General features: G+C 40.1%; 9 protein-coding genes and 1 long non-coding RNA gene across 25 annotated transcripts; 7 read left to right on the top strand and 3 right to left on the bottom strand.

Moving 5' to 3' along the window:
• The first annotated feature begins 18,509 nt into the window (after positions 1–18,509).
• Positions 18,510–51,393, top strand: LOC127655684 (protein kinase C gamma type-like). 4 transcript variants are annotated; one of them, XM_052143614.1, is made up of 17 exons: positions 18,510–19,247; positions 20,475–20,741; positions 27,324–27,355; positions 28,217–28,299; positions 29,890–30,001; positions 34,321–34,449; positions 35,644–35,800; positions 36,019–36,220; positions 38,327–38,509; positions 40,536–40,709; positions 45,319–45,410; positions 45,587–45,649; positions 45,734–45,872; positions 46,718–46,798; positions 46,913–47,020; positions 47,140–47,280; positions 50,322–51,393. In XM_052143614.1, exons 2-17 carry the CDS (start codon positions 20,512–20,514, stop codon positions 50,481–50,483), a joined length of 2,088 nt encoding a protein of 695 aa, XP_051999574.1. In that variant the 5' UTR covers positions 18,510–19,247; positions 20,475–20,511; the 3' UTR covers positions 50,484–51,393. The 4 variants fall into 4 exon arrangements, with proteins under 4 accessions (XP_051999574.1, XP_051999573.1, XP_051999572.1 ...); XM_052143613.1 differs by having other exon boundaries at positions 18,510–19,307; XM_052143612.1 differs by having other exon boundaries at positions 18,510–19,307; positions 20,384–20,741.
• An 18,183-nt stretch (positions 51,394–69,576) lies between these two features.
• On the top strand, positions 69,577–70,296 carry LOC127655702 (uncharacterized). The gene is made up of 3 exons (XR_007972070.1): positions 69,577–69,936; positions 70,067–70,143; positions 70,243–70,296. It is a non-coding gene; the product is annotated as an uncharacterized LOC127655702 (long non-coding RNA).
• Positions 70,297–72,704: 2,408 nt separating this feature from the next.
• Positions 72,705–104,638, top strand: LOC127655693 (voltage-dependent calcium channel gamma-7 subunit-like). Of its 2 annotated transcripts, none has more exons than XM_052143631.1 (6): positions 72,705–72,824; positions 86,880–87,075; positions 87,626–87,712; positions 87,800–87,940; positions 102,185–102,330; positions 103,626–104,638. In XM_052143631.1, the coding sequence occupies exons 2-6, from the start codon at positions 86,880–86,882 to the stop codon at positions 104,094–104,096; spliced, it is 1,041 nt and encodes a 346-aa protein (XP_051999591.1). In that variant the 5' UTR covers positions 72,705–72,824; the 3' UTR covers positions 104,097–104,638. The 2 variants fall into 2 exon arrangements, with proteins under 2 accessions (XP_051999591.1, XP_051999592.1); XM_052143632.1 differs by lacking the exon at positions 72,705–72,824 and adding an exon at positions 73,422–73,529.
• A 2,502-nt stretch (positions 104,639–107,140) lies between these two features.
• On the top strand, positions 107,141–154,549 carry LOC127655690 (voltage-dependent calcium channel gamma-4 subunit-like). Of its 2 annotated transcripts, XM_052143627.1 has the most exons (6): positions 107,141–107,377; positions 138,915–139,168; positions 139,923–140,147; positions 146,981–147,064; positions 148,119–148,259; positions 150,861–154,547. In XM_052143627.1, exons 3-6 carry the CDS (start codon positions 139,925–139,927, stop codon positions 151,685–151,687), a joined length of 1,275 nt encoding a protein of 424 aa, XP_051999587.1. In that variant the 5' UTR covers positions 107,141–107,377; positions 138,915–139,168; positions 139,923–139,924; the 3' UTR covers positions 151,688–154,547. The 2 variants fall into 2 exon arrangements, with proteins under 2 accessions (XP_051999587.1, XP_051999588.1); XM_052143628.1 differs by lacking the exons at positions 107,141–107,377; positions 138,915–139,168 and having other exon boundaries at positions 150,861–154,549.
• A 3,655-nt stretch (positions 154,550–158,204) lies between these two features.
• Positions 158,205–174,777, bottom strand: LOC127655695 (voltage-dependent calcium channel gamma-6 subunit-like). Of its 3 annotated transcripts, XM_052143636.1 has the most exons (6): positions 174,240–174,772; positions 168,307–169,060; positions 165,237–165,311; positions 162,405–162,542; positions 159,791–160,032; positions 158,205–159,475 (listed from the first exon to the last, which is right to left on the bottom strand). In XM_052143636.1, exons 2-5 carry the CDS (start codon positions 168,662–168,664, stop codon positions 159,809–159,811), a joined length of 795 nt encoding a protein of 264 aa, XP_051999596.1. In that variant the 5' UTR covers positions 168,665–169,060; positions 174,240–174,772; the 3' UTR covers positions 158,205–159,475; positions 159,791–159,808. The 3 variants fall into 3 exon arrangements, with proteins under 3 accessions (XP_051999596.1, XP_051999595.1, XP_051999597.1); XM_052143635.1 differs by having other exon boundaries at positions 158,205–160,032; XM_052143637.1 differs by lacking the exon at positions 165,237–165,311 and having other exon boundaries at positions 158,205–160,032; positions 174,240–174,777.
• Positions 174,778–175,337: 560 nt separating this feature from the next.
• Positions 175,338–189,654, bottom strand: LOC127655689 (splicing factor U2AF 65 kDa subunit). Of its 5 annotated transcripts, none has more exons than XR_007972067.1 (12): positions 182,655–183,681; positions 181,020–181,176; positions 180,753–180,859; positions 180,529–180,680; positions 180,163–180,279; positions 179,915–180,053; positions 179,694–179,773; positions 178,402–178,524; positions 177,583–177,690; positions 177,178–177,429; positions 176,462–177,090; positions 175,338–176,370 (listed from the first exon to the last, which is right to left on the bottom strand). XR_007972067.1 is itself a non-coding variant. In XM_052143624.1 (12 exons), the coding sequence occupies exons 1-11, from the start codon at positions 182,701–182,703 to the stop codon at positions 176,956–176,958; spliced, it is 1,419 nt and encodes a 472-aa protein (XP_051999584.1). In that variant the 5' UTR covers positions 182,704–183,681; the 3' UTR covers positions 175,338–176,592; positions 176,911–176,955. The 5 variants fall into 5 exon arrangements, 4 of the variants coding, with proteins under 4 accessions (XP_051999584.1, XP_051999586.1, XP_051999583.1 ...); XM_052143624.1 differs by having other exon boundaries at positions 175,338–176,592; positions 176,911–177,090; XM_052143626.1 differs by lacking the exon at positions 182,655–183,681 and adding an exon at positions 189,545–189,654 and having other exon boundaries at positions 175,338–177,090.
• On the top strand, positions 183,859–190,130 carry LOC127655696 (isochorismatase domain-containing protein 2-like). The gene is made up of 7 exons (XM_052143638.1): positions 183,859–184,123; positions 185,698–185,798; positions 186,692–186,816; positions 188,277–188,489; positions 188,589–188,659; positions 189,061–189,178; positions 189,568–190,130. Exons 2-7 carry the CDS (start codon positions 185,762–185,764, stop codon positions 189,631–189,633), a joined length of 630 nt encoding a protein of 209 aa, XP_051999598.1. The 5' UTR covers positions 183,859–184,123; positions 185,698–185,761; the 3' UTR covers positions 189,634–190,130.
• Positions 190,131–190,680: 550 nt separating this feature from the next.
• Positions 190,681–197,583, top strand: LOC127655688 (forkhead box protein J2-like). Of its 2 annotated transcripts, XM_052143620.1 has the most exons (10): positions 190,682–190,945; positions 191,286–191,605; positions 192,553–192,627; positions 193,244–193,321; positions 193,419–193,514; positions 194,548–194,713; positions 194,864–195,139; positions 195,245–195,343; positions 195,945–196,307; positions 196,995–197,583. In XM_052143620.1, the coding sequence occupies exons 1-10, from the start codon at positions 190,936–190,938 to the stop codon at positions 197,102–197,104; spliced, it is 1,593 nt and encodes a 530-aa protein (XP_051999580.1). In that variant the 5' UTR covers positions 190,682–190,935; the 3' UTR covers positions 197,105–197,583. The 2 variants fall into 2 exon arrangements, with proteins under 2 accessions (XP_051999581.1, XP_051999580.1); XM_052143621.1 differs by lacking the exon at positions 192,553–192,627 and having other exon boundaries at positions 190,681–190,945.
• A 139-nt stretch (positions 197,584–197,722) lies between these two features.
• On the bottom strand, positions 197,723–215,111 carry LOC127655685 (epsin-1-like). 3 transcript variants are annotated; one of them, XM_052143615.1, is made up of 13 exons: positions 214,719–215,111; positions 213,469–213,625; positions 210,117–210,217; positions 209,565–209,723; positions 209,334–209,462; positions 205,688–205,808; positions 205,316–205,458; positions 204,814–204,885; positions 203,491–203,574; positions 202,314–202,566; positions 201,991–202,155; positions 199,829–200,080; positions 197,723–199,560 (listed from the first exon to the last, which is right to left on the bottom strand). In XM_052143615.1, exons 3-13 carry the CDS (start codon positions 210,183–210,185, stop codon positions 199,082–199,084), a joined length of 1,926 nt encoding a protein of 641 aa, XP_051999575.1. In that variant the 5' UTR covers positions 210,186–210,217; positions 213,469–213,625; positions 214,719–215,111; the 3' UTR covers positions 197,723–199,081. The 3 variants fall into 3 exon arrangements, with proteins under 3 accessions (XP_051999575.1, XP_051999576.1, XP_051999577.1); XM_052143616.1 differs by having other exon boundaries at positions 199,829–200,077; XM_052143617.1 differs by lacking the exon at positions 204,814–204,885.
• Positions 215,112–233,606: 18,495 nt separating this feature from the next.
• LOC127655691 (serine/threonine-protein kinase SBK2-like) lies at positions 233,607–243,090 on the top strand. 2 transcript variants are annotated; one of them, XM_052143630.1, is made up of 4 exons: positions 233,607–233,732; positions 240,255–240,399; positions 240,570–240,772; positions 241,475–243,090. In XM_052143630.1, the coding sequence occupies exons 2-4, from the start codon at positions 240,303–240,305 to the stop codon at positions 242,243–242,245; spliced, it is 1,071 nt and encodes a 356-aa protein (XP_051999590.1). In that variant the 5' UTR covers positions 233,607–233,732; positions 240,255–240,302; the 3' UTR covers positions 242,246–243,090. The 2 variants fall into 2 exon arrangements, with proteins under 2 accessions (XP_051999590.1, XP_051999589.1); XM_052143629.1 differs by lacking the exon at positions 233,607–233,732 and adding an exon at positions 233,932–234,187.
• Positions 243,091–274,536: the final 31,446 nt, after the last annotated feature.

Genomic DNA, 274,536 nt, shown 5'->3' with positions numbered 1-274,536 from the left:
GGTGTCACTTTGACAACAAATAGAAATGATGTTATGTTCTAAAGAGACACAATTTAAAAGAACTATAAGAACACAAACAGAACAAAAATGTAGCAATTTTCCTGTATCCTTATTTTCCTTCAGGTTTTGTTTATTTTATGCTATTTATTGCTCTCTCTGTGGTTATATTTTAAGAAGAGGGTAAACCAGCTGTGTCTGATGTTAAATAGTGGGATTATAGATGTGATGGCAATTTTTACACAATTATTTCTTTTTTGATAACAGAGTTTTTCCAATTACCACAACTAGATCCGCAGCACTGCGATGGTCCTTTCTTTGCAAACAAGCAATACTTGTCTTTCATCAAATGATGATGGGTTGCAATATTTATGATTGGCACTAGATGGCTACATAATATTAAAAAAAAACTGTATGTTAATGATTTCAAATGGTGGATCATGCATGGATTGTGCTTGCTTATTTGTTCCTTAATCTTGATACATTAGATCAAAAACGGTCAACTGTCTCCATTTTTGCAATGGATTAGGGCAGTTTTACTGAGTATTTAAAAGAGCTGAGGCTGTCCTTGTCACATATATCGCATAATCAAGTCAAGACTACTTCCAATGCAGAGTTGCATGTAATAAAGCACAAGTTGCTGGCTCTCGTCAGTGCAAACGTTATCATATGTTAATAAAGACTCGAGGACAAACACAATGCTAAGTGTTTTTTAGCTTAGAGTCTCAGACAGACAGCCTAAGACAATATGCATCATTTAGTTTTGACAAGATAAATGATGTCAGTCATCATGTAAAGAAATTCAGTTTTCAATAACCTATTTGACATCAGGCACCGCTTATTTGCCCATGTAGCAGTTGCATGTAGGTTTGAAATGATTTTGCAAAAAGAAGACATGCGGTAGATTTTGTAGCATTCTGGATTTAGTTACTAATCACAGGAAGTGACAATTACACTTTAATTCTGGGGGGCACAGAGAGCTCTGGGGGGCACATGTTGTCACTGATTAACAGATTTGATTGCCCTTTTTTGATACATCACTTCACATGGGAATAAGTGATGTTTGCCTCCCTTTCACATCTTGTTCCTTTAACAAGACCATCTGGGGAAGGTTTGTTATCATTTGCAATGAAATTTAGGGCTTTTTCACATTTTGATGACCCACATGTTATCGCATAAGTCAAGAAATAACAAGCTCAGGTACTGAATCACGTGTTGTGTAAACTGAATCACACACAGCCGCTTAATCCCCTCGCTCAGCATTTCTTGCAATGCCCGGAATACAGGTGCGTCAGCAGAAAGTCCACCACAACCGGCATTTGAAGCATGGTGGGGGCAGGGAGATGGATGTAGAATGATTGAATTAATATTGTGTGCTGTAAGTACACTTGATCTGTCATTGACCCTTAATGAGTCAGAAGGCGCTAACACAGTATTCCGTGACTGCATGTACAGAACAGACTTATAATTTCCATATAGCTTTTTTTTTAGAACAAAAAGTAATATTATCTCTATATATGTTTTTTGAGAATGTATCATGTTATACTGTGAATTGACTTAGATATTATATTGCCCATTGTATTTAGTTTTCATTGATCATATCATTTATGATATACAAAATATATATGTACAAGTATGTATATATATATATATATATATATATATATATATATATATATATATATATATAAGTTAAGTTTGATATACTTGGAGGAAGTGGTAGAAATAGTTTTAAATGTTTTAGCTTTGTAGCAATTTTAGACTCTGGAGACATTTTTGAATTTTGATTCCTCCTATATGACTGTGAAAACATTAGTGCCTGTGAAAAAAACAACAAGAAACAAGTCTAATATTATTTGTTTTATTCATCTATCCCATCTGTCTCATCTATACTTATTCAAAGCAAACTTTTTTACCACTACTCTAATACTACCTAAATACATTTCAGATTATTTGTTTTTTATGTCCTTTGCCCATGCTGTGTTGTGTAGTCATCATCACATCTGTTCTTCTGACATTCTGTCATTCCATCCATCCATCCATCCATCCATCAATTAATGCTGATCTCCTTTTATTCTGTAGTTATTATTTTGAGTGTCTTTATTCCACAATACCATTGATTAGGCATCTTAAACAATGTACCTCTGGCATTTCCTTTTTTAGATATTTTTAGCATCTCTGTTTATTCCTCTGTATGTCCTCTCAGTTAGCAAAAAACAAAACATGTATAAAAAAAAAAAAAAAACAGAGACCAGTAGCTACTGTGTTCCTGCTCCTATTAATTGATTATTAAAGATAATGATCAATTAAAGTTATGATGTAGTTGATAAACAACTGAAAAATGTGACTGAAGAGTTGTACCTGATGACCATGACACTGTAGTGAGAGTCTGGGCTGTACTGTACACAATTCATTGTTACTGTGGTTACCAGATGTATGGGTAATATGTGAAATTGTAACATGATGCCGTGCTGACTTACGTTGGTTTGGAGGTACATAGGCAGTAGATACTGTGTGTCATCCGCATCCTCAAACTAAAAGGTAATCTTATAACATGATATGCACATTGTCAAATAGACAGTACAGAGTTGGATATTGTTGGTATAATTGTCAGTTATGGTCAGTATTTGGCTGGGAAAAATAACATTGTGTCAAGGGCTGGTCAGCTGCTGCATCAGATCCTTTGTAGCAGTTTGTTTGTTTGTGTGTCTGTAGATAATTGCATAGTTTTATTTCCTACCCTGATACAACCATGGAAACCTAACAGTGTGCACATGTACAAGAACAGAATATGGCCATATTATGGAAGCATAATGTAAATGCATTAAACAAGACAACTGAGTATTAATCAGAATTTGGATTAATTTAAACACCATATTTGGAATATACACAGGTACACATATTTATATCTGCACAGACGGTTGTGAAAAGTAGAGCTGTGGAATAAACACATTTTTGGGGTGAGGAGGAGACAAACATTAAAGCAAACATCATGGCCTGCATTTGTATGAGTTTCGTGGCCTATTTTTTGTGATTCATCACACTTTGTGTGTTATTGTTAAGGACGTGAATACAAATTCACGAGAGTCATTTAAATTACTATCTAAATGCAGCTTAATATATGGCAAGAGCGAGCATCTCCAGTATTTCCAAAATAGAATAGTATGGCATTTTTTGCATGTTTTAGTTTATATGGAATATGCTGATTACATGAGAACAAAGGAATATTCCAGAAGTTATAGGCCTTAATTAGAAAAAGGTGCACATGTAAATGTGGTCACATACGTGTGTGCACTTCATTTTGCTGTTGGTATAGCTACATTCTCTACCACGTTTCACGTTTGGCCAATGCGTGATGCAATAAATTTAGGGGCTGTACATTACTCAGTGAGTTAGAAAGAGATAGAAGTGAGGGACACAAAGATAGTACATTTGTAGCTATGTATTATTTATGTGCTGATTGTGAATGAGAAAGCGTGTGTGCATATATGCCTGCATACCTATAAATTAATCTGTGTTCCAGTGGCAGTGCTGGCACGCCTTCTGTTGGGTGATTTTGACCCAACAACAAGTCTCCAGTTCTGTCTCATTTTCCTCAAACATAACCTCTTTATCTCTCTTCAGCTGTTTTTCCTTTCTGTCCTCTCACTCATTGGACTGTTACACTTCATAATTCACACTCAGGATAGTCACACACACAGCAGATGGGTATCTTTGCTCCTGGATACTGTAATTCCGGCATGTGTTCTAGAACTCTTTCTCTCCTCAAGAGTTTTGAGGCTGAGAGGATCTCCACCATGATGTGAGGCATTACCTGACAGACAGCTTGATGGATAAAAGTGTAGTTCTTCCCTCTTGATCACAGCTGCATGTGTGTGTGTGTGTGTGTGTGTGTTTTCATGCTTGTGTGTGCGTGTGTGTGTGTGTGCGCGTGTGTTTGTGTGAAAGCAGGTCAGTCCCTGTGATAGACCACTACATGCTTTATTAGCCTACCCTTATTCCACAAGCTGCAGCTGAACACGAACAATAATGTTTGAGATATATGTGTGGAAATTCACTTCAGTGTTGCTACTAGATAATATGTGCTTTGTCCCCAGTGAATGCTACTGTGTGTTATTTTGTGAAAACCATGATACTCTAGCATACAGGGTCCTTCATGTCACATCACTGTCATAACCATATAATCCCATCTTAAAGAAGGAAAAGAAAGAAAGAATTACTGTGTCATTGAATAACTTGTAATTATAATTTTTTTGGTTTGATTTGTAGTTGTTGGGATATACTGTATTTTTAGTTTGTTTCACTCTGTTCAAGATTTGTTTTAATTGATGTGACACTGTGTACTCTGCACTGTAACCAAGGGCATTGTGAGTATGTACTGTATGTGTGTGACAGGCATGTATAATTGAGGATGTTTATGGCCTTTGTACTGTACAGTCCAGACTGAATCCATCCGCCATTTGTTTGGTTATGACATCATGTCCTGGGAAGGGGTTTTATGGGGTCAGTGCTAACAATTGCTTCATAAAGAATACTCTCTTTAAAATACTCATCGCCTGCTTACTTTTGGTTATTTATCCCCATAACTGTATTTTTCATGTGAACAAGGGAAGGCTTGTTTATGAGTGAGTGTGCATGTCTGTGTGCATTCCCCACATTCCTGAAGGGAGGATGAAGTAAATTCTCTTGTATCTTGGGAAGAACTTTCCTCAATTTCTTGGTAGGCTGCTTTCTTTCTTCCTTTGAGCAATGCGATCTGAGCTTTGATCTTTAAAGACCTGACCTTATATAAGCCACAACCTCTGTACAAGCACACACATTCATGAGCCATTTTTCGTACCTCACTGACACTGCAATCTTCATCTCCTCTTCAGTTAAAATGACATACACAAACATCAACACACAGTCATGCACAATATCAGTATCAATACTTTACTGCAGTTCAGAAGTTCTTAATGCATTATACTGTATGTTAACTTGTGCATTAATGCTGTTCTATATTTAAGCCTCTCAAAGAAAAAATAGTCTTTTCTACAACTGAATATGTTGATAGATGGGTACATACAGGTGTACATGTTGGCATACAGAGAAAGACAGATGATTATAGTTGCAGCTATAAATCGGACACCTGTTCAACTAGCTACTGTGTATATATATCACAGTAGCACCCATAGAATATTGTTCTGGTATTATTTACATGTAAGAGTCTACCAGAAGGATGGCATTTGCACATTTTCTAAAATATATGTTTTAAGAAAAAGTTTATCGTAACATTAATCAATAAGGCATTCAAGGCCATGCTTTATTGTAAAACATTTAGACGTGACTAATAATCACAAGATAGCATTGGTCTCTCTTGTACCTCACTGATTAATTATATTTAGCAATTTGTTTACATTCTAATTTCACAATAATAGACAAAGTACAGTAGTCTATTTTACTATTATTATAGCCATAATCTCAGAAATGTGCATAATCCTTGCAATTTTCATTGACTTTTTTATTTTCAGAAACTTGAAGGAATGTTCCAGGTTCAATTCAATTAAGCTCAATTAACAGAATTTGTGGCATAATGTGTGAAAAAACAAATCGCTGTTACAGTAAGGTTCTTACGATGGAAGGGAATGGGGTCAGCCTATAACCTCTAAAAATGTATAGCCACAGGATGCAAATATTATACATGTTAACATAATTTGAGTGGAATAAAATCACTTACCTTATCTATGTAAAGTTATATCCAATAATTGTCATGACAACGAAACGCTGTAGTCCCAGTACGGTTTTAACTTTACACAGATATGTTTAATGTTCATTATTAATATTATGACACATATGCTCTTGGTTGAGCTTAATTTGATTTGAACCCAGAACATTCCTTTAGAGCGGGCACCTCTGGAATAATTCTCAATAAATTATTAGATAAATTATGAATATACATTAAAATTATAGGCATATTTGTGTTATTTCAACCAGGACATAATCAAGCATGTACAGTATATTATTTCCATGTTGTTGTTGTTGCTTTGTGTTTTTGTTTTTTTTTCAATGCTGATGAAGTGCAAGCATATTATAAACAAATAATGGCATGGAAACTTTAATGTTGGAATTCAACCTTTCTTCTTCTCGTACCCACTTTCCTGGAAGTCTGTGTCTGCCAGGGTGAAATGAGGTTGTCAGATATTTTGTGTTTTCTGCATATGCATTTTGAGATAGCTTGATTGCACTAAATCTAATGTTATCAGTGTGATATTGGAGAGCTTTCAGTCTCATCTTGGGAGTGTTTTCAGCAGCTGTAGATGATCCATCCCTGGGGTGTGCTGATGTCTGCGCATCGATCAACACTGAGCTGTTTTTATGTCACTCAAAAGCCACACGAGTATGAAGAGTTCTGCCGCAGCACAGCAGAAACCAAGTCCTCGCTTATCCCCTCACTAAAGCATCAATGCGTAGATTAGCACTGCATGTGTCTATAAGGGAGAGAGAGAGAGAAATGAATTATGTTTTATTAACAGGAAGGCAGGCTGATTTTTACATGCTCCTCGCTCAGTGACATAACATTGTTTTTTATTATATATAATATTATATACATAGTATTTTATACTACTATTACGTACTGTCTATTATATAGACAGAACATAACAATTTAATTCAAACTAAATTTTACTTAAATATGAATGAATATGAATTTATTAAATACAGCTCTTCTATGATAAACATATTTTCTGTTCTAATTCAAAGTCTAGCTGATGTAACTGTCTGGAGATTATATATATAAAAAAAAGGATTTCTTTAAAGTATTGAAAAAGAAACTTTGCATAAGCAGTCGGGCACAGGCATTTATTATTATTGCTTAAAAAGTGTATACAGTGTAATAAACAATGAAGCAGCTATGTTTTAATAGAATATTCTGAGTTCAATAAAAGTTAAGCTCAATCAACAGCATTTGTGGCATAATATTGATTACCACAATAAATAATTATGACTCTCCCCTCCTTTTCTTTTAAAAAAGCAAAAATCGAATTTGCAGTCAGGCACATACAATGGAAGTAAATGGGGATAATTTTGGAGGGAAGACAGAAATGTGAAGCTTATAAAATTATAAAAGCACTGAAATTAAATCTTCTGTTAAAACACATGTATTATTATTTGAGCTGTAAATTTGTTTAAATCATAATTTTCAAAGTCAGTTTAGGGTTTTAGGTTTTGTTGACAATACATCTTCATGGCAACGAAGTTGTATAATTGTTTATAACTTTACACAGAAAAGGTTAGTAAGCGATTTGATCACAAAAAAATCCTGTTAACATGCATGTTGTTTATGTCATGTCTTGTAATTTTGAAACAGTGAGTATTTTAATGTTTACGGATTGGTCCCATTCACTTCCAATGTAAGTGATTTACTGGAACCCAGATTTTTGCTTTTTTTAAAGAAAAGGAGGGGCAAATCAAAAGATTTGTGTTAATGCAACAAATGTCGATTAAGCTTAACTTGTATTGAACCCTGAATATTCCTTAAAGATATTATCATCTGAAAAACATTTGTTTGCCAATTCAAAGTGTGGCGTTAGCAACTGGTTGTAACGTGTTGTTACAAAAGAGATACTTTCAAGGTCTTTTTTATCTGTTTTTTTATTGATTTATTTTGATAAAAACCAAAATTATTGGACCTTTTTAAAAAAATAAATGGTTAGTTTGGTCAAATGAACTAACCCCAAGAAAATTGTGACATGATTAGAAAGTTCATGATATTTGTTGCAAATGTTACATTGACAAATGTTTGAAAAACTTTTATTAAAAATATTCTACAGAACGTTGTGTACACTCATGAGAATTCAAAGTATATATATATATATATATATATATATATATATATATATATATATATATTTATATTGTTTTATTATTATTTTAACTTTTTACTTAATAGTTTTCCCACTTTATATTTTTTTAAGTCATTCAATTTTTGGTTGAATTTCATTATAAAAATGTGTGCAAACAACATGAAGACAAATATTACACTTCGCTCATGTTTAAACTTCTATTTTTAAAAAACTTCTTCTTTTTATTATCTCAGACAGCCTTGTTTTTCACATTCACGCACTCACACATGCTGCACATGGTATAAGCAGCAATGTTCTCTCTTTCATCATCAGCCCAGCGCGCCGCAGGCTGCAGCAGCACATCAACTTGATCTCTCCATATTATAAAAAAAAAAAGAGCAGGGAAAAGACAGAGAAAGACAGATAGAGAGCACCTCAGCATCTTTTTGTCTTTTCATCCACAAAGCAAATCCTGTCAGATCTCAGTTTTTTTCCTCTTCGTCTCACATTATTTCCTTGCCCATTACTGCACTGGTGTCGAGCAACATATTACATGGAATTCACAGGGGCATACTCCAACTTCACATGGCATAACACTTGTCTCTCATCATTATTGACATTAGCATTAATATTAATTCGTCTTTTAGGACTACGCTTCATCCTTAATAGATAAAACCATTGCGAATGAATAAAGCGCATGGTGCAGATGCAATTAAAGTTGTTTGTTTTTGCCAGTTGTATTTGTAGCTTCAAAGGCCTTTAGATTCTCTGCAACTGTTTATATGTTGATATGTACACCTGAAATAAGCTCTCAGTTCTCAAATAGTTAAAATGTCTTTTTAAACCTAATATGAAAAGCTAATTACAGAGGCATATGTTTAATTTAGATTTGATCATTAAGAGATGGTACAGCTGAACACCTAAGCCTGTGCTTTGTGCTTTTCAGAAGCAATGTTACTCAAATGTAATTTGTGTCTTATTTCATTTGAAAGTTGGAAAAGCAAGACCAGACACAAGCGAATTTGGAAGTTTCCATTTTGCCCTAATAGATTCCAGTAATTGGCCAGATGCTGGTCTCAAAAACACAGTGAAAAAAAGAAGGCTGGGGGTTGTATAGATGGAGAATTTCTTTCTCTTCATTAGTGCAATGTCAGGACTAATAAGCTGATGGCATGTGGCCAGCATGAACTCTCTCCGCTTTTTACAGTCGAGAGATCAAAACAAGGTGCACTTTGATGATCAGATCCTCTGAATCTACCTATAAAATCTCTCTCTGTAAACAAATATATCATAAGTTGTTGTCTCAATACTCTCAAAGCCACAAATATGGCATCACTGAACATTGGTGTAAAACATTTATTTAAAAAAAACAGCATAATTTGTTATGCATTTTACAGTCTTTGCCCACATAGCTACTGGTTCAATACAGTTTTCCTTCAAGCAATGAATCCCTCTTATCTGGCGGAGAAATGTATTCAGATCAGTGTTTCTGTGATAGATGAGAATTTCTAAATGTTACGACACATCACAGGGTCTCATGGTTTAGTACCACTGAAACGAATAGATATACTCTTTTGACCTTCATTTATCTGGATTCTTGAGGGGTTTTGCAACTGGAACTTGTTATACCTGAGTAGCTAATTGAGTAATTAAGTTAATTAGAGAGATTAGTTGGCCAGACAGTGCACTCTGTTGGGATGGCCGAATTTCATCAGTGTCTGAATGAGAGTTCCTAAAGAATCCACTCAGCAGTTAAGATCAACAAGCTAGAAATAAACAAAACTATGGGTGTTTGTGTGCATTTGGGTCCTTTTTGGGTGTCAAACTGCCTGTTTGTGTTCAGTAGTAACTGAGTAAATTAAACAGAGTGGCTACCACTTAAGTATAATTTAGGTTTCATTTATTTGTAATAGTTCATACATTTAATAAATAAAATAAATGTATGAAAATGTATGTCCTCTTTAAATTTCATATGATTTCATATAAGGTGAATTTATTTTATTCATTAAAAAAGTGACCATGGATGAACTATGACAAATAAATTAAACTTAAAAAATGGAAAATAAGGTTTTGGAAACAAAATTACTCTTTTGAAATGAGAGTTTGAAACCTGTCAAGAAAATGTCCTGGTCTATTTTACACCTAAATCAAAAGAAAAAGAACCCCCTGTATTTTGCATATAAAAACATATGCCTATTTTGGGGCTATAATGTTTTTTTACATTGTGAAATAATTTTCTTGAAATTTAAACTGAAAAATAATGTAAAAGTGCACTATACAGTATTTGTATTGTATGCAAATATATTTGTATATAACATTTTTGTATTGATTTGGGATTAAATATGGCCAGGACATTGTCTTGACCGGTTTTGTGAGATTAGCACATTTTGGTAAATCATAACGAAGGTATTTTATAAATAGAAGTTTTTAACTCCTGGAAAAAACCCAAGCGTGACTGCTGTGTGCATTTTCCATTCCCTTTTTGATTTGTAACTAGTAGCCCCTAAGAAACATGATAAAACAATTTTTTTAGACCAAATATTGGTTTTCCTAAAAACTTATGTCCACATTATATCAGAAATTATCATAAATAATTCTGATCTTGAATTCAAAGTAAAGGCCAGCATCATCCAACCATATTGAAATATTTTTTTTTTTCTGGTCTCAGGACAGTTTGAAAAGCACTTTATTTTCGTCCTAAATCCATACAAAGCCTCTGAAAGCAACATTTTCCAGCTTTTGGACGAACCTATTGATTCTCAATGTGATAATGCACAGTGAATATATGATATTTCAGCAAAAAGAGCATTTAGTCCACATACGTGGTCATTGTGATTAACAACATGCTGTTTCGCGATAAATCGATGACATTTTAAAAATGGCATATCAGATGAAACTAGAGACTACTCATTTGACTCAAACAGATTTAAAAATAAAAACTTAATAAGGGTTCTTACCAGATGTAGTTTTGTTGCCATTTCTCCAAAGACAAACTAAGATCGGCATGTTGTTTTGTCACATGACTCGGTGCGTCGAAATTAGATCCCTTTAATGACAGCCTAGAGTCTCGTGAACTGAGATCAGTTGGTTTAAATAAAATTAAATCAGCATAGTCTATAGCGAAGCCAAAAACTTAATAGTCTAATTCAAAGGGTCAGAGAGAGGGTGGGAACTGGGCATGCAAAAACTAAATTATGACTGTTTTTTGTTCAAGAAACCTTGAATAATATTATAAGTGGAATTTAAAAGTTCCAAATGAAAAAAAAGTTTTATGAAATCCTGTAAAAAAATTAAAATTCTATCATCCTGCCATTCCTCAGACTCATTCAGTCAGCCTCATCATGCCCATATCTGCCATAAGTCACACAGGAGGTGTCAGTGACTCACTCATGATTTAATGAATGCAGTGCTCATTGTGAAATTGGCTGCCATGTTTCAAGTTAGTTTAACACTGCTTTTGTGCCTCTGTTATCAAGGCTCTCTGGATTTAAACTGCCTCAAACTTTATCAGTGAACTTAGAGGAAGAAATTAGCTGTGAAATGCAGGAACTAAAATGGCAGTCATACAGATAGAAAATAACTCAGTCAGCAGAACTCGACATACTGGCAAATAAAAACAGTGAATGTTTGTGTTTTTTTTTATTTATTTTTTTTATCATGAAATAGACTGATGAATTAAAGATGCTGGTTTTGATCTGGTTTTGGTGTTGATGCTGTGAGAGATTGAGGATAGAATTCCTAAGCAGGATATTCCCTGAAGAAGTCTGTATTTAGTGTGTGTGTGTGTGTGTGTGTGTGTGTGTGTGTGTGCGTGTGTGCGTGCGTGCGTGTGTGTTGGGGCATTTGTAATGTTGAAGTGCATTGGGAAAACATCTCTATGCAGAATCTTTGTATGTAACACAGTCATTATACAATATTATGGCCCTAAAGAGGTAATGGAGGTTTTTTATGGGTGTTCTAAACCTTCTACGAGGTGTTTTGAATTGTGGATGTCTAAAACGCGAAACTACCCTCCTTCTGTCACTATCAAACCTCCAGATACTCAGTGACTATTCCTTTTCTTCCATTTTATTACATTCTCTTTTTTAGTAACTAATCAGCAACAAAAAACATTTTTACGAGCTGGGCATTGTAAAGCAGGCAGAGATAGCACTGTGAAGTATTCACAGCATGACCGCTGCTCTAGTAATTTTGGCTATACTCCACCAAAAATCACTATTTATGTTTTTTAAATGCTATTCAAGTACTTTTTAAGTAAATACTAACGCTATTTACATTTTGTCTACTATCATACTTTCCCCTTTCTGTCACTCAAGCGTTGTGTCTAATGAAGTGACACAAGGTGGATTTCTTTGGGAGTCTCGCGTACCTCTCAACTTGAGAAAAGGCCAAGGAGAAATTGGCAGACAGAATTTGCATGTCCCGCCCCCGGACATACGAGTATAAAGGGAAGCGGGTCTGCGTCTCTCAGTCAGATTTTTTCTTCAGAGCTGAGCAGTTGTGCAACAGCAAGCTGAGTTCACCACTGTTCCACTCACCCCTACTGGCAAGAAGCACTGCTGTTGGATCTATGGTGCGTTTCCAGCTGGCGTTCTCTCTCTCTGCACGCTGTGCAGTACACGTCCCTGGGTGCTTCAACAGTGCTTTCACTGCCTAAAAGAGTGTTTTCCCCTCCTAAAAGTGTTTGTTTTTCTAAAAGAGTTTGAGTTTTCACTCATAAAAGAACAATACACAGAGAGGCGTTGAATGTCCTTTTCAGGACGCGTCTTTTTCAAGATGCCCTTCTGCCTCTCTGTAGTTCCTGGATGAGGTCGATATCTCTCCAATACCAACGGCCACAGATGCTGCCTCATGTGCCTGGGCAGCGATCACACTGAGGCGGCGTTTGTGGATGGTTCATGCACTCACTGCTAGAACATGACTATGGCAGCGTTGCGGTCGCGGCTCTGCTTCCTCAAGGTGAATGTCACTTCAGCCGCCCCCTGCTTGCTCCTTCTACCCACAGAAGAAGGCACATCCCTGGCAACCTTTTTGTGAATATGCTGTCGTGACAGGTTTCACCCAGCGGAGATTAGAGGCTCCACCCCCAGGTGGTCCAGCTGATTTGGGACCAATTCGGCATGGCACAGATAGATCTCTTTGCCTCCCAGGACAACTCCCACTGCCTGCTCTGGTACTCCCTGACAGAAGCCCCCCTCAGGACAGACATGTTGGCACACAGCTGGTGCCAGGGGCTGTGCAAGTACTTATTTCCCCCAATGAGCCTTCTTGTACTGGTGCTGTGCAAGATCAGGGAGGACGAGGAACAGGTCACTTTGTTGGTCCTTATTGGCCCACCCGGACCTGGTTCTCGGATCTTGTGCTCCTCGCGACAGTACCTCCCTGGAAAATCCCCCTGAGGAAGGACCTTCTTTCTCAGGGATGAGGCGCCCTCTGGCACCCGCGCCCAGACCTCTGGAACCTCCACGTCTGGCCCCTGGATGGGACGCGGAAGATCGGAGTGATCTACCACCTGCAGTCGTAGACACGATCAACCAAGCCAGAGCTCCCTCCACCAAGCAAATTTACGCCCTGAAGTGGCACTTGTTTGTGAATATGTGTTCTTCCCTAGCCAGAAACCCGCAGAGGCAGTGCTTTCATTCCTGCAGGAGAGGCTGGAGGGGAGGCTGTCCCCCTCCATCTTGAAGGTGCTCCCCTCCTGGGATCCCTTAGTGGTCCTCTCAGGCCTTCAGAGACCCCCCTTCGAGCCACTTGACTCAGTTGAGCTCAATGCCTTCTCCCTGAAGACGGCCCTCCTGATAGTGTTAGCCTCCATCAAGAGGGTTGGGGACCTGCAAGTGTTCTCTGTCAGCAACACCTGCCTGGAGTTCGGTCCGGCACATAATCACGTTATCCTGAGGCCTTGATCGGGCTACGGTCTGGAGGCAGACCCAGCCCTTTCGTTGCAGTGTCCGGTACGTGCTTTGCGTATCTATTTGGACCGCACGCAGAGCTTTAGATGTTCTGAGCAGCTCTTTGTTTGCTATGGTGGACAGCGGAAAGGAAACAACTTCTCCAAACAGAGGTTAGCTCACTGGGTCGTTGATGCCATCTCACTGGCTTACAAGACCCAGGCCATGTCCACCCCCTAGCAGGTTCGAGCACACTTGACGAGAAGTGTGGCGTCCTCGTGGGCACTGGCCAATGGCACCTCCCTAGCAGACATCTGCAGAGCAGCGGGCTGGGAAACACACAATACCTTTGCAAGATTTTACAATCTCAGGGTTGAGTTGGTCTCGTCCCGTGTTTTGTCAGGTCAGAGAACTCGGTAATGCGGAACAGCCGGTTGTTCCGCTTGCACACAGCGCCCTTCATCAAATCCAGTGCTCCTTTTCTCCCAGGTTAGTGCAGCCGATACAGTTGCTTCTAGCACGCAGCAGCCTGCTTGCACCTGTGTCGGCAGTTCACGTAACACAGACTAATGCGTTGCGTTTTTTGAATGGCACCCCTTGTGTCACTTAATTCGACAAAACGTTGAGTGAGTGACAGAAGGGGAATGTCACGGTTACTGTTGTAACCTCCGTTCCCTGAGGGAGGGAACGAGACGTTGTGTCCCTCCTGCCACGGCACTAGACCTACCACTGTAAACGGCCGTGCCTTATTCTCGGCTCCTCAGAGCAAAAACCTGAGTGACTAATGCATGCCCGCTTCCCTTTATACCCGTATCTCCGGGGGTGGGACATGCAAATTATGTCTGCCAATTTCTCATTGGCCTTTTCTCAAGTTCAGAGGTATGCGAGGCTCCCAAGGAAGACCCCTTGTGTCACTTCATTCGACACAACGTCTCATTCCCTCCCTCAGGGAACGGAGGTTACAACAGTTACCGTGACTTTACTCACTGATCACTTTATTAGGAACACCTGTACAGGTACTTATTTATGTGATTATCTAAACAGCCAATCATGTGGCAGCAGTGCAATGCATAAAATAATGCAGATATGGGTCAGGATTGGAAAGAAAATGTGATCTCAGTTATTTGACTGTGGCATGATTGATGGCAGGCTGGTTTGAGTATTTCTATTTTCATGCACAACATTTATTTAGGTTCTATGGAGAGCCCTCATAAGGATATACACACCAACATGTTTGTGTGTATGTGTGTGTGTGTGTGTGTGTGTGTGTGTGTGTGTGTGTGTGTGTGTGTGTGTGTGTGTGTGTGTGTGTGTGTGTGTGCAATAATATTGGAATTAAAATTCCAAATGTGAAAATGTGTGCTTTCTCTATGTTGGTTTCAAACTCAAAACTCTCTTAAATTAGAATATGTTTTTTGTGAATTTGACTCTTCAAAGTAAATTGTCATTTGCTTTTTACAGGGGTGTCATAAGAGGCTGGAAGGTTAGGATGATTCTAAGGGCCTTGGACAGACAGGGGGTCCAGCAGACTCCCTGAGTCTTCCTGCATTATTTTGTGATAAATGGCCACTTCGCACTGGTTAGCTAAAATGAAGACTGCTCTTACTTGATAACAAAAGTTGATCTAGTGTGTGGGATCCCCCTTAAGATGTTCAGTGGTTTATCACAAAAGCGCTTTTTAAGCACTGAATGCACTTCCCATTTGTACAGCATGGCAGCGCTAAACAGTGAGGCGCAGACCACAAAACCTAAATTAAACTGATCATTTACTACTTTGGAGCACTATGGAGAATGTCAAAATCTCATAAGGCCAGACAGACCTGATATAAACAGCTCTGATGAGGAAAAGATGAGAAGTGCCATTACTGTAGTAACACCAACAGAAGTAGCAGGTATGATTTGACAGAAATGTTGTAGGTTCATAAAACTATAATAATTATAATAATTTTATTTATATAGCATCTTTTAATGATTAAGCACATGGTGCTTCACAAAATATAAAATCAAAAACACACACAGTAAAACTCAACGTGTTCACATAGTAATAAACACAACACACGCAGTAAAGCACAACACATTCACTATTGCTCTTGTCGGGGGGAAATCTGGTTTGATTGCCTTTAAATATTCTAAGAGTTGACTTAAATTAACATTTAAAACATAAAAATTCAAAATGTCCATTAGAAACAAATTCCCAACTCACTAAAATGGCTTGATCAAACATTCTAATATGTATATGTTTATTTATTGTATAGTTATATCTATTAAATGCTTTAAGTTATTTTAATTAACTTTTCAATCTCTTACTAAATGTGCAATCATGCTTATGTTCACATTAATTAATAATGATAACTTTTAATTTAAAAAAGAAAAATGTTTTGAGTTGTGATTAGATAGGAGGCCCAGAGTGCAAAGTTGTGAACGGCACGCCTGGTTATAGCTCTTGTGAAAAAAATGCAAACATAATCAAACCACACTAGCATTCTTTTAGGCAAAGTTAAACTACTGTATTTTATGAAGGCAGATTTTTCCAAAAGATTTAAAGAACATAAGTGTTCTTATGACAAAGGTATTTTTTAAGCCCTCGTGGTGGCGTAGTGACTCGCCTCAATTCAGGTGGTGGAGGACAATCTCAGTTGCCTCCATGTCTGAGACCGTCAATCCACACATCTTATCATGTGGCTTGTTGAGCACGTTGCCGCGGAGACCTAGTGTGTGTGGAGGCTTCATGCTATCCTCCGCGGCATCCACGCACAACTCACCATGCGCCCCACCGAGAGCGGGAACCACACATTATAGTGAGCATGAGGAGGTTACTCCATGTGACTCTACCTTCCCTAGCAACTGGGCCAATTTGGATGCTTAGGAGACCTGACTGGATTCAACTCATGACTCCAGGAGTGGTAGTCAGCGTCAATACTCACTGAGCTATCCAGGCTCGATTGTTTTACTTTTAAAATTTTGCTGAAAAGCCTATAAAAGGGGGTTTAATTCAGGCATAGTCTTAAAGAAAGGTGTCGATTTTGTTTAACATGTGTTCAATGAACTGTTTCTTTTTTCCTGGGCAAAAATTTTGGACATTTTCAATGGTTCTTGGTATGGTATGTGGCAGAAATTAAACATATCTTGAGAAATATTCACTGAAGAAAAAGTGACAACTAGCATTCTATTCTTCAAATATAGTCACTTAGTTTTCTGATTTTACATGATTTACAGGATGAAATTCTGTTTCTTTCCGATTATGCAACATTGTTTAGATGTTTGTTCTAGAAAGGCCATGATTAAACGCTCCGCTATTAAAAAATGACAGGTGTGAAAAGGCTAAACATGATTCATGTCTGGGATTTGTCTCATGGCCATGTTTGTAACATGATACTGATGATGGCCTGCAGTACTGTGATGGCGTACACCCACAAATATGCAGTTTACATGTTTAGAGGAGAAAAAGATTTTGCCCTCCTTTCCATCACATTTTCATTGTGCCCTCACAGGTCATTTGCTCACTAGTTTTGGTTTTATTCTTCAGCCTTATAGAAGTCTTGTTATACTATAGAAGCCCATTGCTGCATTGCACCTTATGTTATTAAGCAAGTGAATTTCACCTGCCTATATGACTGTATACATGACTCTAGATAAATGCATAAGCCCTTGACTTAAAACTGAATACTAAGCCTTCTATGTTCTCTGTGATAATGCTATAATAGCTATGACCAGAGATGTGAAGCTGGCATTGATTTAACAACGCCGGCATTAGGCATGGAAGCTCTAAAACCATTGCTGCCACATGTGCCTTTATCTAAAATTAAGATATAAAACATGTTGACCTACACACCCTCACTCTCAATGACAATGACACACACACATACACCCTTCTAAAGCTCAAAACACATACCTGTCCAATGACACCGTTTTGCTCTCTAACAATCTTGCTAATTATAATTGTTAATTAATTTTCTCACAGTGTCCCCATCAGGAGACTAATAACCTACATTTTACACAATTAGACCTTCAACCTTTTACTCCCTTCCTTTTCCTCTCCTCCTCTCCTTCTTTTTATAGCACATCACCTCCTGGACTGTCTCTCTCTCTTTCTCTTGCTCACTGGATGTTAGTGGGTTAGTGTTATGTCCTCTCTTCCTTTAACCCTTTTCCCCACTGTGGCCGGACCGCTTGCTGTCATCTTTCTGGTCTTCCTCTATCTTTTAATGCCAATGTGTGATGGCCATCTTGTCTGACTTCTCTCTCTCATAAAATGTGACCTGGTTTCAGATGCAGCTGTGATCATTACAGATACCTGTGTGAGTAGGTAACCACCATTGCACACTGTATAATGTTCTATGTCAGTGTTTCTCAACTGGTTTTGCTAACAATGGGCATTAAGTGGTGACATATAGTAACAAAGTTGTTTATTATGCTACAGAAGCCCCGAACTGTCTCTGCAACCGATTGGTTTTCTTTTCTCCAGTTCCCCGCCCCCAAAAATAAAAAATTTAGGAAATTGGTCTGGAAGGCACTAAGACACTTTTACCAAAAAAAATATTTTGGAATTGTAAAGTGTTTAGATTTAATTTGGCTTCGGTGTTTGGTTTCTAAATGTCTCTTGACTTTTGATGGTTTAATTTTCCCTGCTGACAATAATTCACAATCATTGGCAGAAACAATTTTAATCCTCATTGCAAGTCATTGCAACCCCCATTTTTTTCATGGTTTTCAAGCAAACCTGTATGAAAACCAATGCTCTAGATGTTTCTCTTGTCAGGAATGCTGAACATCCTGTCCCTCATTCTCAGCAGTTCTTCTGAGCAGTCGTGCAGGCCTCAAACCTCTTATGTATTAACATAATGGCTGCCAAGTCGCCAATGTATTGAAATATTTTGGTTGAGTGAGAATGGCACAGTTACAGACTGAAGCTGATCATTGATCATTGATCAGATTTAATTTGACCAAACACTCATCTGAACTGGAGGAACTACTGGCTGACACAAGGACGAGTGAATTGGTGGCCAACATCTTCATTCCTTTTTCTCTCTCTGGCCTCTTTCCTCTCCCTCCCATCATCTGTCTCTCTTTCATTCTCTAGAGAGGGGTAACCCAGATTTCAAAAATGAATTGCTGCCTATTTCTCTTCATCTACTCCCTCATATCTTCTCTCTCTCCCTCTCTCTCTCTCTCTCTCTCTCTCTCTCTCTCTCTCTCTCTATCTCTTTCGCTGTCTCACTTCATCCCCTCTTTTTGTCGGTAAAAACAGAGTCAATCTTGGAAAGTGAAAATCGCCTCTTTTTCTCACCCCCTCTGTTTGCTCTCTATTGGATAAAGGAATATACGACTGTGCACTCCTCCTCCATCTTCTATTTTTCCTGAAAAGCTGCTGTATCATCTTTCCCTTCATTCTTCATTTCCTTTTTTGGCATTTGATAATTTTTTTCAGGATTTTTTTTTTGCATCTTTTGTAGCTCTCCTGCTTTTTTCTCTTAATTTTGAGTCAAGGATTGATTGCATAGCATAACAAGTCCTGAGAAGAAGTACAAGGAAGAGAGAGGTGAGGAAGAGAAGAAATCCACCATCATATCAGATCTTAGCCATACTGTCACATACACAGGTAGGCTACTTCTGGTTTCTGTTATTGTTTGTTTGTTTGTTTGTTTGTTTGTTTGTTTGTTTGTTTGTTTCTGTCTTTCTCTTTCTTGTAGTAACCCTTCATAAACTAATTTATATCACTCTTTGTTGCATGTCCTAAATTCTTTGATTTTCCTTTCAAACATCTCCTGCTCTGTTGATCCCCTCTTTTAATTCATGTAATTTTCCTTTTTTCAGTGTCATCTCCTGTTGTTTGATTTGATCCTGTGTGTGTCATCATTCATTTCAGCTTCTCTCAATGTATGCATTCTCTTTGATTAATTTGAGTCTGGTCTGTTCTAACCTCAAATCAGCCAAAGAACAGCAGTTAGCAACAGATATTCATAATATGATCTTTTTGATGTAGTTTGTAGATATACAGGCAGGCGGACGGACTGACGGATGGACAAAGATAGATAGATAGATAGATAGATAGATAGACAGACAGACAGACAGACAGACAGACAGACAGATAGATAGATAGATAGATAGATAGATAGATAGATAGATAGATAGATAGATAGATAGATAGATAGATAGATAGATAGATAGATAGATAGATTGATTGATTGATTGATTGATTGATTGATTGGAGAGATCTTGAGCTTGAAATGGGAAAATTGGTGAGCAGGTGGTGGGGATCTGGCTGACATGAAGAATGTAGGGTGTGTGTGTGTGTGTGTGTGTGTGTGTGTGTGTGTGTGTGTGTGTGTGTGTGTATGTGTATGTGTATGTGTGTGTGTGTTTGTTTGAAGTAGGGCAGAAAGTACTTGAATCGCTAAGCTGTTTTAAGTCCCTATGGAAGTTTCTCTTAGAGTGTGTATTAACCTCTATTTCACTCTCTGTTTCTCACCCTCCCTTCACTCCTCCTGGGAACCTCCTCCTTTCATTTCCTCAACATCACAAACTAAATTGCCATCACTTCTTATTGAATTCTTTCTGCTGCGTTCCATGTTCTAACCTTTTGGGCTTGTGTGTTTTACCAGACTCTCTTCTTCCTTTTATTCTCCCCCTTTATATATAATTTTTTTATTTTCTTTCATTCCTTACATCTTGTAGATCTACCCTGCCTCCTGTAAACCATCTATTACTCTCTCTCTCTCTCTCTCTCTCTCTCTCTCTCTCTCTCTCTCTCTCTGACCTCTCCCAGGACATTACTCTGTGTCTTGTGCTCTCCAACTGGTAGTATGTCTACCCCTGTCTCTCCGTCTCCATCTCTCTCTCCCCTGGCCCTGTCCTCCTCATCTCCCTCCTCCTCCGCACTCCCTTCTCCCCTCTCTCCTCCTCCTAGGCTCCCAGTCTTCCAGAGGAAAGGAGCACTTAAACACAAGAGGGTCATCGAAGTGAAGGACCACCAGTTCACTGCCCGGTTCTTCAAGCAGCCCACATTCTGCAGCCACTGCACTGATTTCATCTGGTACTTTAACATCTTTAACACTTCACTGGCCACATCAATAACTTTTCACTGAACTCTTAACATAATTTTGCTGTAACCACATACTTAAACCTTAACCTTAACACAGCACTGCATTTATATTATTAATTTAATCCTAAATACCTAATATCCATATCACGGCTCATATTGTAATACATAATACTCTCAATACTGCACGGAGCTCTTACATGCAGTTTACATATAATTAGCAAATACTGTACACCAATACATCATCACTGAATATTTATAAGCACCCCTTATATAAAAATTTACAAAAAATAATTAGAACTCTTTATTTATTTCATTTTTTGCTACTATTCATTTTATTTTGTACTAGGTACAAAAAGGCAATCTTACACCAACTTCCAGCAGTGCATACTTCACAATTTAGGACCATTGACATGCATGAATATTCCGTGTTCATCTTTTAAAATGTATAATTGTATATTTATTGTATTTCATTGCACTATAAATGGCATTTCATATATAAATTAACTGCAAGAATTTTCAGCTCACCAACATGTTGTTCTAAAAGCTAAAGCTAAAGCTGTATGACTTTATTCTGTATGGAAAAAGGAGATGTTAGGCTACAACCTCAGTCCCCATTCCCTTTCATTGTATTGGAAATAGCATCAACAACATTCTTAAAAATGTAAAACGTCATAACAGATTTGGAATAATATGAGGGTTAGTAAATGATGACAGAATTTTAATTGTTGGGTGAACTATCCCTTTAACATTTACAATGAGCATACATTTATGACACATACAAGAAAGGGCAGAAGAACACTGTTCCACACACGTGTTACATGATCGTGCTTGTTCTCACAGTTTCCTCCATGCCTCGTAAAACTCGTGCCCTGAGGGGCTTCTTAAATTATGCAGCCCTCTCTGTTTGAGCTGCCATTTAACCACATGCTCCAAAGAACCTGCATGGAACTGCGACCAGCCATATGGCCTATGGATCCCTCCTATACCTCATCTTCATTAGTACAGCTCAAATAGATACTGATAGATGCATTTGTTACTATTCTAATTTATTCTGGCTGTTTCTCTTCAGTTCTATTCCATTTAATTTTCCATTCATTGCATATTACAGTTTATGCAAAGTGTAGTTGTAAATCACCAAGGAGTAAAATCATTCAACTCAAGTAAGATGGCCAAAAACAACCCATGATCTACAAAACCAGAAAGATTCTCACTTTACATGGCCTTCTCGAACAGATAGCAAGCATCTTTACTACAGTTGCCAAGGAGGCCATGGTTTATAAGAGTGCCATTCTCTTTGCATTCCATTGTCCATTGTCAAAAGAGGCCACTGGATCCATAGTATGGTATGCCAGAGACCCTTATTGCAAGCAGCAAGAAAATGTAGCTGCTACTTAAGGACTAGATAATTTAAGAACTCGAGCTCTTAAACATGCGGCTCTGCGAGAATCAGTGAGAAGCAAGGAGCGAGAAGTGGAAACCATTTGAATTTGGCACAGAATTCTACATCACAACCCTTGAATTGTACTTTAGGCAGAAATAGATTGATAATAAATATTATCATATCACTACTTCAGCTCTATTAAATTTGTCATAGTCTACAGGGAAGTGAGAGAATATAATTAATTTTTGTTGCAACTTTTTATATTAATATTTTGTATTTATTGTTTTTACATGTGTTTACAGAAATTCCGTAGTTTCTTTTATAGAAATCATGTTACATCTAACCGTTGTAGTGAATGTGTTGTGAATGAATATGTGTTTACTATGGTCTTGTTACAAATGTCATTGTTAAAACTATAAAATATCATGAATGCATAAATTACAAATGTCAAAAGGGCAAATGCAAGATGCACTTAAAAAAAGAAAGAAAGATGAAATAGAAATGTGTAAATCCTAAAAAAAAATAGGCTAAAACATTTTTGTTTTAGTGTAAGAAAAATAACTGGTTTTATTGCTGTAATAGATAACCTTACTGTTGTTGTAATGAGTAAATTAACATTTGCATCCAACTCAAAATCAATGCTGTAATGTAGAATGAGCATTTTAGTGGGACAAAATATGTCATATTATTGGTCTTTTACTTTTTTGAAATATATGAACACTATCGCTTTAATTATTTGTTTCTGTCTTCGCATTTTCATTTTATAGGCCCCAATATAGCCCTCCATCTGTTTGAATTCAAGAAACGCAAGGTTTGGTCTCACATTCATGACTCGTCAACCTGCTGAATTTATTAACAAACTTTAAAATTATGCAATTCATCAAAGTTGCATCCAGGAAGTTGCAGTAAGCAAATAACACAAATATTGAGTTTTGTGTTTTATGTTCCCCTTCTGTCACTCACTCGACACTGTGTCGATGTAGTGACACTAGGGGTCGCTCTTCAGAGCCTCCAAACTTTGAGAAAAGGCCAATGAGATTTGGCAAGTGGAATTTGCATGCCACTACCCCGGACATATGGGTATAAAAGGAGCTGGAATGCGGCCACTCATTCAGATTTTTTCTTCGGAGCTGAGTGGTTGTGTGTCAGCGAGCTAAATCCCACTGCCGGTCCATTCACCTCTAAACGAAGAAGAATATGTTATTGATATACAGCACATTCTAGCGGCGTTCTCTCCTTCTGCATGATCGGTGCAGAGTATGCCCCTGGGTGCTTCGACAGCGTTAAGAGTGTATTTATTTCTGACAAAAGAGTATATTTTCTCTATTAGAGGAAAACACATTGGCATGAACGTCTTTTTTAAAGATGCCGTTCTGTCTTTGTGTAGTTCCTGGATGCAGTCATTATCTCTCTCTGCCTCCGACGGCCACGGATACTGCTTCATGAGTCTGGGCAGCAATCACGTTGAGGCAGCGTTCGTGCATGGTTCATGTTCTCATTGCGAGAACATGACCATGGCAACGTTGTGGTTGTGGCTTTCCTTCTTCCATGGGAAAGCCACTCCAGCATCCCCCTGTGCCACGCCTTCTACCTACAGGTACGAGGCCAGCTCAGCTGATGCTGAAGGTGATTTGGGGATTTCAGTGGGTGTGCAAGTAAACCCCCGTGGACCTCCCATTCCCCAGCATGCTCGTTTGCCCTCCACAAACTCACCGACCTCAACGACTGGCTGATTCTAGCACACACTCAAGAGTTGCTGTGCGCACACAGGGACCTGGTGCTCAGGCAACTCAGCCGTTTAGGGCTTCGGGTCAACTGGGAAAAGAGCAAGCTCTCCCCGGTTCAGAGCATCTCTTTTCTCGGGAAGTAGTTAGACTGAGTCTCCATGATAGCTCGCCTCACTAGTGAGAGCGTGCAGTCGGTGCTGAACTGCCTGAAATCATTCAGGTGGAGTATGGAGGTCCCACTGAAACAGTTTCAGAGACTCCTGGGGCATATGACATCATCGGCAACAGCCGTGCCACTTGGGTTGATGCATATGACACCACTCAAGCACTGGCTTCAGGCTTGAGTCACAAGATGGACACAACGCCGTGGCACACATCGCATGGCCATCACGCCGATCTGCCGCCACTTCTTCAGCCGTTACAGCAAACATCCAGACTCGTCGGGGTTACGACAGATGCCTCCAAGCTAGGCTAGGGCGCCCTGTGCAATGAACATGCATCCGCTGGTTCCTGGACAGGACCCTGACTGTGTTGGCATATCAACAGCCTCATGTTGTTGGCGGTACTACTCGCCCTGCAGAGGCTTTTGTTGTTGATTCAGGGCAATCGCTTGTTGGTCCGGCTGGACAACATGGCGATGGTGATGTATATAAAACCGCCAAGGCGGCTTACGTCTGAGTCGCATACCACAACTTGCCCGCCGTCTCCTCCTCCACTGAGGTAGCTGCGAGCCACTCACATCCTATGCAGCCTCATTGCCACAGTGGACATGCTGTCATGGCAGGCGACACTCAGTGGAGAGTGGAGACTCCACCCCCCCCCCCCAGGTGGTCCAGCTGATTTTAAGTCGATTCGTCAAAGCACAGGTGGACCTTTTGCTTCCCGGGAATCCTCCCACTGCCCGCTCTGGTATTTCCTGACAGGAACCCCCCTCGGGACAGACGCACTGGCACATAGCTGGCCCCTGGGGCTGTGCAAATACGTGTTCCCCCCTGTGAGCCTACTTGACCCTGTGCAAGGTTAGGGAGGATGAGGATTAAGTCACCCTCTTTGCCCCCATAATGGCCCATCCAGACCTGGTTCTCAGACCTCACGCTCCTCGTGACAGTGCCTCCCTGGCAAATTCCTCTGAGGAAGGACCTCCTCTCTCAGGGACAGGGCACCATCTGGCACCCACGCTCAGGCCTTTGGAATCTCCATGTCTGGCCCCTCGACGGCTCAGTGAAGATTTAAGTGGCCCACCACTGGCAGTGGTTGACAAGGTCACTGAGGCCAAAGCTCCCTCTACAAGGCAGCTATTTGCCCTGAAGTGGCATTTGTTCACAAATTGGTGTTCTTGCCGAGGGAGATGCACAGTTGGTCAGTGCTTTCCCTACTGCGGGAATCATCTTAGGCCACACCTTTTCCCCTCATGTGATCTCTCTTTGGTCCTCCTGGGCCTTCGGAGAGCCCCGTTTGAGCCGCTAGAGTCAGTCAAGCTGATTGCCCTCTCTTTAAAGACAGCCCTCCTGATTGTGCTCACCTCCATCAAGAGGGTTGGGGACCTGCCTCATTGGCCTTTTCTCAAAGATTGGAGGTGTTTGGGGCTCACAAGCGACTCCTAGTGTCACTACATTGACACAACTTCTCATTCCCTCCATCAGGTAATGGAGGTTACAACAGTAACCAAGACGTTTTTTATGTCACATGTTCATCAGAAAAAGGTTGAGAATCACTGCCTTAGGACAATAAAATCTTGATTTGATCTCTGCGATGATCAATAAAGGTGAAGTATGTAATTTCTGCACTACTAATGGGACCAAATGGATTTGCAATAATAAAGTATGTTTTCAAACAGCCTGTACCAGCACTCATCATGCCCTTTCACACTCTCTGATTCCCTATGAACAAATAGGCCATAATAAATAAAAGATGATGAACATTTAATGTTGTAATAAACAAGGCCACTATAGCGTAAACACACAGGACAGAAAGTGTGGCAGAGGAATCGGGTCGTCTGATAACATTGTCGTATTGAACGGCAGCTGGATTTGCGGGGGATCCATCACATGAGGTAGGATGGTTCTTCTGGTAACTAGTAAGCATATTGATACATATTCCGAGTATCATACAAATTTATCTGAAGCTCAACAGTAACTTGTTTGGCAATACCTTGAATGTAGCTTACAAGAAGCAACTCTCCATCAAACCCCAAAAAGTCCTCCACTTTGTAAATGCGATGCTGATGTACACTCTGGTTTTACTCCATTCTCTGTCACTGTGTTTTTTAGCAAGTCTTCTAATTTTGGCAAAGCTAAATTTCTTTTCCTCTGTACACATCTGCTATAGATGTTAATATTCCCCCCACTGAATAAGTATCCATGCCCCAAACTCAAGCTATAGGTTGCGCTAGAAAGGGATGGGTGCAGCTGTGTGGGCCGCTCAAAATGTAAACAACATTGTTTTGATAGTGCCTATAAGGCTCAGTGTTTATACTTTTGGGGGAGGTAAACCCATGAATGGTTTACTTATATTTGTCAATGAACAATAAATGGGAAAGGTAGAATGTATTTTGACATAAAAAAAAGTTACATACTTCACCTTGGATCTGGTGATCAAATCCAGAAATGGGTAGGATGAGAACAAGGAATACTGGGTTTCAAGAGCAGCTGGAAAAACATCGGTGTGAATGAAGTTCAGTTAGGGGTGGCTGACCTCTTAAGAAATTAACATCATGTCCCAGCGCACTAAGAGGATTAGTAGTAATCGTAATAATGATAAATACATAGGGTGATTTCAGATCTAATCTCATCTCAAAAAGTCATCTCAAACTCAAAAGTGGTCTAATTTACTTGCTTTTACCCTACATAAAACAACACAAATCGAACTCTATTGACAGTTTAATTAAACTAGAACAAAAGAGAAAGTAAAATAAATAAGTACAATTAGCAGTTTCTTCTAGTTAATTATTTCTCTCTCATTCCCTTTCTCTGCCTTCCGCTGTCTTTTTGTCCTTGTACTTTCTGTGCCCATATTTTGGAGCATATATTGATGTTGATTGCTCACACCTCTCAAAACCTTTCAACTGGTCTGAAGGACACACATAAAGAGCTGTAGATACTCTCAGATTCGGATTCTCAGCTTATTTCAGAGTGGATCATACCCAGTGTTAGGTGTCAAAGCATCTTGTATTAGCACTCGTGGGATTTATGCTAAGTTGTGTTTTGCATAGCAAAGAGATCAGGAGCAGAGCAACCTGTTGTTATGGTGTATTGGAGAGCCCTTAAATGGCCTGTCGAAATAAGATTTCTTGAAATTACCTGTATCTGTCACATCCTCAACAGCTTAGGTCTACTCTTTGCCCTCTGTAATGATGCATACAATGTACACTACACTACACCACTCCTTCTGATCTCCCCTCTACTTTTCTATGCAATTAAGCAATTTAATTAGATATCATAATGTGAGTTGTTGTCTGTTTTACAGGGGAATTGGAAAGCAAGGATTCCAATGTCAAGGTAATCATTTTGATGCAATGTCAGTGTCAGTTGTTGGTGATGATACACTATATGGCCCAAGTATGTACAGTAGACACCCAAACATCACACCCATGAACATTTAATATTAAACTATGGACATTTAAGGAAATTCAATTAACATTATTTGTGGCATAATGTTGATTACCACAAAAATTTGTCTTGACTCGTGCTTCCTTTTCTTTTAAAAAAGCAAAAATCTGGGTTATAGTGAGGCACTTACAAAAGAAGTTAATGGGGCCAATATTTGGAGGGTTTAAAGAGAGAAATGTGAAGCTTATTATTTTATAAAAAATTCTTCTGTTAAGACTCATGTATTATTTGAGCTTTACAGTTGTTTAATTAATAATTTTACAGATGTTTAGGGTTTGTTGACATTACATCATCATGACAATGAAGTAAAATAATGTTAATACGCATATTGTTTACAACTTGTGACTATACTTTTGAAACCGTGACTATTTTAATATTTATGGATTGGCCCCTTTCACTTCCATTGTATGTGCCTCACTAGAACCAAGATTTTATATATATATATATATTTTTTTTTTTAAGAAAATGTGAGGCATCTCAAAATACTTTTTGTGGTAATCAATATTATGCCACAAATGCTGATGGTTGAGCTTAACTTCTATTGAACCCAGAATATTCCTTTAATAAGGGATTGGTCCTCATGCTGCTATAACAGCTTACACTCCTCTGGTAAGGCTACATAGGGATTTCCTCTTATTCAGACACAAGAGCATCAGTCAGGTCAGGCACTGATGTTTGGTTATATGGCATTACAATTCATCCCAAAGGTGTTTAACAAAAATGGAAGCATATGGGATGTGTTTTTGTTAGTCTGCAGTTTTGTGGTGCACAAACGCTGTCATGAGTTCGTCACATTTACTTGTCCTGGAGCCACGACTGCACCTAAAGCAGAGGTATGTATGACTTTCTTTCTTTGTTGTTTTATTGAATGTACTATCTTAGTATCCATTTACTGTACATAATTTTTTTTTTGCTTTAAACATTTTTATTTTTTTTTTAGCTATCACTTTTATTTTATTTTATTTTATTTATTCAGCTGTTTTTCTGTTTACTTCATTATGCTTTCTCGATTTCATTATGTTTTCTTTTGATCTTCTCATATTTGATTTTATGATATGTTCACCATCTTTCAGCTCTCATTCTCTTGTATCTCCCATTACCCCATTGCTCTCCCCTTTTAAATAGACTAGCATTGCTGGTGTTTGGGATGCTGTTGTCCTTAGCAGGCTTGTACAGTATCTAGCCTATCCAACAAATCTTCCTTGGTCAACCAAAGGCCATACTGGTTGACCTGCAATTTTTATTGGTCAACCAGCTAGACCAGCACCAAACCAGCATACACCAGCCAGGACCAGCATGTAAATTCACAGAAAGTCTTTTCTTCAGTTTCACATTTTTGCAATGCAAACCATTTATTTTTGGCTGAGTAAGCCATATGAAAGTAGGTCTCACCGCCACTATCTTTTTCCTTTCCTGACAATCCTTTTATTGGTCTCTGTCGCATACTTTCTTTAAAATAGAAGACTATCAAAGGGGAAAAAGAAAATCAATTTTCTCTCTGTCTCTTACTCTTGCTATGATAAAACATGCAGGGGAAGTGATATGATGGTGTTACACTGCTACTGACACTCACATAGTAAAGAGTGACTGTGAGAATAAGTGTGAAAGTGAAATGCATGAAATGTGCTTTATTGAAACACACTGTCTTCATTTCACCCTGTCTTTCCTTAGGAGCTTATTTACCTTTTTTTTTTTTTTTTTGCTAGATTTATAAAAAAAATACATTCGTAAGCAGCTAAATAAAATGTAAAATGAAGTAAAGGAGGGAAGGTTGTGTGCAGCTGGAAGGGTAGACATTGATGGCTGTGTGAAAGGTGGATGAGGGAGACTGACAGAGTCAGGAAAGTGGAGAGGAAAATTGCCAGAGGATGAAGAAAAGAAGAAGTCGGCATGCAGAGAGTGAGAATGAGGGGGAGAGGGAGAAAACTGGGGTGGGTGGATAGAGTTTAGGCATATAGGAGGATTCAGTTTTCACAGCTGAGCTGAACTCATACATTCACCACCATTCATCCTTAAAAATATCCCTTTCTAATTGGCTCCCAGTGAAAAAGTCACTTCAAAACGGAGCTTTTCTTCTGGACCCTGCGAGAGAGCGAAAGAGAGAGCTAGAGGGAAAGTAGAGTATGTGTGTTTATTTGTGCATATGCTTTGTGCATAATGACAGATTATCCTATTTCTAGCGCAAAAGACAGCATAAGTGTGTTTCTCATCAGACGCATGATTTAAATGTCCTTCTCTCGCCCAACCTTGAAGAAATGGGATTTTGAATTGCGTACACTTCTGTTTTAAATATGAAATATCATCAAAGTGTTTTTGCTAACAGACTAACAATTTAAAAAATTGAATTTGAGTACATCATTTCTCTCTCTCTCTCTCTCTCTCTCTCTCTCTCTCTCTCTCTCTCTCTCTCTCTCTCTTTCCAGGACCTCAAGAGCAAACACAAGTTTAAAGTACACACATATTCCAGTCCCACCTTCTGTGATCACTGTGGGTCTCTGCTCTATGGCCTCATTCATCAAGGCATGAAATGTACCTGTGAGTCCATTTATATCAAGTTCCAATTGAAAGTTCATTCAAAGTTCACAGTTTTTATCCTGCCAATCACAATGCAAGGACATATAAGCAACTGCTTACCTCACTTCTAAGATCATTCTACCGGCATCCCTTCGTCATCCCAACTTCACTTCCCCTTCTGTCACTCACTCGACGTTGTGTCGAATGAAGTGACACAAGGGGGGTCTTCCTTGGGAGCCTCACATACCTCTGAACTTGAGAAAAGGCCAATGTGAAATTGGCACACAGAATTTGTATGTCCTGCCCCCAGACATACGGGTATAAAGGGAAGCGGGCGTGCGTCTGTCAGTCAGATTTTTCCTTCGGAGCCGAGCAGTTGTGTAACAGCAAGCTGAGTTCACCACTGTTCCACTCACCTTTACTGGTCAGAAGCACTGCTGGCATTCTCTCTCTCTGCATGTCCACGCCATTGGGCGCTTCGACAGCGCTTTCACTGCCTAAGAGAGTGTTTTCCCCTCCTAAAATAATTTGTTTTCTCTGAAAGAGTTTGAGTTTTCACTCATAAAAGAGCAATACACAGCAGGCGTTGAATGTCCTTTTCAGGACGAGTCTTTTTCAAGATGTCTTTCCGCCTCTGTGTAGTTCCTGGATGCGGTCGATTTCTTTCCACTTCTGACAGTTATAAAAGCTGCCTCGTGTACCTGGGCTGCGATCACACGCACGCAGCATTTTATGAATAGTTTATGTTCTCCGTGCAACGTTGTGGTCGCGGCTTTCTTTCCTCAGGAGAGAAAGCCACTTCAGCCGCCCCCAGCGTCACTCCTTCTTCCCATGGGACTGAGGACGACCCGGCTGGCGATGAAGGCGATTTGGGAATGACGACGTGCTTGGTTTCACCAGGTAAATCCCCACGACGCACAGGGTGGCCAGGACTATCCTACTATCCTACTATCCTACTTGGCTAAGCGATTCAGTTCGCCCGACTCCCACCTCGTTTCAGCGGTATTCGCTCCACCTCCGTATGAACGGTTCCTACAGCCCTTACTTCATCCTACCCAAAAAAGGTGCTGGGTTGCGACAAATCTTGGACTTGCGAGTTCTCAACCAGGCCTTACACAAACTCCCGTTCAAAATGCTCACACAGAAACAGATTCTGAAGGACACGTACTTCCATCTTGCCTCGACACCGACCCTTCCTACGGTTCACGTTCGACAGCCAGGCGTATCAGTACAAGGTCCTCCCCTTTGGCCTGTCCCTGTCCCCTCGCATCTTTACCAAGGTCGCAGAGGCAGCCCTTGCCCCGCTATGGGAACAGGGCCTCCGCATACTCAATTACCTCAACGACTGGCTCATCCTGGCTCACTCTTGAGAGTTACTATGCGCTCACAGGGACCAGGTGCTCAGGCACCTCAGCCGTCTAGGTCTTCAGGTCAACTGGGAAAAGAGCAAGTTCAGAGCATCACTTTTCACTGCATGGAGTTAGACTCAGTCTCAATGGCAGTGCGCCTCACCAACGAGTGCGTGCTCAGGTGCCTCGCACTCTTCGAGCCTGGCACAGCAGTTCCTCTAAAACAATTCCAGAGGCTCCTGGGGCATATGGCATCCTCAGCTGTGGTTGCTCTGCTCGGGTTGATGAGACCGTTTCAACACTGGCAACAGACTCGAGACCTGAGATGGACATGGCACCATGCACATACTGTGTGATAATTACCCCCTCCTGCCATCAGACTTTCAACACTTGGGGCGGCGTGTGTAACGGGTTTGCTGATGCTGTATCCTTGACAAGGCCCCGGCTGCGTTGGCACATCAAATGCCTAGAGTTGCTGGCTGTATTCCTTACCCTGTGGAGGTTTTCTCCCACTGATTCTGGGCTAGCACGTCTTGATCCGTGCGTACATAAATTGGCAAGGCACCTTGCGCTCTCGTCATATGTCACAACTCGCCCACCATCTCCTCCTTTGGAGTCAGCAGCCACTCATATCCCTGGCAACTGCAACACAAAGGTGGACGCACTGTCGTGACAGGTTTTGCCCAGCAGAGAGTGGAGGCTCCACCCCCAGGTGGTCCAGCTGATTTGGGACCAATTCGACATGGCACAGATAGATCTCTTTACCTCCCAGGACAATTCCCACTGCCCGCTCTGGTACTCCCTGATAGAAGCCCCTCTCGGGACAGATGCATTGGCACACAGCTGGCCCCAGGGGCTGCGCAAGTACTTATTTCCCACAGTGAGCCTTCTTGCACTGGTGCTGTGCAAGGTCAGGGAGGATTAGGAACAGGTCACCATGGTGGCTCCTTTTTGGCCCACCCGGACCTGCTTCACGGATCTTACGCTCCTCACAACAGCACTTCCCTGGAAAATCCCCCTGAGGAAGGACCTTCTTTCTCAGGGACGGGACACCCTCTGGCACCCGTGCCCAGACCTCTGGAACCTCCACGTCTGGCCCCTGGACCTGAGTGATCTACCACCTGCAGTCATAGACACGATCAACCAAGTCAGAGCTCCCTCCATCAGGCAACTACGAATTGGTGTTCTTCCCGTGCCAAAGACCTGCAGAGATGCACAGTACGGTCAGTGCTTTCATTCCTGCAAGAGAGGCTGGAGGGGAGGCTGTCCCCCTCCACCTTGGAGGTGTATGTAGCCTCTATTGTGGCCCACCATGACGCAGTAGATAGAAAGTCCTTGGGTAAGCATGACTTGATTATCAGGTTCCTTAGAGGCGCCTGTCTCAGCAGTTCACGTAACATGGAGTAGTTTGTGGCATTTTGAATGGGACCCCTTGTGTCACTTCATTCGACACAATGCTGAGTGAGTGACAGAAGGGGAACGTCATGGTTACTGTTGTAACCTGCGTTTCCTGAGGGAGGGAATGAGTCGTTGTGTCCCTCCTGCCACGGCACTAGACCTACCACTGTAAACAGCTGTGCCTTATTCTCCACTCCTCAGTGCAAAAACCTGACTGACAGATGCACGCCCGCTTTCCTTTATACCCATATGTCCGGGTGCAGGACATGCAAATTCTGTCTGCCAATTTCACATTGGCCTTTTCTCAAGTTCAGAGGTACACAAGGCTCCCAAGGAAGACCCCCCTTGTGACACTTCATTCAACACAACGTCTCATTCCCTCACTCTGGGAACGGAGGTTACAACAGTAACCATGATGATATATTTGTATAATAATGTGAATTCACTTTCAATATATTAAAGAAATAGTTCACCTTAAATGGAAATTCTGTCCTAATGTACTCTCATCATTCCAAACCCATATCAATATGATGGTGTCATGTGGACTATTTTTATGATACTTTTAGGTCCTTTTTTAAGCTTGAAAGATAAGCACTATCAACTGCCATTGTGCTGAGAAGACGGACTTTAATATTCATTTAAACAATAGAAAGCATTAAGCACTTAGGCATTAGAAAGAATGTCATAAAGGTTTGTAACGACATATGAGTTAAAAATGACATTTTTGGATGAACTATCCCTTGAGTTTTTGTTCTCATTGCATGGACCTAGAGAGCTGACATATTCTTCCAAAAATCTTCATTTGTGTTCAGCAGAAGAAAGAATGTCATATATATCTGGCATGGTATAGGAGAAAATGATGAGAGAATTTCCATTTTTGGGTGAACTATCCCTTTAAGTCTTAGTGAAATCTGCCAGATAGGAAGTTCTTTACCTTGAAGGGATAGTTCACCCAAAAATGGAAATTCTCTCATCATTTTCTCCTATACCATGCCAGATATATATGACATTCTTTCTTCTGCTGAACACAAATGAAGATTTTTGGAAGAATATGTCAGCTCTCTAGGTCCATGCAATGAGAACAAAAACTCATGAAGTGTATTTTGGTGTTAGAACCAGCTGAGTTTCTTAATTTGTATCACATCTTTATCCTGTTCAAAACTCCACAGTATTAATTCTTGAATATGTTTAGCTTAATCTACACATCACAATCATAGAGATGACTGATGTTAAATTAACACATAGTTTATCTAATTATAAGTAATGGTATCAGTGCGTAGTGTTGTTTTTCAGGCCCTTAATAGAAACTGTATCTAATAGTGAATGTGAGATTGAAATTAATTCCTTTAACTATGGTTTAATCTATGTAATAACAACCATATAATTTAATATAATTTGCATGACATGCTGCACTTCCAGGAAATAATAAAGCAAGCTGTGATGGCTGAAAGCACATGCTGTTTCAGCACAACGTGTCTTAAGGACCAATGTACTGCCATGGCTGTTGACAATAAGCAACAATAATTTGTAAGGCATCTCTTTCCCAATCACTCTTTCTCCTATTCTTTGTATCTGTTTGTGCATGTGATATAGGTTGTGACATGAACATACACAAGCGCTGTGAGAACAGTGTCCCCAGTCTGTGTGGACAAGACCACACTGAGAAAAGAGGACGGATTCGCCTGACCGTGCGTGGAGAGAAGGAGGACATTTATGTTACTGGTGAGTTCAGAGGTGTCACTAGACATAAATTAAATTTGGGGCTTAGGTTATAAGTTAAATATCATAATGCAAAGCAACCTAAAAGTGTAAATAATTCATACCAAAGTAAAAGAAATAAATAAACATGGCTATTAATGCTGCCATTAAAGTTTGCTTGAAAAGATAACAAAACAAATGTTAATCAATTAAAATTAGAATAAAAAGAAAGGATATCATTAAATTAAATGTTAAATAGAAAATGATCGATGATGTCTAATTGTGTAGTAATAGTAGAATATTATAGTATTATACTGTATAAAGTATTAGTTTTCTATAATGTATATTTTTTATATTACAGTAGAATTGTGGAAAAAGTATAACACTGGGCGTTGCTCAGTGTATTGTAGTATTGGTGTGTTTTGTATTGTAGATTGCCTATTAATGACCCATAAATAAAAGTCAGGGCTAAAATACCCCTGTGCCTCTTAAACATTCATGGCTAATGAGAAAAGAGGCAACAGGCTCCTTGAGCCCATGTGGAGTGCTGGGATATCCCCTGAGATAGTATGACAGGAAGTTTAAAAGCTGATGAACACTGTTAGACTTTAAAAACAATGTTTATTATGGGGCTCCTGTTTATACCATGAGGATGAATAACTTCTTTACTCACTGAAAGAGGAAAGAATGTGCTGTCCAAGGAAGCACACTGCAGAACTACTAAGAGCTGCATGGCACAGTTAAGCTTTTCTCCAGTAGAGGGAAATGTGTGCATACAGCATCATCAGTACAAGGTTAATTATACACTCACAAGCTACTGTTTTTACAATGTAACTAGCTGTTCTGTCAACTTAACTAAGTCTTTGGCTTTTAGACCAGAAGCCCCAATATAGAGAGACTAATCAGTAGAAAGAAGTCTACTAATGCTATACAAAGAATGTGAGTGTTTAAAATGCAGTTCTGTACTTCTAAAGGGAACCGGCAGCATGTTTTACTGATAGGTTTATTTCTTACAACTTAATATACATTCACTGTATTGGCATATCAACACAATCACAGATAAATACAAACCCTCTAATCAAGTTTTATTTTGGTCTCAACATGCAAATATAGCTACATAGAAGCACATACATATGCACACACACACACACACACACACACACACACACACACACACACACACACACACTCATTCACAGTCTGTAATCTGCATTTCAGTGCATGAAGCACATAACCTGATCCCCATGGACCCTAACGGCCTGTCGGACCCTTACGTGAAGCTCAAACTAATCCCTGATCCAAAGAGCCAGAGCAAACAGAAAACCAAAACCATTCGTTCTACACTCAACCCAATCTGGAACGAGAGTTTCACCTTGTGAGTTTTGTGTGTGTTTGTGTGTATGCGTGGGGGGGTGGGGTTGGGGGGTGTTAGGGGTTAGATTAGGGGATAGAAAATATATTTTAGTTCAGTAAAAAACAATAAAAGTCTGCATCAAAATAGATAAACCAATGTGTGTTTGTGTATATGCTGAAGCTAACTTATATAGACAGTATGTATATGCAAGTTCATCTATCTCTTCTGTCTATCTATAGTTCAGTTCGTGGGAGGCAGTGGGACAGGCGTTTATCTGTAGAGGTCTGGGACTGGGATCGTACCTCACGAAATGACTTCATGGGCGCTCTGTCATTTGGTGTTAGTGAGATATTCAGACGCTCTGTCAGTGGCTGGTTCAAGCTACTCAACCAGGATGAGGGAGAATATTATAACATCCCTGTGCCTGACCCAGACCTGCAGGTACACACTCTCGTATCATTTGTGAATTAGATTTTTTTCTATATACTCTTTCCATTATTTGGCTCTATATATGGACATACAGTGGGGTCCAAATGTCTGAGACCACACTGAACATTTAGAATTCAAAATCATATTTAAACAGTTTAACCCTCCTATAGTCTTCGGTCATTTTTGACCAGAATAATGATGATGATTTACGAAACACTTACGGAAATGTAAAGGGTGAGGCTATAAAACATCCAGAGTGCAAAACATACGCACCCTCTCACACACAGACTTACTGCACACACACACACAAATGACCTGGTGAGACTATAACAGACCTTTTTTTTTTTTTTTTTTAAACTGATAAAACCAATAAATCAGCCACAGTACTATGAGGGGTGAGACATTAACACAGCCACAATGCAGCACTCGCACACACAGTATTAATGGGTGAGACTAAAACAGCCAGGAGGAGAACACACTACATACACACACACACACACACACACACACACACACACACACAGAAATAAATGGGTGAGACTAACACAGAATGCAGAACACACACACACACACACACACACACACAGAGAGAGAGAGAGAGAGAGAGAGAGAGAGAGAGAGAGAGAACAAAGATCAAATAATAGTAAGTATACATTTTTCACTGTGGGTAAGTTTAGGCTTGGATGCAGGTGCCGCATCCTCTAGACAAAACACTTCATTTTTCTGTTATGGAAACAAATACATTTACCCACATCTGTGAGTTATAAATGTGGCCTCATTGAGCCTTGCTCACAGTTCATTCTGTAGCAGTACCATGGTGAAATGCTTTACTGTTCAGGAGACCCTGCAGCCATCTACTGGCTATTATTGTCACAACATGATTTTCAAGTCATGCTGTTTATATTTTGTTTACCAGATGGCAGCAATTTACCTCCAATAAATGTCACATTCTCATATTTTCTTCAAGTTTCAACTTACAGAAGTGTAGGTTTTTACTGATTAAAGTTTCATAAATTTGTATGTTTGCAAATGCGAATGGTAAAATGGAGAAATGTATATGTAAATAAGATCAAAACAGCATAAAATCAAAAAGTAGTGCATTTAATTGTTATTACTTTAGGGAACAATAAATGGTATCATTATCATAAAAAAAGTTACACCTTTGCTCTTTCCAGGCAAATTACCAGGAGAAATAATGGTAGGGCCATTAATGAACCCCATAGGTTTAAAAACTTTTTGAAAAATGGAACCTTAAGACGTAAAATGAATAAGAAATGTTTAAGATTTTTAGGTCACTAATTTATTAAGCAAATTTGTGACATTGACCAAGAGCAAAAGGTAAGATTACATTAAATCCATTGAAGCACAAAAGATGCTCTTTGCACAAATCTGTGAAGTCCACGCAAGCTCGAATGCATGCTGTCATTAAAGCAAAAACCAAATACTAAGATATTCTCAAATTCATGTTCAGAATATTATATATAATGAAAAATGCTGTATTAAATAAGAAAAAAAATAATAAAAGCATTTTGCCAAGTGGTCTCAGATGTTTGTAACACATTGTGACATACATCATAAACGATGATGTAGCATAGTAGTGTTTAAAGAACTGAGCAAGTATCTGAAAAGTTCAAAGGTTCAAAGCACATAGTGGCAATTCATGATCACCACTGTGACCTTGTGCAGACACTTATCCTCAGGTTGCTCCAGGGGGATTGTGTCTGTAATAGGAGGACTGTAAGTCAATTTGTATGAAAGAATCATCTACATGACAAGTCACACGCTTACAATATTTAGCCTGGAGAACGCTGTAGAGTGCCAGTCAGTGTGTGTGTGCATGTCTAATTGACCATTGTAATAGAATTTATACAATTTTAACATTTTCATTCTTTTTCGCTGTTTTTATAAGATATTTTACATTTAACTCATGTTAAATGTAAAATCCAACATGTCATGACAACTGGTCCCTACTCACTTTCTTAACACATCCACAGGAGGGCAGTATAGGTCTATTTATAAACTATACTCTCTCTCTCTCTCTCTCTCTCTCTCTCTCTCTCTCTCTCTCTCTCTCTCTCTTTTCAAGTTCTCATCCCATGTTTCTCTCCATGTTGTAAGGTGCCAGAAGCTGCTATTACACCCTCTATTCTTCCTGATCCTGCTACCGTGACAATGGCCCTTCCTACTGTGGCCCCGCCTGCTCTGAGCCCGACTCCCACTGTACTGCACATGAGCACAGGACAAGTCGGACTGCATGATTTTAACTTCCTCATGGTTCTAGGCAAAGGGAGTTTTGGAAAGGTACAATTCAAATATACTTTAAAAACAGCACATAGTATAATATGCTTTAAAAAAAAAAAAAGTGCACTTCAAGAATTTAGGTTTTTTGAAATCACACATAAAAAAAAATCAAAAACACATATGGGTGATTCTTCAGGGAAAATTATCTGTCCCCTAGGATGATTCTAAAGACAAGAAATGTTTTTATATATATATATATATATAAAGAATTTAAGCATTGAAAGGTAAAAAATTGCCTCAATTTCTCTACTTTTCACTTATCCCCACCAGGAAATATTTTAATTCCCCTCTATTGTAACTTCATAGAAAGTGTTATTTTTTAATTTCTACTGTTCACCTTTTCTCAAAAACATGGTATTTGGTATTTATGTGTAATTTTCTTATAACTAACAATCAATCATGTGTTGGGTAAATTACCTAAAAATAGTAATCCACTAAAATTGTCAGATTACTCATTACTTTATTAAAAAAGTAATAAATTACTAATTACTTTTACTTTAAGTTACTTTCTAAAACACCTTTCCTTCTCTTTAAAAGTGAAAAAAGGTCATTACCATCACACAACAACAAAAATCTTGCTCCATGTAACAAATGCTTAAACACAATGCTGAAACATTTTTAACAAATTTCATTTAGGGTTAGTCATTTTTGAAAATGTTAAATAGACAAGCCCCTAATGAAAGAATCACTCATATTGTATATACTGTATAAATTCATAAACATGTGTTTGCAAAGTTACAGAATTATTTAAAGTAATAAATAAATAAACTTCTTTTGAGCTCTGACTCAAGGTCCAGAGAGATGCATACCTCTTCACCTTTAAAATACCTTGGGCAATGCAGATACATGAGTTCAGGCAATCCTGTTATGTGATAAATGAAGTGCAGTTTGTGATATGTATAAGACAGATGCACATTCCCACCATAAGCCTAAACAAGCTGTTCGGGGGGTTATGTTGGAATATTTTGGTTAAACAAAGCATTATTCCTCTGTCTGTGCTGAAGAGAATGCTGTTGTCACCTGTCAGTGTAGAGCGTACAAGTGAAGGATTGAGCTGTTTGATCACTGAGGGAAAATGGCATGAGAGTGTATGTGTGCATTTTGCACTCTTTTGTCTGATTGGGTGCAGGAATGTTTGTTTGTCTTTGTTGTTATACTAATAGATCTAAAATAATTATAGTATGTATGCAGATTTGATGAATGTTTGCAACTGCAAATTTTGCGTGTGCATTTGAGTGTCTGACCACGTAAGAACTGACGTATTTGCGCATGTGCACACACTCGTGATATTTGGTTATATAAGAGGTCAGGGTTATGCTCAGTAGACAGCACATCCTCCAAGGTGCAGAACCGTGCTAAAGAAAGGATAGAAATGAGAGAAAGAGAATAAAGAGAGGAGAGAGACCTGGGACCCAGAGATAGATAGAAAAATGACAGAGTAGAAAAAAGGCTAAATGAAAGCTAGACACTAAGAGAGCAGGCACACTTAAGAAATAATCCAATGTAATTAAAAGGAGAGAAAAATTGCTCAGTTCATTGAGGCTGCAGTAGGAATGGATGGATTGGTCCTATCAATATATCAATACCATACACACTGATGTAATGTTGTATTGAGAGGATTAATCCACAGAAAAAAATATTGATCTTAAGTGTTTTTTAATTAGGCCTACAAATGGCCTACAATTTCCCAATGATCACCAGAACTCACAATAATTCCTTTTAACAGAGGTATTGTTACTGGTATTGATACTTTGTGTGGAATTGAAATTAAAATAAGTGGTATAGCATTCCTAGGCTGCTGTGAGCTCTATAAGTGTATGTATGTGTGTGCTCAGGTTGTTTGATTTGAGCTAATGTTCCCCTAGATGAAGACTATGCATGTTAAACTAGCTTCTGATGATGTTTTGCCCTCTTGTCTTATGTTTGCCCAATCACGTCGCTGCAGGAGGAAAGTGAGCAGTAGATGATGAAATCTTAATTATTAATGTTCAATGAGTGTTAACAAGTTTTCCTCGCCATCCCACAGGTCTTATTGGCAGAGGAGAGGGGGAGCGAGCGCCTGTTTGCGGTGAAGGTGTTGAAGAAAGATGTACTGTTTCAGGATGAGGACACAGAGAGTGCCATGGTGGAGAGAAGAGTGCTGGGTCTTACGGGACGACCTCACTTCCTGACCACTCTGTACCTCGCCTTTCAGACTGAGGTCAGCGTGTGTGAGTTTCTGTGTATATGGACTAGAGGTTGACTGATATATTAGTTTTACAGATTAATCAGTGCCGATAGGTGCATTTTGGAACTATCGGTCATGGTCAAAAATCTATTCCGATAGTTGCCGATAGTTTACTTTTTAACTTATTATTATTACTCTTTGGCCGGCACTGAAGGTTTCTACACTTAGAATGTTTAGTTCTACAGTATAACAGCAGCCTCTAGAGGTGAAAAAAAAAAACAATCACTGAAACCTTTTGTGGATTTGCTATTTCTAAATCTATCACTGATAATATTCATCTACATTTTTATTCTCACTTCTACGCATATTTTGTTTATATAATGATGTATTATAAATTGAAGCAAGGGCCTTAAAAAAAAAATGACTATTTAGAAAAATGCCACATCAGTACATACAATGTGTCTCCAATTTCATATCTTGTGAATAATAATAAACCTTATTCCTCATTTAAAACTCATCTGGTGAAATATATAGGCTGTAAAAGCTTATTTTGGTACCTAACCTACTTAACTATAGAGCAATGAAATTGACTAACATCTCTGTAATGTTTCATAGTATGTTACGTCTCCAGTGTGTTTCAAGATTGTTTATATTTCAAAGTCACACATTATGCACTAAATCTTTCTGCTTTTTATTGAGATTTTGGATGCACAATAATCTGCATTTTGATTTGATTAATTTTGGACTCTTGTAGCTTCTCTGTCTGTGCCTGTCTTAGTAAGAAAAGATGAATCTGTTATTGCCGTTTTCCACCACCTTAGTTATCATTATCAGCAAAATCCACTATCGATCAACTTCAAGTATGGATCAAGTCAATGAAGTGGAAGCGAGTAATGTCTGCACCTCTGGCATCAGCAAACAGACTTGCAAATAAAAAAAATGTTTTAAAATACTATTGTTCCACATCAAAATCACTCCATTGGTTGAACCAGTGTTGCCATGTTAGACTGGTCAGAATTCTCAAACAAATGCTGCAATGTTTTGATAGCACTATTAGGCACAGAGCCACATTATCACATTATCAGATTTTTGGCTGAAAATCTGTCTCTGCATATTAAGCAGAGGAGAAATTATTTTAACATTACATTTTTTTTACACTTTTCAGCTTTAAGTAGGAGTGGGAGTCAGGAGATGAGGTCATACCTACAGTGTATCTGCACATTTGTAAATTACGAAATATACTTTGGGCTGAAATGTTACTTGTCCCTCAGTGATGGAACAGATATAATCACCACCTTCAGGGCAATTTTAAATCAACTTTTTTGGCTTTACACAACTGTAACATCTGTACAGACATTTTATTGGTCTTCCATGTGCACTACTGGTCTCCCAGGGCAGCAGACTGGTTATTTTTAATGAGGATATTATGGATGGTGGAGTAATGATGTCAGTTATTCAGTAAAGCTATATAACCATTGCAACAATGAAAGAATCATGGTTGTTATAAAATGGTTGTGTACATTGGCCTAGATAGGGACTGAAATATTACATTCATTAATTAGCTGTGTGCCCTTAACAAGGTCGTTAGTAGTCTTGAGAGGGAGAGGAATAAGGGGATTATGTAATATGTCAGCTGGAAGTGTGGTGAACAAAATAACAGACACATGTAATAATGTGAGAGTGTGGTCACCTTTCTCCTTGAATAGCTTAAGTTCCTTCCATCTTAGAATTCTTTCATATGAGTCCTAAATAGGTGAGCTGGAATAAAACTGTTGATTCATGGTTTTCATCTGCCATTTTTCAAATGTAAAGCCTGCCAGTCTATGTAGCCAAATATGATTCGTTGGATCATTTTAAATCAATTACATTTTTCTTGCTATGACACAATAAGTGTTTGTAATTAATAAATCTACAATTCAAGCACTATTTATTTTTATTTTTTTTGGATAGTCTTTTTGGAACTCTCTATAAGTTGCCTAATTTTGCATTTAAAAATTATTTCTCACTGTGTTAATTGTGTGTCCAATTTATCCAATACATACTGCAAATTGGCAATCGGCCTGATGAAATCATTTGCAGCTGTGGTATTGAAGGAGAGAAAAAGAGGATAGAAGTTGTGTGTGGCCTTAATGGTTTGTTAACATTTGAATTCAAATCACATGACTTTTTCCCTGTAGAATGAATTTTGAACAAACTAATAATATGTATGTTTGGTTATGAGAAATGGAACCCTATTGTAAAGTGTTGCCAGTTTTTCAAATGCCCAACCTGACGGAATACAGTAGCAATCTGTTTGAGCATCCCAACCAGCCCAAAGTAGCAACATTTCTTCAACAAATGGAGTGAGTTTGGTGTGGGACAATCTGTATGACCGAACGATCTTAGGGAATCTTGTTTGATAACATTCATTATTTTATGCAATTCAGCTTGGGAACTGACACTAGTGGTGCATAAATTACACACTTCAACTTTAATTGTTGTATTTTGTAGTTCACATATGAATATGGAAAATTTGGGAGAGAATCTTAAGGACACAGAACAGGAAGCTACCATCCCTTTGTGCTTTTTTAATTGTTCTTTTCACAAACTTTCAGATAACACTTTACTATTCAGGTTGTAGTTTTAGTTAATTGGTTAATGCATAAGGTATCATGAACTAACAAAGTGCTATTATTTTTTACAGCATTTATTAATCTTGGTTAATGTTCATTTATAAATATTCTTTAATTCATTGTTTGTTAGTGTTAACCCTTAAATGCACAAGTGTTTCACCAAACATAATTACATACCATGCACGTACAGTGTATTCATCAAAAATGTATCTACAAAATGGCCAGATAGTGTAACATTTTCAAAGCATTTTAATGACAATTAGAAAGTAATAGAAAATAATATATTTTGCTATATTTTCTTTTTAATATTTTATGTTTTATGAGACCCAACCGGCTGTCAAGTACATATTGAGCTACAAGTAGCATGTATTTTTACCGGTACCTATTGAATCTAAATAGACGTGCAACTTAAATAATTGTAGTAGTACACCTAAATGGCAATAGCCATATCATACTATTAATGTGTACTTGCTATAGTTTAAACTTGAAATAAATATAGTGTTCATTTGTCTTGTAATAAACTAAGAAATATATATCCTATTAAAGTAAACTCATAAAGATATTAAATAATCATTAAAATATGATTTATGGAAGTGCAAATGCATACTGTGACTCTTATAATATCTTGAGTCACTAATGGCCCTAAACTTTTGGTAATAAAGCAGTTAGAGTATCATTATTATTATTATCATTAGTAGTAATTTTGCAATGTTTTTATTGTTAAGGGTTAATTCATAATGTATTTACAAGTTTAATGTTAAAACATATATATGTAGACATTAAAATTAACCAAAATTATTAAATGCTTTAAAAATATTTGTTAACTTAAGTTAACAAATACCACCTTATTGTAAAGTGTTACCAACTTCATATAATTTATATGATTAAATGAAAAAGTGACCTGTGAACCTGTTCAACCTCGGGACTCCTATCCTGAGGTCACCAAAACCGGCTGGATCCAGCTCCATTCCTCCTTCGTGTTGGACTCCACTGCTACGTGTCGCTGAATGATGATGACCAAATGCAGCCGGTGCCAGCCAAACATCACTTCAGTCTATTATGATGGACTTCAGCGGATGAACTGATGCCAACTCCAACCATAAGACATTGGATACTTCATATGCCATTGTCTGAACCTTGGATTTAGGATGGACCACACCGAACCTCACCGAAATTACCGGCCAGGTTGAACTGTGATGTACCTCATTGATTTCTGCCTGCATCACCTCGGTCTATTGATGGACTACCATCTTGAAATGGAATACATAGACTAACAATTGCCAACAAAAGCCCTCATCAGCCAATTAACAAGGACAATTGCATCTATGTGAACTTCTGCAGTTAATCCAGGATGGACTTCAAAGGCATCGGTCATTAATCTTACAGTTCAAACACAATCGATGTTTAAACACTGACCCTTAACACTTACTTAGTTTAATCATTTTAAAACATGACTTTAACTATACATAAGTAATATTGGCATTATATTCATGATGTTATCCAGAGGGGAACTGGCCCCCACAGTGAGTCTGGTTTCTCCCAAGGTTATTTTTCTCCATTAATCAACATCTAATGGAGTTTTGTGTTCCTTGCCACAGTCGCCTTCGGCTTGCTCACTGGGGATATTTATACAATTATTATTGAATTACTTATTTTTAAACACGATTAACAATCGTATTTTATCTAATTACACAATGATGATTAATCGACTTTATAGACATTACAGTTTTATTGCCTGTTAATGCTGATCTTCTGTGAAGCTGCTTTGAAACAATGTGTGTTGTGAAAGGCGCTATACAAATAAAATTGACTTGACTTGACTTGAACAGTCACACAGCCATATCTCACGTAAAATGATATATATATATGACAATTGCATAGGCTAATTGCTAATCAGCAGTGGGCTTTGTTGTATTATTTACTTGTATAGTATGTGATCAAGTGTATTGATTGATAATACATTTTTAATTCTAGATGGTAATATGAAATTGCATATGTGCTGATAACTGATAATTGGTTTTGTGTTGTAGGATCGTCTGTATTATGTCATGGAGTATGTGAATGGTGGTGATCTTATGTTTCACATCCAAATCGTGGGAAAGTTTAAAGAACCGCATGCAGCGTGAGCACTTCTTGTCTTACTGTATCTCAATCCTGCTTTCATTTTCTTTCATTTTAATTGTTTCCTTATTGATTCACTATCTGTCTTCTGTTTCTAAATTCTCTTGTAGAGTATCGTTTTCTCATTCTGCCCGCAGTGGAGGAAAGTGTGTTTAATAGTTCATTTTGTGTTGGCAGATTCTACGCTGCTGAGATAGCAGTGGGTCTTTTCTTCCTGCACAACAATGGCATCATATACAGGTACAAGACACAGATGAGTTTGTACTTGCACAAACACACCATATTCTACAGTCATTTAATATTCTCTCTCTCTGTTTCCTGAAGAGACCTAAAGCTGGACAATGTCCTACTGGACAGTGAAGGACATATCAAGATAGCAGATTTTGGGATGTGCAGGGAAGGCATGATGGAAGGGGAGACCACCCGCACCTTCTGTGGCACACCTGATTACATTGCACCTGAGGTTTCTCTCTCTCTCTCTCTCTCTCTCTCTCTCTCTCTCTCTCTCTCTCTCTCTCTCTCTCTCTCTTTCTCTTTACAGTATATCTCTCCCACAGCTTAATCCATTCCTCTCCTCCCATCTGATCCCTCTTCTTTTCTTTGTGACTTTGACTATGTGTTTACATTAAAGTCACATGTCAATGTGCACAGTCAGCACATGTCTGTGTGTATATGCATCTACGTGTCTTTGTGTGTGTGTATTTCATTTAGGTTCACTGCAGTGCTTACTACTTGGTGCTATGATGGACATCTGAATCGAGTGATGTATATGCTAAAGTGTTTATGTGATGTGTTTTGCATGTATGTGAATAAGTGATTAAGGTCAGTATAAGGGAACAAGTGTTTATGTGGGTCTAACGAAGCCCAGTAAGTGTCAGCACTGTATTAACCCAGCAGTTAAACTGGCGCGCATTGATCACATTATGTAAAAAAAAGAAAAGGCCATTGATCTTTGTGTCCCTGTCATTTTGAAAAGATGCTATATGTGTCCCTGCAGGCAAGGAAATTAATCTCTCTTACTCATGCTTTCCACTAAGACACACACACATACACAACTGACACAGAGACACAAGCATATTGATTGTGTAATTATTATATTATGACTTTCATGTGCTTCTTACCGCATTGAGAATCCTCTGTTTCTATTACACCATCCATCTAAATTCAAGCATTTAACATGGTTTATACCTCTGTAAGGGTAAATATTCCTAAGTATATAATTCTAAGAATATCGCATTATACAATTAATTAAATCAATAATAAATTATTTCATAGCAAACCCATATATAGGATTTGTACTGTTTTTAGATTGTGGCATATCAGGCATATGGTAAAGCAGTAGACTGGTGGTCATATGGAGTTCTCCTCTACGAGATGCTGGCTGGGCAGGTAATTTGACTTATTTTTTAATTTTCTCTTGCTGTAATCTTTTAATTCTGTCCCTCTCTCACTAGATCTTAATCCCCTGCAACTTCTCCCTCTGTTTCTCTTTCTTTTCATCAGCCTCCTTTTGATGGGATTGATGAGGAGGAGCTGTTTCAGTCCATAATGGAACAGAGCGTTTCATATCCAAAGAGTCTCTCTCGGGAGGCTGTGGCCATCTGTAAAGGGGTAATCTACTTCATGTTCTTTCATCTCCGCTGCCTACAGTACTTTTCTCACAGTACATGCTATCCCATCTTTAGTACTAACATTAGCTGCTAAAATAGTTTTCTTTCATTCTTTCCTAGCTCCTGACTAAGAACCCTGTTAAGCGCTTAGGTGGAGGAGAGGATGCTGAGAGAGAGATCCGGGAGCATCCTTTCTTCCGCTGGATAGACTGGGACAGGCTGGAGAGATTAGAGATACAGCCTCCCTTCAAACCCAGAAGTGTCAGTATCATCTATCACAACACCTATAAAACTCTGCGAAGAAAACAGTTAATCCACATACTAAATAAAGTATGTGGATTAACTGCGAAGAAAACAGTTAATCCACATACTAAATAAAGTATGTGGATTAACTGCAGAAAGGTTAATCATTCTTAAAATGCATAAAGGTTTGTTTGAAGTTTGAAGGAGTAGGGATACAAAATATTTTTAGCTCAGTCTAAAAACAATAGAAGACTATGGAAAGTTCCCAGCATGTTAGAAAACATCTGCATATGCATTAGGGATGTGCCTGAAGCCAAATACCATATTCAGAAAGGCACGAATAATGAAACAACTAATTCATCCGAATAATAAAAAAATATTCGGATGACTGATCATCCAACAAACACAAGCATAAAGCTATATTTTAAATAAATATATAGAAAATTACAAAGCAATGATGAGTCTGTGAAGCCAATATTACTACAGTGTAAACCTTATGAATGTTGAATCTAAGCTTGTAAAGAGTATTAACTATTTCATAAAGATATTCCACTTCTTGTAATGTCTGTTTGAAATGTCTGATCACATTAATGACAAATGTATAGCACGTAAGGGTTTATAAACCAACCTGAGCATGATGTTTAATTCCTGACTAAAGAAGTGATGATTTTATCGATTCTCTGGCCAACCTCCCGCTCCATTGTCCCCTCACTCGTGACCAAGACCCTGAGGTACTTGAACTCCTTCACTTGGGGCAATACCTCCTTCCCTACCTGGAGTACGCACTCCATCGGTTTCCTGCTGAGAACCATGGCCTCAGATTTAGAGGTGCTAATCCTCATCCCAGCCGCTTCACACTCGACTGCCAAGCGATCAATTACATGTATTTATTTCTTCTCAATTATTTTAATATTCGTATTTGTACTTGTATACTGCACAGACATAAATGTAAATATTGTTTAAGCAGATATTAATGTCCAAAATAGCAGGAGAAACCACAGTTAACAAAATATTCCACGGTTTATGTAGCCTACATATTCAGCTTCATCTGGTGAGAAAAAATAAATAAAATATCAATTACATAATTTAATAATAATAATGTTTAAATAAGCCTAGCTGAGACATACTTTATAAACAGAAGCTATAGCCTAAATGTAAGAGAATTACATTTTAAAATTAGTTTTGATGCACTTCTGGTTTAAGCCACACCCATATGCAATTCTATTCGAATCCAGATACAGTTACAGATCATTTTTTCATAGTAACAGATACAGATCATGGATTTGCTGCACACCCCTAATATTCATAAATATATGCATCTGTTTGTGTGTGTTTGTGTGTGCGTGCAGGTGGGTATACCTCCTGTGTAGGGATGTCCCGATACCGGTATCGGAATCCGATATCACGCTTATGTACTTGAAATTGTGCTCGATAAAAAATGCGCAGATATCAAAATCTGATACCATCTGCCGTGCTAATGATTCCGTAAACATTCAATGCACAAATTAAAATCACATTATGTCCTAGTGTGATTATTAAACCACAAAGGCTGCGATTATTAAGATAAACTTATAGTTTACATATGCTGCATGCTTCAAAGTGAATGTGTTGTGCAAATACCAGCTGCTCATACCATTTAGAGCTCCTTGTCTGCTAAATGGAAAAACACCTACATGAGCATCTCGCACTCTGTTTGTAGCAGATGACAGCAAGCAGAGCACTAATTCACTTTGTTTTGCGAGGCATATACAGACTACATACTGTATTTATTTAATAAAATAGCAGCCTTTTGCAGTTTAATAATCACACTGGGTCACGTAGTGACCTGCTTTTGCAAAGGTGAGAAGCTACCATTAAAAACATACAGAAATGGAAAGGGCTTTAAAGTAAAAACTTCTGCCAAAATAAATGCTCATTTTAAATGGAAAAAGTATGATTGAAATATATCACTGCTGTATAGTTATTTCATATTCACTGTAATACTACTACTACTAATAATAATAATAATAACAATAATGAATCAATAGTAATTGTATTATATTTAAGCAATATCACACACCTGTGATACTCTGTTATGCAGCAATTTATTTGACAAAAATAACTCCAATGTTATATTTTGGATTTTGCTGTGAGATTCTGTTTAAAAGCACTTAATTTGATATAAAGAAAATAATAATAAATACAATATTTTGTCGAAAATGAAATTGTTCTATTTTTATGTAATAAATTATTTTAAAAAAATCTGAAATGAACTATTGATATGAATTCAGAAAAAAATAAACAAAGATACAGATATCTGTATCTGTATCCGTGAGTACCGAAAAGGACGCATCATTACTCGTGCTCTCAGCTTTTTTTTTTTTTTTTATTGTATCAAGACCATGCAGATTAATTCATCTACTCTTTGGGTTAATGTAATCTGGCAAAACCTTACTTTGGAGATGTCCTCAATTGGAAAAAGGAATGCTAAATTAAAAAATATATATATTTTGTCTTTTTTTTTAAGTTAAAACATTTTTGGTGTAGGCTTAGGGTTAGTGCTCTCTTTCACTTACATAGTAACAGTGCTGAATGACTGGTGTTTTTAAATAAATAATTTGAGTCAATGTTGGAATTACTTACAACATAAAATATGTTCATTTGTCACCACCTACTGGAGTAACTGCCTGCTTATTTTGGTTACTTTAAGCCTGTAACTATATTACTAGAAATATATTAATGTGCTCTGCCTGCTCCTTCCATTTTTTTCCCAGGGTGCATTTTCACATTCATTTTTATTGGAGTTCTGTTGTCTTGTAAAGACAAGAGAACCAAAATAAGCCTGACCCTCATTGCCTGTGGCTCTTTGCCCATTTGACACATGCTAATCTAAGCAGTTATTATTCTGTGAGAATGTTTGTGTGTACAGCAAGTTGAGATACAGAGCTGCCACCTCACTGACACTGACAACTTATCCACTGCTTAGCTTTAAGAGGGAAATAATGTGCACAGAAAACAACATTTGCTTGATAACTACTAGAAAATAGGAATCAAACTGATTTTCTTTTTCATTTTCACAGGGAGGAAAAAAAGGAGAGAATTTCGATAAGTTTTTCACATCTGCCCCCTCTGCCCTCACGCCCTCTGACCCGGATGTACTGGCGGCAATCAGTCAAGAGGAATTTCAGGGATTCTCCTACATCAACCCGGAATTTCCCCCCTCTCCCCTCACAGCTGTCTGAAAAAACCCAAATCAATCAGCAACAACCATATTTTGACTCTAGAATCTCAACTACAGTGACCAAAAACACAACTGTGTAATTTGGCTTTAGCTGGCTTACATTAGAGGTTATTCTCAGTTAGACCAGCCTTCACAGTCTGAAACACTACTGCACTGATATGAATGTGTCCATTCTTAACAGTACAAACACTAGCATTACAAACTCTAAGGAACAAAGCATTATTATTTTTATTATTTATCAAGTCCACTTCAGAAGTAGGAGTCTTAACTAGTTAGGGATCTTATTGGGTATCCTATTGGATGCTAGTAATTGCCATTCCATAGGAACCAGCATAAACAAAATATACCCCATGTTTTGAAGTTCACTTTAAGCTGATTAAGTACTGAAAATCAACAAATGTTGTTCTGCTTGTATTTGCATGTGATTCTGTTTGTTGTAGTTTGGTTTAGATAACCAAATATGTGCTGACAGGAGAACAAACACTGGTAATCCTTTTAATATCTGGCAACTGGTATGCAATAGAAACTTGGCATATGATTTAGGAGTAACATGAGCACTAGATACAAAAAACATCATTATTACTGTAGAATATAATCATGTTAGTGACATGAAAGTTAGATTATAATTCTCTGTAGATGCATCAGAATTGAGTCCAAATATGACAATAATACTTTGTAACATCTTAGTATTTTAAAAATATGAGTGTTTGGGCTGAGTGTTCTCTGAACACTTATTAAAACAAATGACTGTATTAAATACGCAAATTTAGATATATATGATTTAATATATTTGTATGCATATCAATATTAAGTATGTGCTGTGTATTATAAAGTAAACATTTTAATGTTCATTCATAATGACATTAAAAACTGACAATAGAAATTGTCTATGACCCTGTTAATACTTGTCAACTAATTATTACATCAGGATAAAATAAAAATGTCACAATATGTTACAACCTCCAATATCAAAACAGGCAGCCTCAGTTGTTCCCCTTCTGTCGCTCTCTCCACGTTGTGTCAGAGAAGCGACACTAGGGGTCTCTCTTGAGCGCCGATATATACCTCTGTTCTATGAAAAAAGGCCAATGAGAAGTTGGCAGACGGTATTTGCATATCCCGCCCCCGGACATACGGGTATTTAAGCGGGGCGAATACGGGAGTTCATTCAGAAAATTTATTCGGAGCCGATGGTCGTGTCTGCAATTGCTGCGAGTTACACACCAGTTCCTGTCATTCCTCTGCTGCATGCTGTTGGACCATATGGCGCACAACAGCGGCTTTCTTCTGTTTGCACGGCTGTGCATTCCTGCCCCTGGGCGCTTCGACAGCGCAGATAAAAGAACTCTCACGAGTTTTTTTCATAAAAGAGTGATTTTATTTAAAAGAGTAATTTCCTCTAAAAGAGCAAAACACAGCGATGTTGAACGTCCTTTTAAGGACGCGTCTTTATAAAGATGCCTTTCCGCCCCTGTGTTGTTCCTGGATGCGGTAGAGTGCTCTCCGCTTCAGACGGCCACAGGCGTTGTCTCGTGTGTCTGGGTAGCGATCACACTGAGGCTGCGTTTGTGGATGGTTCATGGTCTCACTGCGAGAACATGACCATGACAACGTTATGGTCGCGGCTCGCTTACAACCGTAAGCAAGCCACTCCAGCCGCCCCTTGCTCCTTCTTCCCACGGGATTGAGGACGATGCGGTTGGCGATTTAGGGATGGCAGCAGGTGCAGCTCCGCCGGGTATGCCCCCTCGGACCACCCGCACCCCAGCACGCTCGTTGACTCCCGTCCGTGCTCGAGGCAACAGCGACTTGCCTTACAGCCAGTCTGCCTATCCTCTAGAGACAGAAGCGGATGAGCTCGCCGCTGCATCGGAGGGCGCGGTGTCTGACGCTGAGGACTCCCCTGGGCTGCCGCTTTCGGGCCTGCACGCCCAGGCTGAGGCCGACGCGCAGATGACCGACATGCTTTCCCAGGTAGCCACTAGCGTGTGCTTGGATTGGAACCCTCCATCCTCCCCACAGCCATCACGGCTGGACGATTGGTTCCTGGGGTCTGGGCACCACTCACAGCCTCGCCCCACCCCGGTCCCGTTTTTCCCGGAGGTGCATGATGAGCTGACGTCTTCGTGGAGAGCACCCCTCTCCACTCGTCACACCGCCACCTGCTCATCCGCCCTCGCCACCCTCGATGGCGGAGCGCGCCACAGGTACACGGCGATTCCCCAGGTGGATAGGGCAGTTGCGCTCCACTTATGCCCCGGAAACCCTACCACCTGGCGGGGCCACCCTGTACTCCCTTCCCGGCCCTGTAGAGCAACATCCTCGCTGACCGCGAAGGCCTACAGCGCCGCCGGACACGCTGCTTCCGCCCTGCATGCCATGGCTCTCCTGCAGGTCCACCAAGCCAAGGCACTCAGAAATATGCACGGGGGTGGCCATGATCCCGACATGCTGCAGGAACTGCGCTCAGTGACCGACCTCACCCTGAGAGCGATGAAGGTCACACTGCAGGCCCTCGAGCAGGCGATGGCCACGCTCGTGGTCCTGGAGCGTCAACTATGGCTGAACCTGGTCGAGATGCGTGAAGCCGACAAGATTCGCTTCCACAACACCCCTGACTCCCAGTTTGGCCTCTTCGGCGACACCGTCAAGGACTTCGCCCAGCAGTTCTCCATGGTGAAGAAGCAGACGGAGGCCATCTCACACATCATGCCCCGCCTCAAACCTGCTGCCACGGGCCATGCCCCGTCTGCTCGCCAAGGGCTGCGGTACCCAAATTCTCAATAAAAGAGCTATTTCCTTTGTCTCTGGGTCATCTGGCCCGCAAATGCCGTTCTCACTGCACTTTGCTTCCAGATCTCAACAGTCCCGGCTTCCTGAACGCGGTGTCCCCGCCCTCAGCCCCACGACTGTTCCCCGGCGCGGCACGCACAATGTGAAAATTACCACCGCCTGCCGCCAAACCTTCAAACCCTGGACAGACCTCTGCTTTCAACGGGCAGGAGTACCCTTGCAGCAGGTGTCCCGACACGTTCTGGTCACAACCGAGGCCTCCAAACTGGGTTGGGGCACCGTATGCAACGGGCACGCAGCCGCAGGCCGTTGGAACCGGGCCCCGCTGCGTTGGCACATCAACTGCCAAGAGCTGCTGGCTGTTTTCTTTGCCCTGAGGAAGTTTCTCCTGTTAATTCGAGACAAACATGTCCTAGTCAGGACAGACAGCACCACAGTGGCAGCCTACATAAATCGCCAAGGCGGGGAACACTCCCTCCACATGTCACAGCTCGCCCGTCGTCTCCTCCTTTGGAGCCAGCAGCAACTCAAGTCACAGCGCACCACTCACATTCCCGGCAACCTCAATGTGATTGCGGACGCACTGTCAAGACAAAGCTTGCCCAGCAGAGAGTGGAGGCTCCACCCCCAGTCGGTCCAGCTGATCTGGGACCGGTTCGGCAAGGCCCAGGTAGACCTTTTTGCCTCCCAAGAAACCTCCCACTGCCCGCTCTGGTATGCCCGGACAGAGGCTCCCCTCGGGGCAGACGCTTTGGCACACAGCTGGTCTGCGGGGCTGCGCAAGTACGCATTTCCCCCAGTGAGCCATCTTGCACAGGTGCTGTGCAAGGTTAGGGAGGACGAAGAGCAAGTCATTCTGGTGGCCCCCTACTGGCCCACCCGGACTTGGTTCTTGGACCTCACACTTCTCGCGACAGCCCCTCCCTGGCGAATTCCCCTGAGGAAGGACCTCCTTTCTCAGGGACGGGGCACGCTCTGGCACCCGCACCCAGACCTCTGGAACCTCCATGTCTGGCCCCTGGACGGGATGCAGAAGATCTAGCCGGTCTACCATGACCGTCATAGATACTATCAACCAAGCCAGAGCCCCCTCTACCAGGCACCTTTACGCCCTAAAGTGGCGCTTGTTCGCAAATTGGTGTTCTTCCCGGGCTGAAGACCCACAGTGGTGCGCCGTTAGGTCAATGCTCGTGTTTCTACAGGAGAGGCTGGAGAGGAGGCTGTCCCCCTCCACCCTCAAGGTTTATGTTGCCTCCATCGCGGCTCACCACGACACGATAGACGGCAAGTCTCTAGGTAAGCATGACTTAATTATCAGGTTCCTAAAAGGTGCCCGGAGGCTAACTCCCTCCCGGCCTAACCTGTTTCCCTCCTGGGATCTCTCGATCGTCCTCAATCGAGCCGCTAGAGTCAGCTGGACTCAGGGCCCTCTCTCTCAAGACTGCCCTGCTGATCGCGCTCGCCTCCATCAAGAGCGTCGGGGACGTGCAAGCGTTCTCTGTTAGCGACACTTGCCTGGAGTTCGGTCCAGCAGACACATACATGATCCTAAGACCGCGACCGGGCTACGTGCCCAAGGTTCCTACCACGCCCTTCAGAGACCAGGTAGTGAACCTGGAAGCGCTGCCCCGGGAGGAGGCAGACCCAGCCCTTTCGTTGCTGTGTCCAGTACGTGCTTTGCATATCTATTTGGACCGCACGCAGACTGTCTGCTTTGGGGGACAGCAGAAAGGGAACGCTGTCTTTAAACAGAGGCTCGCCCACTGGGTTGTCGACGCCATCTCACTGGCTTATCACACCCAGGCCGTGCCCCCCCCCCTTGCGGGTACGAGCTCACTGAACCAGGAGTGTTGCGTCCTCATGGGCACTGGCCAGGGGCACCTCCCTAGCAGACATCTGCAGAGCAGCAGGGTGGGCAACACCTAACACTTTTGCGAGATTCTACAATCTCCGAATTGAGTCAGTATCGTCCCGTGTTTTCTCAGGTCCGAGCCCGTAGAACTCGGTAACGCGCTGACGATCTGGCCGGGTGAATCGCTTGCGCCTAGCGCCCTTTCCCTCAGCCTGGGTAAAATAGTGCTCCTTGTTCCCAGGAGACCCCATCTTCGGATCCCTGGTTGATTCCTCCCTAGCCCTTTTGGGTCCGCAGTTCAGCGGAGGAACTCGTCGACCCAAGCCACTACGGGTACTCAATCTAACCTGTACTGGAACAGGTGCTCCACAGGTTAAGGCCTCCTGTTCGGACTCCCCCTGTGTGTAATTCCGCGGTACTGTCCCCTCACGAGCGGACTCCTGTGTCTCCCTTAGGCAGTTCCAGCTGCCTCAGTCTCCATGCTGTAAGCTTCCCCCCTCTATGAGGCTGGACCTACCACCGCGCCAACTTTCCCACATAGGTCCTAAGCGGCCATGTGATGTATTCGCCACTCTTTGCCTCCCCTGCAGGGTAGGTGTGATCTCCGCAGGGTCTTTTCCCCCTGAAAGAATAGGAAACTGGGTAAGACCCCCTTCCCTTAATGCATTTAAGGGCCCCGGCCATAGAGAGAAAAGAGGCCCAGCCAGGCTTGGCCCGTTCCCAGGTTGGCAAGCATCACCTTGTTCCCCTCTCCAGGGTAACCAGAAGGATTCTGATGGCTTTAATGGGGCATGTGCAGCCTGATACAGCTGATCGCCTTTACACGTAAGAAATACCTGCCCGCTCCTGTATCAGCAGTTCACGTACATGACTCAGCGCATGGCACGTTTAAAAGTGAACCCCTAGTGTCGCTTCTCTGATACAACGTGGAAAGAGCGACAGAAGGGGAACTTCTAGGTTACGTATGTAACCTCCGTTCCCCGATGGAGGGAACGAGACGTTGTGTCTTCCCCGCCACGTCGCTGGACCATTTCCGGCTCCTCAGAAAAATCCTGAATGAACTCCCATATTCGCCCCGCTTCAATACCCGTATGTCCGGTGGCGGGATATGCAAATACCGTCTGCCAACTTCTCATTGGCCTTTTTTCATAGAACAGAGGTATATATCGGCGCTCAAGAGAGACCCCTAGTGTCGCTTCTCTGACACAACGTCTCGTTCCCTCCATTGGGGAACGGAGGTTACATACGTAACCTAGACGTTATTAATTAAGTATTTTAATCATTTATAGTGCATAATACAGATTCAATTTAATATGAATTCATTGGTTTTGAATTCAAGTTTTTCAACTTTTTGTTTAGTTTTGACACTGGTATGAATGTGGTGATTTAGTCTCTGTTGGTTCTCTGTAATAAACAAGCAGTTGTCTTGTATAGTAAAAATCATGATGCCTGACCTGGAAACACCCGAGTCTGCATGCTGTGCCAAAACTGTCCATCTAATGCAACATGAAAGATGTACTGACAACAAAAATACTGCCAGCAGAAAAGTAGAAACAATTCATGCATTTTTTTCAGGAAAACAAAGAAAAGGGAAGAATAGAAGTTAAGACAGGTTGATGAAATGAATAAAGGGCAGAACAGAGAACAGAAGTAAAGGAAAAAGCTATGTCTGTGTCAAGTGTGTTACGCTCACAGCACAACTTTGAAAAACAAGAATAATACAATATGTGTTTTGATTATACTGTTATTTAACTTTAATAATATTTATTAAATACAATTATTTTCAGTTTTACATAGCTTTGGAATATCATGTCCATCATTGTTTGCATTTGCCACAATGAAAGATTTATCAATTACTGTTTGATGATGGTCAACATGTTTTAGCCTTTTACCACTGTGTAGCTTTTCTTGTGAGTATATAACTGGGGTTCTTTATAAATCAAACTCATATCAAGCTAACTGCTAGCCAAGCTAACATCCCAAGCTAACATCCCATGGCAGTTAAAACTGTTGATCACAGCTTGGGCCTGCAGTAGCATTTTTCAGAGGAGCTGGAGCTAATATATGCAGCAGAAGTTAAATCAAACAAAGATAATTAGAAGATGAAAGAGATGATCCTGAGAGAGAATCCAGAGATTATGCTGTCTGACAGAGTGGACCAGAACACAACAGAGCCCAGTGAAACCTGCTCTTCTTCACTGATCAGCCATCAGCCTGGCACAGCACTCTTTGTACTGCCATGAAATGCAGCAGAAAAGGTGGCATCAGTAAAGGTAGACAAATCAATCTGGAAGGTGAAAAAGAGTCAGGGCTGACTGTAAACTTGTATCACAATGGTAGTCATTGTCCAGGGGTCAGAACCCAGCCTTCATGAATTCCAGAAGAATTTCATGAACTTTAAAATGGAGGTTTGGATGTTAAAGAAAGATCCTGAAGTGATGAGCTCCACAATAGTCACAAATCGAGCCCTTTGCTTGAGCACCCCTGAAGCATACAGGCACCCTGTCTCTCCTCAATCTCCAAAGATCAAGGCCTTGAGAGACAACATCGCTGAGCTGGAGCGGATTACTTCCTGTTTAAAGAGGAAACTACCAACAACCTGCAGCTCCAAAACCAGACCAGCCACCTCAGCACATAACAACTTCATCAGCTCTGCTCTGCTGTCTGACATCGGGAGGAGAACAGCCAGGAGCTGTGAGGGGAGCTGAGGAGGGTGAGAGAGGAGCTGATCAAGAGAGATCAACACGGCAATATGCTGGAGAAACAGCTGGAGGAGATGAGACAACAGCTGCACACAATCACCGAACAACAGCAACAGTGTACCAGCATAGAAACACTCAACACCTTTCCTCCTGAACACATCAAAAAAACTTAACACCAGCAGTGTGTCAACACACAAACACACACCATCCCATCTAGAGCCCAAAGCCATTTGTTTTGAGAATAATGGCTGGCTGATGAAGTTATTGGCTGGCTAGCCGGCTCAGCCAAAACCTAAATGGCTGCTGCAGCCGCCAAACTTTTCATAGCTGCAAATGGCTGAAGCTGCCACTTCATGTCTACAGATGTCTATGTTATACTGATTTACTAGATCTCAATATTTCCAAGCAATGCATGGCTTACACTATATTTCTACAAAATGCAATACTGTGATGAGAGGGTGACGGCAGAGAATGCGGAGAAGTATGTTGATTAAGAACGCAAATTTTTGTTGAATTTATGAGAAATCTACAGACGCAAACAGACGAAGTGTAGTAAAATAAAGACCTAAATGTGTATTTCGGACTTTTTTTCACCACAAGTCTGAAAGAAGACATGTTATTGAAGACAAATATCCAAAAATCTCAAAATTGACCAGTAAAAAAAAACGATGTTTTTGCCTGCCGTGTCTCGCCTTAATATAAACACACACTGTTATCAGTATTATTTTGGACAAAGTTTTGCACATTTCACTTCAATGTACACTGAAGCATGCGTCGTGAATTAGCAATGTGGACACGGTGGTTTGTTACTGCAGTAATATCACGTTCAGTGCTATAAATCTCTCCGTTCCAGAATATTTGGTTCATAACATCAATCTTTGATTCAGGTGTTTGTGCAACCATGCCCTGAAGATTTAAGGCCTAAGTTAAAAAAAAAAAAGTAAGTAGGAATTAGGAAAGTATGTGAGAAGTGAGATCAAAATTACCTTGCTTGCTTCTTTCCGCCATTTCACCTCAGTGCGAGAAAAAAATGCATCGCTTCTTCTGTACGGAAAACGAGCAATTTTAATTGGTCGTCAATTCACTGTGAGTCTGTGTATCGTAGCAACGAGCACAAGACTGTGCTGTTATGAATCCAGTGGGAAAATAGATCTCGTGTATTGTTTATATATTTTGTGTGTGTATGTCTCTATGTGATAGAATTATTATTTGATGCATATAATTCTAGCCGGCTCAGCCAAAATTTATCAGATGGAGGCTCAATTTGGAAATTACGAAATTATTGGCTGGCGGCGGCTGAAATTCTAAATGGCGCAAATGGCGGCGCCTGGCGGCGGCTTCGGGGTCTAATCCCATCCCCTGAAACCCAGCAGTTTTCTCAGGTCTCTCAAGCTTCTCAGAACTCCAAGAGAAAAGACATCAGACCACAACAACATCCAACAGAGAACAGAATAGACACCACAACATCATCATCCTCTGTGACGCTAATGGCAACCACCTTGACCAGACCTGACTGTTCCCCAGGAGAACTTTGAGGAAACTCTGGTGTCAAGTCAAGTCAAGTCAAGTCACCAGTGCTAAAGTCATCATCTCTAGACCGCTGCCTTGCAGAAATGTTCCACAAAACATCATCAATAGCATTAATGCAGAGATAGCTGATGTGTGTGCACTCATGCTGAATGTACATATAGCAAATCATCATCTTATCACTCATGAGCACTTTTATGACCATCTCCACATTCATCGAGAGGCCATGAGAATATTTGCAAAGCGATCAAGGATGTAACACTGAAATGCTCTCAGAACACCCTGACTGTAAGGAGAGGGTGAGACAGCATGCCGGCAAACACACAGACAGCTACGTTGCTGTTGTGACAGGAAGAGGTAGTGCAGACACAAGCGACCTCAGTCAGATAAAAAACAAGCTCAAACTTTTAAGTGCAAAAGAGCTTTATTTAAGCATATTCATTTTTATTATTATTTATTTATTTTACTGTATCTTCTCTTTTTGTTATACAGTTGATATTCTAAGGTACTTCATTTAATTCAGTATATTTGATTAAATGATTGGGTCAGGAATCATACATTCTTATTTCTGATAAAAATCACAATGTTATCACTTAAAATCACAAGCTACAACATTCAGGAATGCTTTAGGAGAAAAAAGCAAGAACCCTTATTTTGTTAATATTCTATATACTTCAGATATCTTAATATTACTTGGAGTCGATTAGCGTCTAAAACCTAATCTCCTTTAAACTACATAGAATTATATATACCATCAGTGAAACATCGAAATGTTTAAAATGGATGAGATTCAGGAGGAATTACTGTTTGGTTTTAAGAAACATTTCCATTGCATTCAGCCTGTTAAAAAGGGAGAAACATATTTGGATGAAAATGAAAAAGGAACTCATTTGTACAGATGAGGCTTACCTGTAAGCCACCTACATGAGTCACCCTATTATAATCAGGAGATCTTCTGCACATTACAATCTGAGAGTATTCAGTTTCAGTCTCTTGGCTCAGTCCTGATAATGGGGCATCTGAATGCAAGAACTGGAAAAGAACTGGATTATATCAGTTCAATTGGAGATAAGTATATTATTAACAATACAAATATAAATCAAACTAAGCGTTCCACTAAACCACGTCTCAACTATGACAACACCATAAACAGAAATGGAAAACAAGTTCTGCAGCTCTGTAAAGCTTGGGTCTCTACATAGTGAATGGCAGAACATAGGGTGATTCTTTTGGTCGATTTATCTACTGCTCTTCTTTAGGTAGTAGCACAGTGGACTACGACATCACAGATCTAGATTAAAACAAGATCAATTTCTCAGACCACTGTCACATTTTCAATAGTCTGAAGAAGTCAGCCAGTCTTCTACCATCTTCAAATCAGAAGTCTAAACTATATCCCCTCCCAACAAGATTCTTCTGGAGAAAAGACAGTCCAGCCCAGTATGAAGCTGAACTCCACAGCAATCAAGTTGATAAAATTATAGATGCGTTTCTCCTGTCCACATTTGGAGAAGATGAGAAAAGCATCAATTTGGCAACAAAACAATTGACTAACACTTTTCACAGTTACCAGCAAATCATTGAATAAAATAAACTGAATAGGAGAAAAAAAGGAAATCACGAAAGCTGACTGGTTTGATAAAGAATGTCAAATGTCAAGAAAAGAACTACGATTGTTATCAAATAAAAACAACAGAGACCCCTCAAACCAACAAACACATATCATCTATCAATAAATGCTTAAAAAGGACAAGTCACTGCTAAAAAGCAAAAGAGCTGAACATATGACAAAAAAGGTCGAAAAAAATGCAATGAGATGTTGAAACATGGCAGCCCCAAACTGAATAAGACCATTCTCAAATTATTCAATTTGTTCTTAAAATAAGGACACTTTCTTGAGAATTGGAAAGAAAATCAAATCACTCCAATCTTTAAACAAGGTGACAAATGTAAAATTTCATGCTGAACAACTACAGGGGCATTTAATTAAGCAGTTACCTTGGCAAACTATTCTGTTGCATTATAATCGACAGATTAATCCAATATATCCAAGAAAATATCATTTACACAACTGTCAAATTGGATTCATGTCAAAACAGAGAACAACTGATCACATCTACATATGTATACACAAACATGTCAACCAAACAAAACAAGGACAAATATTTGTTTGCTTTATTGTAAAAAAAAAAAAAAAAAAAAAAAGCTTTTGATTCAGTTTGGCATGATGGATTGTTCCTAAAATTGATTCAGAGTGGATTAGGAAGAAAGGTTTATAATTTAATAACGGACATTGTGACGAGGAGGAGGGCATGGCCGGGACGTGAGGATGCACGCCTGGTGCTAAATTTTCCTAATTAGCTGGGGAGACGAGCTGGAGGTGCCAGTATGAGAGAGAGAGAGACACACGCAGCCGCTGTGTTTATGTTTCTTTAAATTAATTTCTGTCATTAAAGTTATCTTGACTGTTCTGCCAGTTCTGACCTCCTCCTTGCCCATCCTTTATACGTTACTTTGTAGCGCCGGACGTGCATCATCACGGCCCGGCCACACCCTCCTCTTCACAGTCATGTACAAAGACCACAAATGCTGCATTAAATAAACAACAGACAAACTGATTATTTTAGCCAAGATAAGGGAGTTCATCAAGGCTGCAGCCTAAAGCCCAATTTTATTAATATATAAAGTATATAAATGAATTGGCCACAAAACTCTTCTAGACCTGGACTCCATCTAGAGGACAGAGAAATCTAATGTCTTCTATAGGCAGACGACCTGCTGCTGCTCTCAACTGCTGTAGAGGGATTATGTGAAAGCCTCTCAATTCTAGAAAATTACTGCAGAAATTGGGCCTTTCCAATAAACATGTCTAAGACAAAAGTTATATTTTTTCTAAATAAAAATCATCTTCAAGACAAGAAAATGTGTTTTTACACTTGGAGGAACTATTCTTGTTAGCAGTTACAATTATTTAGGTCTGACTATCACTTCTGGACAATTTGACTTGGCAATAAAAGACCTAATACACAAGGCTTGTAGGGCATATTATAGTATAAGAAAATCACTATTTAAATGTAATCTCCCTATTAAACTGAGGCATTGTGTGACAGTGTCATCAAGCCCTTACTTATATATGCCAGTGAAATCTGGGGCCCCAAAAATAAACTGAATAATGAATTTTCCCCTTGAATTCTGTACAAACATCAAGGGAGTTCACAGAAGTGCTTCTGACCTGGGCTGCAGGGCAGAACTGGGCAGATTCCCTCTCTTGACTGACATGAATACGAGAGCCAGTAAATTCAGGTTTCCACCTATCAGACTCGTCCCCAGAATATCACCATCACTGTGCATTTATACACAGATCAGAACACCCAGAGTGACCCTTTACAGCACTTAATGGACAAACACCAGCTAAATTCATCAATTCAATTCATGCAGGCAAAACCTATGCAAAAATAAAACACAACCCAAGAAGAATGTCTCCATTATTGGCATAGCAAACTCAAAGAAACAAACTAATTGAACTACTTTCAGAAAATGAAGACAGAATATAAACTGGCACCATATATGACCAAAATTAAAGACTCTGTCACAGGAAGCTCCTTACAAAGTATTGTGTGAGTGAGCACAGTCTGTGACGGGTCAGCACAGACAGAGCTGGAGACCCAGAGAGAACAGACATATTTTAAAGTCATAGGACAGATACTGCCAGAATTCAGCAGAATGAGTTATATAGAGAAACTCTTATATGTTCTAGGAGAGAAAGCTGAAGGTATAGATTTAGCAGCAGATTATATGTTCTCTTGTCATGATCTGAGGGAGAGAGGGTGACCCTTCACTAAATACTGAAAGGGTCAGTTTAATTTACTGTTACTCATTGTTCTCTGTAGTTACTTCACTTTACATTTTCTGCACTTACCTGTATGCTGTTATTTTTTTTTTTTAGGTACAAATTTTACTTTGACTCAACTTAACTTAGTTGTGTTTATCTTTCCGCATTGACACAAGTTTCATTGTTATAAAAAATCACATATGGCAATGCAGGCTGGGAACTGGCAAATCAGCACCATTGTATAATATGAAAATGTTAGACATTTTTCTGCCTTACAACTTTGTTACGCAAGATTGGGAACACGTTTAGGGTGATATTGTATGTCTTAGTCTCAAAGATTTTTCAATTAATAATGCAGGGTATCTTGGCACCGAATGTAGTTGATTCAACATACGTTTTTGTGTAAGGTGACAAATACGTGTGTTCATTCAACTAAAGTATACAAATTGATACAATGACAATTTAACATGTAAAGTTTACTTGAAAGTTGTTAGTTGTGTCAATTCCTAAAAAATACTTAATATAATATAAACAAATCTTGTTTATTTTGTTGCCATTGGCAACAGACTAAAACAAGCTAAGATACATTTCTGGAAATCAAAAATTCCAGTAGAATGAGCAAAATCATGAAATTCATCGATAGATAGATAGATAGCAGGGCTGGACTGGCCATCGGGCATTTCGGGCATTTGCCCGGTGGGCCGACGTGCTTTGTGGGCCTGTAGCCTACATACTTACAATTTTTTTTTTTTTTGTCTGAACGGCCTATAAAACTCGCACATCGGGCATACCGATGGTGATTTTTCTTCTTTTGTGGGCCGGTGTTTTTTGTTTTTTTTGCAATGGTATAAACTATTAAAGGTGGTGGATTGGCCAATTGGTCATGATCGACTCTGGGCTGGACCAATTACAGCCGAGGAGGTCAGATGCACCCTCCCCCTTCAACGGATCAGCAATCACATATCATTGCTGCTGAACAAAAATGGAGAACAAAAAGCGTAAAGGAGGAGCCGAAAAATGAGGGCAAAGAAACTTGCCCTTCAGGCAGATGCTGCCAAATGTGCTAAAATATCACAGTTGTTTGGTGGTGGCTATAGTGGAGCTTCTACTTCAGTAAAATTAGCAAGTGATGGAGGCCAGCAGCAGGTTGAAGAGGGAAAGGGGAGGCAGGAGGAGGAGAGACCCGAGGCGCCGCCGGTCCAAGTGGCAGAACTGAACTTGAGGTAAGTTGACACACTTTTTTAATGACGATAACGCGACGATGACTAGCTAAAAATGGCTGGCTGGCTCTAAGGTGACTAAAACATGACGAGACGCTTTGAAGTTTTCAGTTGACGAGACGAGGGACGAGGCGGAACGAAAATGATTATAACTAAGCAAGGGCGGAGTGGCAATCGGGAGAGTCGGGGCCGTGACTCGAGGCCAGGTCTGATAATAGTTATACATAGCAAGTCTTAGCAACACCATCCGGCAGCCTGGTGTGCGCCCGCTGCCCTCTGGTCAAACTGTGCAGCCTCTCTCAACCCGTAAATAAATGCATCCATCGATGATCCGAAAGTTTTGTCTGACTTCTTAAATGGTCTAGTGGTAGATATTTTGGTAACACTTTATAATAACCGCACGCTATTAATCATTAAGTAAGCAAACAGTTAATTCGTCATTTATAAAAGCATTTATAGACATTAATAAGCAGTTTGTAAATACAGCTATAAATGCTTTTTTCTTGATTTATAAGCATATCTATAATGTGTTTAATAATTGTATTTTCATACTTTGTTAATGATTAATTAATCATTTCTAAATGAAGTATAGCATTATTTACAATCCAGTTATTTAAGAGTTGTCAGTGGTTCATAAGATCACTTAGAAAGTGTAAGTAAATGGAGTAAATTCAGGTAGTTATAAAGCATTTAGTAGTGGTCAGTTAACTATTTTTGTGAGCTCATCTAAAGTGAGGACTACTCATGCCTTGTAAAGCATTTATAAAGGAGATTTAAAGACTCAGTTATCTTCTAAACAGAAAAATGAAACAAACACAACACAGTGATACAGAACAGAGAAATTATTAACAGCATTTAAATCTCCTTTGTAAATGCTTTACAAGGCATAAATAGTCCTCACCAGGGTGGAAAATTAGCACCGCCACCAGCCAAAGGCGGGTATTTTTTCAAAGTGGCGCGTGACTTTGCCTTGTATACCAGCCACAGTGGCGGTAGATTGTTAAACATATTTTTATTGGTTACTACTTAAAACATTCCTTGTAACTGATTGGACAGCTTTTGTCAAAGAATGCTGTTGCTAAGTAACAATAATGCACTTTTGTCGAGTAACTAATTTGATTGGTTTTCAGCGCTGTAGCGCCACGGACATAGCGCACGGACACGCGCGCTGAACGGACCGTGACACATATAGCTGAGCTGAGGTAGGCCTACATACAGTACAGACGAAAGGAAAATTAAAAAATGTGGCGACATATACCCGGTGTTAAGAGGCCCGCCCGGAGTCAGCAGTAGCTGTACAAACTGTTGAGGGCTAAGTAAATAAAAAGAGAAGGTACTTTTCAAACAAGTGGCGCATTGATGACTGAAGGAAAACGAGGGAATGGTTAGCCTACCTTCCCGTCGAACAGTCCATGCACTGTACTTACTGTCGAACCTATGCGTCGTCCGAAAATGCAAACAATTTGTTCGTTAGAGGAACAACTAACCTTAAAATAGAGTCAATAAAAGAGCACGAGTCATCCAAGTCTCATATCAAGTGCACTGCCATACAGCTGGTGAAGACGGGACCCCAGGACCAAAGTGTGGCAATAAAGGCTATCTGCTCTATGCAATCCGCGCAGTTGGACCGAATGAGAATTCTATTCAGAAACGTCCATGCGATCGGCAAAAAGGGCAGACCTTTTCGGGACTACGTTTGGATGTGCAAGTAAGTAACGTTAAATTACTAACTTGAAGTTGTGTGTTTTGTGATGGCTAGATAGCTATCGTTTTTTTAGTTTAGCGATAGTTTTAGCAGCCGCGAGGATAGGAGCCGATAGCCTACCGTGGGTGCTCCGGAGCTCGATTGCGTGTCAGTTAAACTTTTCATCTCCAACCCTATCTGTATTTGCTTTATTATCGAGCTTTATTATAGAGTTAACCCTCGTCGGCAAACGCGCTGGCGCGTTTTGCTGGATTTTTTTCAAATAGCAGCAAAATACACTTAAATACTCCATCATTTATGGTCATACAGACTTAACTAATATTAAAAAATAAACTGTAAAATAACCATGCATAAAAAAAAAAGTGGCTAGTAAAAAATATAAGTGGCTGGTAAAATTGGGCATCCACCAGCCACTGTGGCTAGCGGGCAAAAAAGTTAATTTCCCACCCTGGTCCTCACTTTAGATGAGCTCACAAAAATAGTTAACTGACCACTACTGCACTGTTGTGTGCCGCCATGTTATTATTTAGTGTCTGCGTTTTTCCAAACAATTTTAAATATTTTTGGACCTTGATGTTATAACTATGGTATGGTATGGGGCCACCCTACTTGTAACCTTTAATAATTAAAGGTTAAAAATAAACATATTGCATTTGGTACATTATTGTTAAATTGATAATAATAATTATATTTCATTTATGTTTGATATTATTAAACAGTAATTAGGCAATTTTATCACTGATTATTGTAGTCTTTGGACACCTTGTTATTGAGGAACTCCCCAAAATCTCAACAAATTGTGCCAATCCTTACATGTTACACCAGGTTGATCCATCATCACAAGCAGGGCAGGAGAGAGAGATGGAGCAGGAGAGAGAGATGCAAGAGGAGGAGAGAGAGATGGAGTAGGAGAGAGAGAAATGCAAGAGCAGGAGAGAAAAATGCAAGAGCAGGAGAGAGAGATGGTGCAGGAGAGAGAGATGCAAGAGCAGGAGAGAGAAATGCAAGAGCAGGAGAGAGAAATGCAAGAGCAGGAGAGAGAAATGCAAGAGCAGGAGAGAGAGATGGAGCAAGAGAAAGAGATTGAGCAAGAGAGAGAGTTGGAAGACCAGGAGAGTGAGAGCCAGGGCATAGATTACTTTGCTCGCCCTGAACCCGCCATATTACAGGCATTCTTAGATTACCACCCACAGCAGAACACCAGCAATGCAGTTGTGATGAGGGTGTTCAGCCGTAAAGATGGCACCAGCAGGAAGTGGCTTACTTATTGCAAAGAACGCCATTTATTGTTCTGCTTTGTGTGTCTGGCATTTACAAGGCGGACTGACACCAGCGCATTTATAACAGGCATGAGTGACTGGCGACATGTACATCTGCGCACAGAGGAGCATGAAAAGAACACTACACACCAGACCTGTGCTGAAGCTTTTTTCTTAAGGTGCTCAAAAGGCAACATCAGCAGCTTGTTTGCTGGCAGTCAGTTGTCAGCTCACAGAGCACAAGTGAAAAAGCGACGGCAAGTTTTGGAGCGTATAGTGGACGTGGTCAAAGTACTAGGGAAGAGGGGACTCAGCTATAGGCATGTGGAGAATGAGGCTGCATAAACTTTGGGTGATAACACTATCGATCATGGTAACTTTCTGGAATTGATTGTGTTATTAGGCAAGTATGATATGTGCCTTAGAGAACATTTGAATGACTGCATTGAGAAAAGCAAGAAGTTGCATCAGTCCAGTGGATCAGGAGGTAGAGGGTCTCTCGTCACCCTACTCTCCAAAACAACTGTCAACTCAGTGATTGATGCAATTGGCCATTTCATTCAAGAGAGCATCACCAGTGATGTCCAGAGAGCTGGGATGTTCTCTGTTCAGCTGGACACAACCCAAGACATCACAGGTTATGATCAGTGTTCAGTAATTATCAGGTATGTTACTGAGGCTGTGCAGGAGAGGCTTGTCTCCATAGTGAGGTGCGAAGCATCCACGGGGCAGTACTTTGTAAACTTGCTTTCTGGAGTTTTAGAGCATCTGAATCTGGACAAGGCCATGTGCATTGGGAATGCAACAGGTGGTGCTTCAAATAATATGCAGGGCCAGTACAAAGGCTTTTCAGCACTTATGACTGCCCAGTCTCCAACTCATGTGCATGTGTGGTGCTATGCACACATACTTAATCTTGTGCTTGCTGACACAACACAAAGTGTCATTGAAAGTGGATCACTCTTTAATTTACTTAATGACATAGCTGTGTTCATCAAGGAGTCCTATCACAGGGTTAATCTGTGGGAGAAACAAACCCAAGAAGAGACAAGACACAGACGCCTCAGTCCAATAGGTGAGACACGGTGGTGGGCCAAGCATGTTGTCCTCCAAAAAATCTTTGGACATTTTGGAAAACCAGATGATGGCCTCTTCATTGATGTAGTGCTCACGCTGGAAGCCATTGAAAAGAGGGAAAAAGAAAAGCCAGCTGTTCATGCCAAAGCACAAGGCTTTAAAGAGTGTCTCTTGAAGCATAAAACTGTCTTAACAGCACAGATATTTCTTAGAGTGTTTGAGCAAACAACTCCTCTGTCGAAGTACCTCCAGTCAACGGGGATGGACATTCTCTCTGCCCATCATATGGTGACTGCCACACAAGATAGCCTCAAAAGTATCGCCAGGGACTTCCCAACTGTGAAGGCAGCTGCAGACACATTTGTGAAACAGACAAATCAGAAACTCGAGGAGAGGGAGGACAACACAGACATGGAAGTGGAGGCTGCACTACCTGCAAAGAGAGCCAAAAAGAGAAAACGCATGGCCGGAGAGATGACTGAAGATGAGTTGCAAATCAATGCTGAGAAAACATATGAGGTGAAAGTGCACAACACCATCCTGGACACAGTTATTGAAGCAATCCACAGACGATTTGTCACAAATGGCCCTCTTGTTGCGGATTTGGCATGGTTGGACCCCAGGAAGTTTAGCCAGGTCAGAACAGTTTCTCTTCCTAGTAATGCACTTCAAAACCTCAGCACATGTCTCCTGAAATTTGACAGCAGGGCTACAGTAAATAACCTTCAGTCAGAACTGAAAAGTTTTGCTGGACAGTGGGAAAGGCTTAAGACATCACATGTAGATGACTACAGGACCAGAACAGCAAAGGATAGATCTGAAGAATGGGACGAAGAAAGTGAAATTGTGACCAAAAGCTGTGATTCTTGCAAAAATTGCCCACTGTGCTGCTATCAAATTCTCAGGCGGTTCAACTTGCTGTCTGATGCCTACTGTCTCCTTGGGCTGGCATACAAGTACCTGCTGACCCTCTCTCTCACTCAGGTTGCCTGTGAAAGAACATTCTCTACACTCAAATTCATTAAAAGCAGACTCCGAAGCAGCCTGTCTGGAAACAGGCTTGAGATGTTTATGCTGATGGCCACTGAAAAGGACATTCTTATGTCGTTGGACTCCGACATGGTCATTGACAGGGTAGCTGAGAAGAGTGACCTGCTGAGAAAGCTGCTTTTGTAACCTGGTGGGGTGAAATAAAATTATCAAAACATTCCTAATTATGTTTCAGTTAAGATTAAATTCAACTTTATTGTTATTGCCTAAAAGTACAGTCAAATGAATAGGTTTTGTATCTATCTTCACTTCAAACAAGTCACGTGCTCAGAAAATGCTTAGAATGTGTCCATTTTAATAGGTTTTAATGCATAAGACAGTAGATAGAATAAATATTAGATAATATAAATATGAGAGTTTTCTTACAGCCTTAATCTGTCATTGTTTCGTTTCAGACTGTCAGTCAATTTTGGAAGCCTGAAGTGGGTTCATTTTAAGTAAGTACTATATAGAATATGATTCAACCATTTCTCTAGAGTAAACATACCAGTAGTGTCATCGTCTGAAAAAATCCATTAAGTGCAAGTCTTTCTCACCCTTCGCTGTCTGTCCTTTCACTTCTTAAAGGTTTCCATATTCCATATGTTAAGATATGTTCAGTGTTGCTGCTGTGGAAGTGTTGTGGGTGACTTTTTATTGATGCAGTGAGTAAATAGTCTTTGGTGATACAATTCAATCACAATCTGTCCTTAATAGATTTTATTATTTATCTAATCGTTGTTCCTCTCTGTCCTGTTTTTCAGGGTCTAATCATACTTTAAGAGGTTCTCTAGACCATGCAACTTTTTAAGTTCCTATGTAAGTACTACTGTATATGATTCAGCTATTTTTGTGGAATAAAGATACAAGTAGTGTGATCATATGAGCAAGTCCAACAAATGCCATTCTTTCTCACCCTTCTCTGTCCTTTTTACTTGTGTCCTGTTTTTCAGGGTCCCATCATAATTTCTTAAGAAGTACTGTATATGATGTCAGTATTTTCCAACATTTTCTAAATACTGTACCAGTACTGTGTAAAATGCCATCAAAAAGTCAATTAAGTGTTATTCTTTCTCACCTTTCTTTCTCTGTCTCCTTTCACTTTTTAAAGGCTGCCATGTTAAAAAAAATATTTTGTGCTGCCATGCTGTTTGTTGATGTGGTAAATAAATAGTTTATGAAAATACCACTAAATCTGTCATTTATTAATTTTAATATTCATTAATGATCATGTCTCACCTCTAGTCTTCTCTGTCTTAATTTCAGGTTTCCACCATGTGTTGTAGATAGACAGTTCAGGAGGAGGTTAACTTAACCAAGCAGTCTTTTGTTTTCCACTAATTACTGTTTAGAATACCAGAATAGGGAGGATGGTGTAGGTTTAAGTTTATTAGATTGATACATATATACCAACAAGACAGTGTACATCGCTGTTAGAACAGCGTTTGTTTTCATTCAAAGGCTTTATGGCTTTGCCAATAATACCTGGTGGGCCGGACTCTAGTCGATTAACCGATTTTTTGTCCCAGTCCAGCCCAGATAGATAGATAGATAGATAGATAGATAGATAGATAGATAGATAGATAGATAGATAGATAGATAGATAGATAGATAGATAGATAGATAGATAGATAGATAGATAGATAGATAAAAACAGAGAGAGAGAGAGAGAGATGTGACTGATCGAGAGAGAGAGAGCGAGAGAGAGAGAGAGAGAGAGAGAGAGAGAGAGAAAGAGAGAGAGAGGTGATAGATAGACCTTTACACTCATCTCTTAAACTCAAAACTCTCTCTCTCCACTCTGATCACTGCATCAGCTGTCCCAGTGGGCATGAGTGATATAACAGGATACCCTTAGATACCCTGCCTATTAAAAACTACCCTAACCTCCTTACTGTAACTGTCTTCATCTCCATCAATCCTTTTTTTAATGCCCCACTCTGACTTTCTTTTTAGTTGTGTGACCTCATCTTCTTGCTTGAACTGAAGCTGTACAGTGTTGAAAAGAGTATGAAAAGCGGCATGTTAAAGAAGTGTGGTGCTTTTCTGAAATACTGCTAGTTGTGTGTTTATTGTTTATAATGCAGATATCTCTTTTTCAGTCTCTCTTTCTTCCACATTTACTCCTTGAGGTCAGAGTGTACTTGGCTATTGATATCATGCCTAAAAATACTCCATCAGGAGGTTAGGTCTACTTTTAAGTACAGTGGGACAAACAGAGAGAGAAAAAAACCCAGAAGAGATGAGCCAAGGCATAGAATGAAATGATGACAAACATGACTGTTTAACCATCTGGCATTCATCTGATTTATAAGTTATTTGTATGTCTCATGTGAACATGATCACAGCTGTACTGATAAAATATTTGCACCTGCATTGCAACTTTCTCAGCTACATGTAAGTAATTGTCACAGCACAAAACATACCCTTTACACTTTCCAGCATCTGCCAGGATGAAGACCATATCTCAATATTATGTAAAGGGAAACAGACCAGCACCTTTTCTTTTGTTAAATACAACACATAGCAAGGCTTGGGTGCTGCTGCAAAGCCATCCTTTTGAATTATGAATAAATGTCAAGGAAAATTACACACATTGCTAATATAAGGAGAAAATTAGTCCTCTGTCTCATTTTCTGACTTTTACTGCAAATTATGCTGCCCTCTGTATGGCTGTCTTTTAATCTATCACAATTAACTATTGAGTAATTTGTCTTTTTCACCCAGACTAATTTAGTAAATTTCTCTCTCTTTACATAAGAGAGTGGGTTGAAATTTGACAAGTCTCCATCTTATTCAGGAACACCAAATGCGTCCAATTACAACCACGTGGTTTGCAATATCAGCTGCATTTTCCCTGCCTAAAAGCACTGACATTAAACATCTTCAGCTGATATTTTGTGAGTAACTTAATTTTAATCAAAACCTCCACACATGGAAACCACCATTCCATTGATACACAGCGCAAAATAACATTTTCCATTGCATATTTCTAAAGCAAACCTCTTTCTCTTTTTCACATCAAATACACACAAACACTGTTTCTGTCTTGCTCTCTCTCTCTCTCTCTCTCTCTCTCTCTCTCTCTCTCCCTCCCTCTCTCCCTCTCTCACACACGCTTCACTTTGATTTTACTGGAATAAAAACAGGAAAGGTAGGCATGAAGATATAAAAGAGGAGAGGATAACGGTCGGAAATGCACACGAGAGAGAGAGAGAGAGAGAGAGAGAGAGAGAGAGAGAGAGAGAGAGAGAGAGAGAGAGGGGAACTTTTGCCGGGCACCCTGGTGTGAGGCTTGTGCCTGCGCGCTCGCTGCACACTCGTCAGTTCCACGCGCACGGGCAGGGTGAGTACGCGCTTCATCTGTCTGTTTCATTGTTGTTTACTATTATCAACTGACGTGTGACTGACTCGATGCACATTTTATCACCAGACTTTTGTCAAGTGTTATGGACAGAAGTTGCGTGTCGACTGCGTTAACAGGCGTTTCCATAATCCCAGCAGATGCGCGAGCGCGTCGCGTGTTGTGTCATTCGTGAAAATATGTGGGAAACGATTTATCATAGAAAAGTGGGTTGTTTGTGGTCTGTTGTAGATTGTAAACCTCGAGAGTGGTTTAGGATACTGGATTGCAGTGATTTATACTAACATTTGCAGTTGTTGAGCAGTTTGTGTTAATAACCATAATAACCACCAAGAGTGTGAATTGTAGTTTGTAACTGGCTCAGTCAAGTGCCCCAGGAGGCGCGCACTGGCATGTAGGTGGGAACTCCATCAGTACTGGGCCAAGGTCTTTCCATACATTAGCCTACATCTTCTCTCTCTCTCAATCTCTCTCTCTCTCTCTCTCTCTCTCTCTCTCTCTCTCTCTCTCTCTCTCTCTCTCTCTCTGTCCTTGTTTCTCACTGTGCCCCTTTTGTTAACACATTCACTGTAATACATTCAGCTATCTTGCAAATATCTTAGAAGTATCCTTTTATTAACTAAGTGTGAGATACTTAATAGGATGCAGATCCAAAATTGATGATCAAGTACACTTTATCCACACTGAGTGAGTGAGTACAGTTTGTAAGTACAATACTTTTTTGCAACATCAACTCATGGATAAGTCTTGACGAATGGGCAAGCTTGTGTTTCTGTAGGTCAACTGGCACAGCATGGTGCTAGCAACACCAAGGTCATGGGTTTGATTCCCAGGGAAAGCATGGACTGATATTGTATTTTTGAAAGTACTGAAAGTCGCTTTGTACCACACTTCATGATCTTATTTACATTTACAGTCACACTGTTCATGTTAAAACAATGCTATTATCTCAAGCTTTGATGTAGCACAGAGGTTTCTTTCCAAAAAAACACAGGACAAAGCCACTTTTGAGTGCTGATAGCCTTGTGTGTACCCCACAAAAAAATGCATAAGTTATTTGCAGTGGCTGATTGTTGTGTGAGTTTGATGTTGATCTTTTGCAGGCTGGGCTTGTCATGAAGAAGTTGCTTCTCTTCTACATCAGTGCACAAAGCCTTGAGGGCGCAGAAGCGCTGCAGGGCAAAAGAGCCTTGCAAATAAAAAAAAAGCTTTCTTTATGTGGGCATCTCAGTGTAGATGGTCAAGATGGAGTTTTTGCCTCTGTTGTGTTTGCTTCAAAGCACTCAACACCAGCACAGTTCTCTCTCTATGCCAGTTTTATTACATTGCAAAATCTGTCTATCATACGCTGGGGTTCATTTTATGTTGACTGATGGTGTTCTGGGTTGCATCTCTCTTTGTTTTGGGACAAATAGCAAAAGGTAGAACTGTATGATATTTGCAGGCACTTGTATACGTGGCACAGTGTTGCACTGAGAATTATGTCTAGACACCTGATATACATTTTAGAAGCTGAGACGCTCTCTGATGTTTCTCAGGGTTTGTCTTTTTTCACTCTTGTACTCTTTCTTCTTATCCCTATTTCTCCCTCTCTCCCTGTTGCTTAGGGTGACGAACTGAATCACCAACTCTAAAAGACAGACGGGAAATGAAAGCATGAAAAAGCACACCCACACACACAGTATACAGCATCTTCAAACATTTCTATCATGAAAGTCATCATAGTAGCAGCCGCAGAGCGACAGGAAACATATTCTTTTAACAACGTGCCCATAACTGAATGACAGCATTCGTGTTATTATTCACTTGTCAAATTGTAACCCTTAAATAGGCAGAAAGCAAATGACCGGACAAAACCCCACTGTACGAGCTCAGCACAGATGCATGTTTTGCTTTAAAAAGACCTTTTTATGTTTTCACCAGTGCTGCATCCAAACATTCACAATCAAGATAAAGCACAGCCCTCATTAATTAAGAATTGATTGTAGCATTGCTCTGGGAGAATTAGAGGTGCATGAGGTCATCTTGCACATTTCACATAGAGAGCACATTTCATAATGTTCTGACATCTACAGACATGCCATTTTTAGTCATCTGCCCCATATTTGGCCTCTCGTCATTGCAGTCCCCCCACCCCCTCCCCCCATCTATCTATCTCTCTGTCCTCTCCTCTCCAAAGTGCTATTTTAACACTTTACATTAATGCTCCGTTTATAAAGGGGTTCATTAACGACTAATAAGTCATTTACAAATGCATTATAAATCATTTATATGCTGTAATAGCAACATGCATTAAAAGGGCAATTTTCATCTTATACTTGGCTTATAGTGAGTATTTTACTTACATGTTATAAATGTAATGTATTAATACACCTATTCCTAGTCCTATAGGTCCTATATTCCTATAATACCTAGTCCAGTATTAATCAACAACATAACATGCCCTAATTCTAGATTTTTGTTGCAAAATATTGCAAAATAGACTACATATTTATATCAGGGCAGTGGTGGCTCAGCGGTTAAGGCTAGCAGAAGGTCAGGGGTTCAAGCCCCAACACCACCAAGACACCACTGTTGGGCCCTTGAGCAAGGCCCTTAAAACCTATCTGCTCCAGGGGCGCCGTATCATGGCTGACCCTGCACTCTGACCCCAGCTTAGCTGGGATATGTGAAAAATAAATAATTTCACCATGTATATGCAGAAATGTATGTATAATGTGTGACAATTGATAAATTAAATAATAAAAAAAAAATTTAGTGAGATTAAAAGTAGGGATTATGTAATTTTTCTTGAGACTCTTCATGTTTATAACCTTGTGCGACCCCACATACACATGCGTTGCTGTTGTATTTTGGCTTCGCTATACGCAACACATAATTTAAATATGTTTTAAACCGACTGATCTCAGTTCAGGAGACTCTGTGCTGTTAGTAAAGGGTTACACTTTTAAATTATGGAGTCGTTGTGACCAAACAGCATGGTGCCAACAATGGCAGGGTTTGTCTGTGGAAGAAACAGCAACAAAACTACATCTGATAAGAAACCTAATTATGTTTTTACATTGAAATCTGTCAAAAGATTCGAGTTTCGGGTTTCTTCTGATATGCCATGTTTAAAATTTGAGTGGTTTATCGCAAAACGCCACACTGCTAAACACAATGTAAACGTTTGGTTACGTATGTAACCTCCGTTCCCCGAGGGAGGGAACGACACGTTGTGTCGGAGAAGCGACACTAGGGGTCTCTCTTGAGCGCCGATATCCACCTCTGATCTATGAAAAAAGGCCAATGAGAGTTGGCAGCCGGTATTTGCATGTCCCGCCCCCGGACATACGGGTATTTAAGCGGCGCAAATACGGGAGTTCATTCAGGATTTTTCTGAGGAGCCAACAATGGTCCGGCCACAACAGTGGCTCGGTTCAGCGACATGGCGGAGGAAAGACACAACATGTCGTTCCCTCCCTCGGGAACATGTCGTTCCCTCTCCACGTTGTGTCGGAGAAGCGACACTAGGGGACCCATTCCAATCTTGCCATGTGCTGAACCGTGTACGTGAACCGCCGATACAGAGGCGGGCAGGGATTTCATCCAGTGCCGCGCATCGTCTGTACCTGGCTGCACGTACCCTTCCCCAATGCCCCATAAGAACATCGGAATCCTTCTAGTTACCCTGGGAGGGGAACAAGGCCATGTTTGCCAACATGGGAACGGGCCAGCCTGGCTGGGCCTCTTTTCTCTCTATGTTTCTCGCATAGAGCAATCACGGCCGGGGCCCTTACACGCATATAGGGAAGGGGGTCTTACCCAGACCCTGCGGAGAACACACCTGCCCTTTTTCTTGGGGAGGAAAAGTGGTAGACACGTCACACGGCCGTCATAGGGCTCGTGTGGAAAGTATGGTGCTGTGGTAGATCCAGCCTCGAAAGGGGGAAGTTGCTACAGCACGGCGACCGGGGCAGCTGTAACCGCCTAAGGGAGACACGGGGGTCCGCTCATAAGGGGACAGAACCGTGGAATTACACACAGGGGGAGTCCGCGCAGGAGGCCTTACCTGTGGAGCACCTATACCAGTACAGGGTAGCCATCAGGGTACCTGCAGTGGCTTGGGTCGGCAAGTTCCTCCGCTGAACCGCGGACCCGGAGGGCTGGGGAGGAATCGACCAGGGGCCCGACTCGGAGTGGGGCGCCCTGGGAAGAAGGCGCACTACTTTACCTTGACGTCAGGAAAAGGGCGCTGGGCGCAAGCGATCCACCCGGCCGGTCGGTCTACGTGTTACCGAGTTCTACGGGCTCGGACCTGAGAAAACATGAGACGCAACCGACTCAACACGGAGGTTGTAAAACCTCGCGAAGGTGTTGGATGTTGCCCAACCCGCGGCTCTACAGATGTCTGCTAGGGAGGTGCTCTTGGCCAGTACCCACGAGTACGCAACACCCCTTGTTGAGTGAGCTCGGACCCGCAAGGGTAGGGGCACGGCCTGGGTGTGATAAGCCAGTGTGATGGCGTCGACAACCCAGTGGGCGAGCCTCTGTTTGGAGATGGCATTCCCTTTCTGCCGTCCCCCAAAGCAGACAAAGAGCTGCTCAGAGCGTCTGGTGCTCTGTGTGTGGTCCAGGTAAATGCGCAGGGCGTGCACTGGACATAGCAACGAAAGGGCTGGGTCTGCCTCCTCCCGGGGCAGCGCTTGCAGGTTCACTACCTGATCTCGGAAGGGTGTGGTAGGAACCTTGGGCACATAGCCCAGTCGCGGCCTTAGGATCACAGACGTATCTGCCGGACCGAACTCCAGGCAAGTGTCGCTGACAGAGAACGCTTGCAGGTCCCTGACCCTCTTGATAGAGGCGAGCACGATCAGCAGGGCCGTCTTGAGAGAGAGGGCCCTGAGTCCAATTGATTCAAGCGGCTCGAAGGGAGGTCTATGGAGTCCTGCCAAGACTACCAAGAGATCCCAGGAGGGAACCAGGCCTGGCCGGGAGGGATTCAACCTCCGAGTGCCTCTCAGGAACCTGAGGATCAGGTCGTGCTTACCCAAAGACTTGCCATCTACAGGATCATGGTGGGCGGCAATGGCGGCAACATACACCTTGAGGGTGGACGGGGACAGCCTCCTGTCCAGCCTCTCCCGTAGGAACAGGAGCACTGACTTGATCGCGCATCTCTGCGGGTCTTCAGGTCGGGAAGAACACCAATCTGCGAACAAGCGCCACTTTAGGGCGTAAAGGTGCCTGGTAGAGGGGGCTCTGGCTTGGTTGATTGTATTCACAACGGTCGCCGGTAAGCCGGCTAGCTCTTCCGCATCCCGTCCAGGGACCAGACGTGGAGGTTCCAGAGGTCTGGGCACGGGTGCCACAGCGTGCCGCGTCCCTGAGTGAGGAGGTCCTTTCTCAGGGGAATTTGCCAGGGAGGAGCTGTTGCGAGAATTCTGAGTTCCGAGAACCAAGTCCGAGTGGTTGACTTGCTCCTCGTCCTCCCTGACCTTGCACAGCACCGGTGCAAGAAGGCTCACTGGGGGAAATGCGTACTTGTGCAGCCCCGACTTGAGTCGCTGCTGGCTCCATAGGAGGAGACGGCGGGCGAGTTGTGACATGTGGCGGGAGCGTACGCCGCCTTGCCGATTTATGTACGCCACCACCGTGGTGCTGTCTGATCTCATGAGGACATGTTTGTCCCGAACTAACGGGAGGAACTTCCTGAGAGCAAGAAGGACGGTCAGCAACTCCAGGCTATTGATGTGCCAACACAGCAGGGCCCCTTTCCAATGGCCCGCTGCTGCGTGCCCGCTGTACACGGCACCCCACCCGGACCGGGAGGCATCGGTTGTGACCAGAACGCGTCGGGACACCTGCTGCAGGGGCACTCCTGCCCGTAAAAACCAGAGGTCTGTCCAGGGTCAGAGTGTTTTGAGGCAGGCGGGGGTGATCCTTACCCAATGCGTGCCGTGGTGCCATGCTTGTCTCGGGAGTCGAGTCTGGAGCCAGTGCTGGAGTGGTCTCATATGCATCAACCCCAGCGGCGCGACCGCCGCGGAGGACGCCATATGCCCCTGGAGCCTCTGGAAAAGTTTTAGAGGGACCACTGTGCCTGGCTTGAAGGAAGCGAGGCAGTCCAGCACCGACTGAGCACGCTCGCTTGTGAGACGTGCTGTCATTGAGACTGAGTCTAACTCTAACCCGAGAAAAGAGATGCTCTGAACCGGAGTGAGCTTGCTTTTTCCCAGTTGACCTGAAGCCCCAAACGGCTGAGGTGCCGGAGCACCTGGTCTCTGCGGATGCCGGCTACTCGTAGCGGGGCAAGGGCCACCTCTGCGACCTTCGTGAAGATGCGAGGGGACAGAGACAGGCCGAAGGGGAGGACTTTGTACTGAAACGCCTGGCCGTCGAACGCAAACCGTAAGAAGGGTCGGTGTCATGGCAGAATTGAGACGTGGAAGTACACGTCCTTCAGGTCTACCGCTGCGAACCAATCTAGATGCTGAACGCCAGCCAGAATATTTCTCTGCGTGAGCATTTTGAACGGCAGTTTTAACAAGGCCCAATTGAAAACTCGCAGGTCCAGGATTGGTCGTAAGCCGCCGCCTTTCTTGAGTACAATGAAGTAAGGGCTGTAGAAACCCTTCCTCATTTCGGTTGGAGGGACGGGCTCTACCGCGCCCTTGGCTAAGAGGGTCGCGATTTCCGTGCACAGGGAACTGGCATGCTCGCCGTGTACTGCGGAAAAGCGGACGCCCCTGAATGGCAAACTGAATTGCGTAACCGAGTCGAATGGTCCGGTGCAGCCAGCGTGATGCTTTGGGAAGCGAAAGCCACGCTTCCCAGCTCTGCACTAGGGGCACCAAAGGGACGAGTATTTTGGATGTACCCAGCGGGGCCTCGCAGCGGGGCGGAACAGGTAGTTCAGCGTCGGGCGGCTTCATTGCGGCCTGAGGCTGAGGTGCTGAGAATAGACTCAAAGCACTTACCTTGCTCCGCGCACCCGGCAGGGGGCGGGTTCGTGACTGAGGAGGAGGTCTGATGCTGGTGTCCTCTGGACTCGTCTGAACCGGCCGGCCGGGGGACAGTCGTGGGCAGGCGGGATCGCCGCGTCCGGTGTACCGGGACTGTCGTAATCTGAAAGCAGATTGCCGTGAGAACGGCATTTGCGGGCCAAGTGACCCAGAGGCAAAGGAAATAGCTCTTTTATTGAGAATGTGGGTACCACAGCCTCCGTCAGGGGGTGTGGAAAATGAAAAAACAAAGGATTCTCCTCCCGACCCTCCACCGGGGGACGGAGCGGTCTTACCACCTCCGGAGCTAACGTCTTTGGCTCTGGGTCGGCTGTCTCAGGAACACTTGGGAGCCTTCCGGGTCCTAGAGGGGGTTCGTGAGACAGGTGGCGCTCACCACCTGCGGGGTGCTCGACGCTGGGGCTGAGAGCTGGGCCCGGGTTGAGGCGGAGCAGGAGCTGGTTTCTTCGCAGGGGGACGCCCTCGGCGGGCAGACGGGGCGGGGCCCGTAGCGGCAGGTCTGCGGCGGGGCATGATGTGACTGATGGCCTCCATCGGCTTCTTCACCGCGGAGAACTGTTGGGCGAAGTTCTCGACGGTGTCGCCGAAAAGGCCAATCTGGGAGACAGGTGCGTCCAGGAAGCGGTTCTTTTCAGCCTCACGCATCTCGACCAGATTGAGCCAGAGATGGCGTTCCTGGACCACTAGGGTGGCCATCGCCTGTCCGAGTGCCTGCACTGTGGCCTTCGTCGCTCTCAGGGCGAGGTCGGTCGCTGAGCGCAGTTCCTGCAGCACATCAGGATCAGGTCCACCCCCATGCATGCTTCTGAGTGCTTTGGCCTGGTGGACTTGCAGGAGGGCCATCGCAACACACGAGACAGCGCCTGTGGCCGTCTGAAGCGGAGAGCACTCTACCGCATCCAGGAACAACACAGGGGCGGAAGGGCATCTTGAAAAAGACGCGTCCTGAAAAGGACGTTCACCGCCGCTGTGTTTTGCTCTTTTAGAGAAATTACTCTTTTAATAGGAATTTACTCTTTTAAATACACAATGTGTGTGTGTGTGTCTGCGCTGTCGAAGCGCTCAGGGGCAACAATGCACGCCGTGCAAAGTAGGACAAAGCCGCTGTTGTGCGCCGTCAAATCCAACAGCATGCAGATCGTCAGAGGAAACAGGAACGTTAGTGGTGTGTAACTGGCAGCAAACTGCAGACAGACCATCGGCTCCGAAGAAATTTTCTGAATGAACTCCCGTATTTGCGCCGCTTAAATACCCGTATGTCCGGGGGCGGGACATGCAAATACCGGCTGCCAACTCTCATTGGCCTTTTTTCATAGATCAGAGGTGGATATCGGCACTCAAGAGAGACCCCTAGTGTCGCTTCTCCGACACAACGTGGAGAGAGCGACAGAAGGGGAACTAAAGTTTTCTTTAATGCATTTTTCCTTAGTTAACAATATTTCATAATTAATTTAATATTTAATCCTATATTTACTGTGCATTATCACATTGAGAATCAATGGGTTCATTCAAATGTTGGTAAATGTTTCGGTACCAAAGCAAAACACTAAAACAGGTTACTGAACAACACTCTTTTATTAACAAAGTTAACAAATTAACAGCTTAGCTAAGAACAAAAATATACCATTGAGCAACACTTCAAGTTAAATATATTATTTTTGAATTATAACAAAACTGTACAATGTATGCTTAAAGTATTTTTGAACACATATATAAGATTTGCTTCAACTTTTACTTACTACAAAAAAAACCCGAAATAAACAGCATACAATAGAATGAAAAAAAAAAAAAACATTTCCAAACTAATGCGCAAAGTGCTCTCATATTAATAAAGCTGCATATTGCCAATTTTCTTCACGATAATAAAAGCACAGTGACATATATTATGATTAAATAAGTCACGAGCCATCGCATTCTAATCTAGCTGCATTAAGCGTCCGCGCTCGAGAGATGAGCATCCCCGAGGCAGAGTCTCTCCCGGCTGCAGTTTCAATCTCTCCCCCTTAGATCGGAACATTCGCGCAACTCATAGAAGAGGCACCGACCACACAGAGAAATGCCAGTTTCTGAGTTTATAGTTATTAACATGAGCTGCTTCTTTATTATTTGAACTTAAATAAAGCTATAACACTTTATTTAAAATAACTGCATTTAAGATGTAACGCATATTTCCTTTAAAGAGCTCCGGCTCCGCTTATTCCACAACGAGAGTGCTTCTGAATTTATTAGAATTTTTTTTTAATAATTCCCTAATACTTTGGGATCTACATAAGATGAAGCTGTGAACGTTTAGAGTGCATCTGGACTGTGATCTGTGTAATTCTTCTCCTCCGTCAGGCGCGAACTGCAGTGCTGCTCTCACGCTTCATCATTACAGTTTAATGTGATTTCATGTTACGTTAAATGAGATCAAACGGCTATTAGACAATGAAAAATATTCTCGTCAATTTTTATTTTCGACGTTGTCGATAATGTCGACTAAACGTTTCAGCCCTAATGCAAATGATAATATACTTTTAAACTCACCTGCTTTATTTGCTTGAATAAATCTGGTTGTCTGTCTTTCAGGTACTTTATTAAGTTTGATGTGTTTCCTCCTTTCATCAGAAAATTGTGAAAGCACCATTTACAAATAGGTTTTTGCTGATCTATGATGTTTCCATTTTCATCAGCCTCAAATCCAAAGAATTTCCAAACTTGGCTTTTTCCACTTTTCTTTTTGACAAGATTAAGTTGAGACTCCGCAGCAGCAGCTACTTTGCTTGTCGTCATCTTTTGCTTGTTGTGAGCGTTCGAAAGTTCCCGACTCTGATCAGGGTAACCTCCACCTGTGGAGCACTTACCTCAGTATAGGGCATGTTAGCACAGATACTGGGTCCAACTACGAATTCCTCCACTGAATTCATGAGTCAGAGGGCCAGAAGGAAGGACATCCAGGGTTCACGGATCGTGAACATGCATGGGAGAGAAGAAAGCACGCTTCACCTCGTGGAGGGGAAAGGCGCTATACGCAAGCGATGCACACGGCCAGCTGCCCCGCATTACAAAACTCACCTGTTCGCACCTGAAAGTACACGAGACGAAACCGGCTCAACCCGAAGATTGTAAAATCTCGAAGGTATTGGGTGTTTCCCAGCCAGCTGCGCTGCAGTTGTCTGCTAAAAGAATCCGCAGGGCGAGCTGTACTGCCAGCACATCAAGGCAGTTGACGTGCCAACATAGGTGTGGTCCTGTCCAGGAACCCATTGCACACGGCGCCTCAGCCTGACTTGGAGGCATTTGTTGTAACCACGACATGCTTGGACACTTGCTGTAGAGGGACTCCAGCCTGTAGGAAAGCAGGGTCTGTCCAAGGGCTGAAGAGGCGGTGGCAGGCAGGCGTGATAGCCATGCGATGTGTGCCATGGTGCCATGCGTACCTTGAGACTCGAGTCTGAAGCCGGTGCTGAAGCAGTCTCATATGCATCAACCTGAGCGTTGTGACAGCCGCTGAGGATGCCATATGCCCCAGGAACCTCTGAAAGTATTTAAGTGTAACCGCTGTTCTCTGCATGGATAAGTTAAGGCATTTCAGCACCGACTGCGTGCGCTCACTTGTGTGGCGCGCTAACATTGCGACTTGAGTCTAACTTCATACTGAGAAAAGAAATGCTCTGAACTGGGGAGCGCTTGCTCTTTTCCCAGTTGACCCGAAGCCTGTGTGCAATAATCAGCCAATCATTGAGGTAATTAAGTATGGGAATGCCCACTTACCTTAACAGGGCAAGGGCTGCCTATGCGACCTTCGTGAAGACGCAAGGGACAGGGACAGGCCGAAGGGGAGTACCTTGTTCTGATAAGGAAGGGTCTGTGTCAAGGTAAAATCGAGACCTTCAGGTCTACCGCCGCAAACCAATCTTGATGCCAGATGCACGTCAAAATGTGCTTCTGTGTCGGCATCTTGAACGGGAGTCTAAGCGAGGACCAGTTCAGAACTCACAGGTCCAGAATTGGCCACAACCCACAGCCCTTCTTCGGAATGATGAAGTAAGGGCTGTAAAATCCTTGCCTCATCTCGGCTGGAGGGACAGGATCTATCGCGCCCTTCTACAGAAGGGCCGCGATCTCTGCACTTAGGACGGTGGCGTTCTTGCCCTTCACTAACACAAAGTGAATGCAGCGTAACCGGGGTGGTCGACAAATTGAATCAAATAGCAGAGATGGATGGTTCTGGCCAACCAGCACGATGGGTTGGAAAGCGATAGCCACGTGCCCAAACTCCGGTCAAGGGGCACTAATGGAAGGATCACATCCAATGTACCTGGGGGTGGGTTTATGTGGTGCAGTAGGACACGTGAAGGTGGAGAGCTGCCTTCGTGAGGCCCTGGCTGCACACACTCGGTGTCATGTCGTTGAGGTGACGGCAAAAGTAGTCACCAGTGGTGTGACCCGAAAAGAGAGGAAACTGCTCTTTTTTTGAAAATGTGGGTAACGCAGACTGTGTGGGGTGTGGAGAACATAAAAGAAAAGGGGAACAAAAGATTCTCGTCCTGGTCCTCCACCGGAGGATGGAGCGGTCTGCTTGCCAGAGTTCCAGAAGTCGTCTCCTTCCTCAGGTCTCCCATCTCAGGGGCGCTTAGGAACCCTCTAGGTGGTCTTAGCAGTGGGTTGCGAGATGAGGGGGCGTCATTCCCCAGAGGGGGGCTGAGATGCCAAGGCTGAGAGCTTGGTTCAGGCTGGGGAGGAGCCGCTTGGAACAGATAGTGTGTGCACTCCTGAACCATGCCAGGGCAAGATGTCTCTTGCTTAACCACCGAGAACTGCTGGGTGAAGTCCTCGACGTTGTCGCCAAAAAGGCCAACCTGGGAGATGGGCACATTCAGGAAACGTTATCTCAACCAAGTTCAGTCACAGGTGGCGCTCCTGGACCAGGAGATTGGACATCATCTGCCCGAGTGCACGTGCCATGACCTTCATCGCACGGAGGGCGAGATCGGTCACCGAGCACAGTTCTTGTAGCACATCGGGATCAGAAATCCCCTCATGCAGCTCTTTTAGCACCTTGGCCTGATGGACCTGTAAGAGGGCCATAGTGTGCAGGGCAGAGGCAGCCTGACCGGTAGCGCTATAGGCTTTGGTCGCCAGAGACGACGTAGTCTTACAGGCTTGGGAAGGGAGTGCCGGGCAACTCTGCCAGGTGGTGGCGTTCAGAGGGCACAGGTGTGGCGTGATCGCCTTATCCACCTGGGGAATCGCAGCATAACCCTCGAGCTGAAGGATCGGGTTTGGGCAGTGAAAAGTGCCTTCCACGACCCCATCAGCTCGTCATGCACCTCCGGGATGAAGGGGATTGGAGGGGGCGTGTCCGCGAGCGGCGCGCTAACCCGAAGAACCAGTCGTCAAGCCGCAAGTGCACAGGGGCGGGTGGAGGGTTCCACTCTAGCCCGACGCTCACGGCGGCCCGGGCAAGCATGATGGTCAGCTCCGCATCGGCGTCAGACTGACCTGGCACACCCGAAGGCGCCAGCCCGGTTGAGTCCTCTGTGTCTGACATCACCAAGGCAGTCTCCGATGCAGCGATCGAAATCTCATCCAACCCGCGAAAATGTGGCATTTATCCAACAGCAAATACTTCTTTAGAGGTGAATTGGAACAGCAGTGGATTCAGCTCACTGATACACAACCGCCGTCTCAGAAGAAAAAATCTGAATGAACTGCAATCCAGCTCTCTTTTATACCCGTATGTCCAGGGGAGTGGCATGCAAATTCTACTCGCCAATTCTAATTGGCCTTTTCTCAAACATTTCAAAGAGTTTTTGGGCTCCTAAGAGTGACCCCTAGTGTCACTACATCGACACAATGTTGAGTGAGTGACAGAAGGGGAACAAAAAATATTACAGTATATTAAAAATGTTAGAATGAACACTTTACTCACTTTCCAGCAACAATAAGACCAACAGCTTTTAAATAATGTATTTAACCTTTGAATTGAGTCAAGAGGTCAGTGTGTGATGTTTCTATTTGTCACATGTCTTCTCATCATCTAGATCCAGAGTTCAGAGTTCACCAAACTGGGGCTTTCCTTCGTAGAGTAGTGCTAAATTTCTTTGCATTAGCTTGTATTTCTTTTCTCAGGAATTTGGAGGCATTTTAATGGGAGTGAATGGAGCAGGAAGAGAAGAGTGACGGCACCTTTAATGTAGTGTTATTGGATTTTTTTTGTAATTGCATTTATATAGTTGTGTTGGTGAAATTGTTTTAGCACAACAAAACACTAAACAGAGTGGTGTGGGTGTTCAGGGAGATTAAAGATCATTGTACCTCAGTTATTGGCAGAATGTTACAAATATTGCTGCATTTTGGCACATTTGACTTTTTCACCAAGAATAAATACACTTTTTGATTTGAGGTAGATTAATTTCTCTCTCTCTCTCTCTCTCTCTCTCTCTCTCTCTCTCTCTCTCTCTCTCTTTCTCTCTCTCTCTCTCTCTTTGCCTCCTTTTTAAAGCATAAATCAAAAAGCATCCCATTGCCTCTGAACACTGAATTGCATTGCAAAGGCATGCCAGAATGAATTAGTGGGGAAGAATGGTGTGTGTTTACTTATAATACTGTGTGTGTGCACGTCTGTTTGTGATGTGTCTCACAGTAAAGCCATGAGTCATGGCTCTGTATGTGTGCGTGATGTGTGTTTTGTGCCATTTGAATCCCTGCCAATAATGTTTCACTTTCTGCCTCAATGACTGCCACCCCTTAAGCCAGGTGAACTTTGACCTTTCGTGTGATTGGTTGATTAATGCCACAGAGAAACTCACGGGATATCACTTTTGGTGTCACTCCTGATCTTTTACACTCCTCTTTGCCATTTTACTTGTGAACTGAAGAAAAATAACAGTTGAGCACAAGTCTCTTTTTTATGGTGCAGTTTCCCTCTCCATTACACATATTCTGAATATCCCTAATGTTATTGCTGTATGGCTGCGGATCTCTGTTCTCTTCTGATATACTGACTGTTTTCTCTCTTTTGTTGTATGCATATGGTGTCTGTGTGTAGATGAGCTCTTGCAGCAGCAGGGTTCTGACTCTGCTCTCCACAGTGTTTGGGGCGTGCGGACTGCTGTTGGTGGGGGTTGCCGTGGCGACAGATTATTGGCTGCTGATGGAGGAGGGCATCGTACTGCAGCAGAACCAAACAATCGATGTCAAGATGGCATTGCACTCTGGCCTCTGGAGAGTATGTTTCATAGCAGGTGAGGACACATACAGCTGCGTACACACTCTGGAGAGTGTGTTTTATAATAAATACATATGTAACGTACAGATCATATATACATTGGTGTTGTGGTGTTTTGTGTTATCACACAGACAGAGAGGAGGATGTAGTATGCTGTATAGTAGTTATAGCAGCAAACCTACTGCCCTTTAAAGCCAAAACCAGTAACTATGGCAACACTGAAACAAAGAAAAACGAATTCAAAGTTTTTGATTTTCCAGCCAAAAGTGGATTATAAAATATTCTCACACTGTTTTCTTTTAATCTGAGCTCAGATGAGCAAAAACTGTCTGTCACAGGACAGATCACAGTCTAAGATACCTGATTTCTTGCCAACTAAATTTACTGTGGTTTGCCTTTGCACAGCAGTATATTTGAACACTTTTTTTTTCTTGAGCAGTATATATACTTAAACAAGAATTTGTGTTTAAAATGTGCCTCTCATAGTCACATTTTTATTTATATCCTTATTTTCTTTCATTTATTATTCATATTATTTTAATATATCTCCTCTCTCTCTTTCCTAGGTTCAGAGAAAGGTAGATGTGTCGCCTCTGAGTATTTTACGGAACCAGAGATTGAAATTACAACAGAAAACACAGCAAATATCCTCAGTGAGTGAAAGTCACTTTATCACAACAAAGTTACTTGTTACATCTGTACAACCAACTCTCACACACATGTATTCCCTGTTCTGGCAGAGATGGTGAGGACAGCTACGCCCTTCCCTATGGTGTCTCTTCTCTTTGTGTTCATGGCCTTCATCATCAGTAACGTGGGCCACATCCGTCCACAACACACCATTCTGGCTTTCATTTCTGGAATCTTCTTCATCCTCTCAGGTAGTGGGAAACTGAGTGCTGTTGACACTCTCTGCCAATTCTTAGCTGGATAATTCTGAATATGTGCCATGCAATGATTTGCATGTGTGTGTGTGTGTGTGTGTGTGTGTGTGTGTGTGTGTGTGTGTGTGTGTGTGTGTGTGTGTGTGTGTTTTGATCTGCCTACATTTTGGGGTCTCTTGAAATCACCAACAATGTGGGTAGCAGCCAACAGTCCCCACAAGGGAAGTGGCTTAATAAACATGCTAAATAATGATTTAATGGAAATGCAAAAAAGATTTCTGTGAGAGTCAGATGTTGGGGTAGGATTAGTGGATAGAGAATAGTCTTTATTATCCCTCCAAACTTCACTTTCTTTTTAGACATTTTATATCCAGGGGTTAAATTGGGGAGTTCTGGCACCTCCGATCAAAAAAAAAAAATTTTGTCATTACATTCTATTTCACAAGTCAGTATCAATTGCAACCAGTGCTCCAAGTGTGTGTGTGTGTGTGTGTGTGTGTATGTGTGAGCGTGTATTTATCACTTTGTGGGGACCAAATGTCCCCATAAGGATAGTAAAACCCGAAATGTTTGACCTTGTGGGGACATTTTGTCGGTCCCCATGAGGAAAACAGCTTATAAATCATACTAAATCATGTTTTTTGAAAATGTAAAAATGCAGAAAGTTTTCTGTGAGGGTTAGGTTTAGGGGTAGGGTTAGGTTTAGGGGATAGAATATAAAGTTTGTACAGTATAAAAACCATTATGTCTTTGGAAAGTCCCCATAAAACATGGAAACACAACATGTGTGTGTGTGTGTGTGTGTGTGTGTGTGTGGTTAACCCCTGGTTATATCACACTTTTGGATATAATACAGTTATAATGTAAATATGTTATTACAAAGAAGCCTTGAGGAACATTGCTTTTAATTGTCTCTTTCGAAATTTCTCTTAAAAACTTAATAGTTAATATCATAACTAATGCAGATCCTTTTTTGAGGAGGATTAGATGTGTAATGATTTTGTGTTCTTTAGTCACAAGAATGCAGCAGTACCATCTGTATTTAATTAGTCTTCTCAGATCTTAATCCTGAGTTTGAGCATGAAATGCTCCATCTGTTTATTGTTTATTACTTTTTGGAACTTTTTGGTTTGTGGTGAAACACTTTCTTTAATGGTAGTACTATATTTCACTTTTATAAAATGTATAATTTATTTGGTATAACTGACACATGACAGCTCTCACTGTATGGTTGCAAATGTTGTGTTGTGATTTTCTCATGTCATGTTTTAACGCTCTAGTACAGAGAAATAAGTCATCAGTTTATTTATACAAATATTCTAGACTCATCCCATATTATGTAAATGTGAAGCTTAAACTCATCAGTCAATAGTGACAGCTCTATCCCTCTCTTATTTCCCAGTAGAACACCTAAAATATTTGAGCATGCAATTCAGTCCTGTACCAGCAGAGGTCAGCAAGTTTATAAAACATAAAACATGCTCATTATAGAGAATTAAGCAATAGAGCTAAACTATGCTAGGCATTGACGCATTAACTGCTTGCGTCTCTTGTAGCTTACTTAAAAATTCTTAAACATCTGAAATTTACCTCAGACCCCAAACATTAATGACTGGTTAGTAATCTTACTGACAGATTTACCACAGAAGTTTATTTTGAAGGAATATACATAATCATACTATATTAATAGAGTACATAGTATGATTATGTATACAATAATATAACATTTGTTGAGAGCTGTTCAAACGCGAGGTGCTGTAAATCATCTGTTTTCTTGAATAGCATGGTTCCTGGAAACTCAGAAATGATATGAATGTAGCTTATTTTAATGAAATAGCATTTTCATAAACGACTGCAGGGAGAGGACTTACCCTAACTCTCTCTGAATGGAGAACTTATTTGTATGCAGATGCCCCTGTTGTTTACTGCATCACTGCCTCAACCTTGCACATGGCTAGAAAAGACCTTCAACTTTATCTAACACACCTCTCTCATCCTGCAGCGCAGACTTCCTGACAGGCTGCCCTTGAAAAACACCTTTTTACTTGTCCTTTTCTGTTTTCGTTCTCTATCGGCCTTCTGTTGAATATGTAATGGGCATCCAGACTACTCTAGGTTGATAAAAGTACTTCAGAGAAGCTATTAAATAATAAAGATAGTGCACTGATAGCACTGTTAGATGAGGTGGCTATGAAATGTAACTGATGTTTGCAGGAATGTTATGTTTTTGTTTGTGACCTCTTGTGCTTCTCACAGACTTGTCTTTATTCTCTATCCAAACCAATGAATGCTCATATACCTGGAGAGAACTAACTGTTTACATTTTCTATTCAGCTCAATGGCAGTTGCTTGACTGGCACATGAAGCTTAAGAAGTATGCAACATTGAGGCTGCCATCTTTGCTCATGAGCGCTCGGTTCTGGAAACATTTGTTGTGTGACTGATCAATCATCAATGGCAGCATATAGCAAAAAATATTCGCCCTTAAAAATTTTTTTAAAAATCTGTCACTGGAAAAACATCTACAATGACATGATAAAATAAATTAGTTGTGATGTACAGCATATGTTGCTTGGGAAAAATTATTTCATCAGACAACAGTTACTTTCGGCAGTCCATGGGGAAACATGCCTTTTACCATCATAATGGTGTAGTTCTGACATCTTTTTATTGTCATTATCAATTATTTAATATATCACCACAGTTTGTTATTTTACTCTGGTATTAATTAAAAATAAAAACTTGTCAACACTGCTGGTATTTAAAAAAACATTATTTGAATTTGATGTCATAAAATAATTTTAATTGTAAAATTGTATATATTAAAATAATATATGTGTAAAAGATTTTAAAACACTAAAAATGTCCAGAATGAGTAGAGAAGCATTACATTCTCACTTTTATAAGTGCACCACATTGATCATTTAAACTTTAACATATTGATTTATTGATGTGAACTGGGAAGCTAACTTTTTATTTAAGTTGTTATTGTTTGCAAATTTACTGTCACCAATTTGGAATGTTACTTGATTTTAATATAAAGTAAAAAAATACCAGCAAACAATACAGGTCTGGAAAGCAGATATGCTGAAGGACTTGTGAGATTGCCAATACAGCTGAACAAATGCAGTGGATTTACAGATCCTGACAGACTACAAAAGAGTCAGGTTGATGATCCTTAAGATGCAGCCATTTCATAATTATTTTGTATTCTTCTTCTGAAATGCGTAGAAGTTCAGTGGTCGAGGAAATAAACACAGTCTAAAAATATCAGCCGGTTTCCCTGAAAGGAATCGACTCCAGCTTTGGAATCGATTCCAACGTTTCGAGTCGATTCTCGATTTCCAACGCCTCGGAATAAATATTTTTTGGAATCGATTCCCAGCCCTAGTGCAGAGTAGATCTGTGTAGTGAACTTCATTGGTAAGTTTTAAAAGCAAATTGTATTCTAATGTGCTGCTGGTTGGATTAGTTAAAGTGCACCATTCATCATTTCAATTATTTGTATGCCATTGAATTGAGGTGTTGTGTTGTTGGTTCATTGGTTTGTATTAGATCACAATGACAGATAAATATTGGAAGTCTGTCTGTCTGTCGTTTTATTAGTTTTGTTTTGCTTATCAGTTTCGTAAATAAATGAGACAAAATGCCTACCCTTTGACGATTTGCCTATTTGTGGTTTAGAGTCATGATTACTTGAGCTTTTTGATGTGGATGTGTACGTCTTAGTCGTGTTTTGTGCTAAGATTACATCATTAGGAATGTTGGTGTGGCATCATGTTCAGAGGTTGCCCAAACAAAGTTCTGTATAAAAACAAATCGTCAGTCTCATTTTATAAAAAGTACTAGGGCATTGAAGGATGTAGCATATATTATAATGGCACATAAATGACAGTAGATAGGCTTTTATGATGATTTGACGCCCCTTGTCAATCAACCGCTGTGTTAAAATGAGTTTTTAAACTTTGCCTATAAAAGCACATACACACTTGTACAAGTTCACAGAACTTAAAAGTCCCTGATGTAACAAATTGTAACATGAGTAGCACATCTGTGACAGAATTTGGAATTATTTGTTTCAAAGATTGGTCAAATAATTGATTGTTAAGTGATTGTTTGTGCCCCACACTAAATAATGACCCTGAGACGCCACTGCATTTTACCCCCAATTCTCATTACTGCAACGGGTCTGGATTTTTTACTTTTACTATTCCCATTGTTTCTAATTTGTTTCTGTCGATTTTGGAGTAAAACTGGATCAGGACATTTTCTTGACAGGTTTCGTCAGAATCTGTCATGGTTACTGTTGTAACCTCTGTTCCCTGATGGAGGGAACGAGACATTGTAGTGACACAAGGGGTCTTACTTGAAAGCCTCGCGTACCTATGGATTTGAGAAAAGGCCAATTAGAAATTGGCAGACAGAATTTGCATGTCCCACCCCTGGACATACGGGTATAAAGGGAAGCCAACCTGTGTCTATCAGTCAGGTTTTTCACTGAGGAGCCGAGAGTAAGGTTTGGCCGTTTACAGTGGTAGGTCTAGTGTCGTGGCAAGGGGGACACAACGTCTTGTTCCCTCCATCAGGGAACAGAGGTTACAAAAGTAACCATGACGTTCCCCTTCTGTCACTCACTCGACATTGTGTCGAATGTAGTGACACAAGGGGTCCCATTTAAAAATGCCATGCACTAGACTGTGTTACGTGATCTGCTGACACAGGTGCAAGCAAGCTACTGCGTGCTAGAAGCAACTGTATCAGCAGCACATAACCCTCCCCAATGCCACAGAAAAGTGTGATATACAGTTCTTAGGTTCCCAGCACCCCTGAGGGGGGAACAAGCGACATGACTATCATGGGAGCAAGCCGCCGAGCCGCTATGGGGCTATCTTAACGCTACAAAACGTGTCAGGGAAGGCGTTCTTTTCCATTCCTATTCTTTCAGGGGGAAAAGACTCTACGGAGACCACATCCTGCCCAGGCTAGTGGGAGGTAACATGTGGCCAATACATCAAATGGGTTGTCAAGCCGCACGTGGAAGTGGCGCGGTGGTAGGTCCTACCTGGTAAGGAAGGAGCTCTACAAACACAGCGACTGGGGCAAAGAGACTACCCAAGGGAGACGCGGGTCCGCCAACAGGGGGGCTGTACCACGGAAAATACATCACAGGGAGTTGCCTGGAGAGGGAATTAGGCCTGTGGAGCCCTAACCCAGTACAGAGCACTTGAAGCTCGTAGTGAGTCTGGTCGCAAATTACTCCGCTGAATTCGCAGGCCAGAGGGCTAGGGAGGAGTCATCCAGGGAGCCTAGTTAGTGGGATCTCCTGGGATAAGTGTGCACCTGTTCGGTTTAAAAAAACCTGGAGGGGAAAGGCGCTGAGTGCTAGTGGTACACCCGGTCAGTTGTTCCACATTACCTAGTTCTACCGGCTCAGACCTGATAAAACAAGGGACGAGATCGACTCAACCCTGAGATTATAGAATCTCGCAAAGGTATTGGGTGTTGCCCAGCCCGCTGCTCTGCAGATGTCTGCTAGGGAGGTGCCATTGGCCAGTGCCCACAAGGATTAGTGTGCTCGGACCCGCAATGGGGCGTGTACGGCCTGGGTCTGGTAGGCCAGGGAAATGGCGTCGACGACCCAATGGGCTAATCTCTGTTTGGAGAAAGCATTCCCTTTCCGCCATCCGCCAAAGAGGACAAAGAGCTACTCAGAACATCTAAAACTCTGTGTGCAGTCCAAATAGATACGCAAAGCACGTACCGGACACAGCAACAAAGGCTGGGTCTGCCTCCTCCCGGGGCAGCACTTGCAGGTTCACGACCTGGTCCCTGAAGGGGGTTGTAGGAACCTTGGGCACGTAGCCCGGTCATGGTCTTAGGATGACATGAGTATCTGCTGGACCGAACTCCAGGCAAGTGTCGCTGACAGAGAACGCTTGCAGGTCCCCAACCCTCTAGATGGAAGCTAGCGCTATCAGGAGGGCCGTCTTTAATGAGAGGATCTTGAGCTCTACTGAGTCAAGTGGCTCGAAGGGTGTTCTCTGAAGGCCCGAGAGTACCACTGAAAGATCCCAGGAGGGGAACAGGCTTGGCTGGGGAGAATTCAGTCTCCAGGTGCCTCTAAGGTCTTGCTTACCCAAGGACTTACCATCCACTGAGTCGTAGTGGGCCAAAATAGCGCCTTCATACACCTGCAGTGCTTTCAACCTCTCTTGAGGGAATGAAAGCACTGCACATCTTTGCGGGTCTTCGGACCAGAAAGAACACCAATTTGTGAACAAGTGCCACTTTAGGTCATAGAGCTGCCTGGTAGAGGGAGCTCTGTCTTGTTTCATCATGTCTACAACCAGCGGTGGTAGGTCACACAGATCTTCCGCATCCCGTCCAAGGGCCAGACGTGGAGGTTCCAGAGGTCTGGGCGCAGATGCCAGAGGGTGCCCTGTCTCTGGAAAGGTCCTTCCTCAGGGGAATTTGCCAGGGAGGTGCTGTCGCAAGGAGCGTGAGATCCGAGAACCAAGTCCGAGTGGGCCAGTAAGGAGCAACAAAGGTGACCTTGCACAGCACCAGTGCAAGAAGGCTCAATGGGGAAAATGCGTACTTGCGCAGCCCCCGGGGCCAGCTGTGTGCCAGCATGCCTGTCCCCAGAGGGGCCTCTGTTAGGGAGTAACAGAGCGGGCAGTGGGAATTGGGAGGCAAAGAGGTCCCAAATCATCTGGACCACCTGGGGGTGGAGCCTCTACTCTCCGCTGAGTGAGACCTGTCACGACAGCGTGTCCGCTGCCGTGTTGAGGTTGCCCAGGATATGGGTGGCGTGCAGAGAACTGAATTGCTGCTGACTCCAAAGGAGGAGATGGTGGGCGAGTTGTGACATGACGAGAGCACATGCCACCTTGGCGATTTATGTACGATACCGTCGCGGTGCTATCTGAGTGGATCAAGACATGGTTGCGGATTAGAGACTGAGGAGGAGGTCCTGTGAAGACATCCTCGGAACTCATCCTCGGGCAGTCACAGGTCCGGAGAAGAAGTAACTGCGTCCGGGGAATTGGGACTGGGGTTTTTTGGTGCCAGGGTGCCGTGACAACGGCGCTCACCGGCTAGATGACCCAGGAAGTGAGGCTTTCGAGATCAGCGACGATGTCATCCTACAGGACTTGGAGGGGAGTACTGAACGATCCCACCAGGTGGTGGCGTTCTCAGGGCACAGGTGGATTGCAACCGCTCTATCCACCTGGGGGACCTCCATGTACACGTGGGCCACCCTACCGTCAAGGGTTGTGAGAGCAGACGAGCGAGAAGTTCGGTTCCAGGTAGTAAAGGGTGCCCTCCACGTCCTTGTCAGCTCATCATCCACAAACGCTGCCTCGGTATGATCGCTGCCCAGGCACACGTGGCAGCGTCTATGACCGTCAGATTTGGAGAGATATCGACCGCATCCAGGAACTACACAGAAGCGGAAGAGCATCTTTAAAAAGATGTGTCCTGAAAAGGACGTTCAACGCCTGCTGTGTATTGCTCTTTTTTGTGAGTGAAATTAAACTTTTAGGAAAATACTTCTCTTTTAGAGATATACACTCTTTTACAGAAGCGCTGTCGAAGCGCCCAGGGGCGTGGACTGTACAGCGTGCAGAGAGGGAGAAATGCACTGGAGAAGTTTCACAGTGCAAAGGTAAATGTGACTGCGCCTTCAAAGAGACTTTCCACATTCACATCTAAAGAAATGCACCGTAGATCCAAAAGCAATGCTCTGGTTAGAGGTGAGTGGAGCAGTAGTGAGACTCAGCTTGCTACTGCACAACCGCTTGGCTCCTAAAAAAGAATCTGACTGACAGATGCACGGCCTTTTCGCAAATCCAGAGGTATGCGAGGCTCTCAAGAAAGACCCCTTTTTCACTACATTCGACACAACATTGAGTGAGTGACAGAAGGGGAATCCCAGTTTACCCGTTTACACCTTCCTCTGCTCCACATTCCTCTGCTTTTCTTAGCTGTCCCTCAATTTATGTCCCTCTGTCCTCAATCCATCTCTCCAGCACACTCCTCATACCATTGCCTACAGTGAGGAGAGTGTGAGGGGGCAGACTCTAATTTACACTGCCTGGCCAAAACAAAAAAGACGCACATGCTAATATTTGTTGGACCACATTTTGATTTGATTATCATCTTGGCCTTGTTTCGACAATCTTATGCAGTGCCACAATATTTATTTCCTTCCAGAGTTGCACACATTTTTGGCCAAGATCTTGTATTGATGACGGGAGAGTTGAACCACTCCGTAAATCTTCTCCAGCACATCCCAAAGACTTTCAATGGGGTTAAGGTCAGGACTCTGTGGTGGCCAATTCATGTGTTCAAATGATTCCTCAAGCCCCCCTGAACCACTCTTTCACAATTTGAGCCGATGAATCTTGGCATTGTCATCCTGGAATATGCCCATGCCGTCAGGGAAGAAAAAAAATCCATTGATGGATAACCTGGCCATTCAGTACATTCAGGTAGTCAGCTGACTTAATTTTATTGCTGCATAATGTTGCTGACCCTAGACCTGACCAATTGAAGCAAACCCAGATCATAACACTGCCTCCAGAGTCTTGTAAAGTGGGCACTATGCATGACGGGTGCATCGCTTCATGTGGTTCCTTTCTTACCCTGACACACACCACACAGCTGTGAAGTCCCAGTCCTATAAATTCTTGTTGCATTGTGCGTGTGGAAAGGCTCTTACTTTCACAATTAAACATAGCCATGAGTTCTACTGTCAGTTGTTCACAATGTGACTTCACCAAGCATTTTAGTGATCTCCGATCACAATCATTCAAGATTTGTTTCCGAACACATTTCTTCCACGAAGCTGACAGCTCACCACTATCCATTGTCCATGGACATTTCTTAACCCAGTTGCAGTGATTTCAGCAATCTCCTTAGTTGTTTTCTTTGCTTGATGCAGGCCAATACTTTGCCCCTTCTGAAACACAGTAACATCTTTTCCACATCCAAGATGCGTCTTCAAGCATGGTTGTTAAGAAATGAGAAGCTACACACAGCATCAGTTAGGTTTAAAATAATTGTTGCCAGCTGAAACATATTAATCACTGTAATAATGTTCCAATCATAGGCTCTTAATTATTTAATCCAATAGGCCAGGCAATATATTTAGATCGAGCTGATGTCCTCTCATTAGTGGCCGGGCCCTGGAGTGTGTACAGTGAAACTGTTAAGATGGCTCGAAGGTGGCGGTAAATCCTCAGGGGCCAGGCAGGAAGTCTGTGCTAAGATGTCCTTATAAATAGAGTGAATAATGTGAGTACATTATGTATGTGCTGTGCTGTCACTTTTTATGCTGTTTGGCAATCCTCTCATTGTTAAGAGGCATTCTACTTTTTACTTTAGGAGATTCTTTCAGTATTTCTATTTTTTCTTTATATTATTTTTGTTACTCATAGGCCCTGTCAAACTGGAGGTATAATTGAAGCCTTGTGGACTTGCAATGGCTGTTGCTTGCACATTTCATTGTAGTCCAGAGGGTGTCCTATTTGTCATTTAACAATTCCAAAGGGTCTTCACGAGCAACCCCTTTGCGGCTGCTGTGCCGAGCTCACTCTGATGCACACTTCACCACATACTACTGCCTGTAACTTGTAAGTCCCACGTTTCAGTTAAAACAAAGAATCCCCTTTTTGATAGAGGCATTGCTTTCTTGTTCACTCTAGAACATACAGGCATATTAACTTGATCAGCCTGAAAAGTTTCTGATTTGTGATTTGAGCTAAAGAAGCTAAATTTATGATTATGGTCAAACATTATTGCTGATTTGAATTATATTAATGTAATGTAAGCTTAGCCAACAGTGAGATTTTGGGTTTCCCAGTTTAAGTAGATTGGAGCTGTAAAAAATTATGCACTTCCTGCCTCCTCCTCCACATGAAGCATGACCTTACCAACAAGCTTACGTCATCCCTCTCATGAGCGCATGTCACAGAGATGTACGGGAGTGAATATTTGTAATTAAAAAGTATATAAGTATTGTTTTGTTTCTAAAAATAATTTTTCGTTTGGGTTCAGAAAAACTTTATTTGTATTCTTTTAGCTAATAGAATCACTTTATGATCAAAGGGGCCATTCCTTGTAGTGGGCATCTGTTGAAGTGGGTGTTCCTTGTTGTCTTGCGGGATACAGACAGATACACTTGAAATTTTGAGGGCGAAGAAGGCGTTGGCAGATGTTGAGCACTTGTGAAACCAGCAAAAAGCTGATTGCCAAGCAAGTCAAGTCATTTTTATTTGTATAGCACCTTTCATAACACAAATCTTTTTGAAGCTGCTTTACAGAAGATCAGGCATTAACAGAAGATAAAACCGTAATATCTATAATCAAGCATCATATTTTTAATGCTGCACTTTATACCCTGTGAAAGTGAAGGTAAAAATAAGCTTGCCTCTAAAATTATATTCTTGTCCATTGTGAATATTCAGTGTAATTGTAAACGAAGCACCGCCCACACAGATGTCTCTGCCAAACAAAGCAAATTCCTGTTGTTCAACGTAGCAAATTCACCTGTTAAAGGTCACCAAATTTTGACTCCATGCGAAATTCGCGAGGGGACATATTTCACCTCTTGAAGTCCATCGCTCGAAATTCACAATTATGCGGATTCCCATAGAGATGACTGTATTTCGCCCAGGGAATTTCACAGTGCAAAGGTAAATGTGACTGCGCCTTTAAAGAGACTTTCCACATTCACATCTAAAGATAAATAGCCTATACATATGTCAAAAACAGATAGATAGAAAGCTAGACAGACAGACAGACAGACAGACAGATAGATAGATAGATAGATAGATAGATAGATAGATAGATAGATAGATAGATAGATAGATAGAGAGATAGAGAGATAGAAAGATAGCACCTTTTACTGCCTGTACCCGGTTCGCGGGCTCCTCTGCTCTCACTACTCTCGACGGTGGGGCGGCCAGGGGGTACTCGCGATTACTTGGGTGGATCAGGTCGTCCGAGGCTCCCATCCAGGGCCTGTAAGCTTACGTCGTCATTGGCAGCTAAGGCCTACAGTGCTGCTGGACAAGCCGCCACCGTCCTGCATGCCATGGCTCTCCTGCAGGTGCCCCAAGCCAAGGCACTTTAAGTACTGCAAGAGGGTAGTCCTGACCTGGGATTGACGCAGGAGCTGCGCTCAGCAACCAATCTCGCCCTCCGGGCAATGTTGGTCATGGCCCCAGTGGGCCGGCCTAAGCGTGGGGCCGCCCGCTGGAAACAGATGCCTCCCATCTCACGGCCGGCCGCCAAGAACTGAGAAAGGCTTCAAAGCACCCCTGAGACGGGCAGCCCAGGAAGTCAGGAATCTGCGTTTTGGGAGCTGGTAAGCAGACCAATCCTTCACCCAGTGGAGGGCCAAGTGGAGAATCCTTGTTTTCCTTTTATTTTGATTTCGCCGCACGCCCAGTGGGCTGCAGTAACCACATTCTCAAGAAAAGGGCAGGGTCCTCACCTCCTAGGCCATATATTCAGTGTCCATGGCCATCGTTATCATGACCACTGGGCAACGTTTCCTTTTGAAAGGTACGGCGCCCCGGAAGCAGGCCCCCACCCCTGCATGCTCAACTGTGGCACAAATCCACCCCGATGTGATGGTCTCCATGGGTCGCGAGGAATATTTTCCTCCTCCCCTGTCCCAGACCTCTCCAGGGGTGGGCACAAGGAGCCAGAAAGTGCTTTGATGTCCCTGGACTCGGCATGGCCACAAGTGGCACCTCAGGCTCCACCCCATCACGAGGCCCCACCCGCTGGTACAGCCAATGCGATGCGTACGTGTTCCGTTGTGGCTCGTGCTACCCAACCAGTTGCAGTGACTGATCAGGATCGTCCGACTCGGCTATGTGATTCGCTTCGCCAGGCATCCGCCCAGGTTCAACGGCATCCTCTTCACTTCAGTCAAAGGCCAGAACACCGCTGCCTTGCACGCAGAGTTTTTCTACCTTCTGCAGAAGGACACGATAGCCTGTTCCTCCAGCCGAGATGAAGAAGGAGTTTTACAGCCCCTACTTCATCAAACACGCTGTACCCAATTGCGGCCAATCCTGGACCTGCGAGTTCTGAACCTGGCTTTTCACAGACTCCCGGTTCAAGATGCTGACGCAAAAACTAATTTTAGCGAGCGTCCAGCATCAAGATTGGTAGACCTGAAGTATGTGTACTTCCATGTCTTTGTTTTACCTCAACACAGATTTACATTTACATTTATTCATTTGTCAGATGCTTTTATCCAAAGCGACTTACAACAGAGGAAAAACATAAGCCAGTCATCTTAAGGAGACAGTGATATGAAAAGTTTCACTATCATCAGAATAGTATACAAAACATTTAAGTGCAACAAGAATTGTAAATTGTATTTTATATTTTTTAGTGACTGGTTAAGTGCTTTTGGAAAAGATGTGTTTTTAGCTGTTTTTTGAAGATAGAGAGTGAGTCAGCTTCATGGATTGAGTTGGGGAGGTCATTCCACCAACATGGTATGATGAAACTGAAAGTCCAGTAAAGTGTTTTGGTGCCTCTTTGTTTTGGTTCGACAAGGCGACGTTCCTTAGCCGACCGCAGGCTTCTGGTTGGAACGTAGCTCTGCAGGTATGCTGGAGAAGACCCAGTGACTGTTTTGTATGCCAGCATCAGGGCTTTGAATTTAATACATGCATGAACCAGCAGCCAGTGGAGAGAGACAAAGAGTGGTGTAAATTTAGCTCGTCATCAATGGTTACCCCTAGATTTCTGACCGTTTTGGAAGGCGACACTGTAGTTGGACACAGCTGCACAGTGATGTTGTGTTCAACAGCAGGGTTGGCTGGAAAGATAAACATATATATACACTCACCTAAAGGATTATTAGGAACACCTGTTCAATTTCTCATTAATGCAATTATCTAATCAACCAATCACATGGCAGTTGCTTCAGTGCATTTAAGGGTGTGGTCCTGGTCAAGACAATCTCCTGAACTCCAAACTGAATGTCAGAATGGGAAAGAAAGGTGATTTAAGCAATTTTGAGCGTGGCATGGTTGTTGTTGCCAGACGAGCCGGTCTGAGTATTTCACAATCTGCTCAGTTACTGGGATTTTCACGCACAACCATTTCTAGGGTTTACAAAGAATGGTGTGAAAAGGGAAAAACATCCAGTATGCGGCAGTCCTGTGGGCGAAAAATGCCTTGTTGATGCTAGAGGTCAGAGGAGAATGGGCCGACTGATTCAAGCTGATAGAAGAGCAACTTTGCCTGAAATAACCACTCGTTACAACCGAGGTATGCAGCAAAGCATTTGTGAAGCCACAACACACACAACCTTGAGGCAGATGGGCTACAACAGCAGAAGACCCCAAAGGGTACCACTCATCTCCACTACAAATAGGAAAAAGAGGCTACAATTTGCAAGAGCTCACCAAAATTGGACAGTTGAAGACTGGAAAAATGTTGCCTGGTCTGATGAGTCTCGATTTCTGTTGAGACATTCAGATGGTAGAGTCAGAATTTGGCGTAAACAGAATGAAAACATGGATCCATCATGCCTTGTTACCACTGTGCAGGCTGGTGGTGTAATGGTGTGGGGGATGTTTTCTTGGCACACTTTAGGCCCCTTAGTGCCAATTGGGCATCGTTTAAATGCCACGGCCTACCTGAGTATTGTTTCTGACCATGTCCATCCCTTAATAGCCACCATGTACCCATCCTCTGATGGCTACTTCCAGCAGGATAATGCACCATGTCACAAAGCTCGAATCATTTCAAATTGGTTTCTTGAACATGACAATGAGTTCACTGTACTAAAATGGCCCCCACAGTCACCAGATCTCAACCCAATAGAGCATCTTTGGGATGTGGTGGAACGGGAGCTTCGTGCCCTGGATGTGCATCCCACAAATCTCCATCAACTGCAAGATGCTATCCTATCAATATGGGCCAACATTTCTAAAGAATGCTTTCAGCACCTTGTTGAATCAATGCCACGTAGAATTAAGGCAGTTCTGAAGGCGAAAGGGGGTCAAACACAGTATTAGTATGGTGTTCCTAATAATCCTTTAGGTGAGTGTATATCATGTCACTGGGGTGCTTGGTTGCTTCATAACTGCCTGTAATCTATATTGTTTATTTATGTTGTTACTGTATACTATTTAGGATATTACTAGAGTGTTCAGTTCTCTTCACAAATTTTGTATCATTTATTCAATGTCTCTCTCCTAGGGCTTAGTCTGGTAGTGGGGTTGGTGTTGTATATCTCCAGTATCAATGATGAAGTAATGAACAGGCCGCGGGAGCCAGAGCAGTTCTTCAGCTACCGATATGGCTGGTCCTTCGCGTTTGCTGCCAGCTCCTTCCTACTCAAAGAGGTCAGACACCAAAGTTTCAGAATTAAATTTCTGTCTTAAAATGTATTTCATGTAAATTTACACTCTATGGCCTTGAATGGCCAAGATATAGTCATAGGTTAAAATTCGAATGACTTGAACATATGACTATGGCCATGCATCTAGGCCGAGGGACTTGACAAATGATGGTACTGTAATTATGTCATTGATACTACTGAAGCAGATGCTTTTAACATGACCCTGCCCTGACAAACACTTTAGTCTATGGCAGGGAAGCTTTGAGAGCACTCTTTATGTATTTTGAATGAGGAAGGGGTCCATTTTAGTTACTCTGGGCATTAATACTGTATTTAGGGCAGTTAATCACATAGTTTTCATTGTTCACAACAGGAAAAGATGGTACCAAGGAGATCAACATCACCTTGTGTATTAGTATTTCTATTTATACACAAGATGCATCCTCACACACTTTTCAATTCTGCCTTTTAGCTTTTGTTACACAAATATAGATACTAATGAGTAGTGATAATGAAAGCCAGAGCTTGTGCAGTCCAGAGCAAATTTAGATGATGGAGCAGTCAGAGCTACAGACTGTCTGTCAGCCATTTTTTGTGTGCGCCCATGAAGTGAGGATTAAGCAAAATTGAAGTTCAAGATTTAACTCTTTTTTTTTTTTTCTGCTTGATTCAGCAGAATCTTTTAACTATCATGGTCGCTTAAGGAAACATTAATATGTCAGTGTGTGTAAGTTTGAGAGAAAATAAAATGCATTGCTGCAAAATCACCTAATTTATTCAAGTGTTTCTTAATTCATTAAAGAGTGTAATCACATAACCACACCAGTCTCTATCAGTCTCTGCATACACTGATATTATTTACAACCAGTCACAAATGCGTTATTGACTTCCCTGCTAAAAGAAACAGCATGGCTTGTTTCTTGTTGTGGTTTTAAATGCTGAATGCACAGCACTGAATGCTGGTATTACAACAACAATTTTTGACTAGCTTATGGTGCATTCTGGTCATGTCCGAATTACCATGACAAGATTCTGATTTGCAAAAACCATTCATGTTTTCGCAGAACTAGTAATTACAAGTTAGAAACTCAGAATTCTATGAAAGCTCCAGCTTGATCAATCTATCTATCTATCTATCTGTCTGTCTGTCTGTCTGTCTGTCTGTCTGTCTATCTATCTGTCCATCTGTCCATCCATATATCTGTCTGTCTGTCCATTCATCCTTCCGTTTGTCTGTCTGTCTATATATACAGTAAAATATTAATGTTTTTCCTAATTCATCATCTCTTACTCTCTCAGGGTGCTGGTGTGATGTCTGTGTATCTCTTTATGAAGCGTTATGCAGAAGAAGAGATGTACCGGCCTCATCCAGCTCTCTATCGTCCCCGCCTTTCTGAGGTCAGTGACTACAGCGGCCAGTACCTGCACCCAGAGACCTGGCCTCCCCCCCAGCGAGTACGGAGTGCCTCTGAAATCTCTAGTGACATTTCCATCCAGCTCACTCAGAACCCCCAGCCCCCACCAAAGTCCAGTGTCCAGCAGAGCACATCATCTCCGAGAATCCCCACTGCTTCTAGGCCCAACTCTGGAGCTGGTTACCAGCTGTCATTGCCAGGTTCTCCTGCTTCATTCCACCACAACCATCCTCTCCACCCTGGGGCACCTGGAACAGCTGCAGCATCCCAGAACCTGCCTCTGTCCACGTCACCCGCTGCAGTGCCACCCCCACATTATCACACACACATGCGCATGAGTGCCTCTCCATGCTAAAGACAGGGAGAAGAGAAAGTTCAAAGAGATCAAGTTCTGTTTTTTTAACTGAAGTAATGCATAAACAGCAACAAAGAGAGAGTTTGAAGTAATAGTATAGTTTTTTATGCAAAAAGGAAGAATAAAAATCATGTTTGGAACAAGAGGCCTCTCTTTAAGATTGAATGTTGTTGTGAAATTGTAGCATATTAAACAGCACATGTACTGTATCTAATGAAAGTTATTGCACAATACTAAACACTTTGACAATCTCGCACACCACAACTGATGATTGATTTCTGCTTACATGTAGAGCACAAAAGAGAACTGTAACTATTGCCTTCTAAATATAAGATATTCTTAAACTTAAGTTATTATTTCTAATCATGGAATCTGTGAATTGTTAGTTTTAGTATTAATATTATTATCAAATGCTAAAGAAGGAATTACTTATGGTATGGACATGGTATGGACAAATATGAAATTATGAGCATATTGTTTGCATTTTGAATAAGAGAGATTCATAAGCCTGATCATTTTTTAAATAGTTTAGAAATATTGCGTCTGGTATATATATATAATTTTTTTTTTTATTTTTTTTTTTTTTTTTTTTTTTGCCTGTAAATTTGGCCTATCTGTATGATGTTAAGAAATTTGTTGTAAAGTTGCAATGAAATTAAAATGATTTAAAAGTTCTAATTTTGTAATACAGCCTTTTCTGAATGCATGACAAATTGTAGGCCTACAAAGAAATTACGCACTTCAAAGCTTCCACAAGGTCTAATTCGAGTTGCAAGACAGCATATTTTAAACTGTCAGCGCTCACACAGCCCTCTAGTGGTTCAAAGACTATATTGAAACTGCGGCTGTATAAGATGCGCTGTCTGTGGTGCTGAAAGCATTAACTGATGCTTGACATCAACGTAGACTATGTAATACCAAAATCATGCTTCAGACTTGAATATTTTGGTGAGAGTCTGTCGGGTGCAAATGTTTCATGGCAAGGGGGTCATGGGAGTCACTTGTGACCCCCCTTACTGCAATATGCACTTATCTTACTGTAAAGGGTAGAGCAATGTGAATATTTGTGTGTGTGCGTGGGTTTGTGTGCATAGCTATGTATGTGTTTTCTGCACTGGGACTGTTAAGTGCATCTCTGTTCTGCTTTGCAGTTCATCGTTCCATTGCCCCAGGGCTGCGTGCAGTCCAATTGATCACTTTATGTTTGACATAGGGAATGGAATTCAAGCTTTGTGACATTCTGCTCAATGTATGTGTATTAGTACTGCTTCGAATTAATGCAACAACTAATACAGTGCGTCTATATGTGTGTTAGTGTGTGCTTATGAGGGGCTGCACGTGTCAGTAGAGAGCTGGATATAGCTCTCTTTTCACCAACATTACTGCATGAAAGAGCTGTCATCCAGCATTAGCCATTCCCAGCTCCGCGCGCGTGTGAGTGAGAGAGATGCAGAGAGAAAATGAACATGAATATATCGGTCGAGAAAAATCTTTGAATGTTGCAGTTCACTGTACTAATGTGCAGACGTGTAAGTCATTTGACTGTTTGTCTTAATGAGAAACGTGTCTTGGCATTTACGCAACGCGCTCACGTGATCCCAAAGCATCATCTCTCGCGCCGAAATTATGACAGGTCGAAAAAAATAGCCTCTCAAACCCCTCCCTCGGTCCAAAACTGGGACTGGTCTTTTTCACATGATTACCCAACAACACGCTTACTCAGTACTCGACCTCAGCTTATTTTACCCAAGTCCATGGAGTGCTGAAAACACACGCTAAGTCTTTATTGATCTTTAAAACGACGGAAAGCGGTAGAAAGAGACATTCACGCGCTCTAAGCCAAATTTGACGCATCTGTCGCCCCCCTTCTGTGTCTATCTCTCTTTTCCCCCTCTCTCTCTCCCTCTGCGGAACTCCAGTGCTCTTTCTCAGGCTGGATAACATTGCATTTCATTAGCAGTGCGGTACTAACGTCATCTCCAATATGCCAGTTTCTAACATATCCTGCGCTAACGGTAATATGACGATATTTGTTGTTAATCACACACACACACACACACACACACACACACACACACACACACACACACACACACACACACACACACACACATGTTGTGTTTCCATGTTTTATGGGGACTTTCCATAGACATAATGGTTTTTATACTGTACAAACTTTATATTCTATCCCCTAAACCTAACCCTACCCCTAAACCTAACCCTCACAGAAAACTTTCTGCATTTTTACATTTTCAAAAAACATAATTTAGTATGATTTATAAGCTGTTTTCCTCATGGGGACCGACAAAATGTCCCCACAAGGTCAAAAATTTCGGGTTTTACTATCCTTATGGGGACATTTGGTCCCCACAAAGTGATAAATACACGCTCACACACACACACACACACACACACACACACACACCACACACACACACAGATGTTGGTGCAGCTATCCTTATGAGGACTCTCCATGGACATAATGATTTCTATACTGTACAAACAATAGATTATTCCCCTCACCCTACCCCTAAACCTAAACCTCACAAAAAACTTTCAGCAGTTTTACATTTTCCAAAATACATTGTTTAGTGTGTTTTTAAGCGATTTGAATTATGGGGAAACGAGAAATATCCTCATAAACCACATTTATATCATAATACCCTTGTAATTGCCAGTTTGAAACATAAAGAAAATGTCCTCGTAAACCACATACACACGTGCGTGCTCCAGTGCGCAAATTGTGAATGACGTCCCATGAGCTCGTGTTTGTGTGTAACAGCTTTCTGGGAGAAAGATTATATTTAAACGCACAATGGCGCGAATATTTCCTCTCGCCTGTATTGATTTGGTATGCGACAAGTTGCTTACGTCTCTCTCTCTCTCTCTCTCTCTCTCTCTCTCTCTCTCTCTCTCTCTCTCTCTCTCTCTCTCTCTCTCTCTCTCTCTCTCTCACACACACACACAGGGGTAAGGAAAAGGACGGTTAGAGTCAGTGAATGTTTGAGGCGCGGGCGGGGGAGACGCAGTCGCGCGCACACGCATTGGCTACACGCGCTCGAGTGACGTGTGCGCTATCTGTCTTAAAATATATTCACATTTGTGACTTGTTTTCTAATATTTGACCTTTAAAAAAGCATAACTCCCCCGAGCCGCTCCACGTACCCGGTATTTATTTACTTAGTAACTCGTTTATAGTCAATTTCTCCTTATGCAATTACCTCTCCTCGTTTTCTTCTTTGGGAGTGCGACGGTCTTCAAATCGGAGACAAACTAAACTGGTAAGAGATCCTCTCAGATTTTCTACAGTCTGTTTGTGTGGTTGAGATTTTCGGGGTAGCCTATTAGAATGTTTTTCCTTCGCGTGTGTGTCCATGTGGAATGTAACGAGCGGAATCAATCGATGGCAAATTGCAAGCTCGGCTGTCGATTTTCTCCCCCCAAATTTCATCGCATGTATGAATTTGTTGAATCAAAACGAACGAAATCAGCGTTCAGTCTGCATCTGCGAATTCATTATGCATGTGCAGGCAGAACTCTCCTCCATAGCTGGAGCTCTGACACACGAGCAACACTGATACACTTCTATAACAAGTCTGTTGATGCTCTTTTTCTCTGTTGTTGGACACATTACGCATTTAGCTTTATAAAGCGAGAATGAACCGGGGTTTTTTTCTTCACAGAGACGCGCTCTCACCAGGCGTCCATTTTCGGTCTCGTGCAGGGCTCGCGCTCTCATACAGTTCGCCTCATTTAATGAATGCACTGCGGCTCGCATCAGCACCCAGCCTTCCCCTGTCAACTCCCACACTTCACCACGACCATTTATCTAATCGCACTGATCACGAGCAGGGGCCTTTTTCACAATACTGCTCGTGTATGTTTGATCCACGCATTTCAGTCACATCATGTGACTTTAAGAGAAACATGGTCTTTGCTGTCAAGAGGCCTCTGTTTCAGAATTAGGCAATTTCCAAGTGGGAAAAAAGCTCCTGTCAGACTGGTAAAGGCCCACATGACATCATGTCCCTGATTCCCTGGACACACCTGTCAACTGTGACAGAATGACACAATATATGAAATATTTATTTAAATACACTCACTGAGCACTTTATAAGGAACACTATGGTCCTAATAATGTGTCCGATGTGGTCTTCTGCTGTTGTAGCCCATCCGCCTCAAGTTTTGACGTGTTGTGCATTCTGAGATGCTGTTCTGCTCACTATAATTGTACAGAGTGGTTATCTGAGTTACCATAGCCTTTCTGTCAACTCAAACCAGTCTTGCCATTCTCCGTTGAACTCTCTCATCAACAAGGCATTTCTGTCCACAGAACTGCCGCTCACTGGGTGTTTTTTGTTTTTGGCGATATTCTGAGTAAAATCTAGAGACTGTTGTGCGTGAAAATCCCAGGAGATCAGCAGTTACAGAAATACTCAAACCAGCCCGTCTGGCACCAATAATCATGCCAGTCGAAATCACTGAGATCACATGTTTTCCCAATTCTGATTGTTGATGTGAACATTAACTGAAGCTCCTTACCCATATTTGATTCTATGCATTGCACTGCACCCACATGATTGGCTAATTAGATAATCACATGAATATGTAGGTGTACAGGTGTTCCTAATAAAGTGCTCAGTGAGTGTATGTGCCTTGTTGAGGCATTCTTGAACTTCATATAATGTATTTTAATGCAGAAAGTTCAAAATAATATAGCACAAGCTGGTGATGACAGAGCCTGGCTTTGATTCAAAACCCCTAATCAGCATACTTGTGTGCTTGCATTGAGCCTTTTAAGGTGTACCTCCATCATTTAGATGGCCTATGACCAGACAGAAATGTTTTAATGGACAAACGCAGCTGTTCAAGGCTCAGGTTGTGTCTCTGTGCTTGGAGGATTGTGTTTAACCGGATTGTGTCTCCTGGGATCATAATTATGTAATACTCTGAAGAGTCCTGTGTCAGCATTGGTGCACCAACACTATTCTCCCACAATCTATACATGAACTAAGAGCATTTCAGAATACAACAAAGGAAAAGAAAACACTTTAATTAGCTGACAGTCTTTTTGCAATTACTGAAGATTGGACCCCTGACTGAGATTATCTACTCTACTCTCCATGTCATTTAGAGGAGTGCATATGATTCTTCAGACAGAAATGACAGATTGAATCATTGCATGAATTTCTTTAATGGTGAATTGAGGTTTAGACATGTATTGTTTTTGCTGTGGGCCTCTCTTCGCTATGTTATCCCATGAGGTGCACATTTTGTTAGTCGTGACTAGGGCTGGGATAAACGATTATTTTTTAAACGATTAATCTAGCGATTTATTTTTTCGATGCATCGATTAATCTAACGATTAATGTTTTTCAGTCCGATTCGATTTCGATTCGATTAATCGACTTGTGACAGCACCGGTAATACCGGTTTCATCGGGGGTGGGGGTGTATAAAATGTAAAAAAAAAAACATTTGCCAGGAGTTTGATTGACTGGCGATCTGATCAATCAATCATAATACGCCATTTTTGTCTGACAAAGTAGTCAGGAGAGAGAAGATTAACGTCGGTGGATTTGAATTTGAATAATGGATTGTAGGCTACCGTACTGACGTCTTTCCGCGGTTAAAACAACAGTCCTTCTGATGTAGGCTACATTCATGTTTAGCATATTTGATGCTATAAATTAACCAAGGAAAAGATGATCGGTTCACGAGCAGCTTTAACTGAGGCAATCTGTCATGACACATTAAAGAGCCAAAAATAGTAGGCCTATTTATTGTTTAATTTTCTTTGAATGACCAAATTTGAAAGTTGAGACTTTATTAAATGTTACCTGCTTGGTCCTGTCTGTAAGCGCATTGTCAGTGTCCTCTATGTATTTTTCACGACATTCATAGCTATAAGCTATGAATTGATGACGTCGACGCGTTGTCCCAGCCCTAGTCGTGACACTTTCTCAGTAGACCAGTACAGCTTGTTAAAGGAATATTCTAAGTTCAATACAAGTTAAGCTCAATCCACAGCATTTGTGGTATAACGTTTATTACTACAAAACTTAACTTTTACACACCCCTACTGTTCTTTGAAAATAGCAAATAGTGAGTCACTTACAATGGAAGTGAATGGAGCCAATTTTTGGAGGGTTTAAAAGCAGAAACATGAAACTTTTATAACATTTTATAAAATCACTTATATTACAATAATTCTTATGATAAGACTTATGTGTTATATGAGCTGTAAAGTTGTTTGAATCATAATGTTTTACAGTCTTTTACATTGTTTTAAATTTGTAAGCCTCTTATAAATCATACTCACAGGACACAAGTAATCGAGTGGTCACAATTGTGACCAGTGGAAAATACAGAGACCCATTTTTTAATAGGTGACTGATTGACTCCCATTCTAAAATTGCAGATTTCAAAGTATTAATACAATCAATAAAACAAAGTAAAAGTAAAAATAAATCTGCAATTATTCTTGGTTTGTCCTTCCACTTCCCTGCTCAATTGCTTGATATACATTTGTTTGTTTTGTTTTTTTTTTCAAAATGTTCTGTTGGGTCCTGCAAAATGACTATATCACACTTACTCTGTATTTTCCCACTGGTTACAATTGTAACCAAGAATAAATCTCATACATTCACTAACTTTTTAAAAACATTTTAGAAAAGGCATTCAGTTTTTTTCATTGGGCAATCTAAGGAGTAAAATACATGTGTCCACTCAGCTGGGAAAAATGTTGGGATAAAACAGTTTAAAAAGCTTCACATAAATCTATAAGATGAACATATTTGCATGTTGCTTTCTTCTCAGAAATGTCAGATTTATTTTTAGTGTGGGTCAGTGTCAGAAATGAATTTTGACATTAAAATGAAATATTTGCCCCTGGATTTGTTTTCAGGCACATTTTTACCTTGAAGAGGGCATATTTTTCTAAGGAGTTAAAACAAACCTCATCTTATCTGTTTATGTCAAATACATAAATCAACTTATTTATACAAATTTATATTATACAATAATATTAAGAACTATAGCAGATATTACAAATAAAAAAACAGAACAATTAATTACAAGGGCATTTTTTGACCCCACGTTTTTGGGGGCATTTTTGTCATTTTGCCCTGAGCTCCCCATAATTTCTGACCCTGGTACAGTTGTAGAAAGATAGGTAGACATACTTTATGCAAACATACACACTGTAGGCATAAGAGGAACAGCTTGCACATACACACAAAATTAGTTTTCTCTTTTGGTTTGTCCTTAGAACTCTGATAATTATCTTTTTCTTATATTGGTTTAGACTGTTACTAAAACTTTCTCTGAATGAAATCCTCTACTTTAATTACAGAGAGACAGAGCTAGTTACATGAGACAGAGCTAGAGCAAGAGACTATGATTGTAAATTGCTTTCACGCATAGACATCATCAAGAAAGCAAAGCAATCAGATTCACTCAGTTTGTTCATACGTTTCTTTTCTGGATCTCAGAAGGAATTAAGAAACAAGGTAATGCAGCTTGTTAAGAGAATCTGTTAATTGCTTGTGGGAGGAGACACAACGGACATCCAGGTTGAACAAACTAAATGAATATCCTCACTCACTCACTTCCTACACTGCTGCAGTGGCATAACTGCAAATGTTGTATTGTAGCATATAATCTGTATATCTGAAGTTCATCTGAAAATAACTTTTAGAAATAAAGTAGCACTGATATATTACATTAATGTCTCAGAAGGAATATCCATGAGCAGAAATGACCATTGATTATACCAAATATACATCTCTTAAATAGTCTCAGAATTATGTGTGGTCATAGTAGATTCCATTAAATTCTATTAATTTCCATTATGTTGTTTAGACTGGGGCCAGTTTAAGATTAGTGTAACTACTTTTTTCACTTTTAGTGGTTTTGATAATTTATGGATAAAATCTAGCCTATTGGGTCAATTGTATTGAGACACTTAACCGCATGTTGCTCCAGGGAGACTATCAGTGTAATAAGTACTGTAAGTTACTTTATAAAATTTGTCAACTAAATGACTAATTAGTTGTTATAAAGATTACATTCAATACACAGCATTCTCAGTCTGTGAGGGAAAATATGGTCTGAAATGAATAGGTTAGAACACCTAATTTCAAGTCATGTTCGAATTGTTTCTTCTAAGAGGTCTGTGTTTGTAGTATAAATTGAACAACATTAGTCACCCTTACTAACCTTTATCTGGAATGTTACATGTCCATGCTCAAGTTAACACAAATACAATGTAAGAGTTATAGGATGCAAATGTATGTGGAAGGGCAACACACATCATTACATTTTTTGTAGAATTGTCATGCCCATTCAAGCATGTTCCCCCTCAGATTTTTTTAAATGTGTGTGTATGCACTAGGTATATATTTAAGCAATATGACATGAGCAAGAGTGCGATATGGGCCTGCATCAGCACTGCTGTGATTCGATTGCGAGTGTGATATTGCTTATATACAACTGTTCAATGAACAAGTAAATAAAAATTCAAAAGTTTTGAAAAACTGAGTACGGTCATAAAAAATGCATTTGTGCATGGGACTACTTTCTTACGTGATGGATCAGAATCTGCCATTGCTGGTTCAAACCAAATGATGCGTCCAAGCCTTCGTTAGTCATTCAAAAATGTCACTTCAGAATTAGTATCACGGTGCTGTTTCTACCAAGTTATTGGATAAACAAGGATGGATGGAGGTGTGTGTTTGTGTGTGTGAGAGAGAGAGAGAGAGAGAGAGAGAGAGAGAGAGATGAAGCATGTGCTATCACCTGTTGCCACTCCCAAGCAGAGATGCTGTCAGCTTTCTGAAGATCAGCTTTCTCAGTGGAAAAATAGCCGTATTTCGCAGTAGCCAGTGCGCAAGAGTTATTCACTATAGAAACCACAGTCTCTTCGGCAATTTTAAACAGGATGTCCTCTCTATTGAGGAAAGTCCGGTAAGAGTTAAGCGGCTCATAATTAATCAGTCTGTATATTTCCTAGCTTTAGTAGTGTAGTAGTAATATGAAAGATCACATAATGCATTTGTATGTAAACACTGACTGATACTGTCTTCACGTCACCTAACTGACTGAAAAATGATCTTTTGCCACCACCTGCTGGCTAACATATTTAATGTAAAACAATTACATGTAAAGAGGAGCTCTTAGAGTAGTACTGTATTACAGTAGCTCTTAACACATCTGCACTGCTCTTACACTTTAGTTTAGAATGGTACGAACACAAGCAGAGTGATACACAGTGAAGCGTCCGAGTGATGATGGTGTGAGTCATCAGTACTTATGGAACGTCTCTCGTCCAATCAGATTCGAGTATGTTCAAATTATGTAATGTACACTCACATGAGATAAAGATTCTATTCAAATCCGCTTTAGAGAAAAAGCTGCTTTAAAATACTGTACATATGGTTCTATGCACGTATTCATTATAGCGATGACAGGTTGAGATCATTTGACCAGCTTAATATTGCTCTTTATCTGAACAATAGTGTGCAAGTGCCTGCCCACTTTTTCAGCCATCTTGGTTTTGGAAGTGTTTTTCCCATTACTTTTTCCATTCGGAGAAGTTTGTGAGAATGGGCAGTCACTGCGCCGCTCGTTTGGTGTGCTCAGTTCACTGTGACTCTCTGATTGGTGGAGAGACATGGTTAGTGTAGTTCTTTACTAGGAATTCTGCTATTACAGTTTTTCTGAATTGATAAAACACTAAATCCCATTCTCTGAACCAAATTTTCAGTGGCCTTAACCCATTTGTCGAATCAGTCACTCTTTTGGCAAAACCTTAAACAAGTTCAGGTAGTTAGACACTGTTTGCAAATCTCATCCACTCTTGCAAAACTCTAAACACATTCTCACTCACTAAAACACATCTTGCACTGTGATGCACTTGTGTTGCAAAATGGTAAACACGGTCGGCAAAAGTTAAACACAACTACAACAGAGTTGTCATCGTTTACACACAATGACTCAAAATTGTTCACACTTATTTCTAATGATGTGATCAAACCAATTGTACAAAATACACAAAGCAAAAAGATGTGATGCTGAGAATGAATCTCTCATTGACTTTTGATGTTGCACAAAATCTTTGAGTGTACTGTAATATGGTTTCATTTAGAGTTTTCTTTGTTCTCTGGACTTTTGCAGTTGGACTACTGTATTTTTACAGTATGCAAGTGCTGAATATACAGACATTCAATAAAGTTTTACTTGCAGTACTTACAGTATACAATATATTCACTTAATTAAGTTATGATTACTAAAATGCGTTCACTGTATACAATAATAATAAAAAAAATCTATAACTACATGCCCTGGGCGCTGTGTTCTCAATTTTTTTTTTGTAATGTCTAATGAATGCTCTGTAGTGTTTATATATTGACTGGCTGTGTGTATGATCTGAAAGCATTGTTTGATTTTGAGTACAGATTAAATGGTTTTGAGGTGATTGCTTGATATTGCCAGTAGAGTCAGGGGTTTTGTGAATATAGTTTGAAGATTTGGTTTTGTACTTAAAGTTGTGAGAAAATGGGTGAAATTTTCAAGAAATCTTAGCAATTTCAAACTTAAAGGGGTCATGACATGAGAAACCAAATTTGCCTTGATCTTTTGGTATATAAGAGGTCTTTGTATCATTAAAACGTCCTGCAAGTTTAATATTTTAAGACGTCCTCCCCATTCTAAACGAATCATTTATTTAATCAAGCTCAAAATACAGCTCGTTCTGGATTCATGGTTAGAAGTGACGTGTCGGTTAGAAGTGACGTAACAGCATTTGCATATGACCGCCTCCAGCACAAGATAACTACGCTTTAAGCGCAAGACAGCTACGCTCATTTCAGTATCGCCGTGCGCCTCACAAGTGTTCAGTCGATGGACAGCGAGCTCTGACAGAGACTACTTGTGCACAGGAAAATTACGATGCCACACAGATGTGCTGTTCCTGGCTGTGGTCAAACAAAACCTCTGAATAAGCTGCCGAAAGATCCAGACGTCAGGGAAAAATGGATGCAGTTTATTTTTTGCGGACGTTCCAGTCACGGCAGTGTTAACTTAAGCGTTTGTTCTGTACATTTTAAGGATGACTGTTTTGAGAACAAATCTCAATATGATGCTTTCTTTGCCAGAAAACTGTTGCTCAAAGATAAGTCCGTGCCGACTATTCTGGGAACAACGACGACGGAAACTGTAAGTAATCTATTTTAAACTTTAAACTACTTTTTAAAGCGCAATTTCATTCATTATGAATAATCACAGTGTTTTTACTTAGTTTACTTGCATATTGTTCTGGCTGGGGGCGTCAATAATTGATACATAGGCACTGACGTTAGCCAATCATAACAGTGGGCGTTAACACTGAAGTCTTAAATGGAAAACGCCCCCAAAACAGACTGTTTGAATCAGAGGTTGAGAAACAGGGTGGGAAAAAGTCATAAATCACTAGATTTTAAAAGTTTTTCTTAAAAAAAAATATATTAATACTATAATTGCACCTAAGGGAACATAATAATACAATAAAAAAAACCATGTCATGACCCCTTTAACAAAAAGTTAAAAAATGCAAACTCATGGCTTCAACAGGAGCATATTCTGTACTATAGATTACAGTTTTTACCAACTGCTTACACACAAAATCTTTTCATGTCACACGATTTTTGAAATCTCTCACTCAAAGTGCAAAACTACATGCCAAATCTTCAAAACCATAAGCTATTTCTCAGCCTTTGACTCAGTTTTCAATTGCATAAAACACTTTTTTCAAAACACTACACACAATTCTCTACCTAAAGCACAAAGATCTATCAGGAAGTGACTTTCTTTCCTTTTCCAAACACAACCAATCAAAATGCTACACTTATTCACCAGGTCACACAGACACACTCCTCACATGTGCAAACACTAATTGCTTAACTGATCACTAACCAATCACTGCTTTACTTTAGTATAGATAGGCCTATAAATAGGTCAAAGGTCAGATTACCTGTAGAGGTCGACCGATTAATCGGCCGATTTTTTTGCATTTTTTACATAATCAGCATCGGCCAATATCCACGCATATCAAGCCGATTATTAGGCAGGCGCATCTGTGGGCAGCCTAGTGTTGTTGTGGAACACGTGTTCGATGCACGCTGCCCCTAGAGTCATTTTCCAGCAGAGTGAGCAGACCTCATACAGTGCCTAAGGAAAGAGCTAAGTTCCTTGGAGAAAACAGTAAGGGTTAAATTTGTATAACTTCTTTAGATTTAATTAAAAACTTTTGATATGTTACTGCCAACTTCAAGAAAAAACGTGACAAACGCGATAGGCGACATGACGTTCGGTTACTTTGGATATTGATAGCGTAGTTGAATTTGCATTATCACAGCAGAAGGGTTGCTATCATGTCACAATAAGTAAGAAAGAATTTTGAAATTACAGAGAGTGAATCTGAGACTTTTATTTGTTCTGTTTGTGTGTCTTATATTTGAGAGGGTTGTCACTCAATTCAGATAAATAAGTAATAAAAATATACCAACGCAGTAGGGCTAGGCTATTGAAGGACTGGCTTTGGTAAGCTCGGACATTATCGGTTCTGCTGTCGGTACTGGAGAAATTAAGAAAATACATTCTTTATTGCTATAAAGAGAAAGTTATTTTATCTCGCCAGCCATTTCTATGTATAATAATATGAAACCATTTGTCTGTGATGCAATTTAGCTATTCGGCAGTCAGAGAGAGCAGAGAGAACTCGCTCACGCGGTGCCACAGCGAGCACAAAACGAGCCCTGCTTAATGAGTGACAGAACTAAACATTCAAACATAGCCTGGTTTAGATCTGTGATTTATTAGTCTGATTTTATTTTAGATTTCGCCTTCCAAAGATTTTAAAAAGAATATTTATACATAAGCCGCATTCTGTCACAACTTCCTTCCCTTCACAGCGGTGCACTGACATTTCTCCCTAAAACTCAAACTTAACATCAGAATCAGCACGATCGGTGATTGTTGTAAAATGCTACTGTTGCTAAATTGCGGGACGCGTTTAATAATAAAAAGAGCGCAAGAGATACCGTTCCCAAGGCGGCGCGCGCTCCGAAACACACCGCAAAGAGACAAGCAACGTATAGAGATTGCTAATGTGACGTCATCGTGACGTATTACCAGTGGTGAACGCAAAGCATTTTGGGAATCCGCGGCACAAACAGAAGGTGCCAGACTTGATTGCATGAAGGGAAGAACGCAGTGTTCAAGATGCCGTCTACCTGCTGTGTTATAAACTGCAATAGTCGTTCTCACGATAGAAGTGGCATAAAGCTTAAGAACGGAAAATCCTTTTATCGTTTTCCAGCGTGGAAAAATAATAGTTCAACTACAACCTTCGATAACACTCCACCACACATGATGGTGTGTTCAAAGCATTTTCACAAAGTTAAATTACAGAGAGTAATTGTAAATGTTATGTTGTGGGCAAATAACCAGCGTGTTTGACGTTAGGCCAACGTTAACTGTTAACTAGCATGAAATGGCTAGAAAATGAGCTTAAGTTACCAATGTACTAAAGCGTAACGTTAATCAGTTTTAAATGTTGTACATCTAGGCTACATAGCAATTTATTTGGTGACTGTGTTTGCAGGCAAACCTGCCTATGAAATGTTGGAGTGTGATCCTGACTGGGCCTGGGATATGTGGTGCCTTGTGTGGGGGAGGATAAGACTTTGCTGGATAAAATTGTGGTTGTGTGCTGTGCTTTGACCAGTATGTGTCCAAGTATTGTTGTGAAGCCGTCGTGTTAGACACCATGCTCACATGCTCACATCTAATATGTAAACATTTATTTTATTTTTTTCAAAAGATTTTGTAATGTCACTTCTCACATGTAATGATTTTTAGCCATCTCTGTAAATAAAATACACAAAGACTGAATGAAATTCTGCCTCCTTTATCTGTATTAAGGAAGAATTGTGCAAAATCAGTTTGGATAGCAATACACAATTACATAACTTAAATGGTAGTAACAACCAACTTAATTTCAGTTTCTTTACATATTTAACATGTAAATACATTTAGATGAAGACATTTATAAAGAGTCCATAGAAAAGATAACTGGAAATGTATGAGGTAGGTTGTGGGTGATAAGTCACAGACATGTGCAAGCATCGCATTGCCATAACTCTTCTCTGGCTGGTGCGCTGCTGAATCCCACGCAACCTAAATGGAACCACTGTATAGGACAGTTCTGATTATCGCAAGCAACCATGTCTGCAAACATTCAGGCTGTCTGCAAAAGCACCACAACACAAGCCTTTTCAGGTTGACCTCCCCTGACCAGTCACTATGCTCGTAAGAATCCAGTCCTTTGATTCCCTTTATTTTCTCGTCATATCTCGTCTTTGCATTAGGATGTAGTTTTAGGCGGTAAGGTCCGACAATGTTTTCTTTAGCCCGCTGCATTTTGTAGGATTATATTCTGTTTTTCACGCTAATTTTTTTATTATTTTCATGCCACTAGCCTGCTATGCGATGCCAGCCCATGTAAACGGGCCAAACATACCCATAATTCTTTGCGTTCTGATGACGTTGCTGCCCAGTTGGTCACGTCTTAGCAATCTCTATAGGCTACTTTGGGTTTCATGCGTCTGAACGATCAACTATACACAAAAATATGTCAAAACGACCGGCTTGGAGATTCACTTAAACACAGATTATGTCTTAAATGGACGTAGTTATGGAAACAGTTGGGAGAAAATATGCTGCATCAGGAGCCTATTAGATCTGAACTCGGTCTTAAAGGGGAAGCTGTCTATTAAACATGTGACGATTGAGCCATTACTGCGAATCAAACAACAAAAGGCAAAGAGAAAATCACTTACAGCTCTTGAATGAATAACTTCTGCATTAATAAGCATTAATCTATCTATGATAAACTACGCAGTGTTATTTTACAATTGATAACTTTATTAGATTTCTTTTTAGACCACACCTGAACAGTAATGTTAGTAGACCTTCCTGAAATTAAATCACTGTGCCTATATAACATTTATATTTGTGTAATATATATATATATATATATATATATATATATATATATAAACAAAAAGAACCGTTAAGAATACTGTTGAAGTACCGGATCGATAAGCAGTATCGGTAAGAGTAGTAATACCATTAAAACCTTAACGATACCCATCCCTAGTTATGCCTGTGCTTCTCTTGGATGCTCTGAATATTGGATTACGTGTCTGGATTGCCCCTTAATTAAAGCTGCATTTGGATCTCAACCTTCGTGTCTCGGAGCAGTTCGTAACACCTGCTTTGTTTATTTAATATGTTTGTTATACATTATTTATACAATATGTTTTTACATTATACATTTTTAATTTAAGTGTACAAGTGCAGATTGGTCAAGTGTTCAATAAATGTATTTGTTGAGAAATGTTGTCTATCTTAAGTAATTATTTGTGTTACATTTTATCTTTCAAATAAAAGGTTCAAATAAGAGGTTAAAAACAAGCACATATCGGCCAAATATCAGCCAAAATAAATCGGCAGCATTAATCGGCCATCGGCCGACCCGGATTTCAAAAGATCGGCATCGGCCTGAAAAAAACAATATCGGTCGACCTCTAATTACCTGTTTTGAACAATGGATGCTAACAATGAACAGAGAGCAAGAGGAGTAGGAGGAAGAGGCAGGGGACGAGGAGGAGGAGGAGGATGAAGAAGAGGAGGAAGAGGAGGAAGAGGACGAGGGCAAATAAGAGAAGGAAGGAGAGCCATCTCTGATGAGATTAGGGCAACACTTGTTGATCATGTAATCAACCGCGGTTTGACCATGAGAGAGGCTGGACTAAGAGTCCAGCCCAACTTGAGTCGATTTACAGTGGCGTCCATAATTCGATCCTTCAGAAATGAGAACAGGTATGCAACTATCTAATGACTATTAGAATTATAGTAATGTACTGTAAAATACGTATGACTGCATAGTATTGCATAAACATTTGTAACTCTAAGCCATCCATTTACTGCACTGCATTGAATGAATGAGGTTGGTTATCATGCTGTACTACATTTTTTTTTTGTAAATGATTTACAGTTCCTATGCTGAACACATACTGTTTGAATTCTGTACAGAGTGGAAAGGCAAAGACATCATGGAGGACGAGGATGCTTGTTTACAGATGTACAAGAGACTGCAATTATAAATATGGTTTTGGCCAACAATGCAATTAGGATTCGAGAGATAAGAGAGCATATCTTGAATAATGACACCATATTCAACAACATCAATTCTGTAAGCCTGTCGACCACACAACGCATCCTCCAAAGGCACCAAGTGACGATGAAACAACTTTACAAGGTGCCATTTGAGAGAAACTCTGACAGAGTCAAGAATCTGCGACATGACTTTGTAGAGGTATGTATGCAACACTACTTCCAGTTCTTCAGACATACCATATTTACTCATCTGTATATAATTTTGTCTGTTACAGAGAGTATTGGAGATGGATGCCCATGTAATTCGCCACAGATTTATTTATGTGGATGAGGTTGGCTTCAACCTCACCAAAACCAGGCGCCGTGGACGAAATGTAATAGGACAGAGGGCAATTACCAATGTCCCTGGACAGCGTGGGGGTAATATAACCATGTGTGCTGCCATCACTCAAAACGGGGTCCTCCATCACAATGCCACACTGGGTCCGTACAACACCGGCCATATACTCACTTTTCTGGATGCAATTCACACAATGCTTGTCCCTGATCCAGATCAGGAGCCTGCTAGATTTGTGGCTGTGTGGGACAATGTTAGTTTTCACCAGGCTGTTCTGGTCCAAAACTGGTTTGCCACCCATCCACAATTTGTAGTTTTGTACCTACCTCCATATTCACCTTTTCTAAATCCCATAGAGGAATTCTTCTCAGCCTGGCGCTGGAAAGTGTATGATCGCCAACCCTATGCCCGCATGCCGCTTCTCCAGGCAATGGAGGACGCATGTGGGGACATAGAGGTTGCCTCTGTCCAAGGTTGGATACGCCATGCTAGGAGATACTTCCCTCGATGTTTGGCGAGAGAAAACGTATCTTGTGATGTGGACGAAGTATTGTGGCCAGACCCAGCTCGGAGAAGAGATGAAGCTTAGCACTGGGGACTGCACCCCCCCTCCCTCCCCCCCTGCCAATTCCTGGACCGGGACCCCATACACAATTTACTGTATTCTACTGTAAAGAATATACTTTTGGTTTACGTAAATGTTTATAGTTTTGTTGTATGCTAATGTATACAACAGTAATGTTTGGCCTAATAAACATTTTCTGTTTCTACATTGCATTGGCGTTTCTGGTGTACTTGTTACCCCTCTCAGCAGATTACTTTCACTGTAGAACATTGTATTGAAATGTAGATATAAGCCTATGAAAGACCAAAGAGCTTTAGATTTAGAACAGCAGTGTTTACTTGGTATATCCAAAAATGTATTATTATGAAAGAAGTGTTTGCCATTTGATGCAAATGCTTCATTCTGACATGCGTTTATGGCATTTTGAATGCAGTGTTGCATTTTGAAGGAGATGTGAGGCATTTTGCATTTTGTGTGTGCAGTTTTGAGAATTGTGTGTAGAGTTTTGAAAAAAGGAGACTTAGTTTTGAAAATGTGTGTAAGCAGTTAGTAAAAACTGTAAGTACCTTGGAGCTCTCGCTAGGTCTGTCTTAAAAGGTTTATAAGTCATCATTAAAAATCGTTAAAAAAAGTTACCAATGGAAGAACATGCCAGACAGTTATGCTCAGAAATGTCCCATTAACATTTCTACATTTGGTCAGTCCAACAGAGTTGCACCTTTCCAGGATAATCTGCTTTAAACTGAAAATTCTATCAACATCAACCCATTAAACTTGATGCTTTACCCTGTTAAACCAGATCCCCAGGCTTGCACACTGAAAAACCATACCTCTGTGGTCTAAGATTTTATAAGGAAAACCTAAGTTGTTATTATTATTATTATTTTTGAATGATGTCTTATCTTGTCTAGGGCCAGTGGTGCCACCTTAAAATAAATTAATAGGTGATGCCCTGTGTGTTGATACCACTAAAAGTGTAATTGGGATGGACACAGTGTTCAGAGCAGAGTCTGGCAAACAGAGAATATTAAATATGACAACAATCAACAAGAGAAGAGTGAATGTTAGAGGTGTGTTTTGAAGAGGTGCATGGGAATGAAAGGAGCATTGAGAAGTGCATCAGAGTGGATTAGAGAGGTGGGTGTGTTAGCGTGATAAACAGTGCAGGAGAGCTCACTCTAATCCTAATAATTAGCAATGTGATCTCTCGCCTCAGTGCCGTTTCATACCCATAGCATGAGGATAATAGTCCAGCCCTAAATTCATCCAAACATAAAGGTGAAGATAGTGTTTTATTGCATTCACTTGATGTCCCATAATTATGTTTGCCTTGCACATTTATGACATTATTTTTGACATTATTATAGAGTGTATTAATTTTCTGTCATTTTGACTGGTTACTCGACATATACATCTTGACAAGTCAAATGTATGGTGAGTAAGTAATGATCTGGGGCAAATTATTTATTTTGTGTAATTTCCTTTCCCACAAGCCTTGCAAATCAGTTTTCAAAATCAGTGGAAGTGTCATTGTGCCTGATTAGCAGGACTGTTCATCACTCAAAATTAAATTGAGAATGCCTTTCAAAAATGTCCTCAGTTTGAGTTGAGGTTGCAAACAGAATGTAGAATTCTAACTTGAATTTAAGGATGTAGATCTTAAATTGAATGAAATTCAAATAAATTAATGGAACTTCATGTCATTTGTGGCGAATATGGTTACAGTGTTTACATTTTAAATGTGTCTTGGTACATTTATAGACATGCAAATTCCATTTGTGTTGCTTTGAAGACAGACTATACCGTGGCTGTGAAGGAGCATATCATTGGTTTGAACCACTGAACGAAAACTCCCCTTCACTGAACCAATCATCCAGTCATCCTTCAGCGAAACGAATCAGGGATCTCGTTCATGAACAAGGATCTAGAATTATAGAAACACAAATTTTATCACAGGATAATTAGACTTGTTTTGGTCATGCATGAATGTGCTTTTGGCTTCATGCAATTAATAGTTCAAAATATGAATGTCTAATGGCATCTATTGGCACAAATGTGAAATTTGCAGAAATGTTCAATGAACAAATCTGAATGAATCTTTTTTCGTGAACAGATTTGAGACTCGAGTCACTGGGATGGATCAAAATCCCCACCACTTAAAAGTATCATAAAAGTGGTCCATACAATTTGTGCACTATATTCCAAGAAACAGACTGAAATTTGAGTATTCACAAAAGCAGTTCACAAAAACTGGTCTGAACGTTTCATTCACAAATTGGACTTATCCAATTTGTGAATTGCGACAGATAAAGCCTACATCACACTAGCAGACTCCAAACAGCTTGATTTTGGCTAAGGGGGTCACAATTGTCAACACTTTTGCTGAGATATCACTCTTCAGTCGAAGGTATGACAAACTTGCCAATACAGAATGGTGGAGGGGTGACTGACATAATGACTCTCTCTCTGATTCCCTGCCAAGTGTAGCTCACCGAAATAACAACATGAGTGCCGTGCCTCCACTTCCAGATTTGATTAGTAAAAGTGTCGAAGTACCCCAGGAAAAATGCTTGGTGGCAGAATCACCATGGATTATAGTTTTTACTAACTGCTTACACACATTTTCAAAACTAAGTCTCCTTTTTTCAAAACTCTACACACAGTTCTCAAAACTGCACACACAAAATGCAAAATGCCTCACATCTCCTTCAAAATGCAACACTGCATTCAAAATGCCATAAACACGTCAGAATGAAGCATTTGCATCAAATGGCAAACACTTCTTTCATAATAATACATTTTTGGATATACCAAGTAAACACTGCTGTTCTAAATCTAAAGCTCTTTGGTCTTTCATAGGCTTATATCTACATTTCAATACAATGTTCTACAGTGAAAGTAATCTGCTGAGAGGGGTAACAAGTACACCAGAAACGCCAATGCAATGTAGAAACAGAAAATATTTATTAGGCCAAACATTACTGTTGTATACATTAGCATACAACAAAACTATAAACATTTACGTAAACCAAAAGTATATTCTTTACAGTAGAATACAGTAAATTGTGTGTGGGGTCCCGGTCCAGGAATTGGCAGGGGGGGTGCAGTCCCCAGTGCTAATCTTCATCTCTTCTCAGAGCTGGGTCTGGCCACAATACTTCGTCCACATCACAAGATACGTTTTCTCTTGCCAAACATCGAGGGAAGTATCTCCTAGCATGGCGCATCCAACCTTGGACAGAGGCAACCTCTATGTCCCCACAGGCATAGGGTTGGCGATCATACACTTTCCAGCACCAGGCTGAGAAGAATTCCTCTATGGGATTTAGAAAAGGTGAATATGGAGGTAGGTACAAAACTACAAATTGTGGATGGGTGGCAAACCAGTTTTGGACCAGAACAGCCAGGTGAAAACTAACATTGTCCCACACAACCACAAATCTAGCAGGCTCCTGATCTGGATCAGGGACAAGCATTGTGTGAATTGCATCCAGAAAAGTGAGTATATGGCCCGTGCTGTACGGACCCAGTGTGGCATTGTGATGGAGGACCCCGTTTTGAGTGATGGCAGCACACATGGTTAGATTACCCCCACGCTGTCCAGGGACATTGGTAATTGCCCTCTGTCCTATTACATTTCGTCCACGGCGCCTGGTTTTGGTGAGGTTGAAGCCAACCTCATCCACATAAATAAACTTGTGGCGAATTACATGGGCATCCATCTCCAATACTCTCTGTAACAGACAAAATTATATACAGATGAGTAAATATGGTATGTCTGAAGAACTGGAAGTAGTGTTGCATACATACCTCTACAAAGTCATGTCGCAGATTCTTGACTCTGTCAGAGTTTCTCTCAAATGGCACCTTGTAAAGTTGTTTCATCGTCACTTGGTGCCTTTGGAGGATGCGTTGTATGGTCGACAGGCTTACAGCATTGATGTTGTTGAATATGGTGTCATTATTCAAGATATGCTCTCTTATCTCTCGAATCCTAATTGCATTGTTGGTCAAAACCATATTTATAATTGCAGTCTCTTGTACATCTGTAAACAAGCATCCTCGTCCTCCATGATGTCTTTGCCTTTCCACTCTGTACAGAATTCAAACAGTATGTGTTCAGCATAGGAACTGTAAATCATTTACAAAAAAAAAAAAAAAAGGTAGTACAGCATGATAACCAACCTCATTCATTCAATGCAGTGCAGTAAATGGATGGCTTAGAGTTACAAATGTTTATGCAATACTATGCAGTCATACGTATTTTACAGTACATTACTATAATTCTAATAGTCATTAGATAGTTGCATACCTGTTCTCATTTCTGAAGGTTCGAATTATGGACGCCACTGTAAATCGACTCAAGTTGGGCTGGACTCTCAGTCCAGCCTCTCTCATGGTCAAACCGCGGTTGATTACATGATCAACAAGTGTTGCCCTAATCTCATCAGAGATGGCTCTCCTTCCTTCTCTTATTTGCCCTCGTCCTCTTCCTCCCCTCCCCTCCCCTCCTCCTCCTCCTCCTCCTCTGCCTCCTCCTCCTCCTCCTCTGCCTCCTCTGCCTCCTCCTCCTCCTCCTCCTCCTCCTCTTGCTCTCTGTTCATTGTTAGCATCCATTGTTCAAAACAGGTAATCTGACCTTTGACCTATTTATAGGCCTATCTATACTAAAGTAAAGCAGTGATTGGTTAGTGATCAGTTAAGCAATTAGTGTTTGCACATGTGAGGAGTGTGTCTGTGTGACCTGGTGAATAAGTGTAGCATTTTGATTGGTTGTGTTTGGAAAAGGAAAGCAAGTCACTTCCTGATAGATCTTTGTGCTTTAGGTAGAGAATTGTGTGTAGTGTTTTGAAAAAAGTGTTTTATGCAATTGAAAACTGAGTCAAAGGCTGAGAAATAGCTTATGGTTTTGAAGATTTGGCATGTAGTTTTGCACTTTGAGTGAGAGATTTCAAAAATCGTGTGACATGAAAATATTTTGTGTGTAAGCGGTTGGTAAAAACTGTAAAATTTGCATTTGTGACATCACTGATGAAAATTTTCAGATCATCATAACGTATTTCTACAGTAAAAAATGAAGCTAAATGGCCAGGATATTCTTTAGAAATTCACCTTTTTTATTCCATGTGAAATGACATGAAGGTGATGACAGAGGTTTAATTTTTGGTTGAACTTTTCCACTATTGTAATATAGCAGAACTACAATGCACTTGTGTTTGTTCCATTTTTGACTCTTCATTATTGCTGTGTGCTGTTTCTACTTGTTGACATTTGCTCTGTCCGATCTCTGCTTTCTCTCTTTCTGTCTTTCAACCTCTCCATGTCTTATTCTGTCTGCTTCTGGCTCTCCATCTTTCTCATAGAGGTCATAATTGACTCTCTTTGTGATGATATCAGCAGGGAATTGTGCTCTATTTTTTTTAAATCGTTAAAATTAAAGTTTCCCATAATTATGGGTTTGCCTTTCACAGATATGTCATTATTTGACTGAGTGTATTAATTTTCTGTCATTTTGACTGTTTACTTGACATACACATCTTGACACGTCAAATGTATGTTGAGTAAGTAATGATCTGGAGGAAATTATTTATTTTGTATCATTTCTTTTCCCTCAAGTCTTGCAAATCAGTTCTCAAAATCAGTGGAAGTGTCATTGTGCCTGATTAGCAGGACTGTTCATCACTCAAAATTAAATTGAGAATGCCTTTCAAAAAATAGTTGAGGTTGCAAACAGAATATAGAATTCTAATTTGAATTTAAGGTTGCAGCATTTAAAATGTATGAAATTCAAATAAAGTAACGGAACTGCTGTAAGTATAGTTTTCCAGAATACTCAAATTTATTCCAAAGTCTCCAAAATGGAGCCAAGCAACATGCACGTCTTAATGTTAGCGTTAGTAATGAATTAATGGTGAAATTAAAGTTAATACATTACACTGAGTAGATACGGACACGCATTTGAAATTATACATTTTAAAGAAATTGCACTTACCTCTGTGAAATGAAGTAGAGACGTTGAAGGTTGAGAAACTCAATTTTACCTTAAGGCACCTCCCTTGCTGATCTAGGAACGCGTCTAACTCGGCAGAATCAGGACGTGCAAGCAAGCAACATAAAGCATGTTTGTACCTTATATAGTACAACTGAAAAGTTCTGTTCTGTTCTGTTTTTGTCCACAACAACACTAGGAATCCTGTAGCTAAAAATATTCAAGCACTGCAACACACCAGTATGTGGTTCAATCAAGGCAATGTAAAATAGTTAAAAAGTAATAGTTCACTCCAGAACTTGTGATGATGACAAAATGTAAACTTTTGGTTGAACTATACTTAAAAATAACATAAATTAAGTACATTTCTCTTGCATTCATTCATGTTCAAATTCCAAATCAGCATGTGGAATCAAGTCAATTCAAGTGTTTTTATTGTCGTTCAACCATATACAGTTAGTACAGTACACAGCGAAACGAGACAACGTTCCTCCAGGACCATGGTGCTACATAAAAACAACATAGGACAAACACAGATCCACATGAGACTACACAGACTAAATAACATACCTATATAAAGTGCACGTGCAAACGTACAGTACAGTACAATAAATGACTAAACATTAACAGGACAATGGGTACAGTGAGAGACAGTGAAGCGCCGACCAGTACACAGTAGTGCAAAAAGATGAGTTTCTAAAAATGACAAATGTAAACATAACTTACTATGAGATAGTGTTCTATACACATAGCAGTTATTGAGGTAGCAGCCAGGTATAAAGTGACAATAAAGTGCAACTCAGGACACGTGTGTGTGTGTGTCAGTCCAGTCTCTGAGTATTGAGGAGTCTGATGGCTTGGGGGAAGAAGCTGTTACACAGTCTGGCCGTGAGGGCCCGAATGCTTCGGTACCTTTTGCCAGACAGCAGGAGGGTGAAGAGTTTGTGTGAGGGGTGTGTGGGGTCGTCCACAATGCTGGTTGCTTTGCGGATGCAGTGTTTTTTGTAAATGTCTTTGATGGAGGGAAGAGAGACCCCCGATGATTTTCTCAGCTGTCCTCACTATCCTCTGCAGGGCTTTGCGGTCTGTAACGGTGCAAGTCCCAAACCAGGCAGTGATGCAGCTGCTCAGGATGCTCTCAATAGCATGTAAGGAGGTGTGGCTAATTCAATTAAAATTCCAACTCAGTGAATCCAACACAAAATCCAATGAATAAGCACTGATTTTAAAATACTGAATTGTGCCCAACCCTGCTGATTATGTGAGAGTCATATGAGAACAAGATCTTTGTTTATTTTTCTTTCCCTTGTGAGACTATAAATAAATGTAAATAAATATGTGGTTTTGTGGTCTGTCAAGCCATATATTTGCATATATTTATCGCAATTAATGTAAATGGGCAGTCTGTGGAAACACAGTGCGTGTTGTGTGTGTGTGTGTGTGTGTGTGTGTGTGTGTGTGTGTGTGTGTGTGTGTGTGTGCATGCTTCCAATTATGAAAAGCATGTGGTCTTGGCTTGATGGTCTTTTTTGCCAATATCAGCTTTACATATTTTAGTTTTGTAGCCACCACAGACAAATGAGCATTAAAAGTGGTTGATCAGCTTGGCACACATAAAGCAAAATTTTGAACTTTTTATTATACAGTTATGATAACTTTCCTTATGAGGATCAACAAATTGTATAGTGTAGTGGTAAATTATACTATATAAACATATACTGTATTGTACATACAGTAAGTGAATGCAATGCTATTGCAAGCTACCTTCTAAAAAGCATACTACATAGCAGTGCTGACTAGACAATAGTACATACAACAATGTGCACTGTGCATGCATACAGTGCATTCAGAAAGTATTCAGACCCTTTCATATTATTCACATTTTGTTTTCAGTTATTCTCAAGTTAATGTAATCTTGCATTTGAGGAAATGGCTTGAGGCTCGAGACTTGACCCAAGCTGAATACCCCCCGGACTTAGATTAGTTATTGATGAAATGACATGTGGAGATGGGGAGGTGGCGGGATTCTGGAAGGCTTGAAACACATGGGGAAAGCAGCTGTTTATAAACACATGCTCTAGAATTGTGATTGGTCAAATAAAATAAACTTGCTCCTCCTGAACTTTGTTAATGAAACACAAGTTCAGTAGTTTGCAAGTTAATGTAATCCTGCATTTAAGGATAGTGTAAACGTGTTTGGCTCGCTGTCCTGGGCAAAGGGTTTGAGGCTTGAATACCCCCCAAAAAGAAACCAGCAAACATGACATTGAACTGTTAGCTATAGACCCTTGTAGTACGAAGTGGTGATTACTATGCCTCTTATGGGGGGGGGTGCACTCTTATGGAGTGGTGGTGGCGTAGTGGTCTAAGCACATAACTGTTAATCAGAAGGATGCTGGTTCGATCCCCACAGCCACCACCATCCTTGAGCAAGGCACTTACCTCCAGGTTGCTCCGGGGGGATTGTCCCTGTAATAAGTGCAGGATAAAAGCGTCTGCCAAATGCATAAATGTAATGTAAATGTAAAATGTAATGGGTGGGGGGGCTAGCACTTGCTAAGCCCTGTGTGAGATGGGCGGAGGTGCCAAATATGATAGAACATGTGGAGCTGCTAACGAAGGCAGCCTCATGCTAGTGTCCGATCGGGGGATAGGAAACTGGGAGGTGCAGGATAGGTAGAAAATGAAGAATAAAAATAGGTTGCATGGAAATGAGCTATTGCGGGAGCTGTTATGCACTGGAGGGATTGTTAAGTCCGAACACGGGGGCCAACCCCACGGTTGGGCAGGGTCAACCTGGGCGGAGGCTTGAATCTAAGCCCCTCAGACCCGAAATGAAGCCCCCCTCCAGACATGCTCAAGTGGCATGAATCTGGAGCAGCTCCCTTTCGCGGAAGCAGGCTCACGCGACAGACCGCTCCGGGTGGAAAGTTTAGATAAGAGAACACATGAATAGTCGTATGGAGTTGTTTCACATGTATACAGCTCCGAAGTGGTCGCATGCAGATGCAGGCTCACACAATGGAATACTCTGGGTGGAATGTTTGTGGAAGCAGCTTCAACGCTATGATCTGCTATGAGTAAAAATAGCACAGGTCATTGTCCTGTTGGAAGGTGAACATTCGGCTCAGTCTGAGGTCATGAGCATTCTGGACCAGGTTTTCATTAAGAATATCTCTGTATTTTGCTGCGTTCAGCTTTCCTTTCAACTCTGACCAGTCTGCCAGTCCCTGCCATTGAAAAACACCTCCATTGCATGATGCTACCACTACCATGCTTCACTGTTGGGATGGTATTGCACAGGTGTTGCACCTGGTTTCCTCCAGACACTCGGAATTGAGGCCAAACAATTAAATCTTCATTTCATCAAACCAGAGTATCTTGTTTCTCACAGACTGAGAGTCATTTAGGTGCTTTTTTGCAAATTCCAAGCGGGCTTTCATGTGTCTTGCACTGAGGCGAGGCTTCCGTCTGGCCACTTTGCCATAAAGCCCAGATCGTGGAGTGTTGCAGTGATATTTTTCCTTCTGCAAGTTTCTGCCATCTCCACACATGATCTCTTGAGCTCAACCAGAGTGACCATCGGGTTGTTGGTCATCTCTCTTAACAAGGCCCTTCTCCCCTGATTGCTCAGTTTGGCCAATTGGCCAGCTGTAGGAAGAGTCCTGGTTGTTCCAAACTTCTACCATTTATAAATTATGGAGGCCACTATGTTCTTGGGAACCTTCAATGCAGCCAAAAAAAAACGTGTAGCCTTCCCCTGATCTTTGCCTTGACGCAGTCCTGTCTCTGAGCTCTGCAGGCAGTTCCTTTGACCTCATGGCATGGTTTTTGCTCTAATATGCATTTTCAGCAGTGAGACCTTTTATAGACAGGTGTGTGCCTTTCCAAATCATGTCCAATCAATTGAATTTTCCACAGGTGGACAGGTGGACCAATCAAAGTGTAGAAACATCTCAAAGATGATCCAGAGAAATAGGATGCACCTAAGCTAAATTTCAAGTGTCATAGAAAAGGGTCTGAATACTTATGCCAATGTGATATCTCAGTTTTTTATTTGTAATACATTTGAAAAGTTATCAAAAATCAGTTTTTAGTCTTGTAATTATAGGGTATTGATTGTAGATTGCTGTGAGAAAAAAATAATTTAGGATAAGGCTGCAACATAACAAAATGTGAAAAAAATGAAGGGGTCTGAATAATTTCTGAATGCACTGTATATACACCTACATCACAGTGCATACTTTATCACACATAATACAAATTATCTTCTACATAGAGTATACAACATACTTATAACTTTACTCAGGGCTCAGGAAGTGCACAATACTTAGTGTAGTATACTGTGTATCCATCCATCAATCATCGACCGCTTATTCAGGCAATGGCAGCAGACTAAGCAAATTAGCCCATACATACTTTTCCCCGGGCAAATTCTCCAGCTCATCCTGGGGGATCCCGAGGCGTTCACAGACCAGCCGAGAGAAATATTATCTCCAGTGTGTTCTGGGTCTTCCTGTGGGCCTCCTCCCAATTGGACATGCCCAAAACACCTCCACAGGATGGCGTCCAGGAGGCATCCTAATCAGTTGCCCGAACCACCTCAGCAGGCTCCTTTCAGTGCAGACAAGCAGCTGTTCTCTGAGACCCTCTCGAATGTCAGAGCATTGCACCCTACCTCTTAGGGTGAGCCCTGACACCCTTCTCATTTCAGTCATATGTATTCGCAATCTTATTCTTTCTGTCACTACCCAAAGCTCATAAGCATCGGTGAGGCTTAGAATGTTCACGACTGGTAAATTGAGAGCTTTGTCTTCAGGCTCAGCTCCTTCTTCACCAACATGGACCGGTACAGTGACCGCATTACTGCAGACGCTACACTGATCCACCACGTGATCTCATGCTCCAACTTTCCCTCACTCGTGAACAAATATCTTGAAAAAATTCAACACCTCCACTTGGGGCAGCTGCTCCCTCCCTATCTGAAGAGAGCAAGCCACCCTTTTCCGGCAGAGAACATGGACTCAGACTTGGAGGTGCTGACCCTCATCCCAACCGCTTCACACTTGGTCACAAACCTCCCAAGTGCGTGCTGGAGGTCATAGCATAATTCGCTTCAGAAGACATTCATTGGTCGAGTAGAGTTAAATGGATTAATTTTATGCTGATTAAACGTGACTTTTGGACCGTCAAAATGCTGGCACCCATGTACTTCTATTATAAGGACCTAACAGAGCTCTATCTTCTTCTAAAAATCTTCATTTGTGTTCTGCTGAAGAAAGACACAACTGGGTAGGCATCAGGGTAAGTGAATAATGAGAGAATTTTCATTTTTGGGTGAACTATTCCTATAAGCAGCTTAAATGCAGCTATTTTTATTAGCTTGTATGCAGCTTTAAGCGAACTACTTAATCAAAGGGCTGACTTAAGCTTAACTATTTCAAATAATGTGCAGCTTATAGCTTTTTAAAATAGCTGGTAATGTAAAGCACTGTAAATCAGTGATTATTTGGCTAGATAAGAGGCATTTGTGATCTGTGAATGTGTTGAGTTTGCAACCAGGGATGCTGGCAGAGAGTCGAACTGTAGTAATAAAGCGTTAGGCCCAGATTTCATTGGTGAATGTCACATGTTGGTTAATTCCCAGCTGAGACTGAGAGTGTGGGAATGGGCTGTTACTCTCAATGTCTCTCTCTGAAGAACATTATTAGTCATAAAAGAGTAGCAAGAGAAAGTGCTAATCACTTCATTGTGAAAAGAGATTAGACAAGGCATTTCTATCTTCCCCATCTGATTGGTCAAGCTATTTGTAAAGACCCTCTTAAGACCCAAGCTAATTAAGAAAGACTCTCTTAAAGGTAGGGATGCACTGATCCCACTTTTTCCTCTTCCGATCCAATTACGATATCGGAAATCTCAGTATCGGCCGATACCCAACTGATACCAGTGTTGTTTTTTTGCATTATCAGTTTAGAATATCTTTACATTATTGTGTGGAACTAATTGGGAGTATTTTTAATATGAAAAGAAGAAACACTTTATTATTAACTAGTATACTGGATAATGTAGCAGCAAAATTAACAGTAATTTCTGTATAAGTCACAGCCGCTTTTTTTTTTTTCAACTTGTATCTGGACTTTAAAGGATTAAGATCTCTTTTTTGTTCAATTTAGTAGTAAGATATCAGCTCATTTTTCATTCACACAGTTATTTTTTGGAACGCATTCAACTTAAATATTATTATCATTTGTAAACAAATAATAATATATTATAATAGTAATATATAGTAATTATGTAATATAAAGTAAATGCTTTTATTTTGACATTCTGAACTCTCCAGGAAGTCCTGTAAGTGTGTCTGTTTCTAGGCAAGTTCACAGTAGTTTAATTCACTTCTTGTTCAAATTCTGGTAAAATGCACCTCCGGCGCCATTCTAAATGCATATTATAAGTGAACCGAATTATTGAGCATCTACATCTGAGTTGTTCGTGAGTAGCGCTCAAATATTGCACACCACTTTGAAGGCTAAAAATAGCCGCGAGTGTGTATAAACAGAGCTGCGCCATTCAATAACTCGTTGGAGCTGCGCGTGCATTTTATATATTCACTTATTAAACACAGCCTTTTGTGAATCACAGAGCTATTGCACGTCTTCAAGTGGGTTTGAATAAAATGCATGAGGCATACATACTTTAATTGTGTTTGAGCTTGAGCTCGACAGTAACGAACATGACTAACACACAGTGTAACAGGAATTAAAGGAGATATTAGGCAGAATGTTAGTCTCTGTCGCCATTCATTTTTCATTGCATCTTTTCTCCATACAATGAAAGTAAATGGTGACTGGCACTAACAGTGTGCCTAACGTTTCCGTTTGTGTTCCACAGAACTCACAGATTTGGAACAACATGAGGTTGAGTAAATTATGACATTTTCATTTTTGGGTGAACTGTATCTTTAAGACTTTAGCTTAGCGTTGTTGTAGGGATGTGCAAATCAACCAATTTTCATAATCGACTAGTTGGTCGGTTGTTTAAATGACTAGTCGTTATTAAGGTTAATGTATAATTAGGCTGTTAAGTTAAAGTGATCAAAAGCACAGAACTGCGAGATAATATTGTGGGTTAATATCTAATTCATGACATTAAGCAGTTTAAAATTTCTAACTGGAAATATTTATTTAAGCAGTGTCAGACATAATCAGCAAAAGACTTTAATCTCTCCACATCACCTCACAGTTACAGGAGTATTACTCATAGCAGAGGAGTTAACATCTGACAGTGATCGACTTGAAATTTTTTGTTGATGTGATGTTTGTGCATAAAAAGACTAAACCTGAAGCATAATACAGACAAAACTAATAGGAGAGGGTTTTACTGTGCAAACTGTTATTCACTATTAAAGGCACACTTCATTTTTTTAAGTATGTCGAAGTGACTTACATTGGCTTACATTGACACCTAGTGGCCTGAATGCTGCACCATTCATACACAGTAATTTTCAATTACCAATGTCATTGTAGAAATTCACTATAGTAAACCAGGATTAATTTAATCCATAAATAAAAGTGTCCAATAACAGAGCAATAACTTAGATTACTGAGTAGTTTTCAGCTGGTCATGTGATGCTAAAATGGCTGCTCCTATGAGGCACCCCTGCCCCATGTAGAACAAAAGAGCTTTATGAGGTTACACGTATGACTAAACTCTTCATCTCACATGAGTGGTCATGATTTGATACATACAGTTTGAAGTCAGAAGTTTACATACACCTTAGCCAAATACATTTAAACTCAGTTTTTCACAATTCCTGACATTTAATCGTAGAAAACATTCCCCGTCTTAGGTCAGTTAGGATCACTGTTTTAAGAATGTGAAATGTCAGAATAATAGTAGAGATAATTATTTATTTCAGCTTTTATTTCTTTCATCACATTCCCAGTGGGTCAGATGTTTACATTCACTTTGTTAGTATTTGGTAGCTTTGCTTTTAAATTGTTCAACTTGGGTCAAACGTTTTGGGTAGCCTTCCACAAGCTTCTCACAATAAGTTGCTGGAATTTTGGCCCATTCCCTCCAGACAGAACTGGTGTATCTGAGTCAGGTTTGTAGGCCTATTTGCTCGCACATGATTTTTCAGTTCTGCCAACAAATTTTCTATTGGATTGAGATCAGGGCTTTGTGATGGCCACTCCAGCACCTTGACTTTGTTTTCCTTCAGCCATCTTGCCACAACTTTGGAGGTATGCTTGGGGCCATTTTCCATTTGGAAGACCCATTTGCAACTGAGCTATAACTTTCTGGCTGATGTCTTGAGATGTTGCTTCAATATATCCACATAGGTTTCCTTAATCTTGATGCCATCTATTTTGTGAAGTGCACCAATCCCTCCTGCAGCAAAGCACCTCCACAACATGATGCTGCCATCCCCATGCTTCATTGTTGGGATGGTGTTCTTTGGTTTGCAAGCCTCACCCTTGCTCCTCCAAACATAATGATGATCATTATGGCCAAACAGATGTATTTTTTTATTCAGACCAGAGGATATTTCTTCAAAAAGTAATATTTGTGTTCCCATTTGCACTTGCAAACTGTAGTCTGGCTTTTTTATGGTGGTTTTGGAGGCGTGACTTCTTCCTTGCTGAGCAACGTTTCAAGTTATATTGATGTAGGACTTGTTTTACTGTGGATATAGATACTTCTCTACCTGTTTCCTCCAGCATCTTCTCAAGGTCCTTTCCTGTTGTTGTAGGATTGATTTGCACTTTTTGCACCAAAATACATCTCTAGGAGACAGAATGCGTCTCCTTCCTGAGTAGTATGATGGCTGTGTGGTCCCATGGTGTTTACTCTTGCATACTATTGTTTGTACTGATGAATGTAGTACCTTCAGGCATTTGGAAATTGCTCCCAAGTATGAACCAGACTTGAGGAGGTCTTCAATTGTTTTTCTTAAGTCTTGGCTGATTTCTTTAAAGTTTTCATGATGTCAATCAAACAGGCACTGAGTTTGAAGGTAGTCCTTAAAATACATCCACAGGTACACTTCCAATTGACTCCAATTAGCCAATCAGAAACTAATTGGCTATTTGCTTTAAAGGAATAGTTCACCCAAAAATTTAAATTTGCTGATAATTTACTCAGCCTCAGGCCATCCAAGATGTATCTGAGTTTCTTTTTTAATCAAAACAGAATTTAAGAGTTTTAGGATTTCATTTCAGGCCTCATGTTGACAAAAAAAGTTCTTCTGAACCAGACACAATCCTTTATTTCAGAGAAATGCCGTTGCATTATCTACTTGTGCTTTTTCTTTAGCAGAAATATATAGGCTATATGACTGTCAGGAATTCAAGCCACACAAGTTGTAGTTAGTGAAACCAAGTGCGAGAGCGTTTACTGAGATTCACAGGATTTACAGGGTTTACACAGTGAGATCAATGGTACAGGTGATATCACGCAGAAGAGAAGCTTCACAAACTGAAGAGGGATTCACAAGGTTTAAAGTCCACAGAGCTGAACAAGAGGTAACACGCAAAACAGCAGGGTAAGCACTAAACAGATATCAACAAAGATCAAGAGCAAATACAGACAGGTAAATAAACACTGCATGAGAGCAGCACAGTCAAACTAGAGTCATTTGTGTGAGAATTGACAGTGAAGTGGCGTGAAGGTGAGTTATTTATGCAGGTAGTGCAGGTGCGATGAATTACAAATTGGGTGATGAGGAGCAGAGCACTGAGGGAGGTGCAGAGACCGAGTTGACAATGACAACTTTTTCACACATACCTGAGTTCGCTGGAAAAACAGCACTGGCACAGCCAATGAATTCATATATTCTGAAGTATTCTGAAAGTGATGTCTGAAATCCTCAAAGGTAAAATATGAATTGCACACCCTCCAATATTTGAGAGAATGTAGGGGTGTATTGATATCCAGTTTCAGCACAATAAGCCAGAGCTTCAATCACACATGATCATGTATAGGCAATCGATGAAAAGTTAATATTTTTCCTGGTGTGCATTTCCTTTGGGGTTTCTGAAGGTTCAAGCATCCAGGATACAAATGCCAAATGACCATTTTGAACAATACACTTATACAAATACAAATCTACAGCAAAGACAATTAAACTTTTGTACAGCGCTATTAAAGTGTGAACTATTCCTTTAAAGCTTGACATAATTTTCGGGAATTTTCCAAGCTACTTACTGTAAAGGCAGTTAAACCTCTGACCCACTGGAATTGTGATATAGTCAATTAAAAGTGAAACAATCTGCCTGTAAAAAATTGTTGGAAAGATGACTTGTGTCATGCACAAAGTAGATGTCCGAAATTACTTGCCAAAACTATAGTTTGCTAATATGAAATCTGTAGAGTGGTTAAAAACATTTGTTTTAATATCTTCAATTTCTGACTTCAACTGCATCTTTTAAAAAAAAAAAATTATAAGAAAGAAATCACTGGGTGTACCTTTAAGCACAGCAAGTTATCATCATTCAAAAACACTCACAAAGAAGTGGCGTCTCTTAATTAATTTGAGAAATGCTTCTCCCATTAAAACCACCAACACTAAAAATATTAATGTTAGTAGTCGACCCCACTAATCGACTGTCAGTTTATAGATGACTAGTCAATTAGTCGACCACCCTGGCACATCCCTACTTTGTTATACCAAATATTTCAGTTTTACAGCTGCATAAAAACACCTTTGTATATATGTCATTTTTATCTACCGCTCATTGCTTCTTATATTGATTTACTTTGTGTGTCTTATGGATTAGTATTGATTTTCTTTTGTTTCTGTTGTCTCTGTTGTAAGAACACTTCATGCTGTCCTACCTTTCTCAAACATTTTGTAAGAGACCACAAGGAGAAATATAACCAACATGAGCCTTTCTCACACTGCTAAACAAACAAAAAAAAAAAACCTTTGATAAATGACTTCAGTGAGAAGAGTCGGCTGACTGGAGCAATATTTCACATCTTTATTCAAATTGTTAAATGTACAAAATCACACTTTAATAATTTTTTATATATTAATGAATTTTTACTAATGTGCCATATCAATAAAATGGCCCATATTTTCCATTCTCGCTTTACTAGAAAGGGATTTGTTTCTGAGTGCTGCAAATCTGTACTGCAGAGGCTCACCATGCAAACAGGGTTAACCCATTTTGATGGCTGTGGCTCCTTATCGCATTATAAATTATTAACAAGCAAGACAGCACTGCATTATGTCTGTTAAATTATGTTTGCTAAATGATGCAAACTGCACGATTGTTCTCTGGTTTTATAGGTTTATAATGTGTGTGTGTGTGTGCCTGCATGTATCTCTGTTAGGTGTGATTACATGTAAAAGATTCAAGTAGTATGAGGTATCAGTTCTCGCTCTGCATGGTCAGGGAGTCTCTATGGACATGCAATGATCCAATTCATGTAATGTTGCTAAATTGCATGTTTGTAAGTTATTCCTTTATCTTGTCCTAAGGGAAAAGAGATTGAAAGCACCCCCCCCCCCCCCCTTTCTCTATCGCAACACGCTCAAGCTTTTGCAATTCAGTGTTACTATGGTAACAGAGCAGCCCTGCCTTTGCCCCTCTCCCTCCAAGTTCTTTCAAATTATTTCTTGCCCAACTTCCCCCAAACACTTTTTGTTTTTGCGGAAGATAAATTGCGGCAGAATCCAATCTCTCTCTTTCTCTCTCTTTAGGTTCTTTATCAGTAATGACCAGTACTGATAGAAAGTAAGATTATTTACATCAGAGTCCACAAGAAGCTTGCCCAGTGTGGTTGACCTGTGAAAGCAGTAGAGATAGAGGGGGAGTAAACGAGTGCAGGAAGGAGAGGAGGAGTGTGTGAGGACAGTCGATGGATGCTGTCCGGATTGAGGGGACAGCACATTCTCATCTGACGAGGAAAAGAAAGATTTCAAAATTGAGTCGAAGGACAGAAACTCGCCGTCAGGTAAGCTATGAAAATATGATTTTTATTCTGCTGACACCTGTTCTTAAATCAATTAACAATATTAAATGGACTGAGTTTGAGGCATGATCAGAATAAAGTTAATTTCAAGGAAGGAAAGTAGGAGCTTTGGTACAGTAAAAACATACTGAAAAACATAATTTATTTTGAACCCTAAGCACTTGTATGAATTCAACATATTCATCCAAGTGCCTAGGGTTCAAAATAATCTTTTTCCCCAGATGCCGATGGTGGGTGAATTTACCCACCATAAATATTTCTTACAAGCCATGCAACTATATTTTGCATTATAAGATAATAAACAAAGTATTTTTCCATTAACAATATTTTATTAATATATTTAGCTGTCTTCAGTGAAACTGCATGTGTCACATATAAGATCTGAGATGTTTTCTGTAGTAGATGTTTGATTTTAATTGTTCTCATCACTTAAATCAGCAAAGGTTAGACTATCAATTTTAAAGTTTACTTTTAATAATGTATTATGTTGTAGTTCCTAATAAAGTTACCAGTCACTGGTATACTGAATACACATTATATACTCACCAGAGCCAATTTTTATTTGAATTTGCAACTTGACAAGTGTTTATTTTGGACCCTGCATTGGCCGCAATGCTCCTGTGGACAAGCATTCAAGTTCTGTCTTTGTCATGCCAAGATCCAAGATGTTTCCTTCTGTTTTTCATCTCTTTCCATTTCACTAATCTTTGCATCTATCTTTCTCTCTCTCTCATAGGCATGGTGTGTGAGAAGGGCATACAGATCCTTCTCACCATCGTGGGTGCTTTTGCATCCTTTGGCCTGATGACGGTGGCTATCGGCACTGATTATTGGCTCTACTCGCGGGCGCTCATCTGCAATAGTACAGCCAATTCCACACAAGAAGATCCCCATAATAAAGACAAGAAGGACCCCGGGGCCCTGACACACTCTGGCCTGTGGAGGATCTGTTGTCTGGAGGGTCAGCCACCATCTTCGCACTTGGTTACATTGGTGTGGTTACAAATGCTTATTTGCAAAACAGGACAGTTAAACTTTTGACTCAATTATAAGAAGTTCAGGTAAGGGGGGGGTACATATTTGGTTCTACTAAGGCAGGCTGTCAACAGGGCGGAGAAACTAATTTAGTGTTTTTCACTGAAATATTAGGCAGTAAGCATAACTTTATCTATATAGGCAATGCGCACCTTATACAGACAGCAAACTGCATTTGCTAACAACAGACAACACAACACGAGGAGGCGTTCTTGTGTTCAAAACACAGCTTGATGGAGCGCAAATCCGCAGGGATCTCAAGGTGTGTTTTTCTGAGTATTAAACTATGGTTAACTTGACACAGCGACCTAAAAACTATGTTTATGATGAGACGCAATTAAAGTGAAACACTCCAAATGCATCGATCTGATGCAGGAGTACATTGACGCATCCTTAGATAAGCCCTCATAATAAATCTCAGACTGACTGAAAAACTTGGATTGCTGTAAACTGTAGGCCAATGATTAGCTTATGTTCAGTAAAATGTAAATAAACAATCCATTGCTTTCTCACAAATATTTATATATGCTATTTAATTCTATTAATTAATCTACATAACTTGTAATTAATTCGATTAAAATGTTTAATTTATTGACAGCCCTAAGATGTGCACAGAGCAGGAATAAATATATGTATGTATATGTATGTGTGTGGGATATTACAATTTTGTATTGTAATATTGCTACTTATATTAACAATTGGGAGGTTAATTCTTAAATATTAGATCATTTTACGTGCATGGTAACAATTCCATTACAATTTTTTTCTTATCATAATATCTTTATTTACCTTATTCATCAACTAGACAGGATATCATGGGCTTAAGAAAATGCATATTATTCACTTATTATCATAAGTGTTTAATACATTATTCACATAAACTCTATAAAAATATGTATGGAATTAAACATTATCAAAATTAGTTCAAGGAAATATTCTCAGTTTAACTGGTATTTAAGATTAATTAATGCAAACAAAATCATACAATATATACACATCCTCAACCCTGATATGAGCATTTACAGCTAAAGTGTTTTCAGTGTAAAAGCGAAGCACAAAAAGCCTGTAAAGGCCTAATTAAAAGGCTGAGCTGATTGCATTGAGAAGTCAACACAGAGGGACAACAGTCCCAGTCTTAGGGGCTGTTTTAACACCTCATGTTCTCACTCATCCCCGTGTAATGCGCTCTCCATTCCGCCTGCAGCCAGCAACTGTGCTATGCTAATTTAGCCTTATGGCTAAGCTCTCTGATAACAAACCATTTAATTAAAGATAAGCCTAACTCCCCAATCACCATAGCATTTCAGCTTCTCTCTCTCTCTCTTTGCTTCTCTCTCACTTTATTTCTCTTTCGATCTCATTATATCCTCACTTTCCCCATTTTCTTTTCCCCTTTGGAAGCTGCAGTGGTTACAGCACACTTGGCACAGTTTAGAGGTCAAAAGTACATTCTTGCTTTCCCCAGGACATTACAGCAAAGATGGATGCTTAGTAGAAACACAATTAAGAGCAGGTGAAGTGGAAACAGCAGCCATTTTGGATCTGCATAATGAATGTCAGGATCAGTGTTGGGTAAGTTACTTTAAAACTAAAGTCATCCACTAAAATTAATGATTACTTCTCTAAAATTGTTATTGGATTACATTACTGATTACTTCATGGGGAAAATAATCAATTACTAATTACTTTAAAATTACTTTCTAAAACCAGTCAAACCTGCAAAAAATACAAACGTGACACTAATAGCTCTTTTAGTATTTTAACACTGACTGAAAACAGTAACAAAATTACAGCAACATGACAAAGAGAGCAACTTTCTTATCTCAAATATGTTGTAGTAGTATCTTCGTGTGTGTGTGTGTGTGTGTGTGTGTGTGTGTGCGTGTGTGTGCGTGTGTCAGCTATCTACAAACGTCTTAGCTGTGTGTGGCATATATGTGCACAGTATGCTTGTTTACCTGTTTGTGTTGGTGTGAAAGTCATAAAAAGAATACTACTGAAATGAAAACATTTCTTAAAACACACATTTGCAAACAGCTTTGATAGTAAAACCAGTGTCTATTTGAATGCTTGTTGTTTCTTTTTGGTGTGCATATACATGTTTGCTTGTGTGTTGCATCATGCATGTCTGTGTGCATGCACAATATGTCTGTTTCTGTGTGTACATATGCAGCATGTGTGTGTTTACACAACATTACAGCGAGTGGATTATCACTACCTCCCTGCTTGTACTCGGAGGAATTGCTTATACTTTATCACTTGTGCATCTTTAACGCTATTGCATTGTGTTTGTGTTTTATTATGTACAGTACATAAAGAACATAAAATAGCCTTTTTGAAGGCACCGTTCTGCAAATGTTTCCACATTGTGAGCGATGTATCCCTCTGTCAGACGGGAACGAGCGCTGTTTTCCATATACATCCCCAAGCCAATCCCGTCTCCTCCAACTGCAGCGGGACACACGAAGGAGGCACGCAAGGATGAGGTAGAGCTCAGAGATTTGAGGAGGATTTGTTGCCGGCCCAGCCTTGCGTGCCTCTCTCCTCCTCCCAGGGCTGGGAGCACGCTGACACAGCACTCACTGAGATTGATTGTGAGCTCATGAAAACTTGAAGGCTTTGCATTCATTTAAAAAATTTTGTAATGTGTTGGTCAGGATGGACGCAAGCTGCCAAATGCATCCAAACAGCAAAGGGCTGCTTGGTGTGTGATAATAGGTGTACTGATTAGCTGTGTCTTAAATGATGCACTACACACTGTGCTTTTACTAGGCTGACCAGATTCCTGCTTATTGACTTACCTAGGCACAGATCAGTGTGTAGTAGAGGGTCCATCCGTTTCTGTATCTGTTGTCACCTTGTACTTTTCGCTGGCAGCAAGAATTCTCAGTGTGTGCTTGTCTTTCAAGACTTTATCATAAAATGCAGAGCAGTCCAGTGCAAAATTAAGACGTACCAAAATTATTGCCTTCATGACTGTTACACTGAGTCGAGATTTACAACAGAATGATAAGCAAAAAGTCCTTCACTTGCGTGCACCGTGTCAAATTCTGAACTTTGCTTCACAAAACAAATCGCTAACACTTAGTGTGGCACACTTATGTACTTTTAGCAGCATCCACATGCTTTTTTGTATGGACATACTGCGCGATGTCAGTGCGGCCTCCATGGGCGATGGAAAAGCAAGCTCACAAATCTCACAACTCACTTCACTAGGCTCTGTCTGTGACTACTTTTTTGAAATTTAAACTCTTGTTAAATGTACATGCACGCTACCTTGACATTTTTCCAGCCGCAATTTCATCAGTGTGCTCTTTTAAACTGACTCTTCAATCAGTTCACTAACTGGATGTCTGTTGATAGGGGATTGTGATTGGATAGTTTAATTCAATCATGTACTTCAAATAACACAGTGTGATTTTATTGGTTTTACAAGCCGTATCCATAGCCGTATTCTCATGTGACTGAGAAAGCCGCATTGGCGATAGAGAAATTTTAGGAGAGGGGAAAACAAGATTTTTTCCGAATAAGTTGGGACACTAGAAAAAGTGCTTAAATACAGGACTGTCCTGGAAAAATCGGGACGTCTGACCACCCTAGCTTTTACACCAGTGGTCGCAACCTCTGGCACACAGAGGGGTAATCACTGGAATGCCAGCAATGGCAAGAGAGGTGTAGACTATTTTATCTATATAAATTCCACAACTGCATTCCAATCTACATCTTGATGTAATCATTCCTCATGGTCATTCTGCGTGTTTGTGCTAAACAAAAAGTTAAAATGTGACGAGACTGCAGTATACCCAACAGACAGCGCGTGAAAGCCATTTGCGCATCACGAGCCGGCAGCACTTTACGTTCAGTTAATCATGCGAGTAAACTTTGCTTCGGTCAGGCTGCGCGGATGACAGCCTACATTCTGTGTTCCATTTGTTTCTTTTTGCTTTCAGAACAGCATGTGATGTAATAAGGAAAACACCTTATTAAACCTTGAGATTTCCAACCCAGCATACAGGTACACCCTCCATAAACCATGGTCACACTCAAAATTACATTAAACAATTAAAAGAGAATACATACATTTCAAAATATAAATTAAACTTGTAAATAAAGTTTTAGGAATTTGCAGGTGCGATTCACCGAAAAGGGCTAAATAGTTTATCGGCTTATTATGCACGAATGGCTTGCACATGCAGCGCGAGTCTGGTCACACTGGTAATAGGGTTTAGTCTCCCATTCAGCTGATGATTGCTCACTACGTGATCATGAGGAAGGATTACATCAAGATATAGATTGGAATGCAGGTGCGAAAAACTGCTCCTCTCACTGTTGTTTGCATGCATAATTACCCCTCTGTGTGATTTTGGAAAATGGATGACATAATATAATATTTAAGATTCCACACAAATTCATGATCAGTAAATAATCAAATTTGTGACATTAACTTTGTTAACTCATTTTGTAAAAAAGGACAGGTTTTCTTTCATTAAAGCCTTTCACATGCAGGATCATGATTATATCATAATCATAAGGTTTTGTAAAACAAAAATCACTCAAACAGTTATGTTGATAATATCATTTGTAAAGAAAAATGCAAAATCGAAATATTTCTGGACTCAAACAGAATATTACATCCATGCGATTGACCAGTCAATGTCAAAAAGGTTGCCGACCCATGTTTTACACTATACACTAGGCTCTCGGCCAGATAGTGTATGAAGAGTAGTATTGTCTCAACACTAAAAATTTGCCGTTTTACAGCTGGCAGAATGAATGTTTTAAATGTGTTGCTTAAGTGTCTGATTTGGGGCACAGCTACTGTCACATTGCCCCAACTCTACTCTAGATACACACACATGTTGGTGCGGCTATCCTTATGAGGACTCACCATAGACATAATGATTTTTATACTGTATGAACTATAAATTCTATCCCCTACACCTAAACCTCATTGAAAAACTTTACATTTTCAAAAAACATAATTTAGTATGTTTGTAAAGCTATTTGAATTATGGGGACACTAGAAATGTCATCATAAACCAAATGTATAGCATAATACACTTGTAATTAACAGTTTGTAACCTTAAAAAATAAATGTCATCGTAAACCACCCAAACCCGGCCACACACACACACTTTTGGGCCTTGCCCTGCCCTTCACCTGGACTCCTCTACTGCTGTAAAGCCAATGCAATCAAAAGAGGAGGCTAATACTAGCATTCATGTGCACGTAGCTTAAAGATTATTGGTCCTAAGGAAGAAAGAGCAATGTCATGGTAAGCTGGTTACTTCTCAATTCTTCTCAAGTAATTCTCAGTTCTGTGAGTGATTCCTTGATGGCAGTAATTATAAGTGACATAAGGCCATTTCTGCAAGTTGCAGTCTCTTTTACAAGTAGCTAAAACAGGGATCCCAGATTCTACTGTTCATGCCTGCTGAAAAAAACAGCTTAGACCAGCACAAACTTCCATGCTGGTACAGGCTGGTTATGGTAACTGTTGCCAAGTAGTACTTGCTCTCAGATCAACATCAATGTTGGTCCTGGAACATTCCTGTAAACCAATCAGATGTTAGGATTATACTTAAGGCTGGGGTTAGGGATTTTATACCTGTCTTATCAACCTATTATTTCCCTTTCATTTTATGGGTAGGTTTTGGTTAGGAATAGGTTTATGACTATGTCTATGATCATGTTTTGGCAAAATCACAGTGTCCCTGATCTAGCAGGTGGACCTGCAGATTCATGCTGTTCACAGGCAAAACTTGACTGGTGAAGCTGTTGGAACAAGGAAGACTTGCAGATAAAGCTAGTTAAGAATCCTGGTAGAGAACCGGCACACCAGCATCTAAAAAACAACATATGCTGGTCTTTTTAGCAGGGTTTACCAGGACTATGCTCACAGCTTTCCACTTTGTGCCATCACCTCTTTCATACATAGTAATCTCCATGAGTGTAATATTAAAAGACAGAAACAGCTGTGAAATCCCCCCACACCTGTCCAACTCACCCTTTGTCTGTGCTTCATCAATCAATCACACTCCATAGACCAACACCAGTTATGCTGTCATCATAGTGCGTCAGTCTGTATGTCTGCAGTAGACCCCCAGCACTGGAGCAATAGCTAGTCACTGCCCAAATAACTCCAGGGCTGTCTGATTTCAACGGTGCATGTGTTGTTTGCATCTCTGTTCTACTGACTAAGCACCTTAACAAAATATGAATTAACATGAATTAAGAGAATTAGATCTTTACCAAAAGAAAAAATCCAAAGGTTTGATCCCTATCTAGTTTAAAAAAAGATTGGATTGTGGATTAGGCCAATGATTGTTTTTGCAGAACTTTTTTGCAGAGTATTTTTTTTTTTTCAAACTTTGAAGTGATCTTTTTAAATGTATAAATTCTTCAGTATCGTGAATTGGATTTATAGGTTGTCCAAATATTTTTGAAACTGTTCACAGATAGATTAAACAAAATTATTATGATTACCTGTTTGACTGTGTGATCAAACACAGTTGATAATTTTTTTATTTTTTTGTACAAATTCATTACATTTTTCCTTAGTATTTTTAGTGTGTCCATCCGCTTCATGTCTGTTAATCATTTACATGAGAGTATGTTTGTGTAGATTACATATATGGGAGAGTGTGAACGTCTTAAGGTGCAGTTCACTCTCATTTAAACATAATTACCAAATGCGCAGTATGTGATTGTTACTGCCGAGATGTCTTGGCTCTGATGTTCTCGTCTCTGTACTTGTAGGGGTGAAGCGTGGTGTGTGCTCCCAGATCAACCACTTCCCAGAGGATGCAGATTTTGATCACGATGGAGCAGAATACGTCCTGCGTAAGAGGCTCTTCTTTATTTGAACAAGAAAGTTTATCATGACAAAGCATTTCTGCTGGACTGCAGTAACAGCGATTACATAACCTTGTTAAAGGAATCATTCAACCAAAAATCTTTATTTACTTACCCTCATTCCAAACCCATATGCTTTTTTTTTATTATTATTATTTTAGAAGAATCTTGACATAGATCTTTTCCATACAAAGACCAATGATGTCACCACCTGCACATTAGGTGCCATTTTTCATTTGAAAGCTATAGAGGAAGTTACGATTTTCAGAAAATAATGACAATCAAATTTGGTCAAAACTATCTTATGGCTTCACAAGTATTGGAGTATGGTGCATGAGTACTGTTTGGAGTATGACAGCCTGTGGTCACTGTGAATGTGGTCATTATATGGAAAAGATCTAGGAAAAGATTCTTTAAAAATACCTTTTTTGTGTTCCAAAGAAAAAATAACAGCACACAGGCTTGTAATGACATGAAGGTGAGTAAATAATGACAACATTTTGGGTGAACTATTCCTTTAAATTTACTATGCTTCTGTGATACACAAGAAAAACACATATTGTAGATTTTTTTTCAACTGCATAATAATCCTGCAAATTAAATCCTATGCTTCATAAAACCTGAAATGCTCGCAGATATTTCTGTTACAGTTTCCTGTGTGCATCCATGCATGGCAGATGCATAAATGCATGCACGCACACAGGTTGGCATTTTGGTTGATATTTACATGGCATTTCCTTGCACTGTCCCAGCTTGAATGGTCCCAGATGGAATGCTGAATTCCCAGGGGAACATATCTCCTCTGGGTATTCTTCACATACTCTGACACACAGTGCAACAGCATGTTTTAATTACCCAGATGCCTCATTTTAGCTGAATTATTTTATTATATATATATAAAATTCACAGTGCTAAAACCCTGAATTCCTCAGTACTTATGTCTCACGCTTACAGTGCTCTCCATCTTTCACCCTCCCATCTGTCTCTCTACACCACTATCTTTGTCTTCCTGCTCTCTCTCTCTCTTACACATTCTCTGCAGGAGTCGTCCGGGCCTCCAACATCTTTCCCATTCTTAGTGCAATCCTGCTGCTAATGGGAGGGGTCTGTATCGCAGCCAGTCGTTTCTACAAGAGTAAAAGGAACATCGTGCTGGGGGCTGGCATTTTGTTTGTAGCGGCAGGTAAAACGTGTGCTTTGTGTGTGTGTAACTGTGTCAGTGTTGGAGTAAATGTCAAACTACACACAATATTTCACCTGTGCTCCAAAAATGGATTTCATATATCTATTCAACTTATCCTCACAATAGATAACAACAGAATTCATTACAATTCTAAATGAAATATTGCATGTATGTGTACAGAATGATCCATGATATTATTGTTAAATGCATGCAAACACATTTAGGTTATTTCAGCCAAAAATGTTATTTTATCATGATTTACATACCTCATGTTGTGTTACGGACTGACAGCCTTGGTCAACATTCACTTTTATTGTGTAAAAAAGATACAATGATAGGGAATGGTGACAGAGAGGAACATCTCCATGTAAATACAGTCATACAGGTTTGGAACAACATAAGAGTGAGTAAATCTTACATAGTTTTGTTCATGGTTTTCAAGTCTAAAATCCATGACGATTTTGCAGGACAAACTTCTGATGGAAGATCTATTCACACAGAGTTAGTAAAAAATGAAACTAAAAACTATTTAACTCCTGTTGCTGTTTAACCATTCTCCACTCATCCTTCAGCTGTCAATGCTAGAGATTAATAAATTGAACACTGCTAAAGCATTTTCTCCCCAATTTGGCAATGCCACCCAGTGGTAGGCATCGTCAGCGTCTTTACTTGTTGAGATATTTTTTACATAATTTAGCATAACTTTTTCCTTATGTTCCATGGAAGCAGTTTGAGGAGTATATACTCTGTTTTATATGTGAGTGAGAGAAGTAAAGAGTACTGTTGCAGATTTATTTACATTGAATAATGTACATTAAGACAAAACACCATAAGCAGACTTTCAAACACAGCGGGTTAATGTTTGCAGTACAAAGGGTTCAAGAACTATAGCCTACAATTTCAGGGGGGTGTATCAACTGCACATCCAATGGCGGTGTTTGCCAGTTGATTAGCGTCACCAATGTACTGGATTTAGCAGCTGCAGCGACTCTGGAACGATGAAAAAAAGCTATTATCTCATTGGTCAGTCAGTTTTCATTGCAGGCCACTCTCCGCAAAAAAAAATAAGACACCTTCGGATTGTCGAAAGAAAGATTTTTCAGATCCGGATTGAATAGCGCCATGGGAGTCCATTGTTCCCATTCAAAAGCTTGTTCTGAACTAACAATCACACCGAAAAAACGGATTTGATGTGAACAGGCCTTAAGGCAATGTATAAAGAAACACTGTTTTTGTTGTTGATGCCAACAAAAAAATCTTTATTTTGGGCACAGCAAACTATTTTTTTTTCCTCGCCAGTGCTGTTTATAATGTCGGCGCTGTCTAGCTGTTTGAGAGGTTTGACCAGCTCTATAGCGCTTTAAACTAGAAATTTCTCACTAGAAATCAAATTAGTCACATCTGTGCCACGATGTTGAAGAAAGCCCAGTTGACATATGTAAAATACAGTAGATTAGAGTACATTTAATGCATATAAAGCCCCGAGCGCAAGATTATCATAAAATTTGCCTGGATGGCTGGCAAAATTTTCTCAATGGAGGTATAACATAGCATTGTTCTTTACCTGATGTCCACAACCCAATCCGAACAGACCTGTGACCAACCTTTGGGTGGCCACCAACCAGTTGAGAAACACTGCCATTCACAGCTGAGTGCTAACAGTTGTGGTAAACCACTGCACGCGACATCCCGTGTGGTCGGTAAATTGACAATGGATGGCACAAGACTTATTGTGAAGAAACAAAGTGCTCTATGACCTACAACATACTTTTTTTATAAGGATTAATTAACAAAGTAAAAAGCATTGGATCGGCTGTTGGTGCAGATGGTAAGTTAGCATGTTTTTGGAAGTATGTACTCAACACTTTAAAGTTTTGGTTGGTGTTTGAACAATAAGATTTTGCTATTCATTGGTTGTAAATAATTACTTATTTCTGACTACATTATTAAGCTATATTAAGAGTGATTGAGCCAAACCGAGTGATCAAACCATCCTCTGTTGCAAATCAACAATCAAAGGCTCATCATCCTTCCCTCCCCATTCCACTGAATGATGTTTTGAAATGAGAAGAGCTTAATTGTGTTGGCTGTCACTCCATTAAATAATTCTACAAGACTACATTAGATTACACCTGCATCATGTAAATAAAATTTCATGACGATCAAGTTTGTAATACTTCACTCAATATCGTATCAGACTGATGAACTCTAAAATGGATTGCTTTCGACTGTAGGCTTGATTAATAAAATGGAAATAATAATAGAAAAAAACGAACTAAACCACTTTTTGTATTGTGCAATCAATACTTGTTTTCCACAATGCAATACGTTTAAATGTAAATTATTATATTATACAATATATACGTGTTGATATTTGAATAACTTTGTATAAGTCATGTTGAAATATCATTATATTATTAATTATGATTTATTCGATTAATTAATTGCCATGTCATGTAATTAGTTTAATTTAAAGTTTTAATCGGTTGACAGCCCCAGTAAGAATTTGAGATTGAATATGATATACATGAAGATATGAAATTTCTGGATACTGGCTATAGTAAATTCTGATCAGGCATGTTTCTGGCCCTTCAATTTTAGGACTGAGTAACATCATTGGTGTGATAGTGTACATTTCTGCTGCCCTGGGTGACATTTCTCCAAAGAAGGATGAGGATAAGAAATGGCAGTACTCGTATGGCTGGTCTTTCTACTTTGGTGGGCTGTCCTTCATTCTGGCTGAGATGGTGGGAGTGTTGGCTGTGAACATCTACATCGAGAAGAACAAGGAGCTTCGCTGTCGCTCTCGCACAGATATCTTTAAGAGCACAACTCACGCCATGCTACGACTCCCAAGCTACCGCTTCCGACGCAGATCACGTTCCAGCTCTCGATCCACCGACCCCTCACGCTCCCGAGACCCGTCCCCCGTGGGTGGCCCTCCAGGGGGTAAGAACTTCGGAATGCCCCCCTCTGCTTTACTCTCCCAGGGGCCCATCTCTGTGTCCACTCTACCCAACTCCCGCTCCGCTCTGCCAGGGGGTGATATTTCCCTTTACACCCTCTCCCGAGACCCCAAACTGGGTGGTTTAGGAGGGCTGGGTGCTCCTCCACTGTACGGCACAGTGGACCGGGCCACACTATACCAGCTGCACAACTGCTTCCCCAAGGAGGGTGGAGGGGGTGGAGGAGGAAGCATGATGATGAGTGGGACGCTCCCCTCGCTCAAATCCCACAATCCCTCAGCTGTCCAGAATTCTTCCAACTCCAATGCTCCACTCAGCAACTCCGTCCCTTCCTCCCAGCCTCTCCCTTTTACTTCCTCTACAGTGGAGAGGGAACGAGGGATGGGAACGCTGGATAGGTTAGGGAAAGGTGATAGAGAGAGTAACTCCAACACATTAAACAGGAAAACTACACCAGTGTAGTCAGATAGGGTTGGAGGAGTTGATTAAGTGCAACAGCGTAGAAACAAGGCAAATAACTCTCTCAATATTGACAAATATTTCACTTTACGGAAAATAAAGAATAAAAGGATGATAAACATCTCATAATAACGACAACACACAAGATGTTTTCTGTACTGTTTTATAACATGTTTTAACTTAATAAAACTGTGATATTGATTAGTTTGCTTTGATTTTAGAGATGTGGAATTCCAAGATGGTGAAGTGTTGTTGTTATTACGACTAAGTTTAATAACTGCTTAACATTTTGAATGATTTGAATGATTGATTTACAAAGATTTTGACTGTGATTCCAAAACATGTGATACTGAGCACTGCAGAAACATGACTGTATTCAATATGTGAGAATGAGATTATTACAACTAACTTTGAGAAAAGCATTTTATTTATTTTAAAGAAAGTTTTATTTTCTACCCTTTGATAACATGCAATTTAGTGTGTAATATCTGTATATCTGTCTTCCAGCTCAGCAACATAATTGATGGACTGAACCAACAAAGGGTTAAAATGAAAAAGATTTTTATATAAACTTACCATAATATTATTTTTGTTATAATCATTGTTAGCAGTAGAAGTAGCACTTGTCAAATTGAAAATCTTTGTTTTGGGGCATTAATATGATCCCTCACTTGGACAAAGAGGGAGAGATGATATGTTTGTATTCAACAGGTGGTAAATGTTGTTCAGAAAAGACTGTACTTTTCAGAACAGCAGGGGAAAAAAATTTTGATTTGAAAACCAGAACTGTAAAATTAAAGGTTTGCAGTTAAGTGGTTGCAAGAAAGTTAGAAAAAAAATATATAATATTTTTAAATGCCAATGTGTATTACGCATAAGTGTATTTGAAAAACAAAATGTATACTTTCGTTAAAATCAAGAGTACAGACATGATGGTGGGCTTTGTGTATTGGAAAGGGTTGAATGGGTGGGAGGGGCTTTTTTATATATATATATGTATGAGGACACTGTCTTCCTTGATATCTGATTGTGCTACACTTGTTTGTTGGGGGCATGCCCTGGATGTGTCTCAATCAGCTCCCTATTTCAGTAGTCAGGGCACAGACAGGGAGTCGGCCATTTCTAGGGGTGTCCCATTCCCAGTGCACTGAAACTTTCGTTCCCTAAAAATTCCCAAAATGCACCATAAAAATCTGGAAGCACTGTTGCTCACTATGTTCCCTTAGCGGAAATGTCGTCATGTCTTCTAAAGTCTCTCAAGTCATTAGAAGATAAGCTTAAGTGTACAATTATAAAGTCAGAGTCTTATTTTCTCTTTAAAAGAGATTATGTTCATAATATATTTAATCCATAATGTGCATTAAAGGCAAAACAATCTAATCTAAATTTTAGAGTTTTTAATAGATTTAAAATACACTCCTTTGTATTTTTTATTTCTTCTTTTGTCATTTTTCTTTCATAATAACATTGTACGTTGTAATATCTACCACGAAAATCCACGACAGTGTCATTTAAACAACAAAGTTGTTGATTAATACCAGCTGCGTTTAAACGCGCAACCTCGTAATCGTGTCGCAGGTAAACTGAGTCATAAATGTCCCAATGTTTAGTTGATCAGCACCCTTGCCAGAGCTCAAATTTGTGTTCAAGATGTACTGATTTACAACATAGGGAGTGAAATGAGATGCACCCTGTGTCATTTGTGTTATCCCTTCATTGTGTCATGTGATCATGACAGTATCCCAAAGGCAAAGCTCCCCTCCAAAAAAAACCAAAAAAAAAAAAAAAAAAAACATTCACTGTGCTGCACCTAATTCCTTCGAACTTTCTGCTTCTCTTAATGAGAAATTATTTATGTGAACTTTCTGCTAACCTTAAACCTTTACTCCATGATCCCAGCTAACAAGAGGTCAACACAGGACATTACATTATAGAGTTAAAAAGGACATTAACAACACAATCTCCTGCAACTGGGGGTCTTTTTTTAATTCATAAAACTTTTGAAAAACTAAACAGAGACAGCATTTATGTGGTCAGTTATAAATGGTATATAGTGGACAATAGATATATCTAGAGAAAATCTAAATGTGTGATAAACTCTAACACTGTATTGCACGAATTTTATATATAAAAGAAACAACAATCTATGAGTGATGTCATTTGTGTGTTTTTAATCTTCATCAGGCTATCATCTAAAATATTGTGTCGTCCAATTATGCAGGCTTTGCAGAAATAAACTAGTTATTGTTGTGTGTGTGTGTGATGTTGGTTGACAAAGGAATTTTTGCTGGTTAAGTCAGGCCACGTCCACACTATTATATCTTAGTATCAGCTGAGACCAATTTTAATTTGATCCACCATAACATGCCACCCTAAGTTTATTCAAAATACTATTGGAGGACTGACAGAGAAAGCTGTTTTTTTGTGTATAATGCTGTACACACCCACACATTTCTGCTCCGACCAATGCAACATAGTCGCATGACAACTCGTAATAATTTGTACAAAATGACAAAATCTTATGATATTGTACAACTTGGCTCCTACAAATTGTGCAACTTATTTCCATAGAGATCAACCAATCAACAAAAATAATTTCAAATCAATACAACACTGATATCCAATTTAGTCTTCAATCCAAAACATATTTAAAGGATTAGTTTTCCCAAAAATGAAAATTCAGTAATTGTTTACCCACCACTCTATTGTTATAACCTTATAGGACTTTCTTTCTTTTTCTTAACACAAAGGGAGAAATTGTGAAAAAAAAAAAAATTGTGCTCAATGATGTCATACAATGGCTGTTTATATTTACCACCACTTCAAGCTTCAAAAGAATGCACAAGTATAATTCAGAAGTCGAGTTCATGATTGTTATGAAAGCATACGATAAGGTTTGGTGAGAAACAAACCAAAATCTAATGTATTGTTTAGTAAAAATGTTCACTGACCATTGCTCTCCTGTGTATGATAGGGCAGAAGAGCAACAGTTCACGCAGGCCCCTCGTGACATTGGTGCATTCAAGTGAAAACTCTTTTGTTTATCTAAAAACAGGTCCACCACAGCGATAGCGACAACACAAAACAGCTGCACAAAAAACAGAGAACAGAACTTACAAAACATGTCTGAAGAGTTTGTAGTCAAATAATTGATGCATTTCTATGCCCAGCCTTATTATTTTTTTACGATTTTGGACCAGTGCTAATTCACAGCAGACAGAGTTACCCGCACGATGCCGCAAATAGAAAACCAGCAATCGATAGAATGTACCATCGCTCATCACTGCTGGTTAGGACAAAAACTCTGATTACCATAGAAAATATACCATTTATCGTGTGTCGTTTGCCATCAGGCTAGGACACAGTGGGACTATGTTTCTGTTCTATTTCTGAGTACACTGAGCAAAATAATATACCTGTTTATATATTAAAAATACCTGTTTTTAGATAAACAAAAGAGTTTTCGCTTGAACGCACCAATGTCACGAGGGGGCTGCGTGAACTGTTGCTCTTGTGCCCTATCATGAATGAGCACAGGACATTAACATTTTCACTAAATAATACATTAGATTTAGGTTTGTCTTTCACCAAACCTACCATGAGGCTCGTGGAATAATTAATTACACTTCTGAATTATGCTTTTGAAGAGGTGGTCACCATAAACTGCCATTTTATGACATTACTGAGAACAAAACATTTTCACAATTTCTCCATTTGTGTTAAAAAAAAAAGAAAAAAAGTAATTTAGGGTTATAACAACATGGGTGAGTAAACAATGTCTGAATTAAAAGTTTTGGGTGAACTATCCCTTTAAGAAAGGAAACAACAGGAACAGAATGTGGTTACTTTCTGTAGAAACTGGTTCCATATTTATGCAAAACAAATGAATGATGTGTGTCAATAACCTAACAAGCTTCCCACATCTCCTTCCAAATCCTTATGTTTTCTTCCGTGGGACAACAAAAAAAAAAACATTCCACTTGTCTGATGAACAAAAATGTAACTTTTTTGCCATAATGACCATCATTATGGTTGGAGGAAAAAGGTTGAGGCTTGCACGCCGAAGAACACCAACTGTGAAGCATGTGGGTGGCATCATCATGTTGTGGGGGTGCTTTGCTGCAGGAGGGATTGGTGCACTTCACAAAATAGATACCATCATGAGGAAGGAAAATTATGTGGAAATATTGAAGCAACATCTCAAGACATCAGCCAGGAAGCTAAAGCTCGGTCGCAAATGAGTCTTCCACATGGACAATGACCCCAAGCATACCTCCACAGTTGTGGCAAAATGGCTTAAGGAAAACAAAGTCAAGGTACTGGAGAGCCATCACAAAGCCCTGACTTCAGTCTTATAGAAAATTTGTGGGCAGAACTGAAAAAGCGTATGCGAGCAAATAGGCCTACTAACCTGACTCAGTTACATTTACATTTATGCATTTGGCAGACGCTTTTATCCAAAGCGACTTACAGTGCGCTTATTTCAGGGACAATCCCCCCGGAGCAACCTGGAGTTAAGTGCCTTGCTCAAGGACACAATGATGGTGGCCGTGGGGTTCGAACCAACGACCTTCTGATTAACAGCCCTGTGCTTTAGCCACTACGCCACCACCACTCCGTCACACCAGTTCTGTCTGGAGGGAATGGGCAAAAATTCCAGCAACTTATTGTGAGAAGCTTGTGGAAGGCTTCTCAAAAGGATTAACCCAAGTTAAACAATTTAAAAGCAATGCTACCTGTGGCAGGGCGGAGGGCGGGGCCGGGTCGTGATCCTACACACCCGGTCCCGTATTAGGCTAATCAAGCCTCAGAGAGGGATAAAGGTCGACTGCAGAGGATCATGCGAGAGAGAGAGATAGTTTAAGGACATGTCCGTCATGTGTGTTTGTGTCCTTGTTTTAAGTTTCTCATTAAAATTTATATCGTCTAGCCGGTTCTCGCCTCCTCCCTTCCATTGATCCCTTTACACTACCAAATAATAACAACATGAATGTAAGCTTCTGACCCACTGGGAATGTGATGAAAGAAATAAAAGCTGAAATAATTAATTCTCTCTACTATTATTCCGACATTTCACATTCTTAGAATAAAGTAGTGATCCTAACTGACCTAAGACAGGGAATGTTTTCTTCGATTAAATGTCAGGAATTGTGAAAAACTGGGTTTAAAGGCTAAGGTGTATGTAAACTTAAGACTTCAACTGTATACGCAAACGTGAGTGATCTTCGATATTTCACAGTGGCGATTATAAATGGGTATAGTTTAAAGCATATGTGCTTTTCCCACTGTACACCAGAAATGTTTGGGCTCCATGCTATGATGTTTGTTATTCAGTCTGTTCCACACACATGCACACTGTTCAAAAACCTGTTAGAACGCAGCTTATGTGTTTACATGACCACATAAACAGCTTTCTCAGGGAGAAACCTATGTGTTTTAAACCGATTTCTCTTAATCCCTTAAACGGCGTAAGAAAATCGTAATTTCCATTTACATGACATTTCAAAATGCAGCAAAAACCCTGGAATAACGCGCTTTCTTAAGTGCATTTAAACGTGGTCACTGAAGATGTTGATTTTTCAGGGTGAGGAAAGCAGACAGACATTTCTCACCAGCTTATCTGAATTGCAATTTTCTAAAAGGGTTCATGTTTTTCCCAAACATTAACAACGTTTTTTTTCTGAATGTTTGACATGATACACAGTGTGTAAATTTGAAAGAGTGTGCAATTAATATAATGTTCTATTAATCAGTGCATTAATTTGAACTGTTATTATGCACTGTGTAATGTGTTGTAATGACATTTTTTTCTCCTATGGACCAACAACTAAATATTTGCACTCCAAGTCTGTTTTATTCCCCCAGTGCACTTGGCATCATAGAAAAAAAAAAATGAAAGAACAGCCTGATAGTCTGACAGGCACTATTAAGTGGCTATATATACAAGCAGACTGTTGGGTTGAGTGTCAACCTACGGGCTCTAATTTCCCAACTCCTGCACCAACCCATACTGATCAACCATACCACACAACAACATCGACCAACTAACTTATTATTTTTGTTCTGATTTACCTAATTAAATGGACAACCACACTGTAGGACATGCCTTGCAGGAACATGGCAACCTGTTGTGGTTATATAGAAGATCTAGATTGCTTTGGATGGGATGTATACTAGCTGGGAGAGACATAGTGCAGATAACTGAGGCTAAGACCTTTCCTCACTTCCCAAACGTACTGCCACTACATTCACAAACACCTCACTGAGAGCTGGGGTTGGAGAGGATGAACGGGAGAGCAGACGCAGAAAAACAGCAGCTCCCCCCAACCCCTCGGAGGCACTGAGAAGAGCGATCAATGTCGAGAGAACGTTGAGGGGGGGCATAGTTGAAATTCTAGGATAATATTTCTCATTCACTTCAACTTAATGTGCTTAGATGAGCAATGCACTAATTTTAGACTGAGTGAGTGTCAAAAGAGAAGGAGTGAGATTAAGAAACAAGTGAAACAGAGGGTGCAGGAAACTTTTATGGGTGAAAGAGATTTAATCCTCAAGCAAAACGAGAGAAAGAAAAACACAAAAGTGTGACAAACAGAGAGTGGCAGAAACAAAGAAATGAATAACAAACAAAAGAAAGAGGTTGAGGGACAATAGGTTCACACTGTCTCTAGCTGTACACTGTCTACTGGAGTACACTGTACAAACACATTATTTACACAGAATTGTGGCTCAACAGGGAGTGTATAATCCACATCAATCGTTTTCACACATGTATGTTTCATATGGATAGTGTTCAGCTTAATTTAACATTAGTACAATAATAAACCATCTTAATGAATCTACAAATGGATATCTATGATATCTAGTCTGCTTGTTACTTTGTTCAATGAAAACCCTGCTGAAAAGATCAGTATAGCTGGTCAACGGCATATATTATGTAATGCTTGTTTGCTTAACCAGCAAGACTTTCTTGGTCAACCAGCTTCACCAGAAAGACCATGCTGGTCGACCAGGTTTACCAGCCAAGTTTTGCTGGCTATGCTGGTACTCCCGCCAAACCACCACTAACTAGCATAAACTAACCTGAATAGCTGTATTTTCAGCAGGGAATTGCACCAATCCCTATTAGCATTGTTATGCTATGGAGTCAAAAAAGCAAGGATGGCCTATTTTTGAAAAAGAAAAAAAATGTATAATAAATAAAAGAATCTGCAGTCTGTGTAGTCAGTTTTGTACAACATGAAATCAAGTCAGGCATCTTATACAAAGCAGCAATGCAGATAATGGGACACAGTGCAATAGCACAGTACTTAAAGGGAGTAAACAGATCTGTTGGTCACTGATTTTATGTACAGAGCCATCATAGAAACATCAGAGTACATGATTTAATCTCCACTTTCAATTATTTTGTTGTTGGCTATTCGTACATCTACTGGGCAGGGAGGACAATTTATGGTAAAAAAAAAAAAAAAAAGGACTTAACTATTGATTCTGTTTCTCATCCACACTTATCATATAGCTTCTGAAGACATTGATTTAACCAATGGAGTCGTATGGATTCCTTTTATGCTGTCTTTGTGCACTTTTTAGAGCTTCAAATTTCTGGCCACAATTCACTTGCATTGTATTGACCTACAGAGATGAGATATTCTTCTAAAAATGTTTGTTTGTGTTCAGCAGAATAAAGAAAGTCATACACATCTGGGATGGCATAAGGATGAGTAAATGATGGGAGAATTGTAATATTTGGGTGAACTAACTCTTTAACCTCAGTCACCATTCAGTTTCATTCTATGGAAGAAAAAAAAACACAATGAGGTCTCTGAGGTTAACATTTTGCCTAAAATCTCATTTTGTGTTCTACGTAAGAAAGTCATACAGTTTTGGAACAACATGAAAGTTAGTAAATTATTTTGGGGGGCACTATCCCTTTAACGCCTATAACCTTATTGACAAGCAATTCTAATGCCAGTTTTCTAGCTATGGCAAAACATTATGGAAATTGGTTACTCTTTATATTCAGTGGTTTGGAAGTCCTTTATAACATCAATGGATATCTTCATTAACAGCATCAGAGTATAAAAGATCTTTTGCTACTTCACTTACTGGTAGTCCCCCTGAGAGCTAGGCATCACTACTGCTCTGCTGACGGAAACATTTCTCCAGGGGGTTGTAGGGGAGGGAAAGCAACAGGAACATTAACCCTCCAAAGACTAGAATGACCCCAGACGAGCCAACGCATGTCACTGACCAGGACAGCTCATGATGGAGAGGTATACTGTGATCACTTGCCAGTAATGCCAGTACAGACTGGTGGAAGACAATGATGGACAACAGCACCAGGACACCTGAGAAGAGTGGTGAAAGGGAAATGGAGATGACAGGTCATTAAATTCAAAGGAAAGTTCAGTATATCACATTCACCGTCACACCAGACTTGATGAAAATGACATCAAACGTCAAACCAATGATGTTTGATATCATTGACATCAAACCTGTTGTAACTTATCTTGATGGGGCATATTTAATGAATGCGAATGCAAATGAGATTTGTAAGCTACAGCGGAGGGAAAGACTTTCAGCAAATAATTGAATAAATGAATTTCAGTCCATAATTTAGCTTCAGAAACATAAAATATAGCGTGGCAGTCATATCTACCACATTTATGATAATATAATGGTACCAGAATTGTGCAAAATTCAGAATTAACTACCTTTCAATTCATGAGTTGGAATTTTAATCGAATTGGCCACGACCCACATGAAGTTGAACTAGAATTAGAATGATAGGAAGTGGAATTTACTGAACTGCAATTCAAAAGAAATTCAACAAAGTCACACTACAGTTTCATCAGTCAAAGACATATTTTGTGATAAACAATTAGGTTATCGTTTTTGACCAAGTTTGCCTATTTATTCCCTAATACGTAGATTATTTTTTACAACTATTTCTCTCTCTAACAAAATTATAAATGTATAAATAAAATTAACATTGCCATTAAACTATTTTGTTTTTGGTGTACAGCACCAGAAATGGTCCACCACATTTATTCAGAAAACTTGATAAAATGGATTCAGAATAGTGAAATAAATGAAAAACACATTTCTATAGGTGGTATTTTAAACATTATTACAATTAATATTTATTATTCATTATTAATACTGTAAAACGTGATGTGTTTGTATGAAGTTTGCATTGTTTTTTTAATTAAGTTGAATTAATATACTTCATTTTAAGTCAATTAAATAACCTGCCATGACATTTACATGTAAGATTTACATATGAATTTGACATATATTTAACAAATACCTGTTTAAATTAAGTAACTTTAGGAAGATTAAACTCTCAATTTACACTAGTTCTATGACAATTGCTTCCTTTATTTACATGGTTTTAAACTGTTAAAATTTCTGAGCATCTCATGTACATTTCTATACATATATTTAATGGAAAGCAATGCTCATGCTGTCTTAAACAATAATATCACATTTTTGCTATACACATGAAAACATATGAAAATATAAAACATACATTATTTTAAAATGGCACGAATTGACCTTGACACTTTGTACATTAAAAACGACAGGGGTAAAAATCAACAAATTGATCGTTTTATTAGAGAAAAAAAATCTTCCTGATATCGCAAAACAATAAGCTACCTACCGTGCCAACAAAATCAACAACAACACTGTAAACAAAAATATGCAAATAGCCAAATAATGCAAACATATTATTCATGCCCCAGTGCATGCTGGGAAAAGAGGCTGAAACATATTTAAACTCAAATAAATGAAATAACTCGATGGCATGCGTTCCTGAATGTTGCCAGGCCAAAATAAATAATTTAATAATAATAATAAAAAAAAAAACCAATCAAGTAAATCATCAATGGGTGTTTTTCCAGCATTGTTTACATGATGAGACCTTTTTTTTTTTTACATTGTAATATTTCTGGAAATAACCCATTTATTATGCATATGATAATATGATTACAAATGTCGTGTTATGCAGAAATGTATTATTAAAAAAAGAAACTTTAAAACAGTCATAGGAGTTGTATTTGAATTTCATTACACTTTAATTCTGCTTCCTTAAATTCAAATTGCAATTCAAATTGAGACAGCAAAAAGGTGGTACTTTTGGTCAAATGGTACTTTTTTCTTCTTTTTTGAGCTTGAAAGCCCCCATTCCAATTAAAATTCAAAGTATTGGAAAACATCATCTTAGTATTCCACGGAAGAACCAAAGTCATAAAGGTTTAAAACAGCATGAGGGTGATTCAATTATGACAGAATTTATTTTTCTGAGAAATTCCTTTCAATGTGACCTCTTTTCAGGTAAAAGTCTTTCCTCATTCACAGAACACACCGTTTTGGTCCATGATGAAATATTGAAGCAAATCAAGGACTTCTCTTCTTTTTACCTGTTGCTTACAGACACCACCAAGGAAGTGTGCGTTGGGTATTTTCTTGATACACACCTCAAACTCACAATTACATATGAGAGTACATTACACATGGCTGGCGCACTCAGTCAGAAATATGGCTAGCTGTGACAACCCAGAGTCCCAGTAATGGGACACAGTGTGCTTGCCAAATCCTTCTTAAATTTTTCAGATTTGCTGCAAATGAATTATTAGATTATCAGGTGTTTAAAGAGGCTGAATGATGTTTTGAGGTGCTTTATGGCAGTGGAACAGGGTTTATCCTGGAGTTTTACCTGAGATGACGAAGCAGATGGTAGCAGGTTTGAGGAAGAAGGGCACACTCTTACTAAGGGACATGGTGATGCACACAGAGCCCATGACCATTAGAAACAAACTGAGCAAAGCCAACATTGCAGCAGCTATATGCAAACCTAAGAGACAAAAAGAGTAACAAGCACTCAGACATGTTTGTTTTCAAACCATTTCTACAAAATTCTCCATTTTAACATCACTAAGCCAAACTACGTATATGGCCAAAAGTACATAGACACCCAAACACCCACCCTTTATGTGCTTATTGAACATATAAAATTAATGCTATTGGCATTTGGTTTTGAAAATTAAGTGGCTAGTATTGTGCTTCTACAGCTTTAAATGCTCAACAGATATTTTTCAGAGATTTCTGCAGAAGTGTGTCCTCCCTCACAGCTTCCAATCTTCTGGGATGGTGTGGTGAGGAGTAGAGCTTATCAGCCGAGGAGAGGGTTAAGGTTGAGCCAGATGCGGCAGTTCGAGAGAGAGAGCCACATGCAGATGTTGTGCGTGTTTCTGTCTTTTTGTTTAAGTTTTCATTAAAATATTAGTTTGATGCTTTGTCCGGGTGCCGCCTCCTCCTTGCCCATCTCTATACTGTTACAGATGGTTTTCTACTATAGATGTTAAAACATAGCTGAAGGAATTTTATCCCATTCACACACAGAAGCTTCAGGGAGGTGGCCTGGCTCGCAGTCAAATTCATGTGTTAAATGGGGTTCGGTCTTGGTTTTGTAGAGGCCAGTCAAGTTCTTTCAAACTAGTCTAAGTAACCCTAACCCATCTCGTTTTGGATGTCGCTTTGTGCACTGGGACTAATAAGTCTTTACACACTTATCTCATGAAAATTATGTGAGCATGGAAATATTTTTGCAAAAATATATTACGTGGCTCCTTGCACTTATCACAGCAGTTCCAACCTTAAATGTCCACAGTGTGGCACTAAAAGAAAGTTAAATGTTCTCCCAAAAATTATTCTAGATATTATTAATATTCAGTCAGCTAAAATTAATTTAATCCAAGAGTGAAATTGTCCAATAACAGAGTGATTACTAAGATTAAGTGAGTAGTACTGGGCTGGTCATGTCATTCTATGTATAATAAAACAGCTTTTATAATGTTACTGATATGACTGGAGCTTTTATCTCATGTGAGTGGTCATGATTTTATACATGTTTCAAAAAAAGAATAAGGCACTTCATAAATGTGGAAAAATGTACTGAGTGTACCTTCAAGGTTAATGCTCAATCAAGTTTTAAATCAACAAATCTTACCTCCATACCCTTAAGCCCAAAGTATACTACAGTTTTGACGCTAACGCTTAGCATTACATAGATAAAGTCAAATGCAAGCCTGCAAACTATACTTTATTTGACTGTGCACAAACACAGGTAGTTGGCGTATGCACACTACGACTGCTATGAGATACAGGAATATTTCTCCTCCGGAGTTTAGAAACATAAAGATGTCTTTATATTCCTTCAGACTAGTTATATAAAATGCAGGTATCTCCAGACCTCCTCACACACACACACACGTTCTTGATGTGCACATCCACTGTTTAGTTTACCACTGGTCTAATGAAACAAAAATGTAACTGTTTGGCCATAATGACCATTATGTCTTGAGGAAAATGGGTGAGGATTGCAAGCTCAAGAACACCATCCCAACCGTGAAGCATGAGGGTGGCAACATCAGGTTATGGGGGTGCTTTGCTGCAGGAGGGATTGGTGCACTTCACAAAATAGATGGCATCATGAAGAAGGATAATTATATGATATATTGAAACAACATCTCAAGATATCAGCCAGGAAATTAAAGCTTGGTCGCAAATGGGTCTTCCAAATGGACAATGACCCCAAGTATACCCCCAAAGTTGTTGCAAAATGGCTTAATGACAACAAAGTCAAGGTGCTGGAGTGGCCATCACAAAGCCCTGACCTCAATCCAATACAAACATTTGTGGGCAGAACTGAAAAAGCGTGTTCTGCCCACAAATAGGCCTACAAACCTGACTCAGATACACCAGTTCTGTCTGGAGGGAATGGGCCAAAATTCCAGCAACTTATTGTGAGAAGCTTGTGGAAGGCTTCCCAAAAGGATTAACCCAAGTTAAACAATTTAAAAGCAATTCTACCAAATACTAACAAAATGTAAAAACTTCTGACCCACTGGTAATGAGATTAAATAAATAATATCTGAAATCAATAATTCTCTTCTACTATCCTGACATTTCACATTCTTAAATTAAAGTAGTGATCCTAACTGAGACAAGGGAATGTTTTCTATGATTAAATGTCAGGAATTGTGAAAAACTGAGTTTAAATGTATTTGGCTAAGGTGTAAACTGCTGACTTCAACTGTGTTACATGGAAGATTTTAGTTTTTGGTGAAATATTACTTTAAGATTTTTCGTCACTTTAAAATTAAGGGGCCTAACCAAACGTATTCATTTTAAGGGTGTACACAACTTTGGGCATATGGGGAACACATTTTGTTTGGGTGAATTCACATGATTGCTGCCAATGCGTTTGTAAATTGAAATTTTCTCTTGAAAAGAGAGATAAAATATGATAAATCCTTGTGTTTGACAGGACAGTAAGGTAGAAGTAAGAGGTGGAGATAGGGAGAGTGAGAGACATGGAGCAGGGGGAGGAGACAGAGACACATGACTGATTTTCAAAGAGAGAAAAAGCATGGAATGAGAGAAATTAAATAGAAGACAGAGGAAAGAAAAGAAAGAGGAGCATAACATACAGAAAGCAGAGAGAAAAGAGGGCAGAGTATACAGGAAGAAACGCTACAGATCTTACCCTTTTCTGTCGATTTACGAAATATGACAGTATTCTCCCCAGAAGTGTAGAGTTTGAAGAACGTGCAATTAGATTCTAAGAGCAAAAGAAAATGAGAAAGAGGGGGTGAAAATGTGCAGAATAGATCAGTCAGAGAAACAGAATAAGGCACTTCAGTTTTCTGCTGTAAGCCCTGTGAGGATCATTGTGTATTAAGGCACTGAGGACACAAAGCAGCTCGCTCACATATGGCACTGAAAGAAAGAGAGAGAGACAGATGGAGAGGGAGGGAACAAGAGTGAGGCAGATGGAAAAAGACGATGAAGGGCAGAACAAGGAAGAGAGAAGACAGACTCAGGTTAAAATATACAAAATAAAATACACATTCGCTTTACTTCTCATCCTTCTTAACTTTCTTGCTTTTTCACTCATGTCCTCTCTATTTAGATTTGACTCTGGCTTGCTGTCAGCTTTATCCAACCATGAGCAATACAACTGAACTTCCTGCTAGAACAGTGACCAACAAACCAGTATATGCATCTATTGAATTTGCTGTCATTGACAACAAGCCTTGCAAACTACACAATTCTATGTATTCATATGCAGTACATGTTGAGTGGGCTGCTCTAGATATGATTAGCATAGAGCTGGTAATGTTATACTGAACAGAGCTCTTAAAAATTAGCATTTCTTGGTTTTCTGCATTAATTTGTCAAAGTGTGATCTCATCTTCATCAAAGTCACAAGTATAGACAAACACAATATGCTTAAGCTAACAGCACACAAACAATTATAAGCTTTGATGTCTTTATAAAACATCCCTTTATAGATATCATTCACAGTGGAAAACGTAAGTGAACCCTTGGATTTAATAACTGGTCTATCCTCATTTGGCAAGAATAACCTCAACCAAGCATTTCAGCTAGTCAAGTCATTTTTATTTGTATAGCGTCTTTCAAAAAGGAATTTTGGACCATTCTTCTTTACAGTACTGTTTCAACTCAGCCATATTTTTAGGATTTCTGGTGTGAACATCTCTCTTGAGGTCATTCAACATCATCTCTATTGGGTTAAGGTCTGGGCTCTGATTTGGCCACTCCAAAAAGTGGGTTTTCTTTTACTTTTTTTATAAGACATTCTGTAGTGGATTATTTCGATGTTTAGCATCATTGTCGTGCTGCATCACCCAACTTCTACTGAGCTTCAGCTGGCACACAGCTACCCTGACATTATTCTTTAAGATATCTTGATAAATTAGTGAATTAATTTTTTCCTTGAAAATGGAAAGCAGTCAAGGCAGTCCCAAATCAAGACGTCCCATGTTTGTATGCGGTGCCATTTTTACTCCATTCGTAGTGCTGTGAGTTCTTCCCAAACAATTTAACCTTAGTTTCATCAGTCCACAAAACTTTTCCCAGTAGCAGTGGAGTGTTAAGTTGGTCTTTGGCAAACTTCAGGTGTGCAATATTGTTTTTGTTGGAAAGCAGTGGATTGTCATGGAAACCATACCTATTTTATGTTTTCCATATAGTAGACTAAAGAACAGAGATGTTAACCTTTAGCTATCAATTTAGGGTTCTTTTTACGTCATTGAGCATTTTGCAGTGCGCCCTTTTGAGTCATCTTGGCTGGACGGACATTTCTAGGATGAGTAGCCACAGGACTAAATCCATTTATATGCAATTTGTGGGGTGATTAATATCTCTTGTCAAGCTCTTTGACATAACTTTGTAACCCTTTCCAGCTTTATGTAAAGCAACAACTCTTGATCGTAGGTCTTCTGAGATGTTTGATTGAGGAGACATGCAAAATGTGTAGTGTTGAGGGGCCTCCAGGACAGGTTTGAGAAACACTGAATTATTGTAACTTAGATGAATATCAACCCAGATTTGAAGACAAATTTATACATAAATGCAGGTAACTCCAATGGGTTCACATATTTTTTCTTGACACTGTTAATATAGAATGTGTTCACATTAAGACTTCCCACAAATACGATACATGGATAATGCACTGCCTGGCCAAAAAAAATTGCGTACTCAAATATTTCGTTGGACCACCTTTAGCTTTGATTAAGGTCATGGCTTTGTTTCAAAAAACGTATGCCATGACAAAACATTTGTTTCCATCCAGAGTTGCATTAATTTTTGGCCGAGATCTTGTATTGACAACGGGTGAGACGAACCACTCCGTAAAGTCTTCTCCAGTACATTCCAAAGACTTTCAATGGGGTTAAGGTCAGGACTCTGTGGTGGCCAATTCATGTGTGAATATGTTTCCTCATACTCCCTGAACCACTCTCACAATTTGAGCCCGAGGAATCTTGGCATTGTCATTATTTTCCACAACCACAGGATGCGTCTTCCAACATAGTTGTTTAAGAAATGAGAAGCTAAACACTGCATCATGATTAACGTAGTTGTTCATCTGGAATTATGCTTTCAAAAATCATTTTAAACAATGAAGTTTAAATAACTCTGACTGATGGCTTCAACAGAAGCATATACAATTGATGAATAACCTTGAAACTCACGTTAGGTCAATCTTTAAAGATGTATTAGTTATCATTATAAATCAATTTGTCTATGGCAAAAAAACTATTTTTAAAATAGCATGTGAAACCGAATGCATTACACAAAAATGTTTTAAAAAGTAGTATTCAGCATTGATGTCACGTTACACCGTGTTGCATGCTGCAAGCGGTGTCCCGTTATCTTAGAAATGAAATAGCTATTTTTCATAAAAGTTTGTGCAAACATTTTTCAAATATGGGCAGTCCGTTTAAATACAGCCAAGAAATATATATTAAGCTTGTGCTTAATATTACTTCCGGTTCATTCACCACACTAGAAATCGACGGTCAAGTCAAACACATTGCAATGTGGAATACAGTACCCGGTGCAATGCGCTTTGTTGTATACTGCACATTTTGGCAAACAAAGGAGGTCATCTGGGTATTAATCTATGCATATAGAAAATGTATTAACTGTGCACAGAATACAGCAGAAACAGTGCAAGTACTATGGAAGTATGCTATTCTGAACATAGCCAAAGAGTGAGTGAGTGAAATAAAGTGAACAAGTGCTCTTACCTCCAGGCAGTTCTGCTGGTCCACAACTCTCTCTCTCCGGGTCAATATCTGACACCCATAGTGTGCGCACACATGATTTCCAAAGGCCATAATGTGCCATCTCACAAGTTTGGTTGTTCCTGAAGTGTTTTGGCTGAGAAAGCTCTGCCCAAAACTCTGTGCCCATGCCCAGTACCGTCAGAGTTACACCAATGATGGCGATGAAAAATGCCAGCTTGATCTTGCCCTCCTGGCTGTCACTCATTCGAGGGGGCCTTAACCTTTTAGCACCGCGCCCACCCTTACTTCCTGCCCCACCCATTGCAGCCATACCTCCTCTCCCATCCTCCTCCTGCTGTATAAAAAAGTTTGACCACATGGCAGCCCCAACCTTTTAAGATGTGGGGCAAAGCTCCCAGAAGAAGACAAACTGCAATGACTACTGCAAAAAAACTAAGACTAAAGAGATTAGACTGGCGTAAAGTGGGTGAATAAACAATGAAAAGAGAATGCAGAAAAGTGTATTAATAGAAGGCTCAAAAATGGAAAAGGAGATGACAGTGAAATAAAATGTTCTGTGATGTAAAAATAATTCAGTGTACAAGAAATCCAAGTGACAGACGCTCCTTTCTAAAGAGCATAGAGTGAGAATTGACTGATGTCTAGAAAAGTGGGAAGGTAATAACAAGACAGGAATAAATGGGTGATGAGATGAGAGACTGGACTGAGGCCTTATAGAGTGGTAAAAGAAGATACATTCCTCTTTTTGATGCACCTAAAGGAGCGAGAAAAAAAGACTATTCAAAAGACAGTAAGTACAGAGAAGGACAAATTTATCAGAGATCTACACTATAATTATTAGTGACTAGACAATATTGCCGGAGCAATTCAGACTGAATACATTCTTGTAATGGAAATTGTAATACCCTTGCTGAAAAGACAAGCTTATACCTGCAAGTAGGGCTGAAACGATTAGTCGACGTTATCGACAACAAAACATTGTTTGCAAATATTCTAGTTAGCGAATAGTCATTTAATCTCATTTAACGTAATATGAGATTGTATGAAATTCTATTGATTGAGCACGAGAGGACACTGCAGCTCGTGCCTGACTGAGGAGAGAGATAACACAGCTCATAGACCAGACACACACTAGACTTTCCAAATAGCTACAGGTGATGTAGATTGTGAAGTGTGAGGGAATAATTCCAGTTGTATTTAATTATTAAAGTCAAAATAATAAGGAAGCTGGTCATAAAATAACTAAAAAGTCTGAAACTAACATTTATCTGTGCAGTCAGCACCTCTTCTATGAGTTGCGCAAAGTGTCCCGATCTAAGGGGGAGTGATTGAAACTGCAGCTGGATGATGCACACTCTGCCACGGGGATGCTCATCCCTTGAGCGCACAGTTAATGCAGCTAGATTATAACGTGATGGCATGTGACTTATTGAATCATAATATAGGTCACTGTGCATGTCTTATCATCAAGAAAATTAGCAATATGCAGATTTATTAATAAGAAAGAGTTTGTTTTTTGTGAGTTAAAGACGGACTGAAGTGAACAGAAAGGTGAGAGAGAGTAGTCTTCTCCACATTATACACTGCAACAAAATAAGTTTTTGATTTGTTTTTGTTTTGGCTTGTTTTCCCATATAAAAATCAAAAATTCCTTTAAAACAACATACATTTACTTCAGCAGCTATACAGCAGAAGAAAAAATTGTTATCTGAGAATGTTTAATATAATATTAAAAATACAATTATTTTAAAATATATAAAAATTCTTTCAAAAAGATGAATTCAATTTAAATTGCCAAAACCTGCATCCCTACCCTAAACCTAACCGACTGTGTGATAAAAAGAAAATATGAGATGAAAAATAAAACATCATTTTGTGGTGCTTCAATGACACTTTCAGTTCACGTTTTGACTTGTACCTACATTGGCAGCCAAAAGTTTGGAACAGATTTTGCTCTTATGGAAATAAATTGGCACTTATATTCACCAAAGTGGCATTCAACTGATCACAATGTATAATCAAGACATTAATAACATGAAAAATTACAATTCAAATTGAAACTACTTCAGAGTTCTCATCCAAAAATCCTCCAGGTGCAGCAATAACAGCTTTGCAGATTCTTGCTGTCAGTTTGTCCAGATACTCAGGTGACATTTCACCCCACACTTCCTGTAGCACTTGTCATAGATGTGGTCATGTCGGGCACTTCTCACACATCTTAGTCTAGCTGATCCCACAAAAGCTCAATGAGGTTAAGATCCATAACACTCTTTTCCATTTATCTGTTGTCCAATGTCTGTGTTTATTTGTCCACTCTAACCTTTACTTTTTGATTTTCTGTTTCAAAAGTCTATTTTTCTTTGCAATTCTTCCCATAAGACTTGCAGCCCCAAGTCTTCTCTTTACTGTTGTACATGAAACTGGTGTTGAGCGGGTAGAATTCAGTGAAGCTGTCAGCTGAGGACATGTGAGGTGTCTATTTCTCAAACTAGAGACTCTGATGTACTTGTCCTCTTGTTAGTTGTACATCTGGCCTTCCACATCTCTTTCTGTCCTTGATAGCGTCAGTTGTCCTTTGTCTTTGAATACTGTAGTGTACACCTTTGTATAAAATCTTCAGTTTTATGGCAGTTTCAAGCATTGTATAGCCTTCATTCCTCAAAACAATGACTGACTGATGAGTTTCCAGAAAAGCAAGTATCTTTTTGCCATTTTTGACCTAATATTGACCTTAAAATATGCCATGAGTCTATTGCATACTGTAGCAACAGTTTAACAGACCAAATAGCTTTCAACTGCGTTTGATATAATGAAAAGTGATTTTCTAGTACCAAATTAGCAATTTAGCATGATTACTCAAGGAAAAGGTGTTGGAGTGATGGCTGCTGGAAATGGGGCCTGTCTAGATTCGATCAGTACCAATTTCCTTCCGAAAAAGCAAAATCTGTAAATTATTCCAAACTATTGGCATCCAGTGTATGTCCTTTGCATTGCAAGTTAAATTCTCTATCATTTGTGCCACCACACTATTTGATTGGACTTGAACAAGCTTGTAAAATTTGTTTATGTAATGTAAAAGTTAAAATCATACTTTAAGTCAAAAGGTACGTGTTTATGAACTGATAATCTGTCATTTCACCAGTGATTTCTGTGAAAGGGAATAAAAGGATTTCTGGTTCATTTTACAAAGAACCCGATGCGATACTTTGAACAAGCTATATGAAAGTATTTTTGCTAACATTTTTTTCTATTAATGTGATTCTATGAGATCATAGACCATGATCTTCCTGGTAAAGTTGGTCAACCAAAAGGAACCTTGCTGGTTAAGCTAGTTTAGAAGCCTGGTGGGGACACCAGCTAACCATCATCCCCAACACAACATATGCTGGTGACCAGCAAGACATACGTGCACTGCATGTGGCATAAACTTGTATTAGTAGTACTTAGTTCAGTGGTACATTTATTACTGATTTGTTTCTTTACTATTTATTGCCATAATCAATCCAGTTATTAATGGCAGTGGCACAGAGAACAGCACAAATACCTGGAAACTGGCATTATATCTTAGTCCTCTATGGAATAAGCAAACAGGCAATAAGCTTTCAGGGTAGGTTAATATGCATCACGATTAGGTCACACTGTCTGCGAATTAACTCTGCCAGATCCTGCTGCAAGATATCAACATACCCGGCCAGCCTGTTTGATCTGTGCCATTTTAAGGCCTCATAAATACCTGAGCATTACATGTACAGAGAACTATTAGATCTATGGATATTGGGATTTAAGGTGTTGTGATATTCTAAAAACAGAGAGGCAATGTATTAAAATAAATCCAACTTGTAGATGGCAAATGCTGGGGTTTTGGTGTTTGGCTGTGAGTCCAACAATATAGGAATCCAGCAATAATCATAATTAAAAATAATTTGAACAAGGAATTAGAGTATAGGCATTTCAGCTGACTACAAACTGTTGTTGTTCAGATAGATGTAAAATTAGATATAGAGCAAAAGAGTTTGGTTCCATTTAACATTGCGCAAGTTACAGAAAGTTGAGACACCACAGGCAGTTTAAACTCTAAACATGACCTGGAGATGTAACACAGGCTACAATTAACGAACTAAAATCCTCAAACCCATTTTCTATATTACCCCTACTCTGTCATATTTTCTCTCAACACAATTACCCTCCAATAAGTAAACTACATTGTTAGAAGCATCTGTTTGCATCAAAAATGGAAAAGCCTATGACTCTTATACAATAAATATAGTCGCAATCGGCAATTGTCCGGGGCCAAGCACATATGGACAAATAACAAAAATAATCATATTGGAGAGGAAAGATCCTATGGAATCCTAACTCAAACCCTAACCCTAAATGCCTTAATCACAGTAGCACAAATAGGATTTTCTTCAATTATAGCCCCATAGTTCTCATGTCCATGTGTTTTAAGCTTTAAGTTTAAATTTTTTGCTCACAAGATACAGGCCAATAAGTAATTGCAGGCCACACCCAAAAACGTATTGCTTATTGGTTTAAATCATCTGAACTACTAAACAAATCAAAATTCTTTGATAACTTCGGGTCTGAAGCTAAAGTTTGTGTGAATCAAAGAAACGGCCAAGGAGGAGTTTGAAAAAGTAGGTTTTTCAAAAAAAATCTATGTGGTTGAAAAGTTTCATGCAGAAATAGAAATACATGTGACCATATGATTTGGAGGCAGTGAAGGATTTGGAGAAGCTAAGAAAAATTATTCTAGCCAATATGATTTCAGAGTTATTATTAAAAACATGAATTAGCTTTTTATAGTGCCACCATGTGGCCGAATACCGCAACATTTTATATAAAGCTTTGTGTGGAGACCCTGCTTGTGTATAACATTTCATGACCATCGGCCATTCACAACTCAAGTTATTAGGTGCTGAAAATTGATTGGCTGCTGGAGGCAATTTTGGTTGATTTATCGAATCAATATTTGAAGGATATGTTAGCACTTGAACCAAAGAAGGTGCATATTTAATTTGAACTTAGTTGACCAAACAGCTGCATAGTTATGAATGTTTTTTAGTTGTAGTGCCCCCTATGGGCAGAAATAAACGGAAAATAGCATGCATCCTCAATTTGGCTCGTTGACCATGTGTAACGAGTTTGGTTATGTTTGGACTTTCATTGGCTTGACTCAATGAATCAGGGGAACATTTTTTTTTTTTTTACTCTAGCCCTTACGGTTCTGGAGTTACTAGCAAAAACGCAAATGACTTATTATAGCATCTTTGCTGCTTGGCCCCCCTAATATGTTGGTGAAACCAACATAATACACTCCTTGCATACACCAGCTGACACCCAGAGGCAAAAATCTCAGCCAAGACAGTAGACAGGGAATTATGCAAGACGGTTTTGGCAGCCATAATGGAAGAAACCAATTATCATTTTGAAGTAACTAGGCTTCAGCACCAGACCACACACTCATACATTTAGTGATTTAGAATCAATAAACACAATGCATAAACATCTCTTATCACACTAAATTACATGGAGACCTATGACGTCTAAGTGTTTACAGTGTACCTAAAGCAATGTATCAGATAACAAGACTCAAGACAACATAACTTGTCTATGATACCATGGGGCCACAAAGTCACATGCCCAACACAAATTTTCAAGCAAAATAATAATAATAATCTATAATTATTTTCATTCAGTTCAATAAACATAGTTCATGTATTCTAAATTTCGATTACCAAATTTATCAAACATTATCATCCAACAGCCACCCTGAGAGCACATCAATTTTTAAACTGTACAACACTGAAATATTAACTATAAGACTGGCATAGATCTTTTAAAAAAAAAAGCTGTAACAGTATGCATGTGCGCAGCAAGTGCATTGAAAAGCCATCAAGCTTTAGCAGCAATAAGAGCAATTAATTCCTGACCTGTTCTGTGTGGTTGAAGATCTGATGACTAGATACTAGAAAATAAGCTGTGAAGGTAAGAGAGGGAGTGACGTCCGTACAGAAAGAGAGTGAGTGAGTGAGTGAACGCGAGTGGCAAGGACTGGGGCTCATACGATCAAGTTGTAGAAAATTTTATGGAATGAATGATAGCTTATGGGTAGAGGTTGAAGATGGTTCCAGCAAGAGTATTTTTCAGATTGTCCAGAATTTTTGGTTTTCCTGTTTTGAACTCAAGTGTATGTTGTTGAGAGTTCTGCATGTGTGTGGGAAAGAAAGTTGAGTGTATGTCAGTTGATCCATGAATGTTTGTGTATGTGCATGGGCAAGAGTTCTATTTTGGACAAACACCTGTTAATGACATTAAGTGCGCGGGAGTTACAGTTGCAGAGAAAGGAAAGAGAGAGATTACTGTTTATATGGCAAGAGAGAGCAGCTGATTAAATACATAAGCATTAGATCATCATAGAAAGTAATAGCACTATACAAATAAATTGAATTAAACTAAACAAAAGTATGGGGTGTGCAAGAGAATAAAGGATGTAATTGAATAAGTTTAGAAAGGTGGTTTAGAAGTTATAAAGGATAGGGGTGATGTAGTAAAACGAAGAAAGAAAATCAGAACTATGTTAACAGACCATCAGAAGTGACTTCTTATAGGTCAACAAAACATGTATTTTTGTAACCAACCATTGTTTTGGATGAGAAAAAATTGCTGTGAAGACGGAGCACTAGCACACAGGTATCACAGGTTTATCTGCATTAAAAATGGTGCACATTTTAAATTGTTCAGAACCCAGAGCACACACCGACAGAAGAATGTTTGTTTTGTTTTTTCCTCCACGTTGCTTAAGGGTGGTTAAATCTGAAATCATTTATACCACAATAATAGAACAGCATATAACAAAGTAGATAATTAATCTAATGACACAAGGTTGTAGAGAAGAAAAAAAAAAACAGGTCTAAACAAATCTCTTAAAACCATGCTGAATCTATAGTAGTGCTTTAGGATATTCCTTTTACTTTTAGCAATTACCTCAAAATACATTTTAAATCAAATAAATTGTGAGGTTTTTAGTGCCATAGTGACTAGCTCTTCCGCTAAAGCATCATTGAGGCACTCTCCTAACTTTTCCAAACAGACTGATAAATCTGTCCTCCCTGACTCCTAGAAGTTGGGTATTAGCTTATCGAATTGAAACTTTTCACCAGCTCTTGCCAATTATTCTAAAAGTATGCTTCAGCTGGTCATTTAATAGTCCATGGGTGTGCCATCACTAACACTCAGGAGACAAATGGGTGAAAGTTTTTTATGCTGTATGCCTATATAATACAATTAATACATTTTCATAAAACCTTCTTATAAGTGGTTAAATAAATTAATTGACTGCTATAAAATTGAATACAAACAGTTAATATATATACAAATAATCTGAATTGTAAAGCACAATTTTTTCAGCAATTATGCATTTTAAGACAATTCATAAAAATACAAGATCAGCAACCAACATATTTCCACTGACATGTTTTCCTTTTTTATTATTAATTTGAGAAAGAAACATTAACATATAACCCCCCAAAAAAAACCTTTGCTCCTAATACTCAGATACTGTATGAGAACTACTCCATTTTGAATTGCACAGTGCAGAATAACAAGACCTGTTAGCACTATCTGCTGGCAGAACAGAATAAATATGTTCATTTCCAAACGCTTTGAGTTTATTTCACCAGATAAATTTTCTGGTGCTCTTACATAAACACACTGTATTAAGTCAGCTCATCTTATTACAATAAAAAAAAAAAAAAAAAACAGTAGTGGACAGTTAGATACAGAATGTATATAAAAAAGAAATAACAGACAGACAAGTATCTTTTTCACTATGTACAAATTTGGTTAGATGGGGCCAGGATAGTGGAGTTCACGAGAAACAGCACAACTATTATAAAAGGAGGGAAAGGTAGAAGGAAAGGGAAAGAGAGGATAGGAGGAAAGACAGTATAGACATAATTGGTAATATTCACCCTCTACATGATTTCAGTAGTGGCCTTACCTCATATATGCATGGTGTCAAGAAGAGACCCAGAAACTCCTGTTGCTTCACACATTTAACCTCTACAATTAAACACGGAAGTCTCATTTCACAGCCTAAATAAAACCATTTCCCAAAAACAAAGAATTCTCTCTTCAAATACCCCCCTCTCACCTCCTTGTTTTTTGAGTGTAACATTCATTTTCGTTGATGTCATTGTTGCACTCCCCTCAGCTTCCTTCACTCACTGCATTATATCCTCCTCTCTCACTCCTATCTGACCAGTCTGGCTCAAAGTGTGTGAGCTGTACAGATGATAGAGTAGGTTTTTAATACAATGAGAAAAAATGACACAAAAAATTACTATGGACCAAAAATAAGCTGGAAGTTTAGTGACATGTCTAGACTTTAAAAATGGTATGGTCTGAAATCCCATGTTAAAGTTCTGCACATACTTGAAAATTGTTGTCGTCCTAACAAACATCACTCATGATTGATGCACTTCATTCTGCCCAATCACAAGTAATGTTTTCAGTCTGCCAATTTAAAAAAAAAAATGCTCACACCCTCTCAGACCTCATAAATCTACAAAATAAGGGTTTTCCGAGAGATTGAAATCACACCATCTGTGTTGCGTCTCTATGTCTCTCTCGCTCTTGATTCTGTCTCTACCAGAAGTCGCGGCGGTGGTAGGCATCAGGGTCACAGTATTTAGTCACCACCACTCTGTTGGCGAATTTCCTTCCTGTTAATCCTTGCATGGCCTTCTGGGAGTCAAACACTGACATAAACTCCACAAAGATCTAAGACAAAGAAAAAGGAAAACAAACACCAGTTTTTAACTGTTTAATTTAAAATTGTACATTCACATGTACAAGTAGGTGTCAAACCTTTCCAGTGCCAGGAACTTCTAAACCATCAACAGGCCGTGGGATCTCGATGCTCTTGACTTGGCCGTATTTGGAGCACTCGTCTCTGACGTCTTCAACGATTTCCTCATACTCTTCATCATCCAGCAGCTCCTCTGGTGCCACCATGTTCATCAGACACAATACCTCTGTAGGAATGCCTCCCATCTGAGTCACTGAGGTGTTCATAAGACCTGGTACTTGTAAGGTGACTGGAGTCTGGTTTATGCCCGTCTTCAGAGGGAGGAAAAAGGAATGGGAACAAGAAATGGGAGATGAAAAGATTCCTTATTCTAAAGTTTATATAGAGTACATCAGAGCTCAGCAACTCATAAAGGTACTCAAGTTGCACAAAAATTTGATAAACACATTCACACTCTCCCTTACCAGTGTGGTGTTTTTTGAGCCAACGCTTGCTCTCTGGACCAGGAGTTTCTTGTCACCAAGCTGCATGCCGTTTAGCCCCGCGATGGCCTGTGACAGTGAACAGTGTGCCTTGGAGAGGTTAATATAGGTGTCAATTAACCGCTCTGATACGCCTCATCTTTGCCCCTATTCTAGCCCATGAGGTTTAATAATGTTGTAAGCTTATGTAATTTCCTGAGGAATTTTAGACTAACTATACACAGCATTTCAAATTATTGGGGTCACTTGACTGAAAAAAATTTTACCTGAAGGTGTATGCTTAAAATTAGTTTGAAATTAGTAGACAAAAATCTAAGTGTCAACATATTAATTTATTTAATTACAAAAATAAAATTTTATTTGGAAAAAAATAATAATAATTTGAAATTGATGACTTGGACCAAATAATAAAGAAAAGCAGCCAATAAGTGCCCAACATAGATGGGAACTCCTTCAATACGGTTTAAAAAGCATCCCAGGGTGATACCTCAAGAAGTTGTTTGAGAAAGAGTACAAGTCTGCAAATTCTAGACAAAGTGTGGCCACTTTGAAGATGCTAAAATCTAACAGTTTTGATTTAGTTTAGATTTTTTTTTTTTGTCACAACATAATTCCCATATTTCCATTTCTGTTATTCCATAGAGTTGATGACTTTACTATTACTCTAAAATGTAAAAACAAAAAAATAATAAATAATGAGTAAGTGACCACAAACTTTTGAATGGATGAGTATGTTTTTAATGCTTACAACATTTAGATCTAAATGGGGTTGGAGAATTAATCTGTTTTTTTCTACATCACCTGGTCACTGATATTGACGTCAACATATTCACAGAAGGCATAGCCTTTAGAGAGACCTGTAGCGCTGTCTTTCACAAGGTTAAAGGCCTTCAGAGGACCAAATGATGTCAGCAACTCCTTCACCTGTTGAATAGCGGAAATCAACTTTAAGATTACAGCTTTTTTATTATTACAGGAAATTAAATATGTAAATACTGATCCACAAGCTCCTTTAATGAAAATTAATTAAATGAATATTTTACAAGTTGCAGAAAAAAAAGGAAAATGCTCTCCGAAATGAGAAAGGTGCACTGAATTTAAGACCAGAATTTTAGAACCTTTCAATACATCACTTAGGTTGAGAGGATAGAACAATTTCATAAATATCCTTGTAAAGCATGACAACAAAGGGGCTGTTCACACTGAATGTGTTATTGCATCTATCTGCACCTTGATATTTTGAGAGTCTTGCACAGAAGATGCTATGTCAACTACAAAGAACTTGACCTTTTTAAAATGTGTTGAGACACCTGACTTCTGTTCCATATCTGTTCTCCATATAGACTTTAGAATAATGAATCTGTTCCACGCATCTACCTTTTAATGCAAAAACTAGTGCTGACAGTCGAATACATTTTTTTAAACACGATTAATCGCATAATTTTTCAGTTAATCTCAATTAATCCCAGATTTTGAAAGTGCTGAAATTCGACTCTATATATTTTTTTTCCTGTAAAAATTAATTTCAATTTTAGGAAATAAAAAAAATTGGTAACAACATAATGCTTGTGGCATGGGGGGCATGGAAATGGAGAGCAGTTAGGTTTGTCACCAGGGTTGTAATTACTCTAACACCTGTCTCTCATTCTAGTGATGGCGAAGGGAGACCCTGGGTGGAAACATTAACATATCACAAAGGTTCCACCCTAGTTCGACCAGTGTTTATGCTGGTTTATGCTTTATTAAATGATAAATGCATTCATTGTGATTAAAAAAAATAGCGTTAAACTTTTAATCGCATGCAATCACAAATACAATTTGACAGCCCCTTAGTCTGTCATTTGCGCTCCTATCAGGGGTTAAAGACCACACATCCACAAAAGACATTACGCCATATCAAGTCATACAAATAGTTTTGGTAAAAAATAATTAATAGTTTTGATTGAACTTAAACATATGGCAACTAAAAAAGTACTGGGAAATCAGTTCTGCTCTACCTTATATACAATCAGGACAGTTAACTCTGCATTATGACAGTAATACTTTGTCAGTGACAGGAATATGTTGTCAGAAAATGTAATTTTGACACAAACCTGGTCATCGTTGAGGTAATTTGGCAGACCGCCAATGAAGAGCTTATGGGCAGAATCTGGCACCACTGTGGAGACAACACCTACAGAGAGAGCATCCTTAAATCACTCTATACTCAAGTTTGAACACAAAATAATGACTGGAGAGAGTAAAACCTTGAGCTCTGGGCATTAATGCAAAAGCTAGTACATAATAGAATTAAGAGAGCAAAAGAGAGACATGCCTGGGACATAGACACTGGGATTTTCACTCATTCCTGGTAGAGGTTGGTAGTCATGTGGTCTGCGAATCTTCAGACTCTGGCCCTGGAAAATGATGCCATCAAAGGCCATGGCCTGTGTTGTCTCATCCACTGAGCGGAACTGTATTACCACAGCATAAAAATAAAATTTTCATTCCGTTCTTGAAAATTCTAAAAGTATATGTGAGGATCTATAAAAATGAGCTCTACTGCTCTTCACAAAAACTCACTTCCAGAAAGGCAAAGTTCTTGTCCTGGTTGATCTGCACAGCAAGGACAGGGTTCCCTGGGGCCTGAGTCAGGCCACCCAAACGCATCTGAGCATTGAAGAAGTCCATCATAGAATCCTATCAGAGATTAGAGAACAATGCAATTATCAAACCAAAATATAAAAAAAAGGAAAACATCCAACCTCACCAGATGACAAGTGATGAGAAAAAGCAACTCTTTTTCAAGACAGCAAAGGAATGACAAAACAATCACATTTCTGAAGAAGATTCTGAAAAAGAATCTGTTTTAATCCAGGTTAAAGATGATCACACCTTCTAATACACCAAAACACCTAGCTGATGGATGTCAGGGATAAAAAACTTCACCTCTGTGATGCCAAATGGAATGTTGCCAACATACAGCCGTCGGGCCTGTCGGGTCATTTGGCTACCCACAACGGGAACAGGTGTTGGGGTCACAGCCAGACCCTCGGGGGTCATTGTGGGCAGCAGAGCAGTTGCCGGGATCTGACCAGCAGCTAAGGCCAAAGTAAGAGGATGTTAGACATATGGGAAAAACGAGAGAAAGAAAAAGAGAGAGACACACTTGCCTTGCATTGCTTTGTACTGCATGGGTGTGATGTGTTCAAAACCAGAAGGAGGAACATCCCAATACTTTTTTACTTTAATCTTTTTCTTCTCACGGTGTGGGGAGCGACTGCACAGACAGAAAGAGAAATCAACACAGACAAAAGCTGTTTCAATTGGTATTTGAAAATCCTTTAGGGAACACTCTAAGCAGCAGAATTTTTCAGACGAACCTGCAGGTGTAAAAAATTATCCCCAATAATTTCAACAGTCCACATTTTTCCACCTACCTGCGTCTGTGTTTGCGGTCTTTGCTATCTCCATGGTGCTCTCGACTGGCTCTCCTTTCTCGTTCTCCATCCCGGCTCCTTCTTTTTCTGTCCCGGTCTCTGCTGTGACTTCTCGAGCCACTACGCCGATGGTGCTTATTCTCCTTGTCCCGGTCTGCTGTAGATTCAATATGCAAAACAACATTTGCAAACTTGAACATAATAAACAATTCCTTCAATTCAACATGCATACTAGATGTTTATTCAAACTGATACCTGCTTGCTGCTGCTCTTCTGTTAAATGGATAGTTCTCCAAAAATTTTAATTCTATCACCATTTACTCACCCTCGTGCCATCCGAGATGTGTATAAATTTCTGCTGAAACACAAATATGACTTTTAGAAGAATATCTCAGCTCTGTAGGTCAATGCTAATGAATAGTGGCCAGAACTTCGAAGTTCCAAAAAGCATATAAAGGTAGCATAAACTTAATCCATACGACTCCAGTGTTTTAAGTTCACAATTGCATACTAGTTTTGCCATATCTATGGCATAAATAGTAAGATTGGTAAGGTAGTATGCAATTCCGAACTCAACGCATATCTTCAGAAACGATATGATGAGTGTGGATGAGAAAAAGATACATTTATAAGTCCTTTTTTACTTTAAATTGTCCTCCCTGCCCAGTAGGTGGTGATATGTACGAAGAATTTGTAATTTGTCAAAAACAAAAAAATGTGGAAGTGAAAGAGTAGATTTAAGTTTAAAAAAAAGTACTTAAATATTGATCTGTTTCTCACCCAAACCTATAATATCACTTCTGAAGATATGGATTACACCAGTGGAATTTTATGGATTACTTTCATGCTGTCTTCATATGCTTTTTGGACCTTCAAATTTCTGGTCACCATTGACATGCATTATATGGACATACAGATCTGAAATATTCCTCTAAAATCTTCGTTTGTGTTCAGCATAAGTAATACATTCATACAAACAAATTAGGGTGAGTAAATGACCAGAGAATTTTTATTATTCTATCCCTTTAATCAGTAACAACTCGTAACTTGTGAAATTGCATTGTTTTTATAGTTTATCATTTAATAGTATTTTAACAGTATTCATTTTCTTTTAATGACATGCACAGGTCTGTGCAAAATCCATGTTATCCTAACATAATTTGAGAATGGTCCAAAGAATCTGAACTTACACAGCCAATGTCACAAATTTGCTATTTTTGGTGGCCTAAAAATTGCACATTTTCTATGAAAAAACACTTCGGTTCATTCCCATGTTCAAATTCGATTTTGAATTCGATATTTTCAATGTATACACAAATGTTGAACCCCACACTACATTAATGTCATCTCCGTGAAACCACACCCCCTGTGCAAAACTACCCAACAGCAGTCAAATGTTTTGACGGGTTGCAACGCATTTAAGACACGTCAACATTGCATTTGCTTGTTTCTTTGTATAATAACCCTGGTGCATATTTTTTACAGTAAAGATCATCTTTCAGGCTGCAGCCACATCCAACTGCGAGACCAGTGAAGGGCTCTTACAGCTACTCACTGACCAACCATTACAATCACATTAACCGAAACACATGCTCAAAACCTCATTTGCACCAGATATACAGCTTTATTTCTAACCTTGCTTGTTTTCGGTCAGCTGTCTCTCAAACTCGTCAAAATCGGACATTTTCCAGCGACTCCAATACGCCGACTGAGCGTAAAACGGGCTAGCTAGCAGTTAGCAACTCAATGACTGCAAATATCTCACAAACAAAAAAATGAAGTCCACAACAAGCGTGAAGAAACTACTGTTTCTGTAAGAGAAAAGTTGCGAGGTGGGGAAAGCAGAGCGTAGTTTAATGAAAGCAGAGGGGGCGAGCTGAAGTCTTCCAGAAGCGCCCAGCACATACAAAGACTAGCATGATGAAACGTGCTTTCAAAGAAACCGCGAGAAACACAGAAGCACCAACAGCTGTGCAGGAATAAAGAAGTGCTCTGCTCGTGCGAGACCTTATATATTCCTGAAAACTACGTTGATGCGTTAATAGCAGCCTGTATTTCCAACAAAATCTCTGAAACGCCAAGGCCGTGAGTGCCCTCGCTAAGGTCAATAGCCACTTCCAAACACTTCCGGTTCAATTTCGCATATACAGCGTCTCGAGTGCAGCAGCTGTTTTCTAGGATCGTGTGTATGCATTTAAAATAAAAACACACACACACAAATACACGTTTTCCGTGCAAGAAATAAAAGAATAAACGCTGGCCGATTGAGCATCTGACGGCGCCCCCTACTGGATGATCGGCTCATTGCCAATTGGCTGGGTTCTTATCGGGACGTGTGTAGTATGTTGCAGCGATTGTGCTACATTGTTTTAATCGGGAAATCGTATATTTTCTATTAGGATACACACAGATTAGGGTATAACGTTGTGCTATATCGCGTCGTCACAGAAACCTGGAACTTACAGTTTGTGTGATGCTGTCACGAGTCCGCTGGTGGTGTTGTAGCCTATGCTTTGCTTACTCATAAACCTCAGTGGGTGTTTCAACAGTTTCACCTATAAGAGGAGTGGGTGGACACTAGAATAGCTCATCTAGACACAGGGCAGCGGTGACCTGAGCTGTTTTTATTGTGGCCTAAATCTCCCCATCCCTATTTGCATTACAAACAGTAAGTAGCCTACCGTTTGTTTGCTTTTGAATGTCATTAACAGTAAGTGAGTAGGATTCACTAATTTAAATGCATGTCTACTTACTTTCACTTCTGTTGCTACAATGGTTGTCTCAAATCCTATGGAATTGTTTAGACATCATAGGTGCCATCTAACGTTCAGACACGCATGTGACGTCCATAAATGCTTTCTAGGTAGGCAGCTCACTAGGTTCTTGAGACACAGCCAGTGTCATTGGCCCTGTCCCAAATGGCACACTCCGGACTTGTGGACTTCCTCAGAGTCCACACTTCGGTGACGTCATGTAGTGCAGACTTATAGGGCCCCTCGCGCAAGTCCACAAGGGCGCATTGAGAAGTATATTTGGGACAGACTCGATCATGAAGCGTGGTTATTGTTGGACAGGAGCTGCAGGTTCGGTTCGGGGAAATACAGGTGAAACTCGAAAAATTAGAATATCGTGCAAAAGTTCATTAATTTCAGTAATTCAACTTAAAAGGTGAAACTAATATATTATATAGACTCATTACAAGCAAAGTAAGATATTTCAAGCCTTTATTTGATATAATTTTGATGATTATGGCTTACAGCTTATGAAAACCCCAAATTCAGAATCTCAGAAAATTAGAATATTACATGAAATCAATAATAAAAAGGATTTTAAATACAGAAATGTCGGCCCTCTGAAAAGTATAATCATGCATATGTACTCAGTACTTGGTTTGGGCCCCTTTTGCATTAATTACTGCCTCAATGCGGTGTGGCATGGATGCTATCAGCCTGTGGCACTGCTGAGGTGTTATGGAAGACCAAGATGCTTCAATAGCGCCTTCAGCTCTTCTGCATTGTTTGGTCTCATGTCTCTCATCTTTCTCTTAGCAATGCCCCATAGATTCTCTATGGGGTTCAGGTCAGGCGAGTTTGCTGGCCAATCAAGCACAGTAATACCATGGTCATTGAACCAGGTTTTGGTACTTTTGGCAGTGTGGGCAGGTGCCAAGTCCTGCTGGAAAATGAAGTCAGCATCTCCATAAAGCTTGTCTGCTGAAGGAAGCATGAAGTGCTCTAAAATGTCCCAGTAGACGGCTGCATTGACTCTGGACTTAATTAAGCACAGTGGACCAACACCAGCCGATGACATGGCTCCCCAAACCAACACAGACTGTGGAAACTTCACACTGGACTTCAAGCATCTTGGATTGTGTGCCTCTCCATTCTTCCTCCAGACTCTGGGACCTTGGTTTCCAAATGAGATGCAAAATTTGCTCTCATCAGAAAAGAGGACTTTGGACCACTGAGCAACTGATCAGTTCTTTTTTTCTTTAGCCCAGGTAAGATGTTTGACATTTGAAGCCCATGTCCAGGACCCGTCTGTGTGTGGTGGCTCTTGATGCTTTAACTCCAGCCTCAGTCTACTCCTTGTGAAGCTCCCCCACACATTTGAATGGCCTTTTCCTGACAATCCTCTCCAGGCTACGGTCATCCCTGCTGCTTGTGCACCTTTTTCTTCCACACTTTTCCCTTCCACTTAACTTTCTATTAATGTGCTTTGATACAGCACTTTGAGAACATCCAACTTCTTTTGCAATTACCTTTTGAGGCTTTCCCTCCTTGTGGAGGGTGTCAATGATGGTTTTCTGCACAACTGTCAGGTCAGCAGTCTTCCCCATGATTGTGAATTCAATTTAAAGGCTCAGGAACCCTTTGCAGGTGTTTAGCTGATTAGAGTGTGACACTTTGAGCCTACAATACTGAACCTTTTCACAATATTCTAATTTTCTGAGATTCTGAATTTGGGGTTTTCATAAGCTGTAAGCCATAATCATCAAAATTATATCAAATAAAGGCTTGAAATATCTTACTTTGCTTGTAATGAGTCTATATAATATATTAGTTTCACCTTTTAAGCTGAATAACTGAAATTAATGAACTTTTGCACGATATTCTAATTTTTCGAGTTTCACCTGTATGCTGCCTATTGTTGTTGTTTTTACTATTGTGTTTGCGAGATGGCTTGCCATGCAGAGAAATCACATTTACGCTCCGACGTCGTAGAAGACAAGATTATTTTTCATGCATACAAATGCTGATGTTATGCACGGAGGAAAGGGTAAGCAAGTAAATGTTATTGACTTTGTAGATAAACATATAAATTGTCAAAAGTCGTTAATGCATTAAGTCATTATTATTTGATTTACTGTTTAATTTTCTTTTTTCTTTATATACATATATGTATTTTATATTTTTTATGTGTACCTTGTTTTTTTTATGTCGTTTTTAATTTACAGGTTTAAATATCCATACTTCACTTACATGACTCAGTAAAGCCCTGCCATTCGGTTCTATATAATGAATCGTTATGCGATCAGCCTATTATTCAGCGCGCTATTACTATGTTTGAGACATCAACCACTGGTCGATGACCATAATGTTTGTATAAACTGTAGGTAACAACTGGTAAAATGTACACAGTCATAAAAACCATAATGATACTTACACTTAAATATTTTCTTCTCAGCCATGTTATCAATTGTCTGTTTCCGTGAGCGAAAGCGCTCTTCACACCAGTTGTCTGATTGGCCTTTCGCAAGGACTCCTGGGTACTTGAAGTGCGTGAAGCCTGGATCTATGCAGGCTTCGCGGAAGACCGCTTCAAGGGTACAAAGGGGGCGCTGCTGAGCACACTTCAGAGCGTTAAAATGCTAAATGGGACGGCCTACGGACTCGTAGACTCAGCGAGCACGCGCAATTTAAGTCCACGAGACCGAAAGTCCGCATGAAGTGCGCCATTTGGGACAGGGCTATTGAGACGTTTTTGTTTCTTATTTGATGTACACTCTTTTTAGGGCTCTTGTATTTATACCGAAAACTTTAGGTGGCGCTGTCATACACATTGGTCAATTATATGTATTACAATGCAGTCTACTGTAGTGTATGCACAAACATACCATATTTTGGTGGGTACAACACACTTCAGACTTTAATACCTGGTTGTCTCCTTAGTGTCAAGAATTGGCAGACTCTCCACCAAAGGCTCAGTGCTGTTACTGTGTGACATGCAGGAGAAATTCAGACCCAGTATTTTCCAGTTCACAAACATTGTGAGCAATGCTGCAAGATTGCTACAGGTACAAACAGCACCCTCATCCTACTGATCAGCCACAACATTAAAACCACCTCCCTTATATTGTGCCGCCAAAACAGCGCAAACCTGCATCTCAGAATAGCATTCTGAGATGCTATTCCTCTCACCACAATTGTACAGGGTGGTTATCTGAGTTCCCATAGACTTTGTCAGTTCGAACCAGTCTTGCCATTCTCTGTTGACCTCTCTCATCAACAAGGCATTTCCATCCGCTGAACTGCCCCTCACTGGATGTTTTTTTTAGCACCATTCTGAGTAAATTCTAGAGACTGTTGTGTGTGAAAATTCCAGGAGATCAGCAGTTACAGAAATACTCAAACCAGCTCGTCTGGCAAAGACAATCAGTATCTAATCAGCCACTTTGTGGCAGAAGTGCAGCGCATAAAATCATGGAGACAGGGTCAGGAGCTTAATTTAATTTTCAAATCAACCATCAGTATGGGGAAAAATATGATCTCAATGATTTGGACCATGGTATGATTGGTGGTGCCAGGTGGGCTGGTTTGATTATTTTTGTAACTGCTGACCTCCTGGAATTTTCATGCACAACAGTCTCTAGACTTTACTCAGAACGGTGCCAAAACAAATAGCACTAGTGAATCTTTCGCTGCAGGTGCTGAGAGTCAGGCGAAGAACGTCCTGATACGTCTGCTGGGAATCTCGTCCGCTGATGGGTGTTGTCGCATATATAGGGCAAATGGGCGCCTAAAAGGATGGGGCTCAAACACCATTGTCAATCATAAGATTGGCGTTATGATACAAAGGCTTCTACTAGGTTGTGGAAATGGAATTCTCCAAAGCGTTCAGCAATGTCTCATGAACTGAATTGAAAGGGAACGCTGAAAGCGGGTGGGTAAACTCCAGAATGGGGCAGGGTTACTCCAGAAGGGGACTGGGCCCAATCCAAAAGGGGCGACACTTACACACATTGTTAGGGTAAGGTTTGGGTTTGGTTCTCTGTACGTCTTTGCTGGCAGTTTGGAGCACCTGCCCCTTTTTGGAGCTCAGCCTGCAGCTATATCCCTCTCAATGTTTGACTCTCTAGTATGGTTATGTTTAGGAGTAGTTGTAGGTGTTACCAATGACTCCCTACTATGGTTAGGTTTAGGAGTGGGGGTAGGTGTGGTCTTTAAGGATAGGGACAAATCAGGTAGTGGGGAGTATGAATGTGGCAGGGAGTCAAATTTCGCCACAACAACGGAACAGCTCTTAAATATTCTGACCAATGAGGGGACAATTTGCTCACATGTCAATTCTATTAACATTATTTTGGTCCATTTTGAAATGTTGCCAATTGTTGAAACAACAATTTTAGCCCTTGTTTCTGAACAAATCAAATGAGCTGCATGTCTGAAAATGCCATTGCTTTTGCCTTAGCTGTTAAAAAAAATGGCAGGCAGCCAGAACCATATTTATACTGTAACCATATTTATGCTCTCTCAGGCATGTCGAATTTTGGGCATCCCCCAGATTTTGACAGAACAGTACCCTAAAGGTCTGGGCCCAACAGTGCCTGAGCTGGGTGCTGAAGGGTTGATACCTCATGCAAAGACCAGTTTTTCCATGCTGTCTGAGAGTGTGAAAAGCTCACTCAAGTGCCTGGGAGATCCTCAGCAAGTCATAATGTGTGGAATTGAGGCTCAAGCATGCATCGCGGTAATGTCAACTGGGATGATTAAGCCAATGCCATGGCACATTTTCACATAAAATCATCATCTCTGGAACATGCTATTTAGGTTTTTCATTCTTCTGTAGTGCACAACCTACGATCTCCTGGAGCGGGGCATGGAGGTACATATTGTAGCAGATGCTGTCTCCTCTCGAAGGTATAAACCGCTTTAGGGTTTCCTTGTTTTTTGTCAGAACAAATATCAAAAAGGTTGTGATATTTTATTTTATTAACTTAAAGAAGGTATTTCATGATGAGACCAAAGTATGATAACTTGTGTCTTAAAAGCAATACAAAAAAGAAGGACTGCTACATGCCTTATGACACACACCTATATCTATTCAAGCACAAACTCAAGTCTTGTATTGTATATTTCAACAGTGATGGATGGCCTTTTTAAGCCTTTTTCTAAAGTTCCAGAAACAGGAGTGTTTTTACAAGAGTGTTAGCATGCACACATATCTCCATTTGTTCTGGGGGTTGTGCAGAATCTGCAGTAAGTCAAGCCTTTAACCGATTGTGAAGGTGCTGAAAACATATTTTCCTTTCATTTTTCAGTCAGACAGATCGGCTTTTTGCGCTGTCACGGCTGAAGCAGAGTGGGGCGTTTCTCACCACTACAGAGGGAGTTTTACTGCAACTAGTGCAGGATGCCAAGCACCCTAATTTTAAAGAGGTACATGTCTGTCTTATCTATCTAGGTAGTTGATGAAAAATTAAATAAAATTCTGTCATCATCATCAAATTCCTGTCTGCACCTCACACAAGGCTATTCTATGCCTTTTTAAGGGATATAGCACACAGGTCGCACTGACTACTTTTGTTGTTATTTTTTTAACTATTCCTTTTTAAGAACCTTGTTATGAAACATTATGGAAAATTGTATGACTTCAGAAGGGATTTCTTAGCTCTTGTTGTAATGGTAGGTTTAGCTTGAGTGTGCTTGTTTGTGTGAACTAGAGTGTATGAGGAGGCGCTCAGATGGCTGGGGTTTTGTGGTAAATAAAATCACGTTCGGCCATTGTGGCTTTCATGTTGTTACCTGTCCTTTATCTGTGCACACAGATCCAGAAGTTGTTGGCTCACCCGTCCCCTGATACAGGCCTGCTGGCCTTCCTCAGCTCTCTGTAGGGCCAGTCACACACCACACCCTACAGACATAATGACATAAATTACTATAACTCAGCACAAACTGCTCTCTGAACTGTCTCTTGAACAGGACGCTAAATAAATTAATATTTAAATTTTTTTTTTAATTTCTTGTCAGTAATCAGTAACAAGGAATCAACCAAATCATTAATGATTTGAGGATTGTAAAGAAATGTAATGCTAATTTAATTAATGCATATTAATTCATTTTTTTTGTTGTTGTTTTTTTTGCTTTCAAAGCAAATGCAAAGTTTGTTTAAGCTTGTTTAGAAACCGTTCTTGATGACATTTGTGAATTAAAAAGAATATAGATTTTATGGATGTGTCAAACCTGTTATTTTGAACGTACATTTTAATTTACAAGTAATAATTTGTGTGTTAGAGTACTCGACTACAAAATTCCTCTATAATTCTCATCCCTATTTTGTATTAAATTATGTACATGCATCACACTAAAATGAGAATAAAGCTTCCTGTACCATAATAGTGGCCTTTTGTATATTAATGCATACGTGTGTATACGGGTTATGATAAATACAATTGTAATAATACAGATTCTGACTTTTGTTACTAATGTTTATTCTTAATGCATTATGGCATGAGCATTGTTTATCAACTTTGTTTACCGAATGTACCCCCAAAAATGTGTCATATTTAACTCCTATGATACTGTATAACATTTAGTATTATCATGAATATTATAAAGTCACTTAAAAAAGGCCAAATAGTACATGTTCTGCTATGAGTGTCATCCACATAAATTTTTTAGACTTGTTTACACATACCCCTGGTTGGGAAATTATAGAGTATGAAGTGTCAACTGCACTACGATGTTAAGAACACTGTGGGCTAAGTAAATCTGAATGGAAATTATTACAGTGAGTTCCCGCCTACAGCTTCACTCATGACCTATTTCAGCATTGAAACTTACTCACCAGTAAAACATTATAAGTGCAGCCATGATAGAAAGGAGGAGAGAATGAGAGAGGGGAGGAGAAACATAGAAAGTTCTCAAATGGAGGGTGGAGTGTGTGACATTCAACACAGGCAGAAAGGGAGGGGGATTGAGAAAGAAAGGGAAGAACTTTTTTCCGATAGATTTTCTTCTCCCAAATGCAACATTTATACAAAAAGATTTGACTTAGACACTTTTACTGGCAAAGGAATGCTGCAATAAGCAGAAAGGAGAGAAGAGAAAGGAGTAAACGTTTGCTGAACTCCCTTAGGTACTCCTGTGTAACAGATGACAGCATTAAAAATTGACAGTGTGAAGTCTGTGGCCTCATGACAGAAGGTATGTTTTTCTTTCCTTTCTTTTCTTCTATTGGATCTCTTACTCATGCAAACATACAGAGTTTATCTCGCAGTATACTGGGAAAGAATGCAAGTTTATCTAACCTTAGTATTAGTAATTCTGATGCTTGAAGAATCTCTTGTTTCTTTTTCAAGCCATTACATCATGAATTATAAATGAGATTCTGTGGATATGCGATTTCTTTTGCAAATCATTGAAATCCTATTGTCTTGCAACTGTTTTTGACATGAAATTATACACTTGGTTAAATAATTCATAGTTAAGATGGAATGGGTAGAAAAACAGTATTATATAATATTTTGTTTTCACTGCACCGCAGACGTTCCCTTGAGCATGACTTCAGAATTGGACTCTAGTTTGACCAGCATTGACTGGCTTCCCCAGTTGGGAATCAGCACCTTGCGTTCAGGAAAAGAAAGAGTTGAACGAAAGAAAGAGCGAGGAAAAGTGAAGGATATCCATCCCATACCTACAGTGTCCCCTGCATCTTATTCCAAAGGGAAGCCTCCACACAGCTATGCCACTCTCATCGCCATGGCAATTAGTTCGGCCTGTGAAAGGAAGCTGAGTTTGAATGACATTTACACATGGATTAGTGATACATTTCCTTTTTATAGCAGAGCAGGAAGAGGATGGAAGGTAAAGACTACTATATGACCTCTTCCTCATTAAATTGTGCCATGATGTGATGTTATGTATGCAGTTGTGCATTAACAGGGTTTATTGTTAGGCTTCACACCTTTATTTATTTGATAAATCTACAAAGAAACTATTTTGCAATGTAGATGAAAGTTTAGATTTTTGGTTCTTATATTAATCCAATGAAGTTCATTGTGAGTCTTCAGCATTTGTTCCATTTCCACAACATTTTAACATTGCACCATTTATTATTATACCATTTTACATGCTTTTTGATGCTTTTGGATTCTTCTGGATCAAATTCAACTCATTTACAACTGCAAAAGGCTGTCTAACTTAGGTTTCTATTTAATGGAAATATTCCCTGAAAAGATCCTATCAATCAGGTTTAAACTATTACTGATCCTATCAAATATAAAACTATAATGGATCAGTAAACTATAAATATGTGCGCACCCACAACCACTGCTGCTACTTCCATATCCAGAATCCGACTAATAGCACAATGGACTGCTGGATTACAAAGATTCTAGACATTTGATAGACATAATATCATCTTGAAGTGCTAAGGAGCTCTGGTTTGGTATCATACCCTGCTGTCAAAAGCAAAAGTTCTGTTTTTACTTAGGCACAGACTCAAAATGAACAATTGATTTTCACTGTGGCATACTTAAATATGATTTATTAAAACATTTTTGTTGATTTGTGGTTAGTGTGCAATGACGAACTGTAGGTATGTTTATATTTTACAGGAAACCCTTTGCAATCTGTTCCCAAGTATTTCCTGAGTTAAGCCAACTGATTTATGATGCTATTTAACTTGAAATGGTGCATATTCTGACTATTTGAGGACCCTGTGCATGCAGAGTTGGAAAAAAAAACTGATAAAAGTTTTTAGGAGACAAGATATTGACATATAATATCGAAACTCTCTGTTTTCCACCCAGAACTCAATTCGGCACAATCTATCCCTCAATAAATATTTCCGAAAAGTTCCTCGACCACAGAGTGACCCTGGAAAGGTGATGTAGTCACATTTTATCTTTTCTTCAAATATAGCTGAGATTTATTAATCAGGAATACGAGGGACTATTAACTGCCACACTATTAAATCCTTGTTAAACATTCAGACAGCTCTTTAAAACATCTTAAAGGAATATTTCACCCAAAGAAGGACATTTTTGTTATAATTTACTTTCCTTTATATCGTTCCAAACCCATATGACTTTCTTGCTTCTGTGGAGCACAAAAGGAGATTTTTAAAGAATGTCATTATCACTGAAGTACATGCAATAACTACTGAAATTGAGTTGATTGAAGGCTTACACAAGCACTCAAAAGTGTCTTAAAAGTTGTCCATAAGACTTGCATCATCTATTTTCCATGCATCATTATCTAAGTCTTTGGAAGCCATACAATCACTTTGATTTGATTTGAAAGTGAATAGCGACTTAAATTGTGCCTGTTAATAATAATTTAATCAACTAATGTACACAATGGCCAAATCAAATATCGTAACATGTCAATAACATGAAACCTCATTGGCTCTTTCTATTCCTTTCAGAGTTTGTTTCATATCCACATATCCATTTGCTCACCTATACTGAAGCTAAAAGAATCCACCTTTTCTGTTATCAGGGCTCATACTGGACGATGGATGGGTCACCTGATTTAATTCATCACAGAGGTGTCAAGCGACCTTATCCTGAAGACGAGGTACATTACATACCGTAAAGCATGCTCATTTCATAAATGTAGATATATACTAAGATCAAGAGTATTCCCTTCACTGACACCTCCATCCCTGATCCAGGCTTCATTCCCAGAAGCCCAAGAGCCAGTAAATCAACTGGAGCCCCTCCCACCACTCCCAGATGTCAAGAGCACATTCTCTCCACCTCCATGCAAGGTACAATGTCATTTCTTCTGCTTTCTCTATTTCTATTAAGGATTAAAATCCATTTAGAGCAGATAATGGAGAAGTAGATAATAGATGTGTGACTGGTTTTTAGTTCATGTTTATTCGTTTTGAAGCCAGCTACATTATATCAATTGGCAGCCATCTTTGGAATGCTATCGGGCAGCTATTTTTCTATGTAAACAAGCGGTATACAAGATCAGTTCCCATCTACACAAATGGGGATGGACCGAAATCTACAAAATGGTTGCTCAAGATTACTATCAAAATATATATTTGAAACCTGCAGGACAATTTGACCACACTGGAATCATAAATTGTGTTTTTTACCTCATATTATGCTAGAAAAAAAAAAATTCCCAGCATGTATAGCTAATGTGCATGCACGTTCTCGACTTGATTGACTGGCGATGTCTGTCTCTAAAAGGTGATTGGCTCTTTTACCTGTAAGGCGGGACATCCTTTCTACAACCGATGACTGTTGGGCATTGCAATTTCACCCATTCATTTTAATAGAAGTGGCCTGCCTCTGCTAAATTTTCTCTGTCTATATGTTAGTATACTCCTGAAAGTAAACTGTAGCAGATATTTAAACCTAAAAAAATGTACAATTAAAATAAAAACAATTACAGTCTCTTGTGGGAAAATGGAACAAAAATATTGATGATTCATCATGCATTGCACATTGCACTATATTTGTCCAATCAGATCCTCTAATGAGAATGTCCCTCCACCCTAATAATAACACCTGCAACATGGTCATGGCTGTGCCATATCTACAAAATTTGGTCTCATCCAAATTTCCTATTAAAATAGCAAATATGTCAAATCAGTGACATTATTTAAAAAGATACTGGCATTGATAAGCCTGAAATGGATTCTGCTACAACACTAGTATTGTTTTCAGTCTGCGTTTACAATCAATTTCATTTTTAAGGAATTTGTGTACTTACATCATCATTTTATATATGGCTTAAAGTTTTTCCAAATAAGTAATTAATGTGTGCTGGCTCTGTTTCCGCAGCAACGTCAAACTGCCCCAATTCCTGCATCTCTTCATTCCTCTATTCCTCCAATCCCTCATGTGGATCCCCCTCTACGATTCTCCTTTGCTGATTTGAACCTACCGGACCTTTACAATTCCTTTCAGTCTCTCTGTCGCTCTGTGAGAGAGAGAGTCACCTCACATAGTAAGTGTGAACAACGTGTGGATTATGATGTTCTTTATCTTTTACTTACTATTTTCAGAGTCATTATATCTAAGAGCTCTTTTTGAGGAAGGTTTAACATTTATCTTCCTGAGGTTTGAGAATAATTCTCTTTTTCACTTCCTTTCATAGTGGACGTTCCCAATTTACTTGGACTTACCAACAACTGTACACCACTCCATACACCAAACCTGCCTCCTCTCTCCCCTTGCCCAAACCTCAATAATAACCAATACACCAACCCAAACCCAACCCTCAACCCCCTTAATACCAATGGTAACTTCAACCCAAATACACTTGATACTAACTCTAGTTTCATCCCCAACTTACACCCAAACCACAACCAGAACCCCTCTAGCATTCATTCAAATTCCAACACTGATCCTGAAAAGCTGCTACATAGTAATGGTGAGTATACTTGCACAGTGGTGAAATGTGTCAACAGGATATAAGTGTTCTGATAGCCTGATCAGTGATCCGTACCTTATCATCTTCCTCCTTTTTTACTCTCAGTTGTTCCAGAAGACTGTTTCAGTAGTGCCAACTCTCTGAGAGAGAGTTTCAGAATTGCTAGTCTGGACTGGGCTAACATTGACCTCACCTCTCACCCTGGTCAGTACTCTGCTGCAAACTAGAATGACTAACTAGGATGAAAAATTAAAATGTAAATATAAAGTATTATTTAAAAAAAAAAATGTGTTTCATTTCTCCAGTCTGATTGGACAGGCTGTGTTCCTAATATTTAGTTAGAATGCTGATATTTAGTACATCACTGGGACACATCAGTAAACAAAATAACTGCCCATTTTGCACCTAAAATTGTAAGTTACACAATGTTAACTTTTTATTGAACTATTGTATAAAAGCAGTATCACATTTGCAATTTACAAACTCACTGCTGTACTTAATATCCATGCTAATATTGAGGACAACAGCACTCTGTCTTGTGTGATATTGATTGATTGTTTCAATAAGGGAAAATTGTTTTGGGCAATTTGTTTTAAAAAGTATTTTGGAAAAAAAGATTTTACTTTTCTCTCTGGATTTACAATTTACATTTTTGGAGTTCATGTATCTAAAAGCACTATAGCCTATGAAGTATCTAAATTGCTTAAAGTTTAAAGAAATTATAAATGCATTCAAAAGACTACTAGACTACTTCACTATAAGGTAAAACAGAGTTATTAAGTGTCTCTATCATCTTCTCATGTAGACCTGGTAGAGAGCATGCGTCAAGCTGAGCTCTGTGACTGGGCATTGGATTCGAAACTCTTCACTTCGCTCTGTGATTCGCTCAACCGTTTCTTCACTCAGAAGGGTCTCATTGGCTCCTCTTCTTGTGGTCCCTCCTCTTTGGCACAAATGACCCTACCTCCTCTCAGTATGACGTCCACTAACCCTCCTACACTGGCTAGTTTGACACAACCATCTCCACTGATCTTCCCCTCCCAGATTCCTCCTGGTGAACATCCACTCCACAGTCCCAGGAGAAACCTGACCCCTCACGCCCAAAACCAGACACCACAGAGACTTCCAGGGCTGCAGCCCACAGCAAGCCAGCCTCTGACTCCAAACGGTGTGTTGAGAGATAGTCCTCCTCATACCCAAAATAGCAGTGATTCTCAACTGGTGGTTCACAACCCAAAAATGGAGATCAGGTCTTTTCTTATAGGGACATCAGGGAAACACAATGTTCAATGCAACTAATAAAATCCATCCCACAGTATAATCAGTTTTTAAAAGGGAGAACAAATGTCCTGTATATTTTCACTTCTGCTGCCACATGGTAGGGGATGCCAACATGGACAGATTGCTTGACATGCACGCAGGGTATGTCAAAAACACTTAACAAAACTACACTAATAAACAAAATAAATAAATTAAAAAACAACCAGACTACATTCAATATGGGGTCACTTGCAACAAGGATACACCACAATGTGTATTGTGCAGTGAATTACTGGTTGCCGAGATGAAACCAACAATTGTAATGCATTAACAAATTCTTCAAAATCATATTTTCCTATTCAGCATAAGACAAGACATGTTAAGAATTGTACACATAGTTGGGACATTGCAATACACTTCAATGTTTTTGTAATTACACTCCACGAGCACTTTATTAGAAACACTATGGTCCTAATAAAGTGCCCGACATGGTCTTCTGCTGTTGTAGCCCATCCGCCTCAAGGTTCCACGTGTTGTGCTATATTGGTCTAATTGCTCAAAACAACCTAACATGATGCCGTTTTTTCTCATGCAGCACTTCAAACTCAGCCACTGACTCCAAGAGGTCATCCACCTCTGAAGAATCTTCATAGCAACAGTGAGGAGATCCAGGATGACTTTGACTGGGATTCCCTGATAGAGTGATTTTTGTGCCAACAGAAACTTATAGAATACACAGTAAAATAAAACACATCACGAGCCAATTTATGAGACAAATCCACAGTATTTTTCAAGGACGTCACATGAGGCCAACGCATTAATCTTTAATGGTTGTTTCATGTAAATATGGAACAAAAGCAGATGTCCTTCGTACAACACAAATTGAAAAGCATTAAGCTATTTGTGTTTATCTTCATTTTGACCCTTCCTTATGTTTACTATAGAACAATGAACAAAATATATAGTTGTTTGCATGTTGAAATGCTGGTACACAATGATTGACAGCAACTGAAGTTAACCAAACTTGACAATGCCCTATTCATTCAGTGTTTAGTAAGTTATTGAAAATGGTGCTAGTTTGTGCTTAAACTGCTCCAAACCATGAAAGACTGTGTGGGTCAATCCTGAAAATGAACAATACATATGGGTGTATTTTGACTGAAAATAAATATGACATTTGATACATTATATTACATAATTTTTTGTCACATTAACATCCACCTTGGGACATAAATTTATTTTATACAAATAAAATAAAGGAAACATTGAACTCTCTATTACAATTGCCTGATGTGTGAATGCAAACCAATACAACAAAAAAGCTTGAACTATTTCATTTTATTTTTTTATTTCTTAAATTTCTTTGATTTTTTTTTTCCATTTTATTTTTAAATGTGAATGTTCACAGTCAACACCACACAATTTCTGACCATAGCCAATATTAGAGAAATATCTAATTTTCATATATATAAAATAATTCATTGAAAGTAAATAAAGGTTCACAGCATGGATTACATCATTCAGTCCCCGATTTCATAGTATGATTTCACTTAGTTTTGTCATTCAGATCATTTTCTTTTTCAGTTTCAAAAGCGTTAACACTTTACTCTCCCCATTTTCTGTGTAAATCATAAAGGAAAAAGTGGTAAAGTGAAATGCAAGAACAGTCGCTGGCTTTCACGTGAACAGGTGTTGAATTAATGCTTTGATTTTTACAGTTGAATAAAACTGCAAAAATAAATAATTGAAAATAAAGGACCCTTATAACAGAAGATCCTGTTATTATGTGAGACTATGCTGCTAAATCCCCAACAAAAGAACAGCAGTGAGCTGAGTGAAAATACTGGGCACATCAACATACACAGACTCTCTCAACATACAGACATACATACATACATGCTCACACACATACAGCCCCACTTCAGCAACTCACAAGTGTATAAGAATCACATGAAGTGGACTGAAATTTCGCAGATCCAAGGAGACCAAGCAGGCATCTCTTTCAATGGCAATTTCCAGTGTGATTTTCCTTGGTTTATTGTTCCCAGGAGTCAGAGCCATTAGATAAAAAATAAATTACACAAGATTACACATTAAATTAAATTAAAATACAACCATTTAATGATTTTTACTAGAGCCGAGAATGAAATGGTGAGCAGAACCCTTTTTAATCCACTCTTTTTAAATTACTCCTTTTGTCTTACAGTCATCCTTCATGCACTCTTTCATCAGAGGCTCACCGGCTTTTTTCTTCCATTATCAATGGAAGGGGAGAAAGAGGTGTATGATTCCATGAGATCAGTTCATTAGTGGCTTGTTTCTTTCCTACCACTTTCTAAGTCTTTCTATGTTTTTTTAGCAATAATCATTCTAATATAACAATATTGACAGCCTGCATTCATTGAATGACCACTGCCAATCATCCATGCTCATGTCTGAAAAAAAAATATACAAATTTAATAGGGAAATAAAAGACCTCAAATACTGTGCAAAATAAAATGAAAAAAAAAAAAATGAAATGCTTTCTTGTGAAAGAAAATACAATTTTTGTTTTTAACTTTTTTCATTAAATATAGAGATGTACACATTTCTTTTTTGTCAAACACATAAACTGTTTGTGTTGGGAGGGCAGGTTTGAATTGGTTCTTGAGTGGACAGAGCACGTGGGATCGGTAAAAATTTTCAAAGGAGAAAAGGATTGGTGCTTGTGCCTGTGGCACCACCTCCCACAGATCCCCCTGTTCCCATTACTCCGTGAACCCCTGTTGGCCCGCCCAAAATCAGTGCAGGCTGCGCAGGGCCTACCGGGCCCATCAGCAAGGGGTTTCCTGCTGGACCCATAGGGGATATTCCACCAAAAGGCATGCCCATTGAGCTGGACTGTACTATTCCCATGCCCATACCAGAGGCCGCCATAGGGACCCCCATTCCTGGCATGCCCATCCCTGGCTGAACCATTGGTGGAGGCATGTGACCCAGCATAGGATTTGGGGGAACAGGGCTTGCACGGAGCTGGCTCAGACCAAGTGAAGAGGGTTGAGGGGAGATAGATGCCATTGGGGTTGCGCCAAAAGGATTAGAAGTGGAAGGAGGGGTTGGAGACACCCCTCGACTGGAAATGGTACTTCCCGGTGTAATGCTCATACCTGATGAGGAGGGACCTAAAGAAAAAGTAGAAAGAGTTAAAGTGATAAACAAAAACTATGTTTCACTCTAAAGGTGGTCTTCACATTCACAGCAACCAGCAGCGAAAAGTGACCTGAGCTAATTCTATTTCCATCATTTATTTTTACCGGCAATACATCTCATTTTTGATCAAATTTCAAAAGCTATGGCCAGTCCCACCTGTTAAGCTCCTAGTAGCGACCAAGAGTAGCAACTTTCAGCAATGAGGCAAAAATGTGAATAGGGCAAAAATGTGCTACACACCCTGTGTCTGAAGGAAGGGGTTGTGAGATGCGGAGGAGATGCTTGGTGGTGGTGGTTGTTTAGGTTTGGGTTTTGATGATACTAGTGAATCCAGATCCACAAGCGCTGCATTTGGCCCCAAGAATGATTCTGGTGTTTTTCGAACAGGCAGGGAGGAGCCGAGCGATGAAAGGTCAAAGGGCACCGGAGAGCCTGTGCTCCCTCCACCCCCTGCATCACCTGTCACTGAGGAGCCTCTTCTCTCTAGATCTGCTGGTGTGTGGAGAAAAGAAAGAAACAGAAAGAAAATAAGAATTAAAGGCAGACGGTTTAACACACGCATCTAGTGAAACAGGTTTACAATCTAATTGACCCTTCGCTAAGTCCCGCCATAAGAACGTTACTGACCATTCCTACATTGACTTTGTTGTCATATACTAGGGCTGGGTGATATGACAATATATATCGTGACAATGTCAATCAATAAAGGCTGCGCTTTGTCACCAATCCTGTTTGTGATATTCATGGACAGGATATCGAGGCGTAGTTGGGGTGGGGAAGGTGTGTTGTTCGGTGGGCTGGGGATGTCATCGCTGCTTTTTGCAGATGATGTTGTCTTCATGTCATCATCGGTCCGTGACCTTCAGCTCTCACTGGATCGCTTGGCAGTCGAGTGTGAAGCGGCTGGGATGAGGATTAGCACCTCTAAATCTGAGGCCATGGTTCTCAGCAGAAAACCGATGGAGTGCGTACTCCAGGTAGGGAAGGAGGTATTGCCCCAAGTGAAGGAGTTCAAGTACCTCAGGGTCTTGTTCACGAGTGAGGGGACAATGGAGCGGGAGGTTGGCCGGAGAATCGGGGGCGGTATTGCACTCGCTCTATCGCACCGTTTTCACGAAAAGAGAGCTGAGCCAGAAGGCAAAGCTCTCGATCTACCGGTCAATTTTTGTTCCTACCCTCACCTATGGTCATGAAGGCTGGGTAATGACCGAAAGAACGCGAGTACAAGTGGCCGAAATGGGCTTCCTCAGAAGGGTGGCGGGCTTCTCCCTTAGAGATAGGGTGAGGAGCTCAGTCATCCGTGAGGAGCTCGGAGTAGAGCCGCTGTTCCTTTGCGTCGAAAGGAGTCAGCTGAGTTGGTTTGGGCATCTGGTAAGGATGCCCCCTGGCCGCCTCCCTAGGGAGTTGTCTCAGGCACGTCCAGCTGGGAGGAGGCCTCGGGGAAGACCCAGGATTAGGTGGAGAGATTACATATCCACACTGGCCTGGGAACGCCCCAGTTAGAGCTGGTTAATGTGGCTCGGGATAGGGAAGTTTGGGGCCCCCTGCTGGAGCAGCTGCCCCCGCGGCCCGACTTCGGATAAGCGGTTAAAGATGGATGGTGTATATTGTGACCTGTAAATATCCATGTTTGCAGCGTGGATTTATCTACCAGAGGGCAGGGCTCCATGTGAGAGAGAATTTAAGAAACATGGACAGGGTTTTCATGGCATTAAAAAACATTTCACCGGCCACCAAACCAAATTTAATAACATTCATCTCCCATTTGGCGCTTTATAAGTGCTTCATATGCTTCTCATCTGACATGCGCATTTCATGTGCGTGTCGCCTACACCATCTCTGGAGCTCGCAACGGTACCAGTGGTTTGATAGAATGGTTAGGCACAGTTCTATTCACTTACACTTACAGCCTCAGTTGTAATCACCATCAAATTAGGCTTTTCTCTTTTTAGTTGATTGTTACAAGCATTCCCCTAATTTCTGATTCACAGTCTCCAGATTTTTTAATCATGTTTTTAATCATTTCTTTCAAGAAAAACGACAGATAAAAATGTTTTGCAATGCAACACTTCATTACAGCCTACTAAAGAATTTATTCTAATTTATTCATATGAGTTCTTTAAATCTTGCCTGAGCGAGCAACAGTAACAAAGGCAACGCTGAGCGAATGGTCAAATAACCAGTATCAAGTACAAACCCTCTTAAGTTGCAGATTGGGCAGTATAGTGAAAAATGTGTGGGAATACTGAGAAATACACACTTTTTTCTGTATGTAGGTATGTTCATTGAACAGTGCAATGTTTTCAAGGCTGCCTGATGCAACGTGACTTATAACTAAAGACTCAATATCTTTTGAAATTCTATGATAATTCCCATTGATGCGTATAAATATGCAAGTATACCTGTGCCATTGGTCTGTTTAACTGAGCCACTCCAGGGGTCAGAGGTCAAACCATCAGTGGCAGGAGCAGCTCCTTCTGCTGCCCAGGGATCAGTCGACCCTGATAGTGGGGTAGGGGTCAAAGCCACAGAGGGAGCCCAAGGGTTGGCATTTGGAGGGGTCACAGCTGGAGAGGACATGAGGAAAGATCGAGGATAAGACGACACCATGTAGAAAGAGGAAAAGCCAGGGTAAAGATATAGAGGACAACACTGGGAAGACCTAACAATTCATGCCAACCTCGCACAAGTGTCCCATGGATCAAAAGATCTTCTACACTCTCACCTGTAGATGCCCAGGGGTCAGAATTCACTCCAGATGAGGTGTCAGCCCATGGGTCTGGGGCTACTGTTGGTGGTGCTCCACCCCAGGGGTCAGCACTTGGCGGAGAGGCAGGGGAGACGGCTCCCCAAGGGTCAGCAGTGCCCCAAGGTCCAGTGGTAGGTGCAGGAGCCAAAACGGGAGGAGGAGAGGGTCCCGCAGAGCCTGTTGCAGGGACCCCCCATGGATCTACCGCACTCAACTCCATCAGAGACGACTGAGAGAGAGACATGTCAGTAAGAACGTCCTCATTTAAAAGGAGTTGGCTAAAAATCCAAAGCGTAAAAGAAAAGCTTGTTTATAAACACAGTACAGGCACTTTCACTTGAAAGTGGTTCAATATTAGCTGCAGTGTGGAGAAAATTCTAGAGGACGTGAAACACAAGCTCTGTTCCAAAACCTAGAGAGCTGCCACTGGAGGCAACATTTTTAGGCATCAATGGCTGTTCCAAAAGGTAGCTTAATTATGATGCCTCCTAAGAAACCATGTTTCAGCCAGATTCTAAGGCAGCATATGTATTCTTTAGAGGGGCAATAATCTGCAATCGGTAAAAAAATAAAGATGGTGGACAAAGCGAGAGAAATTGACTGCAAATATACGTATTGTTTATAATTAATTCAATATGGAAAAGTATTGATTAAAAAACATTTAAAATAATAGAAAACGTACTATTTTACCTGAAACATATGTGTGTTATATATTTATGCTCAGAGTATTGCGTAGTTCCTCTAACATCACCAGTATTGAAATTAATTGCGAGTGAATTTGGGAGTGCACTCAATAACTTGATGTTCCATGTCGGTTAGGATGCTGTCATAGAATGCAGCTGCCTACGTAGGCAGGAGACAGCTCACTAGGTTTTAGAACAGACCTAAAAGCTCACTCACATCTTTGTGCTAAAGAGCGTACGCAGGGTGAGAGACACAGACAGAGCAGGTAACTCTTGGAGAGTGAGAGGCAGGTACACAAATACACAACCCTTGGTAAAGCTCACACACAGGAACACAACACGCTTCCATGTGTACTCCTCATACTCATCATAATTCTCCTAGAAGAGGAACGCCTCATCAAGCATGAAGTCATGACATCATCTGCGACCCACTGACATTCTCACTTACACAATCATACACAATCACACACCTCCTCGGGCTTGGCTTTCTCCCTCTTACTCTCCTCGATGGCCATCTGCAGCCTCAGGTCGTCCCCCCTGCGCAGACGCTCCTCCTGCCAATCACACACCACCGTCACATCATCACAGTGAACCAAAGTTCTGTGGGCTGATGGGAAATGGAGTCTACTGTGGCAACCTGACTCCCATGTCTCACCAGCTTCAGAGGTGAGTGTCAAGGCTTGATTTAGACACAAATTAACAACATTGGGAAGTAGTGGGTGTTTCTGATATTGCAAAGCCAGTTTTAGATCAGGTGGAATTACAACGAATGTACAATTAATGAGAATTTAGAAATATGTTTGAACAAGGAAGTTGACATGTTAATGATTCATTGATTTCATTGTGCAGATGTAGAACGATTAACCAGGATTATTTCAATAGAATTCAATAAGAACACAATACGAATTATACAATTATGCACTTCAGTTTGTGAAAACTAAAAAAAAAGAGAATAATTTAAAAGCACTTATTAGGTCCATCTGTTAAGCCTTTTCCACCAACAGGGTGCTTGTTATCCAATCTGGAACCACTCTGTGCATTTCTAAAACAGATAAGGACACTCAGGGAAGGAAAATTCTGCACCACACTGGCCCCTAAAACTTGCTAGTCTCAAACCAAGAACCACTACCTTCAGAGGCCAGAGGGCTGAACACTGTCTGCAGTCTCTGTACAAAGTTGTCATTACAACAACACAAGACTGACACGATTAAATTGATCCCATTATAATCAACGACACATCCGATGTGGTGATGCAAAGAGCGATCAGTTGACAAACTTCCTGTTGCATTGCACAGAAGCTCCAGCCTCCTTATTTTCTGTGTCAATCTAAAATAAGCTGATATTACTAACAAATATCATATCTAAATTAATTGCTACAAATGTAATTTATTAAATACATTTCTCGATGTTCTGTGTAATTTTTTGGCTGTTTCTATCAAAAGCGAAAAATTATTTTTCAAAACTCAAAAGACTGATTGATTGAGGGCAGAATAAGTAGTTACATAATCTGTTATGACAACACTGGTGCTTTCAGACCTCAAATGAAAAGTGAGCCAGTTCTGAGTGCAGTTTGTAGTTCAACAAGCTGACCACCACCTTTGGCACAGGAACCAGCACCATTTTGGTGGCAAAGGAGTAACAGATGTTTTGATTGTTTCATGATCATACTGAAATAATTTGAGGGTCCAATTCAGGCTGATCAATGATTTGTGATTAAATTCTGAAGTGCAAGAAAGAGAATGGCAAAGGAAGGGTTCATCCACTGTAACCTGGATGAATGTTTCGTCCCTGACCTTTTGGTGAATCTCCTTGCTGACTGTGAGTGCGTAGCGGAGCTCTGCATCTTCCAGAGGGTCAGTGCTAGTCTGAGGGAGGGGGAGGGGGGGTCAGGGGGAGGGGTGTGAGTGATGGAGTGAAAGGGGAAATGTTCAGAAACTGTGCAGAGGAAGGGCCCTAATTTTGAATGTGTTTATTAATCTATTTTATTAATACAGATATAGCTCTTAATTCTATTTTATGATGGCAGTGAGGGAAGGGAGCTTTTAAGATGGTTATTATAAGACAGCTTTTTTTTGTTTATTATTTGCATGTTAGAAATGTTTTTAGTTCTTGGACGTTTTTTAATAATCAGTGCTGATAAGCAAAAATATATTTAAAAATTCCCATTAGAGCAATTTATAGCTCTGCTAAAATCCAATTTCACATTAAGAAGGTCTAACAAGGCTCTTTCTGTTTCTGGTACCATCTCAATAGTTTTAGATTTTACCTGATTGCTGATTGGCTGAGAGACTTTACCTGCTCCGCCTCCTCCTTGCTCATAGCCAGTGCCAACTGTAGCTGCAGGTCCTCTTCTCCTGAGCTTTGGGGCCAAGCCTGCTCAGCATCTGGTCCTGTGTGCAGTCCTCCCCCTAAAGCAGGAGCAGAAGGGGCCGAAGAGGCTAAGGGAGGAGTCAAATGACAGCTATTATGATGCATCAATATATAGTGGATTATTGGTCCTTAAAAGTGCTTCCAGGGCATAATGCTTACCAACCTCTTGGCCAACACTGTGAAGGGACTTAAGTGCGTTTAGAATGTGTTTACATAGAGGCTGACCAACACCCATTCTGTGCATCCAGCCTGACCCCTAATAGGCCCTTTATAATGCAGAACACTTCCTGTTCTTACCACTGCTGGTCTGTGCCATCTTCTCTTTGGTCTTGAGTGCATGGATTCTTTCCTCTCTTAGCCTTTCCTCGTCTTTTAGCAGAGTCACCAGTTGCTTGGCCTTTTCCCGTACATTCACACCCTGCAGACACACATGCAATATACCACTAACTAATTTTCTATGATCTAAAAGACACACAAAACATCTTCATCTTGCTGATACTACTTGTAGCACAACAAACTAACTAATAACACTGGGCTTCGTTCACTAACCATTTGTACACACATATTTGAGTGTGAAATCTGTGTACTGCATATGTCAGCTAATCAGCTGTTACAGCAATACTCAAACCAGCCAATCTGGCAATAACAATCATGCCATGGTCCAAATCACTGAGATCAAATTTTATCCCAATTCTAATGGTTGATGTGAACATTAACTGAATCTCCTGACCCATATCTGCATGATTTTATGCACTGAAGCCACATGATTAGCTGATTAGATAATACCATGGATGATTGTTGGTGCCACACCGGCTGGTTTGAGTATTTATGTAACTGCTGATCTCCTGGGACTTTCACACACATACAGTATCTAGAATTTACTCCAAATGGTGCCAAAAACAAAAAACAGCCAATGAGCGGCAGTTCTACAGAAGCAAATGCCTTATTGATGAGAGAGGTCAACAGAGAATGGCCAGAATGGTTCAAAGTGACAAAGTCTACAGTAACTCAGATAACCGATCTGTACAGTTGTGGTGAAAATAGCATCTCAGAACGCTTCATTTTGAAAGTTTTGGTGGCACAAGGGGGACCTACACAATATTAGGCTGGTGGTTTTAATGTTGCGGCTGATCGTGTGTGTGTGTATATATATATATATATATATATATATATATATATATATATATATATACATACACACACATACTATACACACACACACACACACACACACACACACAGTTGAAGTCACAAGTTTACATACTCCTCAGCTAAATACATTTAAACTAATTTCCTGACATTTAATCGTATCAAACATAATGATGGTCATTATGGCCCAACAGAAACATTTTTGTTTCATCAGTCCAGAGGAAATTTCACCAAAAAGTAAGATCTTTGTCCCCATGTGCACTTGCAAAATGTAGTCTGGATTTTTTTATTGGGGTTATTAATACAATTATCATTTAATTATTTTTAAACACTATTAAAAATCGTATTTTATCTAAATTACACAATGATGATTAATCGACTTTATAGACATTACAGTTTTATCGCCTGTTAATGCTGATATTCTGTAAAGCTGCTTTGAAACGATGTGTGTTGTGAAAGGCGCTATACAAATAAAATTGACTTGACTTGACTTTTATGGTGGTTTTGGAGCAGTAGCTTCTTCCTTGCTGAGCAACCTTTTAGGTTATGTCGATATAGGACTCGTTTTACTGTGGATATAGATACTTGTCTATCTGTTTCCGCCAATATCTTCACAAGGTACTTTGCTGTTGTTCTGAGACTGATCAGCACTTTACACACCAAACTACATTCATCTCTGGGAGAGAGAATGTGTCTCCTTCCTGAGCTCTATGATGGCTGCATGATCCCATGGCATTTATACTTGCATACTATTATTTGTACAGATGAACGTGGTACCTTCAGGCATTTGGAAATTTCTCCCAAGGATGAACCAGACTTGTGGTGGTCCACAATTTTTTTTCTGAGGTCTTGGCTGATTTATTTTAGTTTTCCCTTTATGTCAAGCAAAGAGGCACTGACTTGGAAGGTAGGCCTTAAAATAAATCCACAGGTACACCTCCAATTAGTCTATCAGAAGCTAATTGTCTAATGGCTTGAGATAATTTTCTAGAATTTCTGGAAAGGTGTTTAAAGGCACAGTTATCTAAGTGCATGTAAACTTCTGACCCACAGGAATTGTGATATAGTCAATTAAAAGTTAAACAAGCTATCTGTAGGTAGAAAAAAAAACCAACAAATGTTGGTAAAATTGCTCATGTCATTCACAAAGCAGATGTCCTAAATGACTTACCAAAACTATAGTTTGCTAATATAAAATCTGTGGAGTGGTTAAAAAAATTGTTTTAATGACTTCAACTTAAGTATATGTACATTTCTGACTTCAACTGTATACACACGTATATTAGTGATAAACCGATATATCAGCCAGGCCGATTAATCTGTCATTATTTAACCAATTTGCGATTAGCGGCATCATCCAATAACCATGATCACTTGGCCGATTAACAGAAGCGTTAACAATCCCTTGTGTCAGTTCCAAAATCTACCAAAATTTGCAATGAATACTCTACACTTTCTGTTTCAAGGTTTTTTTTCTCCGAGTTTATGCAAATTTTTGTAAATATGCATTTGTTTTGTCACTTTAGAAGTTGTGTACATCTTATTTGCTGTTATTAAATTGTATTATGTTTATCAGCCATCCAGCTCTCTAGATATCAATATCAGCCATTGAAAAACCATATTGGTTGACCACTAAACCACTAAAGGGTTTGCCAAATGGTTTTAGCATGTTGTATACTGCACAATATTACAATGGCACAGGGAGTTTCTTTACCTAATGGCAGTGTTCGAAGTGTGCAATTTGTGTCACATAACCAGCAGCGATTCTAACTTTTGGACCACATGCACAGCCTGAACCAAACGATGAAGCGCAGATAAATGCTCCTGCACAAGCAGCACTCCAACCATATTATAAAATAATTCTTAATTGTAATGTTGAACTTTGTTCTTTTATAGTGTGATTGTTTTTGCCTTTTGCTTCAACAGCATCTTTCTCTACATATTTACACCTATGTAGGTACGGTGGTGCTAAAGTCCCTTATACTGGAGATGGTTTGGGCATGTTTTATGCAAATTACCAACTTCATGAACGTGCTCCTTCATATAGAATACTGCTAAATTAATTCACATTGGAAAGAGGGTAGGAACAAATTCATGTACGTACACAAGTGTTGTGAATCAGCTGGAGATTTTTATTGAAAACTTTCTGTGCATACAAGTATGCAAAATCAAAGCAATTAAGAGGCCCGGTCTTTCCTGAATCATATTTGAAAAGCACTTAGCCTAGGTTACGCCTCGCACAAAGTATACTCTCTTGACGGTGAACCTGCATGGGCACGATCAAGGCACATGCAGAAGGACTGCTTTGTGATTCTATTTTATATTCAGGTTTTTTTATCTATCAAATTATTTTATGTTCAAAGCACAAGTGGTTGCACATAAAATATGTTTAATGGCTCTTTTGTCCAATAGCCTTAAAGTTAGCATCTGAGTGATTAATTAAACACAGAAGACTGAAAGTCAATGAGTTTAAGGTAGTTACAAAAGAAACACGAAGAGTTAGAAATATATTAGGGTGACTAACATATTTCATTTTAAATAAGCCCCAATGTGATTGAAGACTGGGCTGATGTTATTACGGATTTAGTGTGAGAAAGAAAGGTCTTGATTAAAAGGCCTGGTGTTTTATGCTAACTGCACAAACAGAGCTTGATCAAGAGATTGTTGCAGTGTAAGAATCACACATGAGCACAACCATTAAAGACCTGAAGGACACGTTAAAACTAACACCATGAGTTATTCTTTTATTTTCTTATTGAGAGAGAGAACACATTTTATTTGTGTTTAAATATACCTGGTCCTTGCCATCTCTATCTATGTACTGGAAGTCTTTGAGTGTCTGAACGGCATAGATGTTTTCCCTGCATTGCTGTGCCACTCGCTCTGAACCTGTCTTTATCAGATACTCCATTAGAGTCATAGCCTGAGAAAGAAAGAGAATTGAAAATACAAGAGAAATTGTTTAAAGCATCAGTGTTCATTCCATTTACAACACAAGTGCCATTTGCAGCAGTGTTGAACTTACTTTATAGACATGTCTCCAGTTCTTGCCATGGTCATTGAGTCTCTTCCAGACCATGCTCATGATCTCTGAGAAGGCCACTACATTGTATGTCAGGTCTGCAATCTCTGACATCAGAGAACTAGAGGGACCCCATGGGTCATTAGAGGTTGCTTCCCTAACCTGGAGAAAGTATAAAGTAAGGCTCAATAAACTTTGGTTCATTGTAGTGATTCTAAATGTAATCTTTTAGCACTAAATCAAAAGCAGACATATGATACCGAGTATACTTCTTGATTCAATAATCAGAGTTTCTTCAGGTATTTTTTTTATTCGTTTGAACCTAAACTGAAATAATTGTGTCAAAAAATGAATGAAATCCTGCTCTTATGTGAGACTGCTTGCACTTTCATTCAATTGCTTCTTTTCTGAAGGGCAGAAAAAGAAAGAATTATCATGAAAAAGGTAGATGAGCAAGGAGAGACAGGAAACTTTTCCAAGGTCATGAAGGAGCGAAAGACAGGAAAATAATGTAAAGAAAACATGAGAGCTGAATTGGAAGGGTAAAAGTCTAACCTTTATCTCTGCCTCAGAGTAATTGTGAACAATGTTTTTCACTTGCCGCCGAAGCGATGATGTCGACATGGCAACAGGCTGGCTATCAGGTTGTGCTAAATCTGAGAGATTGTAAAACAAGGTCAATAAACCACTAATATAGACAGGAACAAAGGTCAGTACAGGGCAGGCAAATATAAAGTTTTTTTTTAATTGGAATGTATTGGCTCTGAATTCCAAATGAAATGGAACAATAAAGCGATAAACACATGGCAACTTAACTCAAATTAATTATCAAATCTAAGAATGGCCAGGAGACACCAGCAGAAGGTTAATCAATACTACACTAAAAATGTATTCAAAAATCCATGGTCACACCATTGTTTAAAAATAATCAAACATGTTAGATCCACTCTTGGTTGTTTCTTCAACTTCTGGCAATTTCATGTCCAATGTTCTGTTTTTATTAAGACAAAGAGGTGTTGTTATTATATGAAGGTCACATTAAAACTGACTTAGTGTTTACCAGGTTTTACTATTTATTTTCGGGACTTTTCAAGTGCCTTTTAAGTATACAGTTGATTTTATATGTTCAGCCTTGTCCAAGAGCCAGAATTGAAATATTTACAGTCACTAGAAAAAGTATGTGAACCCTTTGGAATTACCTGCATTATTTTGTCTTAAAATCTGGTTTGATAGTCATCTAAGTTGCAATAATGAACAAACACAATCTGTTTGAACTAAAAACACACCAATTATTGTATTGTTCTTGTACATATTGAATACATCATTCAAACATTCACAGTGTAAGTCAGGAAAAGTATGTGAACCCCAGGTTAATGACATCAACAAAAGCTCAGAGTCAGCAAACCTGGCATCCAATTAATGAAACGAGATTGGAGGTGTGGGTTAGAGCTACTTTAACTTCGAAAAAGCACTCAAACATTTTGAGTTTGCTGACATGGACCATGGCTTGCAAAAAAAATAAAAAAGAGAGATCTCAGAAGACCTACAATCAAGAATTGTTGCTTTGCATAAAGCTTGAAAGGGTTACAAAGTAATCTAGAAGGACTTAAATATTCATCTGTCCACACTTAGGCAAACTGTATATAAATGGAGACAATTTAGTTTTTAGTTTTAGATTTACTGTGGCTAGTCTTCCTAGAAGTGGCCGTTCAGCCAAGATGACTTAAAGTGCGCACCACAGAATGCTCAATGAGGTAAAAACAACCCTAGAATGACAGCAAGAGAGTTAAAAGGAATCATTGGAATTGGTTAATGACTCTGTTCATGAGTCTACTACATGGAAAACATTAAACAGGCATGTTGTCCATGGCAGGATACCATGAAGGAAGCCACTGCTTTCCAACAAAAACATTGCTGTGCACCTGAAGTTTCCCAAAGACCACCTTGACACTTCACAATGCTACTGGGAAAATGTTTTGTGGACTGATGAAACTAAGTTTCAATTGTTTGGGAAGAACATGCAGTACTATGAAAACCGCATACCAACATGAAAACATAATCCCAACAGTAAATTACAGTGGAGAGATCATCGTGATTTTGTGCTGCTTTGGGTTGTGGACTGCTTGCAATCATCGAGGGGAAAATGAATTCCCAAATTTATAAAGATATCCTACAGGATAATGTCAGGGTGGCTGTGCACCAGCTGAAGCTCAGTAGAAGTTGGGTGATGCAGCAGGACAATGACCCTAAACATCTAATTAAATCCAACACAGAATGGCTTCAAAAAAAGAATATCCAAGGGTTTACTTACTTTTTCCAAAGGACTGTTAATGTTTAATGGGATGCGTTCAATAAAGACATGAAAGATTATAAATGTTTGTGTGTTGTTAGCTTAAATACATTGTGTTTGTCTATTCTTGTGACTTTAATAAAGATGAGATCACATTTTACGACCAATTAATGCAGAAAACCAGCTAATTCCAAAGAGTTCACATACTATATAATTTTTATGAAAATTCTATATAAAAAACGAATTTTACATGTTTAAAACTATTTTAATCTGAAAACAAACAGAAAAATAAACAAACAACTTTTTATTTTATGAAAATTCTTTCCATCAATTTTTCTAAAATTACAGCTGTCCCACAGTTGAGACAAGTGATGTCTGGAAAACACAAAGAAAAATCTAGTTAAATATCACTTGTGTGAAGAATACTTTTATTGGGCGTTATTTACAATCAAGATGTAATTTTGTCAAATTAGGCAAAAGGTGTGAACATTGTTATTCAATTGTGGGTGTAAGAAATTGGATAAAGCCTGTATTAAATATATCCAAAATGACCCACAATTGACACATTTATTGTATTAGGCTAAAGCATTTTTAAACAAATAATATCACTCACTATATATATTCTCAAACTTCTTTGCTTAGTTGGCTGTGGATGATCATGATTATGTGTTGATTGTGAGTATACAAATTTCTAAACTGTTATCATGATGATTTTGTGATAGTTTCTGTTTCAGAAAACAAACGCATCATATGCTTAAACACTATTTGAGTTGCTGTTTATGTGAATGACAATCGCATAACCCCTAATGTAAACAAACATGACAGCACAGATCAGATGATCGCGTTTGATGTGTTAACTGTGTATATGTACACTATTTATCATGATACTTTGGTGACCATTTGGATGTATGAATATAAAGTAAATGAATCATGTGCATGAAACAACTGTATGATTCAATATATGTGCGAATATGAATGACAGGCACTTGTTCAGCTCAGCTGTGTTGGCGCGAAAGCTCATTTGAATCTTGCAGCTTGTAACGTAACTGGCAGTTGAAGAAACACATTAAGATTAAGATTCAACTTTATTGTGCAGAGTACAGGTCATTGTGCAGAGTACAGGTACTGAGCCAATGAAATGCAGTTGTTTTCGCATATCCCAACTAAGCTGGGGTCAAAGTGCAGGGTCAGCCATGAAACAGTGCCCCTGGAGCAGATAGGGTGAAGGGCCTTGCTCAAGGGCCCAACAGTGGTCTCTTGATGGTGGTTGGGCTTACAAGTGTTACACTCCTATGCGGGGCCAGTTTTTAACTTATTAATATTTTTGTAATGTATCTAACTAGAAGGTCCCCTGTATGATTAACAGCATTAAATGGGAGAGCATTTATATCATATGTAAGCAAAAGGGACACTATAAATTAAATACAGCCATATGAATCAATATTGAATCGAAATCGAATCTGGAACTCTGTATCAATACCCAGCCCTACTGTTCACCCACTAAACCCATGACAGCCCCAGAGATTCTCCAATCTACAAAGCACTGTAGTAAAAAACAAGAGCATCAGATGAAGTGTATATCTGGCTCAAGAAAGTGACACAGGCTGTGAAGTGTACCTGGGAGTGTCGGTCTCTCTCCCCCCCCCTCTCTGTCTCACTGTGTGCGTGCTCAGGTCAGGGCCACAGAGCTCTCAGTGTTTAGCCTGTCCACTGTTCCAAACCTCCACACGGCCACATCGGGGCCCAGAAGCACAGATTTGGAGTGAAATAACCACTGCAAGTAAAGACACAGAGAGAGACAAAGTGAAAGTTGTTATGGGTAGTACAGTATAACAAACAATTACCTCATACAGGGCTGAAAGCTGGCAGAGCATCATGGAGGCTTAAAAACACAATAGAGTTTCAATTCCACTCTTTCCCACAATAGCGGCGGACAGTGCCTAAAGGCAGTACAGGGACCGGTTTACAACACATCGCTCACCTGTGACATCAGCTAGGTGTAGGCCTACTGTGAAACTGTTATACACAGTAGTGCCACACCTGTATGAATCAATAAAAATAGTTTCATGACATCTTAATACACACAAACATATTTTTCTATTTCATTAAACACAAACATTATAGCATAACGAAGATTTAAGGGAGTTTATTAACATAAACATTCTAAGCACCCTTGACTATGTACCATTATTTTTATTTTAGGCAATCATACAACAATGCACTTCCTCTGAGAAATGTCAGTCCGTCCAGTAACAAGAGATGATAAGGTGTAGTTCACGATAGGATGTATTAATATGCAGCACAGTTACATAAGGCTTTGACCTCAGTCGCCTTGAGGATAGCAAGAGTAAAGTCCATAGTAAATTCTCTAACTCTATTCACAACTACTGGTTTGCTAAATAAAAAGCACAAAATGAGTGACATTTTTTTTTTATTTAGTGGTCAACAGGTGGTTTCCAAAAACAACTCTTGCTCAGAGGTGTTAACCAAGACTCAAAATGACATCGAGATTAACTTATCTATGACAACTGTTGCCAAAGAATGTGTATGTGCATCCGTAAATACAGATATATGCTGAGAAATCTGACAGTTAGTAAACCATCCGATCTGATAATATGACATGTAGTTTGTTGTCTGAGCAGATGAGAGGTTAATCAGTGTCTCTCCTCTCAATATTGCAAACCTCCAACTAGCTAACAGAACAGATTCACAACAACAGATCCAATCCAGCAGAACAGTAGCATATGTTCCCGGTGATTAGAAAACACTCCAAAAGTAACTGCCTCGCTCCAGTTCACAGCTTCTCAAACAGACAGAAAGTGATAATTGCCAAGTCAACTAGAGATCAGCTAGCTGGGGCTACTTACAGCTGAGCTCCAGTTCTCGCTCTCAAACACGATCAGACATCAAGGAGAAAACAGAGTCCGTGTAGTGAAGACAGGAGGATTGGAGTAAAGGAAGACGTTGTTGTTGTTGTCTCTGTAACGGTGCTGATTTAAAAACACTCACTTAAGAGATGTGCGCGCGGCACTATGCTAACTGAACTCATAAAGAGATGCGAGTGAGTGTGTGACAGAGAGAGGCGACAGTGATTTAACTTAACAACTATCACCTCTCGAGTCCGGTTCGTCGTATAAATATATACAATGTAATGTAACTGATTTTAAAACTATAATAGAGCTACTTTGTGAAATATATCGTCTGTACTGACCCTGCCGTTACTCTGATGGTACGAGGAGATGGCGGAACTTCCGCTTCCGTTTCCCCGCAGCCGGGAGCGACCGCGCCCCCTTGCGCGCTCCCTGATTTGAATATTCATGAATAATGGTGAATTTACCATAACAAAGATTTTCTAGTTGACTTTAAAATGTAGCGGTATCTATCAGCAGTGTATTGACATGTTTCTTGTAACGTCACTGTCTGACCGCCATGTTTGTGACTAAAGTTCCATATTTCTCCATTGTGCTGCACTGTGAGATGCCGCAAAATTTTGTTTCTATTGATAAATCTTGAAAATGTGATACTGTTACTGTTTTATTACCAGAGCCAAATTGTAATGTTTCTTTCAATAAAGTTTTATATTTTAAGTGACATGTCTTCATTTCGCCAGTCAAGCAGCGATGAGAGAGTACAGTCTTTGCTCATTTATTCTGGCATGTCCGTTAGATACACATGTCTACTATATTTATAACATAATCAAGTCGGATACAGTTAAAATGGAAATGCACATAAGACGATGCTATTCGTAATGCCCAGACTGTGTAAAAGGTATATCGTAATTTTAACACATTGTAATAAATAATATGCACTATAATGTGAGTATATAGTACATATTTAATGTGTATATGTCAATCAATAAACAACACACCATAAGATCATGTAGCACGTTATTCACACCACCAGACTACATTGTAAACCACTAATATGCCTCGGTTGCTTTCTGTGTATTCTTCTTGAGTTAAAAGCAGCTCTTCCATTCATACAGACGGGATTATCACAGACGTTTTGTAATATTTTGACCAAATCAGAGCAGAAACGTCTCTGTTACATATGTAATCTCGGTTCCTTGAGATGAAGGGAACGAGACATTGCATCACTAAGCTGATGCAATGGGAGTGCCCTTCTACATGACCTAGTTGAATCCTTTCTACAATAATGCCAGGATTGGCTACAGCGTTAAAGCCCCGCCCTTTAGTCGCAAAGCTGTCCGGTATAAAATCGGGTGCACAAACACCATTCCTCCCAATTTTCTGACTGAGGGACAAAGAGCACATCACTTGCACCTAAAAAAAGTCCTTAGTGCGGCCAGCTTACACAGTGTCTCGTTCCCATCATCTCAGGGAACCAAGGTTACATACGTAACCGAGACGTTCCCTTTCGATTCAGTACACTTGACATTGTGTCATTAACTGACGCTATGGAAAACAGATTCCCATCCTGCCGCACTACACAATATAACCTTCCCAGAGAGGAAACATGATGTCATGAGTATGCCGCAGGTAAATGACCCTCATGGTGAGCCAGGAGGGAAACACTCAGAATATATATGAACTATAGTAATATGCGTAGTATGAATTAGCCCCTTCACCAATGAAGTTATGAAGGAATTTTTATTTATAATGAAAGTGTTTGTGACTTTGGAAGATACAACAGCCTGAATGCAGGTGGTTGTGTAAAATGGCAGGGAGCCCATACTTGAAAAGAGGGGCATAAATGTATGTTTGGCCAATGAAATAGCAAGTGCTCTTGACAGAGAGGACTTGCGATGAGAGAGATGTCACATCTAGGTTGTAAAACCAAGCAAATGTGTTTTGAGCAGGGGCGTGTCTAGGGGGAGGCTGGGGGAGTTGTGCCTCCCCTAGGATAAGCTCTGCCTCCCCTGAGAATTTGAGAAATAATCTGTCCATCTGATGATAAATTACAATTTAAAAGTGGATTGTTTTGTGCATATTTTTCCATCGCTAGCAGATGAGTGAGGTCTGACACAACAAAAATCCAGTTTTGGCGCTGTTTCACAGTGCGCGCGAGCTTGGCGTACGCGCTCAGAAAAAGTGCATTATGTCAGAACAGAACACCAATGAAATGTTTACCTGGCAGAGCTTTAAAGCACGAGCAAACAATGAACTTTTGTGATTGCGAATAAGTGCAGTGTCCTGTGAGTGTAACTCTACCGCTGCATTAACATATGATGTGAATGTACGTCGAGTTTTCGGGGACTGATCGAGGTGCCAGAACTGCAGCTGATAGAATGTGCGGCGATGAGAAAGCAGTGTGCAGTGCACTGTATGCGGTGCAAGAGCAGCGCGAGATGCTTTCACATATGCTGCGTTACTTTGTAGGCTAACTGATGCGCGGCTGTACTGTACCAGAAACACATAGGCACTCACTATTTTTTTTATTTCAAATCCAGAAGTTATCAGCAACTTTTATTTAAAAAAAAAGTTTTGTCAGCACTGCGATTCTCTTTGTACACATATACACTCTTTAATAGACATATTCACGTTAAAACCCAATTTAATCAACGTATTCAATGCATTACTTCTATACAGATGTATATATTAATTTGCTCAAGCAATTAAGTGGAAAAATATTTAACCATGTATTTATATTAAAATCGCAAACATTTTAAATTAAAACTTAAAATTGACAAAAACAGCAGACTCATACCTATTCTTTTGCATTTAAATTTTAATACAATAAATCTTGCATTTCACAAAGAACTTGTTTTTCCACCTCCACGAATGAGACTAGAGTCGTTCATTATCCCGCCTTGTTGAGGTAAATTTTAGTTTTCCTTCCTTTACCCCGCTCTTAAAGTAAAAATGAGACTGTGAAAATAGTAGGATTTAATTAAATACATTTATCTAAGTCTATTTTGACTATAGATCTCAAAACTCCTCCAGTAGCCCCTTAAATAAAAAACGAACAGTCCTAACAAGAACGTTCATTAAAAAAAATGTAGCCTATTGCTTTTCTATTGGCCGTTATTGGGTGTGTGTCAGTCTGCTGCCGGATCACATTAACAACCAGAGTGCGCAGTAGTCACAGTCAGACAGTCACTCTGCACACAGACGATATATATTTTGAATCTGTTGGCAGCTCGTGTTACAAGGCTCACTGCTCACAACTTTGTTATTTTCTCATTTAATGCTAGTGTGTACTTATAAGCTTTTCATGAAAGTTTTGTATTTGAACAGTTAAGTTTTGTTTGCACTTTTTTTTTTGTCATTTTTGCAGGCTATTAATTTGTTGGGAAACATACCCTAGCTCAGGCTGCTTAGCTACCTGCTAGTCACTTAAATTGCTAGTCTATAGTCAATGAAGTTGGCACTGAAGTCAATGAAGTAGACTTTTGGATGTAATAATTAGACCAGTTTTTATTAAACATAAAAAAATGCATAAGTGGCTCATTAAAAAACAGGCACCTTGTCATTCACCCTCCATGCAAGCTGCCTCTGTCGAGCTCAGCACACCTGCTAGTAACAGTGAACATGCTGCCTCTGACAAGCCCAGTACCTCTGCTCCCAAAACTGAGCAAAGCCTTGTTGCATCCACAACGGCAAATCCTCCAAACGCATGTCCTCCACAAAATCCACATGCACCATCCTCCAGCTCTGCATCTGTGTCGGAGCCAGCAACATTCTGCCCTCCCCAAAACAGACAATCCTCCTCCAGCTCTAGTGTGTCTGTTACCCCTTACTTAGATTTGTATAGCCCATCCCAGCCCAAGCTAAGTAGCTATCCTAAGCGCCCATTTGGACAGGCTCGGTTGCCTACTCGTGTAGCACGTCTTCTCACAAGCAAACACCTGTCACTCATCACCAGGCAATCACCGTGATCTGATATATGAATCTGTCAATAATAATAATAAATAATAATAATATCATCATCATATTATTAATGTTGACCTGGTTTAACTAACTTTTATGTGATAGCCCTATAGTCTAATAGGGGCCCTGTGCCTATCTCTGGGTTCCTGGCTTAGAAAACGATATGCACTAAAACAGATTGTGTGTAGTATAGCTTAATTTTGCGCCGATTTTTTCAATTGTTTATGTTGCCCCCCAAACAAGCCAAATGCCCCCCCAAACATGATATCCTGGTAACCCCTCTGGTTTTGAGAAGGCCATCCTGCTTCTTAAACATGTCTTGTAAGGACACACCATTCATCCATGCCCATGAAGAAGCCATGCCTCTAGGTGAGTGTGCTTTAACACCAATTGTTCAATTTGTACCCTGCGACTCAGCCAGGACGATTGCATCAACAATCCAGTGAGAAAGTCTCTGCTTGGAGATGGACATTCCTTTCGAGCGTCCTCCATAGCACACAAAGAGCAGGTCAGACAACCTAAATTGGCAAGTGTGCTCAATGTATGTGTGTAGCACTCGCAAAAGGCAAAAAAAAAAATGCAAGGACTGTATCTCATCTGAATTAAATGGGGGGGAAAAGGCTTGAAGGTGAATTACCTGTGCTCTGAAGGGCGTGGTTAGAACTTTAGGCACATAGCATCTTCTGGGTTTGACCATGGATTTTGAAAGACCCGGACCAAATTCCAGACATGAATTGTCAAATGGCTGTGCTTGCAAATCACTGAACCCTTTTACTGAGGCCAAAGCCAGGAGTATTGCGGTCTTAATAGAAAGCACACGCTATTCAGCAGAGTCCAGAGGCTTGAAGTGGGGCCAAGATGGAACTACAGCCAGGTGAGGGGCATTCAGCCGCCTCCCTCCCCTAAGGAACTTTATGATTAAATCATGTTTGCCTATAGACGTGCTGGCTTCACGAGCGTGGTACGCAGATATAGTCGCCACATAAACTTTCAACATTGATGGAGTGAGCCCTGCATCCAATCGCTCTTGAAGAAATGTGAGAATTTTAGGTATGGGGCAGTTCACCGGGTCTTTGCCATGTGAAAAGATTCAATTAGTGAACACATTCCATTTCATTGTATAGAGGCGTCTTGTAGACAATGCTCTAGCCTGTAAAATGGTGTTCATAACCAAGTCAGTTTTGTTACGTTTAGTGTTCCCCATTCAGGGGCCACACATGCAGGTTCCACAGCTGGGGCTGGGGATGCCAGATTGTGCCCTGCGCTTGAGAGGAAATCCATCCTCAGCAGTATTTTCCATGGAGGGAAATACAGAACTGACTCAGCGCCTCTCAACTCAGAGTCGAGACACACTCCAAAAAGTAGATTTGTTGTCTGGGAGAGCATGTACTTCGCCAAGCTGACATTGAGGCCCAAGCTGTTCAGATGTTGGAGCAATAAGTCCTGTTGGTGGCATAATAGAGCCTCTGATTGGGCCAGTATTAGCCAATCATCGAGGTAGGTCAAAATGCGCTCACAGCTTAGTTTCAGAGGAGCGAGTACCAAATCGATGCACTTTGTGAATATGCGAGGAGCTAGGTACAAACCATTGGGTATTACAGTTCTAAACCATCTCTATCATGTTTTCTGTGAAGAGATTGTAAATTTTCTGCACACTGCACCATCACAGCCCATTTATAGTGGGACTGTGGATGACAAGACACCATTGGTGAAATATGACCCTTTTGGCGTTCCTTATTGGAAAATGTAGCATTGCTGTTCTAAACAATCCCTATTGTGCTTCAGCGAGGAGATTGTGAATTTTCTGCACACTGCATAATCCCACCCCACTTTTTAATGGGATTGTGGATGATAGTACACCACTGGTGAAATATGACCCTTTTGGTGTTCCATATTGGAGCAAGTAGCAGAATGTGAGTGCAAATCATGCAATGAGTGCTTTGTTCTTGTTCTTGTTGAACACAATATATAGAAACAACATTTTGAGTAACATCCTGTTCCGCAGGAAGGAAAATATTTAGGATGTCACAGACCACACAGTGCGGTGATAGTATCCAATACACACATCAAGTGTGATAAGTAATGATTAATTTCCCTACTTGTGGGCCTGGGTAGATCAGTGTTGATCAGTATTGATGCTGACTACCACACCTGGAGTCGCGAGTTCGAATCCAGGGCGTGCTGAGTGACTCCAGCTAGGTCTTCTAAGCAACCAAATTGGCCAGTTGCTAGGAAGCGTACAGTCACATGGGTAACCTCCTCGTGATCGCTATAATATGTGGTCCTCACTCTCGGTGGGCCGCGTGGTGAGTTATGCGTGGAAGAGTATAGCGTGGGCCTACACAGGCGCTACGTCTCCACGGTAACTTGCTCAACATGCCACGTGATAAGATGTGCGGCTTGACTGTCTCAGACGCAGTGTAAACTGAGATTCATCCTCCACCACCAGGATCGAGGCGAGTCACTACGCCACCATAAGGACGTAGAGTGCATTGGGAATCGGGCATTCCAAATTGGGTAGAAAAGGGGAGAAAAAAAAATCCCTACTTAGTGAATTCTGGAGGAAAGATTAACATCAAACTTAGTGCAAGGTGGCCGGCGTATGAATCATGCAGCTTTCTCCGACCATCTTTAAAACCCTGTCAGAAATGGCCGTAAGTGCCTGGCCCTCATTCGCGGAGTGGGAAAATGGCATGGCTAGATGCTCATTCGCTAGATGAGATTGCGTGCCACTCACCACCGGGAAGTGGTTGTGCACATTATTCAACAAATGCCCTTAAAGTGTGATTAGTAATGAAGAAGGAAATAATCAGGATGTCACAGACCACACAGGGTGGTGACAGAATTCAATATACACACCTCAAGTGTGATTTGTTATTATTAATTTCCCCACCTTGTGAATTTGGGAGAGACGAATATAATTAGGATAATAATAATAATAATAATAATAATAATATTAATAATACCTTACATTTAAATAGCACTTTCTATGCATTCAAAGCACTTTGTTTAGATGGGCAAGGAGGAGGCGAGAACCGGCTTTTCAATATAAATAATAATTTAATTAAACTCAAAACAAAAGCACAAACATAAACACACACATGACGGACATGCCCGTAATTCTCTCTCGAACCATCGTCACCGGCCGCCTTTATCCCTCACGCGCCCCATGAGGCCGATTGGGGACCGGGCGTGCGACATTCTAGCCCGGCCCCACACCCCGCCGCTCCACAACATAGTATAGGGGGAATCTCCTCAACCACCACCAGTGTGCAGCATCCACGTTGATGATGCGACGGCAGCCAGAGTGCGCCAGAATGAACCACACACCAGTTTTTGGTGGAGAGGAGAGAGGAGAGTTATAGAGCCAATTAATCGATGGGGATTATTGGAAGGCCATGATTGAGAAGAGCCAATGGGGGGAATTTTTGGGATTATTAATGACCACAGTGAGTCAGGACCTCGGTTTAAGCATCTCATCTGAAAGTCTGAAGATGTCACAGACCAAACAGGACAGTGACAGCATTCATTAATACACACCTCAAATGTGATTAATAATAAGGATTAATTTCCCCAACAAGTGAATTACGGAGGGAAGATTCATTTCAAACTGAGAGCGAGGTGGCCGATGTGCAAAGTTTTTCATTCTCATTTCATTTAGTTTCAATCGCATTCAACACCTAATTCATCTAAAAACGAATAGTAAACAACGAATAGTTTATCCAATCAGAATTTATTTCTTGATGCTTACAAGCGAAGCATGACGACTGGCTCACAAATGGCATGCTCAAAGCCGAGCATCCGAAGCAGCGCGTGAGTCTGAGCGCCACCCCATTTAGCCTTCAGAATTTCTACAGTATCCCTCAACAGTGTAAGTGAATAGGCATCTAAAGTCAGATTGTCATATTCATCAGCCAATCAAATTGATTTATTTGTTCTTGGTGGGTGTGGTCTTTAGTATATCATTTGAAAGTGACAACTGATGAGTCGGCTGTCATCACTGCCATCGACATTGAGAAAGAGATCCTTATGGATATGCCTGCGAGGTAAATGGAAAGGAGGGCTGGTTTTCATTTCAAGTAAATTGGTAAGTGATTTTTGCATTGTTATAGCAACATCAGAAGTTTTCAAGCGTAAATTACTGCTACTGGAGCATTCAGTGTCAGTTTAAGTTTTGAAAAGTAACCATTGTATTATAAGCAACATTTAGATGGCAAATATTATTAGATAGCTTTTTCCTGGGATTAGACCTTGTTGGTTTTGGCTTTCGTGCATTTAAAAAATGGCAATTGGTATTATAATTAGGCTGTGATGTAATGTATGATGTCCATAGTCATAGGGTGTCTTTTTAATTGTGAAACAGTGTTTTCTTAATGACATGAATTGCACTGAAGGCCAAGACTTAAAATGCACAGGCCACCACTGTATATATATATGTATATATATGAAGATCCCGCCCGCTGACTTGTGTACACTGACAGCGAAGTAGAGGGCTTTTAAACCAGAGATATGCTCACAGTCTTGAAGGTAGAAAATTCTGAGGAATGGTGTTTGCATGCCCTCTTTTATACTGGACAGCTTCACGCCTAAAAGGGCAGGGCTTAAACACCATAGCCAATTCTGCCGTTATTGTAGAACGTTTTCAACTAGGTCATGTAGAAGTATACTCCCCATTGTGTCAGCTTTGTGACGCAATGTCAAGTGTACTGAATCATAAGGGAACAGCACAAACATTTGTAACCTCTGAATGAGAGATGTTTAGGGTGATATACCATAGGCGTGTGTACTCATCGGTCATACATCAAATTTACAGGCAAACGGAGATGAATCGTGGATAAAATATATTTAAATGTCTGTGAAAGTCAAATTTGGAAATATCTGTGCTAACCTCAGACCTGTATGCACCTTTCCTGGGATTTTGCCTGGATCAAAAGCATTTTTTTAGGGTTTTCTTATCTGGATGAATAGAGATTAAAATCATAATAACCATTTTTTATTAGCCTATGCACACAGACATGTTTAATTGCATCTTTCTAGTGACGTTGTAAAGTGCACACTATAGTTCAACAGCAACGGATTCAGTGTCTACTATTGACATTTGTGGCATTGGGGTCATGGTGTCATATAACCTATTCAAGCCTCTGAGTTATGAATAGATGACAGATATTCCTCTGATATTTTTACCTAATTTACAGTGATGCTATAGCACACAGTCTCCACATAGAGGCAATGTCCTAAATTAAATTAACATTTACTTCAGGAGTCAAGGACTCCCAAATATGATTATCCCTTTGAGACAGACCCCCGTAATAAAATATAAATGCTGCTATATATTTGTATGTATAAACATATTTATACTGTGTAAGAAAAACAGTGACTTAAAACAATCGTGACTAAAAATTAAATAATCCAAAAATAAATAATATTTGTTTTATAGCCTATGTATTTAAAGTTTTAAGTTTCACAGTATTCACAGAAATGTTGTTTTCACAGTCAGCCATGATTACAGTACGGTTAATAAGATTAATTGAATAATTTTCAGCTGCTCGTGTGATTCTAACATGGCATCCCCCATGTGTGGACACTCTACATGCAGAATAAAACCACTTTCATAAGATTACTGATATGACCGGATTCTTAATTTTAATGTGAGTGGTCATGATTTCCTACATATATTGCAGAGTTACAATTCATGTCTTTAGGAGTTAAACTTTTGAGGAAAAAATTACTGAATGCATATTTAACCCTTTAAAAATATATAATACTAAAATACTTTCAAATAGACACAAATGCACACACTCATAAGAGTTCAAGACAACAACAGACATAACTATAGAGAGCGATTTCCAAATTTTAATAGTGAATACAAATGAGATACTTTTATATGGCCTTTATTGAGTGACTATTTGCACTAGGTGTAAATAACCTGTCACACAGCGAGGCTATTTGCACTCTAATAGTCTGGTGGAAACACAGAAATGAGTTTTTATCAAGCAGATGTCCCGGGTCCTATTCCCCTCTTTGTCCCGCTTTTTTTCATCCTGTCTCCACACTTAATTTCTCCTTTAATACTACATATATTAATAAATATATATATATTTTTTAAAACATTTAGCATTTAATAGTTTATGTATTTACATGTATATATTTTTGGACATGATGGGGCGTTTAATGCAGGTAAAATTAACCATGCTTTTATGATAGTAATATTGTAGCAACCATGCTTTTTGGCCATAGTTTTAATGCAAATAACCATTGTGTTACTACAGTAAAATGGTTTTAATATAATAACCATGTTTAATGTTGTGGTCTTTTTCAGGATGTGACTTTGCAAGGATACCCTTCCGCCCCTGTGTAGTTCCTGGATGCAGTTGATTTCTCTCCGCTCTTGACGGTCACAGACGCTGCCTCGTATTTCTGGGCCACACTCAAACTGAGGCGGCGTTTGTGGATGTTTCATGTTCTCACTGCGAGAACTTGACCATGGCAACGTTGCGGTTGCAGCTTTCCTTCTTAAAGAGGAATGCCACTCCAGCCGCCCCCTGCATCGCTCCTTCTTCCCACGGGATTGAGGACGACCTGGTTGGTGATGGAGGGGATTTGGGGATAGCAGCAGACTCGGTTTCGCCAGGTAGATCCCCACAAACCACCTTTCACTGCCCTCAACTGACCTCCTCGCTCATCCTATTTCACTACCCTCAATGGTGGGGTGGCCCACGGGTACTCCATGGTACCTCAGATGGACAGTTCCGATCCACCTGTGCCACGAAAACTCCGCCACCTGGCGGGAACGCCTGGTGCTCCCCTCCAAGGCCTGTAGGATGACGTCGTCACAGACCACCAAAGCCTACAGCGCCACTGCACAGGCCACCTCTGCCCGGCATGCCAATGTCCTCCTGCAGGTTCACCGTGAATTCAGCGGAGGAAATCCCTGACCAGAACCACTACGGGTACTAAAGATTACTCTGTACTGGAATTGGAGCTCCACAGGATGGGCCTTTGTTGTTTAATCCCCCTTTGTGTATTTTACACGGTACGGTCCCCCTACTGCAGTCCCGCTGCCCCCCGGTTGTCGTGTTTGTAGCAACTCCTCCCTTGCAGCAGGTAGGATCTACCACTGCGCCATTTCCAGATGTAGCCTGAAAACCCATGAGACGTATTTTGCCACTCTTAACCTCCCCCCAGCCTGGGCAGGGGGGAGGTTTCCCCCTGAAAGAATAGGAGCTGGAAAAGATGTTCAGATGGCCCCAGCCGCTTTTACTCTATGTGAGAAACATAGAGAGAGGAAAGGCGTGGCTGGCTGCTCCCATGCTTGGCAAGTTGCTTTGTTCATTTTGACACAACGTCGAAGTGAGCGATAGACAGGGATCATCTATGATACTGTTGTAACCTCCGTTCCCTGATGGAGGGAACGAGACGTTGTGTCCCCCTAGCCATGATGCTGAACCGAGCCACTGTAACAGCCGAACCTTATTCTCGGCTCCTCAGTGCAAAACCTGCATGATTCCCTCTCTTTATACCCGTATGTCTGGGGTAGGGACATGCAAATTCTGTCTGCCAAATTCTCATTGTCCTTTTCTCAAGTTCAGAGGTAACCAAGGCCTTCAAGAAAGTCCCCTAGTGTTGCTTCACTCGAACACAACATCTCGATCTCTCCATCTGGGAACAGAGGTTACAACAGTAACCTAGATGTTTAGCCTGTGTGTTAACTGTTTTAAAAATGTGATGTCAGCGTGGACAAATGTTTAAGCAATCGAGAAATGAATCATGAAACTATCTTGAATCAATTCTCTCAGCTAGCTATCCGATATTTGCCAATTCTTCAAAGTCTGCCGCTATACGAATTGATTCAGGAACCTGCAATCGATATTATGTGCCTATTTAACACAATTACTTTTTTTGCCCTCAAATGCAAACAAAATATAATTTGATTATTTTATTCAGCTCTCTGTATACACATTGGTACATCCACAACAAAATAAGGTACTTCAGATGTTGAGATCAATTTTACAGATAAAAAATAAAGTCATCACTCGTTTGACAGCTAATTTTTCAGTTTAATCCAATTCAAAATACTTTCATACCCATGATTTGTGTCCAACTATCAGTGGTTTTCTTGGCTACAACTTTAACAGTTGTAATGAGAAATTGTTGCCGTTAACTGGGATAAATGTTAGTAAGGGTGTTGATGTGTAAAGTCTTATAACTGATGCTGGAGCTGAGCAGGTGTTTCTCGTTTGTGCTGTTCAGAATGTCATCGTTGTCAAGATGTTTCACATGGTTGAACTTCTACATGGTACTTTAAAATTTTCTCCTGTAAAAATCAAAGGGGTCTGTTAGAAAAATACGATTCGTATTCTGCCTTCCTTGCAGTCACTCTTCGATCAGGAGATGAATTCACCGGTGGGAAGAAATACAAGGACACAGAATGTCACAAGCAGTTCTTCGATTTATTAAAAGCAAGCAATGGGTTTATATGGTTCTTGTCACACAAGGCTGGTTACACCCCCACCTCAAACTTTCTCAGTCCTCCATATATGGGGTTGTTTCCTCTCACTTACAGAAGTACATTCTTATCAAGTACATTTTTTGCCCAAGACAGTGCCGAAAACATACAAACCAGATAAGCAAGCATCAAGGTCACATTGTTCCATTTGAGGCCTTTTTCTCACAGGGTCGCATGCGCCCATGTGAGCTGCTCTGCATTTGTCACGAGAGCTCACATTTTAAGGAGTGCCAGGTTGACACGCTTGCACGATCCTGTTAATGGAGCTTGCATTTCGCGGTTTGACGCGTTCGCACACTGCATTGATAGAGCACAATTTGGCTTTAAAGCAGTGTTTCCCAACCTGCCATGGCACACTTTTTACAACAAAAGAATTCTACGGCACACCACTATAGGCTAACCATTGTCAATATTTTTCCTATTCAAGAACTTGTCCATGTTTTTTGTCCATTTTAGTAGCATGTTTACTTGTAATGTTTGAAATTGGGCTATGCAATTTTTTTTTTAAAACACATCGATAGTCTACGCTGTGTCAGGTCACATGTTGCAAGCGTGCTATATGGGTAATGAAAAAACAACAAATATGCTTCTTTTCTAATTTGTAGATTTGTTCTTACAAATTTTTCTGGGGATATTTTTTAAAGAATAACCTAAAAGCACCAATTCCACCTATTTTAGTGATTCAAGCTTATTCAAGTTTACAAATGTGCAGAATTAGCTTCAAAATTAAGAGTATTCTGGAAATGTCATTAGGTGGTGACAAATTGCTGTCTTATGGGCTATGAGTGAGTCAGTGAATCATTTTGAGTCATTCATGAGCGAAATCTACCAAGACACTTTATAGTGTTTAAGCATTAAAAGAACAAAGCAGATCTATAGTCTTCCTTCAGTCTGAGCATTATTTTTCATCCAAAAAGACAACAATAATAGTGAGTTTCAATAATGTCCTAACCTACTCCTTTATTAAAACTTGCATGGCTACAAATCTACTGACTTCAGCATAAGAATTATAAACACAAAACAGATCTATGGTCTCATTTTCCTAAAGTAGCCTATTTAAACTGCTGAGCATGGTTATTATCAGAAAAGACCACAACAATAGACAAATAATAATAATTTTGAGTTTCAATAACGTCTAGGTTACGTATGTAACCTCCGTTCCCTGATGGAGGGAACGAGACGTTGTGTCGGTGAAGCAACACTAGGGGTCTCTCTTGAGCGCCGATATATACCTCTGTTCTATGAAAAAAGGCCAATGAGAAGTTGGCAGACGGTATTTGCATATCCCGCCGCTGGACATACGGGTATTTAAGCGGGGCAAATACGGGAGTTCATTCAGGATTTTTCTGAGGAGCCGGAAATGGTCCGGCCACAACAGTGGCTCGGCTCAGCGACGTGGCAGGGAAGACACAACGTCTCGTTCCCTCCATCGGGGAACGGAGGTTACATACGTAACCTAGACGTTCCCCTTCTGTCGCTCTCTCCACGTTGTGTCGGAGAAGCGACACTAGGGGGTCCCACTTCAATCATGCCATGCATTGAGCCGTGTACATGAACTGCTGATACAGGAGCGGGCAGGTATTCTTACGTGCAAATGCGACCGGAGGTATCAGGCTGCACGTACCTTTCCCCAATGCCCCATTAAAGTCATCAGAATCCTTCTGGTTACCCTAGTGAGGGGAACAAGGTGATGCTTGCCAACCTGGGAACGGGCCAAGCCTGGCTGGGCCTCTTTTCTCTCTATGTAAGGGCGCTAGGTGCAAGCGATTCACCCGGCCAGTTCGTCAGCGTGTTACCGAGTTCTAAGGGCTCGGACCTGAGAAAACACGGGAAGATACTGACTCAGTTCGGAGATTGTAGAATCTCGCTTGAAGGGGGGTCTCTGGAGGCTTGTGAGGACCACCGAGAGATCCCAGGAGGGGAACAGGCTTGGCCAGGAGGGAGTTAGCCTCTGGGCGCCATTTAGGAACCTGATAATGAAGTCGTGCTTACCTAGAGACTTGCCATCTATCGTGTCGTGGTGCGCCGCGATGGTGGCAACATACACCTTGAGGGTGGAGCCTCTCCTGTAGGAACATGAGCACTGACCTAACTGCGCACCTCTGTGGGTCTTCAGCCCGGGAAGAACACCAATTTGCGAATAGGCGCCACTTTAGGGCGTTAAGATGCCTGGTAGAAGGGGCTCTGGCTTGGTTGATAGTATCTACGATGGTCGATGGTAGACCAGCTAGATCTTCCGCATCCTATCCAAAGGCCAGACTTGGAGGTTCCAGAGGTCTGGGTGCGGGTGCCAGAGAGCACCCCGTCCCTGAGAAAGGAGGTCCTTCCTCAGGGGAATTCGCCAGGGAGGGGCTGTCGCGAGAAGCGTGAGGTCCGAGAACCAAGTCCGAGTGGGCCAATAGGGGACCACCAAGGTGACTTGCTCCTCGTCCTTCCTGACCTTGCACAGCACCTGTGCAAGAAGGCTCACTGGGGGAAATGCGTACTTGTGCAGCACCGTGGGCCAGCTGTGTGCCAAAGCATCTGCCCCGAGGGGAGCCTCTGTCCGGGCATACCAGAGTGGGCAGTGGAAGGTTTCTCGGGAGGCAAACAGGTCTACCTGGGCCTTGCCGAACCGCTCCCAGATCAGCTGGACCGACTGGGGGTGGAGCCTACACTCCCCACTGGGCAAGCGTTGTCGTGACGCGTCCGCTATCACATTGAGGTTGGCGGGTATGTGAATGGCACACAGTGACCTGAGTCGCTGCTGGCGCCAAAGGAGGAGACAACGGGCGAGTTGTGACATGTGGTGGGAGCGTACTCCGCCTTGGCGATTTATGTAGGCTACCACTGAGGTGCTGTCTGACCTGACTAGGACATATTTGTCTCGAATTAACGGGAGAAACTTCCTCAGGGCAAAGAAAACAGCCAACAACTCTAGGCAGTTGATGTGCCAGCGCAGCAGGACCCCGTTCCAATGGCCCTCGGCTGCATGCCTATTGCTCACAGCGCCCCAACCCGATTTGGAGGCGTCGGTCGTTGGATCCACTTGGGGCTCGAGAGGATAGGCAGACTGGCTGTGAGGCGAGCCGCTGTTACCTCAAGCACGGACAGGAGTCAACGAGCGTGCCGGGGGGCGGGTGGTCCGAGGGGGGCGTACCCAGCGGAACTGCACTTGCTGCCATCCCCAAATCGCCTCCATCGCCAACCGCATCGTCCTCAATCCCGTGGGAAGAAGGAGCAATGCGGGGGGTGGCTTGCTTACGGTTGTAAGCGAGCCGCGACCGCAGCGTTGTCATGGTCATGTTCTCGCAGTGAGAACATGAACCATCCACAAACGTAGCCTCGGTGTGATCGCTGCTCAAAAACACGAGACAACGCCTGTGGCCGTCTGAAGCGGAGAGCACTCTACCGCATCCAGGGGCGGAAAGACATCTTGAGAAAGACGCGTCCTGAAAAGGACGTTCAATGCCGCTGTGATTTGCTCTTTTAGAAGAAATTACTCTTTTAATAAAATCACTCTTTTTGAAGAAACACTTTCTGAGTTTGTCTGCGCTCTCGAAGCACCCAGGGGCAAGAATGCACAGCTGTGCACGAAGGAGAAAGCCACTGTTGTGCGCTGTCAGATCCAACAGCATGCAGAGTGTCAGAGGAATAACAGGAACTTGGTGTGTAACTCGCAGCAACTGCATACACGACCATCGGCTCCAAAGAAATTTTCTGAATGAACTCCCGTATTTGCCCCGCTTAAATACCCGTACGTCCGGGGGCGGGATATAGGACCCCCTTGAAAATGAGATGTTACATCTCAAGGGGCTATCCTTTCAATAAATTCACATATGCAAATACCGTCTGCCAACTTCTCATTGGCCTTTTTTCATAGAACAGAGGTATATATCGGCGCTCAAGAGAGACCCCTAGTGTCACGATGTGGAGAAAGCGATAGAAGGGGAATGTTCTTTCATTGTAAAGCACATTTCACATGAGTTGATTCGAGGCGTCAACGCTCCGTTCAACCACATTGCCCTCCACATGACAAGAGTTGCACGTAAAAAAGCGGGAGCTGTGCACAATTAACATTGAAAACATGTATTTAGAAGGGAGAAAAAAAGCTTGCAGTTGCTTTGATAGCAGAAAGTAATAAAAGTCTAAGCATTTTCTTGGTGAATTTAAAGTAGTTCAATAACCGGGGTCTCTGATACTCGTAAACGATAAGGTAATATTTAATTAAAAGAAATTATGAGACATTCAATGTCTCCACAAATTTGGACAGTTTTTAAATATTTCTTGTTGCTTAATACTCTCAAAGACATTATTTGTGAAGTAAAAATGTGTGTGTGAAAAAACATTTGGTGTAAAGTGACTTCACATCATAGATTCTGTATTCATGTATTCTGCAGCGCTGATGCGAGTCATGTGACCCTTAACACGTATAAATATCAGTCCCTTTGCACATTAATTATTGCTCTTCACAATCACAAAAGTGACCGATTATGGTTTCAAAACTGTGAATTTCTCCGAAAGATGAGGTGTTTGGATCTCTGAAATCATTATTTTTTTCATGCATTTATTTATTTTGTGGAATTTTATAATTTTCCCTGGCACATCTGACAATCTTTCATGGCACACCTGTGTGCCACAGCACTGTGGTTGGGAAACTGCTTTAAAAGCCCCACACACATCAGTGTTCCACATGAAAAGCATATTTCGTGTTCATAAAGTGAAATTAATTTAATAAGGTTGCTTCATTGCATGACGGAAAAGTGTACGGACGTGGCTGACATGAGAGTATTAAAATAAAGATACATCTTAACAAATGTCTACATTGATATTTACACATTGTATCAATAACATTGGATCGTTGGTCATTGGATCAATGCATCGATCCAGATCGATGGATCATTACATGGTCACCCCTAATAATAAACACTGTAGTGATGCAACTATACTGTATATTAGTTAGGGATGCAAATAGCATCTAACACTATTTGCACTCCATGTAAGAACATGCCTTTTGTTGCTGCGGTGATGGGGGAGTGGCCGATCAACGTAGGCAGCTTAGAGGAAGAACGGTAAGGATTAACACCTGTGGTAAATTATCTCTAACCGCTGTTTGTGTTTTCAGTGCTCCTTGAGAAGAAAGTCAGAGACCTTGTCACAGTTGCTAGCATCTAGTGATATTTTCAAGTGCAAATTGGTACTTGTGTGGGTATATTGGGTATTGAGTAACACGTTAAACTAATTATATGACGTCATGGACATAAATATGACATTCTTGAACATCAATGGTTAGACCGAGGTGCAGTGCAGAATATGAATGGAGATGTGACAAGGGGGAATGCTGGAAGTCTTTTTAAAGCAGAGAGCAGTGTAATGGCTACTACAATGTAGAGAGCAGTATGACGGCAGCTGGAAAAACAGAACTGACCATGGTAGCAATAATGGGGATTGTTTGACTTCTGTAACTTACAGGAGACATGGTCATACTTGAGATATCAAAGGAAATCTTTCTGAGAAGGTAAAATGTAGAAACAGGTGAACTGAGAAGTGCAGAGAAAGAAAGTTGAGAGAGGTGAAACAGAGATAGAGAGGGAGAATGTGATTTGGCAGCATGAAGCAGGGGTTTGTAACAGAGAGGATAGCTGTATTAGGTTCTGCAAGGTTTCAGCTGTTAGTTTTGTCAAGCAGATGGTAGAATATGCAGGTTCAGTTCCAATGAAGAGACCCAGTAAAGGGAGCAATCAAAGGAGGAGACAAATGTATTGATTAAAAAGAGGTCTGTGCATAAATAAGATATGAACTGTTATTATTGTTAATGGAAACCTTACTGGAAAAAACAGAAAATACACTAAAATACTGTCATGATTCCAAAACTAACTTACTAAAAAGACTTAATTTTAGTTTTAAGTTTTGATATAAAGCATTATGTATTTTATATAAAAAAATGCAAACTTAAATGAAAATTTTTTTTAGTTTTGGAGTCATGAAATAGTATATATATATATATACTATTTCATGACTATATATATAATATTATTTATAGTAATATATCATATTAATCTTTGCTTTTAATAATTGAAGGCAGCCAAATTTATAGATATATTACATATATTAACTTTCAAAACTATAGAAAAGCTTAATATAGTTGAAAATATAAACTAAATAAACTAGTGAAAACAAAAATAAACAAAAACAAATTCAAAGCCTAAATTCAAAGAAAAATTTAAAACTATAATTACTCTGGTAAACAAATGAGCACAGAGTGAATTCAGGTTAACACACAGAGCCTTAGGAGTAATTACAGCATAAGACGGAAAACCTCTTGTTCTTTATTTAAGGCTCACCTAATCCTGCAGTGCTGCTGATTGGAACTGGTGTTCTGCACAGTAGCAGAATTGGCTGAGTACAAAAGTGATAGTGGTAGTAGGACAGAGGGTGATCAAAAGTGTGAGAGAGGAGGGATTAGGAAAGAGATTCCAGGGATCCACAAGAACGGAATAGGGTGTTGCAATACAGACTGACTGACAGATGGAATTCATTGGAATGCAAGCACTGACTTGCAGGAGGTGAGAGAGAGAATTAAAGTGTATGTGAGAGAGACAGATACCGCACAGTTGTAGTACATGGATATCTGGGGCGAAAACAAGTAGAAGAATTTGAGGGATTGTGGAAGGGTTAGTGAGAGAGAGAGAGAGAGAGAGAGAGAGAGAGAGAGAGAGAGTGAGAGAGAGAGAGAGGTGCTGGGCTTGGGTGAGGGTTGTTAGATTCATTAAGGGGAGAGAGAGAGCAGAGATATAAAACCCCACACATAGGATCAGGACCTGACACACACATAAACTGTCACATATCTGATTAACTATAGATTCCTAAACACTTGTCTATCTTGGTTGTATGTTGATAACAAGCAAACAACAGTTTGAATCAGTGGTCACTCCTGTACAGATGGGAAAGTGAGAGTAAAAAGAAAAAAAAACCTATTTCCAAGACTTCCTGAGAGAACTTTCAGCAGTGGACTATGACTGTGAGTCAAATATTACTGTTTTTTTCTTGTGCTGTCTTCGACAGAGAAATTATTTTTAACGTCACACATTAATGCACTTAATACTTAATGCACTTTCTTTTTTTTCACAAGATTAGACTATAGATAATATTATTATGAAGTGTAATTTGTATGCATGCAATAAAAAAACGCTGTGATTTTGTCACAAACAAATGATCATATAGATGTGATTTGTGAAGGGCATCTTTACAGAACTAAGTCCTTTTTTATATTTCAGATTTTAAATTTAAATAAAAACTTTTAATGCACCATATTTTAAATCTCATATTTTCATACTATAAAGACTTGCAAATGAACAGGTCAATTAATAATCACTCCAAATAATAAAGCTTTTGTAAATATTGCAATATTGGCATATAGTGAAAGTGTTGTCATTGCATTTGAATTGTAAAGAATGTGGTTCAAATGGACGATAGTGTATTAAAAAAACGACATAATTCCAATAAAATACACAGCATGCAGAATTTGATATACTTGCAAAGGAACAAATAAACCGCTCGCACACTTGAGTGGTTGCAGACAAGTGACAATGGCACATATGTCAAAGTTTTGAAAGAGTCCTGCATGCTGTTGTAGCTTGCAAATCTTTATTACAGTAAATAGAAATGTTTCCAAGACATTCTTTAGGCATTTAAAAAGGTTTACAAAGGAAAATCACAAAAACAAATCCATAAATTAGGTTTTATGACAAAAAAGTTTATATAAAGTAAACACAAATGTAGTTCCTGTACACCAATAACAATGATACTTGTGATAATGATACTGAAATAATTGTGATGTTAAGCTTGATTTGAACAGGTGAAGAGAAATATAGAAAAATTAAAAAAATTGTAATACGAGGGATGAATGGGTAACATCATTAAGAAGTGCTATACATATGCCCGGGAATACATTATAAATACATGGAGGCCACTCTTACGTTTTAACATCAGCATTGTTAGTCTTACTGTAATTTACAGGCATGAAGGTTCCATGGAAAATGTAACGAGTGCTTGCACGTCCACTCCTGGCATGTTATCAAAGGCCACTGCTAAAGACATCTATCAGTAAGATAAAGACTGCTCTGTTGGTTCTGTTCTCAGTGCCTAGCAACGGCACCATACAACCACTCCATTCAGCCGACACCATAGACTCCCATAATGCTCATTAAGTGGTAACAAAATACCTAATAATTACATGTTCTCTGATGTTGATAGTCACATGTGTTCCTGTAGGATTTTTAAAGCTGCATGGTGTAAGTAAAGGTTGCATAGGATGCATTGTCAAAATACAAAAAGAACAGCAATGTGCATGGACGGGTGTGACGCACACACACTTAAGAATTTTAATCAACAAATGTCCCTGATAAGTATACAGTGTCTGATAAATATGACCTGCTTGCTTTTGTGTTATGTAAAAATGCCGTTGCAGCATGCACCCTAGCTATTTCAGGGTCGTAGAAGTGTTAATGGGCTTATGGTATTGTCTGACCATCATCTGCTTTACAGGAAAGTAAAGGCAGAGGAAGGTATTGACAGATGGGAAGTTCAACTGTTATGCAACTATTTTTATTGCATGCTCTCTGGAATACTCTCTTGTTGGTCAATTGCAGCATTCTGCAGAAAAATGTTTTTGTATAATAACCGCTAAACAGTAAGATTGACCGTAGTCACAGGCTACCGATTTCCAAGTTGTGCTAGTGTCATGTCTTTTGTAGCACACTGTTGTTTCTTTTTCTCAAATAATAAAATAATTTCAACTTGAATCAATAAAATATGGCAAAGTGTAAATACCAACCAAAACCATCATCATTGCACAAAGTGCAAATAGTGTTAGATGCTATGTAATAACATACATTATTAGGAATCACAGTAGCATGTTTTTGTGTTTATTTAGAGTCCCACAGACACCTTATACCTACCCCTAAACCTAACCTTCCCTTATAAAAAAAATAACCATGGTTTTACTAGTAACCATAGTATCACCATAATATTTTGTGGTAAAATCATACTAACCCCAAAATTAAACGTGGTTTCTATATTAACACCATATTACTGTAGTAACGTCAATACTATGGCTTCCACACACACACAAAAAGTTACTACAATATTAATATAGTAAAACCATGTTTAATTTTACCCAGATCAAACCATTCTCTCAACTACCCAAACTTCATTGTGACAAAATCATTTTGAGGAAATCAACCTTTATATTGATTTTTATTTATTATGAGCAGGGGTGGAAAGAGTACTGAAAAATCATACTCAAGTAGAAGTACTGTTACTTTCCAAAAATGTAGTGTGATTAGAGTAAAAGTAGCTTTCCTAAAAACTACTTAAGTAAGAGTAAAATAGTAGCTCATTTTAAAGTACTCATGAGCAGTGAGTATTGCGTTTCAAAACCTATGCCCTATTATAATGAACACTGTATGCCAACTTTTAAAATACATCACTTATCTGTGAAAAACACTACATGAATCTGATTCCAGAAAATAAAAGGGAGACATGAGAACAGAAATTAAAAGATTAAAAAGTTATTTTCAATACACAGATCACCATTTTAAATTGAAACAATTACATTAAAATCAGTTTTATGTGTAGGGTATAAATTTCCCTTAATGCCAACAGTGTGTTATTGTTGTGCATAAAACCCCGTTTTATTCTATTACATTAATAATTTTAAAGCTACTCAAGTTATTCAGTCAAAAGTAGTGAGTGGTTTTCTCATTTCCTTGTTATTGTTGTTTGATTAATATCCTTTATATGACATAGCCGACAGTTCTCAATTCGGATCCATGTACCCTTCAAGTCCAACATTTTGATGCCAATATGATTTTTGTCCCACTGTTTACGTTCATAACCGAATGCGTTTACATTAAATCCTCACCAAGACGGATATTTGCGGAATTATTACATCTAGAACAGGGGTGTTATTTACATCAATTGCGATAGCAAGAACACCACTGATTGGTTTATCTAGATGAAATATAAAAGATTGACTTTTTATTTCCTGATGTCTGTTGCTGCGTGTTGTTTGATTGACAGACGGTTAATAAATTCACATGACCCAATCAAGCAATTGGACTTTTTCCCCTGTGAAAATCCCTTCCAGGTATGGCCTGTTATGTTCAGCTGTATATTGTGCTTGAGGAATTCTTCACATCTTTAACAGATGGCACCAAATCTGCAGCTGTCTTTAAAGTTTTTTACATGTGATTTGATGGACACAAGATGTCCGTCATGTTAATATATATATAAAAAATCAGGACAGGGTTGTAGCGAACACAGTGCTTTTACTGCACTAAAAATAGTGCAGTAAAAGTACAGTTACAGCACTATAATATACTTAAGTAAATGTATACCATTTTTGAACTACTTAAAGTACAATTCTTGGGGAAAAAGTAATTAATTACAGTAACGTGAGTATTAATAACCCCTGATTATTAGTAGTGTTAAAGGAAACATTAAGTGTGGAGGAAACAGGATGGGGAAAAAGTGGCACAACAGGAAGATTACACTGTAAAAAAAAATATTTTAACTTTAAAAGACTGTAGAAATACTACAGAAATAAAAACACTAATTGATTAATGAATATTTACTGTAAAATATACAGCAAAAAAAATATTATTTATTATTTATCGGATTATGATTATTTTAAAAGACAATACAGTAGTTATTACAATAAATTGTAGTAAAAATTACATCTTTTATATGTAAAAAGTGATTATCTAGTGTATTGGTAAAAATTTACTTTATGTTTAATGATAAACATAAAGTTAAAATTACCTTAATCAGGCATTCCCAGAATTCCCTGCATGACCCATCATATTTCATTATATTTAATGGGTTATGTTTCTTCTTATTTTTAATATCAGTAACGTACACTGGTTCTGTTTTATATTTGTTAATGTTTAGTTAATGTTTGCTGCATTATTTAAATTTCACATGTGTTACCCTGATGGTGTTTCGTGTTTGTGTGAGTGACACTGAGCACTGTCACTACATGTTTATTGGTCAGTGCTCCTGGAAGAGCCACAATTGATGAACTTCATGTCATCATGTGCTCTTCTGTAGTTATTTTTTTTTTTATACAGTGATTAACAATACCTTTTAAAATAAAAAGCAGATTTTTACAGTTTCAGAAGGTTAATATCAAGTTTTTGATGTTTCTTTTTACCGTAAATTTAATAATTATGTGCTATAATGGTCATGTAAATTACAGTTTTAAACTAAAATTAACAGGTTGTTCTCTAAAGCTGTTTACAAATTTACTGTATTTTTTACATAATTATTCTGGCAACCACAGCTGCCAGGTTTTTATTTGTTTGTTTGTTTGTTTGTTTGTTGTAAAAACAACAGGGTTTTGTTTTACAATGTAGAACCCAGGTCATCCACATGAAAAAGCACATACACACCATCTTTACACACAACAGTATTGCAGCAACAATAATGGGTGCTGTTTGTCTTCAGTTTGTGTGTATCTACTAGACTATTGTCATGCAAAGAGCCATGCTGTGTGGCAGGTGCTATTTACACCAAGTGCAAAAAGTGCATTTATTCATTTGGCAGACTTTTTTATCAAAAGTGACTTACAAAAGAGGAAAACATAAGCAAATCATCTTAAGGAGACAGTGGTACAAAAAGTGACATATTACAAAGTTTCACTAGCATCAGAATAGCATTCAAACAGATAAACGTGCAACAAGGGTTTTTTTTTTATTTTATTTTATTTATTTTTTTTACTGATTAAGTGCTCATGGAAAAGATGTGTTTTTGCCATTTTGTGAAGACAGAAAGTGAGTCAGCCTCATGAATGAAGTTGGGAAGGTCATTCCACCAATGTGGTATGATGAAGCCAAAAGTCAGAAAAAGTGTTTTGGTGCCTCTTTGTGTTGGTACAAGGCGTCGTTCCTTAGCCAACCGGCTAAGGCTTCTAGTGGGCGCGTAGCTCTGCAGAAATTATTTTAGGTATGCTGGAGCAGACCCAGTGACTGTTTTGTATGCCAGCATCAGAGCCTTGAACTTGATACCTGCATCAACCAGCAGCCAGTGAAGAGAGACAAAGAGTGGTGTAACATGCGCTCTCTTTGGTTCATTAAAGACCAGATGTGCTGCTGCATTCTGGATCATTTGCAGAGGTCAAGTAGCACATGCAGGAAGGCCTGCAATGAGAGAGTTACAGTAGTCCAGTCCAGTTATGACAAGTGACTGAACAAGCAGTTGTGTGGCATGTTCAGAGAGGAAAGGTCTTTTCTTCCTGATATTGTAGAGTGTAAATCTACACAATCTTGCTGTCTTTGAGATGTTGTCTGTGAAATTTAGCTTGTTATCAATGGTTACCCCTAGATTTCTGACCGATTTGGAAGGCGTAATTGTAACGTCTGCAAGGTGATGTTGTGTTCAACAGCAGGGTTGGCTGGAAAGACAAGGATTAAGCTGCAGGTGGTGTTCCTTGAGAGGAATAATGCACAGTCAATCAGTCATTTCCATCAAAATTGTCCTCTGCTTAGGTGCAGTTTTGGGTAAGTCGCTCAAAATAAGTAATCCACTATAAATTATTAATGATCTAAAATAGTAATCAGATTACTTGACTGTCAACTTAATTGAAAATGTAATCACGTAAGTAATTGTTTCACTTAAGCCACTTTCTAAAACTCTTTTCCACTCAACAAATTCAAAATAATATCTATTCATTATCTATCCATTCATTGTTACACACAAGTCACACTCAGTAACACGTTTGTCCTTGCATTGACTCATTATGGGGCCTATCAGATGTCACAATAACAAAAACAAACGTACATATAAACATATTTCTTGTTTTAAATATATTCTACATAAATATTATATTAGAAATATGTTTAATCCCGGTAATGTACTTAAAAGTAATTAAATTATTTGAAAGTAACTAAGCTAATTACAATAATTTAAATGTAATGTGTTACACTACTTTTTGACAAAAGTAAGGTTGCATCAAATATCTTCACTTAGAAAGCTGATTGGAAATTATCTTTGGAAGAATAAACATTTTATTTTGTTATCCTTGTCAGACTGCATCTCAAGACCTGGATGAGCAGTGCTACCTCACAGCTCAGTCTATGACATCATTGGTGACATCAGAGCACTTCAAAGTCATCAAGAAGCTGGGTGAGGGATCATACGGCAAGGTGATGCTGGCTGTGCATAAAATGAGAGGTCAGTACTGATACACTTTTGGACAGTTATAATAAACCTATATAATACCTGAACATGTTGGCATTATGCACTATAGAGTGTATAATCTAGTACGCACCTGGATTCATTCCTATCTATTGTGACAAACAAAGCAAGATACAATTTACTTACTTCAAACTGTGAACTTACAGGAACCCCAATGGCTCTGAAGTTCTTCCCTCGTTGTTCCACCACTCTCCACGCTTTCTTGCGTGAATACAATCTCTCCCTCTCTTTTTGCACACACCCCTCTCTGACACGTGCTGTGGGTATCTTCTTCTCCACGCCTGTTCACTATGTCTTCGCCCAGGAGGCTGGTCTCTATGGCGACCTCTATGATGTCATAGTGTCCGAGGTCAGTGGATGGAACAGATTTGATTAACTTATTTCAGTTTCATGATTTTGGATTCTTTTTTGCAAGTTTGCAAAGATTTAACATATTTCAAGCACCTTTAAGCATCACTGAACTTAAAGGTGAAGTGTGTAAGTTTTGCAAAAATAATCGCTGTTTTCAAAAAGGTTTTGCAAAATCTCCCCCAGTCTTGCACTGGTCAACAAATATGTAGTCCCACCTCAAAATCAACCCACTGGTTGAGGCAATGTTGTGTTGGGCTTGTCGAAATGCTCAAACAAACAAAGCATTTAGAAAATGCCAGTGTTTACCAATCAGCCTAGAAATGGCTTACTTATAGTTGTCTTTGCAAATTAAGCTGGGGTAAGAGATAGTATTTTACCCTATAATTTCACACTTCACCTTCACTTCACTTAGGAAGTTCTCAAAAGAGCACAACAAATGGACAAGTTTTTGGGACAGATGTCACGTATATCTAACACTGTTACAGAAAATGGTATGACGCATGTGATATGTGGGGCTCTATAGTTATTCCAGCATGAACATGTTCTCTGATATCCCCTGTTCTAATTCTCTTGCCAAAACAACTGTTCCTGTCATCAGCCTGATACATTAATGCAGTCTAATGAGAGTACTTAGTGTACTACTGAGCTGCAGGTTTAATACAGAGCACAGATTTTAATCTCTCTCTTTCTGTGTCTGTAGGAGGGGGTGAGCGAGGAATGTGCCCAGCGTGTGATGTCCCAGTTGAGTGGTGCTGTGTCACACCTCCATTCTCTGGGCTTTGTCCACCGTGATATCAAACCAGAAAATGTGTTCTTATGTGACCATGTTTGTCGTTGGGTCAAACTGGGCGACTTTGGTTTGGCAAGGGCGCAGGGGACTCAGGTCCGTGCTGTGTGGTACAACTCCCCTTTCTGTGTGCCTGAGGTGGAAGGTGCCAAGAGAATGAATGAGGTAGAAGATATCTGGATTTCTGTGGAGCCCAGTTTGGACACTTGGGCCTTGGGGATCCTTATATACTGCCTTCTGACTACCTGCTTCCCCTGGGAAGAGAGCACTTCTGATGACCCCTCTTACTGCAAGTACAGAGACTGGTTTAATCAAACCAAAGAAACAGAGGAAAGGACCAGGAGACAGAATGGGCTAAGGGAGGGAGACAATTTTAAGCAATCAGAGGACTTTATAACTCTGGGGGAGAGAGGTAACAGTGAGGAGGCTGACTTAGAGGTGCCCCCTAATTTTGACTCTTTAAGCTCACTAGTCCTAACCCTGCTGAGGCAGCTGCTGCACCCGCTTCCCTGGCTCCGTCCTGGGCCTGATGAGATTTTGTCTTACCTTGGGGGACCTTGGTTACTGAAAACAGAGAAAGAAGAGATGTGGAGAGAGCGGGAAGCGCAAGAGGAGGCCAAGATTTTGCGAGAGAGAGGAGCGGTGGAAGGAGAAAAAGAGAGATTGGGAAGGAGGGAAAGATAAAATTCAAACAGAAACTTTTACACAGTATATAGAGTTTTTATATAGTGTTTATTTTTTGGAATACAAAAAATAGAGCAGTTGTATTATGCAATGAGAAATGAAGAAAATAAATGGATGTGTAAACTATGTACTGTACAGTGTAAAAAGAGAAAGCATGTGATTTTGTTACATTAAGAAGCTCTTTCTAACTGATTGAATCCTTCAAATAAGTTGTGTTAGTGTAACCTAATGTATTCAGGTTAATTAATAATGTTAATATTTTTTACTTGAATAAAACCAGTTAATTCAGTTATTACCTCACAATGGTCTGCTGTGGTGACCCCTAATGGGAGCAGCCGAAAGAAGACTAATTTAGATATAACCTCATGAAGCACATTTTTAGGTTAACTTTTTTAAAAAAATTTTATGTACAATCAGATCTAGACTTGTCAGACACTTACAGAGGCCCCAAAAAGTATTTAAAGATATAAGCCACACTTAAGAGTGAAAAAAGTAAGAATGTCATTGCATTTACTGATTTACTGATATTTGTGATTCATACATTTGTCATACAAGTGTTTTGTACATGTGTGTCCAAATACCTTTTGGGACAACTGTAATTTAATATTTCTCATATTCTGCTGGTAATACTGAAGCTAGCAATACACTATAGATTTTTTCTCAGGTGCAATGCCATTTTCTCAAAACATGCAGAGATTCAAATAATAAGATGAGGTGTAGAAATGTATGCTCATAAGATGTAGTATATGGAATATACATACTGTGTCGCTACCTCAAAGAAACTGTTATTATGTACATAGAAATGCACTTGTTTTTAAAATGTGTAATAAACTTGTTTTTGTTTTGGTGACATATTTACTCTCTTGACTCAGTTATACTATATGCACTTCTCAAGTTACACAATCAATGTCCTTATGTGCACATCAACACATGTTGAGTAGTTGTGCTGACTTTCTTCAAACACTTGACATGATCAGAACAATGAGTTAGTATATTGGAAGGCTTTCTGAAATAGCTCTCCACTTTATATAGGACAAGATTAATGTGAAATGTTAAACAAACACAGGTACAATAAGAAGTGTCAGGTTAGTGTTGTTCTGGGATTCAGTGGATCAATTTAAATATATGTGGTGGAGTCCAACTTTCCAGCTGTTGTCCTACTAATCAAACAACCATGGTCCATGACTCTATATAGTTCTGGTCTCTCTGTCAGTGGTCAGCAGTCTTGTGTAGCCAAAATTTTGACTTGAAGCATAAAGTTTGGTCTTCATCACAGCTTATTAAAACCATTCACTGAGATAGGAAGAGATCATCTATTCAACATTTACCGTAAAGCATCAAACCACGGTTTGTTTGGTTTTCATGTGGTCTATAGCGCAGGGTTATCTAAAATAGATTACACCACTGTAATGGTATGGCAGTCTCCTCAACTGGTTGTACAGAAGACAGACAAACAAACAAAAAAGATGAAAAATGTGTATGGAGATTGTGATTCAAATTTCTGTCCATCAAAAAGTAATAAGTAATAACTATTTCACAGACGTAACTCAGGAAAAAAAGGACACTTGATAAGTAAAGTCTGTCAAGACCTGACAAACTGGCTTGAATTTTAAACTAGTTTGAATTTTGATGGTCATACAGACATTGCAGTACAATAAACAGCTAGCTAGCTAGATGCACCTATGTCAAATGCACCTGATGAGAAGTGCGACATTTGATAATGATTTGGGTTGCATTTAATGAAAAAGTTGCTATCTGTGGCACGTTAGAAATTTGAGGAGCCTCCGTAGTCGCAGTTGGACACCACCGACAGCTGCCAAGCAGTGTCGCACATTTATAGAAAACAATTGTTTCGAATTTTAGAGCACGCTATGTCTTCCGCCACATGTTTCCAGTGTGCGAACCCCTTAAAGCATATCAAAGGCCTTTTATTGGTTTGTTTACATTTGAATGTTTTGACAGTTTCAGTTCAAATTAACGGGTATTTCGTTGGCCGTTTGAACATTCTGGCATTGTAAGTCTATGGAATTTTTCCAGTTTTTAATTGTCCACAGTGCAAACCCTAAATCAGTTTGTAGAACATAAATGGATAGTTATGCTTGTGGATATCTAGTTAACTTGCTATTAAGCACCTCAAACAAAACTCAGAGTATCTTTCAAAGATTGGATCAGTGTCAGTGAAGCTACTTTGAATCTGTAGCTTACCCATCATTTACGTAAAAACTAGTTCAATTACATGAACTGTCCAACTGTACAAAACTGAAATGGAGTTCCATAAATATAATTTAATCATTTATTCTAACCGGTTCATTTAGATTAACTGTCCAAAATAACCGATTCACTTAAATGATTGGATTTTCCTGCACTTCATTAGTGAGACAGAGGACAGTTTAGATGGGAACATTTAATTACTCCCTTGGCTCCATTGCTGCGTTCGTAATACAATGTGATAAATGTAATGTTTTGTGACGATACACCGCTACTCATTGGACAATGTAGCTTGTTATTGGAAAATGTCACTTCTGTGAAAATAGGTGTGCCACTGTCATACATGCTAAGCGTCGCTACTTTTAGTTAGTTATTCCCCAACACTTGATGCCACTAACCTGGAAAACGTTGGCAAATCCACTTATTAGTTCTTAAGTTAGATTAGTGATTAGTTAAAAAACGATTAAATGTATCAACCAAAGTTTACTCAAGTTGAGTACAGCCAGCAATTCAAATTGGAACTGACAATTTGGTGTGAAATTTGAATGAGATGGTCAGTGAATGGACTGAGGACAGTAGGCATGCTGTCTGAGACTAATCTCCCTCTCTAACCTAGATTTAATTCATTCAACTAATTATTGTTTATTTTCTTACATACCCTAGTGTTTTGGTTATTACTTTATTCAGTTATCCATTGACCTCACACTAAACCCAAATGGATTGCTATGTCAGCTCAGGTCTTCACTATGAGACACATGTAAACCCTTCTGCAGATGGATTTATAAATAGACCAAGGTCCATCTATTCAGACACATCATCATCTCTCTGTGTCCTCTCCTTGCAGAGTGTATATCGCTCTCTGGTCTACCTTACTCTCTCCATGTTTTCGATCTTGGCTTTCACACAGGTCAGCTCCTCATCTCTCTGATAGGACATGATACAAACTGTTCTGTTCTTCAGTTCAGTCCAGGCCATTGATTTCGCAATCAGCAACATGTCTCTCCTACTCTCCCTCACTGATGCATTAATGCAGTCTAATGAGAGTCACCTATACATTTCTCTCTCTTCTTTTCTCAGAAGATGGTATTGAGGTACTTTTATAGAGGATGGTCAATAACATTTTGTGTTTTGTTTGTTTCTGTGTTTCATTGATAGAAAATTTGTATTGTTTCAGTTTATTAGCTTTCTGGAAATTAAGAAACACAGACTGTTCAGAAATGGAGAACACCCACAGTGCTCTATTTGTTTATGTTCTGAGCTCTGATTGTTTCAGCTTCCTGTTTCTGTTTCAAGTCATGTTAAAGTAATAGTTCACCCAAAAATTGCAATTCTATAATTATTTACCCAAACCTGCAATTTTTTCTTCTGTGGAACACAAATCTTCACTTCACTTTTTTACATACAATGAATGGGAATAGTGACTCTAGGCTGTTAAGCCCCATAAAGGACAAAAGAAGTGATGGTATGGCTTTAGAAGTCTTGGAAAATATTGCACGAGTCGTATCGACTAGGTATGTTCATTGTAATCATTTGTAATATTTGGATAACTGCATGGATTTACAAACAGTTCTTTGGTTATTCGTCAGGACTCTGAAACAAATAACATTGCATCAAACACTACTCATAGCAGGGAATAAAGTGCACAGTGAGCTGTGATCCTAAATAGCACAGTACATGGATCTTCAACTGATAAAATCACTCACATGAAAGCAGGGGTGTAGCCAGAATTTTATTTTTGGGGGGTCCCGTCTTTAAATGAGGGGGCAACATACATACATATATATATATGTATGTATGTATATATATATATAGCTTAACACCTATAAATAAAACAGCTTAACACCTGCACACATTTAAAACAGCATATTTACTTCACCGTTTCAGCAGAACAGACATAACAGCCTACAACATAGCGGTGTTTATTACCTTTTACATGAGTCTACAAGGGCGATTATAAAGTGTCAATGATGCCATCATACTCAGTCAAGAGAATCCACCAATTCCCGTTCAAAAGACAGCAGGGAAAGATTATTTAAACGCAAAGTTGTCATGTGTGATCTCAAAGATGATTTGACTCTTTCTACTGTTGAGAAAAGTCTTTCGACACTACAATAAGTCATTGGCAGTGTGACCATTATTTTTAAGAGTCTACTTATGATTGGGAAGACATCAGAGGGGCAGGTGTCCAAAACCTCCATGAGGGAAGAGAAAGAGTGGCCATCGTCTATTTTCCTGCACAGAAGTTGAAAGAAAATGCGTAGTTCGGCTTCTTCAAATGAAATGCCATAGTGTTCGCAGGGCATCCTCAGTAGCTCGCCTTTTGAAAAAAAAAATCAGAGCCGGGCAAACACGCAGCTGCTGCATGCATTAATCCGCATTGATCCTCTTGAAAGCGGCTGTTCAGTTCGGTGATTTGTCGGTCTAAAATATCAACCCATAGTTTGTTGAGATCAGCATTCTCCTTTATGGCTGTGGTTTTGCCTAAACTACATGAAACCAGAGACTCTTTCAGTCAGGCCGGTAGCTTTCTTACTCTGGTGCTGGTGACATCCCAGTTGGAAATTGAATTCTTTTCCATCAGTTCATCAGTCAACTTTAAAACTTTGTCGAAATCATTTTGCACATTTTCTCGGAACTGTACATACATATCCCTTAGATTTTTGATCAGTGATAAGCAGTCGGTGACTGATATTGTGCTGCTCTGTAAAGCCCTGGTAGCAACATCACTGGTATCAAATAATTTCCCAAATGTCACCAACAGAAATAAAAAAATTTTTGTCTGAATTTGATGCATGAGTGAATCAGCTTCCAGTTTCGTTTGGCCACTTGTTTCGGAGAACTCCGCCAGCGTTTCTAAAATTACATCAAATAACGTCAGTACTCCACCTTGTATCTGTAGATAGTTCAAGTTCAAGACACCTTCTGTGAGGATAAAGCTCCTTCTGGATCTCTAAAAAACGGGCATGCCTGTGCGCACCAGTCATGAAAGTGTGCAAAGAGTTCACAGTATAAAAAAAAGTATTGACATATCCAGATACCTTCGTTGCGGTGCAGAGAACTAAATTCAGCCTGTGCGAGCTGCAATGCACATAAAAGGCATTTGGAAAAGTACGCTTTAGAATCAAGTGCACACCACCCTTGTTACCGGACATAACAGAAGCCCCATCAAAGCCAAAGCCAACGCAAAGAGATGGATCCAACTGTAATGGCTCAATGACTTGCAAAATCTTAGAAGAAATCCCATTAGTGCTCATATCTCCCGTTTCAACGAATCCAGCCGCTCTCTCTTTAACTTTGCCTGCATGAACATATCTTACACACACAGCCACCAGCTCGCATTTTGAAATGTCCTTGCATTCATCAGCCATAATTGCGTAGTAGGTGTATGGTGTCTCATGCAACTCAGACTTGATCTTTCGTAGAAGTAGTGAGGCTGCACATTCAAGCAACTCGTTCTGAATTTCTGCACTCATTAGTCTGGCATTTTTTGGTATTTCCTGGAGACGAATTTGCACGTTTGGGTCATGCTTGGCAATTAAGCTAAACAGTTCCAAAAAATTGCTTTTATTTAAGGCCTCTTCATTTTCCCTGTGGCCACGTAAAGCAATGCCTTGTTTGTTCACGGTTTTTCTCCACAAACGTGCGGTCATCCCGAAAGAGCTGGTTTAAAACAGTACCCTGGGTTTTACGGGTTGCTTTATATGCCTCATATTTACAAATGGAAAGGGAATGAGATTTGCTGGCTTGGTCTGATTCATGACCTGCAGAGGTGTTTCCAGTCTGTGAATCCATCGCAGATGAACGCTTTTTCTGCGCATGGATGCCGACATGCTTTGCAAAACACAGCATTATTTGTTGAACTATATTCAAGCCATGTGAATTCACTGTACCATTTTGGGGAAAATTCTTTCCGGCAAACTCAGTGTAAGGAAATGTGGTTATCACTGGTTGTGAAGGCGGTTCATCAATTGCAGACAAGTCATTGGGCATTGTGCCGATCTGTGTGGAAGTCTCACCGCTACACTCCTGTGATGAAATAGTCTGTTGTGTGTTACTGTGTCCTGAGAAGCCTCAGGTGCCGCTTCACTCGCTGTCGCCTCATAGTAAGCTGAAGCAGACTCAGATGTAGATGGCATATTTTCTCATTCTCGCTCATCTTTCCGTGCTTTTTAAAAAAAGCGTAATATTGTACTTTGCGCACCTGCCATTGTCACTGCATATTAATGAACTCTCACGCAAAGATGACAGCGTACGTTACGCACAACACGTGACATAAACAAATCAAGTTTGAAAACAGCCGCATTTTACCGCGCAGCATTTTGATTGGTCATCAGAATCTATCAATCCTAACAAATCAACAATTTTTTTTTTTTTTTTAAGCAATCGGAAATCTGAGGGGGGCCGGACATGTAAATGAGGGGGCCTAGGCCCACCCAGGCCCCCTCGTGGCTACGCCACTGCATGAAAGTAAAAACAAAAATAATCAATCTTTCACTGTCTGTAACATAGTATTATTAACCAATGGAAAATATGTAATTTAAGTGCCAAACTAAAGTGTATTCTGCATGTGCAGATTCACATTTCAGAGAGGCAGTGAACACTATTGTCATGTGTATTGAGTTACACTGCTGCGGCTTATTACTCTCTTTGGAATGCTTTGATTTTTAAAAGGTTTATTATTGAACTTGACTAATTATTGTGCGTAAGTATGTACACCAGAGCAAAAGGGAAAAAACATTGCCTGGTGATGAACAATCTGGAATCATGTTTAACAGTGTAACAGTCACACGAAGTCCTGTTTGAAACCTGAACTTCTTCAGAATATCTAATCTTTGTGACACTTGCACTAAAAAGCTAGACACAGCAAAACAAATAAAGCAGTCTCGAGATGCTTTGTAAAAAAGTTATATTTAACTTGACAAGGTGTTTAAAAAATTTGACGGTCCTGCATGAGACGCTGAAATTAAAAAAGTGAGATGTGGTGCAACAGTTAATGACATCTATCAGCATGTGTTTACATAGAAATCAATTGGAAAACAGAGCAAACACACATAAAAACATGTGTGACCAGCCCCTATCTTTCCCTATACTTGAAAACGGACTCAAATCGTCCCAAAACCCGATGGTTTGTCAGGTGCCATCAGGCTCGGGTCAGGTTGCACACCTCTGTTGCATGTGCAGAATAACTGAATAGGGATTTTGGTATTTGAAATGCCACAACCAGCTGAACTTGAATGCAGGCAGGCTACCACGTGCCTAGTAATAAGTGCACAAAGCCCCATCGTAACCTTCCCAACGCCCCAAATAAGTTGATAGTCCCTCTTACCCCAAGGGGTTCGACCTCTTCTATCTTTTCCAATTTGAAAATAAAAATTCACAGCTGGGACCAAGATATATTAGCGCCAGGGAAGGTGTTCTTTTCCCCAACAGAGATAAGGACAATGCAGATTGTAAAATCTTGCAAAGGCATTGGGTGTCGCCCAGCCCACTGCTCTACAGATGTCTGTTAGAGAGGCGCCGTTCGCCAGAGCCCAGGAGGATGACACACACCTAGTGGAGTGTGCTCGTACTCCCAGGGGGCACAGCATGCCCTGGGCTTAGGCATGTATTGTTGACAGAGAACGCCTACAGGTCCCCAACCCTCTTGATGGAAGTGAGCACTGTCAGCAGGGCCATCTTCAATGAGAGGGCATTTAGTGCGACTGACTCCAGGGCCTCAAACAAGGCTCTGTGTAAGCCCAGCAAGACTACAGAGAGGTCCCACGAGGGAATGAGGCATGGCCTAGCAGGATTCAATCTCCTGGCTCATTTGAGGAACCTGATGATCAGGTCATGCTTCCACAAGGACTTACCGTCTACCGCATCATGATGTGCGGTTATGAGTACACACACAGTACGCGAACATGAGTCTCCACTCTCCTCTGAGCATCACGTGTCGAGTTCCCTTGGGATGTGAGTGAAGCGCAATGACTTCAGTCACTGTTAACCCAAAAAAAGAAGATGGCGGGCGAGTTGCAACATGCGACGTGAGCGTAAACCGCCTTGCCAATTTATATATGCTACCGTCACCGTGTTGTCTGTCTGGACTAACACGTACTTGCCCTGGATCAATGGAGGAAACCTCCGCAGAGCCAGCAATACCTCGTGCAACTCGAGGCAGTTGATATGCTAATGCGGTCGAGGTCCTGTCCAGGAGCCTGAAGCTGTGTTCTCATTGCAAACAGCACCCCAGCCTGACTTGGATGCATCTGTTGTGACAACGACATACCTGGACACTTGTTCTAAAGGAACTCCAGCCCGCGTCCAAGGGTTGAACGTGCAGTGACAGATCAGTGTGATAGCCACGCAATGCATAACGCGGCGCCATGCCCATATCTGGACCCGAGTCTGAAGCCAGTGCTGAAATGGTCTCATACGCATCAACTCGAGCGGCGTAACTGCCGCTGAGGATGTCATATGCCCCAGGAGCCTCTGAAATTGTTTCAGTGGGACCGCTGTTCTTCCGCTGTTCTTCAGGCAATTCAACACCGACTAGGCGTGCTCGCTCTTGAGGCGTGCCGTCATAGTGACTGAGTCCAACTCCATCACGAGAAAAGAGATGCTCTGCACCGGGGAGAGCTTGCTCTTTTCCAAGTTGACCGGAAGCCCCAATTGGCTGAGGTGTCTGAGCACCAGGTCCCTGTGCACACACAAAAATCTCGAGAGTGAGTTAAAATCAGCCAGTCGTTGAGATAATTGAGGATGCGGACAGCCACTTCCCTTAATGGGGCAAAGGCTGCCTCTGACTTTCATAAAGACACAAAGTGACAGGGATAGACCAAAGGGAGGACCTTGTACTGGTGTGCCTGATCCTTGAAGGCAAACCGAAGGAACGGTCTGTGTCGAGGCAAAATTGAGACATGAAAGTATGTGTTCTTCAGATCTACTGCCGCAAACCAATCTTGATGCTGACAGAATGCGCTTCTGCATCAGCATTTTGAATGGGAGCTTGTGCAGGGACCAATTCAAAGCTTGCAGGTCTAAGATTAGCTGCAATCCATCACCTTTTTTCATTATAATGAAGTAGGGGCTGTAAAATGCCTTGTTCATCTTGGCTTGAGGGACAGGCTCTGTCGCGTCCTTTTTTTTTTTCGCATACAGAACAGTGGCATCCTTGACTGCTACTGAGGTAAAAGGAACAACATTGAACCTGGGCGGGTGCCTGGCAAACTGAATCACATAGGCGAGTCAAATTGTCAAATCAGCACGATGGGTTGGAGCGTGTTAGCCATGCCTCCAGACACCGTGCAAGGGGTGCCAAGGTGACAATCACCTTTGACAAACCTGTGGATGGGACGTCGAGAGGCTTCTCTGTGTCCGCATCGCCCCTGCTCCGAGTGTTCGATGTACAGCTGCCGTGACAACAACGGCCATAGACACCGAGTGTGTGACCCAGAGAATGAGGAAACCGCTCTTTTATTTTTTAAATGAAAGTACCGATGCGGCAATTGAGCATGCGGCGAAATCATAAAAAAGGGAACCCAACATTCTCCTACTGTTTAACTGCGGGTCTCCTCACCTCTGGGTCGCCCACCTCAGGGATGCTCTGATACCCTCCTGGGGTACTTGGCACCAGACTAAGGGACGGGGTGTGTCATCATCCTGCGGGAGGCTCTACACTGAGGCCGAGCCATCGTTGCTGCCGGTGTTGCTGCAGCAGGTGGATGCCCTCGGCAAAGGCAGACAGGGTACAGGATCTCGACGGCCTGTAGGTGGCGGAGGAATCACACCAGGGCAGGGTGTGCCGGATCTCCTCCATCTGCTTCTTGACTGCCGAGAACTGCTGGGCAAAGTCCTCAGGAACCGTAACCAGGAACTGCACATAGATGGAAAGGCATCTTTAAAAAGACATCTCATGCAGTGCTTTGCTCTTTTAGAGAAACTTGTTCTTTAGTTGTGTGGCTGCTGAAGTGCCCAGGGGAGTTCTCTGCACTTATTTGTGCGAGGAGAGAGAATCTGCTGTAAATGCGCCATAGATTCAACAGCCTGAACACTTCTTGAGGTGAATGAAATGCCAGTGAGAAGCTCTGCACTGATCGGCTCTGAATAATAAATCTGAATGAGAGGATGCAAGCCATCTCCTTTTATACCCGTATGTCCGGGGAGTGGTGTGCAAATTCATCTCACCCATTCTCATTGGCCTTTTCTCAAATATCAGAGGTGATTGGGGCTCCCAAGTTCAAGCCCTATTGTCACTACATCGACACAACATCAAGTGAGTGACAGATAGGGAACTATAATCGCTACATATACTGTAAATGCACGGTTAATCCAAATACAAGGAAATTATTGAGAAAAGTACATTAATCAATTGTTTCAAAGTCTTCACTGAATTATTGTTAGATATGATTCATTGATACAGATTTGATGCTGCCAGGTTTTGAGTGAGAAGCAGATCTGTAAATAAAAAAAAATATGAAAATAAAATAATATAATTAAACAATTATTAAAAAATTAAAATACAATAATTAGCATAAGATGGCATTTAGTCCAAACAGCCCACGAAGTGTGTACGTGTATGCAGGAAAGAGAGATTTAGGCTATTAATTGATTTTAGATTGCCAGATGTATTTTGAAATATTTTGGGGGATATTTTTCATATTAACAATACATTTATTGAAAAGACGTTATTTTATATTGACAACTGTATACTATGCTTGCTATGATTTCCATGCTGATAGTTCCCCCACATAGAAAAAACATTACATTTTCGCTTATTTTGTGTGGGGCAAGTCCCTTATTTTGATGTTGTTTTTCGAGACCAGGTTGCTTGTCTCTCTTGTGAGATCTAGCAACACTGCAACTGGTATATCACTAGTCTCAGCCTCAGACGGCATGCCCACGGACTGCCCACAGTCCGTTCTCTAACTGCCTGATGCTTATAGCAAACAAAACTGAAAACCGCTTTCTCAGTCAACTCAGTACAACCAACCAAGTGATTGGTTGGTTTGAAGGAACTTCCACGAGTAGATGCACACAGGAAGTTAGTGACATCAAATAATTTTAAGATATTTAGTGTTTTGTTTGAGGAACGTAGCTAAAAGAGAAACGGATATCTAAGAGCAGAGCTGAAATTCCTGCTTTGTTTACTTCGTTATGTCTGTAAAATTCTCTATAACGATGTTGTCTGTGCTGTACTTAGATTCTCTACACATTTTCTGCTATTCTCCTTTGTGTTTTCTGCGCAATCGCTCACAGAGACTCGTGCACCATTATTAATTGTTCTTTTAGTCAGTTCTAACCATTTACCAATTGGAAAGGTGGTTGCAGAACGCCGGTACCGTAATGAAAAAATACAGTTTTAGCTCAGAATGAAACGAAGAGAAAAACATTTTGTTTTTAGTCCCTGATTGCTATTTTCAACTAAGCAACTAATTTTATTGTATCAGTAAATGACAACTGACAGTATTACATGGCTCCTTACTGCAGCTATTAAAACTAAATCTTTAACATCAGACAAATGAATGCAATGTCATAAACAGAGATTTAATGGCCAGTAAATTCCAGTGGACAGGGATAGACTCTGCGGGGGACAGCTGGATGGAAGGACAGAACAACTGATGAGTGGTGTGAGACACAGAGAGCGCAATGGATCATTAAAATGACAGGTAATGAGCCATAGAGCAGAGCAGAGCCAAGGCCAGCAATGCGTTTAGCAGATCTTGCTACAAACCTCAGCAGAATGCAAGGATAATTATTGCATCGCCAAAACATATCAATATACAGACTGCCGATTATTGCAGGACAGCAGTCAGTATAAGAAATTAATCTAAATAGTATTTACATTTACAGTAGCAAGGACTAATTCTCCTTTCCACAATATCTGCAGATGTACAGTCTGAAATCATGCATGGACCAGAATTAGAACTCAATCTTGATATATGTTTTGGAACACTTTGTGCCACATGAAACTCTGAGCTGACAAAACAGTTATGGAGGATTTGCTTAATTCTCACTGGGGTTTTTTATAACAGTGTTTATGTCTTACAGTCTTAACACTCCAAATGTGAATGACATTGATTGGAGCAGACATCAACATCAACTCCAAGGCAGGTTACATAAAGACTAATTTAATACAAACAGATTGCATCTACTGCAATATCAAAGATCTGGGATTCCTAAATGTCTCTGATTACTTTTTACTACTAGACAAGATTCACTACTATCTTACTAATATCTACACTGTCATGCAATATAGCCAATAAAGATTGCCTGAGTCTAAAAGTGGCTGAGAGATATGACAGATTCAATTGTGTACAGTTGTATAAAACAAACAAATACATTAACTAAGGACAACAGAATACTAATAAGTAGGTTACCATTTAGGATTGAGAGGAAGCTGAAGAGAGTTGCGTTTACTTGGGAGGTTGGATAGACATTCCTCTAATTAACATGTCCGTGTGTTATTCTGTGTTTACTACATAGGCTAACCTTATTTGTGCTGAACTCCTGGACACGGGACGTGACTCCCTCTCCCCATCCGTCATGGCATTCTGAAGTACATGGAATTCCACAATCAGGTTGTCAGGTCGCAGTGTACACTGGTTTAGACTAGCTCAGCTTTGGCTCTCTCGTGTGCTGTGTCCATCTGTCAAGATGTCATCGGCTCCTCTTGTGCTTGTTTTGTCGACCTAGTTAGGGTATCGTCCCATAGCAAAGTTTGGGTATTAGGAAACCACAATGAAATGTTAAGCTTAAAATTTGCATCTAAATGAATATGTTTTATTCAAGTCAAAAATATTATTTTACATCACTGAATCAACCTGAAAACACTAGGCTACACTGTCAAAACGACTCTTAAGGGTTAAATCAAGTATTAATATCTCCTTAAGGTAAAAAATACAGGCTTCCAGTTATTTGAAAAGATGAATTTAATAAAATGACCAATTTTTATGCTAGCCTTAAACAATGCACTGCCCCAAAGGTCTTATAATATGTAATCTAAAGAATAAACCTAATGACATGGTTCTGGCATTTTAACAACAAAGATTAACCTTACGACAAAAGAGCTACACTGTCTTACCTTTGATATACAAAATGTAAATTCATTTCATTTGGTCACTTGACAGATTGTGAAAATGTCAACATAAAAAAAACATATATACTTCCAAATTAACAAAGCGTTCCCTTTCGATTCAGTTCACTCAACATTGCTGTAAGCACTATGGGGAGTGTCCTTTTACACAACCTAGTTGAAACCCTTATACAATCATGCCAATCCTCTGATTGGCAATGGTGTCTGAGCCCCGCCCCTTTAGGTGCACAGTAGGCCTATATAAGTGGGTGCTCAGTCACCATTTCTTCAGAATTGTCTTCCTTCAAGACTGCAAACTTCATCTTCATCTTGGAATACTCTCTGCTTCGCCTTCGATATACGCTTACAGTCTGGAGTTACTGTATCCTTTCTATATATACAGACAATATTAACTAAAGAGACGCTTACATGATACGCATTTTTTTAATAGAAGTTGTTCAGCAAGTGTTCCCTATGTGAATGGTACATCCCGCCACCTGATGACCACGAGAGCTGTGTTCTCTGCCTGGGCCATGGCCACGCACAAGCAGCGCTCATGGAGACAGACGGCTCTCACTGTGAGGGCATGAATCTCCGGACATTACACTCTAGCATCGCCCTCATTTTGAGGGAAGGTCCAGCCTCTTGGATCCTCCCACACACCTCTACTGTGTTAAGCCATGAAGTACCACATGAGGAGGCACAGAGGGGCAATGAGTTTGAGTTGGAAGAATTAGAGGAGGATCTTGTGAGGCTCAAGATCTGTGAGCCCCCAAACTTTCAATCTAATGTGCTCGCCTGTGCAATAATCGTGTGATGAGCTCCGGCCCTCTATTTGAGAGCACAGCCTCATTATGTTTGGCAGCTCTGACGATGATGCTGTGTCACTTACAGCTTCAGACGAGTGGTCCACAGAGGATGTTGCCAACCTTTCCCCCGGTGAGGATGAAGTGCATGCACGCCATGGACAGGGAAATTCTTCGCTTCCTCGTGAGAGCGGTTGAAGAGCTCAGTCTTGAGTGGTCTCCAGAAGAGCCAGAAATGTCTCGCCAGGATGAATGTTTTTTGCAAACCGGCCATCATCCACAGACCGTGGTCCAGAGTAGCGCACCATTCTTCCCTGAAGTCCACGCAGAGCTCAAAAAGACCTGATGTGCGCCCTACTCTTCGTGCAGGTGAGAGTCAGAGGCACTGCCGTCCTCACTAAAGTGGACCACGCAGAGGTAAGAGGCTACTCAAAGCTTCCCTCGGTGGAACAGGCGGTCACAGCTTACCTCTGCTTTAATACCACCATGGGTTAAATCAGATCTTATTTCACATCCATCCTCAGGACTGGTTTGCGTCAATAGATCTGAAGGACACACACATTAATGTACCAGTTGCACCACGTCACAGGCAGTTTTTGAGATTCGTGTTCGAGGGAACTGCCTATCAATTCAAAATCTGTCTCTGGCTCCCCGTACATTCACGAAATGTATCAATGAGGCACTCGCCCCATTGAAAATTAAAGGTAAATGGTTTGCACTGATATAGTGCCCTTTTAACCTTAACGGTATTCAAAGCGATTTACACTGTGACTCATTCACCCATTCACACACACAATCATACACCAATGGCGGCAGAGCTACCATGCAAGTTGCTAGCCTGCCATTGGGAGCAACTTGGGGTTCAGTGTAATGAAACATCTCCAGTACTGGCTCAAGTGACATGTTCCACATCCCGCCTGGAGTGACTGGTGCATGAGCATCGCAGTGACTCGCTGCTGCCTGGCTGCTCTACCACCATGCTAGGTAAAATGGCCTTCTACCAACAGGGTGTTATGCTGGGTAACATTTTCAATTAAGAGCACCTTCCTCAGACACCTCTATATACTTAAATGGCATATGTTTGCATTGCTTGGTAAAGACCCAGCGAATTGCCCCATAGCTGAGATTTAAAAATTCCTTCAAGAGAGTCTGGATGCTGGTCTTACCCCATCAACTTTCAAGGTTTATGTAGAGACTATCTAAGCATACCACACCCTGGAGGCTGGCTCATAGAGAGGCAAACATAATCTAGCCATAAAGTTCCTTAGAGAAGCAAGGCGTTTGAACCCCCTGCCCCTGCTATGGTGCCGACTTGGGATTTAAATCTGTTGCTGAAAGATCTCACAAACTCTGTTCGAGCCATTGGAATCTGTTGACATGCGGGTGCTTTCCTTATAGACTGCACTCCTATTGACTTTGGCCTCATTTAGGTGGGTGGAATGCAGGCACTGTAGACTGGCAGCTCATGCCTGGAGTTTGGTCCTGATCTCTCAAAAGCCTCCTTTAAACCTAGGCTATGCACCTAAGGTCATATCAACGCCCTTCAGGACTCAGCTGGTTCATTTGCAAGCCTTCTTTCCCCCACCATTTAATTCAGATGAAGAGCAAGACCTGTCAGTTTAGGCTGTCGGATCAGATCTTTATTTGTTATGGAGGATGTGCAAAATCTCACTGGATCATTGATGCGATCGCCCTCGCTTACAAATCACAGGACACGAATTCAACATTCATGCATTCAACCAGAGACATAGCCTCTTTATGAGAAAGGACAAACGGTGTGTCCTTACTGGATATACGTTTGGCAGCAGGATGGTCCTCACAAAATACGTTTGCAAGATTTTATAACCTGGACGTGGCGTCCATCTCCTTGCAAGTCCTCTCTGTAGAGTGCTTCTTATATTCAAGCCGGTGAGCCCAAGCCCTTATTACGGGTGGGCTACCAAATATGATTAATTTCCATCTGGCCTCCACCAAGTGGGACTATTCATACAGTGAGGAAAATAAGTATTTGAACACCCAGCTATTTTGCAAGTTCTCCCACTTGGAAATCATGGAGGGGTCTGAAATTGTCATCGTAGGTGCATGTCCACTGTGAGAGACATAATCTAAAAAAAAAAATCCAGAAATCACAATATATGATTTTTTAACTATTTATTTGTATGATACAGCTGCAAATAAGTATTTGAACACCTGAGAAAATCAGTGTTAATATTTGGTACAGTAGCCTTTGTTTGCAATTACAGAGGTCAAACGTTTCCTGTAGTTTTTCACCAGGTTTGCACACACTGCAGGAGGGATTTTGGCCCACTCCTCCACACAGATCTTCTCTAGATCAGTCAGGTTTCTGGGCTGTCGCTGAGAAACACGGAGTTTGAGCTCCCTCCAAAGATTCTCTATTGGGTTTAGGTCTGGAGACTGGCTAGGCCACGCCAGAACCTTGATATGCTTCTTATATGGCGCTTTTCCACTACACAGTACCTGCTCGACTCAGCTCAACTCGACTCGACTTTGTTTGGTTTTCCACTGTGTAAAAGTTGTACCTGTACCTGCTTTCGGGTACCTTCGGGTACTTTTTTTCGTACCACCTCCGGCGAGGTTCTGAGCGAGCTGAGGCGATACTAAAATGTGACGTAAAAACAATGCCGACTGCTGATTGGTCCGAGAGAATCGTCACTATTCACTGCGTCATCATTGCGCGCCAGACGGAGTATCCAGAATAACCCGGCATTGTTAAATAGTTTGCACAGATATAGCCTACAGAAGTATTATTATGGCAACTCTGAAGAATACGCCGTGGTCAAACGAGGAGGTGCAGACTTTTCTTTGTTTGGTTGCCGAAGAAAGGATCCAGCGAGAGCTTGATGGGGCAACGAGGAACGAAAAAGTTTTTCGAGAAATCTCCGAACTGCTGTCCACACATGGCTACAACAGGACTTTCCAGCAATGTAGGGAAAAGTTAAAAAACTGAAAAGTGACTACAGAGCTGTAAAGGACCACAACGGCCGCAGTGGTTCAAACCGAAAAAGCTGGAAGTGGTACGAGCAGATGGACTGTATCTACGGCCATAGACCGGCGAGTAACGGGAGGGAGGGTGGACTTGACTTCGGCCACCAGTTTGTTGGAGTCGCTGATGGAGGATGGTAAGTGTTTTAAGTTTACATTACATTAATTCTGTAGGCGCACTCAGCTCGAGAGTTATGTTTTCTGTAGGCTGGCTTTTGAAAAGCTGAAGCTCACTTATAACAACGAAGACTGTAAAATGTAAACAATTGCTGCTACCTCTAGCTAGCTGCTAACTATCTGCCATTGCTATTTTTCAGTATTGTGTTGACTTTTGTATGATCTTTCTATCTAAGATTCATTTTCGACGAGAGAGAATGGTTCAGTGACACCAACTGATGCCACGTCGGCACCAGAACCATCGACACCAACAAGATCAGCAGCGTCGACACCGAGACCCGCAGCAGCGTCGACACCGAGACCCGCAGCAGCGTCGACACCGAGACCCGCAGCAACCGGTTAGTATAATTGAGAAAAAGTAAACCCTTCTAGCCTGTTGTCTGTGAATCTATACACACTTATTAATATATCATTAATCGTATCAATTACTCATTAATAACGTAAACTTACTTGCATAACAACAGGAAGCATTCCCAGTTATGGGAATACAGGATTCATTAATATACCTGTTCAGTATTTTTATAACTTTTCAGACGAACACAGTGTACACCTATACTGTACACATAGTATTTTAAAGTTGACATTTACTAAAATAGTTGGGCTCAGATGTTAAGTCGTTACATATACTATATACGTAATAGTAAGTTGTGGGCTTGTCTTTTTTTGTGTAGCAGCTGTAATGATAATACATGTGAACAATTTAAAACACACACAACCCCTTTGAATGAAATGTGACTTGTCCGTTTTTCTTTATAACTCATTCATTGTAATTATTTTTTGGCCAGGACGGAGGAAGCGAAAGAGGGAACAGGAGCATCTGACTGTCCTGAGGGAGATGCAGACATCGGATGTCGAGCAGCTGGAGTTGAACCGGGCACAGCGGGAGCGCCATTTACAGATGGCACTCGATGATGCAGCACATGCCCGAGAACTCAGGCGGCTTTAAGGAGAGAGGAGATTGCTGCAACGTCGTCCTTCAACAAGGCCTTTCTGGGAACCCTGGGCCAGCTTGTCCAGGCACTGAACCGGCGGGATGCTGTTCCACCGCCCCTGGACTGAAACCCCTTTGTTTATTCAAATTTAATGTTTGCACTACATGTAACATATGTATATAGTTTGATGTGTGAATTTATATTTGTATTATAATTTTTCTATTTGTATGCGTGTTTAAATAAAACCTTTTTGAAACTTATTACAAACAGTGTCTTTTTTTGATGGTTTGCTTTTTACAAGGGTTTGAACAAGTATTTTCAGATTGTATACTGTGATAACCTTTAATGAAAAACAGCAGAGACAACATATTTAATGATAATGTATTTATTTAGTAATTAAAATAACGCATCAGACCCTCTCGTACATCTCTGCCCTCCTCCTCAACACCCTGTGCCACTGCCACCACAGGCTCTGCTGCTGCAGGTGCATCCCAGTCATTGTCATAGTCCTCTCCGTGACTCTCACAAAGGTTATGCAAAGCACAGCAAGTAAGAATCATAGATTTCACAATTGTAACATCACAGTCATTTCTTTTCATGAGGCAACGCCACCTTCCCTTCAGTCTACCAAAAGCGTTTTCAACCACTACCCGTGCTCCACATATTTTCTTGTTGTAGATCTGCTGTTCTACTGTCAGCCGTCCAGTGTCAGTGAATGGCTTTAGGAGCCAGTTCTGCAGGGGATAGGCAGAATCTCCCAGGATGTAGTAGGCAACATCCACCCCACCAATATTCCTGGTGTAAGCTGGAAAGTGGTTGCCACGGCTGGCCAACTCCCACAATGTGGACAGTCTTAAAACACGAGCATCATGCAAGCTGCCAGGCAGTCCTGCAAACACGTTCCAGAACAGTCCTTTTCCATCTACAACACCTTGAAGGACGATGGAGTGCCAGCCTTTACGGTTGAAATAGTCACAGTGGTACTCCTGTGGTGCCAAAATGGGTATGTGTGATCCATCAATAGCACCAACACACTGCGGGAGCCCCCATCTGTTCTCAATGTAGGCAGCCATTTCTTCAAACTTCTCCTGGTCTGGGTAACGGATTTGTTCGGGAACCAACAACGTTTCTGCAGCAGCAGTGAACTCTTGAACACACCGGCAAACAGTTGTTATGCTTACTCCGAAAAGATGGCCGATAGTTCTGTACTCTGAACCGGTCGCAAGCTTCCATAGTGCGATGGCCACTCTCTTCTTTAGAGGAACACACTTGCGGAAGCTTGTGTCTTGTCTCTCCATCACTGGACGCAGTTTGTTGTACAAATATATGAATGTTTCTTCCGACATTCTGAAGTTCTGAACCCACTGCGCGTTTGTGAAACCAGGAACAATAACATCCCACCACTCGGTAGCTCGGTTGAAAGCCCAAACAGAGGGTCTGCCGCGGCGACTTTGCAAAGCTAAACAGATCTGAAACACATAAACCATGCACATTTTAGTACGTGATACTGGTAGCTATAAAGTTGATTAAATACTTTGCATATAGTATAGTATTTACACATATGCAAACGTTAGCTATGTTGGCATAACTTACCCTCTTAGCGTCGGCTTTGAACAACCGGATTAGTCTCGTAGTCTGAACTCTGTAGTAATTCCCAAACTCTCCTGTTTTTTTCAGCAGTGTTTCGTTTTGCTGCCCTCAGCCTCTCATGAAACAGCGTTTGTCTTCTTGCTGTGAGAAACAGCCACATCCCGAGGATAAGAAACAGCATACACTCGATTTCCTCCATTGTCCTGTGTGTGTGGGTAGCGGATATGTGTCGCGTATAAGATTACGTCACGGCAGTTTCCTGCGGCGTCGCTATGACGACCGGGTACTATTTGTGGCGGTACTGTCTGCAATGGAAAACGGAGCGAAAAGCGAACCGAGGCGAGGTGAGTCGAGGCGAGTTGAGCTGAGTCGAGCAGGTACTGTGTAGTGGAAAAGCGCCAATAGAGCCACTCCTTGGTTATCCTGGCTGTGTGCTTCGGGTCATTGTCATGTTGGAAGACCCAGCCTCGACCCATCTACAATGCTCTAACTGAGGGAAGGAGGTTGTTCCCCAAAATCTCGCAATACATGGCCCCGGTCATCCTCTCCTTAATACAGTGCAGTCGCCCTGTCCCATGTGCAGAAAAACACCCCCAAAGCATGATGCTACCACCCCCATGCTTCACAGTAGGGATGGTGTTCTTGGGATGGTACTCATCATTCTTCTTCCTCCAAACACGGTTAGTGGAATTATGACCAAAAAGTTCTATTTTTGTCTCATCTGACCACATGACTTTCTCCCATGACTCCTCTGGATCATCCAAATGGTCATTGGCAAACTTAAGACGGGCCTTGACATGTGCTGGTTTAAGCAGGGGAACCTTCCGTGCCATGCATGATTTCAAACCATGGCGTCTTAGTGTATTACCAACAGTAACCTTGGAAGCGGTGGTCCCAGCTCTTTTCAGGTCATTGACCAGCTCCTCCCGTGTAGTTCTGGGCTGATTTCTCACCTTTCTTAGGATCATTGAGACCCCACGAGGTGAGATCTTGCATGGAGCCCCAGTCCGAGGGAGATTGACAGTCATGTTTAGCTTCTTCCATTTTCTAATGATTGCTCCAACAGTGGACCTTTTTTCACCAAGCTGCTTGGCAATTTCCCGTAGCCCTTTCCAGCCTTGTGGAGGTGTACAATTTTGTCTCTAGTGTCTTTGGACAGCTCTTTGGTCTTGGCCATGTTAGTAGTTGGATTCTTACTGATTGTATGGGGTGGACAGGTGTCTTTATGCAGCTAACGACCTCAAACAGGTGCATCTAATTTAGGATACTAAATGGAGTGGAGGTGGACATTTTAAAGGCAGACTAACAGGTCTTTGAGGGTCAGAATTCTAGCTGATAGACAGGTGTTCAAATACTTATTTGCAGCTGTATCATACAAATAAATAGTTAAAAAATCATATATTGTGATTTCTGGATTTTTTTTTTTAGATTATGTCTCTCACAGTGGACATGCACCTACGATGACAATTTCAGACCCCTCCATGATTTCCAAGTGGGAGAACTTGCAAAATAGCAGGGTGTTCAAATACTTATTTTCCTCACTGTATACACTTTAATATGACTTATAAGCAGAGGTGATCCAAGGAAATCTGGGGGCCCTAGGGACTAGGAACACACCCCACAAACACCCTAACACTAACCATTTATTTTCCAAAAATAACAGGAAAATATCAAACAGAGCATTTGCCGTAAGTTATATTTAAAATGCAAATATATTACATTTATTCAATAATAAAATGTTTAAAGTGAACGTTGTAATACAATTTTTTTTTTTTTTACGTAAATACATTCAAAGTGCACTTAGGACTACTTTTTCACTATTTCACAGCACACAGCATAACTTGACACTTAGCCATAGTACGGGTCATCTGGTATTATTAAAGAGATCTGAATGCCTTCTGTTGTTGTGGTGATGCAGCTAGGGAGTGGTGTGGCCTCATTCTCTTTATGAGGTGTTGATGTGATGGAAGTACCTGCTGTTGTGGTACTGCTGATGGCACTGCTGGATGTGTGAAGATCCTCTTCATCATGAAAGACTTCAGTAATGCTCTTATAGAGAGAAAAGAAAGCATGGAGCATCTTTCAAAATGTGCTAAACAAATGACTTTATTTTAAAATTATCATTTTAAATTGTTCCTATCAGCCGTTGTAGCCAAGTACATTCAAAACGTTTAATGAAATTGTGCGTGCGTGCGGCTGGTGTAGTGGTTAGCGCGCTGCGCTACGAACCTGGTGACCTGAGTTCGATTCCCGCTCATGGCCAACACCAGTGATGATAAAATGAGTACCTGGTGCGGTGTGTAAAACATCACCACTGGGGAGACAAAGGCGGTTAGGTGTGGTGTTGGCCACCCACCCCCTTGTATACTGCTCTGGCCTTCATAGGTGCTTTCTAACAGCACTTGCCCCTACAGTCTGTTAAGGTTAAAGTGTGTGTGTGTGTGTGTGTGTGTGTGTGTGTGTGTGTGTGTGTGTGTGTGTGTGTGTGTGTGTGTGTGTGTGTGTGTGTGTGTGTGTGTCCTACTACTTCACCAGTAACATTTTTAAATTCAGTTGTTACAGTATATATTAATATTATAACCCAACAACTATGTATTGTTGTCCAGATTGTCATTATGATATGATACAGTGTTATTATTATTACTTTGAGGATTTGTTATATACAGTAGTAATATAGTTCTGTCTTATTTACTTTCACCTGGAGCTTATATTCTAATGCAGCAGTGTATTGTTCATCATGTTGCAAAAGGCTGTATTTTATGTAGGATAAGCATCGTAGGCAACATTCGTTACAGCTTTAGAACTGTAAAAATACAAGCCACAGCGGACCCTCAGCACACTAGAGTCTAAGAAAAACAAAACAAAAACATTGCCGTTTATCAATAGATGAAACTTTGCATGGTGCAGAATAATCTGGAATAATGTTAAACATTGTGACAGTCGGCTCTTTGCAGCCTGAACTTGTTAAGAACGTTCAATCTGTGAGACACCTGCCCTAAAAACAGTCTAGATGAATGAAACAGAACGCAGGTGTCTCCACATGCGTTTTTGAGACCTGACTTTATTTTTAACTTGACACAGTGTCTAAAAATGTGCCGGTAATGTGTGAGACACTGAAGAAATAGCGAGACTCTGTATAGCAGTCAATGACGTTCGTCCAGTGCGTGTTTACATAGATAAACAATGGCAAAACAGTAGATGCACGCAAAAAAAAAAAAAAAACCTTCAGTGTGAATGGCCCCTCGTCCGTTGTGTGAGTGAGCGCCCGTGGGCGAAACGAGTGTGCAAGGCCAGTATGTTTTTTTTTTTGTTTTTTTTCTCCCTCATAAATTACAAACCGAAGCCAAAATAAAACTGACTCGAACCCGGTGGCTTCGTGAACCGCTCTGAGACTGCAGACAATTTGTGTGTGTGTAGGCAGAACAACATGTCACCCCTCAAGCAGTTTTTGCAGCGCTTTCCTGCTTGGGCCGGGGGTACCCCGACGACCGGGGCGTGGTGGTTAAAACCGCTACTGGTGATGTTATAACTCTCTTCTATATGTACCCCTCTTCTATTCTGCTAAGCATTGCCAATCATTGGTTTCAAGTGTTGTTGCAGTGAACTACTGTTATTGCCGCCTGTGGGGGGCCCCAGCTTGTCCCATAGGTCTGCCTCTGCTTATAAATCATTGGCGTATAACTCCTTATGAATAATTCTATTTAGAGTTATAACTCTGGGAGTGTAGTCACATAATGCAGCGTGATGGAATATGGTTCCCATAGTACTTACAACAATGTCGAGTGAACTGAATCGAAAGGGAACGTCTACGGTTACACATGTAACCTCGGTTTTCTGAGATGAAGGGAACAAGACATTGTGAAAGCTGGCCATACTACTACTTCAGAGTTTTATAATACTTAAAATAATTGCATAAGGGTTTCAACAAGGTAGTATAGATGGACACTCCTCATATTGCTTACAGCAATATCTCGTTCACTTCATCTCATGGAACTGAGGATTCATGTGTAACCGGAGACGTTTTACATATGAAAACGCTGCAAGACTTTTGCCACTCACTGCTTTGCAGTGACCTCTGGTGAGAGATGTTGTAAACAGATGCAGATTTGAATTTCCTGATGAAAATACATTCGCTTCCATTGCAAATCAGAATGAATAGTGGAAAAAATGTAGGGTAAGCTTATTGCGTTTTACACATTATCATGTCACTGAGTAAATGTCTTTTATTTAATCGGCTACATAAGGAGGCTATTAGTGTGAAGGCAACTTCAAATTATTAAATACTTACAATGGAGACAAGGCCAATTTGGCATGCAGTTCCGTCATCATATATCATTAAATTGTATTTAAATAAAGCCATAGCAAAGCTATGGTTACTATATTAATACACGGGTGTGTTATTTTAACTATAGACGCTTTTGAACTTGTGCTCTTTTACTGTAAAATCTAAACTCTCAAACTTATTTTTCATCCTCACTGGTTTATTTAGTCTGTCCAATAACAAGGTCCAAAAGATGCATGTAGTAGAATTGCCATTTTTGTAATTTTTGTGAAACGTCATAAAATTTCCACCACATTGTAATTTCCACCCCATCTTAAATGATGAAAGGGGTTTCAAGGTTAGTTTTCACATGGGCCAGTCTATATTTCAGTAACAACAAAGTTTTGAGTCAAAATGCAAATGTGTTTTCATTAGCAGAAGCCTGATAGGTTGTTTAATGGCAGGTTCCATTGTGACATCTTAACCCAATGTGACAACTCAGATGAAATGTATCTTTTTTCCTGGGAAATAAAATGTAACAATTTTTGCAGACAAGACTTGAAGTTATGTGACTATACATAAACTGACTGAGATATTTTCTCGTGAGTAAAAAGTGTGACAACTAGCCCAGTCTCACCTATTTTGTTTGATAGCATTGATGAGGTGGAAATGACTTTCTTTTTATTTTTTTACTGGAATAAAATGGCAGACTCCTTTGCTAAATCTAATTTCCTTGCTAACGTTTAATCCTAAATCCTAAATAATAAATTACATTTATATAATAAATTAATTTAACATATTACATTAGAACGGTAATATCATATATTTGTGTGAAAAGTTTTATAAATAATTGTCACACAATACATATTGAAATTTTTTATGATTATTTTTACTCTTTGCTTATACTATTATTTTAAAATTACATCATACTTTATGATGGGACAAGGGTAAAATAATATCATCTTTAAATGGAGGGCATTTGAAAGGGCAAAAATCAATGAGGAAGGCATTAAGGCAGTTTCCAGGATTTTTTAATATGGACTTAATTTCCATTTTTAAAAATGGAAAGAGCAATTTAATAAAAGGGATATAGAAAGAGAGAGAGAGAGAGGGAGGGAGAGGGAGAGGAAGAGACAGGCAGAGGAATGTAGAGTGTAGGGAAGAGAGAGGGAGGGGAAAAGTAAAAAAAAGGATTGTGAAAATCTTTAGTAGAGGACTACATTTTTTATTCAAGCATTATAAAAAATTATTCTTTTGAGAATATTGCATCTTTAGAATCATCATATAACACATCTGCCTCAAGGAAAATTACAGGTTTTAATAACCAAAGAGTAAAATAGACAAGACAGGGTTTCAAAATTTGGGCAGAGATAACCAATTTTAACAATCATAATGTGTCAAATTTGCATTACTCTTTAAACAATGTGTCGGCTAGACATATACAAGAAATTCACTCTTTAAATGTATAAGAATGTAGTGTGAGTGTATACTGCCTGTGTGTTGATGTATATTTGGAGTCTATAATTCAATCAATCTATGGGACATCTATAGGTTGTGGAAATACATAGAGGAATGTACGTGTTTATGTATGAGTGTGTATGAATATGTCTGTATGTCAATATGTATATACCGTATGTATATGTGTGTTTCAGTGAGTCCACAAGAATGGGTGGGAAAGTGAATTCTTTAGTGTGAGTGTCTCATGTCTTGGGCACCAAGAAACATGGGGTAAGAGGAAAAGAGTTTGGGAGAGAGAAGGAAACAGACAAAACTGGATTGATGGTACAGCTGTAACCGATATCTACCAGTTAAAATCCAAGATCCCGGTTCCGGGATTTAAAATTACGTCAGTAATAATGTACTTCCAATTTTAAATGTATGCGGAGGAGTTATGAGCTCATATCTGGTACCATTTGAAAGCTTAGAATGTCTACTTTCTTGAGATATGCATCACTTTGGCATTTGTTTTATTTGTTACTTATTTACAATAAATTACATAGTTCCACCCATCAAAAGTCGTGTCATAATTATGTGCGTTTTTGAATACATATGTCTCATATCGCTCAAATATGACGCACATGTACAAACCATGTATCAAATGAAAGCTCTCATTGCCAGTAAGAAGTTCCAATAAGTCTTTTTATTGAGGTATAATCACATATCTAATACACTTCGAATGAATCATGAAGTATACAATCAACATTTGTAAACATGCAAGTGAAATTATTGAATATTTGCCGTGCTACTCGCACTAGACAGCACAGTTAGCCACAAATGCTACATAATCCTTTACCTTAGGTTATTCTCTGCAAAATGAGCCGTTTTTCAGTGTTTTCTGTGGTTGTGTGCCCAAGTAATCCCTCGATATGTCACACGAGTGCAGAAACACCACAAAGTAATGTTATATGATATTCAACAATCCAGGAAAATATGTAAACATCCGATCCGGATAAAGCATATATTGTCGTAAAGCTTAGACCCTCCGCTTTCCGGCAATGTCTCTCAAGATCAAATAGACCAATCAGGGGCTGTGATATTGCATCCAGACTGTGAAGTGATCACTGGGTAGGTTACGTGCCCAAAACACACAGACGCGTCTCACCAGACACCAGAGCGCATATTTACCACTTTCAACAGTGTTTTATGTAATGACAAAGGGTTTTCTGTAAAATTACACTGGGATTTTGCATTTATAGCACTGTATATGGGTATGGGGAGACTTTAGATTTGGGTAGGCGGAAAGTACACCAAAAAAAGGTAATATTCCTCCCTTCAAATAAATTGAAATAGATATTAAATAAAACATGATACAGACAAAATTCCTTTTTCAGGTATTTGCTGACATCTAGTGGAAACAGCCAAAACTGTCTGCTTGCTGCTAGGGTTTACAGGGCTTTTCAAAAATGAATTTATATAAAAAAAATCAAAAAGCGCCTCTTTTTTTAGGAGGGTTATTACTGTTCAGACAACATAATATATTTAATTTTTTTTTATTTTTAGCAGTGTTTTATGCAACTTCAATGGGTTTCCTGTAAAATGACACCAAAACTGTGTATTTAGGCCAAAGTATGTGGGAATGGGAAGCTTTTTAATTTGGGTAGGCCAAATCCAGGCGGAAATCCCCAAAAATGGCAAGGATCTTAAGAGGTTAAGAAGAGATTGAGAACAGAGAACTCATATTCTGTGACGTCAATAAAGGAGAATTTGGATGAGTAAGAGCTCATGGAAATCTAAATTTGTTTCAAGCATCTGCGGTTCTTCTCTCCCAAATGTGTTTTGTCCAAGTTTTTCGAGGATGTCTATAAATGGATAACGTATTGGTCCAATCTTTAACTGAGTGTACTTGGTGTACTTACTAAGGATATCTATTGTAAACACCAATTAACTGAAAACTATTTCAAGGTTGTTGTGATTGACTAGCTAACAACTTTTTGCTCTCTCCAGCCCTGAGCTGTGTTTGGACCGTGTGAAGACCCTGAAAAATGGCTTTCTCCAGTCCCTGTGCTGTTATGCTGCTGTTTCTTTGGTAACTCTAGTAATCAAAACAACACAACACAAACCAATTAATTCAATTAATTTGAATGCTAGATACCTTTTTATTGCATATCCAACAAAACTCTACTGCTTTTTTCCACAGTACTTGTTGCTGTCTGGGCACAACAAACTGGTGATTCTCTGTCACATTGTTTTTCACTGTTTACACAGTCTAGTGTTTCCACAGAGACCAGTAATACACTGTCTGGCCAAAAAAGAAGTTTTCATTGGACTGCCTTAAGCTTTGATTATGGTGTGAATTTGTTGTGGCATTGTTTTGTCAACCTTATGCAACATCACAACATTTATTTCCATCCAGAATTGCGTACATTTTGGCCGAAATCTTGTATTGATGATGGGAGAGTTGAACCACTCTATAAAGTCTTCTCCAGCACATCCCAAAGACTTTCAATGGGGTTAAGGTCACTCTGTGGTGGACAATTCATGTGTGAAAATTATTCCTCATGTTCCCTGAACCACTCTTTCACAATTTGTACCAGATTAATCTTGGTGTTGTCATCCTGTAATATGCCCGTGCCGTCAGGGAAGAAGAAATCCATTGATGCGATAACCTGGTTATTCAGTACATTCAGTTAATCAGCTGACTTCATTTTATTGCTGCATAACGTTGCTGAGCCTAGACCTGACCAACTGAAGCAACCCCAGATCATAACACTGCCTCCAGAGTCTTGTACAGTGGGCACTATTCATGACAGGTGCATTGCTTCATGCGCTTCCCTTCTTATCCTGATGCGCCCATCGCTTTGGAAATCTGGACTCATCAGACCACATGACCTTTTTCCATTGCTCCCCATTCCAATCTTTTTGCTCCCTAGCTAATTGAATTGTCCTTTTTTCCGATAAGCCTCACTTGTGGCCACACAGCTGTGTAGTCCCAATGCTGTAAATTCTCGTTGCATTGTGTGTGTGGAAATACTCTTATTTTCACTATTAAACATAGCGGGTAATTCTAATGTCGATTTTTTTTTTATGATGTGACTTCAAGCGTTTTAGTGATTTCTGATCACGATCATTGAAGATTTTTTCCGATCACATTTCTTCCGCGAAGCTGACAGTTCACCACTATCCTTCCAGGTTTTAATAATGTGTTGGACATTTCTTAACCCAATTGCAGTGATTTCAGCAATCTCCTTGATGCAGGCCAATAACTTGCACCTTCTGAAACACAGTAACATCATTTTCATGACCACGGGATACGTCCTCCAACATGATTGTTTAAGAGATGAAAAGCTACACACTGCATCAGTTAGGTTTAAAAGAATTGTTGCCAGCTGAAACATATTAATCACTGCAATAATGATCCAAACATAGGAGCTTAAGTATCTGCTTATTTAAATCCAGACAGCAACTTAATTTTTGGCCAGGCAGTGTATAGGACACTTATTTCAGTAAAATCTTTCAGGATAAAGGAGAATTTTCTGCATACCATTCCATAAAAAATCACTTAATGCTCCTTTATTAAGACAAGGGTCAACTTTATTATGAAGCTAGATTTTAACCAGATGGTTGACCTGTCTTTTTCTTATTTTTAATAAATGTTTATTATAAAAGATGGGACAAGACACATTTATATTAAGACAAGTTGCCACAAATGTTTTATATGGTCTAATTTTATATAACTAATTAATCTAAAATATGTAAAACAAATTGCTATTGCATTATTTTTTGTGTTTTATAATTGTTTTATTGTTTAAATTGATCTGAAAAGCAATAGGCTTTAGTAAATGTTAAACACAGATATGTTGTGGAACATGGAAACATTTCATATTTCCAAACAAGCTATTCTTCTCAGTGTCAAACAGCAGGTCTTAATTGTGATAACTTACCCAATAAAGTGTGACAACATGCCATGCGGAGCACAAAAAGTCAATCTCTATTACATAAACTGTATGTTTATTCTTTCCAGGGCAATAACAGTAAAAACATTTAATAGTTTTTTTTTTTAATAGAGAAAGCAAAATGTTAATCTGAGTGTGGTGTCATCCGATGGTCTCCCTGTCTTTCTTGTCTCTTAGTGTTGCTTGGTCTTTCTCTGATCAAAATACTCTTACATGGCATTTTTAAATGCATCCATAGGAGGAAAAAAAACATATTTATCCACTATTTAAAATGAGCCCATATTACTTCCCCATCCCTCATAATTTGAAACATTTGTCTCTGTCTCAAATGTATAAAAGTAAATGTGACCATACAAAGACAACATAATATTACAATATAAAAGTCTAAATTATCTAGTATAATACAAATGATTAAAAGTGCTACAAAATGATTATGATTGCTGATGATAATAAATAACACTAATAAACATGAACATTTTGTCTTCAGTAGCAAAGACTACCAGCTATCTGCGTATATAGAATCAGATTTTTTTCAAATAAACCTACCCATATTCACTTAAGTAAATATTGTGACAACTAGCCCTAGTCTCTTCTACATGTTTTGAGTTGTGTTTGCTCTGTGGCTTCTGACCAGAAATAGCGAACATTGAAGACCCTACTTTGCCATCAGGTGAGTTCATATGTCTACGATATAAAGCATACAGTATATGTCAGAGAGGGAATATGAGTACTGTCTTAACCCCAAAGACTGTAGAGAGGAAACATACCCCTGTACCAGGATGTGCTCTGTTCATTGACCAATAAAGAGATGCATCCATTCGCTGTGTCTCTATAGTTGGCAAACGTAAAGAGATTTGTATTTGGCAAATTGCATGTAAAATAAATGACATCGGTTTCCTCCATTCTTCCACGAGTCTATGTGATCAACAAGGAAATCTGTATGAGGACCTTGTGTCAGAAAGACAAGCTCCTGATGGGTGAGACAATCAGTACCTCTGTAGCAAATTTATTATAGAAACACAGTAAATAAGACTTACAGCAGGTTATCTTAATTCATTAGTTAATATATACCATACATAAGCAAATAAGAAAATAAAATGCAGACATGGAAAGAAACATCAACAAATGATCAAACAGAAATGGACTACCATAAATTATTTAAATAATAACCTAAATAGCATGGTTGCCCAGTTTACGTAATACAAGAAGACACTTACACAAATACTCTCTCCCCTCTTTTTCAGGCGAACTCTGTAGAGAGAAATCTGGGTGGCCGAAACGCCAAAAGAGGTCAAATAGGAGACACTGTCGCCGTGTCAACCCAAACACTTGGGCAAACAGGGCCAAATGTGAAATGGACGAAAAGGGCAGAGTGTGGGAGAGAGAGAAAAGGAGAGAGTGCTTTGTTCAAACAAATTTCACGATAAATCTGATTTACCAATCTCAAACTGTAACCTTGTTCTGTTCCTAAAAATAATAATAATAATTTTAATACTTGTGCTTGGAATTGAAATAAGCTTGGATGCATTTTTAAAGAATGTATTTTAATGGTATCTTAGTTTCATCACACAGGGGATGACAATGCACAGTTCTACTGATGAATGTTAAAGTAGCTCACTGTATAGCCACTATGTCCTTTATAACCTCTCAGTATATACTGTATGTCCACATCAGCCACTGTAAGTAAAATATTAAATGCACAATAGCATATATAAATATATATTTAAAATTATCCCTCTTTTTACTTTAAATGATCTTGTGATTTTAGTCTTCTAATAAGGAGGTACTTAAGAATAATTGCATGGAAGTGAATGTGATGATTTTTTGCTCTAAAATCTTAAAATCGAAGTGCATGGCATGAATTCTTCACACGTATGACACATATAAGAACAGTCAGCGAGTTTTCACCCTGACCTTGCACCTCTGACCACTGATTAAAGAAACACTACCAGAACAGAACTGAGAGCAGCTGAACAGCTCAAGTATGTTCAACATAAATAGTTATTAATCCCTTTAACATAACAAAGTGGTCTGTTTACATGTAGTATAATGGAATGATATAGTTTTTCAAGTCTCATTGGTCAAAACAGTAGTACATTGGTCAAACAGTACAGGCAGAGGTGAATTACAGACCAGGCCAATGGGGCCAGTGCCCAGGGGCCCTTTACTACCAGGGGCCCGGGGTGACCCTGTGCTGCATGGTCTCACGGCCCATCAACTTTGAAAACAAATGTTTGTATATGCCTAAACAGGGCCCTGTGACTATGAAGGCCCCCAGTCCTCTTTTAGAACCCTTTTGACTTCCTGTTTCTAATTAAAAATTTTTTTGCCTCTGTTTAATCTTATAACACCACCTGGTGAAAGTTTCCATGCTCTTCTGGAAGTAGAAGATCTTGTAAAATAATTACAAACATAGCTACCTTCATGTTTTGATGCACTCATCTTTTTTATGTAAAGTCTTTGCTGAATTTGATGAAGTAAAATGAACAATAAAGTTTATATTATAACTGATATTTCAAAATGTGTATTTATTGAATTCAAGCAACATGCTTAAAATGTCATTATTTTATAGAAAAAAGGTTCAAATAAATTAAAATTAAAAAATATAATTTCATGACTATTATATCATATGGTTAGCTTTATTCTTTGTATAAAAGGCCTGTCAAACAAATGTTTTTATTATACTGTTCATTGCTATAACTGCATGTTTGTCCTACATTACAAAAAATAACTTGGCTTAGGTGGTTTATAAGAAAATATAGATATACTACATGGTTGAAAAGTACTGATTAAACTAGATACATCAAGTTTGTGGAGACAAACTGTAATGTTGGTCTGACAAAACCTTAAAAAAATACTTAAATGCTT

Source organism: Xyrauchen texanus, chromosome 15 (assembly GCF_025860055.1).
Source record: "Xyrauchen texanus isolate HMW12.3.18 chromosome 15, RBS_HiC_50CHRs, whole genome shotgun sequence".
Taxonomy (NCBI): domain Eukaryota; kingdom Metazoa; phylum Chordata; class Actinopteri; order Cypriniformes; family Catostomidae; genus Xyrauchen; species Xyrauchen texanus.
The sequence above is the reverse complement of the archived record's forward strand: the minus strand, read 5'-3'. Positions and strand labels throughout refer to the sequence as shown.

What these genes read in the sequence shown, in the direction of transcription:
- LOC127655684 (XM_052143614.1), top strand. Translation starts at nt 20,512, where the DNA reads ATGTCTACCCCTGTCTCTCCGTCTCCATCTCTCTCTCCCCTGGCCCTG. An exon ending in GGAGGACATTTATGTTACTG is followed by an intron (nt 34,450 to 35,643) that starts GTGAGTTCAGAG and finishes TCTGCATTTCAG; the next exon opens with TGCATGAAGCACATAACCTG. An exon ending in CTCCCTTCAAACCCAGAAGT is followed by an intron (nt 47,281 to 50,321) that starts GTCAGTATCATC and finishes TCATTTTCACAG; the next exon opens with GGAGGAAAAAAAGGAGAGAA.
- LOC127655693 (XM_052143631.1), top strand. Translation starts at nt 86,880, where the DNA reads ATGAGCTCTTGCAGCAGCAGGGTTCTGACTCTGCTCTCCACAGTGTTT. An exon ending in AAACACAGCAAATATCCTCA is followed by an intron (nt 87,713 to 87,799) that starts GTGAGTGAAAGT and finishes CTGTTCTGGCAG; the next exon opens with AGATGGTGAGGACAGCTACG. An exon ending in GCTCCTTCCTACTCAAAGAG is followed by an intron (nt 102,331 to 103,625) that starts GTCAGACACCAA and finishes TTACTCTCTCAG; the next exon opens with GGTGCTGGTGTGATGTCTGT.
- LOC127655690 (XM_052143628.1), top strand. Translation starts at nt 139,925, where the DNA reads ATGGTGTGTGAGAAGGGCATACAGATCCTTCTCACCATCGTGGGTGCT. An exon ending in GAGGATCTGTTGTCTGGAGG is followed by an intron (nt 140,148 to 146,980) that starts GTCAGCCACCAT and finishes CTGTACTTGTAG; the next exon opens with GGGTGAAGCGTGGTGTGTGC. An exon ending in CATTTTGTTTGTAGCGGCAG is followed by an intron (nt 148,260 to 150,860) that starts GTAAAACGTGTG and finishes CTTCAATTTTAG; the next exon opens with GACTGAGTAACATCATTGGT.
- LOC127655695 (XM_052143635.1), bottom strand. Translation starts at nt 168,664, where the DNA reads ATGTGGTCAAACTTTTTTATACAGCAGGAGGAGGATGGGAGAGGAGGT. An exon ending in TCGTAAATCGACAGAAAAGG is followed by an intron (nt 162,543 to 165,236) that starts GTAAGATCTGTA and finishes TTTGTCTCTTAG; the next exon opens with GTTTGCATATAGCTGCTGCA. An exon ending in CATCTGCTTCGTCATCTCAG is followed by an intron (nt 160,033 to 162,404) that starts GTAAAACTCCAG and finishes CACTCTTCTCAG; the next exon opens with GTGTCCTGGTGCTGTTGTCC.
- LOC127655689 (XM_052143623.1), bottom strand. Translation starts at nt 182,703, where the DNA reads ATGTCCGATTTTGACGAGTTTGAGAGACAGCTGACCGAAAACAAGCAA. An exon ending in GCTGACCGAAAACAAGCAAG is followed by an intron (nt 181,177 to 182,654) that starts GTTAGAAATAAA and finishes TTGAATCTACAG; the next exon opens with CAGACCGGGACAAGGAGAAT. An exon ending in GCTCAAAAAACACCACACTG is followed by an intron (nt 177,430 to 177,582) that starts GTAAGGGAGAGT and finishes CTCCCTCTGAAG; the next exon opens with ACGGGCATAAACCAGACTCC.
- LOC127655696 (XM_052143638.1), top strand. Translation starts at nt 185,762, where the DNA reads ATGCATACAAATGCTGATGTTATGCACGGAGGAAAGG. An exon ending in AGGCTCAAGCATGCATCGCG is followed by an intron (nt 188,490 to 188,588) that starts GTAATGTCAACT and finishes ATTCTTCTGTAG; the next exon opens with TGCACAACCTACGATCTCCT. An exon ending in AGCACCCTAATTTTAAAGAG is followed by an intron (nt 189,179 to 189,567) that starts GTACATGTCTGT and finishes CTGTGCACACAG; the next exon opens with ATCCAGAAGTTGTTGGCTCA.
- LOC127655688 (XM_052143620.1), top strand. An exon ending in CACAGAGTGACCCTGGAAAG is followed by an intron (nt 192,628 to 193,243) that starts GTGATGTAGTCA and finishes TTCTGTTATCAG; the next exon opens with GGCTCATACTGGACGATGGA. An exon ending in AAAGCTGCTACATAGTAATG is followed by an intron (nt 195,140 to 195,244) that starts GTGAGTATACTT and finishes TTTTACTCTCAG; the next exon opens with TTGTTCCAGAAGACTGTTTC.
- LOC127655685 (XM_052143615.1), bottom strand. Translation starts at nt 210,185, where the DNA reads ATGTCGACATCATCGCTTCGGCGGCAAGTGAAAAACATTGTTCACAAT. An exon ending in TGACCCCTGGGCATCTACAG is followed by an intron (nt 202,156 to 202,313) that starts GTGAGAGTGTAG and finishes TGTCCTCTCCAG; the next exon opens with CTGTGACCCCTCCAAATGCC. An exon ending in TAAACAGACCAATGGCACAG is followed by an intron (nt 200,081 to 201,990) that starts GTATACTTGCAT and finishes TCCACACACCAG; the next exon opens with CAGATCTAGAGAGAAGAGGC.
- LOC127655691 (XM_052143629.1), top strand. An exon ending in GGCTGTGCATAAAATGAGAG is followed by an intron (nt 240,400 to 240,569) that starts GTCAGTACTGAT and finishes GTGAACTTACAG; the next exon opens with GAACCCCAATGGCTCTGAAG. An exon ending in ATGATGTCATAGTGTCCGAG is followed by an intron (nt 240,773 to 241,474) that starts GTCAGTGGATGG and finishes CTGTGTCTGTAG; the next exon opens with GAGGGGGTGAGCGAGGAATG.